The sequence below is a fragment of the Lissotriton vulgaris genome, chromosome 6, assembly GCF_964263255.1.
Source record: "Lissotriton vulgaris chromosome 6, aLisVul1.2, whole genome shotgun sequence".
Taxonomy (NCBI): domain Eukaryota; kingdom Metazoa; phylum Chordata; class Amphibia; order Caudata; family Salamandridae; genus Lissotriton; species Lissotriton vulgaris.
Genome location: NC_141694.1, coordinates 1224867318 through 1225155675, shown reverse-complemented (window position 1 = coordinate 1225155675; position 288358 = coordinate 1224867318). Strand labels below are relative to the sequence as shown.

General features: G+C 45.6%; 1 protein-coding gene across 1 annotated transcript; it reads left to right on the top strand.

Annotated features, from left to right (window-relative positions):
- The first annotated feature begins 48981 nt into the window (after positions 1-48981).
- Positions 48982-274092, top strand: LOC147708654 (uncharacterized). Its single transcript, XM_086925379.1, has 22 exons — positions 48982-49105; positions 50484-50582; positions 51025-51155; positions 59518-59664; positions 62380-62466; positions 67285-67360; positions 68153-68205; positions 75113-75184; positions 83112-83201; positions 86673-86744; positions 97897-97986; positions 128253-128342; positions 138566-138637; positions 140472-140561; positions 153463-153534; positions 155380-155469; positions 182402-182473; positions 184319-184408; positions 238493-238564; positions 267718-267807; positions 271787-271876; positions 274000-274092. Exons 1-22 carry the CDS (start codon positions 48982-48984, stop codon positions 274090-274092), a joined length of 1962 nt encoding a protein of 653 aa, XP_086781505.1.
- The last annotated feature ends 14266 nt before the right edge of the window (positions 274093-288358 follow it).

Genomic DNA, 288358 nt, shown 5'->3' with positions numbered 1-288358 from the left:
AGTGAGGGGTTCCAGGTAGATATTGAAGAGTGTAGGGCACAGTACTGAGCCTTGTGGGAGGCCTTGCGTGGTGGCATAAACAGATAAAATTGAGTTCTTTATTTTTTTTATTTGAGATCGGTTTTGTAGAAATGACGAGAACCACTTCAGAACTGCCCCATCGTCTCTGATTCGTGGTTGTAGTGAGTACAAAAGTAGTTTGAGGTCGACCATGTCGAAGGCCACTGGTAGGTCAAGGAGGATGTATATCATCTGCTATATTCATCATAGCTGTTTCCAAGCTGCATTCCTTCCTGAAATCAGACTGGTGAAATCAAATAAGTTGTTGCTGTCATTGTATTGATTGGGAGAGAACACACTTCTTAAAAGTTTTTGCCAGGAAGGGGAGGTTGGAAACGGGCCTGAAATTTCAGAGTTCATCCGGGTTTGCGCCTTTTTTTTTTAGCGGGGGTGACTTGGCCCTCCTTGACACAGTCAGACATAGTCCTGTTGATGAGAGAGCTGTTTATTATCTTGGTCCAGAGAGGGGTTATGGTGTGGTTGAGTCTTTTAACCAGGGAGGCTGGAAGACAGTCTGCATAGTATGGGGAGGGTTTGGATTTTGCAATCACCTTGTAGATGTCTTCTTCTGTGAGTGGGTGGAAAGTCTTCCAACTCCAGGGTGCTGTGTAGGACCTTGTGCATTGGTAAAGTCTGGTGGTCAAATGTAGAGAAGCCACTGACGGTGAGATCGGTGGGTAGGTAGAGTAGTTGCTAACCTCTGTGATGTGGGGGGATTGCCAGTGGACATCTGCGTTTAGCAGCCTCGGGAAGGTTCGATCTTCATGATTTAATCATTGAAGAATTTAGCAAAGTTGTTGCATCTTTCTTTGGAGACAAAACGGGCTTCTTGATATTGATACCCCTTCCGACCTGAGACCTGTACCTCCGGTGGACCGATTACCTGACTCGGTTATGGCTCTGGAAGATTCATTACTCAGGTTTCCGCCGCTTACACATGAAAACTTTACCAAAGTAGCTAGAGGGATTGTTTCTGGGTCACCTTTGGACCCGGTGCCTCCCAAAATTTGGAAGGAATTTGAAGATGAACTTCTCCCCCCACTCCATCTAATCTGTAATCAATCCATGGTGACTGGCACCGTCCCAGCTCACTGGAAATGGGTGTTAGTCTCCCCCTTGCTAAAAAAACCCTCTTTGGATCCTGACTGCTCCAAAAACTATAGGCCCATCTCACTGCTGCCGTTCCCTGCCAAGATAGTTGAACGGGTGGTCAGTAACACTCTCTCCACCCACCTGGAACATCATCTACTACGCAACCTAGGGGTCATGTTGAACCATAGACTCAGCATGGAGACCCATGTTAAAAAAACATCGGCTTGCTGCTTTGCCATCCTTCGCTCACTAAGGAAAGTTCTGCCCCTCCTACCCACCCAGGCTCGCGCCCAAGTGGTTAGATGTACCATCCTGAGCAGGCTGGACTATTGCAATGCCCTCCTGCTTGGGTCCCCTGAGTTTCTTCTGGACAGGCTCCAAAGGGTCCAATCTGCGGCTGCAAAACTGGCCCTGGGGCTGCCGAGAAGATCTCATGGACCATCTGCCTTGGCTAAATTACACTGGCTTCCTCTTAGACAGAGGATTCAATTTAAGGCCCTTTGTATAGTTTTTAGGGCCCTCCATATTTGCGGTCCAGCCCCTCTACAATCTAAGTTTGTATGGTATGCTCCTACCAGACAACTTCGTTCATCTGACGCTAAACTGGTAGTTGTCCCCAGATTTAGGAAGCTCAGATCCGGAGGTAGATCCTTCGAAGTGGTTGCCGCCAGACTATGGAACACTCTCCCTATTGGGATTAGGCATACCAATGAACTCCTGCAGTTTAGAAGAAAGGTGAAAACTTGGCTTTTCCCTGACTAGCCTACTCCCTCTGTTTCTGCTTCTCGCTCTCCTCTGATTCTGTCAGCGCCAGGATGCTTGCAATGGTGACAGTCGCGCTTTATAAATTCTTAAAATAATAATAAAAATAAATTGGTAGGATTGGGGGTTTGCTGTTTGATGATGTTGAAAAGCTCTTTAAGGAGGTTTTTTGCTTTATTTAGCATACTGTGAAAGAAGGTGGCTTTCTATGTTAGTATGGGATCTTTGCATTTCCTGCATTCACCTTTGAACTGGTATAGGTGGGTTTGGAACAGGTTGGCTCTCCAGAGTCTCTCTGCTGCTTTTAGTTGTCTTCTTTCCTAGTTGAGGTGTTTGATTGAACCAGGATCTTTGTGGTGTCTCCCTGATCTTTTTTAGTTTCATATGCCTACTTGGTCTAGGATGGCTTTCGTTGTCAAAATGTAAGCTTGTCAATGCCAAGGTTGTAGGGGGGAGGGACATTGTTCTTTCTTTCAGATCGGAAAGAGGCATCTGATTGATGTTTCTGGACTATTGGAGAGAGTTCCGAGATAGATTTGGTTCAGGTGAAACATGATGATGTGGTGATCTGATCGGTCGACTGGCAGGATGTTGTCTATGCTTATTGAAATGTTCTGATGGAGTCTAAGGTTGAGCCTCTGTTGTGGGTTTGGCCTTTGCAATATAGGGTAAGATCTTTGCTGAGTAATAGTTAGCTTAAAGATTTGAGTAGTATGTCCTTCTCTTCATTCAAATGGAGGTTGAGGTCTCCTTGTATTATGTTGTTGGCGTTAGGGAGGAGCAATGCATTATCAGATCTCACAGTTGTTCGCTGAAGGGTGGTAGAGTAGGTGACATTTTGTTACTATATTGCCTTTAGGCGTTATGCTAATGCTGAGATATTCAAATGATGGGAAGGAGAAGGAGTCTGTTTCTGTCACAGTGATGTTGTTCTTGTGAATAATAGCTATGCCTCCACCGTGACAGTCCTCCCAGTTCTTCTTGAGGATTTAAAAACCTGGGGGATTAGAGGTACAATTGGATGGTCAGACGCGCAGCTGATGCGCCGCTGGCAAGCCTGTCTACGCACGCTAATGCCCGACGGGGCCGGGTGCCTGGAACTCTGGTCCTTTGAAACCAGAGATCAGATTCTAAACCCCAGGTGTTCTAAGATCACTACAGCCGTCTTGCAAAACGACCTGTTGGGTATTCAACCCCTGGATTTGTTTTTTTGCCTGCACTTGCTGCAATTATGCTTGCTTTGAAAATTTAATGTTGGTAGTCAAACTCTACAACACTCATTGAATAATCTCTCACCTATTGATGCAACCAGCGCCCCCAGTGATGGTTCCTTAGACCGAAGCCATCTCACAGTCCAAACATTAACAACACCTGTTGGTTTCTTAAGCGGCCACAGACTTAATGTTCTATTTCTTACCGAGTCTTGGCTACATGCTGGGTCCTTGCCGGATATAATTATGGCACTACCTGTACATTTTTCTATTGTAAGGATAGATAGGCAAGACCGGATAGGTGGAGGCATTGCTGTTATTTTTAAGAAGGAATGCCACTGTAAAATTGGAAATATTTTGATCTCTGATTCTGAAGCATTGATCTTTACACTTGCTTTCACTCCTACATTTTTGTTCTCTAGAGCTCTGATTTACCACCTTCCAAGGTACGCTGGGAAATGGTGCATCTCTCTACCTGATCTACTGGCTACCCACATTTTCAAACTGCTAATTTTACGATACTTGGGGATCTAAATCTTCCTTTAGATGACTGAAAGAACACTCAAAGTGCTTCTTTGATTGAGGATCTAAATGCACTTATTTTGGCACTTACTAACTCACTGCCAACTCATGTGACTGGGCATTTTTTCGATCCTATTTTTTCAAATATAAAGGACTTGAAGACAGAGCCTCTCCTTCCACTTTGCTGGTCTGACCACTTTGCTGTGTCTTTTACGGTCAAGGTCCTGTCTTTCCTTCCCACAGCGCGTCTAAAATTGCAATCAGAATGCAGAAATTGTCCTTAACTCAATATTGCTGCACTGAATGAGCAACAGCTTTATACTAAACCTACACTACAACAACAGATCGATTTAGACCAAGATTCAATCCCAGAATTCACCCACCAGCCACTTGGTTTAATGATGCACCTAAAGCAGAAAGGAAATGCTGCAAAGTGTTAGAAAGATGATGGAAGAAATTTCCTCTTTATATTTTCCTTTCCTAATGCGTTCCTTTTTTTTCTTTTCTTCTTTTTCCTTTTTTCCCCCCAATCAGCCTATTTCACTCTCTTTCCTTCCTACCACCATGCCTGGTACTATACAGGTTTCTCCACTGATGCACTATGTAATTATTATTCGCTTTTTTGGTTTGTTGAATCTGTTAATTTCTCCCCATCCCTGAAAAACGTTGTAAAAATGTATCTTTCATGTACTGTATTTCTATTTTCCTTATATGTATATTATGATATTTGATTTGGCAGCCTTGATGAGGACCCAATGGCTGAAAGGCCGATCATAGGGGGCGCAACATGTGTTTGTTGTGCCACAATTTGTTTTGCTTTATTCTCTGTTTATGATTAAGCTCTCATAAGACTCTGAAAGTAAAGAGTCCTCGTCACACTTTACTCTGTACCCAATAAACGGATTTCATTCCTAATAAACGACAAATATTTTGATTTTTCTTGGCACACTTCTTGGTCATAAAATAAATGGGGAAGGGGTTTCCCATTGCTGAGGACAAATACTTTCATAAATATCCTCATTTATACGCAGGAGAGCAAAATATCTGGGCCCATTACCCCCTCAACCTCGTAAACCTAACTATGATACAGGACATTCTCAACTTTTCATTGAGACAAGGGTCTGCGCCTCAGAGATGGAAGCATGCTATGGTCCTTCTGCTCCTGAAAAAGCCCACTTGGATTCCTCCAATTTCCAACTTTCATCCTATCTCTCTGCTACTAGTCTTTTCCAAAATATTGGAGAAACATGTGATGGCCAGCTCATCTCGTTTGCTGAGGCCCAAAATGTTGTCCATCCTTCACAATGCGGCTTTAGGGTTGAACATAGCACGCAGTCCGCCCTTTTGGGTGTCACTGAGCATCTAAGAGAACATCTAGGTGGTGGCAGCACCACCACACTAATTTTATTGAATTTGAGTGTCGCTTTTGACACAGTATCCCATTCGATCTTCTACAGTGGAGGCATTGGGTCTGGATGATTCAGCACTGGGATGACTTGGTTACATCTTAAAAGACCGTATATTTCATGTATTTTTGTCCATTGTGTACTCTAAGCCAAAAGCCCTGACCTCAGGAGTTCCACAGGGCTCTGATTTGAGCCCCCTTTTATTTAACATCTATGTCCACCCATTGGCAGTCTTAGTGGAGAGCTACGGACTTACCCTTCTTTCACGTACCGACAATACTCAGAATATTTTCTCTTTAATGTCGGCACAGAACCATGACTCTTTGTTTCTGAACCTGGGCTTGAGCAAAATTTTGACATGGATGAACATGATCTCCCTCATGCCGAATGGGGATAAGACAGAGGACTTGATAGTGGGTAAGAAAGCCTATCTGTGTGTAGGAAAGTAGGATCTGCTTTTATGGTTAATGTGAGAAGTTGTCCTGGTATATGCTGTCCACTAATTAAAGTGGGCACCTTGCACCAGTCCAAAAAACCCTTATGGTGATTTAAGACGTCAAAGATAACCTTTAAAAGCTATCCAAGTGGTAGCTGCACAGAGCAACCCTCAGGCTTAGTCTCGTAGGAATGTTAAGCAGCTTGTTTTACCAGAATGCAATATTATAGTATTGGTTAAATGAAAGGAGAACGACACAGTAGCAGTGGCGGCTGGTGACATTTGAAAGTGTGGGGCATACAACAATTATTGTAGTGTACTGCGGCAAGTGAGTGTAGCTAGCGAGCCCGAACCACCAATGGGTGGTTTGGGGAGTTCTGCCCCAGAGAAAATTTATAAAAAAGATTTGACAAATGTGGCATTTTCAAGCAAATTTGAGAAAGCAGGAAGGTTAATAAGGCAATTGTGAATCTGTTCTAACAAAGACAATGACTGGCAAAACTGTCACAGGCAGGGAAATGAAACAGCTTTTTGTGCCATAAAACAGCCTGGGTGCGGCAGGTTAATGCGTCCACTGCAGAAGCTTTCGTTAAACCTTTAGGGTGCACACCTTCCCCTGCAGATGGTAGGTTTGGGGAATACAGGCTGCTGAGCTGGGCCACGGAGGTGAAGTGATAACCATGGGTAACTGGAGCCTAAACTTTCCTCAAACTGCATGCTTGAAGGTGCGTTTTCAGGGGCCCGTCTTGGCCGAGAATCCAAGGCACACCACTTCTCATGAGCATGTGTCTGTCACCCGCAGAAGAGGGAGGGGGTCCTTGCCCTTGCCTATGCTGCGGGGAGGAGTGACGATCACCCCCTGCACAAAGCACAGCTGCCTGCGCACTTCGGGCATGGGCCGCCTTACTAAGAGTAGCTGCTGAGGGTGGCCAGCGCCTCCCATGTGTAACGTGTGACCCAGAACTGGACAGAACGCAGGGGAGGCTGAGAAGTGCACTTTCATGCACACCACATGCACAAACACTGATCACTTCCATACCTTCCCTGCAAAAGCATGGCCAGAACTTCATACGAGCAGGGTTAAAAGCCACATGCATTGCACAGCCACCTTCATTGTACCAACACCACACAAGCCCAGCTTCACACTACGCGCTCTGCCATCCACCTCCGTAGTGCACACCTAGCTCCGTCCGAGTACAGCTGTTCTCACTGCAGCTCACACCAAAAGAAACATCAGCAGTATCAGCTGCCATACACACCATGTGGAACACAGCACTGCCTGGTCACCCAACACAGTGTCAGCGCCTGCATTGCTTCTCCTCATACACACTGCATTGCGAGCAAGCACTCTGGTCTCAACACGGTCTACCCCAAAGTACATGTGCTGCACACCCCACTTACCAAACAGCTTTTATGTACCCCCAGAACCTCAGTCACAACACACCTTCCACTCCATCTTGGCACTCTCATACACTGTTATGGACCTCTTCCCTCCACAGACCACACAGAAAGCCTACACACAGCACCCATCGATCGTTTGAGTTATACGCCCAGCACCACACCCTGCCTCCCCATCAACCTCACAACATATACTTACAGTGTGTTATTTGTTCTATGTGTGCGGTGAAACACTCAAAAAGTCTACAGTGCACTGTTTGTTCTGTGCAGTGAAACACTGGAAATGTCTACAGTGCGCCATTTGTTCGGTGTAATTAGCACTAAACATGGTATACAGCACCACCAGTTCTGTGCTGCGCAACACTGGGAATATCTACAGCTCATCATTTGTTCCTTTCAGTGTAACACTAAACATATATAACGTGCGCCATTTTTTCTGTGCCTTGTAGCGCTTTCCTTCCAAGTTTTTTTCTGTGCAGTGCAACATTGGGAATGTCTACAGTACACCGTTTTTTCTTGCTTTGTAACACTGGAAATGTTGACAGTGAGCAATTTGCTCCATACAGTGCCACACTGAAAATGTCTCCAGTGCACTATTTGTTCTGTACTGTGAAACACTGGAAATATCTACAGTGTATCATTTCTTCTGTGCAGTGTAACACTGGAAATGTCTACAGGGCAACATTTTTTCAAACTCTGGACTTGTCTGCAGTGCACTATCTGTTCTGTGCACTGTTTCCTCTGGACATGTCTCCATGGCACAACTATATCCTTTGGACATGTCTGCAGTGCACCATCTGTTCTGTGAACTGTTTCCTCTGGACGTGGCTGCAGTGCACCTTCTGTTCTGGGCACTGTTTCCCCTGGACATGTCTACAGTACACCTTCTGTTCTGGGCACTGTTTCCCCTGGACATGTCTGCAGTGCACCTTCTGTTCTGTGTACTGTGTCCTCTGGACATGTCAGCAGTGCACCTTCTGTTCTGGGCACTGTTTACCCTGGACATGTCTGCAGTGCACCTTCTGTTCTGGACACGGTTTCTCCTGGAACATTTCTGCAGGCACCTTCTGTTATGGGCACTGTTTACCCTGGACATGTCTGCAGGGCACGTTCAGTTCAGGGCACTGTTTCCCCTGGACATGGCTGCAGTGCGCCTTCTGTTCTGGGCACTGTTTCCCCTGGACATGTCTGCAGTGCACCTTCTGTTCTGGGTACTGTTTACCCTGGACATGTCAGCAGTGCACCTTCAGTTCATTGCACTGTTTCCCCTGGACATGGCTGCAGTGCGCCTTCTGTTCTGGGCACTGTTTCCTCTGGACATGTCTCCAGTGCACAACTGTTTCCTTTGGACATATTTGCAGTGCACCATCTGTTCTGTGCACTATTTCCCCTGGTTGTGGCTGCATCCACTGCGAGATCGTGAAGGAGAGAGACGTCCCCAGATCGAATCTTAAATGATCGCACCCGCGGCACTTAACCAAATCTTCCGTATTTCTCCACCGGCCGGTGGAGAAATTAAAAGCGTTTACTGCATAAGATACTACGATTGAATCCCCGGTCGCGGATTGTGTTGGTTGACACACCTCCACCCTCCTGCCTAGACTAAGATAGACGCAGGAAACTTCCAAAACGAACAGGTTGTCCACCTGTTTTTTAGTCCTGATGAAGACCCGACACGGTTGCGATAAAGCCAGCACCACTCTATAGGGTCGAAACGTCGACGTTGTGTCACCTATCAGTCCATACCAAGTTTCAATGATAAAAGGAGAAAACATATGTACTTTTTGAAACGTTTGACTTTTAATCTTGGACTGATCTATTGTTGTTTTTATGTATTTTTGTATCAACACACAGTCAACATCACTTGTCACTATCATTCACTCAGGCACGTATCTGTTATTGATATACTTATGCTAATTATGTTTTGGACAACCCATTTTTATTCTCACTACAGATATATCTATGTCAGATTTTCCAAAAAATAAGAAAAGTTTGGAGAAAATCTAAAATATGGTGTGTGTGGTTCTTCTCTCCTTTTTCTCCCAAAAACGAATTATTTTCCGTTGATAAAAAAGTATTTCTAAAATAATGTTGTGAAATACATTGATAGTACTGCCTACAATTGAGGTTTACAAAGAAATTGACTTATCTCCCAACAGAACCATTGTTTTTTGTACAATCTTGGAACCCAGGATCTGAGGGTCACTGGGTCACCCCATTATATTTAATGTGCAACTTCTGTTCTGGGCACTGTTTCCCCATGACATGTCTGCAGTGCACCTTCGGTTGTGGGCACTGTTTCCCCTGGACATGTTTGCAGTGCACCATCTGTTCTGTGCACTGTTTGCCCTGGACATGTCTGCAGTGCACCATCTGTTCTGTGCACTGTTTTCCCTGGAGATGTCTGCAGTGCACCATCTGTTCTGTGCACTGTTTCCTTTGGACATGTCTGCAGTGCACAATCTTGCTTAGGCAGTGTTTCCCCTGGAGATGTCTGCAGTGCACCATCTGTTCTGTGCACCATTTCCCCTGAACATGGCCGCCGTGCACCTTCTGTTCTGGGCACTGTTTCCCCCCCGGACATGTCTGCAGTGCACCTTCTGTTCTGGGTACTGTTTTCTCTGGACATGTCTGCAGTGCACCATCTGTTCTGTGCACTGTTTCCACTGGATATGTCTTCAGTGCACCATTTGTTCTGTGCACTGTTTCCCCAGAACATGTTTGCAGTGCATCTTCTGTTCTGGACACTGTTTCCCCTGGACATTTCTGCAGTGCACCTTCTGTTCTGGGCACTGTTTCCCCTGGAGGTGGCTGCAGTGCACTTTCTGTTCTGGGCACTGTTTCCTCTGTACATGTCACCAGTGCACAACTGTTTCCTTTGGACATGTCTGCAGAGCACCCTCTGTTCTGGGCACTATTTCCCCAGGACATATCTGCAGTGCACCATCTGTTCTGGACACTGTTTCCCCTGGACTTGTATGCAGTGCACCTTCTGTTCTGGGCACTGTTTCCCCTGGACGTGGCTGCAGTGCACTTTCTGTTCTGGGCGCTGTTTCCTCTGTACATATCACCAGTGCACAACTGTTTCCTTTGGACATGTCTGCAGTGCACTATCTGTTATGTGCACTGTTTCCCCTGGACATATCTGCAGTGCACCATCTGTTCTGTGCACTGTTTCCCCTGGAGATGTCTGCAGTGCACCATCTGTTCTGTGCACTGTTTCCTCTGGACATGTCTGCAGTGCACCCTCTGTTCTGGGCACTATTTCCCTGGACATGTCTGCAGTGCACCATCTGTTCTGGGCACTTTTTCCTATGGACATTTCTCCAGTGCACAACTGTTTCCTTTGGACATGTCTGCAGTGCAACTTCTGTTCTGTGCTCTTTTTTTTGGACATGTCTGCAGTGCACCATCTTCTGCGCACTGTGCCCTCTGGACATGTCTGCAGTGCACCTTCTATTCTGGGCACTGTTTCCTCTGCACATGTCTCCAATGCACAACTGTTTCCTTTGGACATGTCTGCAGTGAACCATCTATTCTGTTCCCTGTTTCCCCTGGTTGTGGCTGCATCCACTGCGAGATCATGAAGGAGAGAGACGTCCCCAGACTGAATCTTAAGTGATCACGTGGCACTTAACCAAATCTTCTGTATTTCTCCACTGGCCGGTGGAGAAATTAAAAGCGTTTACTGCATAAGATACTACAATTCAATCCTCGGTCGCGGATGGTGTTGGCTGACACATCTCCACCCTCCTGCCTAGACTAAGATAGACGCAGGAAACTTCCAAAACCAACAGGTTGTCCACCTGTTTTTTAGTCCTGATGAAGACCCGACACGTTGCGATAAAGCCAGCACCACTCTATAGGGTCGAAACGTCGACGTTGTGTCACCTATCAGTCCATACCAAGTTTCAATGATAAAAGGAGAAAACATATGTACTTGTTGAAACATTTGACTTTTAATCTTGGACTGATCTATTGTTGTTTTTATGTATTTTTGTATCGACACACAGTCAACATAACTTGTCACTATCATTCACTTGAGCACGTATCTGTTATTGATATACTTATGCTAATTATGTTTTGGACAACCATTTTTATTCCCACTAAAGTTATAGCTATGTCAGATTTTCCAAAAAATAAGAAAAGTTTGGAGAAAATCTAAAATTTGGTGTTGGTGAAATACATTGATAGTACTGCCTACAATTGAGGTTTACAAAGAAATTGACTTATCTCCCAACAGAACCAGGGTTTTTTGTACAATCTTGGAACCCATGTTCTGAGGGTCACTGGGTCACCCCATTATATTTAATGTGCACCTTCCGTTCTGGGCACTGTTTCCCCTGGACATGTCTGCATTGCACCTGCTGTTGTGGGCACTGTTTCCCCTGGACATGTTTGCAGTGCACCATCTGTTATGTGCACTGTTTCCCCTGGACATATCTGCAGTGCACCATCTGTTCTGTGCACTGTTTCCCCTGGAGATGTCTGCAGTGCACCATCTGTTCTGTGCACTGTTTCCTTTGGACATGTCTGCAGTGCACAATCTTGTTTGTGCAGTGTTTCCTCTGGAGATGTCTGCAGTGCACCATCTGTTCGGTGTACTGTTTCCCCCCCGGACATGTCTGCAGTGCACCTTCTGTTCTGGGGACTTTTTTCTCTGGACATGTCTGCAGTGCACCATCTGTTCTGTGCACTGTTTCCACTGGACATGTCTTCAGTGCACCATTTGTTTTGTGCACTGTTTCCCCGGAACATGTTTGCAGTGCATCTTCTGTTCTGGACACTGTTTCCCCTGGACATTTCTGCAGTGCACCTTCTGTTCTGGGCACTGTTTCCCCTGGAGGTGGCTGCAGTGCACTTTCTGTTCTGGGCACTGTTTCCTCTGTACATGTCACCAGTGCACAACTGTTTCCTTTGGACATGTCTGCAGAGCACCCTCTGTTCTGGGCACTATTTCCCCAGGACATATCTGCAGTGCACCATCTGTTCTGGGCACTGTTTCCTATGGACATTTCTTTAGTGCACAACTGTTTCCTTTGGACATGTCTGCAGTGCACCTTCTGTTCTGTGCACTGTTTTTTTAGACATGTCTGCAGTGCACCATCTTCTGCGCACTGTGTCCTCTGGACATGTCTGCAGTGCACCTTCCGTTCTGGGCACTGTTTTCCCTGGACATGTCTTCAGTGCACCTTCTGTTCGGGGAAATTTTTCCCCTGAACATGTCTGCTGTTCACCATCTGTTCCTTGCACTGTTTTCCCTGGGCATGTCAGCAATGCACCTTATGTTCTGGGCACTGTTTCCCCTGGATGTTTCTGCAGTGCACGTCTCTTCTGGGAACTGTTTCCCCTGGACATGTCTGCAGTGCACCATCTATTCAGTGCACTGTTTCCCCTGAACATGGCTGCAGTGTAACTTCTGTTCTGGGCACTGGTTCCTCTGGACCTGTCTGCAGTGCACTATTTTTTCTGTGCACTGTTTCCCCTGGACATGGCTGCAGTGCACCTTCTGTTCTGGGCACTTTTTCCCCTGGACATGGCTGCAGTGCACCTTCTGTTCTGTGCACTGTTACCTTTGGACATGTCTGCAGTGTACCATCTGTTCTGGGCACACCTTCTGTTCCTGGCACTGTTTCCCCAGGACATGTCTGCAGTGCACCTTCTGTTCTGGGCACTGTCTACCCTGGCCATGTCTGCAGTGCACCAACTGTTCTTTGCACTGTTTCCCCTGGGCGTGGCTGCAGTGCACCTTCTGTTCTTGGCACTGTTTCCTCTGGACATGTCTTTAGTGCACCGTCTGTTCTGGGCACTGTTTCCTCTGGACCTGTATGCAGTGCACCATCTGTTCTGGGCACTGTTTCCTCTGGACATGTTTGCAGTGCACCATCTGTTATGTGCACTGTTTCCCTTGGAGATGTCTGCAGTGCACCATCTGTCCTGTGCACTGTTTCCTTTTGACATGTCTGCAGTGCACAATCTTGCTTGTGCAGTATTTCCCCTGGAGATGTCTGCAGTGCACCATCTGTTCTGTGCACCGTTTCCCCTGGACATGGCTGCAGTGCACCTTCTGTTCTGGGCACTGTTTCCCCAGAACATGTTTGCAGTGCATCTTCTGTTCTGGACACTGTTTCCCCTGGACATGTCTGCAGTGCACCATTTGTACTGTGCACTGTTTCCCCAGAACATGTTTGCAGTGCATCTTCTGTTCTGGACACTGTTTCCCCTGGACATGTCTGCAGTGCACCTTCTGTTCGGGGCAATTTTTCCTCTGAACATGTCTGCTGTTCACCATCTGTTCCTTGCACTGTTTTCCCTGGACATGTCTGCAGTGCACCTTATGTTCTTGGCACTGTTTCCCCTGGATGTTTCTGCAGTGCACGTCTTTTCTGGGAACTGTTTCCCCTGGACATGTCTGCAGTGCACCATCTATTCAGTGCACTGTTTCCCCTGGACATGGCTGCAGTGTAACTTCTGTTCTGGGCACTGGTTACTCTGGACCTGTCTGCAGTGCACTATTTGTTCTGTGCACTGCTTCCACTGGACATGTCTTCAGTGCACCATTTGTACTGTGCACTGTTTCCCCAGAACATGTTTGCAGTGCATCTTCTGTTCTGGACACTGTTTCCCCTGGACATGTCTGCAGTGCACCTTCTGTTCTGGGCACTGTTTCCCCTGGACGTGGCTGCAGTGCACTTTCTGTTCTGGGCACTGTTTCCTCTGTACATTTCACCAGTGCACAACTGTTTCCTTTGGACATGTCTGCAGTGCACTATCTGTTCTCTGCACTGTTTCCCCTGGACATGTTTGCAGTGCACCCTCTGTTCTGGGCACTATTTCCCCTGGACATATCTGCAGTGCACCATCTGTTCTGGGCACTGTTTCCTATGGACATTTCTCCAGTGCACAGCTGTTTCCTTTGGACATGTCTGCAGTGCACCATCTTCTGCGCACTGTGTCCTCTGGACATGTCTGCAGTGCACCTTCCATTCTGGGCACTGTTTTCCCTGGACATGTCTTCAGTGCACCTTCTGTTCGGGGCAATTTTTCCTCTGAACATGTCTGCTGTTCACCATCTGTTCCTTGCACTGTTTTCCCTGGACATGTCTGCAGTGCACCTTATGTTCTTGGCACTGTTTCCCCTGGATGTTTCTGCAGTGCACGTCTTTTCTGGGAACTGTTTCCCCTGGACATGTCTGCAGTGCACCATCTATTCAGTGCACTGTTTCCCCTGGACATGGCTGCAGTGTAACTTCTGTTCTGGGCACTGGTTACTCTGGACCTGTCTGCAGTGCACTATTTGTTCTGTGCACTGTTTCCCCTGGACGTGGCTGCAGTGCACCTTCTGTTCTGGGCACTTTTCCCCCTGGACATGGCTCCAGTGCACCTTGTGTTCTGTGCACTGTTACCTTTGGACATGTTTGCAGTGTACCATCTGTCCTGGGCACACCTTCTGTTCTGGGCACTGTTTCCCCAGGACATGTCTGCAGTGCACCTTCTGTTCTGGGCACTGTTTCCTCTGGAAATGTTTGCAGCGCACCATCTGTTCTGTGCACTGTTTCCCCTGGACATGGCTGCAGTGCCCCATCTATTCAGTGCACTGTTTTCCCTGGACATGTCTGCTGTGAACCTTCTGTTCTGGGTACTATTTCCCCTGGACATATCTGCAGTGCACAATCAGTTCTGTGCACTGTTTCCCCTGGACGTGGCTGCAGTGCACCTTCTGTTCTGTGCATTGTTTTCTTTGGACATGTCTGCAGTGCACCATCTGTTCTGTGCACTGTTTCCTTTGGACATGTCTGCAGTGCACCATCCTTTCTGTGCACCGTGTTCTCTGGACATGTCTGCAGTGCACCTTCTGTTCTGGGCACTGTTACCCTTTGACATGTCTGCAGTGCACCTACTGTTCTGGGCACTGTTTCCCCTGGACGTGGCTGCAGTGCACCTTCTGTTCTGGGCACTGTTTCCTCTGGACATGTTGACAGTGCACCTTCTGTTCTGGGCACTGTTTCCCCTGGACATGTCTGCAATGCACCTTTTGTTCTGGGCACTGTTTCCTCTGGACATGTCTGTAGTACACCGTCTGTTCTGGGCACTGTTTGCCCTGGACATGTCTGCAGTGCACCTTCTGTTCTGGGCACTGTTTCCCCTGGACTTGTCAGCATTGCACCTTCTGTTCTGGGCACTTTTTCCCCTGGACATATCTGCAATGCACCATCTGTTCTGTGTACTGTTTCCCCTGGACGTGGCTGCAAGGCACTTCTGTTCTGGGCACTGTTTCCTCTGGACATGTCCGCAGAGCACCATGTGTTCTGGGCACTGTTTCCCCTGGACATGTCTGCAGTGCACCTTCTGTTTTGGGCACTGTTTCCCCTGGATGTGGCTGCAGTACACCATCTGTCTATGCACTGTTTTCAATGGACATGTCTGTAGTGCACCTTCTGTTCTGGGCACTGTTTCCCCAGAACATGTCTGCAGTGCACCTTCTGTTCTGGGCACTGTTTCCCCTGGATGTGGCTGCAGTGCACCTTCTGTGCACTGTTTGTTCTGGACATGTCAGCAGTGCAAAACTGTTTCCTTTGGACATGTCTGCAGTGCACCGTCCGTTCTGTGCACTGTTTCCCCTGGACATGGCTGCAGTGCACCTTCTGTTCTGGGCACTGTTTCCACTGGACATGTCTGCAGTGCACCATCTGTTCTGTGCACTGTTTCCTCTGGACATGTTTCCAGTGCACAACTGTTTCCTTTGGACATATCTGCAGTGCACCATGTGTTCTGTGCACTGTTTTCCCTGGATGTGGCTGCAGTTCACCTTCTGTTTTAGGCACTCTTTACCCGGGACATGTCTGCAGTGCACCTTTTGTTCTTGTCACTGTTTCCCCTGGACATGTCCGCAGTGCACCATCTGTTCTGTACACTGTTTCCTCTGGATATGTTTGTAGTGCACCCTTTTTCATGTGCAGTGTTTTGTCCAGTTTACCAGAGGCAATGTCTGTTCCCATGAGGCCCCTCCACCCCACTAGAAATGGACACAGCTACGAGCTTTCTGCAGTGTGCAGTTTGCAGTTTGCAGTGTGCAGTGTCCGTACCCAGGGGCCAGAGCTAGGCTTCAGTGTTGTCTACATCCATTACTAGATGCTGCCAGCTTCCTCTGCTTCATCGGCGGCGCACTGCATCGGTATTTTTATAGTGTTTGCTTACCGTTTGCACAGGCCAAGCGCTTTGACTCTTGAGTATTCCGTCCTGCTGGCAGCCGTCCCGACTCCAGGCTCGGGTTCTGATTTCTCAATGTTTCCTGCACTTCTGAGGTTCTGGTTCATAATGTCTGGAATGCCCTAATCTGGTCCTTGATTATCTTAAGAAATTTACTTTTTAAAATTTTAAATATTTAAATTGTGGTCTGCGAATCAGTATTTTAGGATGGCCACTTCAGCGAAAATTATCCGGTTCTTAGCAAACCCTTAACCAGTTCGAGACAGCGCTAGGAGAACGTGCCAAAGACAGACTTTGCGCTTTACAAATCCGTCTGCAATATCGAAGGATCTTTAATTCAAAGGTGCAAACAATGGAACTGACAAAATAGTTTCCCATGCCTATGAGAGTCCCCTCCAGCTGTTTCTCCTGTTCCCTTTTAAAGATATTTTACAAATTGGTAGCCCAAACCCAGTTAATGGGAGTCTCCCTAGAACGCCAGTCACATGATCCCCAGAGACTTTCAGGATAAAATATTCAAAACCTCCCCTCTTGATGTCAGGCAGAACTGCAACAGTCCTTGCTGCGATTAATGTTTACAATCAGGCACTGTCGTGGCTCGCAATACATGGGAAGGGGGTGGCTAAAACAAACAAAAAATAAACTTACCTGACCGCCGGTGACTGGGTAGCCCACCGCCTCTGCTCCTGGACAGTCTGGAACAGGCATGCTCCCGCGACCCTCCCTTCCTGTTAGCCAACCACAACACTGCAACGGCAGCGTTGTGATTGGTGCGGAGTCCCGGACGGCGCCTAGCCGGGTGCCTATAGGTAGGCCATTTTCTCTATGTGGGCTGCATGCAGCCGACATGGAGAAAATGTAGAGTGCACATGACTGCTTTGGTCGACTTCAGGGCTTACCAAACTGTCAGGGGACTCAGAGTGCTGTAACCCACTCCTCCGGACCCGCCCACCCTAACCAGGCATAATCTCCAGCCGGCCCTCAACCAGGCATATACCCCTGCTTTCTGCTTTCTCGCAGCGCAAGAAGCAGAAAATAAATGGTATTTAAAATACCCTTTTACTTTCTGCTTCTCATGCTGCGAGAAAGCAGCGGGGCAGCTCTCCAACGCCCTAATGGAGCGGCTGCCACTACACAGCAGTTATAAAAATATGGATTTACTAATATAACACTCTCTAGTACAACACAATATCTCCTACATGGAGATAATCACAAAGCACATAATACTTACGCCCAGAAATGAAAGTAAGTAGCAATAATATACAGTGGGCCCAGAGGGGGACCAAACCATATACTAATAAACTGGCATAAGAACCACGACTCGAGTCAAGACAGTGTCTAGAGGATGTAGAATCGCTGGACTCCAAGGAACCACCCAAGGTGAGTAAGTAGGGACCCCATGGAGGACAATTGCAATGTGGAAACACAAACACGTGCTCTGTACAATTCTATGGGAAAGTTGCTGTTGAAGATTTAGAGTTTAAGGACCCTTCCCAGTGGACTTCGAAGATGCTACTTGGAAGATGGAAGGTTGGAGAGCCAACCCACCTGTGGATACCAAAGTACCAGAGTTACCTATTCCAGGGGAGCCGGGTGCATAGGTCTGAAGTGGTGTTGAATACCGCCGTTGAACCCAATGGAGAGCTTCGAAGAAGTGCAGCTGCTGGAAGGAAGAAAAGTGTCTGTTAGGATCCAAACATGGAATCTGGTCACGGAGTACCTGAAAGCAGAGGGGACAGAGTCTGGGTCATTGAATAGTGACCAGGGGTTTGGTAGACAAATGCACACTGATGTCGGGTTCTTCAGGTTAGTTGATGGAGTTCTTGACTCTGCAGCTGTGGGGACTAGGAGATGTCAAGGACGACCAGAAGCCGGAAACAAGCTATCCCATGAAGGATGTTGAGTGCTATGGGGTCGGTGTCCAGCGGGAGCACCAAAAAGCCGGGGCAACGGCAACCCACGCAAAAAGTCTGCAAGGAGGACCAGCAAGGCCTAGGAGACTCACCAAGCACAGGGGAGTCAGAAAAAGCCTGGAGCAACCAGGGAAGCTTGTGTAAAGTAAAGTTGACCCTCAAGTGGACCCACAGGAGTCGCAAGAGGATCTCGAATGATTTCACAAAACGACAGCCCACAGAGCACTAGTGCAAGGAGGACAAAGATCTTGGTATGAAATGGTGCCAGAGGTTGGGGCTATCAATAGGTCAATGCACTTGTTAGGGAATGCTCAACAAGCACATGCACTTGCAAAAGTATGCGGTGCACAGGGTTTGGGTTTGCAGCCCCCACAAGAGATTCTGACCTCAAACTTGGTAAGAGGGCAGCTCGGGCCTGGAGGGACGTAGAAACCCACATCCTGTGTTGCTGGGATCTTCGGGGTCAGTAGGAGCTGAGGAGCAGAAGACCAGTACTTCGTGATGTGGTGCCTGCAGATGCAGGGGAGTAACTCTTCACTACATGGGAGATTGTCTTCAGTTGTCCTTGATGCTGCACAGGTCCTGCACAGATCCTGTTTGGTGCACAGGCACAGACGACGCAGCAGACTGAGTGGGAGATGAAGTCGGGCCCAAACGAAGTCCAGCGAAGTCCAAGTGTCCAGATTGTCAAAGTTCAGTGGTTTCTGGTTTCAGAATCTTGTCCACATCGAATCTAAGGACCTACAGCCATATAAGCCCCTAAGTACCCATGGGAGAGGGCTGGACAGATTCAGGGGTCCCTCCTAGGGGAGGGTCTGGACAATGGGGAGGATACTCCCCGGTCCTTTGTCCAGTTTCGCTCCAGAGTGGGAGCCAATGGCTCCCAGGACTGGTTTGAACTGGACTATGCACAGGGACACCAAATGTGCCCCTCATGCAGACTTTCAGGCACTGGCAAGCGTACCCACCCATCCCCAATATACTAAATCCTGTCTGGAAGGTGATCACACCTCCCTGTGACAGGATGCCTATTGTCCTGCCTTCCTCTTCTCAAGCTTGGTTCAGCAGCAGGAGGGGAGATATGAGTCTCTGGTCGACAGCAACCATTTTATGCTGTCCAGGACTAGAAGGCTGGAACTGGGAACATCAGGGACCCCATGAAGCTCGCTTCTGAGGGGTGGAATGCTACCTACATGTTTCATACCAAACACAATAGGGTTAGTTTCAGCTATTTTAGAGTTGGTCATCACGCAGTCGCGTAATGCCACTATATGTTAGCCTATGGCTGCGTTACTAACATCCCGGGTGAATGGACTCCGTAGGCTGCAGGGGTGTCCTGTTCATGCAGGGGCACCCTCTCACTTAGACCCAAGCACCCTTCCTTCAGGATTGTAAAGGCCTGCTATAGGGGTAACTTATAGGTTTAAGTGCAGTTGAGGAAATATAAATTTTTGGTCATGTTATGTTCCCTAGCGCGTACCCCACCGACTCCATGTACCAGCTTAAAGTGCATGTAACTTCCCTCCTGTGCCAGCTATGAAGACGCAAATACATTTGCGTCCAACGTTAACTTGTCCTCTTTCAGATCCACCCTGAATGGATTATATAGTCCGTTCCTAAGTATGCTATGCCACCGTCTTTTTGTAGTACACTTTACATGTTTCCCTGCTCTGGCAGAGTAGGCCCTGATTTCTGCCATAGAGCCTCTTTTGGCTTCCTGACTCTGACAGCCTCTGCCCAGGCTACCTCTGTACCCGTGAACTCTGACTTACTTTCAGCGCGGCCCCTCGCGCTCAGCTCAGCCTGCTTTCTGCCAAGACTGACTATAACCTTCGAGTTATCTGTTCCGCTCCTCGAGAATGCATTCCTGCCTACTAGCTCCAGTAAACATCCTCTCCAGCTGCAGAGCCAAAGGGCCGACCTGTCTCAATGCAAGTAATTCATAGCCTCTGTTACCATGCTTCCATGGAAGGCCCCGTGCCCCCACGCTTCTCATGTAGACACTTAGGCGCTTATACACGCATCCACAGTTAGCATAGAATAGCTTCTGCCCTAGAGACCTTTCCGCCCAGATAGTATGGTTCCTAAACATCAGATATCAGATACGATAAAAGTACAAGTTGGTCTGACATGCCAGACTTCTGTCTCTTTCCGTCAGTGTAAATGTCAAGTCCCCTGCACCCCGTCAATCACACGTCATGCAGCTGCGCGCGCATCCAAGCTTCCGATTTCTGCTGACACTGCAGCAATTCTGTTAGCACCACCCCTTGGTGCCACCCACTTGCGTCACCTATCAGTGACGTTTCTAGCACACACCTCTGATTCACGCCTAGTTTACGCCTCTTGATTACGTACTAGTAACACGTGTATACTGTTATCTTGTCTTCTCTCAGCTGTTACGCCTCCTACACTATTGCCTATGATGTGAATTAAGTATATAAGCTATGTATTGTTAATAAACGAGAGCGCTCTATCCCTTCTGACACCCCTGTGGTGGTCAGAACATGATATCCTGGTCTAGACCATTCCTTTATGAGGAATAAAACCCTTAGAAACTCTAACACCACGGACTCTGTCTTTTTTCATTCCGATTGAGTTGCTATTGATTAAGTACTTACCTGCATAGAAATTAAGAGAGTAAATTAATTATTTACGTCATTTTGGCGCCCGAATAGGGACCCCTCCCCCACCTCACGCGCCGGTTGGCGCATTGCAAGCTCTGTCCCCTGCCGTCAGTTAGACGGAACCTACGCGTACCGGCAGGATTTCCTGCATCTCCCTCTGACCCAAGGAGGTGACGAAGACTGCGATCAGTGCCCAGACGAGGCGGTGAGGAGTGCGGAGGATCCCGACCAGAGCCTAGCCGAAAGAAGCAAGGTCCGAGGTGTCAAGAGGCCCACCAGGTTTCCGAAGTTTTCCGAAGTTTTCCGAAGCCTTCCAAAGTTTTCCGAAGTACCGAGTCGAGTCCAGTCGAGTTTTCCGAGGCCTTCTGTTTCCGTGCTTCCCGGTGAGTACCATTGCTGGGTCGTATCTAGACGGGTTTGGGTACGCAAGTCCGGTCTGCACTGTTTTAGGCAGTGTATCTGTACTGTTTAGCAGTATATCTAGTATTCCGAATTTCTGCACTGTTACATCAGTGTATCTGTACTGTTGAGCAGTACATCCAGTATAGGGGGGTAGTCATCTATGTCTTCAATGTTCTTATGTGATTAATGTCGTGGTATGAATGTGACTGTTTAATGTGCATTATTGTGTTTCTTGTATCAACTAGCTGTAACTCGTATTAAATAGTAAAGATCGAGCACTCAGTAATAAGTAAGCAAAATGCCGTTTTTCAACAAGTTAAAACAGATAGGAACTAGGAAAGGGATACTGGAGGAAGAAATTCCTATTCCCCCTAGGGACACTCCAGGTAACTTTATGTATCATAAGCATGGCATAGATGCCATATTATATCTAGATTTATGGGCCGATTACACCAAACATCTAGACGAAAGACACAGATGGCCTGTTACTGGAACATGGGATGCCGAGTGCATCATGAAGGTAGAAGAAGCATTATGGAAAAAGAAAGCTAGACAATCCCAGAAAGACGCCATAGAATTCTGGCGTAAGGAATCACATAAGCGTGCTGAGAAAGCACTCCGTAGAGAGGACAGACTTAAAGAATCAGAAAAGGCCCAAGAAAACGAATTAGTTATTGAAGGGATCCGAGTAAAAACAGAACAAATAGACCGTGCCCGAAACAATCTTGTAAACGGAATGTATCTCGCGGCCGAGGGCACATCTGAAGGCCTATCAGAATTACCGAAAAATTTACCGCCACCATTAGTTCCAACTAAAGTAATGCATAAAACTACTAAAGACATATTCTTAAATTCTTATCTAGAGGATGTAGCACCAGCTTACACCAATCTGCCTGTTCGTGCCCTGCCTACTGACAGGGATGGGGGTGGTACTACGCCCCCAGATCATGTTCCACCAGTACCGCGACAGACCTCCCCTGTCCCGCCCGCTCCGCCACTTCCCACACTCAAGATTGACCTACCGAAACCAGTCCTACCTGATCCTACTAAACGACAAATTCAAGTTCAGATCCAGACTCCGCGGAGAGATAATGCCCAAGCATCCGCCTCCGGAGGTGCGACGGCGGGTCCGCAGACCCCGCCATTAACACACAGATTCAATTTAAGGGACACGCAGAATCCTTTCCAGTCTCCCCACTTGACGCGTCTTGACGCATTAAAGGAAAACATGTCAGTTTGCAGATATGATCCAGTACCCGGAAAAAACGATCTAATGATATTGGCATCACTACGATTAAGATCTGCCACTGATATCTTGCTATGCTATGTAGGAATGAAGGAGCGTCTCGATAGAATATACGAGTTTATACAGACAGGGAAAGACCCTGACAGTATCAAGGATGCCATGGATAAACAGAAAGTTGACATTCAAGCACAGATATTACGATTTTTCATAAATTGTCTAATAAGAGAACGAGACAGGCCCGAGACAGATCAAAGTGAATTAGATGGACTAACAAAGTGGGGTCAAAATATAGCCGAAGGAAAACATGACAAGGGGGCTTGCATAGCCAGTATGTACCAGAAAATTAGAAGGGCAGTGATAACGGCACATCAGAAAGGGAATGATAAAGCTTCCTCCGAGGAGGAAGAAGAACTTACAGAACAAGGAAGGACTACAGATACTATAGCGTATGTAGGTAAGGGAAACTACCTTAGGAAAGGCATCCGTCCGGAAAACAAGAGAGTTTTTCTCTCTGCTTTAACAAACCCGAATTCTTCTGAACATCAGTTCCAGGAAACTGATAAAAGGCTTCGAGACCGAATGGGGTACCATGTACTCAATTCTATGGATGAACAGGAACTAGCCCGGTCAGCCGTGTTATGGGCCGAAAACCCAGACATATATAATGATGATACGTTAGCACAGACATTCTTGAACCTCTCCCCAGACGAGCAGAAATTAGCAGGTGTATACATGATTCAGCACCTCCTCATCAAGTTCAGAAACAACCATTCCGATCCAGGTCCCTTACACGAAACATTAGAAGCACTACTCATGGATAGATGGAGAGGTTTCAGTACCAAGTTAATACAAATAATTATAGAACAACGACGTAAATATAACACCTTTATAAATTCTGAATATGCCCCCCCCCCCCGCCTCCAGAAAGAAAAACGTACCACATGCAATGCCTGAGTGGCATTGAAAGTCAGAACCCCTTACGAGAAGTACACCCAGTTATGGGTGCGGATCAAGTTTTGAAGCGTGTGTATGTCCACACACCACTGACTAAGTTAGAACTGTTAGAAATGAAGAAATTAGTCCCGTGTCACGATAAAGACCCTGCAGGTTTTCACAGAGAGCTCAAAGACATGTTACTGATGGGAGATTACACGTATGATGATATCATGAAAATGTTAAAAGTACTTTTGCCCACGGGCATTTACGAGAAATTAAAGGAAAAGGATTGGGAGGTGGGAGAGTCAAAGATAGCATGGGCAGAAATAGAAGACGAAGAAAGCAAACGAATCCCAGGGTTAGGCCTTGGGGATAGGACTAAAGCACTACCCGGATTAATAGTACAGGTTTTGCCAAGATTATTGACAACTAGAAAGGAAGATTGGGACGCAATCTCGTCCTGTAAACAGAAACAAGATGAAGATACTAGTGACTTCTATTCAAGATTCGAGAAATGTTTCATTATAAATAGTGGCCTACAACCAAGCAGCGAGTCATATCCACACCTTTTCGTATCAAAATTAGTCGAGAATTCCCTACCGTTAGTTAAAAATAGAGTGTACAAAGTTGAAAGTACTTGGCAGGCAAATACGCCATCCCAGATGTTACAAATGTTACAATATCATCAGAACAGAATTAGGGAAGAACAAGATCAGGAACAGAAGCGTATGAAGGACACAAAAATGAAAATGTTGGTAGCTCAGACGGTCCCAGCCGACGGTCAGAGAAAAGGTGGGGCCCAGACCAATCACAATACAGCTCCCGTTAAAGGGACATGTAATTATTGCAAGCAGCCAGGTCACTATGTACATGAATGCCCAGTCCTGAAACACAACATCTCAACAGGTAAAACTAAAGAAAGACCGCATCCGCCTAGACAAGACCAGGTCCAGCAACAGACTTCACAAAATGTACAGCCGATGCAGAATACACAGCCTATGCATGCTCCATCCCACACAGCACAGACAGTAGCAGTACCGCAGCCACAGCCCATTGCCGCGACTCAGCAAGTTTCACAACAGATGTACCAGTATGCCCAATCTGCATATCCAGATTACCCCCGATACACATGAAACAGCCTAGAGAGGGAAGGTGGTTTGCCTCTTATTGAAATTCCTGTAGATCAAGAAGGTCCTTATGTACACAGTCACGTATTGGGAAAAGACAGAAAGTTTTTAATTGATACAGGGGCAAGTCGCACTACAATCAGTCACAATGAAGTCCCAGGGGCACCCCTCTCAGGCTCACAGAATGTATCCCTTGGTTTTTCAGGACAGCCTATTGTAAATGAAGTATCGGAACCAGTACCATTAGCTGTGGGTCCATTATCCCGAGTTACAGACTTGTTACTTACGAAATCATGCCCAGAAAATCTGTTAGGAATTAAAACACTGAAGGCTCTAGGAGCTATAATATGCTGTTCCCCGGAGGGAGTCAGACTCTTTCTACGGGATTTCAAGGGTCATTATGTTTTAAGAGATTTTGATGTCAGATTGAAAAATGTACCAGATCACCTATGGGCAAAAGGCCCAGCTGACGTAGGTTGTATGCATATCACTCCATATCGTGTTACACTCAAGACAGGAGTTGTTCTACCCAGAATCAGACAATACAAGTTACCACCCGATGCTGTAGTGGCTTTACTGAAAATCATTGAAGAGCTTATTGCCCAGGGAGTGGTCGTAGAGACCGACTCCAATATCTGTAATTCACCCATCATTCCAATTCTTAAATGTACAGACCCCAATGCACCGCCAGTATATCGGCTGGTGATTGATCTTCGAGAACTGAACAAGTGCATCGTACCGCAGTTCCCTGTGGTCCCCGATATCTCTTCCCTATTGACTGCTATTGATTCAGAAGCAACGTTCTTTACTGTAATTGACCTCAAGAACGCTTTCTTCAGTGTACCTATTGATCCGGAGAGCCAATATCTCTTCGGATTCAGTTTAAATGGACGAAGTTTCAAATTTTCCCGCGCACCTCAAGGATTCACAGAAAGCCCCAGCATCTATAGTCAAGCACTGAAAAGACAACTAGATTGTGTTCAAATGCCAGTTAACACCGCTTTACTGCAATACGTCGATGATCTACTGATCACCGCACGAAGTGAGCCCGAATGTGAACAAGCATCATTGACAGTTTTACATTTCCTGGCCGACAAGGGACACAAGGTGTCTCCTTCGAAGCTACAATTCTGTGTTCAGCAAGTTGTGTACTTGGGTCACTTGCTGTCCAAAGTGGGGAGACAGCTCACTCCCGATCGCATTCAGTTAATTGTAAATATGCCACGACCCCAGACACAAAAGGAAGTGCGGGCCTTTATAGGCCTCACCTCGTACTGCAGACAATGGATTCCTCAATATGCATTTCTAGCTAAACCACTCATTCAGTTAACGACGCAGGAGGCAGCAACTTTGCCTGCCCTCCCTTGGACTCAGGAACATACACAAGCCTTTGAGGAATTAAAGAAAGCATTATGCCAAGCACCAGTTTTAGCAACACCATGTTACAGCAAACCGTTTACACTTTTTGTTACAGAACGTGATGGTACAGCGTTGTCTGTCCTCACTCAAGACCAAGCAGGTTCACATAAGCCTTGTGCTTATTTTTCAAGTACATTGGATTTAGTAGCCCAGGCACTCCCTGCGTGCTTAAAGTCAGTAGCAGCAACAGCGTTAGCAATCAGACAGAGCGATTCAATTGTTCTAGGTCATCAGTTAACAGTACAAGTTCCACATTCTGTAGAGGTTCTTTTAAACAGAACCCAAACTCAACACTTGACTATAGCACGACTGACAGGTTACGAATTGACACTATTCCAGCCACACATAGAAATCAGACGTTGCAGTATCCTGAACCCAGCAACACTGTTACCTATAGATATGACAGATCCAGTTCCGCATGATTGCATAGAGATCATTAATGCAGTAACAAAGCCCCGACGAGATTTAACAGATGTTCCATTGACAAATCCAGACCTGACACTTTATGTGGACGGTTCATGCATGAGAACAAGTACAGGAGAGTTAGTGGCCGCATATGCCGTGACCACTGAAACTGAAGTTAAAGAAACACATCGTATTGATACACTGTCTGCTCAAGCGGCAGAGCTCATCGCTCTGACCCGAGCCTGTATTCTAGCCAAGAACAGAAATGTCAACATATACACTGATTCCCGTTATGCGTTCGGAGTCGTACACGACTTCGGCATGCTGTGGCAAGAACGAGGTTTTCTGACCTCTCATGGTGCCAAAATCCAACACGGTCCTCTCATTCAAGCACTGTTAGAAGCAATACATCTGCCTTCAGCCATATCCGCCATGAAGTGTAAAGCACATACTAAAGTCACAGATTCTGTTTCCCAGGGTAACGACCTGGCAGACCAGACAGCAAAACATACAGCACTGACCCACACTCAGATAACTGATACGACAATGACAACAGATCCGACAAACTGTATGACAGTCAGGGATCCCACACTAGATGTTATCGACATTCAGACACATGCTACTCCAGAAGAAATAAAGAAATGGATCGAACTAGGAGGGATCCAGACAGATCAAGGTTAGATGACAAAGGGAAAATCTACATGGTTTCTCCCTGACTCTATGGTTCAAGTTATGATAAATACAGCACATAGTCCTGCACATCTAGGAGAGAAAGCGATGTTAGACAGTTTACAAAATCTCTGGAACAATAAACACTTACGAGCAGCAGCAAAACAGAAAGTGCGTACTTGCATGATCTGTTGTCAGTTCAATCCAGGAAAAAGCGTCCCTGTAGAGCAAGGTGGATTTCATCCTCCCGATCACCCTTTTGAAGTCCTCCAGATGGATTATATCCAGATGGACCGTTGTCGAGGATTTAAATATGTTCTCGTAATTGTCTGTGCTCTGTCCCGCTGGACCGAAGCATACCCAGTCCCAGATTACACTGCTCCGACCACTGCCAAGCAGCTGGTTCGTGAATTCTTCCCACGATACGGCTTGCCCCGTGTCGTGTACTCAGATAACGGTCAACCATTCTCATCTGCATTAATGAAAGAAGTTTCCTTATTACTGGGATACCAGTGGAAGTTCCATTGTGTCCGACATCCTGAAGCCGCAGGCCTTGTAGAAAGGCATAACCAGACACTAAAGATCCGTCTTGCCAAAATATGTCAGGAGAAAGGGGTCGACTGGATAGTCGCCCTGCCAGTGGCACTATTCTACATGAGGATGGTCGCCCATTCGAGATCAGGGCTATCCCCGTACGAGGTGGTCTTTGGCAGACCACCGAATATGTGGGGGACGCCCATTCCGAAAAAGATTACTGATGTTGATTGTAACATGTTGACAGATTACCTTGCCTCCTTGATGTCTGCACTCCAATCATGTCGTTCACAGGTTGCCGCAGCCTTCCCTGACAACACTGATGTAAAGCCACACGACGTCCGTCCTGGCGACCTTGTGTTCGTCCGCAACTTCGACAGAAAGAGTCCGCTGGAGCCCCGCTGGAAGTCCCCGAAGACCGTTCTTCTAACAACAAGGACGGCAGTGAAAATAGAAGGAAGAAAGGGGTGGGTTCACACGAGTCATATAAAAAAATTCTCTGGACTGAAACCTGACCGAGACTCGTCCACCCCCACCAAAGACTGTGTCGAACAAAAAGACTTTACAGAATCTGAACGAGAAAAGACTCCTCAAGAACAATATCGCATGAAATTACGATCTAGCAAGTCAGACAGTTTAATTGTTTAAGTCCTCCCCTAGGTGAATCGGTTAAATAGTTTCTGACATGTATCCCCTAGATCGAGATAGAGAGAGAGAGAGAGAAGCAAAGAAACGTACATACTGCAAATCACTTCGTAGTCACTGTATAGTGACACTATTAATCATGTTTATTCTGAGTATTTTAATTATTGTTGTCAGTATCGTTTTGCCTATCTATTATCCTATTTTCAAGCGTGAACATTCTGCTTACAATGTTTCTGCTGAACACACTTTTAGTGAGTTACCTCCACACGAGCTTTCCTACAGACTTGCGCTGCGCAACAATACATTCATTAGTATGCTACATCATTCTCATCAAACTAACAATGCTACAAATTGCTGGATATGTGGCCGACTCCCTCCCTACCAGAATTACAAGGGAGCCCTGCCCCTCTTTCCGTATCCGTTCACTCACAATGGCTCCTGTGGAGCATGGTTTAAAATAATTAATTCTTTAGATCCTGATATTGCTGTTTTCGATGGGGGTTGGGTTTGGGGAAATCTGAACTTGGTCCTACTAGACGTCTGTTACCCAGATAAGGAGGGACTCCCCACCAGAATAGGAACTGATCTAGAAAATGAAGTGTATGGATTAGGTAATTATACAATTAGCCTCATGATTCTCACTGTCGAATCCGAAGCCACACCCGTTCTACCCGTTATGTCAGTATTGCCAGTCACTGGTGAATTATGTATCAAAAAGAAAGGTTCAGTACACTTAGGTCATAGTAAATGCACTACTGTGGTCGAATTCAGTGATCATGGAAAATCGTCTTTCAAAGCTATTAGTCACTCTTACTTTGTTTGTGGTCATACCGCATACATACGTCTACCTCCAGATTGGGATGGTACCTGTTACATTGCATTCCTACTGCCACCTGTTTTTCTAGCTCCTCCTGATTACCATAGAAATACCAATCTAGTACAGAATAGACCCAGAAGAGATATCCCACTTGTCGACTACACAGAAACGGCATGGGAACAGTACACCGACTTTAATAAAGGATTCTTTTTCTTTTTAGGCCCTGTTCAGAATAGTAAATTAATACGCAGATTAACTAGAACACTTGAAGCAGTAGTGAATGAAACTGCCTCCGCCCTAGGTAACTTAACAGAAGAGCAGTCCGCTATGCGGGTTGTTGTCCTTCAGAATCGTCTTGTTATTGACGTCATCTTGGCAGATAGAGGTGGAGCCTGTAAGGTCATCGGGTCAAGTTGCTGTGTTTTCATACCACAAAACGCACCATCTGTATATCAAGCTATCACCCGTCTCCATAAAATTGCAAATCAGATACATCAGAATCCAGGCACCTGGACTTGGTCCGGTTGGTTCTGGACAACGTTAACAGCTTGGGGATGGAAGATCCTATCCTTCCTAGGCATTGGCCTAGTCCTAGTATTCAGTTGCTGCCTGTGCCTGCAGTGTGGGCCAGCGATTTGTGGACTGTGTGCCACGTCATGTATTGAACACTCCAGTTTTCTCTCAAAACGTAAACGAAAGAAAGAAGAACAAATGATGTTGCAAGAACAAACTGATCGATTCATGAGGATCGATATTTCATGAAGGGTCCGTAGGGAACAAGGAGGGAATGAGGAAATATAAATTTTTGGTCATGTTATGTTCCCTAGCGCGTACCCCACCGACTCCATGTACCAGCTTAAAGTGCATGTAACTTCCCTCCTGTGCCAGCTATGAAGACGCAAATACATTTGCGTCCAACGTTAACTTGTCCTCTTTCAGATCCACCCTGAATGGATTATATAGTCCGTTCCTAAGTATGCTATGCCACCGTCTTTTTGTAGTACACTTTACATGTTTCCCTGCTCTGGCAGAGTAGGCCCTGATTTCTGCCATAGAGCCTCTTTTGGCTTCCTGACTCTGACAGCCTCTGCCCAGGCTACCTCTGTACCCGTGAACTCTGACTTACTTTCAGCGCGGCCCCTCGCGCTCAGCTCAGCCTGCTTTCTGCCAAGACTGACTATAACCTTCGAGTTATCTGTTCCGCTCCTCGAGAATGCATTCCTGCCTACTAGCTCCAGTAAACATCCTCTCCAGCTGCAGAGCCAAAGGGCCGACCTGTCTCAATGCAAGTAATTCATAGCCTCTGTTACCATGCTTCCATGGAAGGCCCCGTGCCCCCACGCTTCTCATGTAGACACTTAGGCGCTTATACACGCATCCACAGTTAGCATAGAATAGCTTCTGCCCTAGAGACCTTTCCGCCCAGATAGTATGGTTCCTAAACATCAGATATCAGATACGATAAAAGTACAAGTTGGTCTGACATGCCAGACTTCTGTCTCTTTCCGTCAGTGTAAATGTCAAGTCCCCTGCACCCCGTCAATCACACGTCATGCAGCTGCGCGCGCATCCAAGCTTCCGATTTCTGCTGACACTGCAGCAATTCTGTTAGCACCACCCCTTGGTGCCACCCACTTGCGTCACCTATCAGTGACGTTTCTAGCACACACCTCTGATTCACGCCTAGTTTACGCCTCTTGATTACGTACTAGTAACACGTGTATACTGTTATCTTGTCTTCTCTCAGCTGTTACGCCTCCTACACTATTGCCTATGATGTGAATTAAGTATATAAGCTATGTATTGTTAATAAACGAGAGCGCTCTATCCCTTCTGACACCCCTGTGGTGGTCAGAACATGATATCCTGGTCTAGACCATTCCTTTATGAGGAATAAAACCCTTAGAAACTCTAACACCACGGACTCTGTCTTTTTTCATTCCGATTGAGTTGCTATTGATTAAGTACTTACCTGCATAGAAATTAAGAGAGTAAATTAATTATTTACGTCTAATTATTTTAGAGTTGGTCATCACGCAGTCGCGTAATGCCACTATATGTTAGCCTATGGCTGCGTTACTAACATCCCGGGTGAATGGACTCCGTAGGCTGCAGGGGTGTCCTGTTCATGCAGGGGCACCCTCTCACTTAGACCCAAGCACCCTTCCTTCAGGATTGTAAAGGCCTGCTATAGGGGTAACTTATAGGTTTAAGTGCAGTGACCCTTAGATATACTAAACCTATATCTTTCGTAAGTGATTCATGCATCAACTTACACAGGCTGCAATGGTGGGCCTCTAGTTCCATTTTACATTGTCTCTCATGGGTGGCATAATACCTGCTGCAGCCCATGGGAAACCTTTGGGGGAGCTGTGTACCATGTACTAGGGTCTGACAAGGGTACACAAGTATCCAATCTGGAGTGTACCTAGTACAAAGTTTAACAGTTTTAGGGAGGAAGCAGATAGACTGGGCTCCTGATTAGCAGGATCCCGGTCAGACTAGTCAAAACAGTACTACATCAAGCAAACAGTTGGGGTAAGGATAAGAAGCAGATCCTATTTTCCAACAGTTACCCCCACTTTTTGCCTGGTAATAAGCTGTTATTGACTAGTCTGACTGGGATCCTGCTAATCAGGACCAAGTCTATCTGCTTTCTCCCTTAAATTGTTGTGTTCAGTACTTAGGTAGATCCCAGATTGGATACTGGGTACCCTTATCAGTCCCTAGTATATGGTACTAAGGTACCCAGGGCATAGGTACCCGAGAGGTCCCCCATGGGCTGAAACATGCATTATGCCACCAATGGGAGACCATTCAAAATGGAGCTAAAGGCCTGCCATTGCAGCCTGTATAAGATGGTGCTAGCACCCTTAACAAAAATATAGGTTTCCTATATCTAGGGACACTGTACTTAAAACCTATAAATCACCCCTATAGCAGGCCTTAGCAATCCTGAAGGCAGGGTGTGTGGTTCTAAGTGAGAGGGTACCGCTGCATGAGCAGGATACCCTTACAGCCTACAGAGTCCATTCTCCCAGGTTGTAAGTGAAGCAGCCATATACTTTACACGATGACCATCTCAAAACTGGCTGCAACAAATCCTATCATGTTTGGAAAAGCCCTCCATTAGCCTCGCAGTGTTCCTGGTGCCAGCCTTCTATTATTTATTTATTTATTTAGTTTGAAGGTTTTATATAGCGCGGAGAAGATCCTTGTAGATATCAGGGCGCTTTCCAATCAGCAAGGCTAGTTATACATAACAATGAAAGAAGGAAAAATCACACGTAGCATAACAAATCACGAGTAGCATAACACATTAAAAGCAAATTCTATGGAGGAAAGATCACGCATGACATGAACAGTTTGTGTACAGGGTAAAAAGAGTAGAGTACATGACAGGAGCATCATAGTTAATAAAAAGTCCTGGGCTGAAAAATGAGATAAGGATGGTTAGTCGGATCCTTAACGCAGAAAGGCAAATTAGCAAAGGAAACTATTGAGTCTCAGTGTTGGACTTGGCCCTTTTTCCCTGAAATTTTTCGCCTTTCATCCCCCTATTTAGGATGTCTCCCCCATAGTAAATAAAGTTGTATAGGCCATGTGAGGTATGAGATGCCCTGTTCAATGTGTAATGTCATGTAATGGTGTGAACACTTGTCAATCCCCCCATTGTGTACATGTACCCTGGTGAGGTGTCGCATTTAAAATGGATGCCATGGCTGTGCGTTGTGCCACCTGACTGCAGTAGGTTAGCTGTCTAGATGTTAGGTACCCAGCCACCCCTGCTTTTGGAGGGAAAGCCTGACACCCAGGGTGCTCTACTCCTCCCCCTGAGCCAGTTTGAACCAGTTCGCTAGAGAATTCCAGAAGCTTCTGGCACTGTCTGGGAGGTGGGGTGAGGGGGTTAGAAATAAGGGGGCTGTGCCACCATGTGTTGAGACAGAGCTGGGACAGGAACGTGAGGGGACCTGCTGTCAGGGGAACTGCCACTTGGGCCTGTGTGCTGGACCCTGCACCCATCCATCACCCCTCTACTGTCCCCATGGCTAGTGGAAGCCTCACTTCAGGAGTTCAGGCTGCTGTTCAGGAGGATGGCCACGCTGCAGTGGAGGATGGGGTCAGCCGACTGCCCTGTTTTGATGAAGCCCCCAATGACTGTTGACCTGGCCTAGTAGTGCCTACTGCTCTGTGCCCCGGGCCCTTGAAGAAGGAGAGCCTCCCTAGGTCCCTGAAGTGTCGGGACCCTGTGCCACGCAAGTGCTGAGCCCAGAAGCACCTGGAAGGGAAGGAGCGCCTTGGACTGGACCCCCACCACCCAGGAAGTGAGAAGAGGTTCCCTGGGGCTTGCTACTGGGACTGTCCGCACCCCCCCCCCCCCCCCTTGCGCTGTGTGCCTGGAAGCACTGGCCTGCAGGAGACTGCCTTGTGTCCCCAGAGGGCTGTGACCAAGACTGCCCTGCTGGGTGTGTGAAGCCCTGTTGCCCCCTTCATAGCGCTGTGTTTGCTGAGCGCTGTGGGGCCAGGAAGAACTGTGAGCTTAAGAGGGCTGTGGGTGCCTACCCCGCGTGTGCGCTGCCCAAGATCACCGCCGCCTGGGGGTCGCCGGGGAGAGAGTGAAGAAGCGGGAGCCTACCCCGCATGTTACAGCCTTTGTGGGTGCCTACCCCTGCTGTGTGCATTGTTAACGAGCGGGTGCCTACCCCGCGGAATTACCGCCCAGTACTCACCCCTGCGGGGCCCGGGTAAAAGTGAAGCCTGCCGTCCAGTCCGAGGAGGTCGGGAGTCTACCCCGCCTCCCCTTGAGCGCCGTGGGTAGGAATCACCGCCGCGGCCCAGCGATATATGAGGAAGAGTGCCGCTAGTGACTTGACCCTTGCGGCGGCCCCCGGAGCCAGGAGTGGGCCGCCGCGGCATTGAGGGAGCCGCGCTGGGCCTCGCAGAAGCCCGGACGGAAGGCATCACGTGGCTGGGGCGCCGGTGATGTCACCGGCCGCGCCCCCCAGGATCTGCACACAGATTGGCTGTTAACGGCGTGCCCCCTCAGGCCGCGCTGTCAGTGGCAGCTGCGGGCGCGCCCCCTGGAATCCCCGGCCCGCAGGAAGAAGCCGGAGGGGCCGTGGAGTGCCCACAATACCGCAAACATCTTGTGAGGGTGGAGGGGTCCTCGAGGCACTCTGTCGGTGCCTGCCTCCTCCGCGGCTAAAATCCCTGCGGCCTGTCAGCGTCCCGGGCCCCCAAGCGGAGGGGCACGGGTGAAGAGCTAAGTGGCGGCGGCGGCCGAGACGCGAGAAGAGGCCGACTATAGCCCCGGGTCCCCGTGAGAGAGGAGGGGCTATGGTGGAGCTGGGAGAAGGGCTGTCTTCGGTCGGGGCTCCAAGGAGGGGCTGAGTAGGGCCCCTGTGACCTGCGGGGATACTGGTTGGAAAGGGAAGCCCCGCGCCTGCCGGGAAGAGAGCGGCCCAATGCCTGCAGGGCTCCCGGTGGCGAGTTAGCCCTGCAGCACCTACAGAGCCACACAGCAGCCCAGAGACATCGCAAAGAGCCCAGCGAGTAAGGCTCAACTGTGAGAGGGTTGGGGGTGTGTCGGGGCATTTGGTAAGTGCCTGCCCCCAAGGACCAGACTGACTTTCCAGGTGCCCCGTCTGGCTGCGGGCACCTGCAACGTTGGGCCCCAGCAGATTGTGCCAGTTGTAGAGGCCAATATCAGCAGGTATAGGGTCCCATGTGTCTAAGCCCCCCCAGGATGTTATAAAGGGTTATTGATACCCCTGATGCCGGTTCCAAGGCTGGTTATGTTAATGGGTATGCCTGTCTCATGTTTCATTCATGCCTAATGTTTTCTTGGCCAAAGGTATATGCCCCCATGGTAGATGTGATTATGCCTGCCTAGGCCTGATATTGAAATTGCGCGCCTGTTGTTCCCTTTTGTAGGAGGTGCTAATGCGAGTCATGCTGTGTTCATGCCTAATGTTCTATTGTATGCTTAAAGCCTACTGCTAAGGTTATGCTAAGGATTAAGGCCTGCTTTTTCCCTGCAGTATTGATCCTGTGTTTCATGCCAATTGTTAACGTTCTTTTTATTTCAGCTGGAAACTCATGGACTCACCTTTTTCTTGCCCTATTGTGATTACTGTATTTTAGTTTTGCAGGTTGGACCTAATACAAAAGTTATTCTTTTTCCAACCAGAAGCGGTGTTGTGTCTCTTTTGTGGTGTGCCTGGTGTGTCGTCTGTGGGTACTGCGTGGTGCTTCACACATGTCCTCAGGAATTTGGCCTGCCCGCTCTGCTACATGCTACCCCCGTAGAATTGGCTACCCCATTTCTAACACTCAGAAAAACTTAGCTTATAATCAGGTAAATTTTGCCATAATAATTGCTTTAACTTCCTTTTTGAAAGAGATGGTAGAAGCATTCAGTCTGATTTCTGGTGGAAGAGTATTTCACATCCTTGGCGCCATGCCTGAAAAGGATCGTTTATATGTTTTCTTCTTTTTGAATCTTTGAGGTTTCAGTAGTAGGTTATCTGCACTCCTTGAGGACCTTGACCCACCAGAGATTGTCAGTTTCTGTGCGAGGTAGCTGGGCCCCTTGTAATATAAGGCCTTATGTGTCATGTAGGCTATTTTAAGATGGATTCTTGCTTCCAGCGGGAGCCAGTTTAAGGATTTTAAGTCTGGGGAGAAGTGGGAGCTTCTTTTCGCGCAAATGATGAGTCTTACAGCAGCGTTTAAAGAGGCTTGCAGCGGAAGCCGTCAAAGCTTTTGGAAGGCCACATAAAGAGGCACTTCCATATTCCACTCGAGGTGTAACCAGAGCTTGTACATCCAGCTTGAAGTCATTGACTGGAATGAAGGGTTTCAAGTTCCTCAGAGTGTTAATTTGGAAGTAAGCTCCCTTTGAAGCATTGCTAATATGTTTCTGCATGGTGAGATTGCTGTCTAGAGTTATACCCAGAGATTTTGCAGAGTCAACAATGGTAGGGTGAACGTTGAGAGCAGTAAGATGTTGGATCAAGGCTTGCATAGTAGGAATTTTGGTGGGTGGAGCTATAAGGAGGAATTCGTTTTTTTTAGCATTAAGTTTGAGGTGGATTTCTGCCAGCCAAGTCTGGGTGTTCGTGAGGGTGGTGTTAAGGCGTTTAATGTCATCTAGGGTGTTGATCTTAAGATACAGCTGAGTATTGTCTGCGTACATATGATATTGCATGTTGGAAGCCTGAAGAATTTCTGTGAGAGGCTCCACAAACAGGTTGAACAGTGTCGGGGATAGTGACAAGCCTTGTGGGACTCCCAACCTTACCGGTACTGGTTTGGAGAGGGTGTTGTTGACCAAAACATTTTGTGTACGGTTATGGAGAAAAGAAGTGAACCAATTTAACACTGATCCTGATAGACCCATTCTAAGTTTGAGAAGGTCTAGCTGGTTCTCATGTTTGACCGTATCAAAGGTTGAGGAGAGGTCAAGAAGGATGAGAAGGCATGAACCGTTCTGGTCAAGGATTTGAAGTGCATCGTCGATAATGTGTGTCATGGCTGATTCAGTGCTATGACCAGCTCTGAAGCCTGATTGGTGGTTGTTAAGAAGTTCAAAGTGATTAATGTGTAACTTTCGTCAATTGGTGGTGAACACATTTTTCAAGTAATTTGGCCAGGGTAGGAATATTGGATTTAGGCCGGTAGTTGTTAAGTTCTGTGGGGTCCGCTGTTGGTTTCTTAAGGATAGGTGTAACCTGTCCGACTTTGAGGGAGTCTGGGATGCGGACTTGTCGTAGTGAGCATTCAATGATTTTGGTCCATAGAGGTAGAAGCCAAGGGGTTAAGTCTTTAACCGCGTTGGCAGGGAGTGGACCGATGAGGTGGTCGGAGGGCTTTAGGGCATTGAGAATCTTGCCTAAGGCCTCTTCAGAGTAGGTATCGAAGGATGACCAGGTTGCTTCATTCTTAAGGTCAAGCTTTGAGAAGATTTGGAGTGGGGAAGTTGTTAGTGAAGGGGAGGTTTCTGAATGCAGCACCGAATATAATAGTAAATCGTTTAGTAGATCTTTCTTGATGTTATCAGTCTTCAGAGTGAAGAAAGCATAACATTCTTCACAATGGGATGTGGTTGGGCTGCATCCAGTAGCCGTTTGGGTGCTTCTTTAGATTGAGTTTTGATTAACTCGAAACGTTTTTTGGGATGATTTCTAGCTTAGTCTAGTTGGTGGCTAAAGAAGTCTGCTTTAGTGCGCTTGATCTTTTTGTAATAGGTGTTTCTTTTTTTCCTTAGAAATTTAAGGTGATTAGTAGATGGGACTGATCTCCACTTACTTTTGAGGGTTCTGAGAGACTGTCTATCCTCATTAAGTAGGTCAGTCTACCAGGACTTGGAGCCTTTAGTGGAAACTCTCTTTAGTTGAAGGGGGGCTACCACATTAATTATCTCGGCCATAGAGTTGAGGTAGTGGTTAGTGAAATCGTGGACGTCTGAGGTGTCAGCAGGTGGCTGAAGAAGGTTGTAGCTTGAGGAGGGTAGTGTGTAGGGGTTGAGTCTTTCCAGGTCTCGTTTCCAAATCTTAGGTTGTGTGGACTGAACCGAGGTGAGTTTAACTGTTTCCTTGATGAAGAAGGTGATGATATGGTGGTCTGACCAGTCTCAGGGTTGAATCGACTCCAACTGAATTACGTCACTTTTTGAGATTGTTAGATTCAAGATTGCGCCTTTATTATGAGTAGGGCTATTGCAGATTTGGGTGCGGGCTAAATCGTCAAGGAAGTTTATGACGCTGTTGGCCACTGCGTCATTGTTGTCGTTCCAATGGAGATTAAAATCGCCAAGGAATATTTGTGTATTTTGTCGCCTGTGGGTGTTTGTAATCATATCCATGAGGTGTTCGGTGAAGATGAGGATGTCGCCTGGTGAGTGATAGATGATATGGAGGCAGCAGGCTGGTTTGCCGTTCCTGCTAATGTCAAGGCAAATGTATTCGCAAGAGGGGAAAGCCGGGGATATGGATCTAATAACAGTGATGTTGCTACGATATATAGGCAATACCTCCACCAATCTTATCGATTCTGTCCAGTCTGATGATGGTTAGGGGGTACTAGAATGTCGATGAGAGGGGTGGAGGATTCTGCTAGCCAGGTTTCAGTTAACAACAACAGGTCTAGTTCTTGTGACATGATGAAGTCAGCTATCTCCGCAGCTTGTCTGGGGGCGAATTGGCCGTTGAGGAGAGTGCATTTAAGACGGGGTGTGATGAGGGCAAAGGAGGGGTTCTGGGTGAGAGGGACATTTCTGAGGTTGTTATCGATGACCCCTCTATTGTTGAGTTTCTCGGATCTGAATGGATTGAGGGGGATAGTGGGTATGGTCATCTGAGTATTGGATGGGTCTATCGTGGGCGAAGGATCATAGGAATGAAGGAGAGCTAGCAGATCGCTCCCTGTAAGGTGGTTGATGCTTCACATTGGGTGAGATGGTGTATTGTAGTGGGGGACTGTTTTCCAGCTGGGGGAGTGGGATTAGGGGTGTGGTGGGTAATTTGATGTGGGCGCTCGTTCGAGTTAGAGGTTCTGAAGGGAACATTATGCCAAGGTTGTCTTCATATCACCTCCTTAAGGGATTGGAGTTCCTTTTTGATTTGGTGGAGAGCAGACATTATTTCCTCGAGTCAGGTGAGGTTATGAGTAGGTTTGGAGGCTTTGTTATGTATGTGGATGGCTGCAGGTGTGGTGCAGGTATGGAAATAGTTGGAGGTGGTGAGGTGCTAGGGCTTGGATCAGTGGAGGGTGAAGCAGGGAGAGTTGAGGGGGTGGTTGGGGTAGTTGGGAGCAGAGGGTGCACAGAAGATAATGTATTATCAATGAGGTGCTGTGGTGTCGAGATAAGGGATATCTCATGCCCTCGGAGTGGGTGAGATGCTGCTGTTAGGGAGGAAGGTAGCAATGGTTTTATGCTGAGGGAGTTCAGAATCAGTTAGAGGGACAGATGCTATATTGTCTGTGCTGGGAGGAAGAAAGTGTGGGATAATTGAGGTGTTGTTAGATGTGATGATGGCGGGTGAAACGTGGGTGGAGGTGTCGTGAGATTCCGAAGCCAGAGAAGGACTAGATGGGTAGAGGCGAGGATGTCATGCATCCTAGGTGTTTTTTTGTGTAAAGAAGTGAGGTGTAATAACGGAGGGGGAGAAATGGGTGGAATCGTAAGACTCTGATGCCGGAAGAGGAAAAGGTGGTGGAGGGATGTAAGGAGAGCTTGGTGGTATTGGAAGGGTGAGTTGTGGTGCATTGGTGGGAGGGGTAGATTGGGTGGAGGTATCGTAGGAAGCCAATATTGGGGGTGGACAGGGTGGTTGTAGGGGGAGTCTGTCATTCTGGGTAGGTGATGGAACCAAATGTGTTTTGGCGCTGGGAGCGGATTGGGTGACTGATTGGGGTTTACACACAAGGTTTTTAATGGAGGGGAAGATGTTGTCGAGGAGATTCAGATTGCGGTCTGTGGCTTGGATGAGGATAATTCCGTCATTGTATATGGTGATAGTTGCTTTCGCATGGAAGAGTTGTGAGGGGCAGATGCATAAGACAATACCATGCGCGGTTTTCCTCAAGGACGAGATCGAGAGTGAGTTAAGGAAAGCTTTCCTCCATTGGGCTCTTCGCTTAGTGTGAAAAATGAAATCAGAGGGAGTAATCCCATTGTGTGTTGAGAAACAGGGATCGGCAAAAAGAGTTTCAGGGGGGAGTTTTATGAAGTTGTGCTTAAAGCGTTTCGCAGATTTTTTAGTGAGGTTCGAGGGGTAAATGATGTACGAGTGTGTACCTGTGGGTTCCATACTGAAAGCAACACAGTAATTGAGAAGGTATGAGATGAAAAGTGGGGAGGGTGTAGAGCGTGGTAAGTGGCAATGGGTGCTTGGGGGAGAAGTGATGCGAAGTGGGGGAGGCTAAGTGATCAAGGGCGGGGACATGGGTGGGATCCCAAGAGACTTGTGGGTGGCACCTAAAGTGCGGGTAAGGAGTGAGAGGTGGGGGAAAAGATCGGAGAAGACTTGGGGGAAAAGATCGGGGAAGACTTGTAGGTGGCACCTGAGGTGCGGGTAAGGAGTGAGAGGTGGGGGGGGAAAGATTGGGGAAGGGAAGGGGCCCAGGCAAGGAAAGCACAAAATGGCTGCCTGCCAACCAGAGACATGATTCTGTCCTACTGCTGCTGAGCAAAACTGAAGCAGGGGAAGGCAGAACAATAGGCATCCTGTCAAATGGAGGTGTGACCACCTCCCAGACAGGATTTAGTGTATTGGGGCTGAGTGGTTGGCCTGCCAGTGCCACTAAATCTGCATGAGGGGCACATTTGGTGTCCACATGCATAGTCCAGTACAAGCCAGCTTTGGGAGCCGTTGGCTCCAGCTCTGGCACAAAACTGGCCAAAGGACATGGGAGTAACCTCACCCTGTTCAGACCCTCGCCTGGGAGGGCCCCCTGAATCATCCCAGCCCTTTCCTTAGGGTTCTTAAGGGCTTACCTGTGGGTGGGTCCCTGGATTCATCGAATCAATTCATATCAGACACCACTTCTTCTTCTACCAGCTGGGCATTCTGGACTTCGCTGGACTTTGTTTAGGCTCAACTTCGTACCTTCCAGTCTGCTGGATTATCTGTACCTGTGCACCATACAGGAACCTTCCAAGGCCTGTGGGCATCAAAGACAACTGAAGGAATCTCCCTTGAAGTGAAGGAGTCACTTCTCTGCATTCGCAGGCACCACAACTAACTCGACCTGTCTGCTGATCCTGAACTCCTCCGGACTGCAAGAGGTCCTGCAACACAAGTGGTGGTTCTCGACAACTCTTGAGGCTTGCCCTGCCCTTTTATCAAGTTTGAGGCATGTATCCCTCGTGGGGGCTGCAATCCCTGAACCCCTATGCACCTCATAAACTTGCAATGGCAAAGGCTTGTTGGCTTCCTTCAGAGAAGATCTTCAGGCTCCAAGTAGCCCCAACCTTGAGTGACCAGAATGTTTAGCCACACCGCATCGAATGCATCGTGGCCTGCATCTTTTGATGAGCTGCTTGAGGTCCTCTTGCGACTCCAGTGCCTCCGGCCTGTGGGTCAAGGTGAGGGTCACTTTTGCTTCTTTTGGGCTCTCCTAATTGCTCAGGGCCTGCCCTGACTCCCCTTTTTGCGGTGAGTCCCCTGGACCTTGCTGGTTCCAACATTGCACCTTCTTCTACTTTTGCATTGGTTGCTTTTGTCAAGGCTTGTTGGTGCTCCCACCAGACACCAACCCCTCAGCACTCGACATCCGACGTGGGACAGCTTGTGCATGGCTCCTGGTCTTCCTAAACATTGCCTGGTTCTCACAGCTGCAGAGTCAAGGTCATTGTCATCTCCCCTGTAACATCCGACATCGGAGGCCATTCGTCTTCCAAGTCTCCTGGTCACTCCTGAGTGACATAGACTCTGCCCGCTCTGCTTGCAGGTACCTCTCATCTAGAATCCACCTTCGGATTCCACTGGACATTTTCTCCTTCTTCAGCAGCGGCACTTTCCTGAAGTCCTGCATTGTGTTCAATTTCGGTTTCTGACACCAATTCACACCTATGCACCCAGCTTCCCTGGTGTAGGTAACATGGGTACTAGGGTATGCACAGGTGCGGTCACTCTCCAACCTTCTGTCTTCTATGGGGTTTCTTCAGGGTCCATTGGGAAGGGGCCTTAACCTTAATCAAGACCACCCGGAAGGACCGTGTTAACCAAACCGGAGGAGGAATTGCCATCGTCCACAGGAACACCATCGACATCACAACCGCCACCGAAGACACCCTCCCCGCCGCCGAACAACTACACTTCCAGATTCACACTGACCCCAAGACCACCCTCAGAGGAACGCTCATCTACAGACCCCCGGGACCACGCACACAATTCAGCGAAACCATTGCCGACTTCATCGCCCGCATGCCCTAGCCTCACCAGAATACATTCTCCTAGGGGACCTGAACTTCCACCTGGAGAAAAACAGCGACAACAACACCACCACCCTGCTCGACAACCTCGGACACAAGCAACTAGTGAACACCCCCACCCACCTTGCCGGCCACACGCTCGACCTCATCTTCTCCGCCAGCAACCACGTCTCCTTCAGCCACTCCACCGGACTACACTGGACCGACCACAGATGTATCCACTTCACCTTCAAAAAGAACACATCCCACCACAGTACACAACAGATCCCCCGCAGATCCTGGAACAAAATCACCACAGACCAACTGCTCTCATCACTAAGCCAGAACCCGCCAGCCAGCAACACTGAGACCAACGATGCAGCCCGCAACCTCGCACAGTGGATCACCAATTGCGCTGACAACCTTGCGCCACTGAAGTATCCCCCAGACCTGACCGGCAACAGGAAAACCCCATGGTTCACAGACGCACTCAAAGAATCCAAGAAATCCTGTTGAACTCTTGAAAAAAACTGGCGCCACGAACGAACTACAGAGAACATGACAGCCCTCAAGAACGCCACCCGCGAGCACCACCAGCTTATCCGAATCTCCAAAAGGACATCATTCAAAGAGCAACTAGACAACAACACCCGCAACAGCAAGGAACTCTTCAACATCGTCAAAAAGCTCTCCAACCCCAGCGCCAGCAACAACGACGTCACACCGTTACAAGAACTCTGCAACTCCCTCGCCACGTTCTTCCACCTCAAGATCGCAGATATACACGTCAGCTTTGGACCCCAGACTCCGCCTGCAGCCACCAAACCAGCGACCCCCACCTCCACCCTCAGCGCCTGGACCCCTATCAGCACCGAAGACACCACCAACGTCATGAACTCCATCCACTCCGGCTCCCCCTCTGACCCTTGTCCCCATCATATCTTCAACAAAGCCGACACTATCATCGCACCTCATCTCTGGAACGTCATAAGCAGCTCGTTCACGTCAGCTGCCTTCCCCGAGAGCTGGAAACATGCAGAAATCAATGCCCTTCTGAAGAAACCCACGGCGGACCCCAAAGACCTCAAGAACTTCCGCTCCATCTCTCTTCTTCCCTTCCTGGCCAAAGTCATCGAGAAGACCGTAAACAAACAGCTGACTGCTTTCCTCGAGGCAAACAACTTGCTCGACCCGTCCCAGACCCGATTTCAAGCCAACCACAGCACGGAGACTGCCCTTATCACAGCCACCGACTACATCAGGACCATGATGGACAACGGAGAAACAACCGCCCTCATCCTCCTGGACCTCTCGGCAGTCTTCGATACCGTTTGCCACCGCACCCTAATAACCTGCCTCTCCAACACCGGGATCCAAGGAAAGGCCCTGGACTGGATCACCTCGTTCCTCTCCGACAGAACCCAGAGAGTCCGCCTCCTTCCCTTCCGTTCAGAGGCCACCGGGATCATCTGCAGCGTATCCCAGGGTTCCTCACTCAGCCCAACCCTCTTCAACATCTACATGAGCCCCCTCGTCATCATCGTACGCAAACACAACATCAACATCATCTCCTGCGCCGGCAACACCCAGCTGATACTCTCCCTCACCAAAGACCCAACGACCGCCAAAACCAACCTCCAGGAAGGTATGAAAGACGTCGCAGAATGGATGAAACTCAGTTGCCTGAAGTTGAACTCAGACAAAAAGGAGGTCCTCATCCTCAGACAATCCCCCTCCGCCTGGGACGACTCCTCGTGGCCCACAGCACTGGGCTCCGCCCCAACACCAGCGGACCACGCACGCAACCTGGGATTCATCCTGGACACATCCCTCACAATGACCAAGCAAGTTAACGCTGTCTCGTCCTCCTGCTTCAACACCCTGCGCATGCTCCGAAAGATCTTCCGGTGGATCCCCACCGAAACCATAAAGAATGTCACCCAGGCCGTCGTCACCAGCCGACTGGACTATGGAAACGCTCTATACGCAGGAACCACCGCCAAACTTCAGAACCGACTACAACGTATACAAAATGCCTCCGCACGACTCATCCTCGACATCCCTCGCCACAGCCACATATCCGCCCACCTGAGAAACCTGCACTGGCTCCCCGTCAACAAGAGGATCACGTTCAGGCTCCTCCCCCACGCACACAAAGCACTCCACGACATAGGCCCCGAATACCTGAACAACCGCCTCTTGTTCTACACTCCCACACGCCAACTCCGCTCCTCCAGCCTCGCCCTCGCCACCATCCCATGGATTCGCAGAACCACCACCGGAGAAAGATCATTCTCCTACCTAGCAGTCAAGACATGGAACTCCCTCCACACACACCTACGAATGACTCAGGACCGACCATCTCACCTTCAGGAAACACCTCAAGACCTGGCTCGTTGAGCAGTAGCAGTAGCAGCAGCAAGACCTGGCTCTCGAACAGTAGCAGCCCCCCCCCTTCAGCGCCTTGAGACCCTCACGGGTGAGTAGCGCGCTCTATAAATGCTTTGATTGATTTAAAAATCCAACAAAGACTTACACGTAGACTTGTCTGGAGCACGTAGTTGTATTCCCACACTTCACACGCTCTCCATGGGGTTCCCCATTGCTCACCTTGGGTGGTTCCTTGGGTCCCCAGCATTTTTACGTCGTCTCAACATTATCGTGACCCGAGTCGTGGTTCTTATTCCACTTTCTAAGTATATGGTTAGGCATCCCCTTAGGGCCCTGCTGTGTATTCTGTGCTATTTACTGTAGTTCTATGTAACGTATTGTGTGCATTGTGTTTATCTCCAGGTAGGAGAATTCTAAATGTGTTAGAGAGTATTATACAATAAATACATATTTTTATAATACCTTGTGTGGTTCTTTTTCACTTAATTGATACTATAAGATTGCATTCTGTTAAAATAAGCTGAGTTATACTCCGTATGGACTATGCCTGAAGGCTGCTCCCCACAGCTACCACTTAGAAAGATTTCTAAGGTTGTCTAAGACCTCTTAAGTCACAATAAGGGTTGTCTGGAATGGTGCAGGTTGCCCACTTACATAAGTGGACATATTATACCAGGCCAACTTCTCAAATTGTGAGATTCTAGACTTTGGCTGGTGTCCCTTGGGACCCTGCCCACCCTGTCTCCTCTGGTGAAAAATCTGGGCATTCTCAAGGATAATAAACTCCCCATGAAATCAGGACTAGCGTCACTGCTACGTGATTTGCAGTTCTCCGATGGCTGAAAAGTATTCTTTGGCTGATCCCTTTAGCAGCTCAAAGATCGGTCATCCAGGCCCTAATCATATCCAGACTATTTTAATGTATTGTACCTAGGCGCTAACATGATTCCTGGTTCAGCGCCCTTCAGGTGGTGCAAAATGCTGCAGCTAGGCTGTTCTTCCAGTTATCAAAATCTGCCTCAGTCTCCCAAAAGCTTCTTGAATTGCATTGGTTGAGGATCATCAAGCGCATTGTGTTTAAAGCATTGTGCTTTATGTTTAAAGCAAAACATGGCCAGGCCCAGACCGGGAACGCAAACCAGCCCTGGCAATTATGTCGGACCAGCCTGGGGTGGGTGGGGGGTTGCTGGTGGGAAACACTGCTGCAGTGCCTGTGTAACGGGGGGATGATTGTGCAGCACTGCTGCAAAACTGACCCTCAGTAACAAAAACAACCCTCACCGGTCCAAAACCGTCCCAACCCCCTCCAGCTCACTGGGAAAACGCCCACTATGGCCAGTCGGCCCTGAACATGGCTTAGGACCTCAATACAGTCAGAAACTGGCTGCTCCCTACCAGCCGACTCGCTCCCTAAGATCTTCAAATCAAACACTGTTTTTTGTACAGAGGTTTCGTCTAACCCACATAAAAGTCTGCTCCTTTGCAAATCTAGGCCCTAAACTATGGAGCTCTCTCCCCTCTGCTTTAAGGAATTGTAATCCTCTCCTGAGCTTTCATAAGGGTCTGAAAACCTGGTTATTTTAGCTTATTGCATCGGACCTGTGCATTATCCTGTGCCTGTAAACACTCAGGGTAGCTGCACGCAGTACAATGTGCATAATAATAATAAGGATTGGAAGGATAATATAGGAATATTCATTCAACCAAGTTTCTGTGATGAATGTGATGTCAATGTCATTTTCAGGATGGTTTCTGCCAGTTCTGTTGCATGCTTGATAGCCGATCTACAGTTTATGAGCATGCAGTTTGAATTGCTGCTGCTTCTGGGCTTCTGGGAGAGGGGTGCCGTAGGTATTTTGATGTACTATGCTGGTGGCTGGCAAACTAAGGAGGGTTAAGGTCTCATTCTACTCCAGAAATCACATATATCTTGAAGGTGGGGGTGTCCAGGGATGTTGTAGGGTTGTATGTTTTCGCTAGATCCATTGTCTCCCTTAGGAACATAATGGGGCTTGATATTTCGGCCTGTGAAATTGGTTATCGAGGGGAATTGTGTGTCAGCTGTTCATCTGGGTCTGAGATAAACATAGGGGTTGGCTGGTGATGTTGGAAAAGGGTCGGTTTGATTGTCAATCATATGCAGGGTGGGTTTTAAGAATCTTATTGATGTTGTTGATACCCTTTGATACCGTAGTGAGTTGACTCTCCAAGTGAGGTAAACAATCGGTTATGCCGATTGTGGATATATAGTTCGATGGAGATAGTAATTCGAGTTGACTTTCCATGCCGGGTTAGGCCTTTTGTCATGTCTCTCGAGGGCATATGTTTCAGTGGCGAGAGTATGGTGGTGTTGAGGGTCGAATTGTCATCTTTATGGGGATCTGGGCTCAAATTCTGTTAGAAGCACAAGGAGCAAGAGATAAGTGCTATTTTCAGATGTTTCAGAATATGTTTTGATGCCTACACTGATATATATATATATATATATATATATATATATATATATATATATATATATATATATATATATATATATATATATATATATATATATATATATATATATATATATATATATATATATATATATATATATATATATAAGTTGGCAGGACCAGTTCTCCACCATTTAATGTAATTATTTTTGTGGAGTCATAGAAGTAGATGCTTCTAAATAACAAATTTGGAAACATTGTGATAGCCTCTACCAGATTATCTAAATTCAGGAACTTTCTGACTTTACACATTCTTTTCAGAGATACGGGGCAATTAGCTCACCACAGGAGCACCATGAGTTAGATATGATTAGGAATACCTAGATGAGGGATGTGCGGCAGTTCTCATTAGTTTCAATTAAGGTCGAAAGTAATTGCTGTTTATTCATACTAGCATCCATGTTTCAGTGGTCAGAGCATTTATTAATGCATTAATAGGGTATAAGATATACCTAAAGTAGGCTAGCTGCTTAAAAGATTGTATGTAACAATATTAACTACAGAAATATTTGCTACAAGAATATCTTAGCAAAAATATTTTAAAAAACTAATATTGTGGAAGTGTAAATTGGTAAGTACAGATTTACTATTAACTCAACATTCATGCACAGTAAAGATACAAATGTCATAGGTATGTGTATGTGGAGTTTAACAAAGTTGAAATAATCTATATTTATACCTTTATATACTTTTCAATGTTTTGGCTGTCAATACGTGCAACAAGTTTGCAATGCATACAAATGATCAGGTAGACGTTTTGCAGACTCACCTACATCTAGACCTGTGTAAGCCACGTTTGAGGTTCCCCTCGTCAAGGAAATTATAGATAATAAGCTTCACTGTCTAGGATAAGTGAACTCACTACTCTTACAAAGAGACAAACAAAAAAACCGGTAACAACTGCTCAAGTCATATCTGCCATCCTTCAGGTGACAAGATACCTTCCCCCACAACTATCCCTCCTCCACATCCCAGACTCTACAGTGGGCTCATTGATCACTTGTTTGACAAGCATCCCCTTTTCGAGGTGTAGCGAGGAGAGATGAGGTGTGAGGAGGAGTGTAGTGAGGAGCAGCAATCCTGACCATCTCAATCTTGTTTACAGGATTCTTTCCCTCATAAAGACAAAGCCCACTGAATTAGTAAAAAAAGGCAAATGTCTTGATTCTCAGGTAGATTATTTAATATTACTGGATTTTATGATGTTCTTTTCTCAGCGCTCGGGCACATAGCATTTACTAAGGGATTGGTGAACACTTGATCTGAGTAATTTTAAGGTATGCTTTGAGTGCACCTGTGAAACATCTTATTAAATAATATCCTAAGTGCTCATTGCTGTAATGCGTTACTCCATGCAACATATACATACATGCTATGTGCTTTAATCTGCATAGACCACCTATCTTCAAACACACACTGCACTCATTTCAGCATTGCAGTGCAGTTACTCCATGCAGCACACACATACATGTATTGTGCATTGGGCTACTCAGGCCTTCTACCTTCTGTCACTGTATTCAAGGTTTACTGATGATGGATCTTGAGCTCGCGGTCTCCCAACTGCAGTCATAGACATCATATTCAGGGATTTTTGGTACCACAGTTGGGGGATCTTTTTAAAAAGTCACACAGCGCAGCCCCCAGCGAGGCGGTGCTACGGTGCGTGACTGAGAGGGAGCAGGAGAGGGGCTATCTCCCCCCCTTTCCCTTGTGCCGGCGCTAATTTCAGCTTCTGTGCACCATGCACACACCTTAGTGCTGCAGCAGGCATGATGCAAAGCTTTTCCCACTTTGCATATGTGCAGCATGCATGGAAAGTTGGAAAAGCACAGAGAAATTAAAGCATTTCTCCTGTTAGCGCCTCCTTTGGAGGGGTGTTAACTTTTGGTGCAAAATCATGTTTACAAATCTTTGTAACTTTGGTTTTGCATCAAAAGGCTTGGGTGGTTGCATGGGAACGCCCATGTACCACCCATGTAAGCCCCCTCAGTGCAAAGTAACGCAAAGCAGTGCTTTGCGCTGCTTATAGGGTGCTTTCCAGCACAAATCAAGTTTTGCGCTGGAAAGAAAATAGCAAAAAAAGTATTCACGCTGGTTAGCACCACTTTTGTGGCACAAAACCAGCGCAAATGGTTTGAAAATCTCCCCCTTAGTATTTGACAACAGCTATGTTCCTAGCCTCAAGTTTAGATATTACATTCTACAGAATTAAAGATTATGGTCTGCCGGTTTGATACTAGGGATTGTTTTTTAAAGTAGTCTGTCTTCATTGCTAACTGATCTCCCATCATCTTGAGCAGCTGTCCGAGTTCACAGACGTGGAGAAAGTCGGCTGCAGAGTGATGGTGGAGCTTGCTCGCTGGCTTCCCGACTTGGTACTTAGAAACATCCTGGGTCTTTTTGAGATGGAGGCCATCCCACATCCATATGTTGCATTGTGCCTTCAACGAGTCATTCAAGGTCATGGTAAGTTGCCTGGCATTTGAGAGATCCTTACATCAGGGAAGACCATGCTAAGTGAAGTGGGAAATGGAGTTAGTTCTGTTGGACACTATTGGTACAATGATCACACAATCCAAGATAGATGATGTTCAAAGCACAATGGGGCAGTGATACCTACAGACATGGGTCTCTGGTTGGGAGAGTACAGCACTGTGAAATCTCAACCTCAGTAGTTCTGGCAGTTAAACTTAGAACCATAGGGTTTAACAGCAGATAAAGACTGTTGAGCCGTCAGCCTGCTTACTGCCTGCTTCTTGGAAATGTATATTCCAATCTGGTTCTCAGCTCCAGCTTTTCCACTTAGTACTTTTCTTTGCCTGTCTCACTTGAACATTTTAAATTAAGTTACTGAACGATACAATTTCTGGCAGAATCTAACTTTGCATATTTGGTACTCTCTCTGTGATATCATTGTTACTTGTTAGCCCCTCTCCCTTCCACTTCAGTTTTACTTTCGGTCCTCTAATTTTGGGGAAATTGATGCTCCCAGGTTCAGGGCCTAGGGAATTCATGAGAAACCCTTCTAACAAGTATGGCCTCTTGTACTTGAAACACCAGTAACCAGATACTACTGTGAGATCACAGAATAAAGAGAACCTCCCTTTAAACGTTGACTCTCAGGGAATTGGCTGTCCATTTCCCAGAATCTCCTACAAGGAAACACAGCTAGTCTCCAGAAAGGACCTAAAAAAGTACTCTTCTAAATCTTTGTGTGCCGCCTGTGTCAGATCGAAAGAAGCCCAAAGGTCGCACCCTCTCTCTATTGGGCCACTCATCTCACTCCAATGTACACCCAATGTGCAACCCAAGGCTCTCCCTTTATATAAGGACCGTAGCACTCCTGTATACTTATGGTATTTCAATTGGTGTTATGGTCGTTGGTGCAAATTGGGAAATCCTCCTGAGTATGAGGATGAATTCAATGAACGGTTTGCGTTGCTCCCTGGGCGGGAGGGCGTCTCCAATTGCACTCCTTTTGGCATGATAAGGCATTAATGTGTGAAAAGAACACATCTTTGTATTACTGAAGAAAGTAATATGACACAATGGATTAAAAAGTAACAATGAATAAAATTGATTTGGAAAATAATTTAAAAGAGTGAATAATTTATTTAAATATAAATGAGTGCAATTGGAGACGTCCTCCCACCCAGGAAGCAACGCAAACCATTCAGTTCAAAGTACATCCAAGTCCTAAGGTCTATCTGTTGTATGTTTCAGTTTGAAGGGCATTACAGGACTCCCATCTCTGCTGTGGCACCTGTGTACACCCCGGCACCACAGGCTTTTGCCTCCACTATGCAACCAGTCTGAGCTGTGTTTTTTTGTTGTCACCTCACAGTGTCCATAATGAAGTATTCTGAGGGTTTAATCCTTGAACGCTTTCTACCCATCATGAAGAAAGCAAGAACTTTCGCCCAGTGTTGGTATTTCTGCCGCGGTAAGTATAAACTATTAGGAAGCTTCTCTGAAACTGGATGGAGCGAGCACCCACTGCAAGAATACTTTCAATTTTTCAGAAAACACCAGGGATAATTTTATATGTATGTATCATTTTAATCAACAGCCTCAGAGTTTGTCTGAGAATTTTTCCAAAATCTTCTGGGTTTTAAATTAATCTCTGAGAAATGATTTTGCTTTTCTTCATAAAATGATCAGATTCTGTACATTGTGTGTAAAATTGATGTGCTCTGTATTATTTTGAGCAACAGCTGAGGTATTAGAATGTGTCAAAAGTCAATAAAAACTGCCCACCCTCCCCTTGATTTTCATGAACCACAAGCCTGCATTCTGGGGAAGGGGAAAGTTGGTAGGGCTAAGGGTGTGTATAGACAGAGCATAAGTGGGCAACTGGGCAGAACTGATTTGTATTTTCTCTGCAGCCTTTCAATCCTTAACTTGGGCATTTGCCCGGAGCACAGAAGCAAAGCTTGTTCCGCAATATTTGAAGGGCTATGTTATCTGCAAGGTCTATCTTGACATACCATGCATGAACACCAAGGAAAAGTGCAAGGTAAGTTTTCAAGTCAGAACGGATTCTTGAGAGAGACAAAGCATGCTACTATTATCTACTGAGACACCAGTACCACATACATTATAAAAGTGTGCTAACATGCCAATTATAATATCCCTTTTATCACCATGGATCATTTGAGGAAGGGGCCATGATTCACAAAAGATGGAGCCTTGTGAGGATCAAGATGCCCCTCTCTCTGCATCAACAGTGGTAATAAATGGTATGCAGCTGTCAGTGAGTGAGCATCTATGGTGTTTCACTGAGAAAAACTAAACAGTTCTTGGCTGCTACTGCTGGAAGATGGCTCAGACTAATACCATGCAGTTGGTCACTAACTGTCTTTTTTTTTTTTTTTTTTTTAAATATATTTTTATTGCAGGAATCAGTAAAACAATACAGTAACGACCAGTATCGTATTATAAACAACTTATACAAGATATAGCCCACCGACCCCCTTCCATAACGTTGCTATACAGCCAATCAGCCCATATCCCTGGGGTTGGGCGACAAATGCAGCTGGGGTCAGTAGGATGCTGGAGCTGGTCCGGATAACTCACTGTCCGTCATCTGCTTTTCTAAACAAACCCCAAACCCCAAAAAGAAACCCCCCCCTCAAAATTCCCAGTCACTGTGAAACTCCCCCCTCCCCCTCCCCCCCACCATCAGCGCCAGGGAGCTCATCAGCATAGGATCCACTGCTTGACCCACGGGGAAGGTAATAGTGCTGTCAATGCTAATGTTTAACGGGACTCGGGTCGAGTTGCTTCTTCACTTTCGGAGTCGCTGGGGGTACAATAATCTCTGAGGGCCTGCACCAGCGTTTCCCATTCTAACGCGGCCTCCTGCGCCTTCTCATTGCTCTGCCTCCAAGCCAACTGATATCGCAGCGCGCTCTCACCCGCCGCCCATTTCAAAAGCTCACTGTGCCATCTGCTGCCTGTAGGACCAGCTCGTGCCTTCCAGTTCCTGGTCACCTCTCGCTTAGCAAGTAGGAGCCCCAGGTCGATAAATTTACTGGTGATTTTATTCCGGGGGGTATGGGGGAACCAGTGCAATAGCCCTACCGCCACATCGAATGATAGGTGCCTCCCCGTCACCTCTTCCAAAGTCGCCGCCACCTCCTGCCAGTAGGACGTCAGTCCTGGACAGGCCCATAGCATGTGTAGGAGGTCCGCCTCCTGAGCCGGGCACCTAGGGCATTCCGCCGAAGCCGTGGCAAAATAACGCCTGATCTTTACCGGGGTCAGCTACGCCCTATGGAGAACATAATAGTGGACCAGTTGGAAACGGGCGCTACGTGTACCCTTCCAGGCACGCCTCACCAGCTGGGACCAGGTCGTCTCCGGGATCTCCCTACCAATGTCCTCTTCCCAGCGGGATTTCAGTGTGGCGAGAGGAACCAACCCCTCGGCAATCAACCTGCCGTAGAGGCAAGTGACCGCCTTCACCGTGCCCGCCGACATCATTACGTACTGGCACACCTGAGACAATTGAGGTTCCTCTAGCCAGTTTTGCCAGTGCGCTTGGATCGCTCGCACAATGGCCGAGTGCAGCAGAAAGTCGCCCCGGGGGATCCCAAAGCGGTCAATGAGATCCTGAAAGGACAGGAGCGCTCCGTCTTCGTACAGGTCCCCGACGAGCTGTAAACCGGAATCCTCCCAGTCCGCCAGTCGTGACCAATCTCCTCCGTGGGGGAGGGCCGTCAGCATCCCCAATGGTATTTCAGGCGCATATGGCGTCCGTAGGCGACCTCTGTTATGAGCCCGATTCCAACAGAGTCGGATAGTTCGCTCCTCCATCGACAGGTCCCGTAGGACTAAGCGCTGTCGCAGCGCGATAAAGGAGAGGACGTGCCTGGCCATACCCGTCCCTCTACCGTCCTCCGGGCCTCTGAATTCCCTGGCTATCTCCTGGGTGTAGGTCTGGAGCTGCGCCGCTAGGTAATACTTCTCGAAGTCCGGCACAGCGAGCCCCCCTCGTCCTTCGGCCTCATCAGGGTATTGAGGGCCACCCGCCGCCGGCCCGTTCCCCAAAGGAACCCGACCACCATAGAACGCAAGCGACGAAACGTAGCCGGTGGGACCCAGATCGGCAAAGTCCTAAAGTAATACAATAGTCGGGGGAGCGCCACCATTTTGAGCAGGGCGATGCGTCCCGCCACGGAGAGCGGCAGCGTGGCCCAAAAGTCCATGCTACCTCGGAGTGCTCGTATGCAACGGGCAATGTTTCCATCTAGGAGGTCGGGTTGGTCGTGGTACACAAATACCCCAAGGTATTTAAAGCAGTCGGGCTCCCATCTGATCTCCTTACTTAGCGCAGGAGTGGGGGTACCCCTACGCATCGGGAAGAGGCAGGTCTTAGACCAATTCACTTGGAGGCCTGAGACCGCTCCGAACTCCGTTAGCGCTAATTCCGCTCCCCGTAATGCGTCGACCGGATCCTCCAGGAAGAGCAACAGGTCGTCCGCATAGAGCGAGACGTAATGTGGGCCCGCCGCTGTCCATAAGCCCGTATAGTGGGCTCCCGAGCGAAGATGCATCGCTAGTGGCTCCACCGCTAGTGCAAAAAGAAGCGGGGATAAGGAGCACCCTTGCCGCGTGCCACGCTCCACCGGATATCGCGATGAAATCAAAGGGCCCGATCTTACCCTGGCCGAAGCGGAAGCGTAGAGGACTGCTGTCCATTTGACAAATCCCTCCCCGAGGCCGAATTTCCGTAATACCGTGCATAGGTAGTCCCACTCCAGGCTATCAAAAGCCTTCTCCAGGTCCACCGACAAGACTACCGGGGACGGGGCATCCACGAATGGTTCCCCAAGCAAGCGGAACAACCTTCGGATGTTCATAGTCGTATTCCGCCGTGGGATGAAACCGGCTTGGTCTTCATGCACTAGGGAACTCATATGTCCCAGCAGCCTCGAGGCCAAGATGCTGCTCAATATTTTGTAGTCCACCGTTAGCATTGAAAGGGGACGGTAGGACCCCGGGTCAGACGAGTCTCGGCCTGGTTTGAGGAGAGGGACCACCAACGCCTCACACATCGAGCCAGGGAGACGACCCAACCTCTTCGCCTCCCTGTAGACCACCAGTAATCGAGGGGCCAAAAGGTCAGCGTAAGCTGCATAGAACTCCACCGGAAGGCCATCTAGGCCCGGGGTCTTGTTCCTCGCCATCCGTTTGATGGCCCCGCGGATCTCCCCCAAGTCGATGTCAGAACCCAGGGTTTCCGCCACTTCCTGTCCCACTGTGCGGAGTTCCAGTGGGCTAAGATAGTTATCAAGCCGGTCTGGGTCACGTGCGGAGCGACTGCGGTATAAACTTTCGTAGTAATGCCGGAAGCAACTAAGAATCTCCGGTTGGGTGCATACCTCGGTCCCATCCGCCCTACGCATATTTGTCGTCGTTTGGGACTGGCGCGTAGGGTTGGCCAACCACGCCAATAACGCGCTCGACCTGTCGCCCTCCGCAATAGACCGGACCGTATAGGCCTTATAATCGAAACAGCGGAGCCGTTCGACCTCCACCGCTACCTTCTCCCTCGCCTCTACCGTTTGTGTTTGCAATTCCGGGTGTCCGGGGCGGCTAATTTCAAGCTCGCGGAGCGCTCGGTCCGCTGTGTCTAAGTCAGCCAGGATAACACGCCGCATGCCCACCTTCTTAGAGATACAGTAGCCCCTCACCACCACCTTGAAAGCGTCCCATTCGAACGCCCTAGTACTCGCGGAGCCGCCGTTGGACGCAAAATAATCCGTGATTCTCTCCCCTAGGTCCGCCTTGAAGACACTGTCCTCGAGGATCTCGGGGCGCATCTTCCAGGTGGGTACTGCCGGCGTCCCAGGGAACCAGCGAATGTCGAGTAGGAGGGGGTTATGGTCCGAGATGGTCCGCGATAAGTACTCCGATCGGACCGCTGCCGAAACTAATTCGGACGAACCAAGAAAGCCATCTAGTCTGACATGCAGCTCATGAAGGCTCGAAAAGTATGAATAATCTCTAGATGCGGGGTGATGCGCCCTCCAAATGTCCGTCAAACCCCAGCGGGTCTGCCAATCTTGACGGCCCTTAGCCGTCCGCCGGACCGGGGAATCGGGGAGCGGGGGATGCGAGCGGTCTATGTCTACATCCACTACGGAGTTAAAGTCTCCCCCCAGCAGGAGGGGCCCGGCGAAAAAGTGGGCCAGCGAGCCCGATAACCTGGAAAGGAAGGCAGTCTGGTCCACATTAGGAGCATACACACAGCAAACGTTCAAGTCCCTCCCTCCTAGCTTGCCTGATATGGCCACGAAACGCCCCTCTGGGTCCAACACTGTCCTCGTGACCTGGAAGGGGACTCCTGCCCTAATCCATATTAGCGCCCCCCTGGCATAAGCAGAGTACGCCGTGGAAAAGACCTGCCCTCGCCACCTACGCTGAAGCGCCGCCCCTTCCGCCTTGTTCAGATGCGTTTCCTGCAGCAGCGCCATTTGCACTCCCCTACGCACTAAATAAGCATGGACCTTGTGACGCCTGGACATAGTGTGAAGCCCCCTCACGTTCCAAGTAATACATTTCAAGTTAGCAACATCAGCCATTGTCCCAGAGTGTTCTTGCACAGCCTCCCCGTTCGGGTCCCCACAAAGAAAAAGCATCAATCCTCCCAGCGCTGACGGCGGCCATTTTCCCCAACCAGAACCAAACCACCCAAAAACCAACAAAGCCCCCCCCCAACCACCCCAGAACAGGACCCAAACTGCACCATCTAGATCCCATCCAAACCTCTACGGAGATCAACCCCAAAATCCCCACTAGTCCTACGGTCGCCACCGTAGGAAGGCCTTATGGGCCAGGTGCGGGCTGAGCGGAGGCAGTGGGCCCTCGTCGCCCAGGCTACCAGGACTATAGTAAGCCCCCCCCTGTGTCAAAACCTTTCGGGGCAAGAGCAGAAGCCCCCCAGCCCTCTCACCTTCATTGTCAGCAATAAAGAACGGCAACCGCCTCCCCCCTGCCGGGCCCCCACCCAAAACAAGGCAGCATATCCCGTTACCCTTGTCCGTCCAAAAGGTCCTCCACCGATTTCGGTGTGATCACCGGTGTATGGGTACTGTCTGCCACTGAGTCTTCCGAGTCCGATGGTGCCCCCTGAGCACCCGGGTTTTCTTCCTCCTCCTCGATGACTTCGCCTCTTGCTCCCGACAGTTCCGACAGAACTTCCAACACTCCCCTCCGCTCCGATGATGTCTCCGCTGTCGAGGGCCCTCCCGTGCGGCCGCGGCGGTTCCTGACCCTCTTAGATCGCCTCCTTTGTTCCGGCTCCTCCGCCTGATGGGTCGAGGCGCTATACCCATCCTTCCCTGTCCGGTACAGTTCGAGCCAGTCACAGACCTCCTCTGGGGTGTCGAAGAACTGGGTTTTGTCGTCGACAATGACTCGGAGCCTTGCGGGAAATAGGAGTGAATATTGGATGCCCTCACTCCTGAGTTCACGCTTAACCGCCAGGAAGGAGAACCGCTTGCGCTGCGTCTCGTAGGTGTAGTCAGGGAAGATATTCACCTGACTGTTTGCAACCTGGAACGGGCCATTGTGCCTGGCGGCATTTAGGATCAGGTCTCTGTCCCGGAAATGTAGCAACCGCGCCACCACTGGCCTTGGGGCTCGTCCCTGCTGTGGGGGCCGTGCTGGAACTCTGTGGGCCCGTTCTAGAGTGTAAAAGGAGGACAGGCCCTCCGGGACCACCGTGTCTCGGAGCCAGGTCTCCAAGTATCGCACCATATCGCCATCCTCGATTTTTTCCGGCAGGCCCACCACCCGAATGTTATTCCTCCTATTTCGGCCTTCCGCATCCTCCGCCCTCCGTTCGAGGGTCTCGATTCGGGACATGGCATCCTTTATCGTCGCAGCCAGGGTTCTCTGCGCCGGTTCTAAAGTCTTCACCGTGCCCTCCACCTCCTTGACCCGGTCTGAGAGTTTACCATGGTCTGCCCTAAGGAGGCCCAGGCCGGTCGCCACCTGGGCAATGTCCTGTTGGAGGGCCGACCGAGTTGCCTCTATCGCTTCCAGTACACGGTCGAATTGTTGCTGGAGTGGTGCGCCACCAGGTCGTTTAGGGTCTCCATGCTCTTCCTTGTCCTGGGCTTCAGAGTCTGAGGTGGTCTGGCTGGATCCCTTGGCTCCTTTAGGTTTCCCCATGCTGCCAGGGGCTCTCCGCGAGGGTCCCGGAGTAGGCGTCTCCGTGTACAAGTGTCCAGCCCGACCTTCCCGGGATTTCGTTCTCAAGTCTGGTATGGGCGATCTCCTTCTCCAGAGCCTGTGGAGACTCCGCCGCTTCGGCTCACGCCACCGCCACGGCGTCCGAGGGCACCGATAAGGGGGCGGAGACAACCATCGCCGAGTCGGGCAGGCCCGTTCACCCACTATAGCTCCGGGGCGAGGGCCACCAACTCCCTCGGTTGACCTGTGGCGCCAGAGTGTCGCGCCATCCATGTAGTTGGGCTGGCCAGGAAATCGTAGCTAGTTGCGGAGTCACGGTGCAGACCACCGCCTGGAACAGAGGGCACCCGCGCCCGGTGTCCTCTAGTGCGTGGGCACCCGCCCGGTCGTCTAATCGAGTATGAACCCGTTGTAGAAGGTCCGAACCTGCCAATGTCCAATGTCTAAAACAACTGAGGATGGTGAAGCCGGGTGCCAGGTGACACCCGCGAGACCTCTTCAACTCCGTAGTTTCGATCAAGGGGACAAAGGGGTCCGGGCGCCATGTTGGGTCGCACTCCGCAACTCCGCAAACTTCGGCACTTCCTCGAAGCCACCCCCGTCCAAACTCCACCAAGGCCCCCGGCAGGGTGTCGTCGCCTCGCTCAACCGAATGCGGGGTCTGGGGCGCCCCTCAGCCTCCGATGTTCAGGATAATTTCGGGCTTAGTCCCGGAGCCGAGCTCTCAGGCGACCATCGCCATCGGCGCCCAAGCCACGCCCCGTCACTAACTGTCTTTAGTAGCAAAGTCAACAAAAGACTTTGGACTTGAATTCAATCCCAATTAATAACAAATGGTTTAGATTGAATCTAGAACTCCATTCATCACTTCTTTTTCTAAGTGAGACGGCCTAAGTGCTTATCATGATGGCTGCATCAAAAAGGGGATGCCCTAGCCCATTGTGCTATAGGCCATATGCAGAGCGACACTAATGAGGTCCAGTCAGCCATACATTGTCTGAATTTGCATATACTCACATTCAGTGCAAACATACTAGCTTCAAATGGAATTTTCCTATTGTAGAATGACCAAGGCTGATTTGGAAACTGTTGATCATTATCTGTAGTGGCGAACTGAGCAAAAGAGTGATGGATTAGAATTCAGCCCAAAGTACAAAGGGTTTAGGTTAATCCATTCTACCCATCATGTCTGAATTTACTCATAGGCATATGCCATGCTGTCTTTCATGCGTAGAAGTTGTCAACAGTACTATTTAACCATTACCAGGAAGTAAGACTTTTACTGGCACATGCATCAAGGTTGTCTTTTGCGATTCCTTAATTGCGATTATTAAGGAATCTCAATTAATGAATCACACAAGCCTATCCATGTAGGAATTGCTATAAAAATAGAGATTCCTAAACATTCCCAATTTGCGACTCACAAATTGCGAGTCACCATTAAGGAATGGCTTCCCATTCATTCCTATGGGCCTACAGGCCCATAGGAATGAATGGGAACTTGCACATGCAATTTCAAGGGTACAAGGCTGTCAAAAGGACACCCTGTTGCACCCCTGAAATTGAACTGTGCACACGTGTTGCGCATACACATGCCCCAAGGGCATGTGTGTGTGTAACCTACAACTTTGAAAAATACACTTCAATGCATTTTTCAACATTTTCGCTATTTACCATCCGGTATAATTTCTCTGTAAATAGCGGATCCAAATAGCAAAATCGCTATTTTAAAAGGCATCCTGCATTGCATTCAAGGCATTGCAATTTGTGATTCCTTAAGTGCAATCACAATTTGCGATTTTTGCATTTGGGATGATGCATCCCAAATGCCAAAATACTGGTCGCAAAGGGGCAGATTCTGAGAATCTGCCTGTTTGCGACCGATTTTTCCTTGGATGCATGTGGGCCTAAATCCGGACATGGGAGTAAATCAAATGAGTAAGGGGCAAGTTGGCTTCCTCTGCAAAGTCATTGTAGAATGGGATAAATAAAACAAGAAACTGTGACTTCTGCAATTAGGAAAGAAATGTTACCTTTTGACTATGGTAAGAACTTCCTGACATAAACATGCATCTCCACCACAAGTATTTTGCATACAAAAACAGTAAGTTTCCTCTTGCTTCACACATACAGAGGTCAGAGGCATGTACTTTCTTCTGTGTTACTTCCTGTAGATCCGTGAACAGGTGTTACTGACACTTGGCCCAATGGCGACTCTACTTCCCCCAGACCAGCTGGCTTTGGAACTACCAGGGGTGTTCCGAGAGGTATTATACCTCCAGGCAAGCCTGCCCAAAGAGAACACCTTTGGCCTGATAAAGGTATGTCTGGGGCAAATGTACCCCTCAGAAATGTCTACTGTATGTTTGTATGAATTATGTCCTTGATGTATCGAAGAGAATCATAATGGGGTGTCTAGTGAGAAAATGTTGTGTTCAATCAATCAATCAATCAATCAATCAATCAATCAGAGTACTTGTAAAGCGCGCTACTTACCTATGAGGGTCTCAAGGCGCTGAGTGGAGGGGGGTGCCGCTACTGCTTGAAGAGCCAGGTCTTGAGGAGTCTTCTGAAGGCGTGTAGGTCTTGGGTCTGCCGTAGGTGGGTCGGGAGGGTGTTCCAGGTCTTGGCGGTGAGGTAGGAGAAGGACCTGCTGCCGGAGGTTGTTCGCTGGATGCGGGGGACAGTGGCGAGGGCGAGGCTCGCGGTTACGGAGCTGGCGGGTAGTGGTGTAGAAGCTGAGTCTGCTGTTCAGGTAGGCTGGTCCGGTGTTGTGAAGTGCTTTGTGTGCGTGGGTGAGGAGCTTGAAGGTGATCCTCTTGTCGACGTGGAGCCAGTGTAGGTCTCTCAGGTGCGGGATGATGTGGCTGCGGCGGGGGACGTTGACGATCAGTCGGGCGAAGGCGTTTTGGATGCGTTGTAGTAGAAGTAGGTGTTTGGCTGGGATTCCTGCGTAGAGTGCATTGCCTTAGTCCAGTCTGCTGCTGACGAGGGCCTGTGTCACCGTTCTTCTTGTTTCGGTCGGGATCCACTTGTAGATCCTGCGGAGCATGCGGAGGGTGTTGTAGCAGGATGAGGAGACAGCGTTGACCTGTTAGACATGGAGAGGGAGGAGTCGAGGATGAATCCTAGGTTGCGTGCATGGTCGGTGGGTGTTAATGCTGTTCCCAGTGTGGTCGGCCACCAGGAGTCGTCCCAGGCTGAGGAGGTGGGTCCGAGGATGAGGATCTCTGTCTTGTCCAATTTCAGTTTTTGAAGGCTGCTCCTCATCCAGTCGGCGACGGCCTTCATTCCCTTGTGGAGGTTGGTTTTGGGGGTGTGGGTCCTTGGTGAGGGAGAGGATGAGCTGGGTGTCGTCGGCATAGGAGATGATGTTGAGGTCGTGATGGCGGGCCACTTGTGCGAGGGGGCCATGTAGACATTGAACAGTGTTGGGCTGAGGGATGAACCCTGGGGGACGCCGCAGATGATGTAGGCGGCATTCTCTGCTTGGCTTTCAGATCTCTGTTGGGTTTTTCTATAGCTTTCGACACACCTGACCTAGAGCACAGCTCTGAGTGGTCATTATCTGGGTCTTCTCTTTTTTTCACCAGGGATATTATAGTTGGGCCTTCATTACAAGTGGCACAATAATTCTAATGGTACAGGTCTCATTGTAATCATGAGGTTTGGAGGAATATGGTAGCTCTATTGTGTTTCATCAAAAGCCCCGGGGAAAAACAAGTACAGTAAATGAAATGTGACTCCCATATGTTATTGCTCCCAAAATGTAAGTCCTTGTTATTTGCCCTTCCTAGACTCACATCGAAATAGCAGATTATGATAGACCACTCATAATAAGGGTCACAGTAGTGCAGATGGAATCTAAGGAATCACAGAAATTATTTACACTGGTGCATTATTTTTTAAAACCCTTTAATTTTCGATTTTCTTGGGAGAAACTGCCTTTTTGTGTGGTCGCTGCACCACTACATAGGAAAGTAATGCTTTTGGAGATTCAGTGTGTCGAAAAAGCAGAACTTTGAATCAAGACCATTTCATTGTTTTCTTCCTTCCGTTTCTTAGCCTTCCTGCCTCACTAGGAAATAAAAACAAACTTGTTCACAACTTTTTAATGTATAACTTATTTTTCCTTTTTCTATAATCCTCATATTGAGACAGACACAAACCCCAACGGGTTTCATTGTTACAATTGCACTTCATACCACTCATAAGAATTCTAATCATGGGCCCCTACTGGGGATCAGATCACTAATTCCCTTTAACCTCCATCGTTGGACCAACATCTACCTTATTTTCCATGAGTTGGTTTATATACTTTGGAAAAGGTTATCACATTTTTTAAAAGTCTGTCCTTGTATGTTTTCGTAATAGCTATAGTTCATATGTGCCTCATAAATGTTCTATAGAAAACATCTAGAAGCTGGGAAACTGACCATATACACTTTGTAACACCCAATGTCACCTTTCCCCCCAGAGCAGCCTTCTCAACAACTTCTATCTTAAGATTCGTATCAACTCTCCCCTCTGAGAATTCTGATCACCTCTCCTCTCCCTTTTGGGTATTTGCATCAAATCTCTTGGGATCCTGAACTTCACTTGCCACAGAAGATCATACTCTCCTACCTCTTGAGGATTCTCACCCTGTAAAGCTTCTGATCACTTCTTCCTTTGTGGTGATACTGATTACCTCTCCCCAGTCAACCACTGACCCCCTTGAGAGTGTGGATCACCAGTCCACCACAAGATGACTTCAATCCCCTTGACTGCCTGGAACTCCTTTCCTGAAGATGCAGCTTGATATTTTCCTCACATTTTTAAAGTGATGCTTATTCATCACTAGGAAGGGCCATGTCCCAAGTGGTGTCAGATGGCTGTGATTGAGTTGCTTAGTTGGTCAAGATCTGTTGTTTATGTGAAGTAATCATTTAATATAGTTGGAAATGAATGTGCTAAATGAAATTGAAAGCCATATGGATGAATGATCTCTTTCTAAAGGCTTTCCCCTTACTAACGTCATGTTCTTTTCCATTCAGCCTCTCGAATATTTCCTTAGAGCTGGTGTCACAAAAGCTTGCAAGGAGGCTTCTTTACCGGAAGGGTTTGCAGCACTGCACAACATGGTAGGGGATTTTTTGAGGAGACTCTTCTATCATGAAATCACTGTATCTTCTGAACAATAAAGATGATCAGTTGGTGTGATGGACACACATGCTGATTACATAGTAGAGATGTGGACTTTACTCCTGCCCATTCACTGACACCTCTCATGAGAGAGCACTAAAAAAGTCCCTTGTTATCTCCATCACAGAGTGCTGAAAATGCCACCCATTTTCTTTAAGGTTTGGGAGACAAAGGTCCGAAGCGTAACCAAAATACTAGAAAAATGTTATATAGACCACAATAGGCTACTATATATTTATCTCCCTTATCCAGCCGGACAGGGAATTTATTAATCAAATAAATAGATTCTAGTTCTAGATACATTCATGCAACAAACATTTCATTGCAGTAAGGCACAATCCTGTGCCGTACCGGAGAAAGATGAGAGAGAGGATAGGAAAGAAAGGGTGTTTCAGGCAAAGGGCAACAGCAGACAGGGTACTGTTTCAAATCAAAATTAGCAGTATATCCTGGAGTAGTACATACAGATATAGATATACATTCATTAGACGTATGTCTACTCAGAGGAGTCGACGTTTCGATCCCGTGCTCAAATTATAAAGGGATCATCTTCAGGACTTAAATAAATGTTTTTCCTGGTTTAAAAATTACATTAGCCTGTTGGGGAGGAAACTGGGAACAGAAAAGAAATAAAAGAACTGTCAATTTAAATGACACTGGAGAACGGTCAGCTTAACCATTTGCAGCACTGTAGTCATAATACTCGGAATCGCAGTGAATAGTCTGTGCTGGTGAACGTGAACATTAGACAGGGTGCTTAGTGCATTAATGGTAACCATTTATAACATTGTGGACATAATCATCGGAATCGCAGTGATGGGAATGTGCATGTAGAGACGGGCCTTGACTACGAAGTTTGGTGCACTGATAGTGACTACAAGACTCACTCGTTCCTCTGTGTTTGTGGTGAGGAGAGCAAGGTGCACTTATACTTCCATGTGGGTTATCAGTTGAGACTGAAGTGGCATGCGGCAGCCGAGTCATGACTTGTCAACAAGGACAGACTAGGTGTAGCGTTGTACCTCGCTGAGGCTATGGGGTTAAGGGAATTGCATACCTCTGTTGGAGGTGAGGAGGATGAAGTTTTCCGCTTAAGCGCGGGATAGGGAGCGCCAGCGTTCCGGGGGCTCGATGGCCGCAGCTGTAAATGGAAGAGGGGGTGGGGGGTTAGGCTTCCGCACTGGATACAGTGGTGGAGGATTGGGTTTGAGGAGATTTGGGACACACCTTGGGATCGGCCGAGTCCGATTCAGCAAGGGCGTCTCAATGGGGTGGGAGTCGGCGTGCGCCGGTTGCCATCCGAGGTTTCAGAGAGCAATTGGTGGGGCCGGTACTGGGCACACTAGAAATCTAAAATCCGAAAAGTTAAACTGGTTAGAGGTCATGCGTGGGAGGGTATGGGTGGAGGGTTCAGTTAAAAATGTTACATACCCTTGTTTTAAGGTTTGGGAACCATAACGATGTTCTCGAAGTGATTAAGCACTTGAAGATTGGGAAACGGCTCGATGGCCGTCGCTAAGCTGCGGTCGATTGAATCAGTGATCCGCTAAAAAGTAAATGGGACAGTACTAGATACGGTTTGGAAAACCGATTCGAGGTGCACCTTGCTCTCCTCACCACAAACACAGAGGAACGAGTGAGTCTTGTAGTCACTATCAGTGCACCAAACTTCGTAGTCAAGGCCCGTCTCTACATGCACATTCCCATCACTGAGATTCCGATGATTATGTCCACAATGTTATAAATGGTTACCATTAATGCACTAAGCACCCTGTCTAATATTCACGTTCACCAGCACAGACTATTCACTGCAATTCCGAGTATTATGTCTACAGTGCTGCAAATGGTTAAGCTGACCGTTCTCCAGTGTCATTTAAATTAACAATTCTTTTATTTCTTTTCTGTCCCCTGTTTCCTCACCAACAGGCTAATGTAAGTTTTAAACCAGGCAAAACATTTATTTAAGTCCTGAAGATGATCCCTTTATAATTTGAGCACAGGATCGAAACGTCGACTCCTCTGAGTAGACATACGTCTAATGAATGTATATCTATATCTGTATGTACTACTCCAGGATATACTGCTAATTTTGATTTGAAACAGTACCCTGTCTGCTCTTGCCCTTTGCCTGAAACACTCTTTCTTTCCTATCCTCTCTCTAATCTTTCTCCGGTACGGCACAGGATTGTGCCTTACTGCAATGAAATGTTTGTTGCATGAATGTATCTAGAACTAGAATCTATTTATTTGATTAATAAATTTCCTGTCCGACTGGATAAGGGAGATAAATATATAGTAGCCTATTGTGGTCTATATAACATTTTTCTAGTATTTTGGTTACGCTTCGGACCTTTGTCTCCCAAAACTTAACTGATACCCATGGTCCATAGCTACCCACTGGGTTCCCCTTGTTCCTTCAAATAACCCATTTTCTTTAAAGCACAACACTTTAATGGTAATCCGCTTTCTCCAAAGGTGGTGATTTCCCTAGCTTGTGAGTAAAATCATTACCCACTTTTTTCATAGCAAGGATCACAGAACTCCAGTCACTAGGTCTATAGCAGGAGACTGAGCACATTATTCACTTGTTGACAGCCAAGGAATGACAAAGATATTCTGTCTCTCAATTCACTTGGTAAAAAAGGTCAACACCTAGCTTCACTGCTGAAGAGTTGAAACTAACACCCACTAGATCTATAACAGTAATTCTTAAGTGAGTACAACAGGGTGTGAACTAAGGCAAATGTAGTAGTGGATAAAAGTCTTAAATTAAGATTTTGAGAAGAGCGCATCTGTTGTGGTTGAATCTTAAATGCTCTACAAAGTAGCATCACTGAGTTCACAATTTATAATCATAATATCCTGTACTGTCTCTGCAATGATTTCTGTCACTGTGATGTTAGTCATGAAATGAAGACTTTTAATACAGATCTATTCCTTTCTAACTGAGAAGAGGCCAATATTATCATAAAGAAGGGAATGTGAGTACTGATACTTCTGGAAAAGCTGTTCACAATTCGCAGTCTGCGATTCGCTCTCATAAGAAGTGATAGGTTAATGTTGTGCTAATGGCCAGGATCTGAATACTCATCCACTTACCAGATTCGTATGGCCATTACCATACTGTTCACAATCAATATCTGATCTCAATCATTATAAGATGATGACCAGAGGGGAACTTAAAAAAGCCATTAACACATGAATTTTAAAATTTTCAGTGTTCATATTTGGAGCTTTTGCCTAAAACCGGTTTGCCTACAAGTTTTTGGTTAGGATTTTGATAGAAGTTGCAAACCCAAATGTGCTAATGAGACTGGGTCAACAGCTTGGTGTGCAGGAAGGAAAGATCTTGACAATGATATCTTATAGTCTGCCTAGATGTCTTACTTGCTGAGGAAGTTGACATGAGGTTCAACAAGGGCAAAAACTCAATTTTGCTAGCAAAGGTGTTAGACTTCTGCATAGATTAGCATGATCAGGGGACCACCTATGTATGTTGCTGAGGAATGCTTCTAATGGTGGTCAAGTCACTCAGGGTAGAGACTGACCTGGGTTCAATGCCAAGCAGATGAACAATAGTGTGTACTGTGAAATGACAGATGGAGGGTAACTTACAGAGGTGAAACAAGCAAGTGTTTACACAGAAAGGTAAGTGCACACCTGGCAGAGTTAGCACTCAGTCCAACCGTACAAGGAGGTTGATCATGGGAAGTCTCTGAAAAGAGGTAAAAATATATTTTTTAATATTCTGGGACAGCTTGTCTAAACTCCTTGGGCTGTCAGGTATTTCCATGAATAGAAGGTCAGCAGCAGAGCAGAGCAGGGGAGCTCATAAGTTGGCCTCAGCTCTACATTCACAAAGGTACTAACACCAGGCGCGGCCGGCACAGGTAACTGCGGTTGGACGGGCGGGTAAGGAGGGAAGTGGGTAGACGATAGGATAGTGAAAGTAAAATAAAAAAATAAATAAAACAACCTTGATGAGGCGATGCTGCAAGCGCAAGGTAAGCAGTTTTATTTATTTATTTTACTTTCACTATCCCGTCATCTGTCCACTTCCCCCCTCAACCGCCCTGCCTCCACACCAATGCCCCACCGCCCCACCCCGGTTACCTGTGCCGGCTACACCTGAATAACACAGACTTGTTGAGGGAGCCTCCATAATATATGCACATTTAATGGCAATTGCACAGCAGCCTAATCATAAAGAAAGCCTTTTTAACATTAAAACTATTTGCTCAGCAATTGCCTGAGACCAGCGTTTAAAAAACAGGGGCACACACACATCACACTCACAGATGTATTTTCACCAAAATGCTCAGGGGTAGTGTATTTGACATCTCAAACCCTTTGATCGCCCAACGTAATGATTGGGTTGCTCATTTATGTAAGCATCAGCCCCTCAGCTGCTTTCTGTTTTCCACAGTGGCCTCAGTATGAGCTGGCTGCAAATTGGTTTGAGGATACCGGGTCCTGGAATCTATCATTCTTGACTGTTATCCCGCTTCAAATTCTGGCTAGCATGAGTTTTCCCTAGAATGAGAATAACAACTTGGACCCAGAGTTACCAACATTTTTGGGATAATAAAAACGCATTTCGGCTCCTGACAGAGAGCTGGGATTGTGAGGAAGGTCTTAACTGCACACAGCTCTGTTATCCACAGTATCAGAGATCCTCTTGTTCTGCACATTACGGTATGTGGGACCATAAATGATAATCGGCCCCTCACTAAATATTGTCTTCTTTTCTTTGGCAGATCTCTGCCCAGGAACCTCTGTCTGACAAAGGGCAAGCAGCTAAACAGACAGCAAATGAGCTCCTCCTCCTGCTTGGTGAGTACAGGATTAGTAAATCCTCAAACCCCATTTATTTGTTTGTCTAAAAATGTAACTGTAATTGAAAGAGCGAACTTGTTCTTTGGCTATTGGCGTGTACAATTCACCTTTGCTTCTGGCTGTGCCCTCCCCACATATCCCTATAGGGGAACAACCTTTATAACAAAACTTTTAGCACGCAGTGCTATTACAACGCAGACTTTAAAACGAAAACTATTACAACGCATTACACTGGGGGGCACTCTAGGATAGGGAATAGTTTTAATTTACTATCCAACACCTTCCCTAGTGTCCACGGGGACTGGTGTTGGAATAGTAAATTAAAATATTCACTATCCAGCACCCCCCAGTGTAATGCGTTGTAATGGAATGCGTTTTAAAACTTGTGCGCGGTAAAAGTTGCATTTTAAAGGATGTATCCCGTAAATTGGGCAGTGATCTATTTAAAAAGACTAGGGTGCAATAGGGAGAAGACACTTCTCTGGATGCATGCTGCATCTTCATGACACTCATCTTGTTGCACTGCTATGGCACAGTTCCAGGTCCCACTAGCTACTGTGTCTTATAGTAAACACAGAAGACATTTATATAGTATGAATATTAGAGTTATTGTGAACAGGTGAGAAACATTTCCATTTATTGTTCATAGATTGTTTTACATTAAACCCTATAATTGGTGATGATCTGAAACCAAAGACAATAATTCAATAAAACAGTTTGATAGATCAAGGGCCTACCATCTGGTTAGAAAAGTAATTGCTAATTTAAATGTTATTTGCCTATCTCTAGAGACAACTCAAAGTAAACTACTGGATGCAGGAGCTCAAGCGTCTGGTATTGAGGTAAGTAGTATAAGGCTGTGTCTCCAGGGAGCCTGTGCCACGGTTTAACATTAAGGGGAAGGCGCAGCAGTTTACAACATGCTTATCAGGATCTAAGATGCCTAATTTGTTTTATTTAGAGTGCTAATTTCCCGGTTAGCACAAGGGTTATATAGAGAGACAAACTGAATAGTTTGTTAGAGTTTCTATGTTGTATTAATGTTATGGAAAAAGCTCTAGAGCGTGAGTGTGAAATGCTTTCATGAGTACTCTCTTGACCATGCAGGTATTACAAGGCAGGTTTCTTTGTGTTTGGGATACCAACTGATACACGAATGGAAGCAGAAAAGAGTAACAAGGTCAACACACCATATGGCAAATAAAGAGGGATTCTGGGACAGCCCTTTACCTGTGTGGGAGAGCTTCCTTTAACCGCATCCATGCGGCACGAATTCCCCGCCCATGCTGACTCCGCCTTGCGCGGGCGTAGTCATGACGGAACGGTTCGGTCATCAGCACAGCTCAGCCGATGCTGATGACGGAACCGTTCTGTCATCAGCATCGAAGGGGTTAAGTATTGGCCTGATGAAATGTTTGTCATGTTTTGATATCAGTCCAATGCATTTTGTGGTTGTGTATATTTCTTGCTGTTCGAAATTGTTTTGGAGAGGGTTTTAAAAAAAATTCTTTTGTTTTGCTCCTTTACTGCTGCCATCATTATGGAGTGCATAAAGCTGCGCTAGATCTTGTGAGTGGTTGATTGAGGGGTAAAGTGTCAATTGCTTTGCTCAGTAATTTTTTTAAACTGTAAACCCTTGCAGTGTTCAGAGTTTGGCTTTTCTATTCTGACTTTATTATATGGCTTTTGAGAGCCCTCTTTTCAGGAGGGGCTGCCTTAGGGAACCTAAGGCCCTTCAATACATGACTGTGATGTTTCGGTGCAGAACTAAGCGCCTTTTTAATGCATTGCCAATGTTTCAACTTGGCCATGTGCCTATTGCATTGTATTGTAATTGCATTTGTATAGTGCTTACTACCCTGATGAGGTGTCAAAGCGCTTTTTCGACGAGTAGCACGCTACTCCGGGACCCATAGAGGATTAGTGTTGAATTAGTATAGTTAAACATGCAAGTACATTTTAAGTGGTGGATAGGTTAGGCAGTTATTTGGATTCGGAAGAATAGCAGAAGGATAGAAGAGGAAAAAGGGGGTTGTATTTATATAGCGCTTGTTGCCCCTGATGGGGTGTTGAAGCATGCTTCTCCGGAAACCCATAAAGGATTAGTGGTGATTTAGTATTGTGAAATATGAAAGTAATTTCAGTGGTGGATATTACTCAGTTATTTGTTGTGTGAAGGATAGCTGAGGAATATAAGGGTAAGAAAGGTTTGCATTCATATAGCACCTGTTACCCCTGATGTGGTTTTGAAGCACTTTTTTGGCAAGTGGCACCCTACTCTGGAACCCATAAGGATTAGTGTTGAAAGTTAGTATGGTGAAACAGGAAATTAATTTGAGTGGTGGATATGTTAGTCAGTTATTTGGATTGAGAAGGGCTGGGGAGGGGTTAAAAAGGGGAAAAGGTTTGCATTTATATAGCACTTGTAACCCTGATGGGGTGTTTATACGCTTTATTGCCGAGTAGCACACTATTCTAGAACCCATAAAGGATTAGTGGTGAATTAGTATAGTGGATATGAAATTTGAGCAGTGAACATGTTAGTCTGTTATTTTGATTGAAAAGGATAGTGGAGGGATAGAAGAGTGAAGGATTTTTTTTCTTCTTTTGTTTTAGGCCATAGCAGTGGGAAGAGGCTTTTGGATGAGTACAAAGGGTTTTTGGAGGGGAAGAGTCAGAGGGAAGAGTTTAGAAAGGTTTGTTTTGGGGGATCGGTATAGTAAAAGAGGTGTCAGACGATGCAAGGAGGGGTAGAGTAGGAGAGAGTCTAGAAAGAGTTATTTTGGGGATCATAGTAGTGGTATGGGGTTTGGGATAAATGGGAGAGTGGATGTAGAGGATATATTGATAGATTTATAGGGTGAGAGATAAGGTAGTGCATTGGAAAGAGTAGTAGAAAGAAGTTTGAGATGAGTCAGAAAGTTGGGCTAGAAGATATATTGAGAGAAGTGTAGGCTGGGAAATAGGGTAGTGCATTGTAAATGCTAAATTAGAAGAAAGTGATAAATATATAGATCCATAAGTACATTGAAAGTATATAGATGCATAAATTAGGTAATAATATGTAGATTAAAGCTATTGATAGAGATACAGGATGAGAAATAGGGTAGTGCATTGGAGATGCTTTTTCAGGAGAAAAGTAACAGACACACAGATCCAAGTACATGGAGGACATAGATGCACAATGGAAGTAAGTACATGCAGACCAAAGATGATTTTTTTTAACAACATAATTATTCTACATGTTTATACAAAGCAATACACAAAGATAGGTACATAACTATAGTGAACATACATGCTTATATACAGAGGGATATACTGTAAATTTCTGTTTGCTAATGGTGCTTATGTGGGTAAGACTCAATTCTTGAGTAGTTTTCTGAAGATAAGATGGTTGTGGGTGGATCTTATGTTGAGGGGTAATGAGTTCCATAGCATGGCTGCTTGAACACAGAAGGATGTGCCACCCATGTTTTTTTTCTTGTTTCTTGGGATTTTGAGGCGAGATGCCTCTTTAGAGAGGAGGTTCCTTTGTTGAAAGTGTTTGGTGATTATATTCCTGATGATAAGCGGTCCCATTCCATGTATTGCTTTGTGGGTGATACTAAGTAGCTTGAACGTGGATCTTCGGGCAACCGGTAACCAATGCAGGTCTTTCAAGGCAGGTGAGATGTGGTCTCGCAGTTTGATATGCAAGAGTAGCCTGGCAGCCGAGTTCTGAATCGGTTGTAGTCTTTTCATGGTCGTTAAAGGTGATCAGTGGTTGAGGCTATTGGCTTAATCGAGTTTCGACAGAAAAAGGGAGACAGTAGCTTGGATTTTGTGTGGTAATCCCAAATGAGGGAAAATTTGTTGCAGGGTTTTTCTAGTGACAAAGCTTGATCTTGCTAGTTTGTCCACTTGGGCATTCATCGATAGTATAGAGTCCTTGGTAATTCCTAGGTTTCTTACTTCCTTTAATACTTTAGGCGGTGATCCTAGTTCATCAGGCCAGGCGGCTATGTATTCTTCCAAGTCTTCATATACTTTTCAGACAGCACAGCTCAGAAACTGAAAGGTGTAACCTCTGCTCACTGCCAACTATAAATTATGCTGTGAGAAATGCTGAGTTATTGATATACATTGTACACAGTGCAAAATGCATATAAGCAGACGCACGGTTCTCCGTTGCATTTTTATAACAGCTATATTCATGTACAAACATAGCAAAATTCACAGCAAGATCGTCCAAACCGCACTTTATTGGCCCTTTTTTTTTTTGCAACCTGCCTAGCCCACAAGTGACAAAGAATCAAAAAGGATGAAAAAATACTTTGTTGCTAATAGTCTCTGTGTATCAATTGTTCCAACATCAGATGAGTACACAGTGTTACTTTGTGTTACTGATGCAACTACAATAAACATGTAGCTGAGTAATGTGAAATGAGGGAGCAACAAAATACTCCAAAAGAGCCCAAAAACATTAATTGCTTAAATGTGTATTGAGAGTGATGTAGCTGGGGACATTTTATTTTGCATGGCGTGCAAAAAAACAGCGAGTGCAGGTATTAGCAAATATATTATTAACTTGAGATGCCCCTTTAATTCACAGGGGCATATTTTAAAAGATGTGCGGTGTTACACCAAATTTGGCAACGCCACGTTCCAACATTTTTTAAACACAGGGATGCATCAACGCAGGCAACCTGCCGCCATGTTGCAAGGGTGCCTGCGCTGCAGAGGGGATTGTTTATGTACAGGAAGGGAGACCTTACCACACATAAAACATCAATCAATAATGGTGATGTGCTCTTTCTATATGTGTCGCAGAATGCGTTTCCACAGTTTAAAATTGCCCACTGAAAGAGCAAAAATCAAGGAGCTATGAATAATTTCTACATGTATCGCAATTCTAAGTCCAGGAATTCCTTGGCGTTCGTTTTTTAGATGAGACAAATCCTAAAACTACTGTGCTCTCAATACAAATTTGCAAAGTTTCTCAAGGGAAATGCTGCTTGACTATATGACTTTTCAGCCTTGGTTCACCCTCCTCTTCTGCATTCAAGAGGCAATGTTGGGTGCCCCTGCTTTTTGATTACGTCTCACATCACTTAGAAAAGATTTCTAGAACAACTTTCTCTCATCAAAGGTTTCTGCAACAACTTAAGACTTGGTTGTTCTACAGTACTGAATTTCCTTTGATTCCCAACATGTAGGATTCTGTTATGTGACAACCCTGAAAAAACATGACATGGTATTTAAAATGTTAACATATTTGTCTAGTGCCTATTTGCTTACTAAAGTATATAACAAAACGTAACATAACATTACATTGGATTGACATTTAGGAGACATACACTCATGGGAGCTTACAACTTAGGGGGCTTAAAAACCACATGTTCTACCTGGCCCAGGTTGCTGATAGGTATGACTGCTGCATGCTTCATGGGGGTCATATATTGCCTACGTGATGCAGCCATTATACTTCTCACATGCGCCACTGTCTCCAATAATGCTGTTTGGGCCAAAAAGGGGGGCAGCACAGACCACAGATTAGCTTGTTGGTGTGAAAAAGGCTGCTTTATTGGAAACAGGTGCACCTTACTTACAAGTTCCCTTGGCCCTCTGCCGTACAAAACAAAACCTCACTAACTATTGTCTTCCTACTTTACCCCCCACCCCCTCCCCTAAACATGTTCACCCCTGCAACAATTATAAACACAACTTGCAATTTCCTAACCTTTCTACCTAACTAGGTAAACTTCTTATGTTCTTTCATAACTGTAACTATACATCATTATACCACAACTGACCTAGGAAAAACGCCCCAAAGAAACATAGTGCACCAATCCAGTACTTGTTCCAGCGACAACACCAATACAAAATCCCCCCCCCCGATCCACCTGCTCCCAAGAAAACTACCTAGCTGAAAAAGTAATGAGCTATCCAACAACAAACCCCGCAAAAACTAGCCAGAAGCTCGTTCCCTAGGGAGGGAGGGTGGGACAAAGCTAAACTGTCCAGTGTCCTCCCTGACCGGCTGTTGTGTCACAAACACCAAAATGGTGGCTTGTGACACAAGATAACCGATTATAAAACCCCCCAAGCGCAAAACTAGCCCAACAAACCCAAAGCAAGCCCAATGGACCCCAACCAGCCCATTGGGCTCTGGCTGCCAAGCCCAAAACTAGCCCAGCCCCAAGCCCAACAAGTCCAACGCCAGCCCAATGGAGCTCAACCAGCCCAATGGGCTCTGGCAATTACTGGCCCAAAAACCCCTGGGGTGGGGGCAGGACTCCCGCTGGTAGGCCGCCTCCCCAAAGCCCTATTCTCTGATATGTCTATTCTTACTGGTCTTGCCTCCTTATAGCTGCATTGTTACATGCTGCTTACTGCACAAGGCCATTGTTTCCCTATGCTGCCTAAGTGTTGCCACTGCCACATTTCTGTTGTTGTTTGATTTATGATGGACAACACAAAGCTCTGTTTACTGGCCATCTTCAGATACCGTATTGTTTTTAGAAATTTTTTATCTGCATTTGTTTGAATTTTTATACATCTGTAAAATCTGCTTGACTCTCACATGTTTATCTCCCTTGATTTGCTTTCAGCACTTTAAATTGGCTGCTTGGAGCAAGCTCTTTTTATTAGGGAAGGATTGAAACTGCAGCTGTTTGTAGTACCTACTATTACCAATTCTTCAAAATATACATAGAGCAGATGTTGGCTTCACCCAATAGAGTACTTCTCTTACACCTCAGAGTATAGTTGTTTAGTGTATTATTCTGCTTCCTATGCAGTGTTGAGTGTTTTACATCTCAAACATGCACTATATCATGCAGTGGCAGATGGCATGGATCGTAAAAAAATGTAAATAAAAACCAGTACCCTTATCGCCCCATCCCACGTCTCTGCTCCGTATCTGTATGTTGGAACAGGAACCAGGAAGCACACCCAGGCTTCCCTGACCAATCACAATGCAGCATTGCAGCATTGTGATTAGTAAGCACCCAGGCTCCACTGACCAATCATAATTCTGCAATACAGAGTTGCGATTGGTCTGAGTGCCGTGGTTCGGCGCTCAGACAGGGACTGGTGGCCCGTCCAGGCTGTAATGCAGCCTGGACGGAAAACATGGAAAGTGCGCATGACTGTTTGGACCAGCCCGAGAATGCCAGCCAAAGCATCATGCACACTTCAGTGTGCCCACCACTCCTCCCCTGCTATGCTCTGACAGCAGAGCAGGCCCGACCACCCGCTCGCAAAGCAGCTGGAACAAATAAAATGATAGTAACATTCAGTTATTATCATTTTATTTTTCCTTTAGTCACACTGCCTTTAAAGCAGTGGGGTGGAGCTCCTCCGCCTTGGCGGAGCAGCCCCCACTGAACTCATGATACATTGAATTCTTTATCACATAAATCCATTGTATATCAAAGCAGGCTTTAAAAAAATATTTTAGTCAGGATTCAAAATGCAAGCCAAACCTAATGGCTATATCATTGTTCGTTTAGCTTCCTTAACAAAACTATATTCAAATGGGCTGAAAAAATAAACATTGCTATTAAATGTATCATTCCTAATGACTATGATGAATATCCATAGTCTGTGATCGACTTACTTCTCAGGTAGAGTATCCATGGGACTCTAGAACAAGTATAAGAGACACATTTTCTGTATTCAGGAAGGGAGTGTGGTATATGGTGGTCCCTGGTTTGGATCCTTCGGTGTTGAATGATTGACTGATGCCCTCTTTTGGTATCCTCACAGAAGCCGCTGGGATCTGCACAGGATAAAATCCAAAATAGATGTCTTGTACCTTATGGTGGCCAACCTGAAAGGGTAAGTGGAAGGGGGTGTGAGTGAATGGGGGATGCGAGTAATAACAAACTGTCACTATTGTCCTCTGCTAGTAGACCCACTATAAGCTCAATGTCATCCTTAGTCCCAGGGTCATGCCTCATAACAAAAGACCCTAGTTTCCAAAGTTATCATTTGCATGCGTCCTCAACATGGCTTCAATGCCTTTTTATTATCAAATCAAATTCAAATTTAAAAACATTATTTTTCCGAGATCATCCTCCTATCTACTAGCACATTCCCTGCAGATGTCACATTGATCCTTTCTAACCATATAGGCGTGCTTTATACTTAGGCCATGCCTCCCACTGCTCCTTGTTAGCCAACTACTACCTTTTCCTGTTTTTTCCCGTCATTTCTGGATGTAAGGTACAGTTATCCTTCTCCAAATCCTCTCTCATCTACTGCGCCTTATTCCTCACATCTTCACCGAAATGGATGTAGAATAGAACAGATTAATCAAACAGCAACTATTGGTGATGGTGACTCTGAGGTCCATTTTACCATCAAGAGAGGATATTTGTACCATAAATCTACAGAATGTTTTATTTGTAAAACCAGGCTCCTGAGCACTCAAGAGGATTTCTCAGATCTAGATTGGTCACAGAGCATTAATTGAAAGTTCTCTCTTTTGGCCTGTGATTGACACTTACAGTCCTCTTGATAGAGACAGTGCATGTACTTGTGAAAGGATACATTATCTACAATGTCAAATGGCTGTCTATTTTGAGAAAGATCAAGCAAAACGTTTTAGTGCACCCTAATGTGCCTGGGTTGTCATTGACTTGTGATCTCTAATAATACCACCACCATTTGAAGCACTGTTAAAGATGTTCTTTTTGAAAACATTACAATTGCATATGAATCAACAGTTTAAAAGATAATGAAGCATAGTGCCATAGATATAATAACCCTCCTATGACCCTATTACAGAGAGGGAGCTCTTTTCCTTTCAGTAGGTGTGCCGTGCGCAAACAAGAAAAGTGTGCCCTTTTATGAAGGGACAGCGGCGAACTTGTGGTGCAGTGGGGGTAGCACATTCAAGTGAAATACAGAGTAGCTGTTTAAACGTTGCTCCCTGTTTCACTATGCAGGTGGCAACCCACCTGCACTTTTAAGAGGGATTATATATCCCTTTGTCGAGAGCCCCTTGAAGGCGGGTGCCGTGAGGGACTGCTCCCACTTGCAAGGGGTTGACTGGGAGGGGCCCATAGGAGAGTGCACCACTGTTTTGTGGCGCACTTTCAGTGTGCCTCCTGACAGCTTCTTTGCCTTTGCCTCTGTGAACATAATCCGGCATCAGTGCAAAGATAAATAGATTCCCTCATTTGCATGGAGTCCACACCCCAATACACACGAGGGATCGCACTCTAGAGATAGCACTGCCGCTACATGTACGCCAGCACTATCGGTATTATGGAAGGAGCCGAACAAGCATCTGCAGCCCCTTATGAAATACCAAATTGGCCTGGGGGTGCACAAAGCGTGTGCGCAAGCCAGTTGCACCAAGGGGCTGCTTTATGTAACACAGCTCATGGTAGTAATACTACAAAACCGATAAATATATATATGCAGATAAGCATTTACCCCTAGATGCATCAACGTTGTCATTTGCGATTCCTTAATTGCGAAAAATAAGGAATCGCAATTAAGGATTCGCAAATGGCAATGCATCATTAAATTCGCAATTTTATTGGAATTCGGTAAAAATCGCAATTTTTACCGAATTCCAATAAAATTGCGATTTCCAAATAGCGAATCCGATATTCCCATTCATTCCTATGGGCTGAAATGCCCATAGGAATGAATGGGAATTGCGAATTCGCAATTTCGAAACGGAATGCATCAAAGCCTTTCAAGGGTGGAGAGGGGGGTCCAAAGGACCCCCCCCTGCACTCATGAAATGCACTTTTACATGTGAGTTACATACACACATGTCCTAAGGACATGTGTGCCTGTAACGTACACGTTTAAAAAATGCATTTTCATGCGTTTTTAAACATTTTTGCAAATTACCACGAAGTTCAACTTCGTGGTAATTTGCATTTGCAATTTTGGAAATCGCAAATGTTTTTGGGATGATGCATTGCTGTTAAGGAATCGCAAATGTGCGATTCCTTAACAGCAATCGCATTTTTTTGGAACTCGCAGAAAAAGCGATTTCCAAAAAATGCTTGATGCATCCCAGTAACCAATTTAGGAAGTGCAAAAGGCCGATTTATGCGAATCGCACCGTTTGCACTTCCTAAAACGGTTGATGCATCTGGGCATTAGTTTCTTACAATTGAATTAAGCTGCTAATTTAAGTTAAAAAACACAGAGTAGTCAAATTCAGAAAGCATGGAACACAGCAAAGACCTGAGGTTGACTGAACATCACAAACGAAATATAAGTATTTATTGCAAAGGCCCCAAGTGTTTAACAATGACAAATTCTGATTGAGCATATATAAGTAAAGTATTAACAATTGTGAAGGAGAAAGAACTGTATCTTTGCCCCAAAACTAAGGTAAAATGTGGCTAGGAGGTATATGGGAGGACTATTGAGGGGAACAGGAGGGAAGGAAAGAAAAGGATAGAATAGGTGTGAACAGGGCTTTAAGTGGGACGAAAAAGCTGGGGGTCTCTCATAGGGGCGTGATTGCCGTAATTAAGGGCGTGGCTTAAAACACTTAAGCTAAAAATCTGTGCTCAGCATAGTGTGCTGCCCCACTGGTATTTTGCTGCTTCTGTCCATTCATCCAGATATATAACACAACAAGTAGCATTACACCTACAACAAGCCATGACTATTGACATTGTCAATGCTTGTAAATTGCATAAGATAAATCACCAACAACGATGACTTTGTTGTATATAATATTGAAAATGCTACTGATCTTGTGGGTGAGGTTGTGGCGTAAGTCTAGAACTGCCGACTTTAGAGCTGAGAAAGTGAGTTCGAGCCTTACGTTGGCACAGTATCCTCTGATTCAACTAATGAATATGTCCTTGTGTAATGTAACTGGTACTCATATAAAGCACTCCACGTTTGTGCTGTATACAACTGAAAACTTAGTTTCCTTGAAGTTACATCAAAAGCAGTGATGGCTAGTACTATTGCAGAGTTAAGTTATTATTTTTTTTCACCCTGAGGGTCAAAATGGAGAGCCCGATTGGGACGCGTCTTGGCACTTGCTTTTAAGAACTGCCAGTGCTGAGCACTAGCAGGACCCAGCCCACTTAAAGCCCTGGGTGTGAAGGAGGGTGGGAGGAGTGATGTAGGAAGGCCGGGCAGTGGGGAAAAGAATGGGTGGCAAGATCTTGTGGTAGCACAGGCATCTCACTAGCGTCTGTGGGCAACCAGCGCAAGGATGTATTATCCTACAGTGGAAATCTGGGACACATCAGATTAGGCGGAAACACCTAAGGAATATTATACAACATGTAAAGCATTATCGGCGACCCTGCCATAAGAATTCACACAGGTGGCGTGTCCCAAATGCAACAGCTTCAATGAAGATGATTTACATATGTTTGTCACATGTGCGGCGATAAAGACTTTCTGGGACACCATAAGTACATGTCTGTCAGCGGTACTCGCCCAGCAGATTGAGGTAAACCCTGAACTAGTTATGTTGGGAATATTGGATCTACAAGGTAAGGGCTTGGATGATAAAGCAAAATTTGTTTTCTATGCTATATTGCTGGCCCGGAGAGAGATATGCAGAATTTGGGTGTCGGCAGACCCTCTGACAGAATTGAACTGGTTAAGAGCATTGAGTGCCATTGCTAGGTTGGATATTGTGGATAGGCAAAAGAACAGATATAGATTTAGGACTCCTTTCCGGTCATATTTTGGGTGAAGGGTTGGGTAGTTAGGGCAAAGGTGTGTGAAGTCCTATGATTAAGCCTTCTCAGATCTCGGCGGGTATAAGGCTTGAGGAAGTCCGGTCAAGGTGGTATACTTCCTCCTAAGAGCTAAGAAACCCCTTCATATGAGATAAATTTCCCTAGGGCGACACCGCAAAAGCAGGGGTGAGGAGTTGTCAAATAAGGACAAAAAAAAAAAGAATTCACACAGAATTCAAAAGAAAATTATTAACTGAAGATGAGCAGCAGATCTCAGAAAACAGAGCACATCTGAGTCCAACACTTCAAGTGAAATATCTCTCTCTCTCACTATATATATATATATATATATATATATATATATATATATATATATATATATATATATATATATATATATATATATATATATATATATATATATATATATATATATATATATTAAATTAAAAAAGGTTGCCCCTGTGAAAGAATCCTCACGCAAATTTTCTTATTTCCTTTTTATTGGACTCCATCTGCTGGTAAACTGCAGCGTAATAATTATAAATAGTAATAGGGGCATTTATATAGCGCTGGGTTTTTACGTGCACCGGCGTGTCCCTGCGCTTCGACCGCTGCAAAACCCTTCCTGGCTTCCCTGGGAGATGGTCCCTTAATGGGTATCTCCAGGGTGAGACCAGGCATCCCCGGCGGTCTGATGGGGCCGTTAGTGAAGATGAGGCAAGCTAGTGCCCAGAGTTGCCGAGTGTGATCGCTGATCAGAGTGGGCACCGAGGCGAGAGAATTATCGAGTCCGCTGACCCTGGTCCAGAAACCTGCCGCGTCGGGAATCGAACCCTGGTCCCGGGCCGTCCTCTGCTCTCGGGTCTGCCGCCTCTAACCAGTGAGCCACACTACTTTTAAAGTTCTTCTGCACAAACTCCAGACGCGTTTCAAGAACTCCTGTTCTCTTTTTCAATGGTTGTGTGCTGACTGCTAGAGTTGGTTCTTGCTCCTTTGCACTATATTGGTTCTAAGGTCCTGCCCTTGTCATAACCTGTCAGTGACATAACGCAAAATGAAGGGCCCCTGCAGAATCTGATGAAGGGCCCCTGAGTCTCCCTGATCCACCAATATTAATTGCTCTTTGGCTGAATGGAGGAAGACAGAAAGCCTGGGGCCTCCTGCACCACATGGGCTGTAGGGGCCTGTGTTTTGGCCCTGGCTGTGGCTGAGAATGAATGAACGTAGGAGTACACGTATGATGTCCACACTACAAAAAACTGATCTCTTCGAGAAATTACTCCACACAGGTTCATGCAAATCTCACAACACTAATGATGCTCAGCAGTCAGCTCAGTGGTGGCCAACCAAATAAACCTTACTCGCTATGGCCACTAAATGAGGACTGTAAGTTGTCCGGAGGACACCCAAATCACTCCTGGAGCCTTTGATCTCCACTTCCTGACTTCTAGCACATTAACTCTCGTCCAGAGACGCGTGCTCATTTCACTTTCCCTTCGTTTTAATTTCTTTCTCTTTAAAAAAGAACGACCTACTGTTCACCTTTGAACTTTATAATGGAGATATTTTGAAAACAATTACCATCCATTGCCACAAGATTTCCTAGTTTCCAAAAAGTTGGGAATTGAGAGACGAAAACATCTGTAAGTTATGTTTTCACGACCCTTTCAATTATGGTTTCACAGCCTTTTGTCAGCCTCTTCACTCCCAAAAAACATCAGATCACATTCCCCAAATTTAGTGGGCACTTTTGTAAAAAGTACAGCCTTTTTACAAAACTGCAGATTTTGCAACTTTTTTGCAAAATGCAAAATCCTGGAGGGTCTGGTTGAGTATTTCAAAAGTTTATAAACTTCAAATATTCTTTCAGCAAGGGAGCAAAAGCCTCTGACCCATCCTTTACATAGAGTAATATTTACAATGCATATTTTACAAGATAGTCTTCCTATTAGAGGTCACTTCAGGAAGAACATTTGAAGAGATTGATTTTTTTTTTTTTTGTAAAACAATTTTTATTGCAGAGTTTGATGTCAATATTACAACATATTTGCAGTATTGCGTTGCGGGGCCTTAGACCCTTAGACACCATCCGATCATCATGTACACAGCCGTACCTCCCACATCCCGGAGGTCGGGCGGCGTTTCACATATTAGTAGTACCTTGCTAATCCCAATGGGTAGCGCAGTCAACTCAGTTGGCCTCCCGCTCTCTGCTTTTAGTTTTTCACCCCTCTCCCCCCCAAGAACCCTGAGTTCCTTAACATGTCTTTCATGGCTACTGAGAATCCTCCCCCCCCCCTTCCCCCGCTCCCCCCCCCCCCTGGTGTCTGTACCCGTGTCTGGTGTCGGAAGATCTCGTAGTGATGGAAGTGCTAGGAGTCTTAAGTCGAAAAGAAAAAAGTGGTTGTGTGTCTGGTGCAGGTGTTGGGCCCAGGATCGCCTCCCCTAGGGTCCCTGATTCTACGCCTCCCCCTCCTCTTCGCTCTCCACTGCGCTATCTCTGAGAGCCTGAACCAGGATTTCCCACGCCATGCCCGCGTCTTGAGCATTCTCATCTGAACTACGACGGACCAGTTGGTACCTAATCGTGCTCTCCGCCGCTGCCCATTTCAGGAACTCGTTCAGCCACCGTTTGTGTGTCTGCGCTGCCCTTGCTTTCCACCCCCTGGTCAGCTCTCTCTTCGCAATAAGTAATCCCATGTCTATGAATTTGCTTGACAGTTTATTCTTGCGTGTGTGCGGAAACCAGTGTAGAATCGCCACTGCACCGTCATACTGTAGTTCTCTGTCTGCTACCTCGTTCAGGGTGTCACCCACCTCCCTCCAGTAGGTTTGCAAGTGAGGACAGTCTCTCAGCATATGTAGGAGGTCCGCGCGTAGTTGCGCACATCTAGGGCACGCTGCGTCCTCTGCGCCAAAATACGTTGCTATTTTGAGCGGGGTGAGGTAGGCCCTATGGATAATGTAAAGATGTATTAATTGGAAGCGGGCGTTTCTGGTGCTGTTCTTGGCTCTCCGAACCAGTTGGGACCGCGTTGTGTCTGGGATTTCTTTCTGCAGTTCTGCCTCCCAATGAGTTTTAAGGCGCGTGAGGGGTTGTATATTTTCTGTATGCATTCTGGAGTAAAGGCACGTAACCGCCTTGAATGTCCCCGCCGCCATCATCGTATATTGACATGCTAAGGTGGTCTTGGGTTCTAACAGTCCCTCCCCCCAGTGTGCCTGGATAGCTCTCACTATGGCTGCATGCAATAAATAGTCCCCTCTGTGGAGGTCGTACCGCTCCTGCAAGGCCCGGTAGGGTGTTAGTACCCCGTCGTCAAAGAGGTCTCCCACCATTTGTAGGCCAGCCTCCTCCCAAAGTTGGAGTCTCGACCAGTCTCCACCGTGCGGTAATGCTGTTATCATGCCTGTCGGGATCTTTTTGAAGAGATTGATAAGTGACAAAATCAGAAACACAAATAGAGTGTGGACAGACTATTGTGTCAAAAATATCGAGGACAAGAATATCGAGTAGGTAAGTGCAACTAGGTAAATGTAAATTTACTATTCTTAACTCCAGATCTACTTACCTTGAAGATTTATAGATATATCGTCAAGGTACATATATGAGAAGTTATATGGAGCAAAACTTTACTTACCCTTAGAAACTGACGTACATGATATTCTTGTCCTCTATATTTTTGACATGATATTCTGTCCCACAATATTTGTGTTTCCGATATTTTGTCCAAATACCGAAGAGACGCGAGCACTTTCTAGGGTCAGGCGTGTACAAAGAAGTGCCATATGAACATAACTCCATGTATAGGTACTGTAGTGATATCTACATCTTAAAGGAGTGTAGGTGTTAGAATATTAATAAGTCATCTAAATTAAATTTTATATACTTAATTATCAATATTTTATTTAATAGTTTTTCTACAATATTATGGTAGCGCAATATTAAAATTGTTATATTCTGACAAACAAAGTTAAGGGTGTTTATTTGTGGGCATAGAGGAAGTGTGGGTCTCATTACTAAAGGCTGGGCTTGACCTTGATCTTGTCTGAAATCCTTTTTGTCTTCTTGTCAGTTTCCTGTATTGCCTTCTGGAACCATCATGAGACAGAGAAGCTTCTCACTGTTATACAACCCCACACACCATATTGCTGGGAGAAGATTGGTAAGATGAAGGGTATTTTAATGGATGTAAAGGAGCTGTGTATCTGAGCCTTTCAGTAGCCATCTTTGAATGTTATTTGCAGTTCTCTTACATTGAATCTTTCCGAAGTACAATCTCACCTCCCAACCCTTGCTTCCAATCCATATCTAAACACTCCAGTCTCTACACAATCCCTTTTCTATAATTTTTTGTCAGCCCATAATACCGCACCATGCCACTAAGATATCCTACCAGTATTTACCCTTTTCCTCTTTTGTATATTTGGTAGGTCAGAAACCACTTCGTTTCTGCTTCCTTAATCATCTCTCCCATTGCATTCCTCACTTCCCCTACCTACCATTGTAGAGTGAATAAGTTTAGTAAAAGTGACCACTTCTGATGGTGATTTTACAATGCCATCAAGGACAATCAAGTCAACAGGATTGCAGTTGACCTTGCCATAAACCCCTCAAGGACATTGTAGGAGGGCTCGATATGTTTTGCTAACTTAATTTACCAAATGAACATTTTACGATTTATATGCACATGCTCCTCATACTGTTCATGAGACTGTATTGGGTAGATAATATTGCCAGTTAAAAGACATTATGTTTGGGTTTGATCTCAATGACATCAACACTACCAACATCCTCGACAGCATGAACAACATCTGACTCACCCATATCGTTCATGACCCCACACACACCGCAGGCCTCACACTAGACCCAATCTTCATCTCCAGTGACTACATCAGGTACAGCCACACCACAGAACTCACCTGGACTGACCACTCCATCATTCACTTCAACATCACCAGCTCACGGACTAAAATATTTGTTAGCAAACTACCTGCCCAGAAAACCTTCCTAGCCATTGCACTTCTTGAGGAATAGGCACCATATCTGGAAAGGTCTACTCTTACCTCACTTATTACTACTCTTGCTCAACTAGCTAAAGTAGCTGTGGAGATTCCCTTATAGCGTTTGACGTTAGACAGTAACAACTGTTTCTCACCATCTGCCCTAAACTCCAGCACCTTACTCTCATACGACCTCATACATTTGACCACACATAGCTTTTCACACTCATGGAAAAAAGGATAAAAAACAGGCTCAGACATTATTTTAGTCCTTTTCCATATGTTACAATGTACCCCTTCAGGAGAATAGAATCTATTTGAAGTCTCCAACGCTTTAACGTCGGAAACCCTTCTAAAAGAAATTAGACACAATAAAGTTGCTAACTTCAGGAAGAGGAGAGACCTCTTGGCAGCCTACGTAGTGGCTCCCACCACACACTTATCACAAGGCTGCACAACAAAGGCATCCAAGGAGCTGCTCTCAGATGGATCGCCTCTCTTCACCAGAAGAATGCAAAGAGTAATTTTACCCTTCACCTTCGAACCAAAGAAATCATCTGTGGACTAGGATCCTCGGTCATCCCCACCCTTTTCAAAACTTATATGACACCTCTGCCCAGCATCATAAAAAAAACATGGACTGGTATCATATGCTATGCTGATGACACACATCTCATTCTCTCCCTCTCTGAAGACACCACCAACACTAAGACCAACTTCCACAACTGCAGTACAAACATTGCCAAATAGATGAACGACAACTGCCTGAAGCTCAACACAGACAAGATAGAGGGACAGATCTTTGGAAACAAAAGCTCCCCCTTGGATGCATCCTGGTGGCCCTCTTAACTCAGACTCCCAATGACCATGCTACAAACCGACTACAGACCATGCAGAACACAGAAGGCAGACTCGCCATGGATCTCCTTAGACAAACCCACTTCACCCCCTACCTCATGGAAATCAACTGGCTCCCTGTACAGAAAAGATGCTGGGTATCAAGCTCCTGGCCCCCGCATACAAGGCCCTACACAACTGCTCACCCACCTACTTGAACCATCGCCTGAACTTCCATCAGCCCACCAGACATCTCCGCTCCACTTCCGTCTCTAACCTTCAACCCCGCATCTGATGTAGCAGATGCAGAGGTCGCTCCATCTCCCACCAAGGAAGGAAGACATGGGATGAGCTACCCCATTATCTCAGGACCTCCCCATCTGTTCCAGAGTTCTGTAGAGATGGGGAGCCCCTGAAGACCTGGCTATTCAGCTAATCAACTGGACAGTGACATCAGCTGTATACCCTCACGGGTGACAAGAAGTGCTCTTCAAATCTACTGATTGATCGATGCTGAGAGGCCGTATTGAGTGAATGCCTGTTGTTCGTGGCAACACATTTGAAGGGAATCTATGTCTAGCTAATTTGAGGAACATCAAAGTATATATATTGATGCATCTTGTTTGAACGTTTGTTGTTTTTATTCCCTAGTATAGTCATTGTAAGAGCGTGCCTAGAAATAACCATTAGCAAAATTACATTTTCTATACATGTTATCAAATTCTCAAGATTTTCATATTCAGCTTTTGTTCCAGTGGATGGACACTTTTTTGATTAATATAATTATTAGAATTCTCCCTGGAATACTGATACTGGCTCAGCTAGTCCAAGGCAGTAGAATGGTCACACTAAGTATTCTTATTTGCCTGTGTTACAGGTTCAGTGAAGGTCTGGAAACCAGCAGTTGAAATTGGCCTTTTGGCCTTCCTATAGGGGTGGCACATGCTCAGTAGTAAAAGCTATTAATTGCCTGTTCTCCTTGTCTTATCCCCTCACAAACATAGTAGTCAATTAATGGGCTATGCTCTCAGTACATGGTATTAACTAATGTTAACAAACTTTGCAGTGGGCAATAGTGGATAATACCTTAAAAATAAGCTCTAGAGAAGAACTCTCAGGACACTCTTAATCATTAGTGAACCCACAAATATGGGCAGTGAGATCATAGTGCAATTACAAAAAAGAATAAAGATGCATGAATGTAGTACCAATAAATAACACACACTGCATAGCCAGACTAATGTTTAGGAAAACGTGCCTCACTTTGCACATGTCAAGATATACCTCACCTTTCTCTGCAAAATTATGTGACTTTCATTAATCTTACAAGTTTACGGTTGTTGTTTTGAATTAGTATATTTCACTAGGATCCACCTCTTTCCATTGGCTATGAACCGGCCCAGTCCCTTACATACTAACAAGGTGAACATGTATCCTTGCTGCCAGAAAAATACTTTATACAGTCTATTTATACTCATGGATTGTCTATAGGAAAACAAGCCAAATACACTGCTCTGACACAGGGGCTCTGTAAAGCCTTTAAACCCTTAAGGGTACCATGGCTAAAGATATAACTTTACAGCTAAATAATTTTGTCAGCTCCTATGTGACATGTTTTACTTGAAACTAGGTTGCTGGCAAAAAACTCTGTGTGATCATGGTCCTACTTAAACTTGGGTTCCACTAAAAAGTTTAAATGCGAGTCTTTGGTTGTGGTCATGGAGGGGGAGTTTGGTGTGGAAAGTGAAAATGGGTCTTAAAGTATGTTTTGCCTAATGCAATTTTTACTTTTACAGCAGCCACAGTGGTTCCCCACAGGCACAATAATGAACGAGAGCCGAAGCCTACTACCTTATTCTGGCGAAAGGGTGAGACGGGACATCAAAGCCCACCATGTGTTTGAGCATTTCCTTCACCATGTGTTTGAGTATTTTCTTTGCATCAGTACATTTAATTTTTTGGTTTTCTATCAATGTGTAGTCGAAAAAATCAGTCCTTTCTTGCCTGGGTACACAATCTGCTCTATCATACATTGTCTTATCTTACTGCCTCATCCCTCAATGGATTTTACCCAACAGTGATTACATCTTTATCTGCCACATACATCAACATTTGGATTTGCGATTCCTAAATAGTGATTTTTAAGGAATTGCTATTTTGGAATCGCAATTCCCTATGCATGTAGGAATCTCAAAATACATTGTGATTCCTTAACATTATCTAATAGCGATTTGCAAATTGTGAAACGCTATTAGGGAATGTTACTCCATTCATTCCTATGAGCCTACAGGCCCATAGGAATGAATGGAAATGCATCTGCAAATTGCGATTACCAAATTGGTAATCGCAAATTGCGAATGCAATTCCATGGGTGCCAGGGGGCCTAATGCCCCCCTGATGCACCCCCCAAAAAAGGGAACAGTGCTCATGTGGCGGAATCACCTGCCCTAAGGCTCCACATCTCACTTTCAAAAATGCACTTTTGTGCATTTTTCAAAGAATGCGCAAATTACCATCAATCAATCAATCAATCAATCATTGACACTTATAAAGCGCGCTACATACCCGTGGGGTCTCAAGGCGCTGGGGGGGGGGGAGCCGCTACTGCTCGAACAGCCAGGTCTTCAGCTTCTTCCTGAAGGAGAGGTGGTCTTGGGTCAGGCGCAGGTCGGTCGGGAGGGAGTTCCAGGTCTTGGCGGCCAGGTGGGAGAAGGACCTTCCTCCTGTAGTCGCTCTTCGGATGCGGGGGACGGCGGCGAGGGCGTGGTTGGCTGATCGGAGGTGGCGTTTGGGAGCGTAGAAGTTGACTCGGCTGTTGAGGTAGCTCGGGCCTTGGTCGTGTAGGGCTTTGTGTGCGTGGGTGAGGAGGCGGAAGGTGATTCTTTTGTTGACGGGGAGCCAGTGAAGGTCTCGCAGATGTCCGGAGATGTGGCTGGTTCGTGGGATGTCGAGGATGAGTCTGGCTGAGGCGTTCTGGATCCGCTGGAGTCTCTTCTGGAGCTTGGCGGTGGTCCCGGCGTAGAGGGCGTTGCCGTAGTCCAGTCGGCTGGTGACGAGGGCCTGGGTGACGGTCTTCCTGGTCTCGGTGGGGATCCACCAGAAGATCTTCCGTAGCATGCGTAGGATGTTGAAGCATGCCGAGGAGACGTTGTTGACTTGCCTGGTCATGGAGAGGGAGGAGTCCAGGATGAAGCCCAGGTTGCGTGCATGGTCTGTCGGTTTGGGTGCGGTGCCCAGGGCGGGAGGCCACCAGGAGTCGTCCCAGGCGGAGGGAGAGGAGCCCAGGATGAGGACCTCCGTCTTGTCCGAGTTCAGTTTCAGGCGGCTGGTCGTCATCCACTCGGCTACCTCTTTCATCCCTTCGTGCAGGTTGGCTCTGGCGGCGGCGGGGTCGTTGGTCAGGGAGAGGATCAGCTGGGTGTCGTCGGCGTAGGAGATTATGCTGAGGTTGTGTTTGCGTACGATGGCCGCGAGGGGGCTCATGTAGACGTTGAAGAGGGTGGGGCTCAGAGATGATCCTTGGGGGACGCCGCAGATGACTTCGGTGGCCTCTGACTTGTACGGTGGTAGGCGGACTCTCTGTGTTCTCCCGTCGAGGAAGGAGGTGATCCACTCCAGCGCCTTGTCCTGGATTCCGACGTTGCTGAGGCGCCGTACTAGGGTGCGGTGGCAGACCGTGTCGAATGCCGCGGAGAGGTCTAGGAGGATGAGGGCCGCTGTTTCTCCATTGTCCATCAGGGCTCGGATGTCGTCGGTGGCGGCGATGAGGGCGGTCTCGGTGCTGTGGTTGGCTCGGAAGCCGGACTGTGAGGGGTCGAGGGATCCGTTCGTCTCGAGGAAAGCGGCCATCTGCTTGTTGACGGTCTTCTCGATGACTTTGGCTGGAAACGGGAGGAGCGAGATGGGGCGGTAATTCTTGAGGTCGGTGGGGTCCGCTGTTGGTTTCTTGAGTAGGGCGCTGAGTTCGGCGTGTTTCCAGCTCTCGGGGAAGATGGTGGTGTCGAGGGATGTGTTGATGATGTCTCGCAGGTGGGGTGCGATGACAGCGTCGGCTTTGTTGAAGACGTGGTGAGGGCAGGGGTCGGTCGGTGATCCGGAGTGGATGGAGTTCATCGTGCGGATGGTGTCTTCGGTGCTGATCGGGGTCCAGGCGTGGAGGGTGGTGGTGGGGGGTGGTTGTTCGGTCATGGTGTGCGTTGGTTGGTTGTTGAAGCTGTTGTGTATGTCCGCGATCTTGTTGTGGAAGTATGAAGCCAGGGAGTTGCAGAGGTCTTGCGATGGGGTGATGTCGTTGTTTCCTGCGCTGGGGTTGGAAAGCTCTTTGACGATGTTGAAGAGTTCCTTGCAGTTGTGTGCGTTGTTGTCCAACCGGTCCTTGAATGCTGTTTTCTTGGCGGCGCGGATCAGCTGGTGGTGTTTCCGGGTGGCAAGTTTGAAGGAGGTCCTGTTGTCCGGTGTCGGTTCCCTTCTCCAGACTTTCTCGAGGGCTCGGCAGTTCTTCTTGGAGCTCTTGAGTTCGTCGGTGAACCATGGGGCTTTCTTGCTGCCGGGTCTGCTGGGCGGGGTCCTCAGTGGGGCGAGTTCGTCCGCGCAGTTGCTGATCCACTTCGTGAGGTTGTCGGCGGCCTGGCTGGGGTTCGCTGAGCTGGCAGGAGGGTGCTGGCTCAGGGAGGTGGCGAGCTGGTCTGCTGTGATCTTGTTCCAGCTTCTGCGGGCGGTCTGTTGCTGGTGGTGGTGGTGGTGGTGGGTCGTTGTTTTCATCAACTTGAAGTTGATGTTAATTAGCATTTCCTAAAGGCACACTTTGCATTTAGGAAAGGGCTGATGCATCGCCTTTAGGGAATTGCAAATTGAAATTCCCTAAATGCATTAGCTATTTAGGTAATCGCAAAAAATTGCGATGACCTAATTTGCAAATGGGAATGAGTTCATGCATCAGAAAAGGCCGGTTTCCGGTCGCAAATGGGCCGAATCGCAGAATCGAACTGTTTGCGACTGGAAAAAAGGTGGCCCAAAGTTCTTTGAGTTTTGGCATAAAGTTTCCAAAGGTTTGTTAACTTCAAATGATTGCTGTTTCATCAAGGTTAATAAAGGCCACTAATTGATTCTTTACATAGATGACTATTTACAATGTATATTTCTCAAGACAGCATAGTTTATGCAATAGTACTATATACACACTGCCAAAATGTATGAGGAAGGTTTTATGTGAATCACTGCTGCTTCTTTCTTTTTTGATTCCAACATTACCATCTAAACTAGGCATTCACACTCTCAATATGAAAGACACCACAATCTTCTGGGTAAATTATAAATTCCAAGCAAACCTTTGAAACTGTTTATCTCATCACCACCAGAAAGCAAGCTTTCTCTTAATGAAGTAGACCCAGACTGATGACTTGTACAAACTTCAACTGTGCTAAAGTAAATAGGACTTTCCCTAGCTTTGTAAATGCATATTTTATGGCAGCACCCATCTAAATGTCATTCACAAGTAGAAATATGGTGTCCTTTACATATAATTTACAAACATGTCTATGAGAATTATGACGCCTTTTGTGATACAACGTTTGGAATACAACATTTTCAGAAATATATGCAGTTAATTTCATGCCCTCTGCCAGAGCCACCAAACTCTACCATCACTATTACCAAGATCTACTGACTTAATTTTATTCTTTTTACTCCTTAATGTTAAAACCAGGACATGGTATTGAAAGACCAGAAATGTGTAATGGACTAGGGGCCATATTATCAAGAAATGGCGATAACATTATCTTTGCTTTAGTGGCAAGAAACTACCGCTAAAACGGCGATAAGGGGCTTGATAATATGCCCTTGAGAATTCCCATAGAAGCCCAGGTTCTGGTGTGAATTCACAAGGGCATATTATCGGATATGAGATCATCCAAGGCACAGTAGACAACCATCCAGCTTTCCACAGTAGGGTTTAAAACGTACTCTGTTTGTTAAATGCCGAGTTACATCAACGCGTTTCGGGAGTCAAGCTCCCTTGAACACGATGTTAAGCCACCATTTTTTTCAGGGTAAAATACAAAACACAGTGGTAGTAGAAATCGACAATGGACCCAGTGTTCTACCTATGGGACCCTGCCTGATAGAGTATAGTGGCCATATGCAAATGTGTTACTACCAGTATTCACATATATATCAATCTCAGAATCAAGCTTGCTTTCCACTATTTCTCTGTTATCAAGTTTTAGTTAGAATAAATGGAAATTTAGAACCATAATTTACAACTATTAATTGGGAATATCACTTCCTCAATTTTGTACATTTAAATTCAAAATGTTAAATTGTACATTGTAAAAATTCAAAAAGTGCAAGAATTTGGAATTTTTCAGCTTGTTCAAAGTGTGGCGGCAAGTGCCTGTTTCTGTTGGGTGCTAGTTCAAACAAATATTAAAGTGCCAGTGCAACAGTACAAATATGCATTATACAATCCTTATTAGTTGGACTCCATGATGATTCACTATAAAGCGGAACCACAAATAGATATAGTTCCTCATGACCTATATAAAATTTCAGAACAGGTCATTATTCATATCCATTTAAAAGTAAGTTTACAAAAATCTAGAATCATTTTAAAATATGACTTGAATTACATCTAGCACCTTAAAAGTGCTTGTGCTTATGTAAACAGTGATAACTTCTCAATGTAAACATATCGCTCCCCTCAATGTAAACAAACTTCAATACACTACCATGATAAAAAATAAAGTGCAGGTGCATATGTAAACTAGATAGAATTTCCCTATGTAAACATTTCACTCTTCTCAATGTCTAAAGTCCATTTGAGTACAGTGCAAAAATATCATAAAGTGCAAATGCATAATAGTTCCTAAATTGAATGAACTATTCCTCCCAACTTAATGACATGAGTCCTATCTTTTCATATATCAGAGTACTACCACTGTAAAAATAAAGAATTAAAAAAAACCAATCAGTTCATGGTCTTACGTGCAGATTCTCCTATTTTAACTCTTCATGATATTCATCACGCCAGTATAAAGGTCCTCATCTACATTGAGCCCATATGGTTCCGGCAGTTAAATTCCAGAATGAAGTATGTTTCTAACTTCCGGAGTTCTCTTTCCCTGTCCCTCCCTCTCTTTTTCTTGGGGACCTCTGCTATACATGTATACTGCAAGTTTACAGGGTTACTTTGGTGATGAGACTCAAAGTGCCAGGCAATGGGATACGTTCTGTCTTGATTGACAACCGCTCGCCTGTGTTGAAGGACCGGTTGGTGAACAGGCAAGGTAGTGCCTCCTAAATATATTTTTGGACAGGAGCATTGTAACAGATATACAACAAAATTACTTTTACAGGTCAGAAAACTTCTGATAGTTACAATTTTATAAAACAATGTTCTAAAATCAGTTTGGTTCATGCCATGTTGGCATGCCTTACATTTAGCACATTTTTTAAAACCAGGTTTCTGTTGTAGCCAAGTCGAGGTGGCTTTCTTTTTTTCAATGAATTCCCTTTTGACAATCAGGTCTTTGAGAGATTTGGATTTTTTATATGTAACCTCTGGATTTCTTTTTACTCTAGTACCCAACACCGGATTGTTTCTTACAAGATGCCAGTGTTTATTCAGGATAGATCTAATTTCCCTGTGTTTTACATTAAAGAGAGTTATACATCTAGAGTTATCCTGGTGTCTCAAATGTTTACTCTGTTCCTGCTGTCTTTTTGATCTAGAAGGTTCAAATAATATCTTTTGTCGCTCCAGATTTTTCACTTTGGTCGATGCCCCTTTCAATACATCTTGACGGTATCCCCTTTGAATGAATCTCTGGGTCGTTTCTTTTTCTAGTCTGTCATGCTCTTCCTCATTGCTGCAAGTTCTCCTAGCTCTATAGTATTCCCCAGATGGGATACTCCTAATTAACGCAGCTGGATGAGCACTTTCTGCATGGAAAACTGAATTTCCGGCAGTGACCTTGCAAAATACAGTTGTCTCCAATTTACCATTAAGGCGTTTGATCCGAATGTCCAGAAAGTCTATTGTGGTTTTACTGCAATGCCCTACAAATTCAAAATTTAAAGAATTTTGATTAAGGCCATTAATGAACAGCTCGGTGTCTGTCTCCGTGCCAGGACACAGCACGAAGACATCATCAATAGACCGAACCCACAACAGGACATGGTCAGTCCACTGGTGCAGGGGACCACCCCCAAGCATGTACACAACAGAGGGGAAGAGGGTCCGAGGGACAGTTTAGTGACCTAACAATGCTACTATCCCTATGAACAGTCAAACCAACAAAGAATAGCAAGAGGTCAACTCATATGCAAACCGGCTAATTACTATGTAAAGGAGAAGTCAATCTAATAATGTGTGCTGTAACAGTCACGCTAAGGGTCTCCTTTTCCTGTGAAAAGATTCCCATCAGTCACCAATCGGATCCGCCCTTCATCATCTGGGATCCTTCACATCTGAAGGTGGAGTAGTCTACCCACTGCGGACTGGCAGATGTCAAAGCCTAGGCCTACATGTGGGACCCAGTGATATAAATTTAAATTATGTGTTTGAGGATGACTGAAAGCAGTGCTCAAAATGTGAAATTGACCATGTGGCGTCCCTCTGGGCTGTCGTGGGACCTCCCACGACAGCCCAGAGGGACGCCCGGGGTACCGACGGTCAGAGCGGTGCTCCGTTTTACCTGCGCTGCAGCCAGGTGAGGTGGGGCTTTTCTCTCCTGCCACATGGTCAGGAGAAGGATTTAGTCACTGAATTTCAGGTGATATTATACCCTTTTTAATAAAGTTTCACGAAGCAGTAGCGTTAATGGTCCTGAGGAAGCAGCAAGATACCAGCTGGATCTAGTTAGTCTGCAGAAACATGTCGACGTTTCATTCTCATTAGTGGTTATTTGTTTAGACCACTAAGCACTTTTTAATTAATTTGGGATTGAAGAAAAACACATTAAAGTTCCTTTTTTCTTCCCTACCCAATTTTATTTCACTTCTACTCTCACTCTGTATTTCACGTTTTGAGCACTGCTTTCAGTCATCCTCGAACACATAATTTAAATTTATATCATTGGGTCCCACATGTAGGCCTAGGCTTTGACATCTGCTAGTCCGCAGTGGGTATACTACTCCACCTTCAGGTGTGAAGGATCCCAGATGATGAACAGCGGATCCGAGTGGTGACTGATGGGAATCTTTTCACAGGAAAGGGAGACCCTTAGCGTGACTGTTACAGCACACATTATTAGTTTGACTTCTCCTTCACATAGTAATTTGCCGGTTTGCATATGAGTTGACCTCATGCTATTCTTTGTTGGTTTGACCACCCCAAGCACCCGTTCCTCCCACCAGTCAAGATGTAATTTGGCATAACTGGGGGCGAAACAGGTGCCCATCGCAGTCCCCCGTTCCTTCGGAAAGAAGTTGTCGCCAAAGAGAAAAATGTTTTTAGTGAGGCACCATTCCATAAGCTCTAAAATCATTCTATTCTGAGCGGCAAATCGAGCTGATCTTCTATTAAGAAAGTGTTTACTCGCTCTTAGTCCATCGGTATGCCTGATATTAGTATATAATGTAGATATATCTAATGTCAGCAATACCATGGTCTCTTCATCCCAACAAATGTCAAAGATACATTTTAAAAAGTCAGTTGAGTTTTTAATGTAAGAGGGAAGTGATCTAACTATTGGATTAAGAAAATAATCAATGTAGAGTGAAGCATTTTCAAATAAACTACCACAAGAAATAATAGGTCCCCCTAGTGGACTAGTGGGATTCTTATGTATTTTGGGGAGCATGTAAAATACTGGGATTACTAGTTTCTCTCTTTTAATAAACTTGTATTCATCCCAGCTTTAAAGCCCTTCATCTCTCCAGGTATCTAGTCTCACAAAGAATTCCACCGTTACCTTCTCACATTCCTTAGGGCTGATCCTGCTATAGCAACTACAATCCTGCAATTGACTAAGCGCTTCTTTCTTGTACTGCTTCCTCCCCCACAATACAATATTCCCTCCTTTGTCTGAGGGCTTTATCAAGAGCCCATTTTTATCTTGTAGTTTTTTCACTGTTTTATGAAATAAAGCTTTCTTAGGATCCATTTTCCGTTTACTTTGGTTCTCCACAGAGTATAGATTTTTAAGATCTCTGGTTACATTAGCTCCAAAAATATCCGAATTGTCTCTCACAGTTTGAGGTAGAAAATCTGGATGGTGCTCTAAACGGTGTATGATCACTTTTATCCAAACCAGTTCCTATTCCAGTTGAGTCCTCACTTTCAATCTGACTAGTATCATTGAACATAAAAATCATGTCCTCTAAGGCCGGTATATCATCAACATTAAGGAAGGTTGTATTGTTGTTGGATGTAGGAGTCTGTTCTTGAACTTGAAGATTAATTTCATGCTTGCCTGCATGCAACTTAGATAGCTTGAGTTAACGGATGTAGCGATATAGGTCCATTCTGCTGTTAGGATAATTGTACTCATTGTTGTCGCAGAAGATAGTCCTAATTTCAATATCATTTCCTCATCCTCTGTTACTCCACAGAACTCAAGTTAATTATTGTTGCATTATTCGTTAATTTCTCAATTATTTCTTTGTGTTCGAGCGCAACAATCTTTTTGTTTGCCAGCCTTGCGCTCCTCCTATATCCCTCGCCTCCTCTTCTTTGTCTCCTCTTCCTCGGCCTCTTCCCCAACCCCTTCCTCTTCCCATGCGATGGTCGGACTGTTGTTCCATCAGCATAAAACGGAATTCCTCTGTGACAGCCGGTCTCACATCCCTAGATCCTCTACTGCCTGGTTCATCTGATTGTTTCTCGGAAACAGTGTCTGAGCTAACTTCACTTTGTGAGGTAGTGTGCTGGTCTACTTGGCCGCTATGAATTTTTTGTCGCCTTGCCATATCAAATTTCTTCTCGAAGGTGTAGATTCGCCCAGATTCTAAGTCAACACGATCCCTTGTAAATTTTGTGGCTTTTCTGTCCTTTATGCACTTCTCATATTTCTCCAGCCTACCTTTTAAATCAGTCTTGAATTTATTCATTCGCACTTTGTCATCATTTTTATCTAGGCTGTCGTTTAGTTCTTTAATTTTTGCCACCACGTCCAAGCGTTCTTTCTCTGCATACTTCAGTAGGATGCGTATCATATTAGTAGAGCTGTTTGCACTATTCTCCGCCCACTCTCCAGCCATTTCAATGTCAGAGTTTTCATAGGAAGGTGTAATCATGATTCTAATTCACGTCCCACTTGTAAATATTTGCGTAGGGTTGCCACTTCCCACCAACGTGAGATTTCCCTCTTCTTCAACTTTTCATAGCTTTGCAGTTGTTTGTTTAAATCTGTATTGCCAGTTGGGGTAGCCACTCCTCTTTCCTTCTGTGCGGGTCGCGTTACTTCTTCAAAGAGTTTTAGGGCCTCTTGTTCCCTAGCTGCACATTCTTCGTCACTCATATTGTGACTGGTGATGCCCTACCGAGTTGGCACACTAAATTAAACCGCTCTGTCACCCAAAGCGGATTCGTCGCGCACAATTGCCGATGTGCTTCACACTGTGTCCCAGCCCAGCTCCCGATGCCGTATGCAGTATCCCACAGCTTGTTTGGAGTTAAGAAGCCGCGCTGACTCACCGAGACTCCGCGATCCTCTGACCTCCAGGTTCCCGATAATCAGCCGCGGTCCGCTCACTCCTCAACTTCAGGTTTTCAGCTGAAGGCATTCATGGGGGGCACACCTGTCTTCGTTTTTCTTCCAAGTTACGGTGGTTTGCACTGGCGTGCTGCCTAAACACTGGTGGTGCCGGTTCAGCAACGATCCGCCACGTCACTCAATATCGGATATGAGATCATCCAAGACACAGTAGACAACCATCTGGCACTCCAGGGTAGGGCTTTAAAACGTACTCAGTTTATTAATTGACGAGTTACATCATCGCGTTTCGGGAGTCAAGCTCCCTTTGTTCACGATGTTAAGCCACCATTTTTTTGAGGTTAAAATACAAAACACAGTGGTCTTAGAAATCGACAATTGACCCAGTATTCTACCTATGGGACTCTGCCTGATAGAGTATAGCGGTACAAAAGGGGGTGGTGATGGAAAGAGCATCTGAACCAATCAAACACTCAAACCCAGTCAACAGATCTGGGTTTAATCCATCACCGTTCTTTAGCCCACTCTGCCACCCCAGTTCAGACATGGCCATATGCAAATCAGTCTGACCCTGTACCTCATGGGAACAGTCCAGCCCAACCTGCCAAGCCATGCCTTCCCTGGACCGGATTCAAGCTTCCTAGGACCGGTTTCTGGCATTACAGCCGTCTTCAGCCAGGCTTGCTTAAATCCAGTGGCAAAGTGAGCAAGGGATTCACGTCTGAGCATACCCTGCCAACTTATGGCAAACAAAGCGGTACAAAAGGGGGTGGTGATGGACGGGCAGTACAAAAGGGGGTGGTGATGGACGGGCAGGGTATGCTCAGACGTGAGTCCCTTGCTCACTTTGCCACTGGATTCAAGCAAGCCTGGCCACCACCCCCTTTTGTACCGCTGTGATAGAGTATAGAGGCCATATTTAAATGTGTTACTACCAGTATTCACAAATATATAAATCTCAGAATCAAGCTTACTTTCCACTTGTTCTCTGTTATCAAGTTTTAGTTAGAATAAATGGAATTTTATAATCATAATTTACAACTATTAATTGGGAATATCACTTCCTCAATTTTGTATATATATATATATATATATATGTGTATGTGTGTATGTGTGTGTTTATAACTTGATGATATACACTTAAAACATATATATTTAAGCCCTGCAGATGTGTATTTAGAATAAAAACTCTATGCTTATTCATATATACTTCTCAACCTTTTGGTTATGTTTTTGTTATAAAATGGTATTAATAATTTGATATCCTCAAATACAAAGTTGTGGGCAGAGCAGGATTGTGAGAGTCAGTAGTGGAGGCTTGAGTTGGCCTTAATATTTGCTGAAATCATTTTTGGATTCTTTACAGCTTCCTGTATGCCTTTCTAGACACCACATGAGACACAGGAGTTTTTCATTGATTTTGGGCATCCCACATCGTAATGCTGGAAGAGTATGGGTAAGTGAAAAAATATTTTAATGGAGGAATAGGAGCCAGGTATTTGGGTGTTTCAGTTGCCCTCCATGCATGTTCTCTAACATTGTGTCCACTATAAATGTTATTTACCACACCCTGCTCCCAATCCATAACTAACCTCACCAGCCTCTAAACAAAGCTGTTCTTAGCATTTCTCATCAACCAATAATACCTCTAAACCTTAGATGGTCTTCTTAGTATCTCCACTTGTTGCACTGTCATTAAGCCCACTTCACTGTTCGACTATGCTTCTTTTCTTGCAAATTATTTCCCATTTCCTCTTCTTTCCCTTTATGTCTGGATTAGACTTCACTCTTCTTTTAGCTTTCATTTTCCTGCACTTCCTCACACACCTACCTAACCTACAAATACAATGTAAATAAGTTCAATAGCTATAAATCTTCATACACATTGGATATTTTTTGGCTTGCTAGTTTTAACCACATCCGTATTTCTACATTTACATGCACGTGCTTTTCATATAATTCATGAGATTGAATCAGGTAGATAGACTTGCCATTTAAAGGAGCATGTGACCACCGTATTAGACGCGGGCACTGCTAAAAACTTTGATGAAGGTTTTTCATTATGGGTATGGTGTTATGTGGATAATGGAAGTGGGCCTTGTAGACCGTTTTACCTCATGCCATTCTTTACCACTTCAGCAGCCACGCTGGCCCACCACAGAGGCAATGATGAGGCAGAACAACAGCTTAATACTTTACACTGGCGAAAGGGTAAGTGACACATGATTTCAAAATCCATCTTTTGTTTTGAGTATTTTTTTTGTCTCAGTACATTTTATCTACTTGGCTTCCAGCAATGGTGGATGCTCTACAAAGCAAATCTCTTCCCTTGCCCTCGGCTCCCGTCTAAAGAAAACTGTACAACCTCTTCTTTACAGCATCCTAATCTTATTGGACTCTGGGTTTTGAAATTACTGTTTCTGAAGTTTTATCAATGGCAAATGAATGCTGTTTTTGCAAGGATTAATAAAGGCCACCAATCAATTATTTACATAAATGAATATTTACAATGTCTGTCTCCCATCCTTTCTTTTACTCCTCCAAACTATCCCACACTTCCCTCACATCCCTTTTCTGCACCTACTTAGAGTAAACTCATTTATCAAATCACAACCACTTTTAAAGGTGGTGAGTTTGCAACTATTCTGCCATTGATACAGAGATCATATTTATTTCTACTTGCTAGATCTGCAGAACGTATATATATCCACATCACCATTTACCAGTGCCTAAGACCTCATCTGACAGTTTCAATGATCACAGTCCAAAATAAAAGTACACCCTTTGTGCCCTGCAGTCACCTCATAACATTTTGCAGTTTTTAGTAAATAGTGACAGCAGTTTTGACATAACAGGGACACTATGTTTGTCAGTCCAATGGGGAGTGCTAATCCTATTTCAGACACAAATTAATTGTTTGATGTTTGCAGAGCACTTGCCCTCCCAGCCATCTTGGTATAGGACGTCACCAGAACCTCTCTATAGCATATCGGACCATATTACATGTTACCTTTTATGTAGTTTTTATTTTACGTATTTAGTTTGGGGTAATACACTTAAAATAGATTGATTTCAAACAGACAAATGTTTATTGACAATAGTAAATAAAATATTGGATTATACTGTTTAGTTGCCTGCAGTGAAATGAAAAGTAATCTTTGATTATGCTGAATATGGAAATTTATTAAAACAACACTGTCTGTTAGTAAACACATTCTTCTGTCGAGTGCTGCTGTGTCGGTGCCCGGATTGGACCCGCAAGCCTTGGCGACAGCAACCCACGCAGAAAGTAAAGAAATGCCAGCAAGGTCTGAGGGACTCACTACACGGTGGGGAGTCAGAGCATGTCTGGAGCAACCAGGGAAGCCCAAGGAAAATCTAGTAGCCTCTCACCAATGTTATACAGATGTCTCTGTCTGGCTCAGCACACGGAAAGAACAAAAGCGCGGAGATACCTCTTCGGAGGTCGAATTCCTGCGCTATTGTCAGGGGGCTACTGCCTGCCACAACTCTGATACTGATGTTCAGGGGCTTCCTACCTGCCTCGACTCTGCTACTGATGTTTGTCCTTCTTCGTTTCCGCCTCGGCGGACACAGGATGTTCATGCGCCTTCCACAGCCGCCTGGGCTTACACCGAGGCGGCGCCTCCGGCAGCGACGTCATCGCCAGTTGACCAATCATCTTCCACGACGGCGCTGATAACGCGAGGGTTCGAAGAGAAGGGCGCGAACGCCGGAGCAACACCGGAAGCATCGGACGTCTTCGCCGCTGGTCGGAAGGAACCCGGAACCGAAGTGCTCGAGGAAACTTCAGCAGGAGACGGGGAGAAACCGACGACAGGAAAGCCAGGAGGCCAACGATACCACGCTTCGCCCAGCCACACTTCACCTGGAGAAGTGTGGCACCGCAAGGTACGAGCTCGTATACGGGGTCTGTTTCACCAAGAGGGAGGAACGGCTTAAAGGGGCGGCTGAGGTTACGGGGTCGGGACGGTATCGCCTCGGGGTAGAAACACTTCAGACGGTGGTGGTCCCTGGTGTTCCCTCACGCCCTTGTCCTACCCCTCCACGTATCAGATAGGGGAAGCAGTCCAGTAATGTGGCTTTCTTTCTTTTCCCTTCCACGCCACGCCATCGGGGAGTAAGAAGCAGACGTAACACCCGGAATCCCTGGCCTGACGGAGGAACCTACTTTGCTTGTTATTTGACAGTTCTGTAACGCACCAAGCTTGAATAAATCTTCAGTACCACTATACGTTCCTCTCTGGTTATTAGCCTTCCCAGCTGTACCAAACCTCACAAGTGGTGCCGTGACTCGGATCCTCATTTGAACCGTCCTCTGATACAAGATGGAAGCTTTAATTCAACAAATGAAGGAAGCTCAGACAAAACTCGAGTGGGCCATAGGACAGACCGCTACTCAGGCTGACACCGACCGTACCACTTTCTCCAATGCCATGCAGGCTCAAGTTGATAATCTCGTGAAATTGGCAGAGGGACAGAATCAACTTTTGGCAGTATTAGGACAAGGTAGAAGCCACGCACCCGGCCCCGTTGTTCCTTTGCAAAAATTCACGCCAGGTGACGATCCTTTGGCTTTCTTCCTGAACTTTGAAAGGGCTGCCAGAGCCAGTGCCTGGCCGGGGGATAGGTGGCCGTTCTATCTTGCACCGTTATTAACCGGTGACGCCCAGTCCGCTTATCAAACAGTTAACAGAGATGGGACTGTAGGGTATGCTGTCGTAAAAAAGTATATATTGGATCGACTCGGCGTTGATGAAGAAACGCACAGACTCAAATTCCGACAGGAACGAGGTACCCCAGGGGATCTCCCGAAAACTTTATTTTACAAACTCAAAGCAGCTGCCGACCTATGGTTAAAACCACATGAGGGTAATATAGAGGAAGTGATGAATAAAATCTACCTCGAACAATTTTTAGAGGCCCTTCCGTATGGTACGCAACGCTGGCTGAAACAACACGCGGGATTGACTCTTGAGCATGCCATTGAAATGGCCACTTCCTACTCCCGTGCTCAAAGTCGACCCCCGGTGAAAGAACCGGAAAAACCCTTGAAACCTATACCAGTGAGAAATGAGAGAAAGTTTGTAAAACCCCTGTTTGAACCACAACGGCCACGTTTTCCCAAACCGGAAGTACAACCCACTCAGGGACCTCAGTGCTATGATTGCGGAGAGTGGGGACACATAGCGAGATTTTGTAGAAAGAAGCCGAAAGAGAGGGAGGAAGAACCCATGGATGTCAGTTATGCACCATATTCTCTTCTCTTTGCAGAAGAGACCGGACCAGTGTTTTACGTAAGTGTCACCATACATGGGAAAGTAGTAAGGGCCCTATTAGATTCAGGGTGTAAACACTCGGTGGTCCGCCAAGAGTTAGTTCCTCCTTCGTGTTTCATGGCAGGGAAAACTGTGCATATACGTTGTGTTCATGGAGACGTTAAGGAATACCCCCTAGCCACTGTTAATTTGTGCACGGCAGCAGGGTCCGTAACTGAGGTAGTGGTGGGGGTAATGCCTTCTCTTCCAGAACCAGTCATTATAGGCACTGACAATCCGGGATTTTCTATCTTGTTGAAAGACGCTTTGCAAAGCGATCCCCGGAATGCACTCCTGGTACCTGAACCCTGGGCGAGAGACACTCATTTTAGAACAGCACAGTTAAATGACGCTACTCTCTCTAACGCTTGGCAGATCGCCCGTTCTGGTCAAGATCCTTCTCAGAGAACATTTCCCACGTTTATTGAAAAAAACGGGTTGTTGTATAGAGTAGCCAAACCTGATGATACGCCCCAACTCTTGGTTCCTGTAGACTTTAGAGACCAAATCCTGTTTTTTGCACATGCGCATTTGTTGGCAGGACACTCAGGAGCCGAAAAGACAGGACAGGCTATTTTGAAGCATTTCTTCTGGCCAGGGGTATATGCTCAAATACAACGTTACTGCCAAGAATGTCAAATATGTCAGCGCAGGAATCCATATATCCCTCCAGCGGTTCCGTTGAACCCCCTTCCCATCATTGGAAAGCCCTTTGACAGGATTGGGATGGACCTTATTGGACCTTTACCAAAATCTACTAAAGGACATTTATATGCCCTAGTTTTGGTTGATTATGCCACTCGATATCCTGAGGCTTTCCCTCTTAGAGCAGCAACTTCGGCGGCCATTGCCCAGAAGTTGATAGAAGTGTTTTCCAGGATGGGTTTTCCTCGGGAAATCATTACTGACCAGGGAACCCCATTTGTTTCAAAACTCATGGCCCAAGTTTGTAAACAACTAGGAGTCAAACATATCAAAACCTCCGTATATCATCCCCAGACAGATGGTTTGGTCGAGCGATATAATGGCAGTTTAAAACTAACCTTAAAGAAACTTCTGTCCGGGGATGGTAAGAATTGGGACCAGTTGTTGCCGTTAGCCCTTTTTGTCCTTCGAAGTCAGAAACAAGCTAGTCTGGGTACATCCCCGTTTGAATTATTGTTTGGTCGGGCTCCCAGAACCTTGCTCGAAATTACGAAGGATAGCTGGGAAAAGGAAGGGGTTCAGGAAGCCGAGGCTCTCTTGGACTATACACGGCAACTACAGTCGAGACTCCACAAACTCAGAACACTGGCCCATGAACAGTTGTCGATAGCCCAAAAGAAACAAAAAACCTTCTACGACAGGGGAAAGAAATGGAGGGAATTAGATATAGGTGACTGGGCTTTGGTATTGTTACCCTCCTCCACTCACAAACTTAAAAAAGAGTGGCAAGGTCCTTTTGAAATTGTCAGAAAAATAGGGAAGACCACCTACGTGTTAAGACTGAATAGGAATAAGACACAGATGTACCACATCAATCTCCTTAAAAAATGGTTGGGTAAACCTCCCCAGTCAATACACACTGTGGAAAATGTCCCTCATACAGTACATAGCACCCCTGTTAATCCTGAAATAACGGAAACTCAAAAGGAAGAGATTATGGCTTTATTGTTGCAATACAAGGATGTATTTTCTGATGAACCCGGGAAGACCAACATTGCTGTTCACACGATTCCCACTCCCCAGGGTACGGTAGTGAAACAAAAGCCCTACAGAATACCGGAGGCCCGTAGACAGGCCTTTCAGGATGAAATTAACCAAATGCTACGTTCTGGCGTCATTGTTCCCTCGAAAAGCAACTGGTGTTCTCCAGTGGTTTTAGTTCCAAAACCGGATGGAAGCATCCGTTTTTGCATTGACTTTCGAGCTGTGAACAGGGTTTCCAAGCAGGATGCCTATCCGCTCCCTCGTGTGGATGAACTGTTGGAGCGTCTTGGTGAGGCCCAATACATTACAACCATTGATCTCACCAAGGGCTATTGGCAGATTCCACTACATCCTGCAGATCAGGAGAAAACTGCTTTTTCTACCCCCTCAGGTCATTTTCACTTCACTGTTCTTCCTTTTGGCCTTCATGGAGCCCCGGCCACATTCCAAAGAGCTATGGACACTGTCCTGTCTTCACATCAGCAGTATTCATCCGCTTATTTGGACGACATTGTGGTCTTTAGCAAAACGTGGGAGGACCATAAAGTGCATCTGGAGAATATACTCTCCAGTCTCCGCGATTCAGGGTTTCACATCAATGCCAAAAAAACCCGAGTCGCCTTCAAGAAAGTGAAATACTTGGGGTATGTACTTGGTAATGGACTAATTGAGCCTCAGACTGAGAAAGTCAAAGCCATTCAGGACCTTTCCTATCCCAAGACCAAGAGGGACTTGAGGGCTTTCTTGGGTCTAGTAGGATACTACAGGCGGTTTATTCCGCAATTTGCTGAATTGGCAGGACCCCTCACGGACTTGTTACGGAAGACGCAGTCGTCTCCAAGGCTACCTGCCCCTGGTCCTAAAGAGTCAAACGCCTTTCAGGCCTTGCAGAATGTCCTCACAACGTCTCCTGTGTTGGTTTCGCCTGACTATAGGAGACCCTTCATTCTTCAAACGGATGCCTCTGGGGTGGGTATCGGGGCTGTCCTTTCACAGGAAGATTCAGACGGACTTGAGAGGCCGGTACTATTTATCAGCCGTAAACTTTTCCCAAGGGAACAGGCCTATTCCACCATTGAAAAGGAGTGTTTGGCTGTCCGCTGGAGTGTGGAGAAACTTCGTTACTATCTTGAGGGTCGTCCTTTTGTTCTGTATACGGATCATGCCCCTTTGACTTGGTTGCAGCGTAATCGTGGCCACAATGACCGCATCCTGCGGTGGTTCCTTGCACTCCAGCCCTTTCAGATAGAGGTCCGTCATCGCAAGGGTCGTGATCAGGGCAACGCTGACTTTCTGTCCCGCTTTCCTCTTTCCCCCGATCGGGGAAATCCTGGGGGGAGGATGTGTCAGGGGGCTACTGCCTGCCACGACTCTGATACTGATGTTCAGGGGCTTCCTACCTGCCTCGACTCTGCTACTGATGTTTGTCCTTCTTCGTTTCCGCCTCGGCGGACACAGGATGTTCATGCGCCTTCCACAGCCGCCTGGGCTTACACCGAGGCGGCGCCTCCGGCAGCGACGTCATCGCCAGTTGACCAATCATCTTCCACGACGGCGCTGATAACGCGAGGGTTCGAAGAGAAGGGCGCGAACGCCGGAGCAACACCGGAAGCATCGGACGTCTTCGCCGCTGGTCGGAAGGAACCCGGAACCGAAGTGCTCGAGGAAACTTCAGCAGGAGACGGGGAGAAACCGACGACAGGAAAGCCAGGAGGCCAACGATACCACGCTTCGCCCAGCCACACTTCACCTGGAGAAGTGTGGCACCGCAAGGTACGAGCTCGTATACGGGGTCTGTTTCACCAAGAGGGAGGAACGGCTTAAAGGGGCGGCTGAGGTTACGGGGTCGGGACGGTATCGCCTCGGGGTAGAAACACTTCAGACGGTGGTGGTCCCTGGTGTTCCCTCACGCCCTTGTCCTACCCCTCCACGTATCAGATAGGGGAAGCAGTCCAGTAATGTGGCTTTCTTTCTTTTCCCTTCCACGCCACGCCATCGGGGAGTAAGAAGCAGACGTACCACCCGGAATCCCTGGCCTGACGGAGGAACCTACTTTGCTTGTTATTTGACAGTTCTGTAACGCACCAAGCTTGAATAAATCTTCAGTACCACTATACGTTCCTCTCTGGTTATTAGCCTTCCCAGCTGTACCAAACCTCACAGCTATAAAAGAGCTTAAAATAACATAAATAAATAAAAGTAGGGTTACCTTCACAGGGACCCACCAGTCGAAGGACCAGGGATCGCGGGACAAGGCAGGGATTCCCTCTGTCCCCGTTATTATCCACTCTTTATATAGAGCCATTTCTGGGGACACTACAAAAGTGCACACAAATTAAACCTCTAAAAGCTGACAATACTAAACTAAAGATCACAGCCTATGCAGACGATATCGCAGCGGCTTCTTGTCAACACCGATAGGCAGGCGGACTGTGATATACCGATACCTCGGAAAAATACAAGTTAGATTCCTAACGTCTTGTAGTTATCACAGCCCAAGCAGGAGGGGTCCCTTCAAAAGTGCCACAGGAATGCACTTGTAATATTCCAGACGTCCTCTCTCAGTTGAAAGAAGAAAGGGACACAGCGGGGCTCTTTTGAACATTTATTGGTGAAAAGTTGGCATGACCGGTTTCGGCGTCAAGCCTTTTTCAAATGCCGCAGTTCGTGAAGGGTGCATCTGTCAGGTTATTATTGAGCTCCTCCCATTCCGTGATGCAAAGGCTCATCTGCAGCACATTCTCGTGCCGACGCCACAGAAGTCTCTGCCACGGACTTCTGTTCCCATCGTGCACCATATTGGAATTCAATGCGCCGCAGGGGTAAGTAACATATACATAGCTAGCCAAATATTCACTCAGTGTGGCCCTTTCTTTTGGGTTGTGTATCGCTCTGTTCAAAATACATCTTTGGAAAACTATAAATATATATATATATATCGGATAGGAGATCAACCAAGGCACAGTAGACAACCATCTGGCACTCCAGGGTAGGGTTTTAAAATGTACTCAGTTTATTATTAAATGACGAGTTACATCAACGCGTTTCGGGAGTCAAGCTCCCTTGTTCACGATGTTAAGCCACCATTTTTTTTAGGTTAAAATACAAAACACAGTGGTAGTAGAAATCGACAACGGACCCAGTTTTCTACCTATGGGACTCTGCCTGATAGAGTATAGCGTTACAAAAGGGGGTGGTGATGGACGGAGCATCTAAACCAATCAATCACTCACACCCAGTCAACGGATCTGGGTTTAATCCATCACCGTTCTGTAGCCCACTCATTATCGGATCTTGCGTCACTATAACTTACTTGGGAGTAAAGAATATGGCTACGATGAATCAGACCATTGATTTAAATTATGTACCCTTGCTAAAAGAAACTATTAAATTGTTAAGAATTTGGCATAGGCTCCCAATAGGCCTGTTAGGCAGATGTAACTTGATCAAAATGAAAATATTGCCTACATTTCTATTTTTGTTTCGTTCTATTCCTTTGAAAGTCCCCAACATATTTTTTTTTAATTAGAGGGGGGTTTTAGTAGTTTTATTTGTGGATATAAAAAAACTGAGGAGGGCGATTGAGCTGCTTAAAGCTACATACGACCGGAAGAACACAGAGAGTCTGCCGCCCCCCGTTTCGATCCGAGGCCACCGAAGTCATCTGCGGCGTACCGCAAGGATCATCACTCAGCCCCACCCTCTTCAACGTCTTCATGAGACCCCTTGCATCCATCGCACGCCAACACAACCTCAACATCATCTCCTACGCCGACGACACCCAACTGATCCTCTCCCTCACCAGTGACCCCGCCACCGCCAGAACTAGCCTAGACGAAGGGATGAAAGACGTCGCCGAGTGGATGAAGAACAGCCGCCTGAAACTGAACTCAGACAACACGGAAGTCCTCATCCTGGGACCATCGCCCTCCGCCTGGGATGACTCCTGGTGGCCCCCGACCCTAGGCAGCGCACCCAAGCCAACAGACCACGCACGCAACCTGGGCTTCATCCTGGACTCCTCCCTCTCGATGACCAGACAAGTCAACGCCGTCTCCTCATCATGCTTCAACACCCTATACACGCTCCGTAAGATCTTCCGATGGATCCCGACCGAAACCAGCAAGACGGTCACCCAGGCACTCGTCACAAGCTGACTGGACTACGGAAACACCCTCTACGCTGGAACCACAGCCAAGCTACAGAAAAGACTCCAACGCATCCAGAACGCCTCCGCCCGACTCATACTGGACATCCCCCGACGCAGCCACATCTCCGGACACCTGAGGGACCTGCACTGGCTCCCCGTCAGCAAGAGAATCACATTCAGACTCCTCACGCACGCACACAAGTCTCTCCACGACCTGGGCCTCAAGTACCTCAATGACCGCTTGACCTTCTACAGGCCCACCCGCCAGCTACGTTCGACAAGCCTCGCCCTCGCCGCCGTACCACGCATCCGAAGAGCCACCGCCGGAGGAAGATCCTTCTCCTACCTGGCGGCCAAGACATAGAACTCCCACCCCACCCACCTCCGGCTGACCCAGGACCATCTCGCCTTCAGGAGACAACTCAAGACCTGGCTGTTCGAGCAATAGCAGACCCCCCTTCCCCCAAGCGCCTTGAGACCCTCCGGGTGAGTAGTGCGCTATACAAATGCCATGATTGATTGATTGATTGAAGGTGGGCAGATTTCAAAGTCTGTTTCTGGGCCGCTTTTACGGGTCGTTTTCGTAGTTTGGTTGGCCTAGATCAGACTGATTTTGTCTTCACATTTATGCCGGGGAACCCGAGGGATACATTTTTATATGGAATTAGAGATCCAAACTATTTTAAAAGGGTACAATTTAAGACTGTTAAGGATATTGTATATATTTGGCAAGCAATGTTTACTAAGTGCAATCTACTGATATTTCATAAAAACTACCCATTGTGTGGGAATCCCACTTTTCCTGAGGTATTTAGGGATCAAGCGGGTAAAATTTGGGCGAACTATGGAGTAAACTGCTTGGGCTATTTATATAATGATAGAGGTATTAAATCATTTGAAAATTTAAGACTGGCCTATAAACTTCCGGCCCATTTAAAAAAAAAATATTTGCAGATTAAGGATTATCTTGCTTCTAATGTGGCCGTAGAAGAAATAAAACATTCAACAGTCTGGGATTCTATCTATAGGCAATGTATGCTCTTCTACAAAGTTTCAGACCATTGGGCAATGAGAAATTAGCGGAACGTTGGACTCAAACCTTGGGGACAACGGTCTCACCTAGAATGATAGAACAGGTATTAGGCTATGTTAAGGACTCTGCCCATTCTGTTAGCTTACAACTCCAGCAAACACGTATTACTTGCATGATGTATTACACTCCGGCTAGAATAGCTAAATGGGCCCAGGGAAATAAGTTGGGGGATAAGATAAAATGCCCAAAATGTGGACTGTATGCTGCTAACTTAAAACATATGTTTATGGAATGTCAAGAATTGAATAGGTACTGGAGGAAAATCGAGCAAATGCTTTATTGTAAAATAGGATTGGATCACCCACTCACAGATCTTGAAATTATGTTGGGATATAAAGATGGTAATCCGGCAGTAGCGTGTCTCTTTACGATTCTAATGGCTGCAGCTAGGGGCATGGGTCTCTACTACACCACCGGTGGCAGAGGCTTGGTGGGCGATTATCAGAGATACTTATGGTGTAGAGGCAGCTCTGGCAAAGGCAAGGGGCATCAAATCATTCGTTAAATTAGAGGTGCCGTGGGGTCCATTGGCCCTGGATGGCTTAAGGTAGCTGAATTTGGCTAAATATTAAAAAAGACGTATTTCCCCTAAAAAAAAATCCTTTCATATGCTATGTTACTGGGAAATTTCTATTTGTTTCCTCGCTTTTGTTTCTCACTATTCCCTTGCCTATGTAATAATATATTAGCTTATTCATATTAATTTATTTGTTTATGTCAACTGTATGAACATGCCCTATTCCACCTTCCTACAGTAAGGAGTGTTGAACTTATAAGTTACTCCACACTCCTGTCACAGGGACTTCATATACTTAGAAATGAAGTTTGAACCACGGTCTGACACCACCTCTCTGGGAAACCCCACATGGGAGAGAATCCCCATATGAGCACGTCTCAACACGGGGGCATTCAATATCCTGAGAGGGATGGCTTCCGGGTACCGGGTAGCATGGTCCACCAAGACCAGGATAAACCTGTTGCCCATGGCTGTCTTGGGGTCCAGAGGCCCCACAATGTCAACACCCACCCTTCCAAAGGGGTTGCTGACCACAGGGAAGGGCTGGAGAGGAGCCTTGTGCTTCCTTCCACTCTTCCCACTTGCCTGGCAAGTTTGACAAGTCCTACAATGAGTATCTGAACTCTTGCACATCTGGGGCCAATAAAAGTGGGTGACAGGCCTTTCAACAGTCTTGTCCTGCCCCAGATGTCCAGCTGACGGTACATCATGAGCCACACCCAGTAGGAAAGCTCTGAAGCGCTGGGGTACCATCAACACATGGGCTGACCCAGGCTCAGCAGCATTAGGCTCGCTATACAGTAGGTCATTCTCCCAGTAGATCCAATGTGATCCAGACTGATCACCTGCTGCCTGGCTTGAGGCCAACCCACAAGAGAAGGGGACTTCTGTTCTGCACAGAATTCCTCCCTGGAGGGTCCTCCTTCTTGCTGCCAATGGGTCAGCTCAGGCAGGTCCCTCAGTTCTGCAACTTGCTCCCCTGTAGGTTCCAGGGCATCCCCCTCAAGGTCTGCCTCCTCCTGGACCATGGGAACAACAGGGGCTGGTTTCTTGTGCCCCTTACCTCTTCTCTTTAAGGTAGGTTCCTGGGCCTTACTTTTAGGCTCCAGGACCTCTTGAACACACCTACTGGCTGCCATAGACCGAGTGGTCACACACTACCACTCAGGCAAACCCAACATCTCTAAATGAATCCTTCTCTCCACCTTAGCCCAAGGAGAGCTCTATAAATCATTCCCCAACCGACAATCCACATGCATGGCTGGCCTCACAGCTACTTGGAGAGTACCTGAAACCCCCTACTCAAAGGAAACCTGAGCCACCTTGCAGTGGCTCTCTGTGTTGTCAGCGGCAACAACTGGGTAACATGCATTTGGGACCACCTGCTCTACAGACACCAACTGACTACTGACAGCTGTCACACTGGCCTCGGTGTCTCTCAGAGCCTCCACTCTATGGCCATTGATGGCCACCCACTGCCTGTACATTTTGGTGTTATCAGGCAGCTGGGTCCTGGGGACCACCTCACAATCTCTTAAAGAGAGAGGGGACATTTCTGCGGGAGCCCACCCACCTTGGGCACCCATCTCCTCCCCTCCCAGGGCTACACTCACCACCTGACGCGGTGGTGTACATGGTGGTGCATTGTGATCCTTCTGGGGGCACTGGGGATCATATCAGCAGTGGCCCTCTTGTTTACACTGAAAGCATGTAGGGGCCCCCCTGTGAACAGGTTTACCTGTCGGGGGCTCTGACTTCTTCTCAGGGGGAGGCTGGGAACCCTTACCTTGGTTCCCTTGGGAATTACTTTGGGGCTCTTTCTGGAACTCCCTCTGTTTACCCTTGTCCCACCCACTCTTCCGCTCGGGACACTTCACCAACCTTGGTGGAGTCTCCCACATTACCCTTGTGGTCCCGGGTATTCACCCAGCGGTCCGCCTCCTTAGGAAGCTTCCTAGGGTTAGTTAGCTTGCTATCAATAAGGTGCTGGCGTAGCTCTGGAAAACAATTACCAGACAAGTGCTCCCATGCAAATAAATCATAGAGCTCCTCAAAAGTACTCACTTTGCTACCCTTCACCCAACCATCCATAGCTCTGCAAAATAAAGACACATATTCTACCCAGGTGGTAGCCTACAGCTTGTTACAATTCCTGAACTTCTATCTATAGAGTTCTGGGGTCAATCCATACCTTGTCATCAGGGTTTCCTTCATGTGGGCATAAAGCATCCTACTCTCATTGGGCAGGTCTTACAATGTATCCCTCCCATCACTAACAAAGCGGCCCCACATTCCTGCTCCCCAATGGATGTATGACGTTACAACACATGCTTTTACCAAGCATGCTGTTACAATGCAGGTTTTACTACGCATACCATTACAACACATTACACATAGGGGTGCTGGATAGTGAATAGTTTAAGTTACTATTACAACTCCAGTCCCCGTGGACACCAGGGAAGGTGTTGGATAGTAAATTAAACTTATTTCTTATCCTAGAGCGCCCCCCAGTGTAATGCGTTGTAATGGTTTTCGTTGTAATACTTGCGTTGTAACAGCACTGCATGGTAAAAGTTGCGTTGTAAAGGATGTTTCCCCTCCCCAATCCTTCTCAGGGACCCATTGGGCCAACATTGCCATTTCATAGGCTGCAAACAACTGCCCAATATCTTCATGCTTATGGAAATCTTTGATGACATCCTTTGGGAAATATACCCTGCCTTCTGCAGGCACAGATGGTGCGCTGCCACCAGAGGGACTCAATTAAAAACGTTTAGCCTTAAGCTTCAATTCCCTCAAAAATATTTCATGTGCTAATTTCTTTTTTTCCCTTTCAAAAGCTATTCTGTTATTCTAAAGCTCCAGCTTCTTACTCTCTAGGTCCTTTTGACTCTCCAACTTGAGCTTGGCCATCTCCATTCTATGCAATCTATTTCTCTCTCTGTCCTCCAGCTCTCCTGGGGACATGCCCTTGCAAGAAACACTGCTGCTTATGTGGGAATACATTCTCTCCCTGGCTGGACCCAATGGCCAATCCAGCTGCCATTCTGCATTTTCAGCCTCCTCTGCAGGCTCTTCCACATGCTCAGAGGCATGTCTTGCTTCCACCCAGGCCCTCAGCGCCTCTTGGACCTCATTCTTCTTGGTGAGGCCTGGAGTAGCAACTTTAAATTTTCTGCAGAAGGCTTTCAGCTGTTTCACATTGTAGGCCTCCAACGTTTCTTCCTCAAAATCTATATCCATAGATGCGTTGGATGCTGCTTTACTCATGGCAATACGAACTGGCAGTCTTTAGCAAAAATAACAGTTCCAAGGAAAAATAATTCTACCCAAAAAATATATGTGGTTGCGTTTGGTCTGGACTCACTAGTAGTGCACACCAATCACTGTATATGAGTCACAAATGCAAGTCCAAATCCTCACCGCTGACCACAAATGTTAGAACTGGGTGTCTTTAGTTGGCAATGGCTTATACCTTTGTCCAAATAGAGACTCATACTTCTAGTTAGAGTAAGTGGGCTACACTCCTAAAATAACCCCTGCTCAACCCTGTGGTAGCTTGGCACGGGCAGAAAGGCCTATCTCAGAGGCAGTTTGTAAAGCATTTGTGAAGACACACAGTAATACAGTGAAAACGCTACAGATGGACACAATACAGGTTTTATAAAAATAAGTATTCTTTATATAGACTTTACACAAGACCCAAACGACAAAAATCCACAGTACAGTAGTAAGAAAATGACTTTAAGATGGTAGAAATAACTCAAGTTCACTTTAGATGGTAAATGCGACACTTTTCTCAAAAAGTACCTTTGGTTGCACAACGCAAGATAAACGAAAGGTTCGCAGGGAGAATGATGCATCTGTTCCTTGCTTTGGGGTAGGTGATGCGTCTGTTCCTCAGTGCTTGCGCGAAGTAGGCGAAACGTCTGTTCCTTACCGGAGAGATGGTGATGTGACAATCTCGTGGTGCGTCCCGGTTGCGATGCAACAAGATGGCGCCTTGTTGCGATTCGACGATCCGGTGCGAAGCGAGAAGATGGTGCCCTTGATGCGATGCAATGACGTGAAGACGATGCGTGCATGCCCGACGGCCGTGAGGCGACTATGTAACTTTAGGGAGCCACGACAGGCCCTGCGACACGCTTCTCCGGTGACGCGGCGGCGACCCTTGCGGTAGCGACACGCTTCTCCAGTGATGTGACGACACACAGCTGCGACGGAGACATGCTTCTTCTGTGATGTGACGGTGGCCCTTGCGGTGGTGGCACGCTTCTCTAATGATGCGACAGCTACGGATGCGCCGCGCTTCTTCTCGTTGAGTCACACTTCCAGCTCCCAACAACACGCAGGCTTCTGAGGACATAATTCCCAGCAAGTAAATTCAGGGCGGAGCTGGTGGTGAAGTCTTGTATCCCTGAGACTTCAGCAGGAGGCAAGCCCAGTTCAAGCCCTTGGAGATTCTTCTTTAAGATGATGAATGTTGAAAATAAAAGTCTTTCTCATTTCCTTGGCAATAAAGAAGCCACCGCAGGCCATCCCCAGCAATTACATCTAAAGTGGGGGTCTGGGTCCCCCTTTTTATACACACAGATCCTTTGTCTCTGTAGGCAGAGAGTGTCTGTAACTGGTCCAAACCAGTTCTGGGTGCATTCTGCCAGTGCACAACTTCTTCCTTTGTCAGTGTGGGTCAGGGTTATCAGACTCACCACAGGAGGTAGAGCGGGTATTGTGGAAGGCAGACACAGCCCAATTCAGGCCCAGTTGCTACTCCTCCCACCACTCCCAATGCAGATAGGTCTATTCAGCCTTGTGCTGACTCACCCTGTCTCCTGGAACCACCCCAGCCCCTGTCACTCACAAACCAGACATGGATTACACAACCTAGCAGAAGGAGGCTTGGATGGTTAGGCAAGAAACTACCTACTTTCTAAAAGTGGTATTTTCAAACACAAAATCAACTTCACTAAAAGATGTATTTTATCATTCTGAGTTCAGGTATACTAAATTTGGTTTTCTACCATGTTCCCTGGGACAGTTAGGATTATAAGAACTATCAGGACATCCCACACACATCAGGGCATGTCCTACATTTCCCACGTAATGCAAACTGCCCTAGAGCCTACCTTAGGGGAATCTAACATGTAGAAAAGGGAAGGGTTAGGGACTGGTTAGTGGGTGGACTTACCAAGTCGACATGGCAGTACTAGACTGCACACAGGCTCCACAATGGCTGGCCTGCGACACACTTTACAAGCTGTTTCTGAGGGTGGCACAATCAGTGCTGCAAGCCCACTAGCAGCATTTGATCTAAATGCCGTGGGCACACACGGTGCACTCACTAGGGTCTAACAAGTAAATCAAATAAGCCAATTATGGAGTCACTAATAGTAGTAGTAAAATCTTTATTCGGTGTCAATTTTACAAAAAAAACATAAAAGCCTTCATACATTTCATACATTTTAACATTACTAATACATATTCAGTTCATTTAAAATTTGTGTCACCGTTACTTTATCAGGAAGATTGGAGATCATTATTTTGAAGATTTAACCTGTGCTTAAAAATACATTTTAGGAAGGTGCTTACAACTTTGCATACATGTTCGGAGCTTAAAAATTGCAGCCACAGCATAGCAGGACGACACCTTCTGAAGTCTAAGGATCGGAGCAAGGGGATTAGCCAAAGTTTGCGGTGTGCAGAATAAAATTTGCAAAACAGTACGGTATGAATTGTTGACTGCTCAGATAGTTCATCACATGGGCAGGCCATTAAACGTTCTTCCCTGCTGTTTCTATTGGGAAATGCTACAACACTGTGGAAGATGTTCAGCCTAAATCTCGCTAATAGGAATCGTTCAAACTGCGAGTTAACATAAGTTAAGTATGGTTCCATTTCCAGGGTGGTCATGACCGCTAGGGAGTGCTGTACAGATGGTTTCTTAATCTCCACAGTGATACGTAACTCTTCAAAATGGCTCAGCGCCTTTGCCTTTAGTTCTTTTTTTTAAATTTCAGCAATGGTTTCAGGATTGTGATAATACTCAGCCATTCCTAAGTCAGTAAAAAGTTTTTTTACGTATATTAGCCAATCTATTTTTTCAACACCGTCTAGGGTCATACAGTCCGTAATAATGTCTTTGGTGAGGGGGTTTTTTTCTGACACCCATATTCGGCGCCAAAGGAGTACGGGTTTAATTTTGGCCAAGTCCTCAATATGTGGCAATCCCAATTCTGCGTGGCAGGCAAAGGTGGAAACTCTTTTTGGGACCGCAAGTAAGAATCTCGTAAAGATGTTCTCTGCTACCTGGAGGGCTTTCGTGCTTTTATGACCCCACAGGCCCGCCCCATAAAGTGCGATGGAATGGTCCTTAGCTCTGTAGATCTGAAGTAGTTCAACCGGAGGCTTTTTCCCTAATTTCTGTGCAAATTTCATAAGGGCGGCAATAGAGCGCAGAAGTTGATGTTTACACGCTTCTATGGCCGCTCTCCAGTTGAGCTTCTCGTCTATCATAATCCCTAAATAGGGATACTGGGGGGTGGTTGCTAGTTTTTCATTGTTGAGGAAGATGCTTTTTCCATGTTTCCTAACTTGGCCAGCTACCATAACATAGGTTTTTTTAATGTTTATATGCAGATCTAGGTCACCCATGAATTTTGCATAGCTGTTCAGGGATTTTTGTAGCTCACGTGGGGTGCGTGCTATGATCACCGCGTCATCCGCGTACAAGAGCGCGGGCACCAGTCAATCTTTCACACGGGGCAAGTCCAATCCCCCCCTCAACATCTCTACCTCAAGACCATTGGTATAGAGGGTGAAGAGGAAGGGGGCAAGGACGCACCCCTGCCTGACCCCGCGCTCTACGGAAAAAGATTCCGACAGTTCGCCCCATACTCCAAAACGCACCCTAGAAGAGGCGTTAGAGTAAAGTTCTCTAAGAAAGGTTACAAGAGCCTTATCTATTCCCATATTGGACAGCACAACCATAATTTTGCATGGGAAACGCAGTTGAAAGCCGCGGAAAGGTCGACATATACCATGTAGAGCTTCTCGTGCTTTGCCGACACATATTGTCCCATCAGCAGGGCCAAGTTCAGGGCTTGTTCCGTTGTTCCGAGGCCCTCTAATAAGCCGTACTGGATATCCGAGAGGGTCCCGGTATCGTCCGCCCACTTCTGTAAACGCTGGAGTACCACTCTACCCAGTACTTTCCCCAGTGAGTCCAGGAGGGAAATCGGTCGATAGCAAGTCACCTCCTCTCTATTTCCCTTTTTAAAAATTGGTACCAGTATTGATTGGGTCCAGGATGTGAGTAGGCCACACTTCATTGTTGCATCAAACACCCTGGTTATGATAGGGGCCCACAGATCTAATTTAAATTTGAAAAAATCGACTTGTATCCCATCCGGGCTAGGAGCTTTTCCACTCTTGCTGGCATTAACTGCAGTTATTACCTCATGTAATTCGACTGCCAATGGGATTGGGAATGGATTATCCTGATTTGGGATATTGTTTCTTTCTGTGGGGCTACTACTGGGGATTGACCAAAGATCTTTGCAAAGTGATTTACCCAGGTTTGTCCCTCGATAGCCACTTCTATACTTGGGCGATCTTCTGTATCCGTCAAGAAAGGTGCTTTTACCACCTTCCAAAATAGATCGCTATCTTTATTTTAGTGAGCTTTCGTGCAACTGATCCCATAGTGCTTTTTTGAGCTCTTCTTTTCGCACTTTGCACGCAAGCCTATACGTTTTTCTCAGGTTCCTAATCTCGTCTTGATCTCTTATTGTTTTTGTTAGTGCTCTCTTTAGCTTTTTATCGGCAGCTGTGCAGTCATGGTTAAACCAACCTTTTTTCCTTTCCTTGGTCCCTTTCTGGTTCACAGTAAGACATTCGTTTACTTTTCCTAGGACTAACCTGAAATGGAATAAAACTTCCTCTTCGCTAGCCTCCATGTCCAAACACTTCATTATTGCAGGTTGTGCTCCAATTACAACCTTATTTGTCAGCTCACTTGGATCAATCTTCCCCCACCCCAAGGTGTAGCCATTTCTTTTTGTGAGCTGTATATTATTCTGGGCGAATGTGGACATTATAGTCTGGGCTAATGGCTGGCCTTGGTCCAAGGTTAATTCAAAGGCTAAGGCTGAGTGATCGCTCAACGTGTTAATTTTAACTTTAAAGTTCGTAGTCCTATTTACAAGGGTTGCTGTGGTAAGAATGTAATCAATAGTTGTTTCGCTTCCCCTTCCAAGGTAGGTGGGGTCCAATTTCCCAGATAAAGGCTTTATTTGATTTAATATAACTAGGTCCAAACTGGACATAGTTTCGTTTAAGAAATCTCCCAACACTGAATGGCTAAAGTGGGTTACTTGCTCTTCTGTTTCACACCCCATCCAGCAAACATTACTATTAAGCTTCTCACAGGGATGATGATTAAAGTCACCTCCCCAAACGATACTTGGGGGTTCCAGCCCTTGTGTTAGTTTCATGCCGCTACTCAGTTTCTTACGAAGAGCCCTCAGTATTTTTATTCTCTCGTTTTCCACTAAGTTATCATATAGGTTAACGAGAAGAATTGTCCTCTTTGACTTAAATGCCAATCTTAGGATTTGGTAATACGGTTCTAGACTAAGTACAGTAACTAGCAGGCCTGGTATAGTGTTTGATATATAAGTTATCAACCCACCTTTGGCTCTCCCATGGATTCCTGCGATTCCTGGTGAGAAATAAGTTTTATACCCTGTCAGGTGCATTTCTTTCGTGAGCCAGGTCTCCTGAAAGGCCAAGACTTGACATTCTTTGACAAACTCTTGGATACTTCCGTCCAAGATTATTTCTCGGAGACCCGCAACATTCCAAAACATTATTTGGATTTTTTCTACTCTCCTGGCAGGGACCTGTCTTTCATCTGTCCTATTTTCCTTGTCTCTCACAAATATCTCCAAGTATGAGTTATGTTCCTTGTGAGTTAAAGTGGGAGCCATACTTGTTTTTCTCCGCCTGGTGGAATTTTCCCCCTCCCTCGGACATAGTCGATTTGATTGAATCAACTGAGTTTGTCCTTCGTTGCCACAAATTTCAGCTAGAATATCTGGGGTAGTGTCGCCCAAAGGGATGTCTTCTTTTATCATAGGGGGTTCTTGCAACGGGGGAAGATTACTGTCAAGTCAATCTATTCCTCTAGACCACACAACGTTGAGAAGGAGTTAAATGTTGGTATATTAAAATCTGGGAATGTTGATTGATAGTTATTATTCAAGTTACTCCAGTATGTCTGGGGATAGAGTGGTTGCGGAAGTTGGTTAGAGAAATGATTCTGGGTAAATTGATAGCCTACTTCTCTCCACTCTGGGCATTGTCTTCTAATATGATGGTGATTGGGATTATTTGTCAGTTCCCGAAGGTAGAAGTAGCTAACATAATGTGTGGAAATATTATCCCCCCCTATGGCCTCATACCAGTCTCCTATAGTTCTCACCGTCCTATGATCCTTAAAATTAATAATTATCACGTGCCCCCTTTTGTCTTTTGGCCTTGAGCCCACCCAAACAGCACGCCTTACTGACAGGATTTCTCCATTGACGTGTGCAGGGAGGGGTCTATTCTGCTTCAACCAATAGATGTTTTTATTTTTTAGGGCATGATAATTCTCTCTGACCCCTTCTGCTAGTTCTGGTACTCCTGACATAATGATTGTATATGGGGCTGATTCAGGAGGTAAATAAACTATCCTGTGTCTGGATCTTCTAGGGCGCTGTGGTGACTGCTCGCCCAACTCTCTACTTAGTATGGTATTCGTAGGAGGATTAGGATTAGTGTTTAGTAAGGGGGGAATTCTTTCGACAGGATTCTTCTCTGCTGTCTTTTTTCCCCTTACTGTTACTTTAGCCCCATCTTTTGCCTGAGTGTTGTTGGGTGGTTTGGGAATTTCATTATTAGTTGTTTCTCTTGAGGATTTAACCACTGCTTTTTTCCCTTGCGTGGTTCCAGGTTTCAGGGGTGCACCACTGGTAGATGGTTGTTCCAGTGGTAAGACGTTAGGGCCAATAGGATTTTGAGTAGGATGTTTATAGAATTGTGGCGTTAGTTCGGTGATAGCCATAGTATTATCTTCTATTTGCTTGCCCAGCTTTTCTAAATGCGTGCTTATTAGTCTTGTTCTCTCCGGAAGAGGAAGCATAAGTGCCTTCACTATTACCTCTATTCTGGAGAGAAGTTCAGCCTCCATTTCAGGGAGTAGTCCTGTCGTATTGTTCATTTTCTGCACCATGGTAGGCTTGGGGGGTAATGTGGAAGGGGGGTTGTGTTCAAGATGGTAATTGTATTTAGAGATGAGGGGGAAGGTTGTCTCTTTTCTTCGGATGATTATTTGTTTGTTCTAAAGGTGGTGGGGAGGAAACAGGTAAGTTAGGGGAACTAGATAGTCTAGATATATTGGGGCTTACTAGGAGGATTTCAGGGGCTGGCTCAGGTTCATTGCTGATTATCTGGTTTGTTCGCTCTCTCCCCTCGTTTCCCAGGGTAGTGAGTTAATCAATGTCAATAGGGGGAATGGTGGAAGTCGGGGAATCTGAGACGATTACATTAGGTGAACTAGCTTTCCCAATCAATCCTAGGGAGGAGCGTTTACCAGTTAGCAGGTCCATGGATAAACGCTTTTCAGTGTCCACTATTTCTTTTTTTAAGACGATCGTTACCCGCTTAAAAAATTGGTCGATGGTCCCTGTTACTGGCCCCTTTGATGTGTTAACGGTTATATTCCTAGTTTTCCTGAGTCCGAGGACATAGTTAAACGTGGGTATATATTCAGATATATAAAACAGGATGATCAAGGAGCAATACACAATGTCTCATACTACGTGGGTCAATGGGAGATTCCTGACGGGTAGCAAAGGGAAAGATTGACTCTTACCGGGAAATAGTCGTTAAGGGGGTGGCCCGTCCCGTCCTTGGTCGACCTTGGACGGCCTTAGACGGCCCGCCCTTTGCCCGGGCTTTGCCCCGGGCGCTCCCGCGCAGCGGTACTCTAGATCAGTAATAAAGGAAAGGTGAGGCGAGGGCGGGGCAGGCAGGGAGAGCGACCCAGGTGTTGCGGGTCTCGACCTCACGCAGGGACTCCTGGTACTTCGAGTCCCTGCGGGTCAGCGCGCAGCCCTGCAGTCCCCCACACGCACGCAGACAACGCAGCGGGACCCGCGCAGCGGGTCCGGCAAGGAGCTGGCTTGAATCCGACGATATCCCCACACTGACACAGGGGCAGGCTCACTCCACAAGTTCCAAGCAGGAGGCAAAGAGATCCCAGCGACGGTCGTTGCAGCAGAGTCTTATTTGCTGAGGCGAGGGCGGGGCAGGCAGGGAGAGCGACCCAGGTTTTGCGGGTCTCGACCTCACGCAGGGACTCCTGGTACTTCGAGTCCCTGCGGGTCAGCTCGCAGCCCTGCGGTCCCCAACACGCACGCAGACAACGCAGCGGGACCCGCGCAGCGGGTCCGGCAAGGAGCTGGTTTGAATCTGACGATATCCCCACACTGACACAGGGGCAGGCTCACTCCACAAGTTCCAAGCAGGAGGCAAAGAGATCCCAGCGACGGTCGTTGCAGTCGAGTCTTATTTGCTGAGGCGAGGGCGGGGCAGGCAGGGAGAATGACCCAGGTGTTGCGGGTATCGACCTCACGCAGGGACTCCTGGTACTCCGAGTCCCTGCGGGTCAGCTCGCAGCCCTGCGGTCCCCCACACGCACGCAGACAACGCAGCGGGACCCGCGCAGCGGGTCCGGCAAGGAGCTGGCTTGAATCCGACGATATCCCCACACTGACACAGGGGCAGGCTCACTCCACAAGTTCCAAGCAGGAGGCAAAGAGATCCCAGCGACGGTCGTTGCAGCAGAGTCTTATTTGCTGAGGCGAGGGCGGGGCAGGCAGGGAGAGCGACCCAGGTGTTGCGGGTCTCGACCTCACGCAGGGACTCCTGGTACTTTGAGTCCCTGCGGGTCAGCTCGCAGCCCTGCGGTCCCCCACACGCACGCAGACAATGCAGCGGGACCCGCGCAGCGGGTCCGGCAAGGAGCTGGCTTGAAACGGACGATATCCCCACACTGACACAGGGGCAGGCTCACTCCACAAGTTCCAAGCAGGAGGCAAAGAGATCCCAGTGACGGTCGTTGCAGTCGAGTCTTATTTGCTGAGGCGAGGGCGGGGCAGGCAGGGAGAATGACTCAGTTGTTGCGGGTCTCGACCTCATGCAGGGACTCCTGGTACTTCGAGTCCCTGCGGGTCAGCTTGCAGCCCTGCGGTCCCCCACACGCACGCAGACAACGCAGCGGGAGCCGCGCAGCGGGTCCGGCAAGGAGCTGGCTTGAATCCGACGATATCCCCACACTGACACAGGGGCAGGCTCACTCAACAAGTTCCAAGCAGGAGGCAATTACAATTACATTACAACAATTTACAATAGGTAGCACTTGCACCGTGGCACTGAATAGCAGAGGCACAGTGCCCAAAGCACCTAAAACCAGCAAAAACATAAAGGGAGACTCACTCCAATAGTACCAGGTCTAAGTATATATATAATTCAAACTAAACTCTACAGAAAACCCACTAGTGGCAACACTTTGTTGCATGCTAAAAGCTTCCACCCCATGGCCCTCAAGAGCAGCATACCGTATGGGGAGAGCCTCAGAGTCATGCGCAACTGTAGTACTCCTGTAGAAACAGAAAAAGAACTAGAAACTTTGAGTACTAGATTTAAAGAACGGGGCTATCCCACTACTTGGATAGCAGAAGGAATACACAAAGCCTCTAAGCTCAAAAGGGAACAAATCCTTTTTGGCAATAAAAAAGAGAGCAAAGATGATAACCAATGTAGATTCATAACAGGATTTTGTAAACAACATGTTGAGGTGAGAAGAATACTCAACAAACATTGGCATATCATCAAAAACGACCCAGTGCTTGGGAAAGAAGTCCCCAAAAGACCGCAAATCACATTCAAAAGAGCAAAATCCTTCAAAGACTGTTTGGTGAGCAACACACTCAAAAAACCCCAACCGAAAAAGACCTGGTTAGACAAAAATGGCTTCGTAAAATGCACGAAGTGCAAGGCATGTAATCATGGCATAAACTGCAGTAAATACAGATTAGGCCTTTCCAACAGAATGGAAAAGATTAACAATAAATATACATGCAAAACTGATTATGCGATCTACATTCTCGAGTGCCCTTGCGGGCTCCGGTATGTGGGCAGCACAATCAATGAAGCCTACAAAAGGATTTTACAGCACCTGCGTGCAATTAAAAATGCCGACAGGGCTTATCCTGTAGCCAGGCATTTTGAATTGATGCACAATAAGGAAGTCAAAGGACTGACATATTGTGTAATTGACTCTATTCCAGCCAGTCAAAGAGGGGGTAATAGACTGAGTAAACTAAGAAAACTAGAGTCTAAGTACATAATAAAGCTAAACACTAAGCAGCCAAACGGTCTTAATATTGAAGAAGATTTACACAGACATCTTTAATATTAATTCTCGGTGATTGTCAAGTAGCTTCTGCTAGATTAACACACATGAAAATGAATTTTGACTATGATTAAGATTTTGTGGACAGTACTTCTTTATAATGTATTTGCAATTGGTAGTCAACATGAATAATAATGTTCAGATAAACTCATCTGTTTGTTTTCATATATGGTACAACCAGCGTATTTGCTCACTTGAGCTTGATTTTGTGCAATGTTAAAGAGGGTTGTGAGACAGCAACTTAATTTTGAAATTTTGTAGCCGGGAAGGAAATTGTTAATCTATAATGAAATTAAATAGATATGCAGGCTAAGCCCACAGGGGCGACATCTTCCAACTTGAAAAGAGTTTTGACAAAGTGCGTAAAATGTGCACAGACTACACGCTATTATGTCATTGCGTGTTAGTACCGATAAAGTTTTCAAAATGGAATTGAAAAAACATGGTATAACGTGAACACTCGCACCTAGCACTTTATGATAAATATAAAGGTTGTCCATGAATTCATTCGACTTGTAATTACCAAGCAGTTTGAGCAAATGTATGAAATCATGTTGAAACCAATACACAAACGAATGAAAAAGCAACAGAATGTTAAAAGTAAGTCTGTCTTTCCTGTCGGCTGACAAGCGGTTAATGACGTATTGTGAACTGTTATTTTTTTCTTTAAAATGGCCGCGCGCTTTTCTAACCGTAACCAGTGACCAAGACTACCGTGTAGTCGAAACGCGTTTGGCAGCGGCAGAAATAAAGAAACTTTGATAAATCTCACATGGCGTGGTCGTTTGCATGATGGAATGAGAGAGACTCGATCCAAGGAGTCTTACTGTGACGACGCAACTCTCGATCTGGTGGAGGCGGTTAATGCTTGGATAATTGCAGAATATATATATATATATATATATATATATATATATATATATATATATATATATATATATATATTACCTACTGGCGATAGCCAGTAGGTATATATAGTTAGGATTTTTTCTCTATGGAACTTTTGAAAATTCTATGTCTAATAACTTTGGCGTTTGTGGACGTTTGTGGACGGAATCAGGAAAATGGCACATTTTGTTTCTGAGCAGCCCCTGAAAATTTGGGGGCGTTCCGTCAAGGGGGGGCAGAGAAAAAAGGGGGGTCCCAAAACGCTTTTTTCCCATTCATTTTTCCATAGGGCCTTTGGCCTCACTTTTAGCTCGAACGGCTGAATGGATTTAAACGAAACTTGGCAAAATTATAGGGACTGTTAGCCCGATGTGCCTTTGCTGGGTCTCAATATATCTGCTCCAGTGGATTTTGAGAAATTAACGTTTAAAAAAACAGATATATCTGTGACAGCGTCCCAGATAGCGCACCAGATCGCGTACTTTTCGCGTAACGGAGTTTTGCGTAGCGAAGCTGATTGGCTCTCCGGTGTCTGTCAACATTCTAAACAGTCCGGTGCAGCCGCCATCTTGTCTCTCGGTAGGATCGAGAGACAAGAGGAGGAGAAAAACGAAGGGGGAATTTAATGAAAGGGGGCAAGGTAGACCCCTCTTGACCCCCTAGGAATGATGTTGGGGTTATTAAAGGGTCCCGTGGGGCAAATAATAAAAATTTGTTTTTTCGCGGTAGAAGCGCTTCTAGGTTCGCGAACCGGGTCGCAAACTGGTAGCGAAACGTGAATTCGCCATTTTGTGTTTCGATTTAATTAAATTACTAGGTATAAGGGGGTACGGGAGACGTATCCTGACCCCTTATGTTTTCTGAGGGTGGCTGAGGAGGCTCATATATGTTGATACATGTCTTCCAGCGGCTGTGCGTGAGCGTTTTTTTTTTTTTTGCTGCGTGACGTCTGTTAACGTTCGATTCGATGGAAATCAGGAACTGTTGACCGCCATTTTGTCACTGTGAGTAAATATTTTGTTAAAATAATTGTTATAAATTAATCCTTATTGATAAACATTGTCTGCGCCATCTTGCCTTTTTTGCAATGCCACACTTTTGTTGAGCACGGCAGCCATTTTAGATGCCTTGACCAGACCCACTCTCTGCACGCCGCCGATCCTCAGCATGGCTCCCCACCCTCGCAAGCATCTCCCCCAAGCACTGGTCACCCCCGCTCTCTCTCTCATGCATGGGCCAGAAACCTCCTCCCATCTGCGCTGTTCGTGAGCGTTTTTTTTTTGCTGCTGTTAACTTTCGATTCGATGGAAATCAGGAACTGTTGACCGCCATTTTGTCACTGCAAGTAAATATTTTGTTAAAAATAATTGTTATAAATTCATCCTTATTGATAAACATTGTCTGCGCCATCTTACCTTTTTTGCAATGCCACACTTTTGTTGAGCACGGCAGCCATTTTAGATGCCTTGACCAGACCCACTCTCTGCACGCCGCCGATCCTCAGCATGGCTCCCCACCCTCGCAAGCATCTCCCCCACGCACTGGTCACCCCCGCTCTCTCTCTCATGCATGGGCCAGAAACCTCCTCCCATCTGCGCTGTTCTTCTCTGAGAATCACACCCTGTGCCCGCCCGACACCTCCCTTTCACCCTATTCACTACCGCACCCTCTGACACTCCTCTTCCTCTGTGTCCGATTGTCCAGGCCGGTCCCAGGCTATCACCTAGCCCTGCAGATGTAGTTTATGGCCCCAGCTGTAGAGAATCACCCCTCTTCAAAGGAGTTACAGTAGATCAAGGCCCCCACCCGATGAGATCCGTCACACCCACGCGTTCCTACTATCTGATAACCATCCTGTATTGTGCTTGGGGAGGGGATTCTCACTGTGAGGGTGTGTGGGTCCGAGCCTGAAGCGGAAGATTCCAGGGATGCCTCTTTGTACATCAAAGTTTTTACAATTATGTGTCACATTAAAAATATATAGCACTCCAACAAAGTAGTAGGATTATAACACTTTAATAACTTATAAATATATACAACGCAACAAAAACAGTTAATACATTTAAAAAAAAATTTGAAAAAAGAAGCAACAATGGTCAGTAGCTGTGTTTTGTGCGAATAGTCCCAAGGCAGCAGAACGCGCTGAGATGTGGATGGCACCCAGGTGATGTCCAGTAAGTTGCCGCACTGGTTTTGGCATCCTACAATGCTGCTCCGAAAAACGGCGTGGGGCGCCCCGGGGTGGGGGGGGGGAGGCGGAGTGAACGGGCCTCCCCAGGTGGAGGCTCGTCTGCTGTACTGGGGCGCCCCTTTACCGTTTCAGTTGCCATTCCGCCCGCTTTTGCTACACTGTGCCTCATCCTCCATTCAGCTGTTTATCGCCCGCTCTTGCGGCTACAGCGTCTCGCTCACCATGTAGTTGAGTTGCGCCCACTCTTGCGGTGCAGCGATAGGCGGCTGCCACAGGACTCTTAAAATGGCGGACGGCTCTTCGGATTTGGGCCTGGTCCACTAAAATGGCCCTGGGACACCTTGGAACTCGGACGCTTGTCTGCTAGGGCTTTCTCGAAAGCGTCCACTGAGCCTTGAAGATTCTACAAAAGTCTTGGGGGCCCCGCAGGCTTCTGGTGGGGAGCGGCTGCCATGATTGCTCGTGGAATGGCCACGACTGAGCTACGCATCAGAGTGCATGAGTTTCATGCTCAATCGATTGAGCTAGCCGGATCAGGCAACAAAAAGTATAAAATAGTTATGTAAATAGTTATTTAATAAAATGTTTTACCCTGTTACTTTGCTGAGATGTCATCAGTGATGTCATTTGAGATGTCATCAGTGATGTCATCAGTGATGTCACTGACCATGTCATGAATGATGTAATATGTGACATCATCAGCAGTGGGTTGCGGGTGCGTGATATATAGTTATTGCATCTAACTATATATGCGAATTTCTATGGTTTTGTGCGAGTAAATTAAGGTTTTGTAAATGCTAATCCCTAACTATATATGGGCTAAAACCTATGGTTTTTTCAGTGAATATATATATATATATATATATATATATATATATACATCAAGACAATAGAGATGCTCCGTCTTTCGTTGCGATTGCTTCTGCCGAACAGAAATTCACGAACCACCGGAGATGTAGGAAATGTATTTTTTATTGTCCTCAAACAAAAAGTAGAGCAAGAGAGAGAAAGAGAGAGAGAGAAAGAGAGAGAGAGAGAGAGAGAGAGAGAAAGGGAGAGAGAGATTGAGATATATCTCAAGCAAGAGATAGGCTGTAGTCTTCTCCTGACATTTGTGGATATTCAAACTACAGGAAATTATAAAAGCTGCCTTTTCTAGACAAATCACAATACAGGTAAAAACTATTCCCTTTTCTAAAGCCCAGTGATTATCTTTCTACCTATCCAAGATTTGGGTCTCTAGACTGATCTGAGAGGAGACAGGTTGTAATAATGTTTAGTGCAGCCAGCTTTTGAAGTCTTTTTTGCCTAATGCCTGCTTTTTGGTATCTTTCGCAGCTACCCATTTGGCCTGCCACAGGTGGAATGGCACATGGGAGCAGCCAAATGGTTACGCACATACATCATGCTGCTGGGGGAGTAATGGTAGGTGAGAGGAGATGCTAGTAATTGAGTTCAAACCATGTCTTGAATGTTTCCCTTGTCCTCCCATGCTAGCAATGAAGAAATGGCCTTTAGAGTAGGTATTCAGCATGACACCTAACATTCACCTATTCCATGTCTTTAATGTCTTGACCAAAAGTCACTCATTGCTATACATGCTCACTTATCTTGGGACACATTTTTCAAAGAACATTGTTTCCAGTGACCTTGCAGTACTTTCTACCTGAAACATAATATTTGGCTCGATTGCTTGAATATTCAACAACGTGGTGATTTTCATATCTGCAGCAGTGTCGCAAACAATAGAAATTTACATTGGATACAATAAGCTTGTAAGAGTTCTGTTTTGCCTTGAACTTTATGTTGGCCGTTTTAAACGTTCCTGTCACTAGTGAACCCACATAAAGGGGACAAATGGAATGCCATGTTTGTCCTGGTAATATCCATAACTTTTAGGATGCACTGAATGCTGCAGAACTGAAGATATGACTGCAAAGTTATAACCTTGTGCCCTCTGCATATTTTGCAAATTGGAGTTTCAGTAACATCTCCCTTGAAGGTACTGCTTTAAAGTGCAAAGGTCAACATAAGTGTGTTATATCTAGATGATGTGGGATTCTCTTTGAATGTTAAGATCTATTCAAAGTGAGTGAATCTTTAAAGATTCCCGATGCCAATAGCATTCCAGGTAAATGTTATTTCATCTACTATTCTGCATGAAGTCATAACGACAACTTTGATGATTATCTAGCCATTCCTTGCTTAAGCTGAGTGATTTGGGAAGTGTGGTCTAGTGATAGGAGAGGGATAATTTGTGGAGGGCAGAGATGGCGGTTACTGAAGGTGAGCCTTGTACTGGGTTGTGCCTGGCTCTCTTTTTTGTGTATTTACAGTTAAGAGTCTGGACATTCCAAGCCCGAATTACACAGTGGAGCAGCTACATGATGTTCAGTGTCATACTGTACAATTCTGAAGAAGACTGGGTAAGTAAGATGAGACGTCAGAGGGGGGAATTACTTATACATTTCTGTGTTTTCTTTATCCTCCATGGATGTATTTCTGTCACATGTTAGTTGTATGAGACACATTTAAAGCTGAAATCTGAAGAACAATTGTCCAATTTTGATTATGCAATTCAGGATGCTAAGCTCCACTATGATGAAATATCTTGAAGCTGAACATTCACGAAGTAAACTGCTGCCACAACAATTTACAGATATGCAGACATAATGAGATGCTTTGATGAGCGTCCTGTAGCAGGATAGCCATTCACATCTTTGCTATGTGTATGCAGAAGAGTGGCAAGATGCGTGCTCTTCATGAATTAAAATACAAGCATGAATTGACAATTTGAACCCAAAATAAATATATAAGATTCTCTTGTGAAAAAGGGTATCCTCTAAGCCGGGCAAAGAGTCCTAGCGCGAACAGTCTACAGAGCTTCTTTTTTGGGCAGCACATCTGCATTCTGTCTGATTACTGGTGATACCAAATCAGTTGTAAATAAACAAACTCTGATTAGCAATGAAATACAACTGATCCATTGTAAACAAAAGCAACATATTTCAATTGTATTCTCTAAAATACATGATTAGATTTAAATTTATTCATATGATCTGTCATAACGGGCTGGCTATAAGGTGTTATTTCAACTTTACTTTTTTCTCTAAAAATTATATATGAATCAATCATAATCTTCCAACACGTGCACCATAAATGTCCATTTTAGCATTGCATTTCATTCAAGGGCCTCCTTGTGCCTCAGGAACATGGAGTGCATGCAGGGAGCACTACATGTGCCCCCTGTGTACATGCACCCCATTTCCTGCACGCCATTGTCATTGCATGCCAATCCGGGCAGGAACTGTTTTTTTATGTTCCCATTGTGGTGCTCACTATCGGAGGAAATGCCATGAGAACGTCAAATAATAGCCCGCCAAACACAAGAAATACTTGTAATCGGGCGGGTGGCCTGACCACGGGTTTGGTGGTGCAGCTACAGGGCGAAACAGACGCTGCACTGCCAAACTCGTATCATGCCCCACGATGGGACATAAGAGCTTGGCTAGCAAGGAACATATATATCAGAGAAAAAGATTTACGAGAGGCAGGAAAATATGTAAACCCATGTTCTGCCATCTGAGAATATCGGCAGACATCCACCAGAGCATAAGATCTCATTACATGCAACAAAACAGCCCTAGCTATTTCCTTTGAGCTACAGGTGCTTCTTGAAGAAGAAGAAGAGTTTAGCCCTTGAATACTAAAAGATGAGTCTATCCACGGGTTAAGGATGATGTTGAAGTCCACACAAATCATCAATGGTTCTGACCATTGATGTAGCTTAGAAAGCAGACAATTATAGACCACAGGATCATCAGTGTTGGCCCAATCGAGTACACATTGCATAGTACATAATAGGCCCCTCTTGTCTGTTGCTATGAGCCATCATCCAGCTATCCTGAGCCAGTAGGGCAATCCCTCTCTGAGTGAAGTGAATCAAGCTGAGGTTAGGACTTCATCCCAGAAATCATCCAGAGGAGAGTCCTGTTTATTCAAGAACTGAGTTTACTGTAGGCCAACTAAATGTGGGTGAAGATAGAGTAGCACCTCTTTAATTAATTTTACATTTAATTGATATTCCACAAAAGAATATGAAGATGCTGGTCAGGACCACACCTAAGGCTAAACCTTGACATTCTTGATTGAATAACTTGCGCACCCTGAAAGAGAACAACAGCACAGATTAATTCTTGGTACTAACTTTACCGTCCACAACTATAAGGCCTCATTTGTTCCCAACAACCTGACTAAACATTCCAACAAAAAAATTAGTATAAAGACAAAAGTGACCCAGACCCTGCCCCCACCACCCACCCCGACACACAGCCTTCCCCCAACCCTATCTCTTCCGTGCAAGGCCCAGAAAAAGGGCTGACCAACCCCGGTCAAAAGAATACCACTAGCACTGCAGTAGACATGAGTATATAAAGTCCCCTACCCCCCAGAGCACCGCAGACCGAGGATGGATGTGGGAAAAGACCTAAAGGGGCAGGGCAGTGACCGCCCGAGACACCCGCCCAAAGGACCCAAAATGTTTTCACCCAGAGCCATAATTAATAAATGAAGAACCCTCATGAATCCTTCAAGAAATCTAACCTAGGTGTCAGCTGACCCTGTAGACCTAGAGCTTCCATTAACAGAGAGAAATAAAAAAAGAAAAGAGGGAAGGCGTACCCAAGAAACTAAGTTAACCGCTCTGTAACAACCTACAAGGAAAAATAATCAATAAGAAAAAGACAAAACAAAATCAACCAGATCCATTAGTCTCCTTATTTCCCTCCACTGAGCTCCTCACCCCAAGGCTGTTCAATACATGAATACATTTGCTCCTCATATTGGATGCACAGGATTGCTTGCTCCAGTAATGAAACCGAAGATCTCAGCTTTTGAAGTACCGGAATATGCTCTCTCAACTTCCAACGCCAAAAAACAGTCTCATGAGAGAAATCTGATTGAACAAAAAAGTCCACTCCAGCTGCTTTCACTGGTGATCCTGGACGAGCATTCATGTTTATCTACTGAGGGAGGAGGAAGTTACCCACATATATCAGGATGTCTTGTGAATAACGAGGATATGAGAATGGATAGCGATGGGCTCTCTGAATCATGCTGTTCATGTCCCAGCCCCCCAGTGTAGAAAAGGCTTTCGTAAACAACCAAAAATGAATAGCCTCTAGGATTGGTCCTCTGATCCCTCGGGATCCCCAATATCTTGAGGTTATTCTGGTGAGACCTATTCTCCAAATCTTAAACGCTTGATGAGAGCATGGTCATTGGTACTACATGTCAATGGATCTGGGTCTTGACTGCTCTCTAGAGAGTTTTATGGCTCTTCTGAACCTTCTCAACTTGCACAAATTGTGAGTTCAGGGTGTCCATATTTGCAGAGAGTTTGCATTAATCCTAGGGTTATATCAGATCACAATTCTTTATCGAAGAAATGGGCTGAGTGTTATCTTTCCGGTTCTGTGATAGTGCTAATGCAGCTGCTATTTCTGGGATCAAGAACTCTCAAGGGAGTATTGTGACAAATCCGGCCCTTATCCAAGAGGAGTTCCACACCATTTATCAGAGGTTGTGTGACTAAGAATTGGTCCTTTCCACACACCAGATCATCCAGTTTTTTCGGGTCTTTGAAGTGTAATACGCTATTGGCTAGCTGGCACGAGGTAAGGCCTATGGCACCGATCAACTTCCATTGGATTTCTATGTTAGATTGTCACATCTTGTATTACCAGTTCTCCATGCTCTATTCAACTCCTTTGAATTACTTGTAAAATTAAAAAAAATAGACCCACATCGTCATCCGTCCTAAGACAGGGAAAGATCCCTTTCTCAGTGGTTCATATCACCCTATTTCTTTGATTAATGCTGATCCCAAGTTGTATACTTAGATTTTAGGAAACAAGCTTTAGCAATGGTTATTTCTGATCTTTTTGATGAAAATCCACATGGTTTTGTTCCAGGGCGGGAAAACACCGCTGTGGTATCTTCCACCTTAGGGGGGGGAAGCCATGCCACACTATCTTCTCTTCGCCCCTGCATTCACTGTGGAACCCACTGCGTGTGACGTTATTTGGAATGTCACAGCTGGAAGTGTTCTAGAGTGAGCGCCCAGGTGAAGGAGAGAACTGGAGCAACGGTGACAGTCAGTTGTGGCTGGGATTGCGCATGTTATTTTACTGGTATCAATAAAACCCTGTATCTGAAACTAATCTGAACCTGCGTCCTTCTATCTCTATCAATTCTTAATTGTCACACTGGCGACGAGGATCAAGATGCGAGGAAGATATGGACAACTGCCGCGACCCCAACACGCAAAGAGCTAGCCTAAGAGCCTGAAGGGTGGTTGCGGAACTGAGCTATACTGACACCCCTTCAAAGCTGATCATCCCCACAAAGTCACCGTGGTGCTGTAACTTACCGGGTGAAGAATCGCCGGTGTGGGGGCCCCGAAGCATCGCCGCTGGATGTGGAGTTGTCGACAGAGGCGGAATAGTGACTGATCTCCAGGCAAGTGGACGTCTGTGGAGCGTGTCAAGACCTCGGAAGAACACAGCCTTGGTGCGTGTCATGGTGAGCGGATCTGTGGGCTCCTTGGGATGTGCGTTCTGCTTGCGCAGAGTGGAGGTGGTGATCCAACGAGAGAGGCAGCGGCATCTGAAGTGAGGACGGCGGCAATTTGCAGGACGAGGCAGCCCGCGCCACAGTGAAAATTGAGGTGTTTTTGGCAGCGGGTCTGGTCTGGAGTGTGTGCAGAGCAGTTGGCGGGGGGCCGTCATTTCGTTCGCTGCCTAGAATAAGTCTAGACTGTGTGTGGGCTTCGGTTGAAACGCCTCCCAGAAGTCACGACTAGGCGGGTGCCTAACTGGAGCGTGTAGCGCCATCGCTTGGTCATCTGGAGAAGGTGCGCCTGAGAGGCAATGTGAGGCCAATCCAAAGGAACATCACCTCGTTTAGGCAGTGGTAGCCGAGGAGGCTGGGGGTGTACTCGCTGTCTGCCGGCATTTCCTGTTGACTGAAGGGAAAAGGAACTGTGCTGAAGAAAAACACGGTGTCTTCTAGAGAAAGACATTTTCATGAAAAGCAGACACTGAGGGACAGCGCCATGTAGTGGTCTCCAGGGAGTACTTTTCCACACTGTGCAATTTGTTTTTGAGAAAACTGGTTGTTCTAGAAACAGAGATCAGGTCCACACAAGAGTGTTTGAGGTTCGCAAACCCTGCTCAGCGTGGTTTGTAAAATCGTTTTTTGTTATTTCTCATGTACACTGCACCCACGGGGAGAAGTAACCACCCGGGTAGGAAATTCACCCTGCAAGTGGTTGTAGTTGTGCTAGAGTGACCCCACAAGCAAAGTAGGAAGCATGCAGAATGTCACACCCCCTCCTTTCTTCTTATCAAGTCCAGGGGAACCCGCCCTTAAGTGGAGCAAATGGAAGAAGGTCTTCCAGAATTATGCTGTTGAATGTGGACCAAACCTGGGCTTAGAAAGGAAGGTAGCGTTGTTGATGCACTACATGGGGGCGGAAGGACAGGAAGTGTTAGAACATCTTCCTGAATTGAGTGCAAATGGGCCAAGAGGGTTAAACAAATTCGAGATAAGTCTGAAAAAACTAGATCTACACTACCTTCCCAAAACAAGCACCATCATGGAACGATACAATTTTGGTAAAAGAGGGCAAAAGGAGGGGGAATCCATCGAGGAATTTTTCTGACTTACGCAACCTGGCGGCTACATGTAAGTTTGGGGGAGTGTGTGAGGAGAGGATCAGGGACCAGTTTGTTTTGACTTGCAGGATTGAGCGGGTGCGAGAAGAGCTATGGTTAAAAGATGACCCACCTCTAGGGGAGGGGCTTATCGTAGCTAAACAAGTGGAACACATGATGCAATGTGTAAGTGAAATCAAGCAAGACAGCGAAAGTAAGGTTAAAGTGAGCGAGGTGACAGCAGAAAGTGACTGTGTGTTGGCAGTTAAGGAACAGAGAAAAGAGCAGAGGGAGACCAAAGGGGGTTGGAGTTTTAAGGGCAACTGCTACAGGTGTGGTAAGCAAGGGCATATGGCGAGCGACAAAGATTGTCAGGCTTTAAAATCTACCTGCAGCAAATGTGGTAAGAAAGGACATTTCAGGCAATGCTGCAGGAGTAGTCACATTTACAAGAGGCAAGGTAAAGACAACACCACACGGGTGTATGATGAAATCATCCTGCAGGTACAAGGCGGACAGGTTAGCAATCCCAAAGACACGATTAAGGTGGAAGAAACTGGGGTAGAGGCAATGTTTGAGTCATGTTCCAAGATAACGATTATAAACGCAAAAGAAATCAAAAAGGTAGCGAGAGGAAAGTTTACCCTGAAGAAAATGGATGTAAGGCCGGGAGGTTATGGGGGACAACCAATAAACATGAAGGGATACTTCTGGGGCACTGTAGGCTACAAGGACAGACTGGCTGTCGCAAAAATGTACGTATCCAAAGAGGGGGACAACATACTGGGGTGGCAAGCCCAAAAAGAATTAGGCGTATATCTTGACCCCAATAAGACCCCGTAGATATTGGTGCAAGAGATTGGTGAGACGTTGGGGAGGATAGAAGAAGACTTCAAGGAAGTATTCAGCGGAGAGCTAGGAAGCTTGAATAATTATTCCCACAGGATAAAACTGAAGGAGCATGCAGTGCCAGTGGTAGAAAGAGTAAGAAACCTTCCCATAGCTATCCAGGAGGCCGTGAGGGAAGAATTGGAGAAGCTGTGCAACCTAGGGGTCATTGAACCGGTGGAGGCAACAGAGTGGCTGGCCCCAATTGTCACAGCGAGGAAAAAGGATGGATCAGTCCGACTATGCATCGATCTCAGAGCATTGAACAAAAAGGTCGTTGTCGACAAGTTCCCGCTCCCAAATATTCCGCAAATGATGAGCATGTTGGAAGGAGCGAAGGTATTTTCTACGTTGGATTTGGCCTCGGCCTACTTTCAGGTCAAGCTGCATGAAGACTCGCAGGAGCTAACGGCGTTTGTCACACCGATGGGAGCCTATAATTTCAAACGGATGCCGTTCGGTCTAGTCTCGGCCGCAGCAATCTTCCAGAGAATCATGAGCAGTATCCTCAGAGGCATTCCAGGTGTCTTGTGCTATCAAGACGACCTGCTGATATTTGGCGTAGACAACAGGCAACACGAAATAAGACTGAGACAAGTGCTGGAGAAATTCAGAGAGCAAGGTCTCACGGTGAAGAGAGAAAAGTGCAGGATTGGCTGTGAAGAGATAGACTTCCTGGGGCACAAAATAACAGCAGAGGGCATTCGCCCCAAGGCAGAACTCCAAAACACCATAAACAATTTGGTTCCACCCAAGAGCAAAGAAGAGATAAAATCGTTTATGGGGATGTTGGAGTTCTACAGCAAGTTCGTGCAGAACTTTGCTGGCAGGACTTATGCTTTACGCCTATTGCTAAAAAAAGGTGTGACGTTCAGTTGGAGTGAAGAGTGCCAGAAAGAATTCGAAGATGTGAAAAAAGCACTAGCTGAAGCTCCATGCGATTTCAAGTAGAATCAGGCGTTGGGTAGTAAACCTTCAGTAGTACACTTTCTACGTTGAATACGTGCCAGGGACGAGGAATCTTGCGGCCGACTGTCTCTCACGCCTCGTAGGAGAAATGAAGGAGGGAGAGGAAAGCGAAGAGGATGAGGAAGATAACGACGGGGTACAAGCAGAGAAAGTTTGCGTAATCACCCAGGAGGTTATTGGAGAGGAAAGCTGGAAAGAAGCCCTTAGAACTGATGAGCTGTTGATGGAAGTGTGTGAAATTGTCAAGGAAACTTGGAAAGACAAAGACAAGCAGAGTGAGACGCTACTCCCGTTCTGGATGGTCAGGGACGAATTGTCCATCACAGACGAATGCCTGTTCCTGGGCACGAGATTGATTCCGCCAGGAACATTGAGGGAATACCTAGTCAATTTGGCCCATGAAGGACACTTGGGTATCACCAAGACGAAACAGAGGATGCGTGCAGACTACTGGTGGCCTAACATGGACAACGAAATAGAGAGAAAAATATGTACTGTGTGCGACCAGTGACAAGGTATTGAAGCAGCAAACGCCCACATGCAGTGCAGGCCACCACCGCTGGGTCATTGGGCAGAGGTGGCGCTGAACATTGTAGGCCACCTGTCGGGTGAGCTTCACACCCCGTACATTTTAGTGCTCATGGTTCTTTATTCTAGGTGGCCAGAGGTGAAGATAGTATCCGAGATCACCACCAAGGTGGTCAGGTCATTGAATTTCTGCAAGAACTTTTCCTCAGGGAAGGCTTACCTAGCAGCCTGTTGATGGACTATGGGGTACAACTCTGCTCAAAGGAAATGAAAGACTTCCTTGAAGGAAATGGAATCAAACACAAGCGCTGTACACTGTACCACCCCGAGACCAATGGGATGGTTGAGCGGTTCAACAAAACCCTCAAGGAGAGCATCCAATTGACTAGAGCTAGTGGGTTAAATTGGAAGGAAGAAATAAGGAAGCTTCTGGAGGCCTACGGGCTGACCCCTCATCAGACCACTGGTGTCACACCTTTCGAACTACTCCGGGCAAGGAGACCCAACATGAAGTTAGCACCAGGGTGGATGGAGTGGCACAAGGGGTGGGCGGGACAATCTAGAGAGACACTAAGGGAGGACAGGGAGCGCAAAGCTATGTCAGACAGGAAGGACAGGTTTGATAAACTGCACTCCGCCAAAGAGGCAGGATTTAAGGTGGGAGATGTGGTTAAAATCAAAGCACCGACAGGCAGGGCAAACTGGTCTGAATTCACTAAGCCCACCAAGATTGTTAAATTGTTTAATAATGTTATCAAAACACAGGAGTGGAAGATTTGGAATTTGGGAAGAGTCGTAAGCTATCGTTCTCCTCCAGCAGACAAAGATGTCAGGAGAGAGGACAACCCCCAGGTGAGAGGCGACCTGCCCGATAGGATTGGCTCTAGTGAATCCTACCCTTTCCACAGAGCTAGCCACAGGGTGGTTAGTCCGTCCATCACCACCCCCTTTTGTACAGCTTTTGGCCGCCATAAGTGTGGCAGGGTATGCTCAGACGTGAGTCCCTTGCTCACTTTGCCACTGGATTCAAGCAAGCCGGGCTGAAGACGGCTGGAATGCCAGAAACCGGTCCTCGGAAGCTTGTTTCCGGTCCAGGGAAGACATGGCTTGGCAGTTCGGGCTGCACTGTTCCCATGAGGCACAGGGTCAGACTGTTTTGCATATAGTCATGTCTGAACTGGGGTTGCAGAGTGGGCTAAAGAACGGTGATGGATTAAACCCAGATCTTATGACTGGGTGTGAGTGTTTGATTGATTCAGATGCTCCGTCCATCACCACCCCCTTTTGTATAGCTAATTTGAGGAACATAGAAGTAGAGCTTTTTGTGCACCCTGTATGAATGTTGGTTGTTTTTATTCCTTGTTCCAGTGAAAGAGAGTTCTTAGAAATTAAAGTTACCAAAAATACATTTTCTATGTGTGGTATCAAATTCTCAAGATTTCATATTCAGCTTTTGTTCCAAAGTAAGGCCATTTTTTGTTTAGTATACTTATTAGAATGCTCTCTGGAATCGTGAAACTGGCTCAGCTAGTCTAAGGCACTAGAATGATGACACTAAGTATTCTTATTTGCCTGTGTTCCAGGTTCAATGAAGGTCTGGAAGCCAGCAGTTGCATTTGGCTTTTTTGGCCTTCCTATAGGGGTGTTAATAGATGTATTCTCCACATGCTCAGTAGAAAAAGCTCTTAATTGCCTGTTCTTCTTGTCATATCCACTCACATACATGGTAGTCAATTAATGAGTTATGCTCTGAGCAGATGGTATTAACTAATCATAACACACTTTGCAGTTGGCAATAGTGGATAATACCTTACAATCAGCTCTAGATGAGAACTCTCAGGACACTCTTCATCATTAGGGATCACATGCCTACCTGCAGTGAGATCAGAGTGCAATTATAAAAAATAATAAGGATGTATCAGTGTAGTACCAATAAATAGCACACACTGCATAGGCAGGCTGATGTTTAGGAAAACATCACTTGCACATGTAACGATAATCCTCACCTTTCTCTGCAAAATTATGTAACTTTCATTAATCTTATAAGTTTACGTTTGTTGTTTTGAATTAGTATATTTTACTAGGATCCATCTCTTTCCATTGGCTATGAACTTGTCCACTCCCTTACATCCTAACAAGGTGAACATGCATCCTTGCTGTTAATTCTCTTTAAACATATTTGCGTGTATTATTTGTCTGCCAGAAAAATACTTCCTGCAGTCTATTTGTACTCATGGAATGTCTATAGGCAAACTAGCCATATACACTGCTCTGACCCTGGAGATCTTTAAAACCTTTAAACCCTTATGGGTACCGTGGCTAAAGATACTTTACAGCAAAATATTATTGTCATCTCCTACTTCGCATGATTTACTAGAAACAAGGTTGCTGGCAACAAACTGTGTGTGGTCATGGTCCTACTTAAACCTGGGTGCCACTGAAAAGTTTGATGAGAGTCTTTCATTGTAGTCTTGGAGGTGGAGTTTGGTGTGGAAAGTGAAAGTGGGCCTTAAAGTATGTTTTGCCTAAAGCAATTTTTACCTTTACAGCAGCCACAGTGGTTCCCGTCAGACACAATAATTAGAGGGAGCCGAAGCCTCCTACCTTATTCTGGCGAAAGGGTAAGACAGGGCACCAAAGGCCACCATGTGTTTGGGCATTTCCTTCACCATGTGTTTGAGTATTTCCTTTGCCTCAGAACATTTTATCTTTTGGTTTCTATGAATACGTAGTAAAAAAAAACCTGCCATTTCTTGCCACCTGTCTCTCTCTATAACTGACTAAACAATCTGCTCTATCATACGTTGTCTTATCTTACTGCCTCACCCTTCAATGGATTTTACCCAACAGTGATTACATTATTATGTTCTTTGAGTTTTGACAATAACGTTTCAAAGGTTTGTTAACTTCAAATGAATGCTGTTTCATCAAGGTTAATAAAGGCTACTAATTTATTCTTTAAATAGATGACTGTTAACAATGTATATTTCTCAAGACAGCGTAGTTTATGCAATACTACCATATACACACAGCCAAAATGTATGATGAAGATTTTATGTGAATCACTGCTGTTTCTTTCGTTTTTTGATTCCAACATTACTAGCTGAACTAGCCATTCGAACTCAAAATATAAAAGACACCAGGATCTTTTGGATAAATTATAAATTCCATGCAAATCTTTGAAACTGTTTATCTCATCACCACCTGAAAGCAAACTTTCTCTTAATGAAGTAGACTCAGACTGATGGCTTGTACAAACTTCACCTGTGCAAAAGAAAATAAGACTTTCCCCGGCTTTGTAAATGCATATTTAATGGCATCACCCATCTTTTAATGTCATTCACAAGTAGAAGTATGGTGTCCTTTACATATATTTTAAAAAAAGTCTAGGAGAATTATGAGGCCTTTTATGATACAAGATTTGGAATACAACATTTTCAAAAATATCTGCAGTTAATTCGATGCCCTCTGCCAGAGCCACCAAACTCTTTCATCACTCTTACCATGATCTACTGACTTCATTTTAATCTTTGTACTCCTTAATGATAAGACCAGGACATGGTATTGACAGACCAGAAATGTGTCAGGGACTAGTTTGGTAGGAAGATCGTGGATCAAGATTGCATTGTTGAAGCTTAGCATCCAAAGCTGCCATAATAAATGGAACTACTCTGCCAGAGTAATTTTTTATGCATGACAACTATTCTTTGGTACATAAGAAGCCTCCTCCAGCTCAGCTGACTTAGGCCCAGTCACTCAAGGAGCTTGTGGAATCCTGCAAGCTTCATAAGCTGTCGCTGGATTACCAAGGTCTTAGAGGAATGCTAGAGACATCTTAGGAAAAAACACACATGCACACACCATGCAGTGTGTATCTAGTCTGTAGACTTTTGAAAACTCTTACATTATCATATTCAGAAGACTTTAGTAACTGTTTTAACTGCACAAATTCTGAATACACATTCAGGTGTATGAGAACACATAACATGGGATTCAGTGAGCTTCTGTAGCTCACTACCTCTGACATTCCCCAGACGCAATGTCGACTCATCAAAATCTGCAAAACTAAAAACGTTTATGTGGACTTCATTATTTCCGAGGGAAGTTTTCAAAAAATGTCTTTTGAACAGAAGGATACACAACTCAAAAGAAAGGGCCATACTGAGTGAATATTTGGCTAGCCGCTGCACCCGCATGTACCAAGGCATAAATACATATATTTCAAATATTTCTATATATAAATGTATACATACATATATATATATGTGTATGTGTGTGTGTGTATAACCACTATATATATATTCAAGCATCTTTTTGTTATAAAATGGTAGGAAAATATTAATAATTTTACATCCTCAAATACAAAGTTGTGGGCAGAGAAGGAACGTGAGCCTCATTAGTGGAGGCTGGAGTTGGCCTTAATCTTTGCTGAAGTCATTTTTGGATTCTTTACAGGTTCCTATATGCCTTTCTAGACACCACATGGGACAGAGGAGTTTTTCATCCATTTTGAGCATGCCACATCAGATTGCTGGAAGAGTATGGGTAAGTGAAAAATTATTTTAATGGAGGAATAGGAGCCAGGTATTTGGGTGTTTCAGTTGCCCTCCATGCATGTTCACTAACATTGGTTCAACTATAAATGTTATTTCACACACCATGCTCCCAATCCATAACTAACTTGACCTTCTTCTAAACAAAGCTGTTCCTAGCATTTCTCATCAAACAATAATACCTCTAAACCTTAGACTATCTTCACTTGTTGCACTGTCATTAAGCCCACTTCACTATTCCACTATGCCACTTTTCTGGCAAATTCTTTCCCCTTTCCTCTTCTTTCCCCATATGTCTGGGTTAGACGTCACTCTTCTTTTAGCTTCCCCATTTCATTCTCTGACACTTCCTCCCTCACCTACCCACCCTACAAATAAAGTTTAAATAAATTCAACAAGTATAGATCTTCAAACACATTGGATATTTTTTGGCTCACTAATTTTAACCACATCCATATTTCTACAATTACATGCTTTTCATGCAATTTATGAGATTGCATCAGGTATATAAACTCACCTTCTTAAACGTGGGTGCTGCCAAACACTTTGATAAGGGTTTTTCTTTAAGCGAATGGTGTTGTGTGGATAATGGAAGTGGGCTTTGGAGTATATTTTGTCTCATGCCATTTTTTACCACTTCAACAGCCACGTTGGCCCACCACAGAGGCAATGATGAGGCAGAACAACAGCGTAATACTTTACACTGGAGAAAGGGTAAGTGACACATGATTTCAAAGGCACCATCTTTTTTAGTATTTTCTTTGTCCCAGTATATTTTATCTAGTTGGCTTCTAGCAATGGTGGATGGTCCACAAAGCCAATCTCATCCCTTGCACTCTGCCCCCGTCCAAAGCAAAACCGTTCACTCTCTTCTTTACAGCATCCTAATCTTATGGGCCTCTGGGTTTTGAAATGACTGTTTATCAATGTCAAATGAACGCTGTTTTTGCAAGGATTAATAAAGGCCACCAATTAATTCTTTACATATATGAATATTTACAATGCACAATTTGCAAGAGAGTCTATCTCTCATCATTTCTTTCACTCCTCCAAACTATCCCACACTCCCTTCACATCCCTTTTCTGCACCTACACAGAGTAAACATATTTTTCAAAGCACAACCACTTTTCAAGGTTATTGGCTAGATCTGCAGACCGGGTATATCCACATCACCATTTCCAAGTGCCTAAGACCTTATCTGACAGTTGGCTCTCTCAAATACGTTACAAACAGACTCCAAGTCGTACAGAATACAGCTGCATGGCTGCTGTTGAATATACCCAGACATCAATCAGCCAGGTCCTCCTTGAGGGAGCTTCATTGGCTCCCGGTCCAAGCCAGGATCAAATTTAAGTCTATAAGCTTGGCTCACAGAGCCATGTATGGGAGAGGCCCCATCCTGATACAAAAGTTGGTCTCACATTATTCTCCCCTTCGCCACCTCAGGTCAAGCTCTAACTTTCTGATGAATCCTACCAGCTTCAAGAGAGCCAGGTGGGGTGGAAGGTCTTTTACCCACCTAGTACCTAAACTGTGGGACAGTGGGGACGTGGCTACCGGCCGAGCAAGATGGGGGCTTAGCTTTTGAGCTCCGAGGCTGACTTTGCCCTTTACATTAATCTGCCCATTTATCCGTTTTTTTGGACTGCCCGGAGGCTGTCCCCCATGTCGGAACCTGAGCGGCATCTTCCGGTGAAACTCCGGTAAAAATTGAGCGCTGCCTTCCGCCTGAACTGGCGTCTCTGCTGGCAACAATCAGACCGGGGACTGTAGTGGCGGGCTCCGGCCGAGACGGACTAGAACGCATTCTGTAACCGCCGCTATCATCTGGGGGTGCGACGGCGCTGCCCTCGCCCCTTCCCTACCACGTCTGACAAGCCGTGCACGCTCTTCACCTGGCTTACCTCAGCTCCGTGAGCACTTTTATTGCAGTGTGTGGTGACTGCCTCCCTGCAGCATGGATACCCGTTTGTGCTGATTGGGAGGCCCCGCTCCCGACCGCGAGAGGAGATACAGCACACAGATGACTGGCACAGCGGCATCGTGCTTGTGGCCCTGTTCTCCCATCATCTCAGGCCTGACGTTCGCTGCTCACGAGGTGCTTCTACCGCCCATGCTACCCTGCACTGCGCCATAGCCCTTTGGAGTGACTCCCCACGCCCTACGCGGCGATCCTGGCGCTGGTGAGACATTGTGCTGTGCCCAGTTTTGGGCCGCTGTGACTTTGGGGATCGGGGGGTGCATCCCGGTGTGGAGTTGGCATCACAGGCTGCTGCATCATCCAGTTTACGCCTCGTCGGAGGGTGCGTGGACCTCTCTCGCTCCGCAAGTATTATTGAGGACCTCGCTTCTTTGCCCACTCCTGGACTACTGGACTACTACGAACTGTGTTCTCCCCCCCTCCCCCTGTGCCCCCCCTGTCCGCTGCGAAACCTGCCCTACCACCGGGGTGAAGTCCTTTTGGCGCACCTGTTGGATTACTGCCCTCTGAAAATGTGAGTTTTGTCCGGATTTTGTATACAGTGTGTTTATCAAATTGCATCACCATGGCGGGCAGAGGGCCAAAACACCACTCTACACAGGCGAAACTGGACAAGTTTGCATATGATAAGGGCTCCTCTCCGGTGCACCCTCAAGGTAAAGCATCGGACAACGACGGGACAAAAAAGGTAACTCTCGAGGACATTATGAAGGCGCTGGCGAATGTGCAGACCACAGTGGGCACTATTTCTACTGACGTTTCTTTGCTGCGGGCTGACCTCCACAAGATGGCGGACAGGGTAAAGGAAGTGGAGATAGTGGCTAAATCTTTGGTTGCGGACACTTCTGAACTGCAGACTTTCGTCGCCAGGTGGAAAAAAAGAACAAGTCACTCGCGGAGAAGCTTGACGAACAGGAATATCGGCAGAATTATTGGTATTCCGGAGTCAGAAGGTACCCAGGCAATGGACCTATACGTAGAAGACTTGATCAAAACTAAGCTGCAGCCCAAGGGACTCTCCCATTTCTTTTTGGTGGAACGTGCCCACAGGGTGCCTGGTGGTAGACCTAAGCCGGGAGCGACCCCACGACCAGTACTCGCCAGACTGTTCAACTTCAGGGACAAGGATGCAATTTTGCAAGCAGCGAGGGTCTGCCCTTCCATCCGTATTTTAAATTCAACTGTATCCTTCTTCCCGGATTACACTGCAGCTGTATCTCGACGGCAGCAAAGCTTTTTTGAAGTTAAAAAGTTACTTCGGGCGCAGGAGCTATCATACTCTATGCTCTTCCCCGCAAAATTAAGAGTAGTGGCCGAGGATCGGACATGGTTCTTTGACACGCCTGAAGCGGTGCATGACTGGCTTGAGGGGTGACGCACTGTGAATCGTTCAGATCGTAGACCCAGACCTCATCGTCCACGTGATGGAGAAGATGCCTTAGGAACTTTTAGCCCCGGACACCTGGAAGCGAACCATGACCCACTACGAGAAGAGGAATAAGTACTGTCATGGCATTATTGATTCCTGCTGCCTATGTTGATCCTGTCGTCAAATGCACTTTTGCCGTTCTTTGGTTCTGGACTGGGGCAGACCTGGGGGGGGCTCTAAAGGGCTGGAGCCTTGGTGAGCTCTACCCCCGACAAGCAAGTATCTTAGTTATGGGAGGGGAAAAGCGCTCTGCTGAGTTGGGGTGACGGGCAGTTGGAGGTTCGTCAAGCAGGGAGGCAGGGAGGATGGGTGAGACCCAGGGTGGGGGTGGTACGTGGGTTGTTTCCTTTTGTTGTTTTTGCAGTTTGTATGACTGGTAGGGTGTCACACTGTTTTAATGAAGGTACAGCGCAGGTCAAGTCAATCTTTGGTTGCACGACACTACACTATACCATAGATGGCTATGCACGTAACAGATGAACCTGAGGCTTCTCGAGCACAATTGCCCCGTCAGTCAGACTTCACCGTGATGACGTGGAACGTCCGGGGATTGGGAGACAAAGTGAAACAGGGCCTGGTACTGTAATACTTGAAACTATGTTGTCCTGCCGTAGTCTTATTGCAGGAAACACACCTAGTAGGCTTTGCCACCAAGGCTATGGATAGGTGGGGATATACTATGGTGGCGCCCGCAGAATTCAACTCCAGCTCCTGGGGAACAGGGATCCTTGTCAGGAAAAATGTCCCTTTTGTGCTCCAACAGACGCGTGTTGATGATCAGGGCCGCTTCGCAGCATTTACATGCCAATGGGAGGGTCACTTGTTCAATTTTGTTTCTGTATATATCCCACCTGTCCTACACGCCACTGCACACTCTGCATTCTCAGCATTTCTACTGACTTTACCTGTCGCGACGTTAGTGATAGGGGGTGACTTTAATGATATCATCGACGATGAGATAGATAGATACCCATCCAAACCAGTGGTACACGGGGGAGGCGGCTAATTGTTTTTTTGGATGCCATGGGGCTCACAGATTGCTGGAGGTATAAGCACCCCGGCGACAGGCAATATACTTTTTACTCTGCAGTCCATAGTTGTCTCATCCGGATTGATTACATTCTGATGACTGCGGATGGCCTACAGGGCATAGAAGAGGTAGAAATCCGCCCCAGAGGTATTTCTGATCACTCCCCACTGCTATTAAAGTGGCCTCAGAAATTAAGAGACCTATTACCTATTCTAGGGATTCCCTGTTTTTTTATCAACGCCTTATGTGGGCATTGCCTGGGTCTTCAGTTAGACCCTCGCTGCTGCACAAATGGCTCAAAATGCTTGGTTTGCGATTTCTTCCTCACTAACTTTGATTGTACCTCTTTGGCTTCTACTAAATTGCCAGAGGCACCCTCTAAACAATATAAAATAAGATGTAGTTGTACCCTTATCAATACCAGATTGCTTGTTAAGCATGCACTAGATTTCGCGGTCTTCATGGAGAGTCACAATATTGATCTGGCCTTCATCACTGAAACCTGGGCAGATTCATCATCTGACGAGACCTAATATTGGTATTACCCATGGGGTTCAGAATATTTAGACATGACCGCCCACTAAAAAAGGGCGGAGGGCTTCCAATCGTATCCAGAGGTCACTCTGTGAATCTATACATTCTAAAATTTAAGTTAATGGTCACTATTCTTTTAATGGACTTCTCATTTATCGACCGCCTGGGTCTAGAACAGCCTTTACAAAATCCATTGGTAGCCTCCTAGAATTAAAAGCTGACGCTAAAATTTTACTATTCTAGGCGATTTTACTTTCCATATGGAAAACCTGTTTGATTCAGAGTCTCTGAACTTAATGGTTAATATGGATGGTGCAGGTCTAACACAAATTGTCCAGGGCTCCTCACACAAAGCTGGGCATCTTCTTGATGGCATTTTCATGGACAATCCACAGCTCATCTGGACATCTTCCCTTCCCTTGACATGGGCTGACCATAAGGTGAGCATGTTTGAGCTAAATGGCCTATCTGAGGCAGAAAAATAATGCCTACAAATTGGAAGTTCTACTCGACGCCTATGGAGTACTATTGATGCTGGTCAGTTTAGTTCATCTCTTATTCATTAAACTCCATTGGTCAGCCTACCATCAATGGCTAGACGTATCACTAACTCAGTTAGCTCCAGAAAAGAACCTTCATAGCCATAAGACTAATCCCTCTGAACCCGGATTTACCGGTGATCTTAGATGGAAAAAGCAGGAAAGTAAGCAATCAGAACATAAATGGAGACTTGAGTACAAACCAGAATATAAAGAGACATATAAAATCAATTTACAGATCTACAAAAAAATGATTATAATTGAGAAAAAGAAATTCTTTGAAGCAAAAATAGAATGAACTGTGAACTCCTCTAAGGAATTATTCTCAACAGTTAAAAAACTTCCAGATCCAAAGAATCCTAATATTAATCAACAATTCTGTAACAAACTAGCACTTCACTTCCAAGACAAAGTTAAATCTCTCTATGGGTCTTTTCTAGATAATAGTCAAACTGTCAATTTAAACAACAGACCGGCGAAGGACACACATAATGTCAGTACCCTATGCCATTTTGGGCCTCTGACGGTGGATCAGACACAAAAGACACTGATGCAGATTAAATTGGGCTCACCACAGGACCCATATCCGGCCATGGTACGTCACTTGGTCCCAAAGGGTGATAGCCCACACCTCACGGCACACCTCTTTGAAGCAGGATATTTTCCAATAGACTAGAAGATAGGGACTATTCTTCCATTATTAAAAAAACACATCTTAGATACTGCTGACCCCAACAATTATCGACCAATTACTCGATTACCTTTACCTGCCAAATTGGTTAAAAAAATCGTCAACGAGGAATTAACTGCGTTTTTAGACAAAGCAAAGAGTCTTGATACCATACAGTTCGGATTTCGTAGTCATCATAGTACTGAACTGGTGTTGATTACAGCCACAAAAGAAATCAGGCAGATGATACATAGTGGATGAAATGCAGCTCTGCTCCTCTTGGATCTTACAGCCACATATGATAAAGTTAATCACTCTTTTAATTGATCACCTTGAATCAATTAGGATCAAAGACAATGCATTCAAGTTCATCACCTCTTTTCTGGCTGACCATATCCAGACAGTCTCTCACAGTGATTTTAACTCATCAACCTTCTCATTGCCCTGTTGGGTCCCTCAGGGCTCACCCCTGAGCCCCACTCCATTTAAACTCTATGTCACCCCACTTGCAGCTCCAATCAGCTCATTTGGTTTCTCTCTGGTTTCGTATGCACATGACACACAGATTGTTGTATTTGTCACTGATAATCTTGAAGCCACAGCAGTTCAGTTTCACAACTGTATGCTTCATATCGGATGAGCAGCAACTACCTAAAATTCAATTCCTCAAAGACTGGGATCCTGTTGTTTGGTAATAACCTCTCTTTTTCGTCGAACACCTGGTGGCCACAGGAACTGGGGAATCTACCAATCTCCAGTGGTAAAGTAAAAAACCTTGGAGTAATTATTGAAACTTAGCTATCTTTTGAGGGACAAATCAATCATATTACTTCCTCGTCTTTTTTCATTTTGAAAACTCCAAGGAAAGTGTTGCCTTTCATTCCATTGAGCTTTCAAAAGATGTTTGTTACGACTCTTATTTCATCCAAAGTAGACTACTGCAACAAGCTTTTTATTATTATTCAAAATCTATTTTTACATAAGTTGCAAACGCTGCAGAATGCCTCAGCACGGTTACTGCTAGGCATCCTGAAATATAAATCCACATCTCAAGCATTGATCCAATTAGACTGGCTCCTAATAGGTAAACCAATCGAGTTTAAGACACTCTGTATTGCGTTCAAGTCACAACAAGGTGTTGGCCCTCAATATTTGATACAGCGTTTTCACGCTCCCAGCACGCTCCCTATGCTCATCTGCCAGTAGAAACCTTGTAATCCACAGATTTAAAAAAGCCAACTGGGATGGTAGCAGATTCATCTCATTCACAGTAAGGCTGTGGAACTCACTCCCGACTAAACTAAAATTTAAGACAGATCTACTGGCATTCAGGCAGAATCTAAAAACTTGGCTATTTAGGAAATAATTTTGATATCTTCCAGATTTTTAGCCTGTCCGTGTCTGCTAGCGCCTAGGTACCCCTAGGTGATTGTGGCTCTTTATGAATTTCATTTTAATTTCATAAGTGGAAGAACCTGGAAAGTCCATCTGAATTGGAATGGGCAGTCCCAGGTCAGTGTTCAACTGTAAAGTCTGTTCCCTGTAGGAAGATGGACTACCTCAAAGGTTTGGGATTCTCATCTTTCATTTGCATTAGTCATTTGAGACGTCTGTGGCCAGTTTGAACTGTGAAGTGAGATCCTAACAGGTATGGTCTCAACTTCTTTAGGTACTAAACCAGAGCATAGGCCTCCCTCCCAATGACACTTCAAAGCTGCTCCTTGATGAGTAACCTCCTGCTCGGACGACGTGGGCGAGCGGTGCCCTGTAGATGTTGAACAGCGTCGGAAAGTGGGATGAGCCCTGGGGTACGCCGCAGATGATCTCGGTGGCTTTGGAGCCGAAGGGGTGGGAGGCGGGCGCTCTGTGTTCTACTGGAGAGGAAGGAGGTGGTCCAGTCCAGGGCCTTCTCTTGGATCCCGGCATCGTGGAGGCATGTTCGTAGTGTGCGGTGGCAGACCATGTTAAAGGTGGATGACAGGTCCAGGAGGATATGGGCCGTGGTTGCTGTCTCGAAGGATATGTTGATGGAATTCCGGAGGTGGGGTGCAATGGCGGTGCTGGCTTTGTTGAAGATGTGGTGTGGGCATGGGTCTGACGGAGATCTGGAGTGGACAGTGTTCATGATCTTGATGGTGTCGTCGTCGTTGATGTTGGTCCAGGAGAGCAGGCAATTGGTGCGAATTGTGGTAGTGGGGGCAGCGGTCTCAGTGGTTGTCGGGGTGGTCTTGGCGTTGAAGCTGTCATGGATGTCTGCGATCTTGCGATGGAAGAAGGTGGCGAGCGAGTTGCACAGGTTTTGCGAAGGAGGGATGTCATTGGTGTTGGAGCTGGGGTTGGAGAGTTTCTTCACGATGTTGAAGAGCTCTTTGCTGTTGTGTGCGTTGTTGTCTAGGTGGTCTTTGAAGGAGGCCCTTTTGGTGGATCTGATGATGAGGTGATGGTGTCTGCGGGTGGCATTCTTGTGGACTGCATAGCTGTCTGGTGTTCGTTCACTGAGCCACTTCTTCTCCAGCTTTCGGCAGGTTTGCTTCGAGGTCTTCAGTGAACCAGCTGCCTTTCTTGCTGGTGTGACTGTTGGAGGATTTCTTGACTGGGGCGAGGCTGATGGCTCAGTCATCGATTCACTGTCTGAGATTGTGGGCAGCGATGTCGGCGTCTGTGGGGTCGGTGGGTGGGCTTTGGGCAAGGGTGGTGGTTAGCTGGTCTTCGGTGTCTTTCTTCCAGCAGCGGCGAGGCATCAGTTGGGTGCGGTGGTGCGTGGTGGGTTTCCGGATAGTGAAGTGGATGCAGCGATGGTCGGTTCAGTGGAGTTCAGTGGTGTGGTTGAAGGAGACGTGGGGGCTTGTGGATAAGATGGGGTCAAGCGTGTGGCCGGCAGAGTGAGTGGGTGTAGTGATGAGTTGTCTGAGTCCGAGGTTGGCTAGGTTGTCGATCAGGGTGGTGGAGTTGTTGCCATTGTTCTCGAGGTAGAAGTTCTGGTCCTGAAGGAGGATGTAGTCCATGGAGGCGAGCGGGTGTGAGCTGATGAAGTTGGCGATGGAGTCGCTGAACTGTGGTCGGGGTCCAGGGGGTCTGTAGATGAGGGTTCCTCTGAGGGTGGTGTTGGGGTCGGTGTGGATCTGGAAGTGTAGGTGTTCGAGGATGTTGAGGATGTCGTCGGTGCTGGTGGAGACTCTGAGGGTGTTTCTGTGGACGATGGCGATTCCTCCTCCTACTCCGTTGGTGCGGTCCCTGCGGGAGATTTTATAGCCTTCCGGGATAGCTATAGCGATGTCGGGTGCCGAGAACGGGTTCAGCCAGGTCTACGTCAAGAAGGTGACATCTGGGGAGGTTGAGTCGAGAAGGTCCCAAAGTACAACGGCATGTTTGCGGGCGGAGCGAGTGTTGACAAGAATGCATCTGAGGTAGTTGGGTTCTTTCCTGGTGGGTGGGTTGGCGGGTCGTGTGCTGGTGAAGCTGCAGTTCCGGCAGGAGAAGGGTCCTTGGATGCGCTTTGGGGTGGCCAGGCAGTATGTGAGTTCTTGTCCGGTGTGTAGTGCATGGATGGGGTTGGCGTCGTAGCGGTGTTGGGACTCTCGGGGGCCAGGGGTTCTGGTGCTCAGCGCGGTCCAGGTGTGGACGGGCGCAGATGGGCTTGCCTTTGGCGCGCCAGCGGCATGCCCGCTGCACGCGGCCGCCATAAGAAGGAGAGGTGGGAGGGAGGAGCAACTGGGAGGTGGGAGCGGGCGAAAAGGAGAGCAGGGGGGGGCCGCAGGGGACGCAGCAGCAGGAACTGGGGAGAAGAACGGCAGGGATACCGAAAGGAAAAGGGACACAGTAATGGCACAGCTGGGAAGGGGGCACAAGGGCAAAAATACACAGTGAGCTGACAAAAAATACAATTTACAATGAAAATAAAAATACCAGAAACAGGGACAACAGCAGGGAGGGCCTCGAATCCCAGACAGCAGCAGCTGGGCTAAGGCAAGGGCACACAGGCGGTGCTGTGCCTTGTGGGGAGCGACCTACCAAGGACAAAACACAGCAGTACTTATCTTTAATAAAGCAGCGATTAAAAGAGGATGATGGCTCTGGAAATGCATATTGTCTGGATATTCTATTGCTTTATGATGTATTATTGTTCTTTAAAGGGCTTAAATGTTGGGGCTGCAAAAAAAGGTTATGGCATAATTGTAGCATCCGGTCTTGTAATGAAATCAGCCACCTTCTCATTGCCTTGTTCAACATCTCAATAGCAACAGCCACCTGCCTCAAATACTGGAAACAGGCAAAAGTCAACCCCCTACTAAAGAAACCATTAGCAGATCCCAGTGAATTCCAAAACTGACAACCGATCTCCCTGCTCCCATTATTGGCCAAAGTATTAGAAAAAGAAGTCATCAACCAATAACTCTCCTCACAACTGGAACAGAACCCCCTACTCGATTCCTCTCAATCTGGATTCCGCAGCAACCACAACACCAAGAGAGTCGTAATGGCGGCTACCGACGACATCCAAGACCTACACGACTGCGGAGAGACTGTGGCTCTGATCCTCATAGACCTCTTGGCAGCCTATGATACGGCTCCCACCCCACACTCATCACAAGGCTGAACAACAGAGGAGCTGCTCTCAGACTGATTGCCTCTCCTCACCAGAAGAATGCAAAAAGTCAGTCTACCCTCACCTTCGAACCAAAGAAAATCATCTGCATTACAGACATTGCCAACTGGATGAGGGACAACTGCCTGAAACTCAACACAGACAAGACTGAGGTTCTGCACTTCAGAAACAAAAGATCTCCCTTGGACGCATCTTGGTGGCCCTCTTAACTCAGACCGCCACTGACCATGCCTACGAACCGACTACAGACAATAAAGAACACAGCAGCCAGACTCGCCCTGGAACTCCCTAGACTAATTCACATCACCCCCTACCTCAGAGAAATGAACGTGTCTCCCTGTACAGAAAAGCTCCTGGCCCACACATACAAGGTCCTACATAACTGTGGACTGCCTACTTTAACCATCGACTGCACTTACATCAGCGCACCATACATCTCCGCTCCACTTCCGTCTCTCACCTTCACCCCCGTATCTGACATAGCAGATACAGAGGTCGTTCCTTCTACCTAGCAACAAAAACATGGAATGAGCTACCCCTTTATCTCTGTACATCCCCATCTCTTCCAGAGTTCTGAAAGTCCCGGAAGACCTAGATGTTTGGCTAATCCACTGGACCCTGCTATCGTCTGTATACCTTCACGTGTGACAAGAAGTGCTATACAAATCTACTGATTGATTGATGCTGAGAGGCAGAATTGAGTGAATGCCTGTTGTTCGTGGCAACATATTTGAAGGGAATCTATGTCTAAGAACGGTGATGGATTAAACCCAGATCTTATGACTGGGTGTGAGTGTTTGATTGATTCAGATGCTCCGTCCATCACCACCCCCTTTTGTATAGCTAATTTGAGGAACATAGAAGTAGAGTTTTTTGTGCACCCTGTATGAATGTTGGTTGTTTTTATTCCTTAGTATAATCAGTGAAAGATAGTTCTTAGAAATTAAACTTACCAAAAATAAATTTTCTATGCGTGGTATCAAATTCTAAAGATTTTCATATTCAGCTATTGTTCCAAAGTATGGCCATTTTTTTATTACTATACTTTTTAGAATGATCTCTGGAATCGTGAAACTGACTCAGCTAGTTCAAGGCAGTAGAATGATGACACTAAGTATTCTTATTTGCCTGTGTTCCAGGTTCAGTGAAGGACTAGAAGCCAGCAGTTGCAATTGGCTTTTTTGGCCTTCCTATAGGGGTGTTAATAGATGTATTCTCCACATGCTCAGTAGAAAAAGCTCTTAATTGCCTGTTCTTGTCATACCCACTCACATACATGGTAGTCAATTAATGGGTTATGCTCTGAGCAGATGGTATTAACTAATCATAACACACTTTGCAGTAGGCAATAGTGGATAATACCTTACAACCAGCTCTAGATGAGAACTCTTAGGACACTCTTCATTATTAGTGAACACATGCCTATGGGCAGTGAGATCAGAGTGCAATTAGAAAAAATAATAAGGATGTATCAGTGTAGTACCAATAAATAGCACACACTGCATAGGCAGGCTGATGTTTAGGAAAACATCACTTGCACATGTAACGATAATCCTCACCTTTCTCTGCAAAATTATGTAACTTTCATTAATCTTATACGTTTACGTTTGTTGTTTTGAATTAGTATATTTTACTAGGATCCATCTCTTTCCATTGGCTATGAACTTGTCCACTCCCTTACATCCTTACAAGGTGAACATGCATCCTTGCTGTTATTTCTGTTTAAACATATTTGCGTGCATTATTTGTCTGCCAGAAAAATACTTCGTGCAGCCTATTTATACTCATGGAATGTCTATAGGCAAACTAGCCAAATACACTGCTCTGACACTGGAGATATTTAAAGCCTGTAAACCCTTAAGGGTACCATGGCTAAAGGTATGACTTTACAGCAAAATAATATTGTCATCTCCTACTTCGCATGATTTACTAGAAACAAGGTTGCTGTCAACAAACTGTGTGATCATGGTCCTACTTAAACTTGGGTGCCACTGAAAAGTTTGATGAGAGTCTTTCATTGTAGTCATTGAGGTGGAGTTTGATGTGGAAAGTGAAAGTGGGCCTTAAAGTATGTTTTGCCTAAAGCAATTTTTACCTTTACAGCAGCCACAGTGGTTCCCGGCAGACACAATAATTAGAGGGAGCCGAAGCCTCCTACCTTATTCTGGCGAAAGGGTAAGACGGGGCACCAAAGGCCACCATGTGATTGGGCATTTCCTTCACCATGTGTTTGAGTATTTCCTTTGCCTCAGAACATTTTATCTTTTGGTTTCTATGAATACGTAGTAAAAAAACCTGTCATTTCTTGCCACCTGTCCCACTCTATAATTGACTAAACAATCTGCTCTATCATACATTGTCTTATCTTACTGCCTCACCCTTCAATGGATTTTACCCAACAGTGATTACATTATTATGTTCTTTGAGTTTTGACAATAACGTTTCGAAGGTTTGTTAACTTCAAATGAATGCTGTTTCATCAAGGTTAATAAAGGCTACTAATTGATTCTTTAAATAGATGACTGTTTACAATGTATATTTCTCAAGACAGCGTAGTTTATGCAATACTACCATATACACATAGCCAAAATGTATGATGAAGATTTATTGTGAATCACTGTGCTTCTTTCTTTTTTGATTCCAACATTACCAGCTGAACTAGCCATTCAAACTCTAAATATAAAAGACACCAGGATCTTCTGGATAAATTATAAATTCCACGCAAACCTTTGAAACTGTTTATCTCATCACCACCTGAAAGCAAGCTTTCTCTTAATGAAGTAGACCCAGACTGATGACTTGTACAAACTTCAACTGTGCAAAAGTAAATAAGATTTTCCCTGGCTTTGTAAATGCATATTTAATGGCAGCACCCATCCTAATGTCATTCACAAGTAGAAGTATGGTGTCCTTTGCATATATTTTAAAAAGAAGTCTAGGAGAATTATGATGCCTTTTATGATACAAGATTTGGAATACAACATTTTCAGAAATATCTGCAGTTAATTCGATGCCCTCTGCCAGAGCCACCAAACTCTTTCATCACTCTTACCATGATCTATTGACTTCATTATAATCTTTGTACTCCTTAATGATAAGACCAGGATATGGTATTGACAGACCAGAAATGTGTCAGGGACTAGTTTGGTAGGAAGATCGAGGATCAAGATTGCATTGTTGAAGCTTAGCACCCAAAGCTGCCTTAATAAATGGAACTACTCTGCCAGAGTAATTTTTTATGCATGACAACTATTCCTTGGTACATAAGAAGCCTCCTCCATCTCTGCTGACGTAGGCCCAGTCACTCAAGGAGCTTGTGGAATCCTGCAAGCTTCATAAGCTGTCGCTGGTCTACCAAGGTCTTAGAGGAATGCTAGAGACATCTTAGGGAAAAAAACACATGCACACACCATGCAGTGTGTATCTAGTCGGTAGACTTTTAAAAACTCTTACATTATCATATTCAGAAGACTTTAGTAACTGTTTTAACTTCACAAATTCTGAATACACATTCAGGTGCAAGAGAACACCTGACATGGGATTCAGTGAGCTTCTGTGGCTCACTACCTCTGACATTCCCCAGACGCGATGTCGACTCATCAAAATCTGCAAAACTAAAAGCGTTTATGTGGACTTCATTATTTCCGAGGAAAGTTTTCAAAAAATGTCTTTTGAACAGAAGGATACACAACTCAAAAGAAAGGGCCATACTGAGTGAATATTTGGCTAACCGCTGCACCCGCATGTACCAAGGCATACATAAATATATTTCAAAATATTTCTTTATATAAATGTATATATACATATATATATGTGTATGTGTGTGTGTGTATAACTTGATGATATACACATACTATATATATATATTCAAGCATCTTTTTGTTATAAAATGGTAGGAAAATATTAATAATTTTACATCCTCAAATACAAAGTTGTGGGCAGAGAAGGAACGTGAGCCTCATTAGTGGAGGCTGGAGTTGGCCTTAACCTTTGCTGAAGTCATTTTTGGATTCTTTACAGGTTCCTATATGCCTTTCTAGACACCACATGGGACAGAGGAGTATTTCATCCATTTTGAGCATGCCACATCAGATTTCTGGAAGAGTATGGGTAAGTGAAAAAGTATTTTAATGGAGGAATAGGAGCCAGGTATTTGGGTGTTTCAGTTGCCCTCCATGCATGTTCACTAACATTGGTTCAAATATAAATGTCATTTCACACACCATGCTCCCAATCCATAACTAACTTGACCTTCTTCTAAACAAAGCTGTTCCTAGCATTTCTTTTTTTTTTCAAAACCGTATTTATTGAGAGTTCATGCAAGTATCAATACAGTTCTCCACAATCAGGAGGATACTGTCAATAGTATGCAGGTAATAGCATGACAATGAACCCAAATTTAGGAAACAATCCCCGCCCCACCCCTGCCCCACCAACCCCCGGAAATACCCCCCAACACCTTTCCCCAACTACCCACCCCTTATCCCACCCTAACCCAGTGCACGTGTTCACAGAGTAGCAACGTTAGATGTAAAGCAATGCAGGTGTCGGCCAACAACCTAAGGTACAGGGTCCACATCTGGAGGTAGCACATCATCAATGTCAATCGGGGGGTCAAGAGTAAGCCCCCTGTAGTCCGCCCACCGTTTCCATATTTTGTAGTGCTTCCGGGGACACCCCCTGGCTTCAAATACAGGTAGTTCATGCCCCATGAGAAAGTCCAACCCCGCCTTCCAGGCGCTGAGTGGGGGGGCACGTTCACTTTTCCAGGCCTGAGCCAAATCCCACTTAGCCACCACCAGCCCCAATAGCAAAAGATGTCATTTGTAAATGTTGCCCCCAACGTTCTCCAGGACATGGAGGAGGCCCAGTCTAAGGGTACGGGGGAGGTCCCACCCCAACACCTACGATAGGCAGTCCCAGACCCCAGTCCAGAACCTGGTCAGGCCCTACAGGACCACACTGTGTGGAAGAGCGACCCCCTTTCAGTTCCACACCTCAGGCACTCCGGGGCGGCAATAAGGCCCGCCCTCCACAATCGTTTCCTAGTGTAGTATGCCCTGTGAAGGTATTTAAATTGAATAAATCTAAGACGGACGGCTATAGCAGCCCCACGGGGGGATTCAAGGGCCTCACGCCAGTCATCTTCATCCAAGGGGCCAACATCAGTCTCCCAGGAGGCCTTCAATGTTAAGAGGGAAGAGGAGCAGTGCGTAACCAGGGAGCGGTATATTTGAGAAACCTTCTTGTTGCCCAGGTCCCCCATAAAGAGTTTCGCTTCAATGGGACTAAAGTCAGGGAGTCGATCTAACCCCACTAGGCTAGGGCCGAGGGCATGGCGGAATTGGAGGTACCGGAAAAATTGAGACTTAGGCATATTGAATTCAGAGCTAAGGTCCTGGAAGGACTTAAGTGTAGTCCCAGCGAGGACATGACCAAGGGACGAAATCCCGATCGCGTCCCAGCCTCCAAAACCGGACAGGGACGCAAGCGCCGGAAGCAAACCATTATGCCACAGCGGAGTCTCAGCGGTCAGTCTGCCCCACCAGCCCATACAGCGCAAAGCTTGCCGCCAGATCGCGAAGACCACCTGGGTGACCCTCGGCAGCGTCCTCCTCCTTCCGGCCGAGTACAGTAAGGTATGGAGCGTGGCACCCCCATTAGAGAGTGCTCCAATGCATAGGCCGGATCACTGCGGTCTCCATACCACCACTCGTTGAGCACTAGGAGGTGGGAGGCCTGGTAATAGGAAAGAAGGTCCGTGGAAGCCAAGCCGCCACAGTATGTGGAGAGAAAGCATGTACGCAGTGCCACCCTGGAGTCACCCCCGGCCCACAAAAACCGGCCAAGCACTGAATTGACGCGCTGGAACCACTGCGGGTCTATTCTATACGGATGATTCTGCAGTTGATAGAGAAGCCGTGGCAGGGCCACCATCTTGAAAATGGCGGATCTGCCATAGATATTGAGGGGCATGCGCGTCCAAGCCTTGACATCCATCTGAACCCTATCCCACACTGGCTGCACGTTCCGATCCCACGCCACCGTAGCCGAGGCCGAGAGGAAGACGCCCAGATATTTCAACCCATCGACAGCCACCTGAAGGGTCGCGGCCCATGGGCATGTCACTGATTCACCCCCCAGCACCCACAGGGTCGACCCCATACAAAGCCCCGATAAAGTGCATCCCGGCGCACTCGGGCGGCCAGGGGCTCCATGGCCAACGCAAAAAGGTATGGGGAGAGGGGACACCCCTGACGAGTGCCCCTGGCAATGGGGAACCGGAGATCGCCCCAGAGACACGTACCGAGGCAGTTATGTCTGTATAAAGCAATTTCACATAGGAGATGAACACCGGCCCCAGGTTGAGAAGCGGCAGAAGGGCAAAGAGATATGTCCAGCTGACCGAATCGAACGCTCTATCAATGTCAGCGAGCAACAGCGCTGCCCGATCCCCGGTCGCCCCCACTGCGTCTATCGCGGCCTGCGCACGCCGAATGTTGTGTCTCGTCGCCCGGTGCGGCATAAAGCCCGCCTGGTCTGGGTGGACAAGGTCCGTAATATGCGGGAGTAGGCGGTTCGCCAGCGCTTTGGCCAGGAGCTTGGCTTCAAAATTGATGAGGGATATAGGACGATAGGACTCGTGGCGGTCGGGGGGTCTACCCGGTGTTTGGAAGACCACAATTTCGGCTTGACGCCAGTCTGGGGGCAGGCTGCCACGCTCCCGCGCCAGTTCCAACACCCGCCTGTAATGCGGCCCAAGTTGCAAGTGGAATTTCCTATAGAATTTGCTGGGAAACCCACTCGGTCCAGGAGCCTTACCCACATTAAGTTGACCCAGCGCATCACCCAGTTCCTCAGCCGTCAGGGGGAGATCTAAGGCATCTCGTACCTCGTCTGAGACCGCATGAGGAGGGACATCCACGAGGAACCCCTCAATGTCCTCGGGGGAAAGACTCTCCCGAGAGGCGTACTGTTGCGCATAATAGCACGCGAAGCTCGCCGCAAGGATCGCAGGGTCCGTTATCACCGCTCCTGCTTCGTCTGTAAGCCCCGGCAGGGTGACCGGTTGCATAGTCTGCTGACAGAGCCTGTGGAGCATGGTGCAGGACTTGTCTCCCCACTGGTACACCCTGCTACGTGTAGCCAGCCACGCCTGGCGAGCCTCATCCAGCAAGACCGAGGAATAAGATTGCTGCGCTTGTAAAAGCAGTCGCAGTGTCCTGTCATCACCCCCTCCCCGGTATCGCGTCTCCAGCACCTCCACCTGCACTGCGGCTGTAACAATATTTTTCTGCCGAGTCCGGCGAGCAGAAGCGCACCAGGCGATGTCAACACTCCTCAGGGCGGGCTTCATAGCCTCCCAGACCGTCACCGCGTCCACCCCCTCCGTGAGGTTGCCCTGCCAATAGCGGGCAATTGCACTGCGCATATGTTGGGAGTAGGCCGGTCGCTGTAGATGCCACGAGGACATCCGCCACCGGAACGGTTGACGTGCCTTGCATAGGTCAATCTGTACCGCTACGGGGGAGTGATCGGACAGCCCGCGAGGCCGGATCGCCGCCCCTTCACCCTGTCAAGGAAGGCCCCCGGCACGAACACACAATCCAAACGTGAGAGGGAGCCATGCACTGCCGAAACATACTTGTATTCCCGCTTCCCGGCATGCAGATGCCTCCACACGTCCACCCATCCCAGTCCATCAATCATGGCATTCAACCGCGTAGGCGAGGCCATAGCCGCGACCCCCTGCCCCCTCTGCCTGTCCAAAGTCATGTCCAGCACATCATTCCAGTCACCTCCAATCACCGCCAGGGAGTGGGGAATCTCGGTCCACAAAGCAAACAGTTTCTCCGCCAGGGACCACTGCAGCGGGGGAGGGGCATACACACTACCAAGCACCACCGGCTCTGCGCCAATCTTCCCCTGCACAAACACAAACCGACCCTGGGGATCGAGCCAGTGACGCTCATGAGTATAGGACAGCCGCCTGTGAACAAGAATGGCCACCCCCCTCGAGCCCCTGGTAAACCCGGCATGAAACACCTGGTGGAAGCCAAACCGCTGTAGACTCAATGCTTTAGTACCCAACATGTGTGTTTCCTGAAGGAGCAGCACATCCGCCAAATCCCTTTTGGCCCAGCGAAGCACAGCCCCCCGCTTGATCTTGTCCAAGAGCCCCCAGACATTCCAGCTCAGAATCCGCATAGAGGTACTAGGGAGTACCGGTCGTGGGGCATCAACCATTGTCTCGATGAGCAAGTCTCTGCGACCCCCAGAACCCGACCCAGGTCTCCAACACCCCAGTTGCAAATATCATAGGAATCATGTGCACCCCACACAAAACAGCCCCGACCCCCAAACAGCCAAACACCCCAGTCCCCCCCCACCCCTATACCTCAGAGAACAGTGAAGTATCTGTCGCGGCATGAGGTGCTTCAGGCCCAGAACAGAGCGCCTAAAGCCAGCCATACCAATGGATCCCAACTAGTCCCCCCACTAACTAACAGGGCGCGCCCCCAGAACCACCCCCCAACCCCAAAATGAGGAGGCAGCCCACAAATCGTGCCCCGAACCCCAATCCCACAAGCATCTGGTTCATAAGCAAGGCACCACATATATATACCAGCCCTCGAGGGCCCCAGACACTGCCAAAACATAAGTCTATACTGCACCAGTCAATGTCTGCTCCACAATCCAAGTTCTGGCTGCCGCAATGTACAGCCACGGATCAAAGGCATTCAGTAAACGTCCATATCGTACGATGATCAGGATTCCTTGCCAGAGTGGTCTGTGTCGGGCTGTGTGTCCCCCAAAAGGGGGTCTCGGGACTAGGACCTCCGTCGCGAGCGGGACTTCCGATGACGCTTTCCTTTACCGGGCGGGTCGCTCCGTTCTTGGGATGAGCTGCGCGAGGGCCCGGAATTCAGCCCCGGCTGGGCGTTTGGTTGGAGCCTGACCGTCTCGTCGGTCCACCGGAAGACGGCCTCCGGCGAGTCGAAGAAGTGAGTCTTGGAATTGAAGATCACCCGGAGGCGGGCCGGATAGAGCAGCGAGTACTGGATTTTTAGGCCACGCAGCTTGGCCTTCGCCGCCAGGAATGAGTGTCGCTGCTGCTGGACCTGCTTGGTATAGTCCGGGAATATCATAATCTTGTGGTTGTCATACAGCAAGGTGTCTTTGAGACGTGCTTCCCGGAGTATGACATCCCTGTCATGGAAGTTCAGGATTTTGGCGATGATCGGACGAGGCCGCTCCCCCGCCGGTGGTTTCTGCGTCAGGGCTCTGTGTGCGCGCTCCACCACAAAGCAGCGCGGCAGGGTGTTCGGGGGGAGCCAGCCCTCCAACCATCGTGCCAGGAAGGCATCCATGGGCCCTTTCTCGCAATCCTCCGGGAAACCGACAAAACGCAGGTTATTCCGTCGCGCCCGCCCCTCTGCATCTTCCACGCGAAGCGCCAGGCCCTTCTGAATCCTCTCCATGTCCGCCACTTTCTTCTTAAGGGCGCCAACATCTCCTTCCACTTCTGTGACCCTGGTCTCTGTTTCGGTGATGCGGGCGACCGCGTTGCGGAGATCTTGACGCAGCAGCATCACATCGGCACCGACCGCGCCAATCTTTGCATCCAACATGTCGCGGGACTGCGTAATGGCCGCCATCAACGCCGCGTTGTCCGGCCCGGCACTCTGGCCTCCTCCGGCAGTCCCGGCACCTCCTCCGGGGCCAGTGAACTTATCGATGGGCCCCTGCTTGGTGGCGGTCGTGCCACCCCCGCCCCTAGTCATGGCTCCGGCAGAGGCAACAAGGCGACACACACCCGTACAGGGGTTCGCACAGCTAGATTGTCCACCACTCGGGCCCAGGCCGGGGTATCCGGATCACTCCAGGCCGCGTGTCACCCACCTGCCACCAGCACGCCAAGTTACCAGCAGGCACCCCGGGCAATGCCGCTCCTCCAAGGCGCAGTTGCCGCCAATCTCGGGCCCAGAGTCAAGGCCGCCGATTTGGCACAGCCAGTCCGCCTACTCCAGCCGGCGGGACACCGCCGACTCCGCAAGCACCTCGCCACCGGCAGACAAGTAGATACCGAGCGACCTCCGGAGCCGTGCAGTCGTCTCACAAGGTCGCCGCTCCGCAGGATGTATCAGCGGCAGGGTGCACCGTCGTCTCTCTTCCGACGACTCAGCATCAGTCACACGGGCTCAGCCGCATGCAGTCCACCCGGCGCCCAGAGCCAGCCGGCGGGCGGGGCAAAAATTGAGGTCCCGGCTCACCACGCGGTGAGCAGGCCCGGCGGGCACCGCCACCAAATGCCGCTCCAGACGCGGTCCGGGCCCCCAGCGACCACACCAACGGGCACCCCTGGTCTCCAGCAGTCACCTCCACTACAGCAAAGGGAGTAAAGGGGTTCAGGGCCAGGATAAGTAGGCGGATAAATATCGGGCCGGCAGGAGCTCTACAGAGCCGCGTCCGCCATCTTCGCCCTCGAAGCCACGCCCCCTGTTCCTAGCATTTCTCATCAAACAATAATACCTCTAAACCTTAGACTATCTTCACTTGTTGCACTGTCATTAGGCCCACTTCACTATTCCACTATGCCACTTTTCTGGCAAATTCTTTCCCCTTTCCTCTTCTTTCCCCATATGTCTGGGTTACGCGTCACTCTTCTTTTAGCTTCCCCATTTAATTCTCTGGCACTTCCTCCCTCACCTACCCACCCTACAAATAAAGTTTAAATAAATTCAACAAGTATAGATCTTCAAACACATTGGATATTTTTTGGCTCACTAATTTTAACCACATCCATATTTCTACAATTACATGCTTTTCATGCAATTTATGAGATTGCATCAGGTAGATAAACTCACCTTCTTAAACGTGGGTGCTGCCAAACACTTTGATAAGTGTTTTTCATTAAGGGAATGGTGTTGGGTGGATAATGGAAGTGGGCTTTGGAGTATATTTTGTCTCATGCCATTTTTTACCACTTCAACAGCCACGTTGGCCCACCACAGAGGCAATGATGAGGCAGAACAACAGCTTAATACTTTACACTGGAGAAAGGGTAAGTGACACGTGATTTCAAAGGCACCATGTTTTTTAGTATTTTCTTTGTCCCAGTATATTTTATCTAGTTGGCTTCTAGCAATGGTGGATGGTCCACAAAGCCAATCTCATCCCTTGCACTCAGCCCCCGTCCAAAGCAAAACCGTTCACTCTCTTCTTTACAGCATCCTAATCTTATTGGCCTCTGGGTTTTGAAATGACTGTTTATCAATGTCAAATGAACGCTGTTTTTGCAAGGATTAATAAAGGCCACCAATTCATTCTTTACATATATGAATATTTACAAATACAATTTGCAAGGCAGTCTATCTCTCATCATTTCTTTCCCTCCTCCAAACTATCCCACACTCCCTTCACATCCCTTTTCTGCACCTACACAGAGTAAACATATTTTTCAAAGCACAACCACTTTTCAAGGTTATTGGCTAGATCTGCAGACCGGGTATATCCACATCACCATTTCCAAGTGCCTAAGACCTTATCTGACAGTTGGCTCTCTCAAATACGTTACAAACAGACTCCAAGTCGTACAGAATACAGCTGCATGGCTGCTGTTGAATATACCCAGACATCAATCAGCCAGGTCCTCCTTGAGGGAGCTTCATTGGCTCCCGGTCCAAGCCAGGATCAAATTTAAGTCCATAAGCTTGGCTCACAGAGCCATGTATGGGAGAGGCCCCATCCTGATACAAAAGTTGGTCTCACATTATTCTCCCCTTCGCCACCTCAGGTCAAGCTCTAACTTTCTGATGAATCCCACCAGCTTCAAGAGAGCCAGGTGGGGTGGAAGGTCTTTCGCCCACCTAGTACCTAAACTGTGGAACAGTGGGGGCGTGGCTACCGGCCGAGCAAGATGGGCGCTTAGCCTTTGAGCTCCGAGGCTGACTTTGCCCTTTACATTAATCTGCCCATTTATCCGTGTTTTTGGACTGCCCCGGAGGCTGTCCCCCATGTCGGAACCTGAGTGGCATCTTCCGGTGAAACTCTGGTAAAAATTGAGCGCTGCCTTCCGCCTGAACTGGCGTCTCTGTGAGTGCGGCCTGCTGGCAACAATCAGACCGGGGACTGTAGTGGCGGGCTCCGGCCGAGACGGACTAGAACGCATTCTGTAACCAACCGCCGCTGCCCTCGCCCCTTCCCTACCACGTCTGACAAGCCGTGCACGCTCTTTACCTGGCTTGCCTCCGCTCCGTGAGCACTTTTATTGCAGCGTGTGGTGACTGCCTCCCTGCAGCATGGATACTCGTTTGTGCTGATTGGGAGGCCCCGCTCCCGCTGCTGACCGCGAGAGGAGATACAGCACACAGATGACTGGCACAGCAGCATCGTGCTTGTGGCCCTGTTCTCCCATCATCTCAGGCCTGACGTTCTCTGCTCACGAGGTGCTTCTACAGCCCATGCTACCCTGCACTGCGTCATAGCCCTTTGGAGTGACTCCCTACGCCCTACGCGGCGATCTTGGCACTGGTGAGACATTGTGCTGTGCCCAGTTTCGGGCGGCTGTGACTTTGGGGATTGGGGGGTGCATCCCGGTGTGGAGTTGGCATCACAGGCTGCTGCATCATCCGGTTTACGCCTCGTCGGAGGGTGCGTGGACCTCTCTCGCTCCGCAAGTTTTATTGAGGACCTCGCTACTTTGCCCACTCCTGGACTACTGGACTACTACGAACTGTGTTCTCCCCCCCCCGTGCCCCCACTGTCCGCTGCGAAACCTTCCCTACCACCGGGGTGAAGTCCTTTTGGTGCACCTGTTGGATTACTGCCCTCTGAAAATGTGAGTTTTGTCCGGATTTTGTATACAGTGTGTTTATCAAATTGCATCACCATGGCGGGCAGAGGGCCAAAACACCACTCTACACAGGCGAAACTGGACAAGTTTGCATATGATAAGGGCTCCTCTCCGGTGCACCCTCAAGGTAAAGCATCGGACAACGACGGGACAAAAAAGGTAACTCTCGAGGACATTATGAAGGCGCTGGCGAATGTGCAGACCACGGTGGGCACTATTTCTACTAACGTTTCTTTGCTGCGGGCTGACCTCCACAAGATGGCGGACAGGGTAAAAGAAGTGGAGATAGTGTCTAAATCTTTGGTTGCGGACACTTCTGAACTGCAGACTTTCGTCGCCCAGCTGGAAAAAAAGAACAAGTCACTCGCGGAGAAGCTTGACGAACAGGAATAACGTCAGAATTATTGGTATTCCGGAGTCAGAAGGTACCCAGGCAATGGACCTATACGTAGAAGACTTGATCAAAACTAAGCTGCAGCCCAAGGGACTCTCCCATTTCTTTTCGGTGGAACGGGCCCACAGGGTGCCTGGTGGTAGACCTAAGCCGGGAGCGACCCCACGACCAGTACTCACCAGACTGTTCAACTTCAGGGACAAGGATGCAATTTTGCAAGCAGCGAGGGTCTGCCCTTCCATCCGTATTTTAAATTCAACTGTATCCTTCTTCCTGGATTACACTGCAGCTGTATCTCGACGGCAGCAAAGCTTTTTCGAAGTTAAAAAGTTACTTTGGGCGCAGGAGCTATCATACTCTATGCTCTTCCCCGCAAAATTAAGAGTAGTGGCCGATGATCGGACATGGTTCTTTGACACGCCTGAAGCGGTGCATGACTGGCTTGAGGGGTGACGCACTGTGAATCGTTCAGATCATAGACCCAGACCTCATCGTCCACGTGATGGAGAAGATGCCTCAGGAACTTTTAGCCCCAACACCTGGAAGCGAACCATGACCCACTACGAGAAGAGGAATAAGTACTGTCATGGCATTATTGATTCCTGCTGCCTATGTTGATCCTGTCGTCAAATGCACTTTTGCCGTTCTTTGGTTCTGGACTGGGGCAGTCCTGGGGGGCTCTAAAGGGCTGGAGCCTTGGTGAGCTCTACCCCCGACAAGCAAGTATCTTAGTTATGGGAGGGGAAAAGCGCTCTGCTGAGTTGGGGTGGCAAGCAGTTGGAGGTTCGTCAAGCAGGGAGGCAGGGAGGATGGGTGAGACCCAGGGTGGGGGTGGTAAGTGGGTTGTTTCCTTTTGTTGTTTTTGCAGTTTGTATGACTGGTAGAGTGTCACACTGTTTTAATGAAGGTACAGCGCAGGTCAAGTCTATCTTTCGTTGCACGACACTACACTATACCATAGATGGCTACGCACGTAACAGATGAACCTGAGGCTTCTCGAGCACAATTGCCCCGTCAGTCAGACTTCACCGTGATGACGTGGAACGTCCGGGGATTGGGAGACAAAGTGAAACGGGGCCTGGTACTGCAATACTTGAAACTATGTTGTCCTGCCATAGTCTTATTGCAGGAAACACACCTAGTAGGCTTTGCCACCAAGGCTATGGATAGGTTGGGATATACTATGGTGGTGCACGCAGAATTCAACTCCGGCTCCAGGGGAACAGGGATCCTTGTCAGGAAAAATGTCCCTTTTGTGCTCCAACAGACGCATGTTGATGATCAGGGCCGCTTCGCGGCAATTACATGCCAATGGGAGGGTCACTTGTTTAATTTTCTTTCTGTATATATCCCACCTGTCCTACACGCCACTGCACACTCTGCATTCTCAGCATTTCTACTGACTTTACCTATCGCGACGTTAGTGATAGGGGGTGACTTTAATGATATCATCGACGATGAGATAGATAGATACCCGTCCAAACCAGTGGTACACGGGGGAGGCGGCTAATTGTTTTTTTGGATGCCATGGGGCTCACAGATTGCTGGAGGTATAAGCACCCCAGCGACAGGCAATACACTTTTTACTCTGCAGTCCATAGTTGTCTCACCCGGATTGATTACATTCTGATGACTGCGGATGGCCTACAGGGCATAGAAGAGGTAGAAATCCGCCCCAGAGGTATTTCTGATCACTCCCCACTGCTATTAAAGTGGCCTCAGAAATTAAGAGACCTATTACCTATTCTAAGGATTTCCTGTTTTTTTATCAACGCCTTATGTGGGCATTGCCTGGGTCTTCAGTTAGACCCTCGCTGCTGCACAAATGGCTCAAAATGCTTGGTTTGCGATTTCTTCCTCACTAACTTTGATTGTACCTCTTTGGCTTCTACTAAATTGCCAGAGGCACCCTCTAAACAATATAAAATAAGATGTAGTTGTACCCTTATCAATACCAGATTGCTTGGTAAGCATGCACTAGATTTCGCGGTCTTCATGGAGAGTCACAATATTGATCTGGCCTTCATCACTGAAACCTGGGCAGATTCATCATCTGACGAGACCTAATATTGGTATTACCCATGGGGTTCAGAATATTTAGACATGACCGCCCACTAAAAAAGGGCGGAGGGCTTCCAATCGTATCCAGAGGTCACTCTGTGAATCTATACATTCTAAAATTTAAGTTAATGGTCACTATTCTTTTAATGGACTTCTCATTTATCGACCGCCTGGGTCTAGAACAGCCTTTACAAAATCCATTGGTAGCCTCCTAGAATTAAAAGCTGACTCTAAAATTTTACTATTCTAGGCGATTTTACTTTCCATATGGAAAACCTGTTTGATTCAGAGTTTCTGAACTTAATGGTTAATATGGATGGTGCAGGTCTAACACAAATTGTCCAGGGCTCCTCACACAAAGCTGGGCATCTTCTTGATGGCATTGTCATGGACAATCCACAGCTCATCTGGACATCTTCCCTTCCCTTGACATGGGCTGACCATAAGGTGAGCATGTTTGAGCTAAATGGCCTATCTGAGGCAGAAAAAGAATGCCTACAAATTGGAAGTTCTACTCGACGCCAATGGAGTACTATTGATGCTGGTCAGTTTAGTTCATCTCTTATTCATTAAACTCCATTGGTCAGCCTACCATCAATGGCTGGACGTATCACTAACTCAGTTAGCTCCAGAAAAGAACCTTCATAGCCATGAGACTAATCCCTCTGAACCCGGGTTTACCGGTGATCTTAGATGGAAAAAGCAGGAAAGTAAGCAATCAGAACATAAATGGAGACTTGAGTACAAACCAGAATATAAAGAGACATATAAAATCAATTTACAGATCTACAAAAAAATGATTATAATTGAGAAAAAGAAATTCTTTGAAGCAAAAATAGAAGGAACTGTGAACTCCTCTAAGGAATTATTCTCAACAGTTAAAAAACTTCCAGATCCAAAGAATCCTAATATTAATCAACAATTCTGTAACAAACTAGCACTTCACTTCCAAGACAAAGTTAAATCTCTCTATGGGTCTTTTCTAGATAATAGTCAAACTGTCAATTTAAACAACAGACCGGCGAAGGACACGCATAATGTCAGTACCCTATGCCATTTTGGGCCTCTGACGGTGGATCAGACACAAAAGACACTGATGCAGATTAAATTGGGCTCACCACAGGACCCATATCCGGCCAAGGTACGTCACTTAGTCCCAAAGGGTGATAGCCCACACCTCACGGCACACCTCTTTGAAGAAGGATATTTTCCAATAGACTAGAAGATAGGGACTATTCTTCCATTATTAAAAAAGAAACATCTTAGATACTGCTGACCCCAACAATTATCGACCAATTATTCGATTACCTTTACCTGCCAAATTGGTTAAAAAAATCGTCAACGAGGAATTAACTGCGTTTTTAGACAAAGCAAAGAGTCTTGATACCACACAGTTCGGATTTCGTAGTCATCATAGTACTGAACTGGTGTTGATTACAGCCACAAAAGAAATCAGGCAGATGATACATAGTGGATGAAATGCGGCTCTGCTCCTCTTGGATCTTACAGCCACATATGATAAGGTTAATCACTCTTTTAATTGATCACCTTGAATCAATTAGGATCAAAGACAATGCATTCAAGTTCATCACCTCTTTTCTGGCTGACCATATCCAGACAGTCTCTCACAGTGATTTTAACTCATCAACCTTCTCCTTGCCCTGTGGGGTCCCTCAGGGCTCACCCCTGAGCCCCACTCCATCTAAACTCTATGTTACCCCACTTGCAGCTCCAATCAGCTCATTTGGTTTCTCTCTGGTTTCGTATGCACATGACACACAAATTGTTGTATCTGTCACTGATAATCCTGAAGCCACAGCAGTTCAGTTTCACGACTGTATGCTTCATATCGGATGAGCAGCAACTGCCTAAAATTAAATTCCTCAAAGACTGGGATCCTGTTGTTTGGTAATAACCTCTCTTTTTCGTCGAACACCTGGTGGCCACAGGAACTGGGGAATCTACCAATCTCCAGTGGTAAAGTAAAAAATTAGTAATTATTGAAACTTAGCTATCTTTTGAGGGACAAATCAATCACATTACTTCCTTGTCTTTTTTCATTTTGAAAACTCTAAGGAAAGTGTTGCCTTTCATTCCATTGAGCTTTCAAAAGATGTTTGTTACGACTCTTATTTCATCCAAAGTAGACTACTGCAACAAGCTTTTTATTATTATTCAAAATCAATTTTTTACATAAGTTACAAACGCTGCAGAATGCCGCAGCACGGTTACTGCTAGGCATCCTGAAATATAAATCCACATCTCAAGCATTGATCCAATTAGACTGGCTCCTAATAGGTAAACCAATAGAGTTTAAGACACTCTGTATTGCGTTCAAGTCACAACAAGGTGTTGGCCCTCAATATTTGATACAGCGTTTTCATTCTCCCAGCACGCTCCCTATGCTCATCTGCCAGTAGAAACCTTGTAATCCACAGATTTAAAAAAGCCAACTGGGATGGTAGCAGATTCATCTCATTCACAGTAAGGCTGTGGAACTCACTCCCGACTAAACTAAAATTTAAGACAGATCTACTGGCATTCAGGCAGAATCTAAAAACTTGGCTATTTAGGAAATAATTTTGATATCTTCCAGATTGTTAGCCTGTCCGTGTCTGCTAGCGCCTAGATACCCCTAGGTGATTGTGGCTCTTTATAAATTTCATTTTAATTTCATAAGTGGCAGAACCTGGAAAGTCCATCTGCATTGGAATGGGCAGTCCCAGGTCAGTGTTCAACTGTAAAGTCTGTTCCCTGTAGGAAGATGGACTACCTCAAAGGTTTGGGATTCTCATCTTTCATTTGCATTAGTCATTTGAGACGTCTGTGGTCAGTTTGAACTGTAAAGTGAGATCCTAACAGGTATGGTCTCAACTTCTTTAGGTACTAAAGCAGAGCATAGGCCTCCCTCTCAATGACACTTCAAAGCTGCTCCTTGATGAGTAACCTCCTGCTCGGACGACGTGGGCGAGCGGTGCCATGTAGATGTTGAACAGCGTAGGAAAGAGGGATGAGCCCTGGGGTACACCGCAAATGATCTCGGTGGCTTTGGAGCCGAAGGGGTGGGAGGCGGGCGCTCTGTGTTCTACTGGAGAGCAAGGAGGTGGTCCAGTCCAGGGCCTTCTCTTGGATCCCGGCATCGTGGAGGCATGTTCGTAGTGTGCGGTGGCAGACCATGTTAAAGGTGGCTGACAGGTCCAGGAGGATAAGGGCCATGGTTGCTGTCTTGAAGGATATGTTGATGGAATTCCGGAGGTGGGGTGCAATGGCGGTGCTGGCTTTGTTGAAGATGTGGTGTGGGCATGGGTCTGACGGAGATCTGGAGTGGACAGTGTTCATGATCTTGATGGTGTCGTCGTCGTTGATGTTGGTCCAGGAGAGCAGGCAATTGGTGCGAATTGTGGTCGTGGGGGCAGCAGTCTCAGTGGTTGTCGGGGTGGTCTTGGCGTTGAAGCTGTCGTGGATGTCTGCAATCTTGCGATGGAAGAAGGTGGCGAGCGAGTTGCACAGGTTTTGCGAAGGTGGGATGTCGTTGGTGTTGGAGCTGGGGTTGGAGAGTTTCTTCACGATGTTGAAGAGCTCTTTGCTGTTGTGTGCGTTGTTGTCTAGGTGGTCTTTGAAGGAGGCCCTTTTGGTGGATCTGATGATGAGGTGATGGTGTCTGCGGGTGGCATTCTTGTGGACTGCATAGCTGTCTGGTGTTCGTTCACTGAGCCACTTCTTCTCCAGCTTTCGGCAGGTTTGCTTCGAGGTCTTCAGTGAACCAGCTGGCTTTCTTGCTGTTGTGACTGTTGGAGGATTTCTTGACCAGGGCGAGGCTGATGGCTCAGTCGTCGATTCACTGTCTGAGATTGTGGGCAGCGATGTCAGCGTCGGTGGGGTCGGTGGGTGGGCTTTGGGCAAGGGTGGTGGTTAGCTGGTCTTCGGTGTCTTTGTTCCAGCAGCGGCGAGGCATCAGTTGGGTGCGGTGGTGCGTGGTGGGTTTCCGGATGGTGAAGTGGATGCAGCGATGGTCGGTCAAGTGGAGTTCAGTGGTGTGGTTGAAGGAGACGTGGGGGCTTGTGGATAAGATGAGGTCAAGCGTGTGGCCGGCAGAGTGAGTGGGTGTAGTGATGAGTTGTCTGAGTCCGAGGTTCGCTAGGTTGTCGATCAGGGTGGTGGAGTTGTCATTGTTCTCGAGGTAGAAGTTCAGGTCCTGAAGGAGGATGTAGTCCATGGAGGCGAGCGGGTGTGAGCTGATGAAGTTGGCGATGGAGTCGCTGAACTGTGGTCGGGGTCCAGGGGGTCTGTAGATGAGGGTTCCTCTGAGGGTGGTGTTGGGGTCGGTGTGGATCGGGAAGTGTAGGTGTTCGGCGATGTTGAGGATGTCGTCGGTGCTGGTGGAGACTCTGGGGGTATTTCTGTGGACGATGGCGATTCCTCCTCCTACTCCGTTGGTGCAGTCCCTGCGGGAGATTTTTTAGCCTTCTGGGATAGCTATAGCGATGTCGGGTGCTGAGGACGGGTTCAGCCAGGTCTCCGTCAGGAAGGTGACGTCTGGGGAGTTGAGTCGAGAAGGTCCCAAAGTACAACAGCATGTTTGCGGGCGGAGCGAGTGTTGAGAAGAATGCATCTGAGGTAGTTGGGTTCTTTCCTGGTGGGTGGGTTGGCGGGTCGTGTGCTGGTGAAGCTGCAGTTCCGGCAGGAGAAGGGTCCTTGGATGCGCTTTTTGGTGGCCAGGCAGTATGTGAGTTCTTGTCCGGTGTTGAGTGCATGGATGGGGTTGGCGTCGTAGCGGTGTTGGGACTCTCGGGGGCCAGGGGTTCTGGTGTTCAGCGCGGTCCAGGTGTGGACGGGCGCAGATGGGCTTGCCTTTGGCGCGCCAGCGGCATGCCCGCTGCACGCGACCGCCATAAGAAGGAGAGGTGGGAGGGAGGAGCAACTGGGAGGTGGGATGGGGCAAATAGGAGAGCAGGAGGGCGGGGCCACAGGGGACGCAGCAGCAGGAACTGGGGAGAAGAACGGCAGGGATACCGAAAGGAAAAGGGACACAGTAATGGCACAGCTGGGAAGGGGGCACAAGGGCAAAAACACACAGTGAGCTGACAAAAAATACAATTTACAATGAAAATAAAAATACCAGAAACAGGGACAAGAGCAGGGAGGGCCTCGAATCCCAGACAGCAGCAGCTGGGCTAAGACAAGGGCACACAGGCGGTGCTGTGCCTTGTGGGGAGCGACCTACCAAGGACAAAACACAGCAGTACTTATCTTTAATGAAGCAGCGATTAAAAGAGGATGATGACTCTGGAAATGCATATTGTCTGGATATTCTATTGCTTTATGATGTATTATTGTTCTTTAAAGGGCTTAAATGTTGGGGCTGCAAAAAAAGGTTATGGCATAATGGTAGCATCCGGTCTTGTAATGAAATCAGCCACCTTCTCATTGCCTTGTTCAACATCTCAATAGCAATAGCCACCTGCCTCAAATACTGGAAACAGGCATAAGCCAACCCCCTACTAAAGAAACCATTAGCAGATCCCAGTGAATTCCAGAACTGACAACCGATCTCCCTGCTCCCATTATTGGCCAAAGTATTAGAAAAAGAAGTCATCAACCAATAACTCTCCTCACAACTGGAACAGAACCCCCTACTCGATTCCTCTCAATCTGGATTCCACAGCAACCACAACACCAAGAGAGTCGTAATGGCGGCTACCGACGACATCCAAGACCTACACGACTGCGGAGAGACTGTGGCTCTGATCCTCATAGACCTCTTGGCAGCCTATGATACAGCTCCCACCCCACACTCATCACAAGGCTGAACAACAGAGGCATCCAAGGAGCTGCTCTCAGACTGATTGCCTCTCCTCACCAGAAGAATGCAAAAAGTCAGTCTACCCTCACCTTCGAACCAAAGAAAATCATCTGCATTACAGACATTGCCAACTGGATGAGGGACAACTGCCTGAAACTCAACACAGACAAGACAGAGGTACTGCACTTCAGAAACAAAAGATCTCCCTTGGACGCATCTTGGTGGCCCTCTTAACTCAGACCGCCACGGACCACGCCTACGAACCGACTACAGACAATAAAGAACACAGCAGCCAGACTCGCCCTGGAACTCCCTAGACTAATTCACATCACCCCCTACCTCAGAGAAATGAACGTGTCTCCCTGTACAGAAAAGCTCCTGGCCCACACATACAAGGTCCTACATAACTGTGGACCGTCTACTTTAACCATCGACTGCACTTACATCAGCGCACCATACATCTCCGCTCCACTTCCGTCTCTCACCTTCACCCCCGCATCTGACGTAGCAGATGCAGAGGTCGTTCCTTCTACCTAGCAACAAAAACATGGAATGAGCTACCCCTTTATCTCTGTACATCCCCATCTCTTCCAGAGTTCTGAAAGTCCCGGAAGACCTAGATGTTTGGCTAATCAACTGGACCCTGCTATCGCCTGTATACCTTCACGTGTGACAAGAAGTGCTATACAAATCTACTGATTGATTGATGCTGAGAGGCAGAATTGAGTGAATGCCTGTTGTTCATTTTTTTTTTTTTTTTTAAATATATTTTTATTGCAGGAATCAGTAAATCGTTGCAAAATCGACCAGCATTATAACACAAGCAATATCATCGAAATACAACCCTCTGTCCCTGCACCGTAAGTTCCGTACACAGCCATCCGGCCCACAACCCTGGGGTCGGGCGGCGAAATTCAATGGGGGCTCAGAAGGATGTCAGAGCTGGTCCGGATGATCCACTGTCCGTCATCTGCTTTTCCAAACAAGCCTATAAAAACCCAAAAGAAAACCCCCCACCCTCAAAATACTACTAACCAAAGTAAACCCCACCCAACCCCGCCATCAGCGCCTGGGAACAACCGCAACAGGATCTGCTATGGGACCCACGGGGAAAGCAACAGGACTAATAGTGCAAATGTTTAATGGGACTCGGGGCGAGTCGCTTCTTCACCTTCAGAGTCGCTGGGGGCGCAATAATCCCTGAGGGCCTGCACTAACATTTCCCACTCCAGCGCTGCCTCCTGCGCCTTCTCATTACGCTGCCTCCAAGCCAGTTGGTATCTCAGTGTGCTCTCCCCCGCCGCCCACTTCAAGAGCTCGCCGTGCCATCGACTTCCTGTCGGACCAACTCGTGCTTTCCAGTTCCTGGTCACCTCTCGCTTAGCAAGAAGGAGCCCTAGGTCGATAAATTTGCTGGAAATTTTATTATTTGGGGTATGAGGGAACCAGTGTAGGAGTCCCACCGCCGCATCAAAAGATAAGGATCTCCCCGTCACCTCCTCCAGGGTCTTCCCCACTTCCACCCAGTAGGATGATAATCCCGGGCAGGCCCATAACATGTGGAGGAGGTCCGCCTCCCGAGCTGGGCACCTAGGGCAATCCGCCGAATTCGTGGCAAAATATCGCTTAATTTTCACTGGGGTCAGATATGCTCTATGGAGAACGTAATAGTGGACCAGCTGAAAACGGGCGTGGCGGGTGCCCTTCCAGGCGCGCCACACCAACTGGGACCAGGTCGTCTCCGGGATCTCCCTGCCAATGTCCTCCTCCCAGCGGTTTCTCAAAGTAGTGAGAGGAGCCAACCCTTCATTGATCAATCTACCGTAAAGGCAAGTGACCGCCTTCACCGTGCCCGCAGACATCATCACGTATTGGCATACCGGAGATAAGGTGGGTTCCTCCTGCCCGCTCTTCCAGTGTGCCTGGATCGCTCGAACAATGGCCGAGTGCAACAGGAAGTCACCACGGGGGATCTCGAAGCGGTCGATAAGATCCTGGAAGGGCAAGAGCGCTCCGTCCTCATACAGATCCCCAACTAGCTGTAAGCCGGCGTCCTCCCAGGCCGCCAATCGTGACCAATCGCCTCCATGGGGGAGGGCCGTCAGCATCCCCAAAGGTATTTCGGGCGCATACGGTGTTCTCAGATGGCCTCGGCGTGAGCTCGATTCCAACACAGGCGGACGGTCCGCTCCTCCAGCGACAAATCCCGCAGGGCCAAACGTTGTCGCAGCGCTATGAAGGAGAGGACATGCCTGGCCATGCCCGTCCCCCTTCTGTCTTCCGGGCCCCGGAATTCCCGGGCGATCTCCTGGGTGAAGGTCTGGAGCTGCGCCGCCAGATAATACTTTTCAAGGTCCGGCACCGCAAGCCCCCCCTCATCTTTCGGCCTCATCAGGGTCTTGAGGGCCACCCGACGGCGGCCCGAGCCCCAGAGGAATCCGACCACCATAGATCGTAATAGTCGAAACGTGGCCAGTGGGACCCAGATCGGTAGTGTCCGGAAATAATATAAGAGCCTGGGAAGCGCCACCATTTTAAGCAGAGCGATCCGTCCCGCCACCGAGAGCGGCAGCGTGGCCCAGAAGTCCATGCAGCCTCGAAGTGCTCGAGTGCTGCGGGCAATGTTCCCATCCAGGAGGTCGGATGGGTCGTGATAGACGAATACCCCCAGGTACTTAAAGCAGTCGGGTTCCCATCTAATCTCCCTACTTAAAGTAGGGGCGTGGGCACCCTTACGAACCGGGAAAAGACAGGTCTTGGACCAATTCACCCGGAGGCCCGAAACCTCCCCAAACTCCGTGAGCGCCGTCGCCGCTCCATGTAAAGCGTCGAGCGGGTCCTCTAGGAAGAGCAACAGATCGTCTGCATACAGCGAGACGTAGTGCGGGCCCGAAGGCGTCCACAGGCCCATATAGTGGGCTCCCGATCGAAGATGCAGCGCGAGTGGTTCCACCGCCAGCGCAAAGAGAAGTGGGGACAACGAACACCCCTGCCTCGTGCCTCGTTCTACCGGATATTGCGAGGAAATCAGTGGTCCCGCCCAGACCCTGGCCGATGCAGAGGCATAGAGAACCGCGGTCCATCTGATGAAGCCCTCACCGAGGCTGAATCTCTGCAGCACCGTGCAAAGGTAGTCCCACTCCAGGCTATCAAAAGCCTTCTCTAGGTCCACCGATAAGACAACCGGGGACGGGGCATCCACAAACGGTTCCCCTAGCAAACGGAACAACCTGCGAATGTTCATAGTCGTGTTACGCCTTGGGATAAAACCTGCTTGGTCCTCATGCACCAGGGAACTCATGTGTCCCAGCAGCCTCGAGGCCAAGATACTGCTCAGTATTTTATAGTCCACCGTCAGCATTGATAAGGGACGGTAAGACCCCGGGTCGGACGAGTCCCTTCCTGGTTTGAGGAGAGGAACCACCAGCGCCTCACACATCGAGCTCGGGAGCCGCCCCAGCCTCTTCGCCTCTCTGTAGACCACCAATAACCTAGGGTCTAGGAGGTCAGCATAAGCTGCATAAAACTCCACGGGCAGGCCGTCCAGGCCCGGGGTCTTATGTCTCGCCATCCGTTTAATGGCACCGCGGATCTCCCCCAATTCAATGTCGGACCCCAGGGCTTTCGCCACTTCTTGCTCCACTGTTTGGAGCTTCAGTGGGCGTAGATAATTATCGAGCCGGTCAGGGTCTCGGGCAGAGCGACTGCGGTACAAACTTTCGTAATAATGCCGGAAGCAGCTGAGAATCTCCGGTTGAGTGTATACCTCGGTTCCGTCTGCCTTACGCATACTTGTCGTCAAAGAGGACTGACGCGTGGGGTTGGCCAGCCATGCCAGCAGCGCGCTCGATCTGTCCCCCTCCGCGATGGACCGGACCGTATAGGCCTTGTAGTCAAAACAGCGAAGCCGTTCGACCTCCGCCGCCACCTTCTCCCTCGCCTCCGCCGTGTGTACCTGTAATTCCGGGCGCCCGGGGCGGCGAATTTCCAGCTCGCGGAGTTTCCGGTCCGCTGCATCTAGGTCAGCTAGGATAACGCGCCTCATGCCCACCTTCTTAGAGATGCAGTAACCCCTCACCACTACCTTAAAAGCGTCCCACTCCAACGCTCTTGTACTCGCGGTGCCGCTGTTGGACGCAAAATATTCCGATACCGTATCCCCCAGGTCCGCCCTGAAAACACTGTCCTCAAGAATCTCGGGTCGTAACTTCCAGGTGGGCACCGCCGGCGCCCCGGGGAGCCAGCGAAGGTCCAGCAGGAGGGGGTTATGGTCTGAAATGGTTCTGGACAAGTACTCAGATCGGACCGCTGCCGAAACCAGTTCGGGCGAGCCAAGAAATCCATCCAGTCTGACATGCAACTCATGCAGGCTCGAGAAGTATGAATAGTCCCTAGATGTGGGGTGGTGCGCCCTCCAGATATCCGTCAGACCCCAGTGGGTCTGCCAATCCTTACGACCCTTAGCCGTGCGACGAACCGGAGAATCGGGAAGGGGTGGATGTGAGCGGTCAGTGTCTACGTCCACTACCGAGTTGAAGTCTCCCCCGAGCAAAAGGGGCCCGGAGAAGAAGTGGGCCAGCGAGCCCGATAACCTGGAAAGGAAGGCAGTCTGGTCTATATTAGGAGCGTACACACAGCAAACGTTCAAGTCTCTCCCTCCTAAAGTGCCCGAAATGGCCACGTAACGCCCCTCTGGATCTATCACTGTTTTTGTGACCTGGAAGGGGACCCCAGCTCTAACCCATATTAGCGCCCCCCTGGCATACGCGGAGTACGATGTGTAGAAGACCTGCCCCCTCCATCTACGCTGTAGCGCCGCCCCTTCCGCCTTGTTCAGATGAGTTTCCTGCAGCAGCGCCATTTGCACTCCCCTACGCACTAAATAAGCGTGGACTTTGTGGCGCCTGGACATAGTATGAAGCCCCCTCACGTTCCAAGTAACACATTTCAAGTTAGCAACATCAGCCATTGTCCCATATTGTTCTCGCACAGTCTCCCCATCCGGGTCCCCACAAAAAAAGGTACATCATTCACCCCAGCACTGATGGCGGCCATTTTCCCCAACCAAAGCCAAACAACCCAAGAACGAACCAAACCCCCACCCACCCTCCCCAGAACAGGACCCAAACAGCACCATCCAGATCCCATCCAAACCTTGCCCACCAACAACCCAATAACCCCTACTAATCCTGCGGTCGCCACCGTAGGAGGGCCTTAAGGGCCAGGTGCGGGCCGGGCGGAGGCAGTGGGCCCTCGACGCTCAGGCTACCAGGACTAAAACAAGCCCAAAACAGTATCAAAGACCCTCGGGGCAAAAACAGGGGCACCCCACCCTCCCCGCCCTCGTTGTCAGCATCCATTGACGGCAACCGCCTCCCCCCTGCCGGGCCCCCTCCAAAATGAGGTAGCTCACCCCGTTACCCCTGTCCATCCAGAAGGTCTTCCACCGACTTCGGTGTGATCACCGGTGTATGGGCGCTATCAGTCACTGAGTCCTCGGAGTCCGATAGTGCCCCCTCGTCACCCGGGTCCGCTTCCTCTTCAATGGCATCGTCCCGTGCGCCAGACAACTCAGATAACACCTCCAGCACTCCCCTCCGCTCCGTCGACGTCTCTGCAGTTGAGGGCCCCCCTGAGCGGCCGCGGCGATTCCTAATCCTCCTGGATCGCCGTCTCTGTTCCGGCTCCTCCGCCTGTTGGGATGAGGAGCCGAAGCCATCTTTCCCTGCTCTGTAAAGCTCGAGCCAGGCACAGACATCCTCCGGGGTGTCGAAGAATTGAGTCTTGTCATCGACAATGATGCGGAGCCTAGCAGGATAGAGTAGCGAGTACTGGATGCCCTCGCTCCTGAGCTCGCGCTTGACCGCCAGGAAGGAGAACCGCCTGCGTTGAGTTTCGTAGGTGTAATCCGGGAAGATGTTCACCTGACTGTTCGCCACTTTGAATGGACCATTATGTCTGGCGGCATTGAGGATTAAGTCTCTGTCCCGAAAGTGCAATAACCGCGCCACCACTGGTCTCGGGGCACGTCCGTGCTGCGGTGGCCGCGCCGGGACTCTGTGGGCACGCTCCAAGGTGTAGAAGGAGGATAGCCCCTCCGGGGCCACCGTGTCACGGAGCCAGGCCTCCAAGTATGCCACCATGTCGCCATCCTCGATCTTTTCCGGAAGGCCCACCACACGGATGTTGTTCCTCCTGTTGCGGCCTTCCGCATCTTCCGCTCTCTGCTCTAGGGTCGCAATCCGGGATAAGGCATCCTTCATAGTCGCAGCCAAGGTTCGCTGCGCCGGCTCCAAGGTTTTCACCGAGCTCTCCACTTCCTTGACCCGGTCCGAAAGTTTGCCGTGGTCCGCTCTAAGGAGACCAAGGCTCGTCGCCACCTGGGCAATGTCCTGTTGGAGGGCCGATCGCGTGGTCGCTATCGCCTCCAGGACGCGGTCGAACTGCTGTTGCATCGATGCACCACCAGAACTCTTTGGGTCCCCATGTTCCTCTTTGTCCTGGGTCTCCGAGTCTGAGGCGGTTGGGGTAGTCCCCTTGGCTCCTCTAGATTTCCCCATGTCGCCGGGGGCACTCCGTGATGGTCCAGGAGCAGGCGTCTCCGGGTGCAGATGCCGACCACGACCCTCCCGGTTACTGAACCTCAAGTCGAGTATCGGAGACCTCCTTCTCCAGGGCCTGTGGGAACTTCTCCGCTTCGGCTTGCGCCACCACCGCGGCGTCCGAGGGCAGCGATAAGGGGGCGGAGACAACCGCTGCCAGGTCGGGCAGGCCCGCGCAGCCGCTAAAGTCCCGGGGTGAGGGTCACCAACTCCACCGGACGGTTTGTGGCGCCAGAGTGTCGCGCCTCCCATGGAAGTGGACTGGCCAGGAAAATGTAGCTAGGTGCGGTGTCGTGAGTGGGGCCACCGCCTGGTTCACCCGACGTCCGCTCACGGGATCCACTATAACGTGGGCATCCGCCCAGTCACCCAACCTAGTGCATTCTCGTTGTAGAAAGTCCGATCTGACCGATATCTAGTGCACAAATCAGCAGGGGATGGCAAAGCCGGGGGCGAGACGCTGCTGGCGACGCTCCTCCAGTTCAATGGATCCGGCTAGGGGACAATGAAGTCCGGGCGCCATGTTGGGTCGCACTCCGCAACTCCGCAAACTTCGGTTTTACGCCGGATCACCACTCGTCCGAGCCACATCAAGGGCCCTGGCAGGTCTTCGTCGGTCCGTTCAGCAGAATGAGGGGTCCGGGGTGCCCCGCAGCCTCCGATTTACAGGATAATCACGGGCTCAGTCCCGGAGCCGAGCTCTCAGGCGACCATCGCCATCGGCGCCCAAGCCACGCCCCGAATGCCTGTTGTTCATGGCAACACATTTGAAGGGAATCTATGTCTAGCTAATTTGAGGAACATAGAAGTAGAGCTTTTTGTGCACCCTGTATGAATGTTGGTTGTTTTTATTCCTTAGTATAATCAGTGAAAGATAGTTCTTAGAAATTAAACTTACCAAAAATAAATTTTCTATGCGTGGTATCAAATTCTAAAGATTTTCATATTCAGCTATTGTTCCAAAGTATGGCCATTTTTTTATTTCTATACTTTTTAGAATGATCTCTGGAATCGTGAAACTGACTCAGCTAGTCCAAGGCAGTAGAATGATGACACTAAGCATTCTTATTTGCCTGTGTTCCAGGTTCAGTGAAGGACTAGAAGCCAGCAGTTGCAATTGGCTTTTTTGGCCTTCCTGTAGGGGTGTTAATAGATGTATTCTCCACATGCTCAGTAGAAAAAGCTCTTAATTGCCTGTTCTTGCCATACCCACTCACATACATGGTAGTCAATTAATGGGTTATGCTCTGAGCAGATGGTATTAACTAATCATAACACACTCTGCAGTTGGCAATAGTGGATAATACCTTACAATCAGCTCTAGATGAGAACTCTCAGGACACTCTTCATCATTAGTGAACACATACCTATGGGCAGTGAGATCAGAGTGCAATTACAAACAATAATAAGGATGTATCAATGTAGTACCAATAAATAACACACACTGCATAGGCAGGCTGATGTTTAGGAAAACATCATTTGCACATGTTACGATAATCCTCACCTTTCTCTGCAAAATTATGTAACTTTCATTAATCTTATAAGTTTACGTTTGTTGTTTTGAATTAGTATTTTTTACTAGGATCCATTTCTTTCCATTGGCTATGAACTTGTCCACTCCCTTACATCCTAACAAGGTGAACATGCATCCTTGCTGTTATTTCTCTTTAAACATATTTGCGTGTATTATTTGTCTGCCAGAAAAATACTTTGTGCAGTCTATTTATACTCATGGAATGTCTATAGGCAAACTAGCCAAATACACTGCTCTGACACTGGAGATCTTTAAAGCCTTTAAACCCTTAAGGGTACCATGGCTAAAAATATGACTTTACAGCAAAATAATATTGTCATCTCCTACTTCGCATGATTTACTAGAAACAAGGTTGCTGTCAACAAACTGTGTGATCATGGTCCTACTTAAACTTGGGTGCCACTGAAAAGCTTGATGAGAGTCTTTCATTGTACTGCACATTCAGACACTACTATGTCTAGTGCAGGATTGCACTGTTCAAATTTGCTCTGGTGCAAAAAATTTTAACCTTTCTTTCAAATCATTTATCTCGATATAACCATTTGAAGTCAAACCTTCATTAATCAAATTATACCATTATTGCTATGATGAAGAAAAAGTATTCAACATTCTTAGAGTTCATTGTATTGTTTACTATTGATTTTCAGCAGTTCATAGTTTTCAACTTTGTTTAGTTTTTCAACAAACATATTGACAATCAATCTTCATTGAAAATAAAATTCAAATGTCCTGACACAATGTTTGACTAATACAAAAAAAAGACATCAATTTAATCTGTACTTGTGACGACTCCCAATGCATTTCGATGCCTCTGCATCTTCGTCAGGGGATATACTGTGTGAAAGAAATTAATAGAACGTGACAATGTATACATCTATTATCACATGTCAGTTTATGCACATGTATTACGCAAAATAATAAACATAATACTTCAATTTTCTATTTCGACTACTTTCTCTTATTGTGTCCAAGCATACCAGCTGCCCAAACAATTATGTAGTTGTTCATACTGTGGTTTGCCCTATACATGCCATCAAGTTTAAACAAGTGCAATAAGAGAAAGTAGTCGAAATAGAAAATTGAAGTATTATGTTTATTCTTTTGCTTAATACATGTACATAAACTGACATGTGATAATAGATGTATACATTGTCACGTTCTATTAATTTCTTTCACACAGTATATCCCCTGACGAAGATGCAGAGGCATCGAAATGCATTGGGAGTCGTCACAAGTACAGATGAAATTGATGTCTTGTTTTTGTATTAGTCAAACATTGTGTCAGGACATTTGAATTTTATTTTCAATGAAGATTGATTGTCAATATGTTTGTTGAAAAACTAAACAGAGTTGAAAACGATGAACTGCTGAAAATCAATAGTAAACAATACAATGAACTCTAAGAATGTTGAATACTTTTTCTTCATCATAGCAATAATGGTATAATTGGATTAATGAAGGTTTGACTTCAAATGGTTATATCGAGATAAATGATTTGAAAGAAAGGTTAAAAGTTTTTGCACCAGAGCAAGTTTGAACAGTGCACTCCTGCACTAGACATAGTAGTGTCTGAATGTGCAGTAAATTTAGAGACCTGACAGGGGCTAGTCAGGTATGCAGGTCTGCACCAATTCTTTGAATAAAAATTTAATTTTGGTTGATAAACTGTGGTGTGCAGGTTACACACACATCCTTTGAGTCTTTCATTGTAGTCATGGAGGTGGAGTTTTATGTGGAAAGTGAAAGTGGGCCTTAAAGTATGTTTTACCTAAAGCAATTTTTACCTTTACAGCAGCCACAGTGGTTCCCGGCAGACACAATAACTAGAGGGAGCCGAAGCCTCCTACCTTATTCTGCCGAAAGGGTAAGACGGGGCACCAAAGGCCACCATGTGTTTGTGCATTTCCTTCACCATGTGTTCGAGTATTTCTTTTGCCTCAGAACATTTTATCTTTTGGTTTCTACGAATACGTAGTAAAAAGAAAACTGTCATTTCTTGCCACCTGTCCCACTCTATAACTGACTAAACAATCTGCTCTATCATACATTGTCTTATCTTACTGCCTCACCCTTCAATGGATTTTACCCAACAGTGATTACATTATTATGTTCTTTGAGTTTTGACAATAACGTTTCGAAGGTTTGTTAACTTCAAATGAATGCTGTTTCATCAAGGTTAATAAAGGCTACTAATTGATTCTTTAAATAGATGACTGTTTACAATGTATATTTCTCAAGACAGCGTAGTTTATGCAATACTACCATATACACATAGCCAAAATGTATGATGAAGATTTATTGTGAATCACTGTGCTTCTTTCTTTTTTTGATTCCAACATTACCAGCTGAACTAGCCATTCAAACTTAAATATAAAAGACACCAGGATCTTCTGGATAAATTATAAATTCCACGCAAACCTTTGAAACTGTTTATCTCATCACCACCTGAGAGCAAGCTTTCTCTTAATGAAGTAGACCCAGACTGATGGCTTGTACAAACTTCAACTGTGCAAAAGTAAATAAGATTTTCCCCGGCTTTGTAAATGCATATTTAATGGCAGCACCCATCCTAATGTCATTCACAAGTAGAAGTATGGTGTCCTTTACATATAATTTAAAAAGAAGTCTAGGAGAATTATGATGCCTTTTATGATACAAGATTTGAAATACAACATTTTCAGAAATATCTGCAGTTAATTGGATGCCCTCTGCCAGAGCCACCAAACTCTTTCATCACTCTTACCATGATCTACTGACTTCATTTTAATCTTTGTACTCCTTAATGATAAGACCAGGATATGGTATTGACAGACCAGAAATGTGTCAGGGACTAGTTTGGTAGGAAGATCGAGGATCAAGATTGCATTGTTGAAGCTTAGCACCCAAAGCTGCCTTAATAAATGGAACTACTCTGCCAGAGTAATTTTTTATGCATGACAACTATTCCTTGGTACATAAGAAGCCTCCTCCAGCTCTGCTGACTTAGGCCCAGTCACTCAAGGAGCTTGTGGAATCCTGCAAGCTTCATAAGCTGTCGTTGGACTACCAAGGTCTTAGAGGACTGCTAGAGACATCTTAGGAAAAAACACACATGCACACACCATGCAGTGTGTTTCAGGTCGGTAGACTTTTAAAAACTCCTACATTATCATATTCATAAGTCTTTAGTAACTGTTTTAACTACACAAATTCGGAATACACATTCAGGTGCAAGAGAACACCTGACATGGGATTCAGTGAGCTTCTGTAGCTCACTACCTCTGACATTCCCCAGACGCGATGTCGACTCATCAAAATCTGCAAAACTAAAAACGTTTATGTGGACTTCATTATTTCCGAGGGAAGTTTTCCAAAAATGTCTTTTGAACAGAAGGATACACAACTCAAAAGAAAGGGCCATACTGAGTGAATATTTGGCTAACCGCTGCACCCGCATGTACCAAGGCATACATAAATATATTTCAAAATATTTCTTTATATAAATGTATATATACATATATATATGTGTATGTGTGTGTGTGTATAACTTGATGATATACACATACTATATATATATTCAAGCATCTTTTTGTTATAAAATGGTAGGAAAATATTAATAATTTTACATCCTCAAATACAAAGTTGTGGGCAGAGAAGGAACGTGAGCCTCATTAGTGGAGGCTGTAGTTGGCCTTAATCTTTGCTGAAGTCATTTTTGGATTCTTTACAGCTTCCTGTATGCCTTTCTAGACACCACATGGGGCAGAGGAGTTTTTCATCCATTTTGAGCATCCCACATCAGATTGCTGGAAGAGTATGGGTAAGTGAAACATTATTTTAATGGAGGAATAGGAGCCAGGTATTTGGGTGTTTCAGTTGCCCTCCATGCATGTTCTCTAACATTGGATCCACTATAAATGTTATTTCACACACCCTGCTCCCAATCCATAACTAACTTGACCTTCTTCTAAACAAAGCTGTTCCTAGCATTTCTCATCAAACAATAATACCTCTAAACCTTAGACTATCTTCACTTGTTGCACTGTCATTAAGCCCACTTCACTATTCCACTATGCCACTTTTCTGGCAAATTCTTTCCCCTTTCCTCTTCTTTCCCCATATGTCTGGGTTAGATGTCACTCTTCTTTTAGCTTCCCCATTTAATTCTCTGGCACTTCCTCCCTCACCTACCCACCCTACAAATAAAGTTTAAATAAATTCAACAAGTATAGATCTTCAGACACATTGGATATTTTTTGGCTCACTAATTTTAACCACATCCATATTTCTATATTTACATGCTTTTCATGCAATTTATGAGATTGCATCAGGTAGATAAACTCACCTTCTTAAACGTGGGTGCTGCTAAACACTGTTATAAGGGTTTTTCATTAAGGGAATGGTGTTGTGTGGATGATGGAAGTGGGCTTTGGAGTATATTTTGCCTCATGCCATTTTTTACCACTTCAACAGCCACGTTGGCCCACCACAGAGGCAATGATGAGGCTGAACAACAGCTTAATACTTTACACTGGCGAAAGGGTAAGTGACACATGATTTCTAAGGTACCATGTTTTTTAGTATTTTCTTTGTCCCAGTATATTTTATCTAGTTGGCTGCTAGCAATGGTGGATGGTCCACAAAGCCAATCTCATCCCTTGCACTCTGCCCCCGTCCAAAGCAAAACCGTTCACTCTCTTCTTTACAGCATCCTAATCTTATTGGCCTCTGGGTTTTGAAATGACTGTTTCTTTAAGTTTATCAATGTCAAATGAACGCTGTTTTTGCAAGGATTAATAAAGGCCACCAATGAATTCTTTACATATATGAATATTTACTTTTTTTTTTTAAATTTTTTTTTATTGATTCAGTTCAAAGCCATGTATACAAAAAATAAAGACATGTCAATATTTCAGCTTGATAATTAGCATATTCAACATACATAGACATAAAGGATTGAGAAATGGTTTTAACATCAGATAAATACAATCTAAACAGCAGCTTTATCTTATTTAATAACATAAATAATAATGGCTAATGATCTAAATAATCTATCAAAGTCTGCCATATTTTGTACCCTCTTCTCTTTTTCATAATTGATTTAATGCGATAGAGATTAAACTCCAAATTAAAAATATTATAAAACTTTGCTCGCCACATTTCATATGTAGGTGCTTCAGGTTTTAACCACATTGATGATGTACAGAGGCAAGTTACAGCCATAGCCATGAATATGATATATCTATTATCTTGATAACCTAAAAACAGTTCATTATCATTCGATAAACCAAAAATAATCATCTCTCTAGAGATTTTTACATCGCATTTTGTAATGTGTGCTAAAAAAAGTTTTATGGATACAAAAAACGGTTTTAATATAGGGCAGTCTGAAAATATATGTATAATATCTGCCAAATCACATTGACATCTATAACATTTCCCATTATTTGCATTACTCCATTTTAACATTTTAAGTGGTGTGTGATAAAGATTAAATACAGTTTTATAATGTTGAGAATATAAATTGGCAGATAGAATAATTTTATCAGCCATGAATATTGATTCTTGAAAAGGTACTGCAGATGTGCCTAGTCTCGTACACCATTTTGATGCATGCTGTTCCACATCATCCTGATGTAAATTTAACAGGTAATTGTAAATGATTCCTATGCGTGTTGTTTTTTATATTATTTCCGTAAATTCATTGGAACATAATGGTACAATATGTGGATGTGTGTAGATGAAATTCCTTATTTGCAAATACTTAAAGAAGTCATGTTTCGAAAGACTGAATTGATCTCTTAACTCCTGAAATGAGGCAATTGTACTGTTTTTAACTAAGTCACCAATGGCTATTATACCCTTTTCCCGCCAAATACCCATAGTACGATCCCTAAAAATTAACGGGAGGAGTTCTATAGAGTTACACGGAGTATAAAAATTAATACGACCCAATGAGATAAGCTTCCGAATAGAATGCCATCCTTTGAAGGCGGACAATATAAGTTTGAATCTAGTTCTTTTGTAATAACTAGGTTCTATGAAACGAAGTAACATTTGTCGAGATTGTGGGCCTAATAAAAGAGAAAAAATATCTGGGCTTTCAAATGAGGGTGGGGTTCCACCTATTGAAAAATATTTAACATTTTGCATGAGACATGCCAGATAATAAAGTGCAAAATTCGGGACTCCCCAGCCCCCCCCTTAAGATTGGTAATGTCATAAATTTAGATGCTCTCCGTGTTGATTTCCCACTCCATAAAAATCGATCAGTTATAGATTGCAATTTCTTCAATTGTAGTGTGGGTATTTCCAGTGGTATTGCTCGGAAATAATATAAAACTTTCGGAAGAATAGTCATTTTTAAGACATTACGTCTCCCTACCAATGATAGATGCAAACATTCTATTTTGTCTAGTTGATTTTTTACTGATACTAATATATCTGCCCAGTTTGACAAAACTAACTGTTGAGGCATAAGTCTAATTTTGATACCTAAATATTTGGCCTCTATAGTAACCCTGCTATCATTAGTACATAGACCTGCTGAGCATATAACCTGAGTTTTTTGGCTATTAAGTTTGTAACCGGACACATTGCCGAACTCGCCTGTCAGATTTTCTATTTCAATTAATACAGATTCCGGATCAGATGTTACCACTGCAATATCGTCAGCGTAAGCTAACACCTTTATATCGCCTCCCGGTAGAACCATGGGTTGAATTTGTTGAGATGACATTAATGCCTTTAGCAGTGGTTCTATATAAATAGCGAATAATAAGGGTGAGCAGGGGCACCCCTGTCGTGTGCCCCGCGTGATATTGACTGCCATAGATTCTTGTCCAGATATACAGATCTTAGCCCTCGGGTGCCTATACATAATTTGTAACGCAGACATAAGTCGTGATCCAAATCCCATTTTCCCCATACCTGCCCACAAAAATGCCCATGAGACGCGATTGAATGCTTTTTCAGCATCTAAAAACACCAATCCAACGTCTTTATGTAGTGTAGAAGCATAATCTAGTGTTGCAATAACCCGGTGTACATGGTTGATAGTGCCGCGTTCTGGGAGAAAGCCATGTTGTTGTTGAGAAACTAAGGTTGGGACAATTTGACTCAGTCGATTGGCGAAGATTTTAGAATATAGTTTTGCGTCCGCATTTATGAGGGAGATGGGGCGGTACGACCCAGGTAAATGCGAAGGTTTATCTTTTTTATGAAATATAACTATGCTAGCATCTTCCCATGATGGTGGGGGATGGCCCTTTTGAGCTTCTAAAAACGTTGCAAGCACGTCTGTTTTAATTATAGGGAATAAAATTTGATAAATTTCTAATGGAAGTTTATCAGGGCCACAGGCCTTCCCGAGGGCTAATTCTTTCAGAGAGGTCTCAAGTTCTTCAATTGTGATAGGAAGCTCTAATTGTTCCTGCTGTGCCAAATCTAAATGGGGCAATTCCAATTTATCTGTGTATTGGTCAAGTAAGTCAGAAGAAGAGTCTTCTTGGGTATAAAGATTTGTATAGTATTCATAAAACACCTGCAGTATCCCCTCTGGTGACTCTATACGAATTCGCTGATTATTTTCTATAGAATTTATACGCTGCATAGTCTGTCTCCCGCGCATTCTCTGTGCTAAACATCTACCCACATTTTCCCCATATTCATATCTTTCTGCGCGAAACGCCTTATATTGTTGTGCTATATCCTGACTCCAAATCCTGTTTATCTTAGCTTTATGTTTCGCGACTTCATTTTGTGATGTTTTACTGTTACGTTGTAGTCTAATATCGCGCATTAAATCATGCTCTGCATTGGCTAAATCTCGTATTAATTCTATCATTATATTTTTCCTTTCCTTTTGTATACTCCAGCTATAGCTAGAGGTTTCACCACGTAACCCTGCCTTAAAACAATCCCATACCATTGCATAAGATGTAGAAGCTCTATTATGATCGAGAAATTGCTGGGCCCAGTCCATAATTTGGTTCACATATGTTTCATCTAATAAGAATTTCCTATTAAAAGTAAAGGGTCTTTGTGTTCGATGAGTATTAGATATAGGTAACTCCATAACAATTGGGGCATGATCTGAGGTGATACGTGGTTTAACAAACATGTTGGATCCTTGTGCCATATATCTAGGTATGAAAATATAATCTATTCGGACAAATTTCTTGTGTGGTGAAGAAAAATAAGTATATCCAGGGTCTTTCAGATGAGTCACAGGCCATCCATCAATCAACCCATGTTGAGATAAAAGTTGACGTAATGCCTTAAAAGCCTTGGGCTTCCTACCTAGATATCTAGTAAATTTTGGATCCCATGTATTCAGTTCCCCATGAATATTGAAATCACCCAGTACAAATAATAGAGTACTCCAAAGGGCTAGTTCTACATTTAAATATTCTATAACTGCAGTGGCATCCACATTGGATCCATATACTGTACAAATCGTAGTCACAACATTGCCGATGACACATTCCACATTTGCCCAACGTCCTACACTATCTACTTTAACCTTACCCGTCGTGATTACAGATCGTCGACCCAAGATAGCCACCCCTCTGTTCGCAGTAGATTGTTGTGAAGCAGCCAACACTATAAATCCAAGATCGGTTAATACTTGTCTTTTCACCCATGGTATATGCGTCTCTTGGATACATATTATATCAGGTTGTATTAACCGAATTACATGCATCACGCGCTTACGCTTTTGCACATTATTGAGACCACATACATTAAAAGAACATATTCGAAAATTAGAGTTTGCCATGAAAAAAATAGAAGTTCATTGCAGAGATTAAATTATACCATTGTACCATTCCAACAACATCAAAATAACTATTCATTTTCAACATGATATTCCATGACTTTGACTGAATTTTTTCCCCCTTTTTCGCCCCGAGCACACCCCCCGTGAACATCCCACCCCACCCAGACCCCACCCCCAGCACTACTACCCCCCCCCGTGACCCTTCCCCAACATTAAGGCAAAGGGGCCTATTGCCCCAGTGATGTATGTGAGAGCACCACAGATGTTTGGGCGTGACCAAAAGTCCAAACATTAGATAGAGTGAGTTTATACCATACTATACGCTTAATCTCTAATATTCAAGTCTTACTTCTCACTCTAATTTATTCAGATACGCCTTTGCTAGAGCTTCAGCGGTAAAGAATCTATTTTGACCCTTATATACAATCTTTAGTGTGGATGGTTGGAGCAAAAAAGCTTGCGCACCCTTTTTCTGAAATGGTTCGATCATTTGGCGCATTCTCCAACGATTTTCTACAGTAGAATGGCAATAATCAGGGCGTACAAAAAATTCTATACCCTTCCCAGAGCGCTTCTTATCCGGCCTTGCCAGATCATACAATTTCTGTCTTGCCAAGAAGTTATTCAAGGATATCAAGATGGCTCGAGGGTATTGCCGTGTTTGGGTGTTCCGTGCCGTTTGTTTGCGAAAAGGGAAGCGATGTGCCCTCTGGATCTCCATAGACCAGTCCCACTCTTTGACATTGGGAAAGGCTTCTTCAAAAAGTTCAACAACAAACTGTCGTACATCATGCCCCTCACTTCCTTCTGGAACACCCAAAACTCATAGATTATTGCGACGGAGTCTATTCTCTAAATCAACCAGTTTAGAGTTCACGTCTTCTTTCAGCCCTTTTGAGTCATCAAGACTGGTTTTAATGTGTGTTACTTGATCCTCTAATGAGGATATACGTCCTTCCGCTTCTGCCAACCTATCTGTAAAATCATTACATGATTTGACTAAGCGTCACACCGTGTTCTGCAGTTTTTTGCACGCATTGTGCGTTTTCAAGTGCTCTGCTTTTGCCTCTAGTCGTTGTTCCGAAATAGCTTTCAGTATAATATCAATTGGCATTTGATTAAGAGGTCCCGGGCTAGAGCTGGTTTGTTGAATAGAGTCTGCTAAATCCAGCTCTATTTCTTGGTCTATGATGGTTGGATCTCCTTCCTCGCTCCAAGATCTAGTTGCTCGCATTTCGTCTGTAGCACTAGCATGTGCTTCCTTACTTGTATTCTCCTTACTCACATTTTCAATCTCCTCCTCCAGATCCTCATCCAGGTCGGACCCCTCTGAGTGTTCTGATAAAGAATAAAATTTGCTATCTTTGCTGCCAGTGGGGTCACCATCGCCTTCTACCCCTTCAAATCGGGGTGGATCCAATTCCGCGGCCCCTTCATCGTTACCATTGAGAGCAGCATCATTTTGTATTTCTGATAATACGAGGGGGTCAGATGAAGAGGCACATGTGGATGGAATAGCCAAAGGGGTTGTTGGAGAAACAATCAACTGTTCGAGTGCAGCTACTAGAGTCTCATCTTGGTCGTTAACCGAAGATACACCGCCCTTTCCCTGACCTCCATTCTGAGGGTCAGTATTAATTATTGTTGTTGCTTTTCCCTTGGAAAACATTTGTGGAATTTTTGGGGTGCCCATTTGGGTGTTATCCGGGTCGTTATTGCTATTATCTTGCCTTGATATTGCCGCAAGTGCAGCACGAGTCCCGATCGGATTATCACTACTGGGTCTAGTTTTCCCACCACGTGCAGTTTTTGGGGGCATATTGCAAATTCCTAATATTATAATGTTTATACCGGTAATTACAAAAAAACACTTTTCCACAGCTTCTACCGTTTATCTGCCGCTTATCAAGTCTCTCTGAGCCTAAGACCTTCTGAGGCTGCCTTAAATCCTTTTAGCCCCTTCAGAGTCCGTTTTTTTAATAGAGAAGAATAATGTACAGGCGTTTTCTCTCCACTAAATTAAATCTACTTTTGTTTTCAGCCTCAGAGTTTATAGAGAAATCTTACTCGGCAGTTGTTATTCAGCTATTTTCTGGAAAGCATCTACTCCGTGGTGTTCGTTCAGCCCTCTGCTGCACCAAAAATCAGCGTGTGGTTTTCCCCAGGTGCCGCTGCAGCATCCACGCCCGTCCCGGCACAGCAGGCGCCTTCCAGCCGGGCAGAGGATTACGGCCAGAGTGCTCCAAGAATGCTACAGCTCCAAGTCTCCAGGGCTTCTTCCGCACGGCTGTAAAATACAACGAAGCCCAGGAAAAAACAGCAGCGGAACACCGGCGGTCAGCAGTCAGCAGTCAGAGACGCATTTCGGCATTTTCGGCAGCCACCAGAAACGCCGCCAAAGCTCAGGTACGACTTGTCAGGACACCCAAACGGAGCTCTCACAAACACGCCTGACGTGCAGGCGCCATCTTGCCTCCCCGTGCCGTTTCAGATATATGTTTTTGCAAGGATTAATAAAGGCCACCAATTAATTCTTTACATATATGAATATTTACAATGCACAATTTGCAAGGCAGTCTATCTCTCATCCTTTCTTTCACTCCTCCAAACTATCCCTCACTCCCTTCAGATCCCTTTTCTGCACCTACACAGAGTAAACATATTTTTCAAATCACAACCACTTTTCAAGGTTATTGGCTAGATCTGCAGGACGTGTATATCCACATCACCATTTACAAGTGCCTAAGACCTCATCTGACAGTTGGCTCTCTCAAATACGTTACTAACAGACTCCAAGTCGTACAGAATGCAGCTGCATGGCTGCTGTTGAATATACACAGACATCAATCAGCCAGATCCTCCTTGAGGGAGCTTCATTGGCTCCCGGTCCAAGCCAGGATCAAATTTAAGTCCATAAGCTTGGCTCACAGAGCTATGTATGGGAGAGGCCTCATCCTGATACAAAAGTTGGTCTCACATTATTCTCCCCTTCGCCACCTCAGGTCAAGCTCTAACTTTCTGATGAATCCCACCAGCTTCAAGAGAGCCAGGTGGGGTGGAAGGTCTTTCGTCCACCTGGTACCTAAACTGTGGAACAGTGGGGGCGTGGCTACAGGCCGAGCAAGATGGCCACTTAGCCTTTGAGCTCAGAGGCTGACTTTGCCCTTTACATCAATCCGCCCATTTATCCGTGTTTTTGGACTGCCCCGGAGGCTGTCCCCCACGTCGGAACCTGAGCGGCATCTTCCGGTAAAACTCCGGTAAAAATCGAGTGCTGCCTTCCGCCTGAACTGGCGTTTCTGTGAGTGCGGCCTGCTGGCAACAATCAGACCGAGGACTGTAGTGGCGGCTCCGGCCGAGACGTACTAGACCGCATTCTGAAACCGACCGCCGCTATCATCTGGGGGTGCAACGGCGCTGCCCTCGCCCCTTCCCTACCAAGTCTCACAAGCCGTAAACGCTCCTCACCTGGCTTGCCTCAGCTCCGTGAGCCCTTTTATTGCAGCGTGTGGTGACTGACTCCCTGCAGCGTGGATACCCGTTTGTGCTGATTGGGAGGCAACGCTCCCGCTGCTGACCGCGAGAGGAGATACAGCACACTGATGACTGGCACAGCGGCATCGTGCTTGAGGCCCTGTTCTCCCATCATCGCAGGCCTGACGTTCGCTGCTCACAAGGTGCTTCTACCGCCCACGCTACCCTGCACTGTGCCATAGCCCTTTGGAGTGACTCCCTACGCCCTTCGCGGCCATCCTGGCGCTGGTGAGACATTGTGCTGTGCCCAGTTTGAGGCGGCTGTGACTTTGGGGATTGGGGGGTGCATCCCGTTGTGGAGTTGGTGTCACAGGCTGCTGCATCATCCACTTTACGCCTCGTCGGAGTGTGCGTGGACCTCTCTCGCTCCGCAAGTTTTATTGAGGACCTCGCTACTTTGCCCACTCCTGGACTATTATGAGCTGTTCTCTCACCCCCTGTGCCACCCCTGTCCACTGCAAAACTTGCCCTACCACCGGGGTGAAGTCCTTTCGGCGCACCTGTTGGATTACTGCCCTCTGAAAACGTGAGTTTTGTCCGTATTTCGTATACAGTGTGTTTATCAAATTGCATCACCATGGCCGGCAGAGGTCCGAAACACCACTCTACACAGGCGAAACTGGACAAGTTTGCATATGATAAGGGCTCCTCTCCGGTGCACCCTCAAGGTAAAGCATCGGACAACGACGGGACAAAAAAGGTAACTCTCGAGGACATTATGAAGGCGCTGGCGAATGTGCAGACCACGGTGGGCACTATTTCTACTGACGTTTCTTTGCTGTGGGCTGACCTCCACAAGATGGCGGACAGGGTAAAAGAAGTGGAGATAGTGGCTAAATCTTTGGTTGTGGACACTTCTGAACTTCAGACTTCCGTCGCCCAGCTCGAAAAAGAGAACAAGTCACTCGCGGAAAAGCTTGACGAACAGGAAGGGCGCGCAAGGCGTAATAACGTCAGAATTATTGGTATTCCAGAGTCAGAAGGTACCCAGGATATGGACCTGTACGTAGAAGACTTGATCAAAACTAAGCTGCAGCCCAAGGGACTCTCCCATTTCTTTTCGGTGGAACGTGCCCACAGGGTGCCTGGTGGTAGACCTAAGCCGGGAGCGACCCCGCGACCAGTACTCGCCAGACTGTTCAACTTCAAGGACAGGGATGCAATTTTGCAAGCAGCGAGGGTCTGCCCTTCCATCCGTATTTTAAATTCAACTGTATCCTTCTTCCCGGATCACACTGCAGCTGTATCTCGATGGCGGCGAAGCTTTTTTGAAGTTAGAAAGTTACTTCAGGCGCAGGAGCTGTCATACTCTATGCTCTTCACCGCAAAATTAAGAGTAGTGGCGGATGATCGGACATGGTTCTTTGACACGCCTGAAGCGGTGCATGACTGGCTCGAGGGGTGGCGCACTGTGAATCGTTCAGATCGTAGACCCAGACCTCATCGTCCACGTAATGGAAAAGATGCCTCAGGAACTTTAAGCCCTGGACACCTGGAAGCGAACCATGACCCACTACGAGAAGAGGAATAAGTACTGTCATGGCATTATTGACTCCTGCTGCCTCTGTTGATCCTGTTGTCAAATGCACTTTTGCCGTTCTTTGGTTCTGGACTGGGGCAGACCTGGGGGGCTCTAAAGGGCTGGAGCCTTGGAGAGCTCTCCCCCCGACAAGCAAGTATCTTAGTTATGGGAGGGGAAAAGCGCTCTGCTGAGTTGGGGTGGCGGGCAGTTGGAGGTTCGTCAAGCAGGGAGGCAGGGAGGATGGGTGAGACCCAGGGTGGGGGGGTAAGTGGGTTGTTTCCTTTTGTTATTTTTGCAGTTTGTATGACTGGTAGGGTGTCACACTGTTTTAATGAAGGTACAGCGCAGGTCAAGTCTATCTATGGTTGCACGACACTACACTATACCATAGATGGCTACGCACGTAACAGATGAACCTGAGGCTTCTCGAGCACAATTGCCCCGTCAGTCAGACTGCAGCGTGATGACGTGGAATGTCCGGGGATTGGGAGACAAAGTGAAACGGGGCCTGGTACTGCAATACTTGAAACAATGTTGTCCTGCCATAGTCTTATTGCAGGAAACACACCTAGTAGGCTCTGCCGCCAAGGCTATGGATAGGTGGGGATATACTATGGTGGCGCACGCCGAATTCAACTCCAGCTCCAGGGGAACAGGGATCCTTGTCAGGAAAAATGTCCCTTTTGTGCTCCAACAGACGCGTGTTGATGATCAGGGCCGCTTCGCGGCAATTACATGCCAATGGGAGGGTCACTTGTTTAATTTTGTTTCTGTATATACCCCACCTGCCCTACATGCCACTGCACACTCTGCATTCTCAGCATTTCTAATGTCTTTACCTGTGGCGACGTTGGTGATAGGGGGTGACTTTAATGATATCATCGACGATGAGATAGATAGATACCCGTCCAAACCAGTGTTTCACGGGGGGAGGCGGCTAATTGATTTTTAGGATGCCATGGGGCTCACAGATTGCTGGAGGTATAAGCACCCCGGCGACAGGCAATACACTTTTTACTCTGCAGTCCATAGTTGTCTCACCTGGATTGATTACATTCTGATGACTGCGGATGGCCTACAGGGCATAGAAGAGGTAGAAATCCGCCCCAGAAGTATTTCTGATCACTTCCCACTGCTATTAAAGTATACACACCACCGGACGCACAGGCGACACATGTTTCCTGTTCATGCTGGTTACTTACATGTTGCCCCCCTTATGGCGGAACTTGCCAGAACCACCAAGCACTTCTTTCAAGAAAATACTGGCTCTGTGGCCTCTCCTGGCACTCTTTGGGAGGCCTACAAAGTAGTCCTGCGTGGGCAGGCAATAGCCTTAATTACAGGCCACAAGCGAGCACAGCGGGCGGAGTTGGACGGCCTCGAGGCTGACCTAGCCGCCGCTATAGCGGAGCAAGAGACGCACCCCTCGCCTGGGGCCGCCCAGGAGGTTCACCTTAAACAAACCGAATATGTAACATACCAGAGGGAAATGGCGAAAAGCACTCTCCAATCGACTCAACATAGAGTTTACGAGATGGGGGACAAGGCAGGGAAGATGTTAGCTTGGCTTGACAAAAAAGAAAGAGCGTGTAGAGTCATTGCACAGCTGTCGTCCCCCACGGGGACTACGACCTCAGACCCTGCGGCTATAGTTGACCTCCTGGCTGATCATTTTGGGAAAATGTATGCTCCCCAAGCAACATATACGATGGAAGAAGCGTATGAGTACATTAAAGATCTGACGATCCCTTGCCTTTCCCCAGACGCGGTGCTTCTACTAGAGGCGGACATCACCGCTGATGAGATTCAAGAGGCGACCTATTCGATTGCGTCTGACAAAGCATTGGGTTCTAACGGGCTTCCGGTAGAACTGTATAAGAAAATGGCGCAAACAACGGCCCCCTTCCTTCTGAATATGTTCCATGATAGTCTTGAAGCTGGGGAACTGCCTTGAGATCAACGCCTTGCCACGATTGTTGCGATTCATAAACCGGGCAGGCCTGCGACGAATTGCACCTCCTATCGCCCGATTTCTCTAATAAATGCAGAACCGAAGGTCCTCGCCAAATTGCTGGCATTGCGCTTGTCCCCCCACCTTGCCACCTTGGTGCATCCAGATCAATCTGGCTTTATGCTGCATCGTAGTACAGCGCTCAACCTTTGCCACTTACACGCGGTCATGGCCCGCCGAGAGTCTATACAGGAACGTGCTGTCCTCCTCTCCCTAGACGCCACTGTGGCTTTCGATACAGTAGAATGGCCATATCTGTTCGCAGTGCTTCAACACATGGGCTTCGGTCCTAACTTTTGCGCCTGGGTTCGTCTGCTCTATACCAGACCCCTGGCTCACGTGGCTGCCAATGGACACATCTCACGGGATTTTCCGCTTGGCCGCGGGACGAGGCAGGGATGTCCTTTGTCCCCCTTATTGTTTGCGCTGATTCTAGAGCCGTTAGCGATCTGGATTAGGTGGGAACCCTCTATTAAGGGACTCCGGTGGTGTAACGTACGGGAGGACCGCATATCTCTCTATGCGGATGATATACTCCTTTACCTCACTTCCCCCAAAAAATCCATTCTAGAACTGCTAAATGTATGTGAAAAATTTGGAAGAGTGTCGGGTTACAGGATTAATTGGTCCAAATCTGTCCTCTTTGTTCTTGCTGGCCTCCCGCCTGTGCTCCCCGCAAGCTGCCCCTTATGGCCTGCTACGATGACATTCAAATACTTGGGTATATATGTCATGTCAAACCCGGATGAATTCTATACTTTGAATCTGAAGCCACCATTGGACCGTTTCAAACGAGATGTGAAGGTCTGGCGGGCTCTCTCCCTCACGCTCTTGAGTAAAGCGGCCCTATATAAAATGATGTCACTCCCACGCTTCCTATACCTCCTAGAAAATACACCCTTTGTGGTCCAGGCATCTTATTTCAAAGCGATAGCGGCAGCAGTCTCTTGCCTATTGTGGGATGGAAAGCCAGCACACATTGCACAAGACAAGTTGGTGAAGTACTGGTATGACGGAGGCATAGCACTCCCAAATACTGAACTGTACTACGGGTCGGCCCACCTTAAGCAAATTAATTACTGGTTACATGCCCTGCAGACTGAGCCAACATATTTAGCAGATAGACAGTGCCTAGAGGTTAGAGGGCTGATGAGTAATCTCTACAGTCGCCGCGCGCCATCGGACTCAATAGGCCCTACGCATCACTCGGTGCATCTGTGGTACAAAGCTCATAGGCGCCTTCAATGCTCTGGTACTATTACCCAAATTACACCGCTTTGGGACTCGTGCAGGTTAGGTTCTCTCCGCAACAGTAAAGGGTTCCAGCATTGGGACAACATAGGCATTTCGGTGGTGGGAGACCTTTGGAAGAAATGTAAGGTGGTGGACTTCTCTCGGCATGCGTTGAAGACTGCCATTCTGCTGGGTACAGAATTACAGGAATCCACCCCTCTTGAAGATAGGCTGTTGACAGAACACATGCCGGAAAAGGCAACATCCCTCACATACCGAAAGCTGGTTAACAACCTTCCTGACATGACGTTCAAACTGAGATTGAACTGGTCTCGAGACGTAGGCAAATTGGATGACTCCGAGTGGCAAGAGGCCCTTTCCTCCCCCCGAGAGACGGCTATCCCCTCCAGGCTCAAATTAATCCAGCTTAAAATACTGCACCGCACGTACTACACCTGAACGATTTTACACAAGATAGGGAAGGCATCACATGTGTATTGCCTGCGCGGGTGTGGGGAGGAGGGGACATTCTATCATACTTTATGGAACTGTGGTAGGATAACAATGTACTGGACAGCCGTGATGCGCACCATTTCTCAGACTCTATCTATTTCCCTTTTGCCTGATCCCCGGCCCTGTTTGTTGAATATATGGGAAGCTAATGACTTAACGCATCGCCAACAGGATTGGGCTATGTTGGGTATGATGGTGGCGAAACGCAATATAGCCAGGCTGTGGGGCTCGGATGTGTTACCTACGCTCAGGAACTGGTGCAGGGACATGGATGATGCAATGGTGGCGGAGAAGGCGGTGTTTGTCGACCGTGGGTGCTCTGGGAAATGGGAACAAATATGGGGTGCTTGGAATAGGTTCAGGGGTGATATTTGCGAGCCCCCTAGACTAGATGGAGAGGAGGTTGCCTCAGACTGATAATTGCTATTACGATCCTGTGTGATATTGCATTGTTGTGCCTAATTCAAAGTATTTCCTACAACTTTGTAACTTGGACATTAGTTACGCTTGATTGTGCCTGTACTGTATATCTTTAATTATGCTGCAAATGTATGCTTCTTCGTCCTACCTGTTTACTTAATAAAAACAATTTTAAAAAAAATGTGAAACAGTATGGATCCGAAACTCCGACAAATTTAAAACAAAGTGTCTTTTAAAAAAAGACTCAAAACATGGCTTTTCCCCTAAACTCATGTGCAAACAACTGCCTTTACTGTCTCACCTCAGCTCTGGGATGCCCAAGGGTAGCCCTGCGCTTTAAAAATCCCCTAAACCTAATCCAACTGTTCACAATCCATTACAAAATAAAAGTACTCCCTTTTTGTTTTTTTGTAAATAGTGACAGCACTTTTGAAATAACAGGGACACCATATTTTCCAGTCCAGTGGGGATTGGCAATCCAATTTCAGACACAAACTCATTGTTTGGTGTTTGCAGAGCATTTGCCCTCCCTCCCTTCTTCGTATATGACGTCACCAGAACTCCTCTATAGCCTAGTGGACCATATTACAGGTTACCTTTTATGTATTTTCTTGTTTTACAAACTTACTTTGGGGTAATAAACTTGAAAAGATTGATTTCAAACAGACAAATGTTATTGGCAATAGAAAGTAAAATATTGGATCATACCGTTTAGTTGCCTGCAGTGAAATAAAAAGTAATGCTTGATTATGCTGAATATGGAATTTTAGAAAACACATTCTTCTTATACGAATAAGGGATTGTCCAAGCTGTTCTTCAAAGGGTCAGCTAGCAATGACATTTATTGTATTTAGAATATTTAACTTTTTCAACTCTCCACACAGTTTGGCATGGTGGAAATTATCTTGCCAAATTTGTTGCAGGGTCCAAGGTCTTGATGGAATCTGAAAAAGGTTTTTCAATGGAGCATTTGCCTAAACTGCTCCATTTTGTAATTACATAATTGTGACTGCATTGTGTGCTATACATGTGTGTGCGTGTATATGAACATATATATATGTATATATATACCTATATATATATATATATATATATATACACATAGAGAGAGAGAGACAGAGATTGAGAGAAATGTTTGAGATACATTTGGATGTATCTTGAGCGAGCGAGCGAGTGATAGGCTGTAGTTTTCTCCAGACATTTGTGGATATTCAAACAACAAGAAATTATAAAAGCTGCCTTTTCGAAACAAATTACATTACAGGTAAAAACAATTCAGTTTTCTAACGTCCTGTGATTATCTTTCTACCTATCCGAAAGTTGGGTCTGTAGACTGATCTGAGAGGAGAGGGGTGGTAATAATGTTTAGTGCAGTCAGCTTCTGAAGTCTTTTGCCTAATGCCTTTTTTTTGGTATGTTTCGCTGCTACCCATGCCTGCCACGGGTGTAATGGCACATGGGAGCACCCAAATGGTTACGCTCCTTCATCATACTGCTGGAAGAGAAATGGTAGGTGATAAGGGATGCTAGTAAGTGAGTTGGAACCTTGTATCGAATGTTTCTCTTGTCTTCCCATGCTAGCAATGTCGAAATGACCTCTAGTGTAGTTATTCAGCATAATACCAAAGATTCCCCTATTCCTTGTCTTTCTAATAATGTCTTGACCAAAAGTCACTCATTGCTATTCATGCTCAATTATCTTAGGGCGAGAAAGCAAAAGACACACAATTGATGGACGGAGTGCAGAACAAATCAAAACATTCATCCCCAGTCAAGAGATCTGGGTTAAATCCATCATTTTTTTGCTCACCATGCCACCCCAGTTCAGACCTGGTCGTATGCAAATTAGTCTTGACCCTGTGCCTCATAGGAACAGTGCAGCCCGAACTGCCAAGCCAGGTCCTCCCTGGACTGGAATCAAGCATCCTAGGACCGGTTTCGGGGTTTCACCCCTCTTCAGCCAGGATAGCTTGATTCCAGTGGCACAGTGAGCCCAGGACACACGTCTGGGCATACCTGGGGGAAAAAGGACGAGAAAGCAAAAGACACACAATTGATAGATGGAATGCAGAACAAATCTAAACATTCACCCCCAGTCAAGTGATCTGGATAAATCCATCATTCTTTTACACACCATGCCACCCCAGTTTATAGCTGGCCATATGCAAATCAGTCTTGACCCTGTACCTCATGGGAACAGTCCAGCCCGAACTGCCAAGCCAGGTCCTCCCTGGACCGGAAACAAGCATCATAGGACCGGTTAAGGGGTTTCACCCCTCTTCAGCCAGTGTAGCTTGATTCCAGTGGCACAGTGAGCCCAGGACTCACGTCCGGGCATACCTGGCGCACTTAGGGTGAGAAAGTAAAAGACACACAATTGATGGACGGAATACAGAACAAATCAAAACATTCACCCCAGTCAAGAGATCTGGGTTAAATCCATCATTCTTTTGTTCACTATGCCACCCCAGTTTAGACCTGGCCATTTGCAAATTAGTCTTGACCCTGTGCCTGAAATGACATGGTGAGTACAAAAAGAATGGATTTAGGCTCAGATCTCTGGACTAGGGGGAATGTATGACATTGTTCTGCGTTCTGCCCATTAATTGTTCTTTTTGCATTTGTCCCCCCGAGTGGGACAGGTATGCTCAGAAGAGAGGCCTGTGCTCTACATGCCACTGCAGTCAAGCTATCCTGGGTGAAAACCCAAAACTGGTCATAGGATGCTTGTTTACAGTCCAGGAAGGACCTGGGCTGGCAATTCGGGCTGGACTGTTCCCATTGGGCACAGGGTCAGGACTGATTTGGATATGGCTGGGTCCAAACTGGAATGGCATGGTGAGCAAAAAAGCAATGAATTTAGGCCAGATGTCTGTACTGGCGTGAATGTGTGACATTGTTCTGCATTCTGTCAATCAATTGTTCTTTTTGCATTTGTCACCCCGAGTGGAACGGGTATGCTCAGACGTGAGTCCCGTGCTCTCCATGCCACTGGAGTCAAGCTATCCTGGCTGAAAACCCAAAACTGGTCATAGGATGCTTGTTTACAGTCCAGGGAGGACCTGGGCTGGCAATTCGGCTGGGCTGTTCCCATTGGGCACAATGTCATGACTGATTTGCATATGGCTGGGTCGAAACAGGAATGGCATGGTGAGCAAAAAAACTATGGATTCAGGCCCAGATCTCTGTACTGGGGTGAATGTATGACATTGTTCTGCATTCTGTCCATCAATTGTTCTTTTGGCACTTATCTTGGTACACATTTTTCAAACAAAATTTTTTCAGTTACCTTGCGGTACTTTCTACCTGAAACATAACATTTGGCTTGATTGCTTGATTTTTCAACAAAGTCGATATTTTCATATCACCTGCAGCAGTGCCCCACTCGATAGAAATTTGTGTTAAATACGATAAGCTTCTAAGAATTCTGTTTGGCCTTGAACTTTATGTTGGCCGTTTTAAACGTACCTGTCCCTAGTGACACCACATATAAGGGGACAAATGGAATGCCATGTTTGTCCTGGAAATATCCATACCCTCTAGGATACTCTTACCACATGACAATTCCTGAAAAGTCCTAGTCCTACCTTTAACATCTACATAATAGACATCATAACAAATATAAAATAGAAATATTTAAGAACATACTAAAGAACATGTTTAGCCAATCCCTCTTAGTCACATTCTAGTTTCATTTTCTATGGCAGACCCATCAGACCATGGCACTTCTCAATATGTTAAGAATATCCAGCATTCTCTAAGATTATCGCTATGCTAGAGATTTGCACCATCACGGATGCCCAAGAATTTCCAAGATTTATTGTCCCAGGGCTGTTATATTACTAGGGGGTAGACCACTACAAGTTGCAAATAAATATTGCTATTATGGTAGGGCCAGTATTTTACAATGGGTGGGCAATGTAAATCCTCTAATGAAAGTAACAGGTAGCCAAGAATCATCAACACCAGTGCCTCTGAAACTTTCATTTTTTCCCCATGCTATACATTCTAGCTGTAGGAACACTTTTTTAACCAATTGATGTTCAGGGAGCATGTTTCTTTCATCTCCCTAAAAAGACCCCCCCAAAAAAGGCAAATGTAAATAAGCAGGATTAATTTGCACAAAAAATGCATACACAAGCATGCACACTCACACACATGCACACATTAAAGTAGAATGAAACCCACAAGGAAAACAAGTAGAAAACATATAACTCCTGATTTCTTTTTAACTAAAAAGCCATACTTATTTTCCAGTTGTGGGCATCTTTCTCCACCAATGTAGCATCGCCCTACAGACATAGAAAGTACAATGGTCCTTTGAAGGTTTTTGAACTGTTCAGCACCACATTTGGTTTGCTCAAATCTATTCTGTAGATTAGGGTCTTGTAGAAGGCTGACATAAATCGGTCGATAAACTATAAAGAAATAAGCAAGAGCCTTCATTCCCTCCAGCATTCCTTGCATCTCTCTGAATGACACGAGGCATGTACCAAAATACTTGAATCTACCTCTGTGGATTGGTGGATCTCATGGGTCAAAAGAAAGATTCAACCAGGGGTAATACCAGATCACTCTCTCCATAGACTTATTGGTCTATTTGAACTGCCTTCAATGGCTTCTCCATCTAATGCATACTGAATGTTCCATTAAGAATCCTTAAGGATAGCAGTAATTGAGCTAGGAGTTCTGATACATGCCAGTGTGTACGGAGAAGAAGGAACCTCCGAATGTTGCAGAACTGAAGATATAGCTGCAAAGTGATAACCTTGTGCCCTCTGCATGTTTTGCAACTTGTAGCTTTAGTAACCTCTCCCTTGAAGGTACTGCTATGAAGTACAAAGGTCAACATACTCTTCTAATGTTAAGAGCTATTCAAAGTGAGTGAATCTTTAAAGATTACTGATGCCAATAGCATTCCAGGTAAATGCTATTTCATCTGCCATTCCACATGATGTCATAAAACCTATTTTGATGATTATGTAGCCATTACTTACTTAAGCCGAGTGATTTAGGAAGTGTGGCCTAGTGATAGGAGAGGGTCATTTGTGGAGGGCAGAGATGGCGGTTACTGAAGGTGGGCCTTGTACTGGGTTGTGCCTGGCTCTCATTTTTGTGTATTTATGGCTATCAGTCTGGCCATTCCGAGACAGAATTACACAGGGGAACAGCTCTGTGATGTTCATTGTCATACTGTACAATGATGAGGGAGACTGGGTAAGTAAGAGGGGATGTCAGTGGGGGGAATTATTTATACATTTTTGTGTTTCCTCCTTTATCCTCTATTGATGTATTTCTGTTACTTTATTTGTGTGAGACACATTTAAAGCTGAAATCTGAAGGAAAATCGAACAATTTAGATTATGCGATTCAGGATGCTGAGCTCTGCTATGATGAAATATCTTCAAGCTAAACCTTCACAAAGTAACTGCTGCTACAACAATTTAGAGATACGCAGAAATAATGAGAGCCTTTAATGAGCGAAAAGTCTTGTAGCAGGATAGCCATTCACATCTTTCCTATGTGCATGCAGAAGAGTGGCAAGATGCTTGCACTTTATAAATTAAAACACAAGCATGCATTGACAAATTTAACTCAAAATAAATATATAAGATTCTCTCATAAAAAAATGTATCCTATAAGCCGGGCAAAGAGCCCGAGCATGACCAGTCTACAGAGCTTCTTATTTGAGTAGCACATCTGTATTCAGTCTGATTACTGGAGATACCAAATCAGTTGTAAATAAATAAACTATGATTAACTATGAATTGCAACTGATCCATCGTAAACAAAAGCAATATATTTCAATGTTATTCTCTAAAATACTTCAACATGATTAGATTTAAATTTATTCAGATGATCTGTCATAACTAGCAGGCTATAAGGAGTAATTTCAACTTTCCTTTTTTCTCTAAAAATAAAATATGAGCCAATCATAATCTTCCAACACATGTGCCACAAATGTCCATTTTAGCATTTCATTTTGTGTAAGTCAGGGTGTGTTTTTACTGAATTTCAAAATGGATTACTATGCTACTTTCGTTCCTCAACCACTAGATACTGACATTTTTCAAATAGATGAGGAATTCATTATCTTCCTTCTATTACAAATGATGGCAAAACTAATGGCTAACTGGGTGTCACTAACTTTGAAGTTTCCAATACTGACCTTCAAAATATTGGCATGAACTGGTCTACACTAAAGAGCACATTTAGGAATGACAACAAAGCTCACAAACTTATATCTTCAATGTCCAGTTTCCTATGCTGGAGATGCTTACATTTGTTTATGTCCCAATTTGTAGGACAAAAGTGTGAAGAGACAAAGAATTGTGATCTTTTCCGGGGAATTGCTGTTTGAATCTGTGCCCGTCCGAAGGAGGAGCAGAGGTCATTGGGGTGTGTGTTGTTACCGGCAGGGCTGCGAGCTGCGAAGCAGGGACTCCAGCTACCAGGAGTCCCTGCGAGCCCCATTGGACACACCTGGGCTGCTCTCCCTGCCGGCCCCGCCCCCCCGTCCACGGAGTGAAAAGGGTGCCTGGAGTTCCTGCATGCGGTACCCTTTTCTGGGGAATTGCTGTTTGAATCTGTGCCCGTCCGAACCTGGTGCTGCCACTAACCCTGGGAATCTCTGCAGGAGCTTAACATCTCGCCGGACCCGCTTCGCGGGTCCCGCAGCGCCCTGCACCCGGATCAGTTGTCAGTGAGGAGCAGAGGTCATTGCGAGCTGTGAGCTGCCAAGCAGGGACTCCAGCTACCAGGAGTCCCTGCGAGCCCCATTGGACACACCTGGGCTGCTCTCCCTGCCGGCGCCGCCCACCCGTCCTCCATCCTCCCCTATTGATAAGAAGGAGGTCCCTTAGCCGCCGCGCGGGAGCGCGCGGGAGAAGCCTGGGACAAGGGCGGGACCGTTTTGTGGCCGTTCGGGGGCCGAAAGAGGCCGGGCTGGGCCAGCCCTCCATCATTTATTTTTCTGCTCCACCATTCTCATTGACAAGTAAGCCGTTTGTTTGCTCACCTTTATCATAGACATTGACTTAGCTACATTTAATGGCTACCATGCATGGGAAAATTTCGTCGCCCGACCCTGGGGGAAACAACAAAGGGACTTTGGACACGTACTTTAGAAAGCTCGGTGGTGATATAGATAGGGAATGTGATCTGGCAGAACGAAGGGCAGTGCGCCGACGTTCCATTGAATCCATTAAAAACAAACCGATTAGGGGCGTATCACCGGAGAACAGTCTAGTGCAAAGGGTAGAGGGTTTGACACAAGTAAATGAAGATTCACAACTATCACAGGGATATCCCATGCTCCTACGAGAAATGACCCCTCCACCATTATTAGTCATCAGTGGTATAGAAGGAAGTAACACTGTGGGGACTAGGGATACTACCATTTTAAAAGAAACTATACCTACTAACACACGAATATTACCACCTGGGAAAAAGAAACCTGGGAAAAAGGGGGTTGGCCAAATTGTTGGGCCGCCACCAAACAAGAGACAGAGGAAGGGAGGGGTTCAGCAAAGAGCCAAAATCAGCCATACTGATTTTGGTAAGGGAAGATTAGTGACAGCTGTTCCCGTACCCACAAATATTGTGATCCTACCCTCTGACCTGGCCCAGGTCGCACCACATGACTTAGCACCCTCCCCAAATACCTGTATACCGCCTGAAGTTGGACCAAACTTAATACCTGGTAATATTTCTCCCCCTACTGATAATTTGTCAACACTCTCCCTCGAAAATATTGAAAATCTATTGAGGGCATTCACATCCCCCATATTAGAGAGGTTGAAGAGGTTAGAGGATCGTTTGGGGGGTCATAGAAACAACGATTACCAAAAAACAGGACAGTTGGCAGTACCTGTAAAGCAAGTTCTAACGCCTACAGCTGTAGTTTCTACGCCCACAGCCCTTATACAAAATATTTTAAAGCCTCAAAGTAATCTTGTGAGCAGTACTGACCAAGGGGTGAATCCATCCAAGGCAGTTCATCAGCCCACCCAAACTAGTAAGAAGGATAACAACAAAGGGGCCAGCACAATGGTTGCTAGAAATAGTCAGGAGGTAGGTGGGAAAGTATACTCAGGAAGGGAATCAGAGGGTCCGCCATGTTGAATTACCACCAGAGGCAGTCCCCTACGTGGTGGTACTTACGGGGGTCCATAGGTTGGCAGACAACAAGAGGGAATGGTTTAGCCAATTAAAAAATAAAACTATACATTGGCTTGGGCAACATAGACCGCTCCCATGTTTCATCAACAACGAGATTGTCCATGTAAGGCGACTCCCCTGGCTGGGGAGTAGAGTAAAAGATAGAGACGGGGATTTAATAATTATACATTTTAGAGATCCAAGGGCCGTGACACATATCCTTAATTGGATACCAAGGTCCACTGGCTCACTTATTGTCCCCTGTGATTTAACCTATTTCTATCCTAGATCCCAGGTGCCTGCAATAACACCCATTGGGGTAACTTTTGGTCCTCCTAAAAACTCTCCCGGGACGTTTAATAACCAATATATGTGGCAGGATCCAAATTATAAAATGCCAAACCCATTTGGATGGAATATTGTACCACATAGGGAGAACAGGAATAATTATAGAGGTATGGACCATCCACAAAGTGTAGGTGGAATGAATCATTTGTTGCCCTTTACCCCTTTTGAAACCTCAAATAGGTTCGAAGCATTCTCTGGGCTAGACGATTGTGAATGACGGTCGGGGCCCCCTGCCAATAGGTCTGAGCCGAGGCGAGTGTCAAGCAGTGGACTGAGTTCCCCAATTGCCTCTATTTCTGGGCCTATGCAGGATATCGACACGCACTCAAGTACATTCCTTAGTTGGAACATAGCTGGTCTAAGAGCCAAAAAGGATGATCCGCTATGGATTAATTTTATCACCTCCTTTGATGTCATAGCTTTACAAGAATCTTGGGAAACCTCATGCGATGTTTGGTTGGATGGTTTTGTTATTTTTTTGTTCCAGCGATACCCAGTCAAGCTGGGAGAGCTAAAGGGGGTTTAATTTTTCTTTTTTCCCTTAACCTCGCAGGGTCCTTTAAACAGTTAGACTCAGGTTCCCCTAACCTTTTGATTGTAGAATGGACTGTTTCTTCGACCCATTCAATTTTATTACTTAATTTTTATAATTCCTGGGAGAGGGCAATGGATACTGATCGCATTGCACACCTAGAGACATTTTTATATAATTTCAGTCCTAATAAGCACACTGCACTTGAGCTTATCGTGTTAGGTGATTTTAATACGCATTTATGCAATTTTCCCTGTCACTTGGGTGAACATTTGGGACCAACTGGAACATTCACACCCCATTTTGAACATACAAAATCTGGTGAGGCCCTGGAAGTTCTAATGGCCAGTTTTAACCTTTATGAACCCCTAAATACAGATGGGAGGGAAAGAGTCCCTACATACAAAGGATCTCCGCAAGGGTCCATAATTGACTATATATTTGCCACGCCGGTGCTACTATCAAAGGTACTAAACTACAGAACAACTCAGTCACCTTATAGTGATCATAACCCTGTGGTAATGAAGATGAGTTGGGGGGAGCTTAAACGAGTGGGGTCGGGTTGCCAACAGGTGCAGGCAATACCCGTGCCCTCTGATCAAGGGAGAAGGCTCAAGTGGGGCAAGGTGATCCCAGATGACTTTATGGCAATCTTATCGCCCAAAATTGAGGGTGAAATAGAGGTATGTTTGGATCAAGAGGCCTCTAATAGCTCAATTGTTCAAGCCTTTGAATCCATATGTGCCCAAGTCAAGATGGATTTGACTGTTATGCCCTCTAAGAAAATTTCTAACATGTCAAAATGGTTTAATGTTGATTGCTCACGGATACATACCCGTTTAATGCATCCACTGAAAGCTATACCAAGGGATAGGCTGCTTATTGCCAGCCTGAGGAGGGAATATAAAAATACTCTAAAGGGAAGAAAAGATGAAATCAAAAGTGATGCATGGGATAGACTTCTTTCTGTTGATGTCCTGCGTGACAGCAAAAAATTTTGGGAAATTATTAACCATCCTTTCTTTGCAGATGAATCAAATGTAGCCACCGACTGTGTTATCCCGGACGAGAAGTGGGTGGGTCACTTTAAAGATATCTACAGTGAGAAGAATGGCATAGTCCAGCACTGTCAATTGACAGCGCAGGCAGCTCCCGCGATATTCTTTTTAGAGGAGGAAGTTTTAAAGGCCATATTGGAGACATCAAAAAATAAGGCGCCGGGGGCTGATGGCGTACCTGCGGACTTATATAGATATTCCCCGAAAACCTGGTCCAAGTTATTAACCAAAGTCTTTGTGGCAGCAAATGATAAGGTGTTTCCAAATACCTGGGCAATTTCCATCATAGTGCCAATTTTTAAAAAAGGAAAACGTGATGACCCGGGGTGTTATAGACCCATTTCCCTTCTTGACTCTGCCATTAAGATCTTGGGCAGAGTCTTACTGGCTAAACTCAGGGAAAATTTGTAGACCTGTGGTGGGCTATCAAACATACAATATGGTTTTAGGGAGAAACGAGGCACCCTGGACCAATGTTTGGATTTGCACCTTTTAATTGCCAAATATGCGGTGGCCGGGGAGGGTTCCCTTTATTTGGCCTTTATGGACCTCTCCTCAGCCTTCGATTTGGTAAATAGGTCCAAATTATGGGCAATCTTACTTGAGATGGGGATAGACTCTTCCCTGGTTGTTTTTTTAGCCTCCCTACACCAGGAGCTATTCGCCAAAGTAAGGGTCACAAATGAGGGGAGATGTACGGGGACCTTCAGGTCAGAGAAAGGGGTCCGCCAAGGGTGCATTCTGGCCCCCCTCCTTTTCACCATTTATATAAATGGCTTGGAAAAACAGCTGGAGGAGGGGGGCGCAGATGTGCCGCGGGCGGGAGGACAGTCGATTCCGGCCCTCCTATACGCTGATGATGCGGTACTGATTGCTCGTACAGGCATCGGTCTACAGACATTATTGGATAGTTTTGGCTTCTTTATGGAAAAACTTGACCTGAAAGTAAATGCAAAAAAATCCCACACAATGGTAGTGGGGAAGCAGAAAGGGAAATTAAGATCTAAAATCTTCAAATGTAAGGGGGAGGTGGTTTCCAGGGTTCCGGTTTTTCCATATTTGGGGGTCCTTTTTGATGAAAGGGGGTCGTGGGCCCCACAGCTAAAGGCAAAGAGTTTAGCCCTAGCCCGTTTAACATCTGCTTTGCTGGGTTTTGCCAAAAGGCTGGGGGCCAGGCCGATGGAAGCACTTTTGAAGGTTTATAACACTAAGTGCATCCCTATTGCCTCCTACGGAGCCGCTCTGTGGGGTTATGTTAATCAAGAAAAAATCCAAAGGGTAGAAAACAGGCTAATTAGAACATTGCTTTCAGTGCCAAAATCGTCCCCCACATTTTCTATCCATGAGGAAGTAGGGTTGGGTTACATCAAGACAAACTGAATTTGGCCCCTCTTTTATTATGGGCAAGGACATGGCTGAACCCAGAATTAACTTTAAACCATCTTATTCTGGAGGACGTCATGTCCTTGGACCATGCTATAAAAATACCCTGGTTGAAGTATTTAAAAAACACTTTTTCAGCTTTGGGTAGAGAGGAACTTTTCTTATTGCCTCGTAACATCAAGAGAGAGGACATAAGGTGGATTAAAGTCCATTTTACAGATAGGGCCCGCCTTAGTAGAGAGGGGAGGGAAATGATGAAACCATCCATAAGAGCCCATGCCATGTTAATTACTACCCCAACCCTGGAACCATATTTGAATTGTGTTACAAAACCCCTTCACAGATTTCTATTAACAAGATTTAGGTTTAATTTAATCCAATTCTCTCTCAGTTACTACCCTTCATGGAATCACCCGAAAGATGCACCCCCTTGTGACTGTGATAAATTTTCTGAGCAGGATACCATGCATTTTACGATGTTTTGTGAGTATTATACTGCTGCCAGGAAAAAAACATCTATTACCTGTGCTGAGGGAGGCTGGTTTTACTCAAGTTAGACCTGCCTTAATTTACCTCCAGATGTTGGGCAATATTTACATTACTTTTAGTGTGGCCAGTTTCCTGGCAGAAGCCTTCTATTTCAGAAAAAAACGAGCTCCACTGAACATTTTATTGTAAATAAGGTATCTTTTATTAGTATTAGACATGGTGTAGCTTAGTAAACTTTTAGGTCATCTTGTTGTATTATTTAATTATGAAATGTGATTTTAATGTATATGTATTGTATGTGCTTTTTATGGTTTCTTTGTAAATCGAATAAAGCGTGCTTTGACTGACTGATCTGGTATAACCCCAGGGTTAAAGGAGATACCAAGGGGCCTATTAAAAGTCTGGCGGTCCACCGACCGGCAGACTCGCAGGGGTGCAGTGGTCTTTCGAGCGCACTGTTACAATTATAGTGGTCAGACCGGCAATGGCCTCCAGCATCAACCAGGGAACCGCTGTTCCATGGCAGTGCTGCGGTGGTCTTGAGGCCACAATATGCCTAAAGGAACCGCTGCAGTCCTGCCAAGCATATTGCAAGTTTCTTCTCTGCCACATTTTTCTTGGTGGCTCCTCCTCCTTGAAAACCGTGCTAGAGAGGAAACAAAGCAGGCCCTAAATAAGGCCTCCTTTTGCCTCAGGGCCATGGTGTGCATGTAGGGGGCACTACATGTGCCCCCGTGTGCATGTACCCCAGTTCCTGCACGACATGGTCATTACATGCCATACTGCGCAGGAACTGTTTTTGCCGTTCCCATTGTTGTGCCCATTTTCTGAGGCACTGCCATGAGTACGTCAAATAAAAGCACGCCAGACACAAGAAATACTTGCAATCTGGCGAGTGACCTGACCACGGGATTAGCTGTGTGGCTGCGGGGAAGAACCGGCGCGGCACTGACAAACTTGTAATCAGGCCCCAGGATGGGACATAAGAGCTTCGCTAGCAAGGAACATATCTATCTGAGATTTTTTTTACAAGAGGAGGGAAAATATGTAAACCCATGTTCTGTCATCTGAGACTATTGCCAGACATCCTCCAGAGCATAAGATTCCATTACTTGCATTACAAAGCAGCCCTAGCCATTGCATTTGAGCTGTAGGTGCTTCTCAAAGAAGAATTTAGTCTATCCCTGGGTTAAGGACGATGTTGAAGTCCCCTCAAATAATCAATGGTTCTGACTGCTGATGTAGCTTTGAAAGCAGACTATTAAAGACCACAGGATAATCATGTCATAATGCGTAATTGGCCCCTCTTGACTGTTGCTATGAGCCATTGTCCACCCAAATCTATATAGTGGTTGATGAGTGTCTAGCTCTTATCCCGAGCCAGTAGGGCAAACCCTCTCTGAGAAAAGTGAAACAAGCTGAGGATAGGACTTGATCCCAGCAATCATCCAGAAGAGAGGCCTGTTTATTCAAGAGCTAAGTTTCCTGTAGGCCAACTAAATGTGGATGAAGATAGTGTAGCACCTCTTCAAATAATTTTCGCTTATAAAAAGCCTATATTTCATTGATATTCCATGAAATAATATGAAGATGCTGGTCAGTACCACACCCCAGGCTAAACCTTGACATTCTTGATCGAATAACTAGCACACATTGAAAGAGAACAACAGCACAGAATAATTATTGGTCCTAACTTTACCATCCACAACCATAAGGCGGTCTTTTTTTACCACCAACCAGACTAAACATTCCAACAAAAAAATCAGTATAAAGACTAAAGTGGCCCCAGACCTTGGCCCCACCACCGCCCCAACGCCCAGTATTCCTCCAACCTTATCCTTTCTACGCAAGGCCCAGAAAAAGAGCTGACCACCCCCGGTCAAAAGAATACCATTAACACAGTAGTAGACAGGAGTACATAAACTCCCCTCCCCCCGGAGCACCCCAGACCAAGGATGGATGTGGGAAAAAGAACTAAAGGGGCAGGGCAGAGACCGCACGAGGCAACCGCCCAAAGGACCCAAAATGTTTTCACCCAGAGCCATAATTAATTAATAAAGAACCCTCATGAAACCTTCATGAAATCAAATCTAAGTGTCAGCTGACTCTGCAGACCCTGCAGACCTAAAGCAGAGAGAAAGAAAAAAAAAGAAAAAAGGGAAGGCGTACCCAAGAAACTAAGTAAACCACTCTGTAACAACCTACAAGGAAAAAGAATCAAGAAGAAAAAGACAAAACAGAATCAGCCAGATCCATTAGTCTCCTGATTTTCCCCCACCGACTTGGTCAAGAGCTCCTCAACCTCAGGCTGTTCAAAATATAAATACATATGCTCCTTATATTGGATGCACAGGATTGGATTGCTGGCTCCAGTAATGAAATCGAAGCTCCAAGCTTTTGAAGTGCCAGGATATGCTCTCTTAGCTGCCAATGCCGAACTTCAGTCTTATGAGAGAAATCTGACCGAACAAAAAAAGTCCACTCTAGCCTCTTTCACTGGTGACCTTTGAGGAGCAGCCCTGTTTATCTCCTAGCGGAGGAGGAAGTTACCCACATATATCAGGATGGCCCGTGAATACCGAGAATGGATAGCAACGGGTTCTCTGAATCATGCTCTTCCATGTCCCAGCCCCACAGTGTAAGAATGGCTTCCCTAAACAACCAAACTATATAATGTCTAGTATTGTTCCTCTGACCCCTCGGGGATCCCCAATATCCTGAGGTTATTCCTGCGAGACCTATTTTCCAAATATTAGACCCTTGATGAGAGAATGGTCATGAGATCTGGGTTTTGACAAAACAGTTTGAAGGCTTTCCTGAACCTTCTCAACTTGCATAAGTTGTGAGTTCGGGGTGTCCATATTTGTTGAGAGGTTCATTTAATCCTAGGGTTATATCAGGTCACAATTCTTTATCAAAGTAATGAGCTTTTGCCTTTCTGGGTCCGTGATAGATCTAATGCATCTACTATTTCTGGGATTAAGAACTCTCAGGGTGCTATTGTGATCAATCCTGCCCTTATGCAAGAGGAGTTCCACAGCATTCATCATAAGTGGTATGACCAGGTATTAGTCCCTTCCACAGACCAGATCATTCAGTTTCTTCGGGTCCACCATCATCGGAAACTGTCTACTACACAGTAGCACAAGCAAGAAGGTCAAATATCGGCCTCCGAAGTGTAAGACACAATTGGCTAGCTGGCACGAGGCAAGGCCTGTGGCACCAATCAACTTCCATTGGATTTCTATGTTAGTTTGTCACATCTTGTAGTACCGGTTCTCCGTGATATATTCAACTCTTTTAAATTACTTGGGCAGGTTCCTGGATCATGGACTGTGACCACCATCGTCATCTTTCCCAAGAAAAGGAAGGATCCCTTTCTCGATGGTTCATATCAGCCTATTTCTTGATTATTGCTGATTCCAAGATTTATACTAAGATTTTAGTAAACAGGCTTGCTATGGTTATTTCTGATCTTGTTGATGAGAATCAACATGGTTTTATTCCACACCAGGATAAAACCACCAATCTTAATATTGTTATCACTGCTCTTGAGGCAGACTATTCTCGAGAGAATCTGGATAAAGCAATAACGTTAGACTCTGAAAAGGCCTTCGAAAGGGGCTCATGACCTTTTCCGAGGGCCATAATGACTGTGTAAGAGTTTGGGCCGCGCTTTATTGCTTTGATTCAACAGCTTTACCAGAATCTTAAGGCTAGCGTTTTATGTTCAGGGTCTTCTACCAACCTAATTTAGATACGTCGTGCACCTGTAAAGTGATGTCCACTTTCACCTTTGCTCTTTGCGCACTATATAGAACCTTAAAATCAAGCCCTCAAGAGCCTGAGGAATACTGCTTTACTGCGGATCCATCAACTTGAGCTCAAACTGCTTGCCTGTGCAGACACCATTACCATCATGACCTCTGCCCCAGAGGATTCTCTGGCAGCTATTGAAAAATTAGCTAATGAGTGTGGGTCTATCTCTGTGTACAATCTAAACCTTGATATGACCCTAGTCCTTACCAGCACTGTCCCTTCTTGGGATGATAGGCGATTAGTCAATTCAGTGACCTACCTGGGGATCTAAGTCTCTGTGAAAATGGAGGATGTAAGGGAATCTAATTATGGCATACTATCTGGCAGAACGCAGGAGATATTTAGTAAGTTGTTGTATATGAATTGTGGACCCTAGTGTAATTTTCCCAATTCAAGCCCATATATCGGTATAAATCACCCTATCCTTATATAGGAATAGAAATCCTAACCATATTTAGACTTAGCCTATGCAGTTCAAATACGGCATGGCTACTTCCACTAGTTCCGAAAATCCACAACGATTTCTTGGAAAAACCCGCTTCAGCAGACAGGGACCTCCCCTGCTTGAATATTGATTTACCTAAGAACTCATCGAGTTTTCAAAGAACTGAGTCTTTGATGACGTTATTATGTCCAACCTTACATCAAACTCGGCACCTTCAAGGTATAAATATGCCCACACTTGCCCAGGCAAACACACAGTGGTTTGGAGCAGTTCGACTATCTACTTGCTCGGTGCAGCTCACTACAGCAAGTGCCGAAGGAAGCCGACCCTCCAGCAGATGCACTGAGAGAGGCTGTCTTTTCTCTTGCCGAGAAATCCAGCTCCAGTGTTTCCAAGCAACCCTTGCAGGCTGTTGGGAAATCGAGTCCTGAGAGAGAGATACCAGACCTCCATCATTCTAAAATCAAGGTACTTAGCTGATTAGACCCTTAGAGAAATCTTGGATAGGTTCTTGGCAAAAGAATACTGAAACTAAGCTACACCTCACTTACTTCTTCCTTGTACTAGACCTAGGTTAGGTACACCGGGCTAGGTGTATTTTAGAAGCACCAGTTGAGTACTTTTAGTCTTTATTTATTAATGTATTCATTCTAAAACCAAGGTGCAGAGCTGATTAGACCCTTAGAGAAATCGTGGGTATGTTCTTTGCAAAAGAATACGGAAACTAAGCTACACCTCACTTACTTCTTCCCTTGTACTAGACCTATGTTAGGTACACCGGGGTAGGCGTATTTTAGAAGCACCAGTTGAGTACTTTTCGTCGTTATTTATTAATGTATGTATTCTATCTATCTTATGGCTTAGAAACCATATCCAGCTTTTACAGTATTATTTTATAATACTCTTCGTACTGTACGCATTGTACTTTGCAAGCAGTATTACGATTGTAGCAGTTCATTTCCTCTGCCTGAGAAAGAAGACTGTTCAATAAATACTTTTATTGAAAACGCCCGTCTCTCTATTTCTCTGCACCTCTGGTGAAACGAAGCATGCACGATTGACTGAGAGAAATAACTATCTATTGTTTCCGCGACTCTGAAGATACGTTTTTACCTCGGGAAACAAAGTTGTCATGTTTTAAGCGGTTGTCGGAAACTAATCCCTTCTTGTTTATTCGAGAAAGTTTCTAATGACCTCTGAGCTAGCTGGCACACACAATTAACAGCTAGATTCATGAAGCATTTTTGCGAAAGCAAACAGTGCAAATCGCAGAATTCGGCCGTTTGCACCCGCAAAAATGGCATTTGAAATTCATCATTGGGTCATGTACTCACAATTTGAGAAATCGCAAAAAATTGCGATTTCTCAAATTGCGATCGCCTTTAAGGAATCTCAGTATGAGATTCCTTAAATGCTATTCATGACCCAAGAAATAATTGCGAATTCGCTATTTTTTCCCGCTATTTACCGCGAAGTCAGACTTCGTGGTAAATAGCGAAAACTGAGTAAAATGCACTTTTGTTCATTTATCTTAGTTGTATGTTACACACACACATGTCCTTTGGACATGTATGTGCGCAACATGAGTCTAATTTACATTTCAGGGGTGCTACAGGGTGTCCTGTGGACACCCCTAGCACCCTTGAAGTCGCATCCTTATTTGCGATTAGCAAATTGCTAATCGCAAATAAGGAATAACTCCCCATTCTATGGGCCTTTAGGCCCATAGGATTGAATGGGGAGTTATTCCTTATTTGCGATTAGCAATTTGCTAATCGCAAATAAGGAATGTGTAGGAATCGCAATTTATTTTGCGATTCCTACATGAATCCCGTTTTGCGAGTCTGTAATAGCGATTCCTTATTATTCGCTATTACAGACTCGCAAAACATGCCGATGAGGAATCAGGCTGCAAGTCTAATATATTCGATAGAGACCTAGTCGACCTCAGTCCTACGTCTAATCTATAGTATATGTTATTCCAATGCGCAGAGCCTATTGGGAATATAGGAACTACTCTACAAAGTGGCATCATTTCACATTGGTCGAATCTGTCAATGCAATTTAATCAAGATGATTATTCTCCCTTGCTACCTATACCTCTTTCTGGCATACTTTTGTATTTAGCCAAAGGCTTTTTTACACAAACAGAGGCTATCTAGCAAATATTTATCTTAGGTATAAAAAGCCTAGGGCTAATATCCTTATGTTACAGCAAACACAACTGGAGGGTTGTGCTTTTGTTGGGCACTTCTGAAAAAAACATTAGAAAGTTGCAGGTCCTGCAAAACTCAGCGGCACGCCTTGTGCTCAGACTCCCGCGCAGAGCTCCATCCAAACCTTCCCTGGATGCTCTGCATTGGCTGCCCATTAGAAAGAGGCTAACTTTCAAGGCACTCCTCTGGTGCCATAGGATCATTCACCAGAGAGCACCTTCCTATCTGTCCGACCTAGTTTCCCTTTATGAACCCTCTAGATCTCTACGTTCTAAGGGAACAGGCTTACTTAAAACCACACGCCCAAAGAAAGCCAGACTTGGAGGCAGATCCTTCCGCACTCTTGCGGCTAAGGAGTGGAACACCCTTCCCATGAACATTAGACAGGAAATAAGCGAAACATCCTTTAGAAAACTTCTAAAAACTCATCTTTTCATCAGTTAATTTCTCTGATTGCTGCCTGTCTCTCTTCCGCCCAAGCAATACTCTCTCCCAAGCGCGGGGACACGCCGGGAGGCGTCACCAGGCGCTCTATAAACTCCTATAATAATAATAAAATAATTACCACATTTACGTTTCTTCTTTCCATCAGCATTTCCTCCAGACTAGTAAAAGCATTGGGATACGAACCAAGAGGGCTTGTTTCCAGAATTCCTCTCTTGGGGAAACCAATATCTTCCCAAACTTTGGAATTATCGATACTCTCTGTAAGAAGTTAGCCTGGTATATGCTGTCCACAAATTAAAGTGGGCACCTTGCACCAGTCCAAACGACCCTTATGATGTATGAGGTCAAAGAAAACGTTTAGAAAGCTATCCCAGTAGTAGCCGTGAAGAGAAGCCTTTAGGCTTAATCATGAAGGAATGTAAAGCAGCTTGTTTAACCAGAATGTCACCTTTAGTATTAATTAAATGAAAGGGAACCACACAGTAGTTATAGAAATATGTCTTTATTTATATAACACTCTCTAGTATCCCCTACACAAGGATACAACACAAAGCACACAATACTGTAGCACAGAATAAATCGTAAGTAGCAATAATGCACAGTGGGACCAGAGGGGGACCAAGCCATGTACTAAAATGGGGGTATAAAACCACGACTCGAGTCAAGACCAAATCTAGAGGTGTATAATCGCTGGGACCCCAAGGAACCACTCAAAGTGAGTACTTAGGGACCCCACAGAGGACGGGTGCAGTGTGCGTACACAACCACTTGTGCCGTACAATTCAAAAGGGGAGTTGTGGTTGCACTTTTACAGTTTACCGTTACGGACCCTTCCAAAAGCACTATGAAGAAACCCCGTGGAAGTTAGGAGGCTGGAGAGCTACGCCACCTGTGGATACTGTGGTACCCGAGTTACCTATCCCAGGGGAGCAGGGTGCATAGGTCTGAAGTAGTGTTGGAAACCACTGTCGATCTTAATGGGAGTCTTCAATCAACAGTCACTGCAGGGAAGGAGAAAAGCATCCAGCGGAATCAAATGTGGATTCAGGATGAAGAGAACCTGAAAGCAGAGGGAACAGAGTGTGTATCATCTGGAGTGACAGGGCTCAGTAAGCAGATGCCCACCAATGTCGGATGTTTCAGGTGAGGTGAAGGGTTTCTTGACTCAGCAGCCACGGGGACCAGGCAATGTTGAAGATGACCAGGAGCCTGATGCGAGCTGTCCCACGAAGGATATCGAGCGCTGAGGGGTTGGAGTCCGGCGGAAGCATCAGCAAGCCTTGGCAACGGCAACCCACGCAAAAGGTCAAAAAAGGTTGCTGAGTAGACCAGCAAGGTCCAGGGGACTCGCCAATTGCAAGGGAGTCAGGGCAAGGCTGGACCAACCAAGGAAGCCACAAAAAAGTAAATTTGACCCACACAGGGACCCACAGGCCGGAGCCACAGGAGTCGTGAGGGGACCTCGGGCAGTTTCAAAGAACAACAGCTTGCAGGGCACAGAGTGCGTGTGAGGCCAGAGTTCTTGGTAGGAAATATGCTCAGAGGTGAAGGCTATTGACTGCCCAGTGCACAAAGTTGGGGAACGCCACCAAGCATATGCACAAAAGTACACGGTGCACAGGGGTTCGGGTTATGTAGTCCCCACGACGAATACTGGCCTCAAAATTGGTGAGATGTCAGCTCAGGCTCAAGAAACATCGTAACCCACCTCCTGTGTTGCTGGAACCTTTCGGAGACCTCAGGACCTCAGGAGCAGCAAACCAGTCAGATGCATTGCGGTGCCTACAGATGCAGGAGAGTGACTCCTTCACTCCAAGGGAGACACTTCTGTTGTCTTTGATGCTCCACAGGCTCTGCATGGAGCCTGTATGGTGCATTGGCACAGACCAAGCTTAGGACAGAGAAGGAGAAAAAGTCGGGCCCAGTCGAAGACCAGCGAAGTCCAGAGTGTCCAGACGGTTGGTCAGTGGTTTCTTCTTGTTAAATCTTGTCAACGTCAAATCTATTGTCTCACAGCCAGGTAAGACCTTTTGTACCCACGGAAGAGTGTTTGACAGATTCAGGGGACCCACCCAGTGGAGGGTCTGGACAATGGGGAGTATACTCCCCTGTCATTTGTCCAGTTTCACACCAGAGCAGGAGCCAACGGCTTACAGAACTGGGTGAACTGGACTATGCACAAGGACACCAAGTAGGCCCCTCGTGCAGACTTCCAGGCACTTTGGAAGTGCACCCACCCAGCCCCAATACACTAATTCCTGTCTGGGAGGTGGTCACAGCTCCCTGTGACAGGATGTCTATTGTTCTGCCTTCCCCTGCTCAAGCTTGGCTCAGCACCAGGAGGACAGAAATGCGTCTCCGGTCGGCAGCATCCATTTTGTCCTAACCGGGTCGAGAAGGCTGGTACTTAGAAGACCAGGGACCCCACGTAGCTTGCTTCGGAAGGGTGGACACCGGTTACCAGGTTGAGCTTTGATTTCAAGGTGTTTGATAGCAAACATGATATGTTTTGTTGCAGCCGTTCTCGAGATAGCATTTACCGCAAGTCTGGCTGCGTCACAGACAACCCGGAAAATGGTCTCCGAAGGCCGCAGAAGGGCTCTGTTCTTGGAGGAGCATCTTCTCACTTAAAACCCAGCACCCTGCCTTCAGGATTGTTAAGGGCTGCTATAGGGGTGACTTATACGTTTTAAGTGTAGTGGCCCATAAATATAGTCAACCTATATCTTTCGTAAGTGGTGCAAGCATCAACTTATACAGACTGCAGTAGCAGGCTGTAGTTCCATTTTGCATGGCCTCTCCTGGGTGGCATAATACATGTTTCAGGCCATGGGAGTCTTCTGGGGTACTTATGTCCTGGGTACATGTGTACCATATACTAGGGACTGACAAGTGTACATCAGTATCCAATCTAGAGTGTACCTAGTACATGACATAACCAAGTTAAGGAGAAAGCAGATAGACTGGGGTCCTGATTAACAGGATCCCAGTCAGACTAGTCAAAACAGTGTAACATCAAGCAAAAAGTGGGGGTAACCATAAGAAGCAGATCCTACTTTCCTACACTGTTTATTTGAAGCAGACTCGTTTTAAGACTCTGGGGGTTCTTAGACTCTCTTTGGGCCTATCCGAAAATGCAGATGTCGGGGATTACATTATTTAATGCATATTCTTATATAAGTTATAATCCTAACTTTTCCTGTCAACTGCACGAAAATTTGACCAACTGCTGGCAGGCATCCTGCATACTTACTTTAGGCGGCTCTTTCTTTGAGGGTGACTGTCTTCTCTCTTTCGAGATAATATCACAGCGATTTTCTCTTCCATGCTTTTCTCGAGGGTGGAAGCCGTTAATTGTTCCTTTAACGCCTTTTTAGAATACTTGAGGCAGGTCCTACCTAAGAAGGGTATTAGTTGGGTGTATCAAATGATCCTGCCAACAGAGATCCAACAACGGGCTGACATTTTTCAGACATTAATGAACAATCGATTGGCAACCAGGCATAGAAAAAGACAATGGGCGCTCAGCAGACAGTAATGGGAGGTAGTTGTACTGCAGTAATGATGGTGCTACCAGGTGAGGAGGGGTCAGTTGCCAATTCCATCCCAAAAGTCTCTTCAATGAAAAGAGTAGGAAATCTATACAAATCCTTTCTCAGCACACATTAAGTAATAAATGGTCAATAACAGTCTCAAAGTCTCCAATATTCTAGTCCACTTTTAATCCATAGACATCCGTTCAGGGACATAATTCAACTCATAATCGATTTTCATCCATACAACTTCATCAACAGCATGGCCTAGTTCATCAACAATAAAACTTGTTACAGTTGATTCATTAACAATGCAGTTTCCTCTAGCCAACACGTGCTTTGTTGTGTGTTATCTCACACCTTGACTTCTTCAGGGCTGCAATTCCAAATACACAGTGTCACAAGAGTTATCTCAAGTCTCGAGACAAAACCGACACCCATTAGTGTATCATGCAAAGTGAAGTTTCCTACCGTAAAGGAAAAAAAGCTCCCGATAGTGTAATTGTGATCAAAAGAGACAGAACCGTCACCCAACATAGTGACAGACTATGTATAGTAATAAAGGTTTCAAAAGAATAAGCCAAGGAAACACATAAAGAACACAGTAATGGCTGTGTTCTTTATGTGTTTCCTTGGCTTAGTAGTATAGTTGATGAATTAATTGTATCAAGTTGCATTGTTGATGAACTAAGCCATGCTCTTGATGAAGCTGTATTTATGAAAATTGAATATGGATTGAGTCATGTCCCTGAACTGATGTCTAAGGATTAAAAGTGGACTAGAAGATTGGGTACTTTGAGACTGTTATTGATCATCTATTACTTAATGTGTGCTGGGAGAGGATTTGTATATATTTTCAGACATTGGCTGATAAGTGAAGCCGATATCTTGGGGTCAAAGTTATTCCTGATGAAATGAGAAATAAAAATATTTTATCAAATTCAGTTCTGAATGTCTCCCGGGTTAAAACAGTTCAAATGTCTCAATGACTTCTATTATACACCTTATTAATTATTTATTATGAATTTGAGGCAGGACTCAAAGAGTTTTCGATGATCTCGCGATTGGGCAGACTCAGTTCATATCTTTGTCACTTGTCTTGCTATTTTTCACTACTGGCAGACCGTATTTGTTAAGCTGAATATGCTTTGAGTAACTATCACAAGGTGGGACCCTAAATTAATTGTATTGGGTCATTCACCTTGTGTACCAGCCCACCTAAGTAGTTTTAGTTACTGTGCTATCTCTGTTGTTCGATTGAATCTGGCCTGACATTGGTTGCTGGCCCAGGCTCCAAGCCTATGCTCTGGTGGCATGAATTGACCAATATAGGCCTCTTGGAGAGCCTGATTATCCCTAATGATGACGGCGTGCTTGCCTTAGGAAGATATTGGCACCGTTTAGGGGCAGTTTAGCGATATTGCAGGCAGGTCATGACCACCCATCTCCACAGCTTATATTTTCCTTGGGGCATATTATCAAGAACGGCATTAAAATTATTGCCGGTTTAGCGGCAGAAAACTGCTGCTATAGCAGCGATAATGGGCTTGATAATATGCCCTGGAGAATTCCAATAGAAGTCTATGTTCACACCAGAACATGGACTTCAATTGGAGTTCTCAAGGGCATATTATCAAGCCATTTATCTCTGTTTTAGCAGCTAAACCAGGGATAATTTTTAACGTTCTTGATAATTTCCCCTTTAGTTTTTTCTGTCCTTGATCGTACTCCTTTTTTTATGTGACCAGCTACATTGTCTCTATGATTGTTCGATTGTTATGTCTAACAACTTTCGCACCACCAACTGATGGATTTGTTTTGTAATGTGTTATTTTGTGTCTTACTTATGACCTCAATAAAAGTATCTAAAAAAAAGACAAAAGAGTGTGCTTGGGTTTGGCTGCTGGTAAATGAGTGGCAACAGATTTTCTGCTGCTTTAAAATAATGGCACAAGCGTCTTTGCTTTAACGAATGTAGCTTGATAAGTCATTGCAAGAGCCATGAAAAATACTCCGGCCCCAATAATAATGGAATTTCTGCATAAAATAGACACAGTGGAACAGTTGAAGTACTCTTTTGCCATGCACATAGAAAAATCAGTTTTTCGGAATTTCTGAGCTCAAGAACATAATTGTTAACTCTTTCTTTCAAGCGTAACTTCACAACTGGGAGTACACAAGTAGGTTCACTCCATCCTTGTTCAACGGTTGAACTCCTTTTTTTTAAATAATTGTTCTAGTTATTTTTTGTGTTTATTCATATCCTGGTATTTGTTCAATTCTTTTAAACTCTGTTGGAGATAGCAAGTTGGAGCTCATTGAGTGAATAAAAGAAAGGAAGATACAACAAATCATGGGTACCTCTCCAGCTCAGTGATGTTATCAAATGTCAACAGTTTGGATGTTGCCATTAACTCTTTCATAAGACCGAGTTATTCTGTGCAAATTAAAAGTCCTCTCCTCAGACCTTCAGCACATTCAGAGAAATCGAGGAGTGACAGCAAATTAGAATGACCAAGAATGTCTGCCCATATTTAGATGACTGAATGTTTTATTGACGTGACCATCAGATATGATCAGTCAGACTGACTGATCAGTCAGACTGATTTTCTATACACTGTATCAAGATCCCAAGAACTGAGTATTCTCTGTTGATTGAACACGTAGATATATTTATGCAGAGGGCCCAATCGGGGTTAATGACAGATACTACATAAATAGGTACTACGAATAGTAAGATAGTTTGTCACCCTACAGGAGTTGTTCAGGTATTATATTACATTAATAGTATACCATTGAGCCTGAACAAAATCTCTGCAGGAAGTTTGAACCTTCACTTGACAAAAGGACCTGGTCAGGAGGGCGAGAGATTAACACTCATACAACATTCCAAAAATGCGTTAAAGTGTAGTGTACTAGCAATAGATTTGTGCTGATGGTGATCACCAGCATTTCTGGGACCCAGGACTCTGTTTTTTCATGATCAGACTTTCGCTCGGAGTGAGAGAGGGGGAAAGGAGGAAGAGAACTATAGGAAACTGAAACAAGGAGAGAAGGAATAGATGGAAAAAAAGCTGCAGAGTGATGCAAAGATAGAGGAAGCAAAGGTTCAGTTTTTGGGAAAGAACATAGGTCCTGGGTACCTGATTAGCAGGAGGCCAGGGTACACTTAGTCAAGAAGCATCAAACATCAGGCAAAAAGTGGGGGGCAACCGTGCAAAAAGGGACACTTTCCTTACACAACCCCCAAACGAAAGAGGATGAGGCTAACCTTTCCCTAGAGAGTCTTAATTGTCACTAATAGACACTAGTAAGATGCGCTTTCACTTTTTCTGTGCACTTTTTAACTTTTTAAAACTGTCATTGGGGGTTGGTTGTTGCTCTTGATACTCACTCCCACTGCAGCTAGGGAGCATCTTACCTCCTATATTTTCTGCCTGACTCTCTGAGCCGCTGCAGGTTCTCCTTTTCGCATGTGCAGCGAGAGTTCCTCTTTCTCTTCTCTTTATTCCTTTGCTGGCCACAATTTCGGGTGTGTGAAAGTCTAGCGTTTGTATATTTCTGATACCTGGGGGCTTCTAAAGCAGATGGAGCACAGAAAGCAAGCCCGTCTGCGCCCATCCAAGCTCGGACCACGCTCAGCGCCTGCCCCCTGTTTGACCTTAGAAATTAAGGGACCTATTACCTATTCTAGTGATTCCCTGTTTTTTTTTGATCAACGCCTCATGTAAACCTTGTCTGGGTCCCCAGTTAGATGCTCACTGCTACACAAATGGCTCAAAATGCTTGGTTTGTGATTTCTTCCTCACTAACTTTCATTGTACCTCTTTTGCTGCCACTAAATTTGCCAGAGGCACCCCCTAAACAATTTAAAATAAGTTGTAGTTGTACCCTTAGCAATGCCAGATTGCTTGTTAAGCATGTACTAGAGTTTGCTGTGTTCATGGAGAGTCAGATTATTGATCTGGCCTTTATCACTGAAACCTGGGCAGATTCATCATCTGACCCAGACCTATTATTGGCATTACTCACGGGATTCAGGATATTTAGACATGACCGCCCACTAAAAAAGGGTGGAGGGCTTGCATTCATATCCAGAGATTATCATAAAACTATTTTCAATATCTTTCCTAAGAGGTCAATCTGTGAAACTATACATTCTAAAATTGAACTTAATAGTCCCTGTTCTTCTAATGGACTTCTCATTTATCGCCAGCCTGGGTCTAGAAAAGCCTTTACCGAATCCATTGGTAGTCTCATAGAATTGAAAGCTGACGCCACAGATTGTTCTATTCTAGGTAATTTTACTTTCCATATGGATAACCCATTTGATCCAGAGTCTATTAACTTAATGGATCATATGGATGGTGCAGGTCTAACACAAATTGTAAAGTGCTCCTCACACAAATCTGGGCATCTTCTTGATGGTATTTTCACAGACAATTCACAGCTCATCTGTACATCCTCGCTCCCCTTGACATGGTCTGACCATAAGGCGTTCATGTTCGATATAAATGGCTATCTGAGGCAATAAAATCATGCCCACAAATTGGAAGTACTACTAGGACGACTATGAAGTACTATTGATGCTGGTCAGTTTAGTTCATCTCTTATTCATTCAACTCCATTGGTCAGCCCCGATTCGGATACAGCTGTTCGTAACTACCATCAATGGCTGGACGTATCATTAATTCAGTTAGCTCCAGATAAGAACCTTCATAGCCATAAGACTAATATCTCAGAACCTGGTTTTACCGATGATCTTAGATGGGAAAAGCAGGAATGTAGGGGATCAGAACGTAAATGGAGACTTGAGTATAAACCAGAAGATAAAGAGAAATATAAAATCAATTTTCAGAGCTACAAAAAATTAGTCTAATTCAGAAAAATAAATAATTTGATGCAAAAATAGAAGGACATGTGAAAACCTATAAGGAATTATCGCAACAGTTAAAAAACTATGAAAACTTCCAGATCCAAAGAATCCTAATATTAATCAACAATTCTGTAACAAACGAGCTCTTCACTTCCAAGACAAAGTTAAATCTTTCTATGAGTCTTTTCTAGATATTAGTCAAACTGTTGATTTGAACACCAGACTGGCGAAGGACACACATAACGTCAGTCCCCTATCCCATTTTGGGCCTCTTATGGTGGATCAGACACAAAAGACACTGATGCAGATTAAATGGGGCTCACAACAGGACCCATGTCCGGCCAAGATACTGCACTTGGTCCCAGAGGTGATAGCCACAAACCTCACGGCCATGTTCAACAACCTATTTGAAGCAGGATATTTTCCAATAGACTAAAAGATAGGGTCTATTCTTCCATTATTAAAAAAAAACTTAGATACTGCGGACCCCAACAATTATTGACCAATTAATCGATTGCCTTTTCCTGCCAAATTGGTCACAAAAATCCTCAACCAGGACTTAACTACCTTTCTAGACAAAACAAAGAGTCTTTTTTCCACACAGTTCGGATTTCTGAGTCATCATTGTACTGAACTGGTGTTGATTACAGCCACAGAAGAAATCAGGCAGATGATAGATAGTGGAGTGAATGCAGCTCTGATCCTCTTGCATCTTGGAACCGCATTTGATATGATTAATCACGCTCTTTTAAATGGTCACCTTGAATCAATTGGGATCAAAGACATGGCACTCAAGTTTATCACCTCTTTTCTGGATGACCGTATCCAGACAGTCTCTCTCTGTGATTTTATCTCACCAGCCTTCTCTTTGCCGTCTGGGGTCCCTCAGGGCTCATATCTGAACACCCCTCTATTTAATCTCTGTGTTACCCCACTTGAAGCTCTAATCAGATCATTTGGCTTTTCTCTGATTTCGTATGCGGATGACATGCAAGACTGAGATCCTGTTGTTTGGTAATAACCCGTCTTTTTGGTTGAACAACTGGTGGCCCCAGGAATTGGGGATTCTACCTATCCCCAGTGGTAAAGTAAAAAACTTTGGAGTAATTATTGATAGTAAGCTATCTTGTGAGGGACAAATAAATCACATCACTTCCTCATGTTTATTCATTTTGAAAACTCTAAGGAAAGTGTTGCCTTTCATTCCATTGAGCCTACAAAAGATGCTATTTACGACTCTTATTTCATCCAAAGTGGACTACTGCAACAAGCTTTTTATTAATATTCAAAAGAAATATTTACATAAGTTACAAACGCTGCAGAATGCCACAGTACAGTTACTGCTAGGCATCCCGAAATATAAATCCACATCTCAAGCATTGATCCAAATACACTGGCTCCTAATAGGTAAACACATCCAGTTTAAGACACTCTGTATTGCCTTCAGGTCACAGAAAGGCGCTGGCCCTGAATATTTGATACAGCGTTTTCAACGCTATATCCCAACATGCTCCCTGCGCTCATCCACCAGTGGAAACCTGGTAATCCCCAGATTTAAGAAAGCCAGCTGGGGTGGTAGAGGATTCATCTCAAGCACAGCAAGGCTGTGGAACTCACTCTTGACAGAACTAAAACTTTAGACAGATCTACTGGAATTCAGGAAGAATCTAAAAACTTGGCTATTTAGTAAATAATCTTGATATCTGCTAGATTTTTAGCCTGTCCGTGTCTGCTAGTGCCTAGATACCCCTGGGTGATTGTCAAGCTTTATAGATTTTATTTTCATTTCATAAGTGGAAGAACCTGGAAAGTCAATCTGCATTAGCATGGGCAGTCCCAGGTCGGTGTTCTACTGTAAAGTCTGTTCCCTTTTTTTTGTTTTTTTTTAAATGTATTTTTATAAATTTTCATAACCCACAGAGCAGAATATACATCACAAACGTGCCTTCAAGTGGCTGGCAACAATTGCTGTCACATAACACAATAGCATTATAGCATTATAATGTTACAGTCAGGGTGTGCACAGTGGGATAACATACTCTAGAACCATATTATAACAGTCTGCAGAGTACACTATTCTGAGTGCAAGCGAATACATGTAGGATATTAAGCTGTCATAATCTGTTAATATGAGACTCATATAGCTTATTATTATTCTTTTTTGGGGGGGGAAACTCGTACAACATACATTCAGTCATTATCCCCAATATCAGCTTGTTTCGCCAACAAATATTGCGCATATAGACCCCAAAACCTTGTAAAAGAGTAGACCCATGGAGACCAGTCTCCTGACTTTCTTATTCAGAGTCTTCGTGTACCCCAAAAGCATTAGTAAAGGATCAGGTGAGAGGGATTGAACTGTAATCTCATGTAATATATGAAAAATGTGTTTCCAAAAGTCCGCCACTGGTTGGCATAACCATGCCAGATGCAACAAGCCTGCCTTTGCCTCCCCACAGCGTTCGCAGCAGTCTGTATCCCTAAACCCATATCGAAATAATCTCAGCGGCGTATAGTGTACCCTATTGAGATACTTGAAATGGACCAGTCTGTGCCGTCCATTAAGTGAAATCTTTGAAGGCTTCACAGCAGTAGCGGCTGATATCATCAGTGAGGTCAACCCCTATATCATGTTGCCACTCCAGTCGAGCCTTGGCTTATTGCGAATGATTAAATGCTTGTGACTTGGCATAAACGTTCGAAACTAGCTTGAGGGGGGATTCTGAGCGCATCCCCAGCGAGCGAGAGGCTAACTCCAGAGGTTATTGCAGTTCATCTCCAAGTAAGGCTCTCAGTGCATGACGAACTCTAAAAAAATTAAATTGTGTGAGAGGGGTAAGGTCAGGTATGCCTTCCGCTGCCTCCTCCCTAGTGCACATTCTTCCTTCCACAAACAAATTGCCCATCACGAGTATCCGTAAAGCTCCCAGCGAGCGGCGCACCCCTCTCTCAGCTCTAATGCTAAGCCAATGGCACCATTCCACTGGCATTAGCGGGGAAATAATAAGTCACCTGCCTGTTTTCTTAGCAAGACGTGCCAGACATGAATTGTAGAGTTAACTGAGTCCAGCACACTGCAGCGCCTAATTGGTGCCTGAAAAAGACAACGAGGGAGGTGGTCAGGGCTTGCAGCTATCTTCTCTATTTGAAGATGTGGCAAGTTTTGTGGGCCGTGGATCCAAGTGTGAGATAATATAGCTCCAGGTCTGGTGCCCCCAGGCCCCCCGCAGAATAAAGCAGAGTAATAGATCCAGTTTAACACAGGGAGTTTTACTAGCCCAAGCCAATTTACTCAACAGGGTCCTTGGTGTTTTAAAAATTGTTTGGGGTACCACCACCAGAATATTAACAAAAAGAAAAAGGAATCTGGGTAGTATTATCATTCTCATCAGCGACACAAGTGAGAGAGGAAAGCGGATCCATCTGTCTATACCTTCCTCCAATTTAGTGATGGCCCGCAATAATTTGCCCAGAGTACTTGTTTCGCATCGGAGTGGACCTGTATACCCAGGTATCGGACCGGTCCGACGTCCACTGAAGGGGATAATCTAAGGCCATCTGCACTGTGGCCCGGGTCAAAGAGAATATAATACATTTATCCCAATACATTTTAGGACCCGATATGCTGCCAAATCGCAACACCTCTCGGATAACTGGAGAAAGATTAGTGTCCGGATGCCGTATGTACAGTAGCATGTCGTTCGCGTAAGCTGAGACAATAAGATTATAGTTGGGGAAACGAATGCCCCTATTGCCGTGATACTAAAAGAGCAGATCAAGGGCTCCCCAGCAACGGCGTACAGCAATTGTGACAAGGGGCACCCTTGTCTTGTGCCTCTAGAAATCTGTATGGGGGAGGAAACAGTATCTCCCGAATGCACACGACCTGTGGGGGGGTTATAAAGCAATGAAATGAATCTTCAAAAAAAGTTTCCAACTCCCAAATGCTTTTGCACCACCAGCATGTACTTTCACTCAACCAAATAAAAGGCTTTTTCAGCTGCTGCCGCCTTGACACCCGGTGTAACATGCTGTAGAGCCGCAAAAACTGTTACCAGATTGTAGGCTACTGTACGGCCAGGTACAAAGCCCGCCTGCTCAGGACCCACCAAAATAGCCAAAAGCGGGGTCAGTCTGTTGGCCAATATTTTAGCAAAAGTTTTAGTGTCAACATTTATCAATGATAGTGGTCTATAAGATGAGCACTCTGGGGGAGCCTTGTCAGGTTTCAATATGGTTGTGATCAGCGCATGGAGGGGGGCATTATGCCAGGTTCTTCCATCTCCTGGAACAGAGTGATCAAGTATGGGCCTTATAAAAGGCCACAGTGAGCCCATGTTGGCCAAGTGCACTTCCATCCCGCAAGGAGTTGAGTGCCATACGGATCTCAACACCGTCAAGGGGTCTCATTATTATTATTATTATTATGTTCTTATATGGCGCCAGATTCGACCCCCGAAGGGGTATCTCCGCGCTTGCCTTGGGAACCCGTCCTGGCTTTTCCCTGTGAGATAGCCCCTACAGGGCATCCCCAAGGTGAAAGCCAGGCATCCCGCCGCGGGGGGCCGTTGTGGAGATTAAGCAAGCTTAATGCCCAGAGTTGCAGAGTGTGAACCCATGATTAGGTCAGGCACCGAAGCGAGAATTATCGAGTCCATGGACATTTGAGCTCAAGACCCTGCCGCGTCGGGAATTGAACCCTGGTCCCGGGTCTGACCTCTGCTTCAGGGTCTGCCTGCTCTAACCAGTGAGCCACACTTCTCCACTCATGAGATACTCTCTGTGGCTATCCATCAGCCAGGGTACTTGTATGTATTTCAGGTAGTTCACTATATTTTCTTTGTCTGGGGTAACTTTGGTACTGTACAGGTTCTGATAATATTGGCCAAATCTATTTACTATTTCCGCCTGCTCTTTCAGGGCAGTTCCCTTCTCATCTAATAATTCTTGGGTGACTCCAGATTCATACAGTCAGCGGGCAATCGCCGCCAGCACTGAGCCCGGCCTGTCTCCCTCACCATAGGATCTGGCCAATGTGTATTTCCCCATGTGCTTGATTTCGCTGTCAGCTTCCCTGTGGTACTCTTCCAACATTATTTTCAATGGTTCTAAAATCTGAGGGTCGTTCCCTTTAAGTGCCTCTGTCTCCAGCGCAATCAGTCAGACTCTAACAGGGCAAGTCTACCTAATAGAGCGGAGTACCCCCAAATGTTTATTTATGGCAACTCCCCTTATGTATACCTTAAATGTCTCCCATAGCGTGGCAAAACAATCCACTGAACCAACATTAATTCAAAGAATTCAGTAATAGCGGCAGCTAATTCGGCTTTGAATACCGTGTCCAGTAGGGGGAATGGGGGAAGCCTCCACAGAAAGGGGGGAGACCTCGGGGGAATTTCAATCGCTAACAAAATAGGAGAGTGGTCAGAGAAGGAGCGACCTAGTACTATGCAGTCCTGTACCCTGGGTAGTAGAGCATCCAATATCAACCAGTAGCCTATTCTTGTGTGTGTATCGTGGTACACCGAGTAGTACGTGTCCCCGCCTCTCCCAGGGGATCTGGTTCTCCATACGTCCACCAGCTGCAACTGCAATGCTGCATCAGCAATGGCCATAGCAGCCGCAGATGGGCGCCTAGGAGGTCTCTTCGATCAATCAAGCGCAGGATCCAACACGCAGTTAAGATCCCCACCCCAAATTAGTGGCAATGGGTGGCAGCCCCTAATGTATTTTAAAAGTGAATGGTAGAACTGAGGGTCATCATAGTCAGGCCTGTATGTATTTAGAATTTGAAAGTCAGCCCCCCTACCATGACATCTTGAGATTAGAAATCTACCAGCAGGATAAGTCTTGAATTCTTCAAGTTGTATGCCTGACTTGGGATTAACCAAGGTAATTACACCCCTGGAGTGTGAGGTGAAGCCGCCTCCATGGAATTGCCCTGCTAGGTTACACCTCGTGAGCATAGCGCTATTAGGGACAAGATGCGTCTCTTGCAGCGCCAGAATTTTACACAATTTTCTATGGTCATTTAAGCCCCTCATGTTCCATGTCATTAATCGCAGGCTTCTTCTATATCCCTCTCCATGTTCACTGTGCGTCATTCTTCACTTTCACATGTTCTGACAATACTAGCTGCTATAACAAATGCATTGCCGTAATCAATCATGCCCAGTGTGACCATGTGAACTGTAACAAAAGTACCAACCCCCCCCCCACCCATGCCATGCCAACCCCAACTAGGCATAAGCGGCTCACTTCCCCCTCACTAGCAATTACTAGCACATATAGCAAGAAAACTACAATTGTTTAGTAATAAGCACTATTAACTTGTGACGGTTGAGCGTAAAACACATTGGGGCAGATGTTACCGGCCATCACTTCTGTGGGGTCCCAATGCCACACAGCCACTTTCCAAATAATAAGAGACTTCCACTGGAGTTACTTAGTCTCTCGGGGAGCCTCGTAAACAACTATTGATGGATAGCATCTCTCACTCAATATGATGCTGACTTCCCGTACCAATAAGCCTGGCCTATTTTTAAAAAATATATATTTAAAGACCTTTATTGCACAAGATTTCAGTTACACAGCTTGTATGGCCTACAACCCATAAGGGCCGGCAGCATAGAGTGGCAATCAGATGAAATGCGATTTAGATAACACAGCCTTCCGGCCGGCAACCCTGGGGTCCGGCGGCGTAGTACAATATATAAATGTATATATCTCTTGGTGAATAGTTTGTCTAGTAAGCAGGCCTGTGTGGTTTTTTACCTTTTTTTAATCTGCTTGTGATGCTGCCGGTGTTCCGATATGTCTCTGTGTCTGTGCCAGAACTGGCGTTAGGGGAACTGACAATTGTACTTCCGGGATACCGTTGTAATGGTTACAGGTATTTGATGGTATAGCTCACTATGGCAAGAAAGTGATCACATGGGGTCAGCGGTGTCTAACAGGGACTGCCTTTTCCATGGTCGGTGTGTCTAGTGATCTGTCGTGTGCGGAGTCCCCCAGTAACAGCTATAGAGGTATGGGTGTGGATGGCAAAAAGCATCGTCCTGGTTCGGGTGTTAATGTCCGGAGGGGTGTTTATCTCAGTCATGCTTCGCAGACCGTGTGTGGTGGGGTTGCATTATGTCTCTGCTGCGGAATGAGTGGCGGCAGCTGGGACTTAGTTTACAGCGGTGTAATGATAGCGTGTGGACTGTTGTAGTCTGTAGCAATAGAAGGCCTGGTCTGTGAACTCGACCGGACCAATAAGCCTGGCCTATGCGAGTAAGGGTCAGCAGAATCATACATTTCAGCATAAAGTTATATTTCACAGTAAGGAGGAACTCACTGAAAGCTAAAGGTCCAATCACCCCAATCCTGCACAGATTATATACTCACGGGGAAAATCATCATAAAAGTCTGCCGTGTAGTGTTTCTCATCAGTCATTTTCATCAAGTCCTCCATCCGCTCCGTCAGCCCGATCGTCTGCCATCTTGTCTTTCCTGCGCTTTCCGTTCAAGTCCCAATCTTTGAGGGATTTTTGCAGGGACTGGGGGTTAGAGAATATTTTTGCCTTATCATCGAACATCATTCGCAGCCGCGCCAGATACAGCATCGCATATTCTACTTTTTGCTCTCGCAGCTTGCGTTTCAGAGGCGCAAATTGCTTCCTGGCCTCCTGGACTCTGATAGTAAAGCCGTATCCCGGTCTCTGAAGTTAAGTAACTTCGCTATTACAGGTCGAGGAGGGGCTCCCGGTGGCGGCTTATGTCCCAGCGACTTGTGCACCCGCTCCACAACAAACATATGAGAAAAGGTGGCAGCGCCAAGCAGTGTAGTAAGCAATTTTGCTATAAAGGTCTTCATGTTGCCTGTCGCGGTGGACTTGGGCAGGCTTATAATACGCAGGTTACTGTGCCGCGATCTGGCCTCCAAATCCTCAGCCCTGTCCTGCAAAATAACCAGAGTTCGCTCCATCTTTTTCTGCACACTATTAGAGTTGGTTTGCGCCACATCAAATTTAGTAATTCTGCGTTCGGCCAAGTCAGGACACTTCCCGTGGTTGTCAACTCTCTCGGCCATATGGTCCATCCTGTAGGACAAGGTGTCTATTTTTGCATAAATCGCCGACAAGCCTTTCTGCTTAGACACAAGGATTGTTTTGTCTCCAATTGGGTCGTCAGACAACATGTCTGGTTCTGATGTAGCGGACTCCGTGGCGTCATCTCTATGCCTGGATTTGCCCTGCTCGAAGTCCAGTTTATGCTTTGTTTCGTCTAGTTTTCCCATGCTGGCGCCGATCAGGATCAATGCAAGGAGTGCAGGGATGGTGTAATCTGTTTGGTCAGCTGCTGGACCTGTGAGAGCGATCGTCCACCTACGCTGGTTGTAGGCCACACAAAGGGGAGTCAATGAGGGTTTCACACTAGACAGTTTAATAGTTCACCATGAAGGCAGGCTCAGATCCACCATGCACCTCTAGGAGTGTGGCCCCCGCTTTGTTGCCATGCAATGTGGCACTGCTTGTCCATGCACAGCTACCAGGGCCCAATACAGTAGCAGTCCCATAATGGGATATCGGGCCGCTCCCGCCAGGTGATGAGGCAAATGGTGTAATGTTCGCAACAAATCCAGGCCCCCGGCACTCGCCTAATGCCAAAGAATCCACTCCGGAGGTAGTCTGCCAGCAGACTGCACGCCAGGTCTGTGCCAGTCAGGACGCACGTCAAAGATCATCTCCGCAGCTTGGCCTCGACCTCCGTATCCCAAAACACGCCACAGAGCTCAGCAGCCCGGTCGCCGGCAGAGTCAACACTCACTCAGCAGAAGGATCGCCACCAATCAGGGGGTTCAGCCGTCTCCACACCTTGATAGTCACGAGGGCCGGGTGAACGCTCCCACCCGCCTCAGCAGGAATCATCGTCCTCTTCAGCAGCTGCGTCACGTGGCTCAGGGGAAGAAGCGTCTGATCCGAGAACTGCAGCCCGGCTGAGCCGAATTTCTCCTTTCCTACAGCCTCCAGAGCGTTTTCGATAGGGCACAGCAGGCTCAGGATCTCGAGCGAGTAACCAGGATAATTATAGCTAATAGCTGACGGATCGAAGTGGCGGTAGCCCCCCCTGTAAAGTCTGTTCCCTGTAGGAAGACAGATCACCTCTAAAGTTTGGCATTCTCACCTTTCATTTGTATTAGCCATTTGAGAGGTCTGTGGTCAGTTTGAACTGTGAAGTGAGTACCAAACAGGTATTGTCTCATCTTATTCAGGTACAAAACCAAATGCCTCCCTCTCAATGGCACTCCAAAGCTGCTCCCTGATGATGTCAGCTCTGTTAGCTTCACACAGAGATCATTTGATACCTCAGAGTTGGTTTGTTGCAAAAAAGGCATTCAACCTCTTGAACTTCTCAATTCTGGAAGCTATTTCAGCACAGAATGTTGATCTGATCAAGTGAGGGAAGGAAAGGATGGAGACAGCAGGGAGGGAGACCTATGAAAGAAAGCAAGGAGCAAGTGGTGTTACTGCGTGAAAGCTGCCACTGAAATAGAAGCAGTTTGACTTGGCGAAGAAGCCGATATGGGACCAAGAGGTGGGATGTTGCAGGCTGGGCCCTTGTGTTACACAAATATACTCAGCCAAATGACTAGCGGTCTTTCAAGCAGGTATTGACACAAGTCAAGCAGTAACATTGACACAATATTAACAAAGGTTAAACTCAATTCCCTAAAAACTTATCAGGCCCAGCTATTAATTGGAAGGGCAGTCCTAAACTATGACTAAAGACTAGATATGATCTTTAACAGCAATCAATAAGTAGCAACAAACAAACAAATAGCAGAAGTACTTATCTGTAATGAAGCAACGAATAAAAGAGGATGATGACTCTGGACATACATATGGTTTGGACATTCTGTTGCTTTATAATGTATTATTGTTCTTTAAAGGGCTGAATGTTGGGGCAGCAATAAAAGGTTATTGCATAATGGTAGCCTCCAGTCTTGTAATGAAATCAGCCATCTTTTCATTGCCTTGTTTAACACATCAATAGCCACAGCCCCCTTCTCCAAAGACTGGAAACACGCAAAAGTCAACCCCCTACTCAAGAAACCATTAGCAGTGACCAGTGAATTCCACAACTGACAACCGACCTCCCTGCTCCCATTCCCAGCCAAAGTATTAGAAAAAGTTGTCAACCAACAATTCTCCTCACATCTGGAACCAAACTTCCCACTGGATTCCTCTCAGTCTGGATTCCGCAGCGACCACAACACCAAGACAGCCCTCATGGTGGCTACCTATGACATCCAATCCCTACTCGGCTGAGGAGAGACTGTGACTCTGATCCTCATAGACCTCTTAGAAGGCTACGATATGGCTCCCACCACACACTCATCACAAGGCTGCACAACAGGGGCATCCAAGGAGCTGCTCTCGGATGGATGGCCTCCCCTCACCAGAAGAATGCAAAAATTCCTTCTACCCTTCACCTTTGAACCAAAGGAAATCATCTGTGGAGTACCCTTAGGCTCCTCGCTCATCCCCACCCTCTTTAACACTTATGTGATACTTATGTCCAGCATCATCAAAACCCATGGACTGGCATCATATACTACGCCGATGTCACACAACTCATCCTCTCTCTCTATGAAGACACCACCAACACCAAGAAAAACTTCCACAACTGCAGTACAGACGTTGCCAACTTGATGAAGGACAACTACCTGAAGCTCAACACAGACAAGACAGAAGTACTGATCTTCAGAAACAAAATCTCCCCCTTGGGTGCATCATGGTAGCCCTCTTCACTCAGACCCCCACTGCCCACGCTATGAACCAACTACAGACCATACAGAATACAGCAGCCAGACTCGCCCTGGAATTCCTTAGACAACCCCACATCTCCCCTTACCTAAGGGAAATGACCTGGTTCCCTGTACAGAAAAGATGCTAGGTATCAAGCTCCTGGCTGACGTATACAAGGTCCTACACAACTGCGGACCGACCTACTTGAACCATTGACTGTACGTACATCGCCCACCATACATCTCCGCTCCATTTCCGTCTCTAACTTTCACCCCTGCATCTGACTTAGCAGATGCAGAGGTCGCGCCTTCTCCTACCTAGCAACAAAGACATGGAATGAGCTACCCCTTTATCTCCTGACCTCCCTATCTCTTCCAGAGTTCTGAAAGTCCCTGAAAACCTGACTATTTGGCTGTATACCCTCACGCGCGACAAGAAGGTCTATACAAACCTACTGATTGATGCTGAGAGGCCGTATGGATTGAATGCCTGTTGTACATGGCAACAAATGTAAAGGGAATCTATGTCTAGCTAATTTGAGGAACATCAAAATAAAGATTTTTGTGTACCATGTATGAATATTTGAATTTTTTATTTGTTAGTATAGTCAGTGAAAGAGCATTCTTAGAAATAAACAATACCAAAAATAAATTTTCTGTGTGTGGTATTAAATTCTCAAGATTTTCATCTTCAGCTATTGTTCCAGTGGATGGACATTTTTTGATTAATATAATTATTAGAATGCTCTCTGGAATCGTGAAACTGGCTCAGCTAGTCCAAGGCAGTAGAATGATCACACTAAGTATTCTTATTTGCCTGTGTTCCAGGTTCAATGAAGGTCTGGAAGCCAGCAGTTGCAATTGGCTTTTTTGGCCTTCCTATAGGGTGTTAATAGATGTATTCTCCACATGCTCAGTTGTAAAAGCTCTTAATTGCCGGTTCTTCTTGTCATATCCACTCACATACATGGTAGTCAATTAATGGGTTATGCTCTGAGCAGATGGTATTAACTAATCATAACACACTTTGCAGTTGGCAATAGTGGATAATACCTTACAATCAGCTCTAGATGAGAACTCTCAGGACACTCTTCGTCATTAGTGAACACATGCATATGGGCAGTGAGATCAGAGTGCAATTACAAAAAAGAATAAGAATGCATGAGTGTAGTACAAATGAATAGCACACACTGCATAGGCAGGCTGATGTTTAGGAAAACATCACTTGCACATGTAAAGATAATCCTCACCTTTCTCTGCAAAATTATGTAACTTTCATTAATCTTATAAGTTTACGTTTGTTGTTTTGAATTAGTATATTTTACTAGGATCCATCTCTTTCCATTGGCTATGAACTTGTCCACTCCCCCACATCCTAACAAGATGAACATGCATCCTTGCTGTTATTTCTCTTTAAACATATTTGCGTGTATTATTTGTCTGCCAGAAAAATATTTCATGCAGTCTATTTATACTCATCGAATGTCTATAGGCAAACTAACCAAATACACTGCTCTGACACTGGAGATCTTTAAAACCTTTAAACCCTTAAGGGTACCGTGGCTAAAGATACTTTACAGCTAAATAATATTTTCATCTCCTACTTCACATGATTTACTAGAAACAAGGTTGCTGGCAACAAACTGTGTGTGATCAGTGTTCCTACTTATACTTGGGTGCCACTGAAAAGTTTGATGGGAGTCTTTCATTGTGGTCATGGAAGGGGAGTTTGATGTGGAAAGTGAAAATGGGCCTTAAAGTATGTTTTGCCTAATGCAATTTTTATCTTTACAGCAGCCACAGTGGTTCCCGGCAGACACAATAATGAGCGAGAGCCGAAGCCTCCTACCTTATTCTGGCGAAAGGGTAAATCGGGGCACCAAAGGCCACCATGTGTTTGAGCATTTCCTTCACCATGTGTTTGAGCATTTCCTTCACCATGTGTTTGAGCATTTCCTGTGCCTCAGAACATTTAATCTTTTGGTGTCTATGAATGTGTAGTCGACAAAAATAGTGATTTCTTGCCACCTGTCTCCCTCTATAACTAACTACACAATCTGCTCTATCATACATTGTCTTATCTTACTGCCTACTGAAGTTTGTTAACTTCAAATGAATGCTGTTTCATCAAGGTTAATAAAGGCTTCTAATGGATTCTTTAAATAGATGACTATTTACAAAGTACATTTCTCAAGACAGCGTCGTTTATGCAATACTACCATATACCCATAGCCAAAATGTATAAGGAAGATTTTATGTGAATCACTGCTGTTTCTTTCGTTTTTGATTCCAACATTACCAGCTGAACTAGCCATTCAAGCTCTCAATATAAAAGACACCACAATCTTCTAGATAAATTATAAATTCCAAGCAAACCTTTGAAACTATTTTTCTCATCACCACCAGAAAGCAAACTTTCTCTTAATGAAGTAGACACAGACTGATGGCTTGTACAAACTTCAACTGTGCAAAAGTAAATAGGACTTTCCCTGGCTTTGTAAATGCATATTTATTTATTTATTTATTTATTATAGAGTTTTGTATAGCGCGAACAAGACCCGTGGGTATCAGAGCGCTTAACATAGGGTAGGTGAAAAACATAACATATATATAGACAGTAAAAAGAATCACAGATATGAGGTAGATGAGATGCAATCATTCTTGACACATGTGCCAGTGTGATCAAAGTGAGTTGCAGCTCCAATTGTATCAAAAGCAAAGTATATACACATAGGTGAGGTAGATAGTTATAAGTCCCTGAGGGATGCGGTTATAAGGTCATTTAAAGATACCGTTTGGAGGTAAGTTTTGGGCCGTTTCATAACCTAGAATTAGCAAATCTTTATAATATTGATTATACTTCGCCTTTCTGATGTCATAAATGTTCTGAAGTCAAGCAGCAATAGATCAGGGCAGTGATCGATGTTCTTCTCTATTTATTGTATTTGTTCATCAAAAGGCTCTTCACTTCCCGCTTGAATGCTGCCACATTTTTGATCTTCCGAATGGTTGGAGGGAGTGAATTCCAGATTCTGGGGGCAGCTCCTGAGAATGCTCTGTCATAGGTTTTTTTCTTTCTGAAAATGGCTGGTCGTAATAGCAACTCCTCAGCGCTTCTGGCTGGTCGGTTACCTCCAGACAGCTGAATTTTCTTGGCTAGGTATCCAGGGGTGTTGTAGTGGAGCGCTTTATGAGTGATACAGGCTATCTTCATTTGGATTCTGGCTTCGTAAGGTAGCCAGTTTAAGGCTTTCAAGTGAGGGGATATATGATCATATTTCCTAGATCCAGTGATAAGTCTTGTCGCGGCGTAGAGGCAGGCTTTTAGTGGGGCTGTGGATGTTTTTGGTAGGCCAGCTAAGGTGGTGCAGCCATATTCAATCCTAGAGATAACCAAGGATTGGATTGCCAGTTTGAGATCTGGCTCTGAGATGAATGGTTTCAGTTTTCTTAAGTAGTTCAGGTGGAAGCGGGCATTTTTAGCCATTGAGTTAATGTGGGCTTTCATGTCTAGATTCTCGTCTAGAGTTATTCCAAGCGATTTAGCTGAATTGACTAGGGTTGGGGTGCAGTTGAGCGCAGTCACGAGTTTCGTCCATTCCTTTATTTCCGCCTGGCTCCTTGGTGGTGAGATTAGTAGGAACTCTGTTTTGTGAGCATTTAGTTTCAGATGGTTGTTAGTTAGCCATTGTAGTGCCCTTTTTAATGTCTCGTTCATTAGTTCAATGTCTTTTAGGGATGCGATCTTTATGTATATCTGCGTGTCATCCGCACACATGTGATAAGATATCTGTGATTTTGGGAGAATTTCTGTAAGTGGTTCGACGTATAGGTTAAACAGATCTGGGGATAACGTCGATCCTTGAGGGACTCCTATTGAGATAGGGCATGCAGATGAGATAGATTAGTTGACCCGGAATCGCTGTGTTCTGTTTTGTAAGAAGGAGTTGAACCAGTCTAGTACAATTCCCGACAATCCCATCCTGTCCTGCAGCCTGGTCAGTAGTGCTTCATGGTTTACTGTGTCAAACGCCGATGACAGGTCAAGGAGAATCAGTAGGCATGCTTGATTTTGGTCAAGTGCCTGTATCGCATCGTCGACAATATGGAGAATCGCTGTTTCCGTGCTATGTCCTGTTCTGAATCCTGACTGGCATTCGTCAAGCAAGGAGAACTTGGTGATGTGTTGGCTGAGATGGTTCTCTATCTGCAGTTAATTTAATGCCCTCTGCCAGGGCCACCAAACTCTTTCATCACTCTTACCATGATCTACTGACTTCATTATAATCTTTGTACTCCTTAATGATAAGACCAGGACATGGTATTGACAGACCAGAAATGTGTCAGGGACTAGTTTGGTAGGAAGGTCGAGAATCAAGATTGCATTGTTGAAGCTTAGCACCCAAAGCTGCCATAATAAATGGAACTACTCTGCCAGAGTAACTTTTAATGCATGATAATTATTCCTTGGTACATAAGAAGCCTCCTCCATCTCTGCTGACCTAGGCCCAGTCACTCAGGGAGCTTGTGGAATCTTGCAAGCTTCATAAGCTGTTGCTGGACTACCAAGGTCTTAGAGGAATGCTAGAGACATCTTAGGGAAAAACACGCAGGTGCACACCATGCAATGTGTATCTAGTCTGTGGACTTTTGAAACTCTTAGATTATCATATTCAGAAGACTTTAGTGACTGTTGCAGCTTCACACATTCTGAATACACATTCAGGTGCAAGAAAACACCTGACATGAGATTCACTGAGCTTCGACTCATCAAAACCTGCACAACTAAAAAGGTTTATGTGGACTTCATTATTTCCCAGGGGAGTTTTCCAAAGATGCATTTTGAACAGAGGGATACACAACCCAAACGAAAGGGACATACTGAGTGAATATTTGGCTAGCTTCTGTACCCACATGTACCCAGGCATGTATAAATATATTTCAAAATACATCTATATATAAATGTGTATATATTATATATACATATATATATGTGTCTGTGTGTGTATAACTTGATGATATACACATAATACATATATATTCAAGCATGTTTTTGTTATAAAATGGTTGGACAATATTAATAATTTTACATCCTCAAATACAAAGTTGTGGGCAGAGCAGGAACTTGAGCCTCATTAGTGGAGGCTGGGGTTGGCCTTAATCTTTGCTGACATCATTTTTGGTTTCTTTACAGCTTCCTGTATGCCTTTCGAGACACCGCATGGGACAGAGGAGTTTTCCATTGATTCTACGCATCCCACATCATATTGCTGGAAGAGTATGCGTAAGTGAAAAAGTATTTTAATTGAGGAATAGGAGCCAGGTATTTGGGTGTTTCAGTTGCCCTCCATGCATGTTCTCTAACATTGGATCCACTATAAATGTTATTTCCCACATCCTGCTCTCAATCTATAACTAACCTCACCAGCCTCTAAACGAAGCTGTTCCTAGCATTTCTCACCAACCAATAATACCTCTAAAATTTGGACCATCGTCTTAGTATCTCCACTTGTTGCACTGTCATTAAGCCCACTTCACTGTTCGACTATGCTTCTTTTCTGGTAAATTCTTTCCCCTTTCCTCTTCTCTCCCCTTATGGCTGGATTAGACGTCATTCTTCTTTTTGCTTCCCCATTCGATTCTCTGGCACCTCCTCCCTCACCTACCCAACCTACAAATAAAGTGTAAATAAGTTCAATAGGCATAGATCTTCATACACATTGGATATTTGTTGGCTCCCCAGTTTTAACCACAGCCATATTTCTACATTTACATGCACTTGCTTGTCATACAATTTATGAGATTGCATCCAGTAGATAAAATCACCTTCTTAAACATGGGCGCTGCTAAACAATTTGTTGAGGGTTTTTCTTCATGGGCATGGTGTTGTGTAGATAATGGAAGTGGGCCTTGGTGAACCTTTTTTCCTCATGCGATTTTTTACCACTTCAGCAGCCACGCTGGCCCACCACAGAGGCAATGATGAGGCAGAATAACAGCTTGATACTTTACTCTGGCGAAAGGGTAAGTGACACAGGATTTCAAAGGCCACCATGTGTTTGTGTATTTTCTTTGTCCTAGTACATTTTATCCAATTGGCTTCTAGCAATGGTGGATGGTCTAAAAAGCCAATCTCATCCCTTGCGCTCGGCCCCCCCCCCCATCTAAAGCAAAACTGTACATCCTCTTCTTTACAGCATCCTTATCTTATTGGCCTCTGGGTTTTGAAATGACTGTTTCTGAAGGCTTATCAATGGAAAATAAATGCTGTTTTTGCAAGGATTAATAAAGGTCACCAATCAATTCTTTACATGAATGAATATTTACAAATCACAATTTGTAAGGCAGTGTGTCTCTCATCCTTTCTTTCACTTCTCCAAATTATCCCACACTCCCTTCACATCCCTTTTCTGCACCTTCGCTGAGTAAACATATGTATGTAATCACAACGACTTTTCAAGGTAAGCTTGCAACTATTCTGCCATTGATACAGAGATTATATTTATTTTTACTTGCTAGATCTGCACAACGTGTATATCCACATCACCATTTACAAGTGCCAAAGACATCTGACTGTTGTACTGTTCACAATCCAGTACCCTCTTTTTGGTTTTAGTAAATTAGGACAGCACTTTTGACATGACAGAGACACCATGTTTTTCAGTCCAATTGGGAGTGGCAATCCAATTTCAGGCACAAACTTATTTTTTGATGTTTGCAGAGCACTTGTCCCCCCACCCTTCTTGGTATATGACGTCAAAGGACCCCTCTATAACCTAGTGGGCCATATTCAATGTTACCTTTGATGTATTTTTTATTTTACATATTTACTTTAGGGTACTAAACTTGAAAAGATTGATTTCAAAAATACAAATGTTTATTGACAATAGTAAGTAAAATATTGATTATCCTATTTAGTTGCCTCCGGTGAAAGAAAAAGTAGTGCTTGATTATGTTGAATATGGAATTTTAGAAAAAAACACTGGGGCATATTATCAAGGACGGTGTTAAAATTATCGCCGGTTTAGCGGCAGAAAACTGCCGCTAAAATGACAATAAAGGGCTTGATATTATGCCCTAGAGAATTCCAATAGAAGCCCAGGTTCACACCAGAACATAGACTTCTATTGGAATTCTCAAGGGCATATTATCAAGCCCATTATCCTCGCTTTAGCGGCAGTTTTCTGCTGCTAAACCGGCGATAATTGTTAACGTCCTCCTTGATAATATGCCCCAGAGTTTGTTAATAAACACATTCTTCTTGTACGAGTAAGGGATTGTCCAAGCTGTTCTCTCAAATGGTCAGCTAACAATGACATTTATTGGATGTAGAATATTTAAGTTTTTCAACTCGCCTCTTAATTTTTTTTCCCCTTTACAGAACTGTACACATTTTGGCATGGTGGAAAGTATCTTGTCCAATTTGTTGCATGGTCCAAGGTCTTGGTGCAATCTGAGAAAGCCTTTTCAATGGAGCATTTGACTAAACCATAACTACATAATGGTGATTGCATTGTGTGCCATTCATGCTCACTTATCTTGGGACACATTTTTCAAACAACATTTTTACCAGTAACCTTGCAGTACTTTCTACCTCAAACATAATATTCAGCTTGATTGTTCAACAACATAGTTATTTTCATATCACCTGCAGCAGTGCCCCAAACGATAGACATTTGTGTTGGATACAATAAGCTTCTAAGATTTCTGTTTTGCCTTGAACTTTATGTTGGCCGTTTCAAACGTTCCTGTCCCTAGTGACACCACACATACGTGGACAAATGGAATGCCTTGTTTGTCCTGGTAATATCCATACCCTCTGGGATACTCTGACCACATGGCAAATCCTGGCAACTCATAGTCCTACCTTTAACATCTACAGAATAGACATATTAACAAACATAACATAGAAATACTTAAGAACATACTAAAGAACACGTTTAGCCAATCCCTCTCAGCCACATACTGGTTTCATTTTCTATGGCAGACCGATCAGACCATGGCACTTCTCAATTTGTCAAGAATATCCAGCATTCTCTAAGGACTATCGTTATGCCAGAGATTTGCACCATCACAGATGCCCAAAACATGCCTGGATTTATTGTCCCAGGGCTGTTATGTTACTAGGGGTAGACCATTAGTTGCCAAGAAATAGTACCATTATTGGAGGGCAGTATTTTACCATGGGTGGCAATGGGAATTCTCTAATGGAAGTAACAGGTTTGCCAATAATCATCAACACAAGTGCCTCCAACAGATTGATCCCCCCATGCTATACATGTCAGCTATAAAAACACTTTATTAACCATTTGCTGTTCAGCCGGCATGTTTCTTTCATCTACCTAAAAAGAACCCCAGTGTTAAAAAATGCAAATGTAAATAAGCTGGATTAATTTGCCAAAAATAAAAACACACATTAATTCAGAAGCATGCACACTCACACACAAGCACACATTAAAGTACAATGAAATCCAGAAGGAAAACAAGTAGAAAACATATAACTCCTGTTTTTTTAAAACTAAAATTCCTACTAATTCTCCAGTTGTGGGCGTCTTTCTCCAAAAACATAGCATCGCCCTACTGACATAGAAAGTACATTTGTCTTTTGAAGTTTCTTGAACTGTTCAGCACCGCATTTGAATTGCTCAAATCTATTCTGCAGAGTAGGGTCTTGTAAAAGGCTGACAAAAATTGGTCCAATAAACTATAAAGAAATACACAAAACCCTTCCCTCCAGCATTCCTTGCATCTCTCTGAATGATAGGAGGCCTGTACCAAAATACTTGAATCTACCTCAGTGGATTGATTGATCTCATGGGTCAAAAGAAAGATTCGACCAGGAGTAATACCAGATCACTTTCTCCATAGACTTATTGGTCTATGTGAACTGACTTTAAGGGCTTCTCAATCTAATACATCCTGAAAACTCCATTAAATATTCTTAAGGATAACAGTAATTGTATGGGGGGTTCAGATACATGCCAGTGTGTAGGGGAAAGATGGAACCTCTGAATGCTGCAGAACTGCAGGAAGGCTGCAAAGTGATAACACCGTGCCCGCTGCATGTTTTGCCACTTGTAGCTTCAGTGAGAACTCCCTTGAAGGGACTTCTATTAAGTGCAACGATCAACATAGGTGTGTCATCTCTAGGTGGAATAGGATTCTCTTCTAATGTTAAGTTCTATTCAAAGTGAGTGAATCTTTAAAGATTACTGATGCCAATGGCATTCCGGGTAAACGCTATTTCATCTGCTATTCCACACACTGTCTTCAAGACTACTTTAATGATTATGTAGCCACTTCTTACTTGAGCTGAGTGATTTGGGAAGTGTGGTCTAGTGATAGGAGAGGGATCATTTGTGGAGGGCAGAGTTGGCGGTTACTGAAGGTGGGCCTTGTACTGGGTTGTGCCTGGCTCTCTTTTTTGTGTATTTAGGGCTATCAGTCTGGCCATTCCTAGACAGAATTACACAGGGAACAGAACTGCGATGTTCAGTGTCACCCTGTACAATGCTGAAGGAGACTGGTTAAGTAGGAGGGGATGTCAATGGGGGGGGGATTATTGGATTATTTATACATTTTTGTGTTTCCTTTAACCTCCATGGATGTATTTCTGCTACATGTTTTTTGTGTGAGACACCTCCAAAGCTGAAATCTGAATGAAACTCATCCAATTTAGATTATGCAATTCAGGATGCCGTGCCCCGCAACGGTGAAATATTTTTAAACTAAACATTCACAAAGTAAACTGCTTCCACAACAATTTAGAGATACACAGAAATAATGAGATGCTTTGATGAGCGAAAAGGCCTGTAGCAGGATAGCCATTCACATCTTTGCTATGCATATGCAGAAGAGTGGCAATATGCTTGCTCTTCATAAATTAAAAAACAAGCATGAATTGACAATTTTAACTCAAAATAAGTATATATAAGATTCTCTTGTGGAAAAACATATCCTTTAAGCCAGGCAACGAGGCCTAGTATGACCAGTCTACAGAGCTTCTTTTTTGGGCAGTACATCTGTATTCTTTCTAATTACTGGTGCTATCGCATCAGTTGTGAGTAAACAAACTCTGATTAACTATGAAATGCAACTGATTCATCATAAACAAAAGCAATATATTTAAAAAAATCTCAAAATTACTTCAATATGATTAGATGTACATTTATTCAGATGATCTATCATAACTGACAGGCTATAAGAGTAATTTTAATGTTCCTTGTTCATCTAAAAATACAATAAGAGCCAATCATAATCTTCCAACACAAGCGCCATAAATGTCCATTTTAGCATTTCATTTAAATACGTCAGGATGTGTTTTAACAGAATTTCAAAATGGATTACTATGCTATTTTCTTTGCTCAACCACTGGATACTGGCATTTTTCCAACTAAATAGATGAGGAATTCATTATCTTCCTTCTATAACAAATTATGGCAACACTAATAGCTAACTGGCTGTCACTAACTTTGAAGTTTCCAACACTGACTATCAATATTGGCATCAAATGGTGTACACTAAGGAGCACATTTAGGAATGACAGCAAAGCTCACAAACTTACATCTTCAATTCCTATGATGGACATGCTTACATTTATTTATGTCCCAATTTGTCAGGATGGACGAAAGAGAGAAGAGAAAAAGAATTGTGATCTGATTTAACCCTAGGGTACAAGGAGATACCAAGGGGCTTATTAAGAGTCTGGCAGTCCACAGACCGCCAGACTCGCGGGGATGTGGCGGTCTTCCGACCACCTTATTACAATCAGGGTGGTCAGACTGCCAATGCCCCTGTTCCCTGGCAGTGTTGTGGTGGTCTTGAGGCTGCAATATGCTTGGAGGAACTGCTGCGATCCCACCAAACATATTACAAGTTTCCTCTCTGCCACATTTTTCATGGTGGTTCCTCCTTCATGAAAACTGTTATGGAGAGGAAACAAAGAGGGCCCGATAAGGCCCCCTTGTGTCTCAGGGCCATGGAGTGCATGCAGGGGGGCACTATATGTGCCCCCCTGTGTGCATGCACCCCAGTTCCTGCACGGCATGGTCATTACATGCCATGCCGTACAGGAACTGTTTTTGACGTTCCCATTGTGGTGCCCATTTTCTGAGGCACTGCCTTGAGAATGTCGAATAATAGCCCGCCAAACACAAGAAATACTTGTTATCTGGCAGGCGACCTGACCATGGGTTTGGCGCTGCCGCAGCAGGGCAGAAGCAGCGACGCACTGCCAAACTCGTAATCAGGCCCCAAGATGGGGCATAAGATCTTGGTAGGAAGGAATATGTCTATCCGAGAAAAAGATTTATGAGAGGCGAAAAAATATGTAAACCCATGTTTTGTCATCAGAGAATATCGTCAGACATCCACCAAAGCATAAGATTCCATTACTTGCAACAAAGCAACCCTAGCTATTTCCTTTGAGCTATAGGAGGTTCTCAAAGAAGAGTTTAGCCCTCAACTACTAAGAGAGGATTCTATCCATGGTTTAAGGACGATGTTGAAGTCCCCGCAAGTAACCAATGGTTCTGACCATTGATGTAGCGCAGAAATCAGACTATTAACGACCACAGGGTCATCAGTGTTGGCCCCATAGAGCACACAAGGCATAATGCTTAGTTGGCCCCTCTTGACTGTTGCTATGAGCCATTGTCTACCCACATCTGTACAGTGGTTTGTGAGTGCCTAGCTCTTATACCGAGCCAATAGGGTAATCCCTCTTTGAGAGAAGTGAAAACGAGCTGAGGATAGGACTTGATATGAGAAATCATCCAGAAGAGAGGCCGATTTATGCAAGAGCTGAGTTTCCTGTAGGCCACCTAAATGTAGATGAAGACAGTGTAGCACCTCTTTAATTAATTTTTGCTTATAAGGTGCCTACATTCCATTGATATTCCACAAAAGAATATGAAGACGCTGGTCACTGGACCAAACCCCTGGCTAAATCTTGACATTCTTGATCGAACAACCAGCACGCAGTGAAAGAGAACAACAGCACAGAATAATTCTTGGTCTCAACTTTATCATCCACAACCATAAGGCCTCAATTTTTGTCCAGCAACCTGCCTAAACATGCTACAATACAAAATCATTATAAAGACAAAGTGACCCCAAACCCTGGACCCACCACCCGCACCTCCCCCAGCCTTCCCCCAACGTGTTCCTTTCATGCAAGGCCCAGAAAAAGGACTGACTACCTCCTGGCCAAAATAATATCATTAGCACAGGCAGTAGACATGAGTACATTAACTTCCTGCCCCGGCCCCCCAGTAGCACCCCAGACCAAGGATGAATTTGGGGAAAGAACTAAAGGGGCAGGGCAGACACCACCCGAGACACCCGCCAAAATGACCCAAAATGTTTTCCCCAAGACTCATAATTAATAAGTGAAAAACCCTCATGAAACATTCATGAAATCAATGCTAGGTGCCTGCTGGCCCTGCAGATCTAAAGCTTCCATTCGCAAAGAGAAATAAAAAAAGAAAAGAGGGAAGGAGTACCCAAGAGACTGAGTAAACAACTCTGTAAAAACCTATAAGGAAAAATAAACAAGAAGAAAAAGACAAAAAAAAATCAGCCAGATCCATTAGCCTCCTTATCCCCCCCACCAACTTGGTTAAGCGCTCCTCACTCTCAGGCTGTTCAAAACATTAATACATTTGTTCCTCATATTGGATGCACAGGATTGCTGGCTCCTGTAATAAGTCCAAAGCTCCAAGCTTTTGAAGTGCCAGGACTAAATTCTCATGAGAGAAATATGATTGAACAAAAAAGTCCAGGCCAGCCGCTTTCACTGGTGATCTTGGACTAGCAGCCCTGTTTACCTCCTAACGGAGGAGGAAGTAACCTACATATATCGGTTTGGCCCATGAATAACGAGGATGTTAGCCCTCACGGGAGGCCGAAATGGATAGCGATGGGTTCTCTGAATTATGCTGTCCATGTCCCAGCCCTGCAGTGTAGTAAAGGCTTAACTAAACAACCAAACTATGTAACATCTAGGATTGTTCCTCTGACCCCTCTGGGATCCCCAATACCCTGAGTTTATTCCGGCGAGACCTATTCTCCAAAGCTTTGACTCTTGATGAGAGCATGGTCATCTAAACTTCCTGTCATGAGATCTGGGTCTTGACTGCTCCCACAGCAGTTTGAAGGCTTTCCTGAACCTTCTCGACTTGTACAAGTTGTGGGTTCAGGGTGTCCATATTTGTAGAGAGCTTCCTTAAATCCAAGGGTTATATCAGATCACAATTCTTTATCGAAGAAATGGGCTGAGTGTTATCTTTCTGGGTCCCTGATAGCGATAATGCATCTGCTATTGCTGGGATTAAAAACTCCCAAGGGGCTTCAGGGTGTCCATATTTGTAGAGAGCTTCCTGAAATCCTAGGGTTATATCAGATCTCAATTCTTTATGGAAGAAATGGGCTGAGTGTTATCTTTCTGGGTCCCTGATAGCGCTAATGCATCTGCTATTGCTGGGATTAAGAACTCTCAAGGGGCTATTGTGACCAATCCTGCTCTCTTGCAAGAGGAGTTCCACCGCTTTTATCAGAAGTTTTATGACAAGGAATTGGTCCCTTCCACGGACCAGATCTTTCAGTTTCTTCGGGTCCACCATCATTGGAAAATATGTACTACACAATAGCATAGGATAGAAGGTCAAAAATCGGCATCCGAAGTGTAAGACGCTGTTGGCTAGCTGGCACGAGGCAAGGCCTGTGGCACCGATCAACTTCCATTGAAATTCTATGTTAGTTTGTCACATCTTGTAGTGCCGGTTCTCCATGATCTATTCAACTCTTTTGAATTACTTGGGGAGGTTCCTGGGTCATGGACTGAGACCAACATCGTCATCTTTTCTAAGAAAGGGAAAGATCCCTTTCTTAGTGATTCATATCAGCCTATTTCTTTGATTAATTCTGATTCCAGGATTTATATTTAGATTTCAGCAAAAAGACTTGCTACAGTTATTTCAGATTTTTTTTTATGAGAATCAACATGGTTTTGTTCCAGGGCGGGATAACACCGCTCATGTCAATATTGTTATCACTGCTCTTGAGGCAGGCTGTGCTCAGGGATATCGGGTGGGAGCAATAATGTTAGACGCTGAAAAGGCCTTCGACTGGGGCTCAAGGCCTTTTCTTAGGGCATTATAGCTGTGCAAGGGTTTGGGCTGTGTTTTATTGCTTTTTTTCAAAGGCTTTACCAGAATCTTATACGTCCACTAAGTCCTTGCATGCATCCACATGCTTACCCTCGTTGCTAGATAATCAAATACGCATAGCAACTAAGGTATGGTATGTACCTACATGCTTACCCTCGCTGCCTAGATAAATAAATACACGCAGCACATAATTGGTGAGACTGTTAAGCGCACCCGTTCAAATTGTTCAAAATATGCATGAAATTCATTTGAAATGTGCATGAAAGTTAATCATGTCACTGGGAGCACCAATATCAATTAAAGTTTAAAATACATATGTAGGTCCTCTTTGTAACCCCAATTAAATCTTGTAGTTTCAGGAGGCTCATCAGTCCTGATGATGATCTAAACTAATATAGATCGAAACGTCGTCGACCTACCCAAGGAAATACACCCACTTCATTGTATATATTTCTGTGGTTTTAAACCTTGTTGTTGTGTGACATTTCGTCTTTCACTTTGTTCACTTATGTCACGTTCTGCACCTTGTCACTTTCTTGAGCACCTGAAATTATACTATAATAATTGTAAATAAGAATAAAAAAGAAAACAAATAAAAGATTCTACAAGAACCTACATCTTTAGCTCCTTAGCGTTAATTAATCATTCGCTGTACTTCTTTTAGGACCTTATCAGGCCACCCCAGAACCATTGTTTCTTAAAAAGCTTACCAGAATCTTAAGGCAAGGGTTTTATGTTCAGGGTCTTCTACCAACCTAATTCAGATAAATCGTGACATCCGTAAATGGATGTCCACTTTCACCTTGCTCTTTGCCCACTAAATTGAACCTTAAATTCAAGCCCTCAAGACCTTGAGGAAGATTGCTTTGCTAAGGATCCATCAACTTGAGCTCAGAGTGCTTGTGTATACAGACAACATTACCATCATGACCTCTGCCACAGAGGATTCTCTGGCAGCTATTGAAAAATGTGCTAATGAGTGTGGGGCATTCTCTGGGTACAAACTAAATCTTGATAAGACCCTAGTCCTCACCAGGATTGTCCTTTCTTGGGACGATAGGCGATGAGTCAAATGGGCACCTACCTGGGGATCGAAGTCTCTGTAAAAATGGAGGATGTAAGGGAATCTAATGATGGCGTACTATACAGTAGAACGCAGGCGATATTGATTAAGTGGCATTATTTTCACATTGGTCTAATCGTTCCATGCAACTTAATCAAGATGATTATTCTCCTGTTCTACCTATACTTCTTGCAGGCATCCCTTTGCATTTATCTAAAGGCTTTTTTCCACAGACTGAGGCTATCTGGCAAAAAATCATCTGGGGGTATAAAAAGCCTAAGGTTAACATACATTTGTCCTCCTTTATAAAACTGCAGTGATAAGACTCCTTCTGAATTACTGCAATGCCACCCCCCCATTACCTGATCTATTAACTTGATTCATGATAACGCCTTGAGGGAGAGCCAACCAAGATTAAGAATAATACATCTGGAGACTCATCTATTAGTAAGTCGAAGACCTCAGCATGGTGCTTAGCCAGCGACTGGTAATTAAGGCTTAGAAACTTAAACTCAACTAAATACGGAGGGAGTGAGCCTAACCTATCTATTTGGAGTTGAAAAGGGCAATGCTTGCACTTAAAGGAACCAGCTGGGGGAATTCAGGCAGGAGTAGAGCATTTAGTGTCGAAAGACAAAAGCACAGCGTGTGAATACTGGTGTGGGGCAACTGTAGATTGAGCAGAGGGTCTGGCATCTGGCGGCGGTGTGGACAGGCGCAGATGGGCTTGCCTTCGGCGCGCCTATGGCTGCCCCCTGCGTGTATCCGCTGCGCATTCGTCTTACCACGTCCGTATGTAGTGTCAGGGGTTGAAAACTAGCCCACTGGCCTACACTAACCACAAAATGGTGGTCCCGCTCCAAACAATCACGTAGAGTACCGTGTTTGCCTCTGTGTAAATTGAATGAAGAAATATAAAAAAAGAATAGTAATTTCACAGTATATGGTCTATAGTGGTATCCTGCACTCGATGTTGTAGATTGATATTTTGTCGCTTAACAATGTGATATAGATCACACTCACAGGCAATCATTACCTAGTAGGATAAAGGTCACCTTTTGCTCAAACTTTGGAACTGTTTATCTTATTTGGCTCTGCAAACAAAAGACAGGCCAGCTCTGAATAAAGTATAGAGAGATGGGCAATAAGGCTGAACACTCCTTGAGAGGGAAAGTAAATATAGCATAATATATACAATAACACACCTGGTTGCAACATGTGAAAGTGTTCATATGGAGTTCTGTGTGTACATTGTTGTGTAACTTACAGTGCCCTGATGCAGGAATGTGAAAACAGCATGCTGACTATATGCAGTTCCTCAGACCTCCAAACCCACCTTTCAAACACCATGCCGTCCTTCAGTATTTGAAGCGATTAAGAAAACAATGCTTAAAGAATAAATGTAAAACTGCACTTCTATAATATTATCAGCAGTAGCAGCATTATATTACATGCACCTTCTTTAACCTGGAAGTTTATATACCCTTTGGTAGCCTATGACCTGCCTTATGGCAATAGCAACCATTGCAGAGCATAATTCTGTATCTCACTGGGAAGAAAAGGGAGTGGGGTAGATTGTGTCTGTACACAATGATGCAATGAGAACAAAGTGTGGCCACTTTGGTTTAAAGAAGCTAAGAAGAGACATGAAAGCACACTTTCTTTGCCTGATTACCAGAAGATTCCATTGCAGGTGACACCGCTTATATAATGACTAAATGATGGCGGTTAACTCTGCTCCGCCAACGAAGTTTGCAGAGTTTTAGTAACTCTGCACTCCGTTTGGCGTGCTACGTTTTCCAAAACGCCGCAATCGCAGTGGAGCAGAGTTCACTGGTGCAGGGAGACTACCTTACTCCCAAATCGTTGTCCTGCTCCTGCTGCTGTGCCTGGCTCCACTTCCGCTGCCCTGGTTGAATTACAGGAAGAACTGTAGTGCGCATGGCGTACTAAGTGAAGGCATGCCTGACCCTATCAAATCCTAGGATAGGGTCAGACATGTCATCCCTCAGTACTCCATGCACATTGCAGCTCTTCCTGTAATTCAACCGGAACAGCGGAAGCAGAGTGGATCCAGGCCCTGCAGCAGAGGCAGGACACTGTACTCTCCGTGATTGTTTGGAGCGGGACACTGATTTGGGAGGAAGGTAGGTCTCTACTCTTTTTATCTTTTGGGCCTTACTACGTAGGTGGGGGGGCGGGAGGCGGGGGTTTAGTGGGAGGGATGAGGGGGACCGGGGTGTTTAGCAGGAGGGAGGGCCGGGGGTTTAGAGGGAGCGGAGGGCCGGGGGGCTTTAGCGGGAGGAGGGCGGTTGGTCTGTGCTTCAGGGGGGGTGCAGAGGGGGCAGGGAGGGCACTCTGCCAGGCCACAGCACCCGCGGAATTTCACAGAATTTTCCAGGAACTCTGTGAAATTCCACAGAGTACCACTACGCGAGCTCCACCCACCCCTGATAATGACATAGAATCATTAACCATTATTATCATGGAGTGGATCTTACTCAAGGCCTATGGAATGGGGTGTGAAGCTCGTGGTGGGAAACACTTGTTCACCTCTCACCTCTCTCATCTCAGGCCCCAGGTACCTAAAGCTAGACCTAATGTGCTATAGGTGTCTCACCTCTCAAAGCATGGTTCTAAGTGCTTAGAATGTAGACTAGTCTATCCTCCAAAGCCCACTCTCACTAGCCACTAGGATATCATTCCAGCCATCTGCTGAACCTATTCCATCCACAAGTGTAAAATTAAAGCCTAGTGAGTAGTGCTTAATTTGCAAACTAATAAATACAGGGACTCAAAGTTTTTCTTGGAATCCCACCAACAGCGCTACCAATTGATTTGTAGTCTTGATTTGACGTGATGACTTTTTCATCCACTGCCATCTATTCCCTGCCCTTTTATCTAAAGCTTGCTGGTTCTTTTTCATCCCTGATTTCTTAATTTATCAGTTGTTCACCGTTATTTTTCCTCCTTACTCCCCTTTTCTGTGTCTCTCTCTTATTCTGGGTCAGTTTGATGAGGATAAACAAGTGCCAGTCCCAAAATATGAGTGCCATTCGGCCCCACATGTAACTATCCGCTCAAATTAAGCACTGCCTGTGAGGGAGCAAAGTATGAGCTTTTGAGTGAATTGCAGAGGTATGCCTGATTCATCAATTGCTGCAGGTGCACTGAACTTACTACAGGTTTCACGAGCCCTGAATGAGGACCTCTAGAAACCAAGAATAGGCTTTTCCTATTCAATTTAGTCAGCAACTACCCAAAGGCCAGGTAGGAGGTTGCCCAAGGTTCTATATCACAGCAAGAGGATTTCTAGCCCACTGGAGTGGACTGAAGACACCAACCACTAACTGTAACACTTCCCATATTTGTTACATTAATTTACTCAATTCACTGGCTGCCAATACGTAAAAGAAAACAATTCAAAGCACTTTGCATTCCACATCGTGTAAAACACAAGGTTAGTCTGCATATCCTTCAGCACCTTATTAATACCTACAGTGCCAACAGAGAATTGAGATCGAACAATTTATCCTCACCGTCCCCAGAATCAAGGGAGCCAGAGGCGGTGGTCGCTCGTTTGACTATCTTGTTCCAAAACTCTGGAATTCTCTACCCATCAACCTTAGGACAAACGACAAGTGGGTGGGCACTCAAAACCCATTTATTTGCCTAAACAGCCCACTATCCTGCATAGCCTGTCAGTGCTGGAAAGCCCGTCTTTCGTAGCCATATGTTCTGTAAAAACCCTTGAAACTAATTTAATTGGATCCTAGGTTATTTCTGTGGCAGTGTGGAACCAGTCCTTAGTAGCAGACCATCTGTTATCAACTAAGATAGACTGAGTGCCCACCCATTGACAATACTACTGTAGCAGTTACCAGGGTCAGCTCTCCTCCCTATGCACATTTCATCCCATTCCTCTAAGAGTGATTCAAACTTCCAAAACACTCTCTGATCAGGCAGATCTTAGTCGGGAAACATCATTTACAACAATGTCTTTTCCACGCTTGACGTTTTAAACGATCCACTTACCCCGCAAACGTCTCTTCAACGAGGGAGCCTTCAACGACCGTCTTGACCACGAAAAAACGTTCAGCGTGGGTTGGGGGGAGACGTGGTATTCCGTCCAGTCGTGCTGGGGGGGCTGGGGGAGGGTTGGGAGGGGGGCTGGGGGGGTCTCCCCCCCAAAAAATAACAAGCGAGCGAGCGAGTTAGATTAAAAAAAAATGCTCTGTGGTATTGATGAAGAAAAAGGAATGACCCTCCCCCAAAGACGTGCAGTGTACGTAAAAAAAAACAGTCCTTTTTTTATTTTAGAAGACGTGTTTTGACGCTTGTTTCCATGGTAGATGGAAGTAAGGGGCTGCAGGAGGAAGACGTGCAGGTAAGACGTTTCTACCGTGGTACAATCCTTCGTTGTCAATTCCAGCGTGGTAAAGCCACTTGCGATGTAAAATTCGCGTGGTAATGCCATGCGTGGAACTTGTATTAGTTGAAAAATCATATATTCATCTTAGTCATTACTAGACAATATCACTTGCACTTCGTACATGCTGATAGTCAGTCCCTCCGAGGCTCTAAGGCAATATGTACTCCCCTTTTTTCAATTGAATTCCTGCAGTTATCCCTCCATCTGCAGGCAAGTAGAGCACTGATATACATGGTACCATTAGGGGCCAGGCCTACAGGACACTTTCATCTCCTAACCAAGATCGCTTTTCAAAAGAGAACAATAGCACTTGCAAAGAAATGTATGTATACTTTATGCAGTTTACTTACTTAGTTAATGTCTGCCTCACTTGCTGTGCCTCACACAATCTAAAATGGCCTCTGTAGCGTCAGTGATATGACTGCTCACGTAAGGCGACATTGATGGACTACAAAAGTAAACTCTGATGTCTCACATATGGTGCATGGTCTTTGTCTGATAATAGGGGATATTCAAAGCAGGTCAATCTGTGAAAAATACTGATGCTCGAGAATAGTGCATATAATTAACCCTTTCGGTGCCCATGACAGAATGGTTCTGTCATGAGCACCAGTGCTCCTGTGCTCATGACGGGACCATTCCGTAATGTGCACAGGCGCACTAAATCTCTCTGCTGCAAACAGCAGAGGGATTTCCTTCTTTTTTGGGGCCTCGGGAGGTGAGGAAGATCTTCTCCAACCTCCTAAGGCCTGTTTTTTATTTTCAATGTAATGACGATCGCGCGAATGGCGCGCTGGCGTCATTACATTGAAAAAGAAAACTGAAACTTAGTTTCAGTTTCATTGTTTCAGTGCTCCTGGTGCTATCTCAGCCCCCGAGCACCGAAACACTTGGGAAAGGTATTGTTGGAATGGGGAGAATCTCCCCTTTCCAATGGCACCCATCCCTAGTGGAACGCTGCTTGTGGGATTGCCCCAGGAGGGTAGCCCTAAGCAGGGTTCCACCCACTAGCCACCAGGGAGAGTGGAGCGGCCCATTGGGCAAGGGCCTTTGCTCTCCACATTTTATTTTGCCCTAACCACTCTTTCTGCCCCCCGGGGACAGAAAGCACCTTAGATGCCAAGGATTCTTTTTTTTATAGCTCAGGGGTGGGGGCTGCCAGGAACGATAATGGCAATGCCCTGAATCCCACCCCCCAAAAAATGCAACAGTCTTTATGCCTCCCAAGGAGGCAGATGGGGGCAGTAGACCCTGATCTGCTTACCGGGGGCGTGGGGTGGCAAAAAACCCACTAGGCACCAGGGATTATTTATTTTTTGCATACGTAGGGGTGGGGGCTGCCCAGAATGGGCATGCCAATGCCCCACCCCAAAAACCACAGTATTTCTGCCCCCCCCCCCCCTGGGAGGCAGATGGGGCAATAGCCACAAGGCACCAGGGATTTGATTTTCTTCAAAGTTCAGGTTGGGGCTGCCCAGAACAGGCATGTCAATGCCCCCCCCCCCAAAAAGCCACAGTCTTTCTACGCCCCTCCCAGAGGAAGATGGGGCAGTAGCCCCTGATCTGCCCCCTGGGGGGTGACAGAAAGCCCACTAGGCACCAGGGATTTTTTTTATTACATTTGGATGGGGCTGCACAGAATGGGCATGCCAATACCCCAACCCCAAAACAAATTGGAACAGTCTTTCTGCCCCCCTGGGAGGCAGGTGGGGGCCATAGCCCCTTATCTGCCTCCATGGGCGGGGCTGAAAACCCACCAGACAATGCAATATTTTTTTCAATGGTCAGGGGTGGGGCTGTCCAGAATGGGCATGCCAATGCCCCCACCCCCTCAAAAAATGCCAAATTCTTTCTGCCCCTCCAGGAGGCAGTTGGGGTCAATAGCCCTTGATCTTCCCCCCAGGCACCAGGGATTACGCTGGCATTTTTGTATGTAGGAGTGGGGGCTGCCCAGAATTGGCATGCCAATGCCCCCCCTAAATTTGAGGTTTGCAGGGGATTTTGGGTAGGAAATCGTTGGGGGGGTCCATACAAGCCATACCTCCATGAACTCCCGCAGGTGTCTAGTTTTCAAAGATGTCTGGGTTTGGTAGGATTCCCTAGATGGCCACCGAGTGTGGGGCCAAAAACCCAGGTGAGCCCCTTTGCAAAACCATGTTTTTTGTGATAGGTAATTTTGCAATCTCCACAATGCCCTTCCCTGCAGCAGGTACTTGGCCCACCCACACAAGTGAGGTACCATTTTTATCGGAAGACTTTAAAGAATGCGGGGTGGGTGGAAGTTAGTGGCTCCACATAGATTCCAGCACTTTTCATCACAGAAATGTGGAGAGAATTAGGGTTTTTTTTGCAAAGTTTGAGGTTTGCAAAGGATTTATGGTAACAGAATCTGGTGAGAGCCACACAAGTCAACCCATCCTGGATTCTCCTGGGTGTCTAGTTTTCAAATATGTATAGGGTTGGTAGGTTTCCCTAGGTGCCAGCAGAGCTAAGGTTCACAATCCTCAGTTAGGGACTTTGCCAAAAAATGTCAGTTTTCACTGTACAAATGTGGTGTGTCCACTTTGCGTTTTGGCCATTTTCTTGTCTCAGGCACTAGGCCTAGCCACACAAGTTTGGTACCATTTTTATTGAGAGACATTGAGAAATGCGGGGTGGGTGGAATTTTCTGGATCCACACAGATTCCAGAACTTTCCATCACAGAAAAGTGAGTAAAATGTGGTTTTTTTTTTACAAAATTTCAATCAATCAATCAATCAATCAGGGGTTTATATAGCGGGCAACTCACCCATGAGGGTCTCAAGCCGCTGGGCGGGGGAGGGAGACAGCTCCAGATCAGACGAAGAGCCAAGTCTTGAGGTTCTTCCTGAATGTGTGCAGGGTCGGGGAGCATCTGATGTTCACCGGGAGCTCGTTCCAGGTCTTGGCTGTGACGTAGGAGAAGGCTCTTCCTCCGCTTTTGTTTCTGTGGATGCGGGGGACCTCTGCCAGGGCGAGGTTGGTGAAGCGAAGATTTCTCTTGGGTGCGTGGAAGGAGGCTCTCTCGTTGTGGTATTTGGGTCCGATATTGTTGTAGGAGTGAGTGATGAGTTTGAAAGTGACTCTCTTCTTGACGGGGGGCCAGTGGAGGGTGCGTAGGTGTTGGGACATGTGCTTGAGCCGCGGAGTTCTGAGGACGAGTCTGGGTGCGGCGTTCTGGATGGTTTGGAGTTTGTGTAGAAGAGTTCTGTTGATTCCGGCATAGAGGGCGTTGCTGTAGTCAAGTCTGCTGGTTATGAGTGCGTGGGTGGCGGTTCTTTTGCAGTCAGAGGGGATCCATTTGAAGGACTTATGGAGGATGAGAAGGCAGTTGAAACTGGTGGAGGCAACGGCGTTGATCTGGCGGTTCATGGACAGGGAGGATTTGAGGATGATGTCGAGGTTCTGGGCATGGTCAGTGGGGGTGGGTGGGATCCCAAGGGCAGGCAGCCACCAGGTGTTGTCCCAGGCGGTGGAGCAGGGTCCGAGGATGAGGACCTCGTTGTCTCCGAGTTGAGCTTCAGACAGCTGTCCTTCATCCAGGTTGCCACGTTCTTCATTCCTTCCTGAAAGCAGAGTCTGGTGTCTTCAGGATTTTTTGTGAGGGACAGGATGAGCTGTGTGTTGTCGGTGTAGGATGCAATGCTGAGCCCATGCTGTCTGACGATGGTGGCGAGGGGGGGCAATGTAGATGTTGAAGAGCGTAGGGCTGAGAGATGATCCCTGGGGTACCCTGCAGGTGATATTGGTGGGTTCTGAGCGGAAGGGTGGGAGTCTGATCCTCTGGGTTCAGCTGGAGAAGAAGGAATGGATCCAGTCTAGGGCAGCTCCTTGTATCCCTGCGTCGTGAAGTCTGGCTGTGAGTGTGCGGTGTGACATGGTGTCGAAGGACGCGGAGTGGTCTAGCAGGATGAGGGCCGCTGTGTGTCCCTGGTCCAGTAGCATGTGGATGTCATCAGTGGTGGCTAGAAGGGTGGTCTCAGTGCTGTGGCTGCTGTGGAATTCAGATTGGGAGGCATCTAGGATGGAGTTATATTCAACAAAGGCGGCCAGTTGGGTGTTCACGAGTCTCTCTGTGACTTTGGCATGAAGGGGAGGAGCGAGTAGGGCCGGTAGTTTTTCAGGTCTGCAAAGGATTCTGGGTAACAGAACCTGGTGACAGCCACACAAGTCACCCCCTCCTGTGTTCCCCTTTGTGTCTAGTTTTAAAAAATGTATAGGTTTGCTAGGTTTCCCTAGGTGCCGGCAGAGCTAGGGTTCAAAATCCACGGCTAGGCACTTTGCAAAAAAAGGGTCTTTTTTACAGTAAAAATGTAGTATGTCCAATTTGTGTTTTGGGCCGTTTCCTGTCGCGAGCACTAGGCCTACCCACACAAGTGAGGTACTATTTTTATTGGGAGACTTTCGGGTGGTTGGAATTTTCTGTGCCCACGTACAATCCAGCTCTTTCCATTACAGAAATGTGAGGAAAATGTGTTTTATGTGACAAGGTTTGAGGTTTGCAAGGGATTCTGAGCTACAGGACCTGGCGAGAGCCACACAAGCCACCCTGTCCTGAATTCCCCTGGGTGTCTAGTTTTCGAAAATGTATAGGTTTACCACGTTTCCCCAGGTTCAAAATCCACAGCTAGGCACTTTGAAAAAAAAGAGTCAGTTTTCACTGTAAAAATGGGGTGTGTCCACATTACGTATTGGCACGTTTCCTGTCGTGGGCACTAGGCCTACCCACACAAGTGAGGTATGATTTCTTTCAGAAGACTTTGGGGAATTTGAGGTGGGTGGAATTTTGTGGATCCACGTAGATTCCAGAAATTTTCCTGCGAAATGTGCGGAAATTGTATTTTTTGCAACAAATTTTGATGTTTGCAAGAGATTCTGGGTAACAGAACCTGGTGATAGCCACACAAGTCAACCCTCCTGGATTTCCCTGGGTGTCTAGTTTTAAAAAAATGTTTAGGTTTGCTAGGTTTCCCTAGGTGTCGGCAGGCCTAGGGTTCAAAAGTCACAGCTAGGCACTTTGAGAAAAAAGGGTCATTTTCACTCTAAAAATTTGATGTGTGTCCACGTAGCATTTTGGCCTGTTTCCTGTGGCGGGCAATAGGCCTACCCACATGAGTGAGGTACCATTTTTATTGGAAGGCTTTGGGGAATTCGGGGTGCATGGAATTTTGTCGATCCATGCAGATTCCAGAACTTCCCATCACAGAAATGTGAGGAAATTGTGTTTTTTTTCAAAGTTTGAGGTTTGGAAGGGATACTGGGTAACCGAACCTGGTGAAAACTGCACAAGTCTCCCCTTTATGGATTCCACTGGGTGCCTACTTTTTAAAACTGTACAGGTATGCTAGATTTCCCTAGGTTCTAGTAGAGCTAAGGTTCAAAATCCACAGCTAAACACTGTAAAAAAGGGTCAGTTTTTACTGTAAAAATGTTGTGTGTCCACATTGCAATTTTGGCCCGTTTCCTGACGCGGGCACTAATCCTACCCCCACAAGTGAGGTACCATTTTATGGGGAAACTTAGAGGAACACAAATTTGTAGAGCAACTGATATTCCGTATTGAGTTCATATGCATTTCTGCCTTTCAAATGTAAGACAATGTGTAAAAAAGATGTCACTTTGAAAAATGTCCTATAATTCACATGCTAGTATGGGTTTCCACAATTTCGGAGATGTGAAAATGGCTAATGCTTCTAAACTCTATATTTTATTCCCATTTTGGAAATACATAGGTGTCCTTGATACCTATTTTTCACTCTTTATATTTTACCAAATGAATTGCTATATACTCGGTACACAATGAAAAACCATTCAAAGACCCAGCTCAGTTATTGGCTCTGGGTTCCTCTGGTTCTTGGTGAACCTACAAGTCCTATATATCCCACAACCAGAAGGGTCCAGTGGATTTAACTGTATATTGCTGTAAAGAAATCTGAACTACATAGAAGATGTTACAGGTGAAAACGTTGGCACAAATAGCTGTTTTTTTAAATCTCATTTTCAACTTTTCTTATTTTCAACTATTAGTTTCTATTAAAAAAAAAGCTTGAAGGATCTACACAAATGACCCCTAGCTGAATTCAGAAATGTGTCTACTTCAGAAATGTATAGTTTTCCAGGGTCCATTATTGCTTCCAATTCTATTTTTACTACTAACTGGAAGGAGGTTGGTGCACAAAAAGTAGCAAAAATAGGCTATGTCCCAGTAAAATGCCCAAACTGTTAAAACATATGGGTTTTCTGACAAAATTCTGTCTGTTCCTCAAAGCTTGGAAGATGGAGATTTGAGTACCACAAACTGTTTGATGATACCATGTGCAGGGGAAAAAACTAATGCTTTCTTCTGCAGCACTTCTTCCCCACTTTTCCACAAAAAAGAAAAGAAATGTGCTTTGCTGTCTTTTGGCTAATTTTTGGGTCCCCTTCAGGGGAATACACAAAACCTGGGTATCTTTATAGTTCCTATAATGTTGGAATAAAAGAACGTAAATTTGGCATGGATACTTAATGTTGACAAAAAGTTACAGGGGCCTAAGCGCGAGCTACCCCAAATAGCCAAAAAAAGGTTTATAACCGGGGGGATGGTGGGGAAGACCTGATAGCTAAGAGGTTAAGTAGTAAGGCTTTTGTCTGCCATCACATGTGATTTCCTCAAAACAATATTAATGGTACTGGAGCATTTATGATCACCTTTTGACTTAGGCAGAGTGCCATGGGTGACTGAAGAGGTTTGAGATAGAATGCAAATGCTGCTGTGGGCTGAAATTAAAATGTTACAACTGCATTGCAGCACATGGATGCCTTACTGTCCAGGCATTTTCAAAGGAAGAACATTTTAAGTGAAATAATGCTCATATCAGTAGAGGTAAAAGCTGCATAGTACACCCTCAGCACCCCTCTTTCTCACTTGCCATCAATATGTTGATGTTACCTACTTCCTCCAAAGAGCTAGGCTTTTCTTCTTCACAGAATGATTCTCGCTACCCACGAACTCTTTCCTAGTCTTTACCTTTATTTCTGGCTCAATGGGCTTCTCACATACCATCAGTCTATTTTCTGTTCTAAATCTATTCACAGTAAACAAATTAATTAGGCTGCATTTTACTCAAAATATTCTTTTAGACTGCCAGATTTGCTATAAGTAATCACTGGTTTTCTCCTCCACAAATAGCCAGGTGTCTTCTATTACACATGGATCATTACTTCTTTACTCTAGATCCTTGTTTATGTACCAAAGGAAATGATAAAGCTAAAGGGAAAAAGTCATGTTCATCAACTAAAAAAATCCAATTTTTTTCTTTGTAATTTCCATATTTTCCTAATCCTTGCCTTCATACCTTCCAAGTTAGCTAAGTATATAACACACTCTGCTGGGCCTGCCAGCCTTTCTGCTGGAGAAGTTGCAAAGCCAAATCTTGCAGTCAGGCAGTACCATATGGGGCAGACAGAATGGTCGAATTTGATTTTGTGTAATTCTGTGGGATTACATTAAAATTCTGCGGAATTCAGCAATGGAGCGGAGTGTGCATGTGCTGCTATTTTCTTAGTGCTAAATGCACCCTCGCAACCAAAAATGGATGTGAGGATGCTCTAAGAAATAGCGCTGCCAAATACCAAATTCACTGCAGTACCTTCCCATCGGTGCCACTGTTAAATACTCGGAGTACATTATTATTATTATTATTAGGGAGATTTATAAAGCGCCTGGTTTACGCCTACAGGCGTGTCCCCGCGCTATGAGAAGTGGGGTGAGCAGTCCAGACAGCCAGCGCAACCGTCTAACGTCTTAATAAGTGAGTCTTAAGTTTTCTTCTAAACATGGATTCTGAGGACTCCAAACGTAACTCTGACGGAAGGTCATTCCACTGCTTCGCTACCAGATACCTGAAAGACCTTCCCCCCATACGCGCTTTCTTAATTTTAGGAATTTTCAGGAGACCTGTGCAGGAGGAGCGCAGAGTCCTTGTGGGCTCATACCTGGTGACCAAACTCTGTAACGGGGCAGGGGCTTTGCCACCCAGAATGCGGTGACACGTGGCAAGAGCTCTGAATTCCACCCTGCTCCTAACAGGAAGCCAGTGCAAGGCCTGGAGTGCTGCCTTTGAGGATGATCTTCTTGGAAGCCTCAGAATAAGGCGAGCGGCAGCATTTTTCAGCACCTGGAGGCGATTGAGAGCCTTTCCCGTGGCCCCCAGATACAGTAAATTGCCGTAATCCAGGCGTGAGGTGACTAAGGTATGCACCAGCGTCCGACGAGCAGTAATGGGCAGAAAATCCAAGACCTTTCTCAGAGTTCTTAGAACTCCGAAGCATGCCCCCACCACTCAGCCAATCTGGGGGCCAAGGGCAAGGTCAACGTCCAACCACACCCCAAGATTCGTTACTTCCTGGCAGGGAACAGGTGTCTCTCCAAGGCAGGGCGGCCACCAAGCCGACGACAATACAGATGGGCATCCCCCCACCACGAGCACCTCGGTCTTACTGCCATTAAGTTTCAGGCCTTAAATACTCTGAGTATGTAAGGGCACCAAGGGGTATGCACATCAGTGAAGTCGGTGGTTTTTAAACAGGGACAGAAGAGGGAGCTGTCCCTCTATGTTTAAAAATAACTGCAGATTAAAGTTTGACTGCTGATCCTTAAACATAAAAGGTGACTAAATTGAAGTTAGTGCTTGGTTGGTTGTAGAGTAACTGAGTCCATGGATAGGTGGTTCGATGAAAGTACATGCATATGAATGGATGAAGAGGCTAGTGCTGTGTGTGGGATAAGAACGTCTGAGGTTGAATGTGGCAGTGTGCAGGGGCATGGGTAGGCTGCGATGAAGTGGGAACCCAATTGAATAGAGACATCTGGGTGGAGGAATCAGAACTTAAAGAGGAAGTTGTGGTGGTGAAGTAGGAGAAGGCTGCACAAAATCAGTACATGATGGAACACTAAGCAAAGAAGGGAGCACCTTACCTCGTTGAAGTGATACTGAGGGGTTGGGTAGCTGGTCATCTTTTGCTGCTGGGCCATGTAGCCCCAGACCAAATTTCTTATCTGCACCAGTTCTTCAGCTGCAGTGTAATTGAGGCTTTTTGCCTTGCTGCATGATTATCGCTGACCTGGAACACCCTTCTTTGTCTTTCCCTTGATGTCTGGATAAATGGTTACTCATTACTCATGTTACCTTCCCCTGAGATGTTTCTTCCGGCATACCAACAATGTAATTTCCATTTTTAACCTGTTAACACTAAATATATTAATTGAGCTACACATTATCCAAACTATGTTTTAGGCACTGTGCCTAATTTGTTAGAAGTAATCATCGATCATCTCACAAAGTGGTCACACTTAAACATATGTAAATATCATATAATACAGGAGATACGGTCTAGCCTATCTAGTCCTCTCTCTCTCATTGATCTGAGCACACTTAAACATATGCTGTCTTCCCACTTAGACGATCACCTGTAGGCTGCACACCAGTAAAAAGCAAAATGTCTTTCATTGTGGAGCTAGAGAGACTGTATGTGTGTGGATAGAGGAGATTGCCCTTGAACTGAATCTTGCTTAATGCTTTTTTGGTATCTTCACAGTAAGAACCCAGCCCTGCCACACTTGAAGTGGAATAGACCAGCGGCCAGGTGTATGACCTTTTTTAGCGGCCCCAAACTCGGAATCAGCCCGTTTGTGACCGTAAAAAAAGGTGGTCGTATGTACAAACGCTATTTTGCGAGTCAGTGACTCGCAAAATAGTGTTTGCAAGTTGCTATAAGGAAGGGGCATGCCAAGAGCGTCCCTTCCTAGTAGCGAGTCATAATAGTATGTACCATTGTTTTCCAACCGCATTTGTGTTTCCAAAACACTTGTAGTTTACAGCCTACTTCAAGTAGGTGGTAAGCCACTCCCAAACGGCCTGAATTTAGAAAAAAAAAGTTGCTTATTAAAAATTCAAACACAGACATTAGGGTCTGCTATCCCCAACAGACCACCATCCCTGTGTTTGCATGCCATTCCCAATAATTCACAAATTGCGACCTGCCTCTTGAATTTTAATGAGGCAGGTACCTTGCAACCCAATTGAAAATCGCTAATAGTGTCACAGACACTGTTGTATATTCCATTTTGTGAGTCTCATAACATCGCAATTTGCGATTCGCTAAAGAGAATGGTCGTACATCTGGCCCCACAAGCCTTGGCCCTTATGATACTGAAAGTCAAAGAATAAGTGAGAGGTAATCAGTGGATAGGGAATTAGCTTGTTTTTTAAATGTTTCCATGCTAGCTGTAATGGAATGGCCTAGATCAATATGTTTTAAAAATATTTCACCACTGGATATTCTAAAACCGCATTATCCCTCATCCCATCTTTTATCCATAAGGGTAACTATAGAGTGATCAAAGAAGCCAGTTTTAGGCACCCAGATCAGATTCCTTCCAAATCCTTGGCCAACTTAAGCCACCTACAGTTGCCACATTGATGTCATCTCTATCTCTCCTAGCCCACTCTGGGTGCTTCATCTTTATGCCATGATTGCAAATGGTCAGGAATCACCTCTTTCGTGTCTTTTCATCTTACCTCCTGCATCTTCTTTATGGTTCTCTGCATACAGCAACTCCAGGAGGTATTGGCTGGCTCCACTTTACAGAAACCTAGGATTTAAAAATTGTTTGTCTGCTTTTAGAATTTTAAAGACTGATACATCAAGTTTCATCGTATTTGCACTTTCTAGGTACCTTACAGCTATGTGGACCAGAAGGCGTAAATTAATTGATATCCACTGCTAAAGTTTTTATTACTGAAAGCTATCTTTATATTTTAATGTATGATATATGTATAGTGCAATTTATGATGTTTTCCTAATGGCTGTAAATATCTCCTTTTTTAAAAGTTTTAATGTTCTAATTTGTACTCTTTTATGACCTGGACGGTCGAAATAAAGAATTTTTGAATTGAATTGAATGGGTTCTCTGCACAGAAGAAAACAGTGTCTGAGTTTTCCTTACAAACAGCAAAGACGTATTTTGCTTGACCACACTCCAGACACTTCAAAAACGCCATTTTCAGGTTTTATTCGATAGATGGGCATTCTAAAGGTTTCTTGCCATGCATTAAAGCATCAGCCCTATGCACAGAAAACAGCTCTACGAAACAGAATTCCGTTTTCTACGTAATTATTCATTCCTCTCTTTTAGTTTCAAGAATATGCTTTGGTCCTGAAGTACATCTGTAGGTTGTTATTTCGAAAGTCGCTAACATTACAATAGGAGAACTACAGGCAGGTAAAAATAAAGGGCTCTGTTGTGGCTTTTGGGAGTTATCTTGCCTGACACTTTTTTCGGTATCTTCACAGTTGCCAGACTTACGCACCTCTGATGGAAAACAAGAGAGCAGCATCTCATTGGTGTGTCGCCTTATAAATCACACTTCAGGAAGGCAGAGGGTAAGTGATCGGTGGACAGAGCCATGTGTGAGTGTTTCCTTTTTCCCCGCCCAGTGCATGCTGTTACAATTCTCTATCAGTGAATTGTCTTTAAATGTTCTGCAGTCTTGTATACCCTTCCCCCAAATGATCAAATCTCTAAACTATTACTTTCTCATTCTGAAAATGCCATTAAGCTCTAAGGGGAAAATCACCTTTTCATGCAGCGCAGTGCGACAAGCAAAGTTACTGTGGTGTGTTGTGTGGAAGGGAGAGAGCTGGAAAGTGTCACATCTACAAAGATAGTGCACTGCTGCCATTTTCCCAAGTTCTTGTTCTCCTTAAGGTTGCCTAGCACCATGCAGAAACTTTTGTACCAGAAGGTTTTGTACCGAAATGATAAACCTCCAGTACAACATACTTTGCTTAGACTTACTTTTAAACTTTGCCATTTTGTACATGTTCCTTACACACATGCAATGAGCGAACAGTTTGGAGAAAACATTATTTCTCCTACTTTGTGCCTTTCTCGTGGAGGCGTATTCTTTTAGTGTAAACCCCTGTCTACCTCCATTAGTAGATGGGGCTCTGTGTTAAATTCCTTGGGTAATCACATGGGAACGCCCCTGTACCATCCATGGAACACCCCTTGACGCAACGTAATGCAAAGTACCACAAACAGCTACTTTGCATTATTCTTAGTCAAGCTTCCTCACAAATAAACGTTTGCACTGAAAATTGAAAACGTTATCAAGACTTTGCACCGGTGCTCATCTCTGTTTGTGACTTTGCACCAACACAAAGCCTTGATAAATCTGACCATACATTCCTATTTTATCTAACTCAGACCGATGTCGTCTCCATCCCCCTAGCCCTGGATAACCACATAATGCTGACACCATGATTCTTGACAAACTTTTATGTTTATTTGTTTAGTTAAGCACTCACTTCATGTCAACTGTTTCTAGGCTTCCGCAAGACACATGTTGTATAGGGGATGACTGTTATTTCATGACATTCTTATTGTTTTTATGTAGTGATAAGTGGTTGTGCAAGTAATAATTTTGATCAAGGTTAGTTTTTAATCCTGAAGGTCATGTTTCTAGTAGTATTATGAGTGTGTGGATGGAAGATATTGAAACATTGAAAGCCAATGGCTCTGAAGTGTTTTCTACAATTGGTTCCAGTAACCATTAAGAGGTTGATTGCTTTGAATCTTAGATGGTAAGCTGTTGGTGCATGATTGTATTCTGTAGGTATAAGGGTGTTGAACCTTAAACCTACAAGGTTAGGCAAAGTGAGACTATTTTATTGAGGTTTCATTTGTCTATGCTTTTGTATGTGGAAAAAAGTGTGAGTAGTGAACGTTGAACGGCAAGTTTCCGTTTTTCATAGTACTTTGGTTTGGCAGGGGGAGTGATGTACAGGAAATAGCCGTAGTCACATTTACTGATGTTTCTACCTCCAGAGGTGGTATTTTTTGGGATGAGGGGCAAGATTTTTTTGAGGAGCTGTATTTAGTAGAAAGTGGTATTGACCGCTGCTTCTGTCAGTTGAGACTGGGGTTTGTGGATATATAAAGACTATGACCTGACTTTGGTTTTCATGGAACAATGTCGCCAAAGAAGGTTGGGAATCAGAGTGCCAGTAATTTGTAAGGGAGATGTGGTGTCTCAGCACCAGGATTTCTGTTTTAGAGCCAGGGAGTGTCTGGCTGATCGGAGTCATCCACATCTCTGTTGCTTTGAGGTCTTCTGTCACATTCATGAGTTGCTTCCTGTGACCTGCAAATAAATCTACATGTCATTATCTTAGGAGTGGAAGGTGAGAATGTTTTTTAGGTCAGAATGAAGGATGATGCAGTCCTCTTCATGTGACCTCGCAGGGTGGTAGATTTCAAACAACTGGAGCGGAGTGGTCAATGATATGTGCAACAGACCGGTGATAGTGTAGCTGAATGACACAAGCTGACCCAGATATCCAACGGTGCAGTCTCTGTTCCATGTTTTAAGCAGATTTATTGTAATAAAAATGAATTCCTTATTCATTTTAAATAATGGGAAAGGTTGTCAGTTTTTTTCTGCATTAACGAGCCCCCGGTTACTGAATGAGTCTTAATTTTCCTTGTTAGTGTGATTGCTTATGAATTACTAGCAGCCCGTCCCGACGTTGTCCGGGAGCAAAAGGCTGCTTCAGGGCCCCCCCCGCCCTGCAGAAGAGTTGTCTGTGCAAGTCCTCGCCCTGTTCAACTGATTTGGCCCACTTGTGTTATTTTTTTAATTCGTATGTATTGTTTTCCGCGTTTTATGTTGTCCGCAAGATGTGAGGAAAGTGTTGTGTCACCTGTTTAATGTTTTTTTTTCTTTCGAAGGCTCTTTCCGTGTGTTCGTTTTTGTATCCCTTCAAAGAAGTTTCCCTTTTCTTTTGTCAATTGTGTGGTGAATTCCAGCAGTGCTCGAGTGATTATGGGCAGTTGTGTTATTTTCGTTATTCGTATGTCTTATTGTAAGCGTTTTATCTTGTCCGCAAGATGTGAGGAAAGTCTCACGAATGCGCAGTCTATTGCGTTTCTCCGTTAAGAAATGTCGGCTTTTTTTGTTCGTGTTTACCCCCCTGTGATGTTGTTGGTTAATAGCCAATGGTTAAAGACTTTTTTTTTTTGGTATGCCGAAGTCTTGTGTGTGTTTTCTTTAGTGCATTGTGATTGGCGTAGTATGCGATTAATCCTGCCCCCTGTGTGGCGTCATTTGACACTCCTCGTCGATGGAAGGCTCGCCCGGTTTTTAATGCGAAGGCGTCAATGTTGTCTGGGTAACTGCAACGAATGTGTGTAAATTTCTTATAGCGCGCACCTCTGCTGTTTTTGTATATTGGTGTTACCGCGCTGTATGTGTGAATTTAAATTCATTGAAAGCGCATTTCCGCTGTATGTGTTGGGATTTGCAAATGTTTGTTAGAAATTCATTGAAAGCGTATTTCCGCTCTATGTCTGCATATTGTGCGTTCTAAATTCAGTGAAAGCGCATTTCCGCTCTATGTGTGCATATGTAAGTGTGTTGTGAGGTCGCTTGGCCTATGTTTGTTATTTGCACTTGGCACGGCCCTGTAAACGCCCACATTTGTTGTTTGAGACGCCCATGGCCACGACCACGCCCCCAAGGGACTACTTTACCACTGTAGGCGTTTTTGCTTTTTTAATGTATATGGTGTACATATCTATAGCCTATGTCCTTCTGCCACATCTCCCCTTTCAAATGGTGTATTGGGTGTAGTGATTGGTGCATTACTTTTGTAGTTTACCTGGCTCAAAGGTTTGTGTTCTCTCTTTATAATAGTAGTATAGATGTAAGATAATATCTCTCTTGCATCAGAATGATCATTTCTGAAGGTGAAAAATCAATGGAAAGAGTTGTAAACACTAAACACAGAAGGAAAAAATGCAATTGCTTCTGAGTGGGGCTTTCATTGCCTGTAAGGAAGAATACCATTCTACAGTGGTTCATTAGTGCCTGGGTGTTATAAGTTTCAGTGTGAGCATGTAATTGGTTGGTGACAGCTTGTCCAGCAATGGAATCTTCCATCCCTTTAATTTCCAACTACTGGCCTACCCACATGGCTGGGTCCAAGCTGGGGTGGTGTGGAGACCAAAATAACGATCTATTTAACACAGATCTTTGTGACTGGGGTGAATGTTTGTATTGTACAGCATTCTGTCCATCATTTGTTCCTTTTGCCTACCCAATTAACTAGTCCTAGGAATGCTTATGTGCTAGAAAATCAACTGGCATTGTACAGGTTTACTTCACTACATACAATCTAAAGTGGATTCTGGAAACAACATGGTAACAGAGAGTCTACGGGAGCTTACAATTCTTATGCAGAGCAAACTGGGGACACTAGAGAAAAGAAAGTGATTTTTGGGGTGGGTAATATGCTCATTGACAGGGGAACAATACTTTGACTGAGTGTTTCCCTCATTCTCTTTTTTGTGTCTTCACAGCACTCACTGTGGCATGGCACATCAGGAATGTTTCAGAGGAGCAGCCCTATACTTTTAAACCAGATCTGTTACGTTTCTGAGAGAGAAAGGGTAAGCAACAGGAAATATCAATGGAGGGCTGTGAGCCATTTAAGCAACAGGAAATATCAACAGAGGGGTGTGAGCCATTTAAGCAACAGGGAATATCAATGGAGGGGTGAGAGCCATTTAAACAACAGGAAATATCAATGGAGGGGTGAGAGCCATTTAAGCAACAGGGAATATCAATGGAGGGGTGTGAGCCATTTAAACAACAGGAAATATCAATGGAGGGGTGTGAGCCATTTAAGCAACAGGAAATATCAACAGAGGGGTGTGAGCCATTTAAGCAACAGGGAATATCAATGGAGGGGTGTGAGCCATTTAAGCAACAGGGAATATCAACAGAGGGGTGTGAGCCATTTAAACAACAGGGATGATCAATGGAGGGGTGTGAGCCATATGGTTGAGTATTTATTTGACCCCCACATGCATGATTTGCTGTTGTCCTTCAAAATGGGTGTCCAATATCCATCCTCATCTTATACTGCCTGCACATCCCCCTACAGAACTGATGTGTCTAATCTCTAAACTAAAATGGCTCCATGACAATCCTGTTACCCCATTGACATCTCCTCCATCCTTCCAAGAACTGTGTATTTAGCTCATCTTCACATCAGTTCTCGCCCTCCAGCGCCCACTTCTTCCCCATAATCCCACACGATAGACAGACCTATTGACTTTGCAGGCTATGTTGAGGTTTGTGTCTAAATTACAGATGGATGGTGAAACCTTATTTTACAAATGTATTGTTTATACATCATTTAAAACGCACCAGAGAAAGTTCAACTAATCTTAATCCACAATTGTCTTTTTGGAGAAAAATAAACTATTTTTACACTATCTCTGATACTCCTGTAATAAACTATGGAGCAAAATGGCTTTGTCTCAAACATACTGCGATAATTTCCATTTAAAAAGTTGTGAGAACATATGATCTTCACAAAGAGAAAAATTGTGGGGAATTAGTTTTCACTAGTGCAAATTTCTGTGGCATGGCACTGAGGGCCCTATTCACAGAACTGACTTATGACAAAATCTTAAACTTACTACTTTTGATATTCACAGAAGGCATTTAGAAGTAGTAAAGTTAGGCTGTCGTCTTAAGTCTGTCTTACGTCTGTCTCAAGTCTGTCTTAAGTCTGTCCTACTACTTTTGGTATTCACAGAAGGCATTTAGTAGTAGTAAAGTTAGGATTTCGTCTTATGTTTGACTTAAAGACAGACTTAAGACAGACTTAAGACAGACTTAAGACAGTCTTAAGACAAACTTAAGACAGACTTAAGACAGACTTAAGACAGACTTCAGACAGACTTAAGCCAGACTTAAGACAAACCTAGGACAGACTTAGGACAGACGTAAGGCAGACTTAAGGCAGACTTAAGACAGACTTAAGACATCCTCCTAACTTTACTACTACTAAATGCCTTCTCTGAATACCAAAAGTAGTAAGTTTAGGATTTTGTCTTAAGTTAGTTCTGTGAATCGGGCCCTGAGTCTTTAGCACTTTCTGAGATTAGAAAAGTAAGCTGCTGAATTGTGGGATCAGGTATCTCCGCCCATCCCAAACCTTTCAGGCCTTTATCACCCTGCCATTTCCTTGTAACCACCAAGAATCCTTGCTTCAGGCTTGACTAGCTACTCCAGTACAGGGTTTAGTCTTTGACATCTGGGAAGTGTATTCCTGGTTTTATGTGGATAAACAAGAACTACAAATCCCAGAGTGGAAAGTCAAAACCCACACCATTGCAGTTAGGTATGCATGGATCTGGGAAACTTGGCAAGGAGATCGGAAACCTGGGGAGCTCGGCTGTGCAGGGTCTACACTGTAATAGCATAAACCTTGGTCCTGAGTTATTGTGCAACTGAGCACTTCAGAACAAATGTTAACACTTATCCTGTTTTTTACTTGTGCCGGAGGTGTACTGAAAGCCAAATTAGTTATAATACCTGTATGTATTGAAATGCAGATAATGTAATTGTTCAATGCAGTTTATGAACCACTATTGCTGTTTGGTCATGATTAGCTTATGTTTAGGGTTCAAGTTACCTATAAATGTAAAAATGTTTTCAATTTTTCTTTAACTCCCAACTGAAATGTATATTTATATATGTGTATCTCTTTCTTTTCCAGGCAACACAGCCTTTTCTCCCAAAACTATTCAACTTTTTGAAAATGCATTCTACACAGATAACTAACACTATTGCCAATATTCTTTTTGGATAATAAAGATAAGACTGCCAAGTGCATATTGTAAAATAGGAAAGAATGTCAAGGACCTTATTGAAAAATAAAATAGTTTGTTGCTGTCTACATGTGATTTGTGCAGCAGATTCAATTTGGTGTATGACTTCATCTTGTGTAATGTTTCCCACCGTAGCTGTGCACTGTACATACACTTACTGACAAAGTATTTGAATAACAGAGGAAGTTGATTAAAATTGTTTATGCTTTTGAAGAACACTTTTGGTTAAACTATTGTGCCTGACATTTGCCAGATCCAGTAAGTGGAATGACAGCCAAAAGGCTGGGCATAGTTCCTTCTAAAATGACATATATAGTGTACAAACTGTGCTAGTACAACAGAAGGTGGCTATCATTTGTTTGTGTGGCTATGTGCAGTGCACGGCTACTTCAAGTGTAGTACTCTTGCCTGAACCATGCTAACAAAATACCTCCAGCAGGTGTTTTATCTATTTCAGGCATGTCAGACTTTTTTGTGGGGCCTGATTAACGCGTTCCATGTGTCGGACGGCCCCCGGCTGCCACGTTGGGTGTGTGCGTCGGACTGCTGGGGGGCCTCCAATTACTGCACGCGTACAATGCGCATGCACAGTGGGGAAATTTGCACCGCAGCGAACGGGTTAAGCCAAATGAAGAGGAGCCCTTAGGACTAACTACATAGATAGAACAAACCCTGGTAGTGAAAGTAAATTGAGAGAAATTATTGATATTTCCACTCACAACATCCACCTCGCCTACACAAACAGAATTCCCTTTAGTGTGGACCAATGAACCGGTGTAATACCTAGGGATTCAGATACATACATACCCTGACATGGTAATACGATAGAATTATGGGAAAGCAGTGCAGCTTTTTACAGAGGTGATAGAGAGTTGGTTATGGTTACCCCTCTCATTGATGGGCAGAATAGCTCTCATGAAAATGATTTTCTTGTTTGTCAATATACCAATACTATTATCAAAAAACGTGTTTTGCACTTTGCACACACTTATGACTCACTTGGCCTATGCTGGGAAATTGCTGTGCCTGTGATCAGGAACATTAACCCTCCCTTATATGATGGGTGGGCTGGATGCACCAGACCTTGAAATATACTATAGGGCTTGCAGATCATACATGCATATTATTGGATTCACGGGCCGCCAGTTCTCCCACACTTTTACTGGGAGAGGGAAGCAGCTGAACCGTTATCGCTCCCATGCTATCTGCTAAGCATAGCACAGCATAAATTCCGCACAATTGACCCTATAGTCTACACGTTACCTGCTTCAGAAACGGCAGATGAAAGGTGGATTTCACTACTGTATTCGCCAAAGCTACCAATAGAGTGGTGCACATGGTTTCCCTTAAGTGCAGATTGGGCAATAACGTGGACACTGCAAAGGGTAAAAATACACAACATGGGAGACTTCTTCAAAGATGGAATCCTGATAACCTGGAAAGTGGTCCAAGACTCGATACCTGATCACCAGATATAATAGCTATAGAGCATGTCAGTCACTGCGGGCACTGTTGAGGTCAGACAGAGCAGAACTGCCTGAAAAAAACCCTGACATATTTGCTCGAGGAAACCTCCACGGCTCGCGGGATTTCAACACTATATAAACTTATGTAACATAGTGATGATCCACCAAATAGAAAGTCGCGGTGGGAATGGCAGGAGGACTTGGGCGTAATAATAACAGACAAACAATGGGCATGCTGGTGCTCAATCACTAAGAGCATATCGCAAAATGGCAGACATCGCCAGGTGCACTTTAAATATCTCAAAAGAGATACAGCCTGCGAGGTGAAAGATGCGGTGCTGAGAATGCTGGGCTTGGCCATCTTGCTTGGTCCTGTCCTGAGATACAAGCATTCTGGTTAAAAATGGCAAATGAGCTCCAGGGGATGGTGAGGCAACCAGTTCCAGACTCTCCAATTCTAGCCTTACTGGGTCTAGACTGCGACGTACCAAAACAATATAGAAAGTTAGTGGCAACAGGTCTGCTACTGGCAAACAGACGAGTTGGAATGCACTGGATGAGAGGGCCGGTGCTGACGATCCTGAAATGGTACGCCGATATGACCTTTTGTAATACCAATGCATACATTTTCAATGCCTTGATGCCGATTCGTAGCAGACCATGTGACATATGGGGACCATTTAAGACTTACCTACACAGTAGAGCAGAAACCCAGAACAATATGAATGTCCAGCAACCAGAAGAACAGGAATGGGATGGGGGAGGTGAGGATAATAGATAAGGTAATTGGGGGGCATGCATTATGCGATAACAAGGCCACAGCAGATCTAAGGCCGGAAGTTTTATCCCATTAAACAGATTGTTTAAGAGACCCGGGTATGCACTGACGACGTACAATACCTGATATAGTTACAAGATGTATATGTGAAGATTGGAGTTGCAACCCTAACAATGATTTTTCATAGATGCCTGTTTATGTCCCCATGGAGAAATGTGCTACCCTATGCCACATGTAAATACATGCTTTATATTTATACTGTAAATTATGTCAACAGCAACGAACTGCACTTTTTTTGAAAATGATAAATATATATATATATATATATTTTTAAACATAGATAGAACTAACTCAGCACAGCCAGCATCTGGCACCACTTAGTTGTATCTGCCGTATTTGCTGCCTCGTAATTAATAAACAGAGTTAATACATCTCCTTTTTATGAGGTAATTATTCACCAACTGGCTTTGCAACTGCTGGTTTGTAAAGAATAGTTTCAAAAAGTAAAAGAAATGTTATGTTATGTTATGTTATGTTATGGATATTTGGAGAGCGCATGGCTACCCAAGGTGTCCCGCAACTAGCCGAGAGAGAGGAAGGTCACAGCAGCTTAGTAGGAGGTGTTTTGAAAAAAAAAACAGTTTTCAGAAGCTTACGGAAGGGAAGGAGATTTGGTTCAGATCGTAAGTGGGGAGAAAGCGTGTTCCAGAGATTGGCGGATGTAAAGCAGAAGGAACGACCACTACTTCTCATCCTGTTGATTTTTGGGACCGCAGCTAGGTAGAGACTGGATGAACGAAGGAGTCTATTCGGGTGGTATGCGAGACAATGGCTTGGAGGATGGGGTGTCTTTCTTCCAGAAAGATTTGTGGGTGATACATAAAGACTTGACTTTTATTCTGTCCGCAACCGGGAGCCAATGCAGGGTTTTCGGAGCAGACCTTGAGGTTTGGCTGTTGGGAGTCATAAAAAACATATGTGCTGCACAATTCTGGATGGCTTGCAGTTTATTTGTGGTAGCCCTAGGAGCTCCTAAATACAGAGCATTTCCATAGTTGAGGTGAGAGAGGATTAAAGCCTGGACCATGAGTCTTCTTGCTGAAAAAGGGAGGAGCGGAAGGACTTTACGGAGCATCCGCAGGATGCCAAAGCAGGATGCTGCCAATTTAGTTGCCTGATGATCAAAAGTGAGTGACTGATCTAGCCACATGCCTAGACTTTTGATCTGATTTTTGGGTGTGGGTGGAGGGCCAAGAGAGCTTGGCCAAGCTAGGACGATGCCAGAGATGGGTGAGTTGGCCAGCATCATAAGCTCTGTTTTATCTCCATTTAGTTAAAGGAAGGAGATTGTCATCCATTTGGCGACTCTCTTCAGGCAGGGGCTTAGACTAGACAAGGTGGGTCCTGGGTAGTTTAGGGCCACCACTAACTAGGTGTCAATGTCTATCCCGAAGGGGAGGATAATCTGTGCCAGTGAGCTCATGTAGACCTTGAACAACATCGGGCTCAGGCATGAGCCCTGAGGGACGCCGCAGCTAAGTGGGTTTTGATCAGACAAGTTATCCCCTTCAAATACTTGAAAGTTCCTGTCCTTGAGGAAGGACTGTAGCCAGGTGATGGCACTACCCGATAGACCAACATTCTTCAATCTGTGGATCAGGATGTCGTAGTTAACTGTTGAAAGCAGCTCTGAGGTCCAAGAGGATGATGGCCGTCGATCCTCCTTTGCTAGGATCATTTGGGCCTTTTCAACCACTGGGAGTAATGCGGTTTCAGTCCCGTGTTGCGGGCGAAATCCAGTTTGAGACGGGTGGAGTATATTATTAGATTCAAGAAAAGCAGAGATAACTGAGGAAACATGCTTTTCTAGCATTTTGCTGATCCTGGGAAGAAGAGAAACAGGGCAATAATTTCCAAGTGTATCAGGTTCAAGACTGGGTTTCTTCAATAGTGCCCTTACCATGGCATGTTTCCAGAGTGGGGTACTAATCTAGTTGAAATGGAGGAGTTTATCAGCTTCAGCAACACTCGGACGATTGTATCCCCAGCTTTACCAAAACATTGGGAGGTGCTGGGTTATTGTGCGAGCCAGATTTTACTGAGGCACATGTATTTACTAGGGTGTCCATGTCTATCAGGGGAATTCCCCTGAGAGAGTGCTCACCGGATATGGAGTGCTCTGTAAGCTGATGATTGATGGATGGGCCGGGTGGGAGAAGGAACTGTAGATATCCTTGATCATATTAGAGAAGAACTCTACAAGCTTGTCACAGCGTGCATTTGAGCAGTCTGGCGGAATATCCCTGACTGTTGGTTTTAGAAGGTGCTTGCGATCTTAAAAATTTCACGTGGGGCATTTGAGGTGGAGTTGATTCTTTCCACATAGTATAGTGCTTGTGCCTCCTTCACTTTGGTTTGGTAAATTTTAATAGAGTCCATGTAGATCTGTTTGCTTGTTGTTTCGTAAATTCTCTATTTCCTCTCGAGTTTTTTGCAGATTTGTTTATACTCATGCAGTGTAGAGGAGTACCATGGAGAGGGGTCGTTCCTGTTTTTGTTTTTATGGATAGGTTTCTTAGGTATTACTAGGTCAAGGGAGGAGTTGATCCATTGGTTAAATTGGTCATTCACGACCGTGGGGCAGGGAGCTAAAGTAGGTATGTAATTTATCAGAGCTGCATTCCAGGAGTCCAACGGGATGTTGGACCAGGAACGTTTCCAGCTACTGGTCGTGCCAGTATTAAAGGGGAGTTGATATATTCAGGGACCAGGAAGTGGTCGGACCATTGTACTGGGCCTGGGTCTGCGACTGAAAGTTCATTGCAGTTGGAGAAAATGGTATCTAGAAGATGCCCTTTTTCATGGGTGAGGATCGTAACATTTTGCTTTATCCGGAGAGCCAAAATATTTTGGATTAGTTCAGTCGCTACTGGGTCTGGGGGGTCATCCCCCAGTATAGAAAAGTTAGAAGGGGAGCTTGCCAAGTTAGCACCAGCTTCTGGCAGGATTCTAAACAGTTGTCCATGGGAACCGGGGGGCGATATATAAGGATACCTGAGAAGGTATGAGTTGAAGAAAGTGAGATGGAGAAGGAGTAGTTCTTACAGTCAGGAAGGATATTTGGAATAAAGCTGCATTTATAACCTTCTTTTAGAATAATGGCAATGCCTCCTCCCCTCCCCTATTCCCGATCTTTCCTCTGGATATGATAAACTGGTAGGAGACATTGGACTAGATCAGGTTCTGACTCAGCGTTGAGCCAGGTTTCCGTGAGAAATAGCGCGTCAGGAAATTCCTCTTAGAGAAAGATAGAGATTTGCTTGGCATGTTTGGATAAGGATCTGCAATTAAAAGACTTCATTTTGTAGACTAAGGAGGAGGCAGGGACCCAGCGGGGTTTAGGTGGAGGAGGTAAAGAATAAGAACATTGAGGACAAGTCAAAATGTACATAAGTGAACGAATGGCGTGAAGGCAATTCTTACTGGGAGACATCCCCAATCTCATAAGTAACTCTGAGGAGTATACGTGGCAGTGAGAACTGAAACTGGCAGGGGGGTGGCCCCTGCTGGATGCGGACAGGTGCTGATAAGCCTACCTTTGGCGCGCTTCGGCGCACCCGCTGTGCACATCCGCTGCACGTCAGCGAAATCGGCTAAGTTTATGCCAAGAAGCCCTGATGGGAGTTGGAGGAAGACTAGCGCATCTCACCTCCAAAATGGCCGCCATGTAGTGGCTCAAGGAAAGTGGGAGAAACCCACTTCCTGGAAAGAAAGAGAGAACATCTACCTCCACTCAAACAGCAGCCTAGCTGCTGTGGTGGATCGGAGTGCGGAGCAACAGGGGAACAATGAAAGGGGTGAGCAGGTTAAAGTGCATGCAGCAGTGAAACAAACAGATACAATTTAAACAAAGCTAAAAGTTACCCACAGTAATTGTTAGGAAGACCAGGTAAAAGCAGGATAAAATAAGTTTTGAGCGTGTTCAAAACCGAAGCGAATGACACCAGCAGCAATTTGGCCACTACCTTCTCTGAGCTTATTCTGACAGTGGGAGAGCGAGAGAGGGTTGGTGTGTTGTTTGAGATGTATGCTTTGAATGGTAATGGTAAGCTGTTGCAATCAGATGTCTCTCTGTTTTGTTTCATTGATTGTGTGTGCCATACAGCATACTCTAGTGTTGCTTTAATCTTACCTCTGAACGATGAGAGTTGCATTAATATACGTACCCATTGTACTGTGCATTTTGGTTTCCTTGTAATCAAAATAAAAAGAATTTAAACAAAACAAAAGAAAACATAAAACATTCGTTAAAAGCTCATTCTTATCTTAAGGTATCTCAGAACTGAATTAAATATTTAAAATCTGTATAAATGTCGTGGTTTAATTTTAGAATTCCACACAGAAAAATCAACACAATTCAAAAGCTAATTGCATGTGACCAGCTTCAAGGAAAAGTTAAATCAATCAATTAATCAATCAGAGCTTTGTATTGCATGGCTATTCTCCCATGAGGTTTTGTCAAAAAACAAGGGGGACCCACTAAATGGCTCGGGACCATGGGTATCAATTATTTTCAGAAAACAAAGCTCCTAAGCCTAGAGCATTATTTCAAAGCAATGTCATATAGACCACAATGGGACACTATATGCACTTTTCCTATACCCAGCCGGGCAAAGAATTTATTAAGAAAATAGAACAAATATTCAAAATATAAGTTACAATTTGACAACAAACATTTGGCGTTTGAAGTAAGGCACTATTCTCCCATGAGGGTCCCAAGGCGCTGGGGGAGTATGGCTGCTGGTCGGATAGGTGGAGGATCATTCGAAGAACCAGGTCTTCAGGGCATTCTGGAATTGAGTCAGTGACACAGATTTTCTGAGTTGAAGGTGCAGTATGTTCCAGGTCTTGGCGGTGAGGTAGGAGGACAACCTTCCACTGGTTCTGGTGTTGTGGATCCTGGGGACAGAGGCATGGGCAGATTGGGAGAATCGGATTCGTCTGGCAGGTATGTGGAGTATATGGCTGTAGTTCAGGTATGCTGGTCTTTCGTCGTGTAGAGCTTTGTAGGTGTGAGTGAGGAGCTTTAAAGTGGTTCTCTTGTTGACTGGGAGCCAGTGGAGTTGTCAGAGTTGTTGCGCGATTTAGCTGTGGTGGGGGATGTCGAGTACCAGTCTGGCTTTGGCGTTTTGGACATTCTGCAGTTTCTTGAGCTGTTTCTGGGCGACGCCTGTGTAGAGTGCGTTTCCATAGTCGAGTCTGCTGGTGATTATTGCATGGGGGACTATCTTTCTGGATTATGTGGGGATCCATCTGAATGTCTTTTGTGTAGCAGCAGGCTGAGGAGACTGCGTTGATTTGGTGGTCCAGTATGATGCTGAGGTTGCGTGCATGGTCCGTCAGGTGGGGGGAATTCCCAGAGCGGGTGGCCACCAGGAGTCATTCCTAGCTGAAGGGGTGGGTCCAAGGATGAGTACTTTGCCTTGGCCGAGTTGAGCTTGAGGCAGCTGTCTTTCATCCAGGTAGCAGTTGCCTTCATTCCACGGTGGAAGTTGGTTCTGGTGGTTGTGGGTTTGTTGGTGAGGGAGAGGATCACCTGGGAGTCATTGGCGTATGAAACGATGTTGAGTCTGTGGCTTCTGACGATGGCTTCAGGAGGACCATGTAGATGTTGAAGAGGGTGGGGCTCAGGGACAAACCCTGGGGCATCCACAGCTGAACTCAGTGGGTTCTGAGAGGAACGGTTGTAGTCTGACTCACTGAGTCCAGCCGGTGAGAAAGGAGTGGATCCAATCCAGAGCCTTGTCGCGGATGTCGGCGATGTGGAGTCTCGTGATTAGGGTGCGGAGGGAGAAGGTGTTGAAGCCAGCTAAGAGATCTAGTAGGATGAGGGCTGAGGTCTCTTCCCAGTCAAGGAGGGAGCAGATGTCATCATTGGCTGCGAGGAGTGCAGTCTCCGTGCCTTGATTGCTTCAGAAGCCAGATTGGGAGGTGTCCAGGACGTGACTCACTTCAATGAACGTGACAGTTAGGCGTTGATGGCTTTCTCGATGAACTTTGCTGGGAAGGGGACGAGGGTGATGGGTCTGAAGTTCGTGAGGTCTGTCGGGTCTAAGGACGGCTTATTCAACCAGGGGTTGATCTCTACTTGTTTCCAGTCATCAGGGAAGGTGTTGGTTTTGCTGGAGCAGTTGATGGTGCTGCAAAGCTTGGGGGAGATGGCGGCGGCTGCTCTGTGAAAGATGTGGTCAGGGCAAGGATCAATCGGGGCTCTTGAGTGGATGCTCTTCATGATCTTGAGCGTGTCCTCTATTGTGAGGGGGGTCCAGCACGGTCTGCTGGGGTGCGGCTTGGTTGTATGTAATAGTGGTGGGCATAGTGCCTGGGTCTAGGGTGTCTAAGCTGTCGTAGATCTTCCTAATCTTATAGTGGAAGAAGATGCCAGTTTGTTGCAGAGGTCTTGGGATGAGAGAACGTCTGTGGTTTCACTGTTCGGCCTGGTGAACTCCTTAACAATGGTGAAGAGTTCTTTGCTGTTGTGTTCATTGGCAATGGGCCTGTCTTAGAGGACCATTTTCTTTGTGGTTTTCATGAGGCGGTGGTGTGTTGATGGCGGGTTTGAAGGTTGCATGAATTTCTGGGGTTTTGTTGTTCCTCTATCTCTGCTCAATTCATCTGCTAGTGCGTCTGAACTCGTGGAGGGTAGGTGTGAACCAGCTGGCCTTCCTGAAGTGTTGCTTACCTGGTCTTTACTTGAGGGATGCCAGGGTGTCAGCGGTGGAGGTTGCGTGCTGCGGTGTTGGCGTCCGTTGGTGGAATGGTTGTGCTGAGGGAGTTGATGAGATTTTCTTCAGTGGCCTTGATCCAACTGTGGCGGAGGGGTGATGATGATTGTGGTGTGTGGTTGGCGTGGTGAAGGAGAGATGCACGCAGTGATGTTCAGTCCTGGAGAGTTTGGTTGTGTGGCTGTAGCTGATTTTCTCACAGGTGGAGAAGACGGGTCAAGGTGTGTCCAGCTGTGTGGGTCGGTGCAGTGACTAGCTGCTTGAGTCAAATATTGTGGAGGTTCTCCATTAGGGAGGCGGTGGGCTGGTCACTGGGGTTGTCCATGTGGAAGTTGAGGTCTCCGAGTAGGATGTAGTCTGTGTATGCGAGAGCCTGGGGTGCTGATGTGGTCTACGATAGCGCCGGTGAAGCGGGGTCAGGGGGCCTGAAGACAAGGGTGCAGTGGAGGGTGGTGTTGTGGTTGGTCTGGATCTGGAAGTGGAGGTGTTTCATGGCCGATGTTGTGTTGTTGGAGTGCGTGGTCCTTGTGGTTGATTTTGTAGCCTTTGGGGATGGCAATGGAGATGTCCGGTCCGGAGCAGGGGTTGGTCCAGATTTCCGTGAAGAAAGTGATGTTAGGAGAGGTGGCGTCAAGGAGGTACCAGATTTTTTTGTTGTGTTTATGGAGGGATCGCACGTTGAGAAGGATGCAGTTGAGCCGGACGGGTGCGCTGTTGGTTGGCTGAGTGGCGAGAGCAGCTGGCATGTTGGCGTTGCTGAAGGTGTGGTTTCAGTTCCAACAGGAGAAGGGTCCAAAGGCCTTCTTCGGTGATGTTAGATGGTGAGCGGAGTGGCATCCCAGGTTGAGGTCAAGGAGGGCACTGGCTTCGTAGCGGTGGAATGCCAGAGAAGCAGGGTCCATGTATCTGGGCGCGTTCCAGGCCCAGACGGGCCTAGAAGGGCTTGCCTTTGGCACACCAAAGTGGCAAGCCTGCTGCGCAGCAGCAGCCAATAAGTAGTGCTACTGGGCGGGTAGGACAGCTGGGAGGCAGGAAGGAACACTAGAGGGAGGCTGGGTCACGGGGGATCGCTGCAGCAGGGGACAGGAAGAAGGAGCATAAAAGGAAAAGCCAAAAGGCAGAGGCAGAAAAACAAAAAGAGAAAAGCAGAAAGAGGGACAGAAACAGCAGCAAAAGAGACAGAAGGGCAGTCAAGCAGCAGAGCAGTGACGCTCTACCACTGGACCACTGGAGCTGAGGGGCAGTCAGGAGCGTGCGGGTAGAGGAAGGCCTTGAACTCCTGGGGCTTCATTTATGAAAAGTGACGCATCGCTGCGTGAAAACAGCGATGCGTCACTTTTCACTGCGCACTCCTTGCGACATTCCTGATGCGTCATATTTAATGTATGACGCATCATGTCGCAAGGAGTTACAGATACGTCAGTATTTCTGACGTATCTGTAAGCGCAAAAGTGACGCATTGCTGGAGTGTGTCACAAAAGTGACGCAACTCCAGCAATGCGTCCTTTCACATGGGGCTTTCCCCATGTGAAAGGGCTTGCGTCAGTCTTACGCCTACTGTGAGGCAGGCACAAGATTTTGACGCAACAGCGTCCTAAAAGTGACGCAGTGAAATCTCATAGATTTCACTGCGTCGCTATTACGAGGCTTTTTGCGGGGGAACGCCCCCTCTGCATACATTATACCTGACGCAGGTATAATGTGGCGTAGGGGTTTAAAAAGTGACGCATCTACCTAGATGCGTCACTTTTTAAATATGGCGCAACGAGGCGCATTTTTTACACCGCTGGTGCGTCACAAAAAGTGACGCACCGGCGGTGAAAAACTGACGCAAGGCCTTCATAAATAAGGCCCCTGGCCTCTGGGTCAGTAGCAGCAGCAGATGGGGACAGCAGCAGCTGCTACCAGATGGCTTTGCACTGTGGAAGGAGCTAGTCCACTAAAGGATAGTTGCAGGTAATTAATCGAAAATAACAGCTGTTTGGGTAAGTGTCAGTATTTAAAACAAAATGCTTGCCATTAATGACTAGGAAATGGAACAAATGCTTCAGCCATTTTATGCTGTGCAACAATCTGAAAAACATTTATAATGGCCTCTGTCAGAAGACTATAGTCACTTGTCTGCCTAAAACATTGCTGAATGGGTGCATCTGTCTCACCCTCCCTATAGCCATAATTCTGCATGTGTGTGCTATGGCTTGATGCAACATTTGAAAGGTGAGAGATAAAAGAAAACCAGTATCATAATGTTTGCCCTGTAACCAAACCTGGCAAAAATATACCTGTTGCTGTGCTTTTACAAACGAGGGGAGTGGTGGAAAGCATATAGGGAGTCCCAGGGAGCAGGGATGTGAGGGGGAAACGGCACGAGGGGAGAGATGAAGAAAATATGTAATTCTATGGGTGTCAGGAGCTTTTGATGATAAATGCATATTTCAATAGGTATCATTTATACATGTTGTGTTCTAGATGGTGACAGTACCTCCATTATTCACATATGATGTGATTTATAACGCAGAAAGTTTCAGTGTGTGTTAAGCAGAATTTGTTTGCCAATTCGATTTTAAATCACTGTTCATGGTGTCTGACTTATCATGGCAACAAGGAGAATGTATTTAAGCCTGATGCAAAAGCATCTTGCTTGAGTGACACGTAAAGTTTTTCCTGGGTGCTATGAGCAGACGACACTGTATAATGTAGATATCTTGAGCTGATGGGAAAATGCTGATATTGGGAGACTTATCTGTATTTTCACAGCACGGAACAACCAAAACTCAGACAAGTTCCAATCTCGTTTCACTGTAGCAGACGTGTTGAAAACAAATGTATCATGCAGCGGTTTGCAAAGAAGGCCCTTTGAAGCTCCTCTTCGCATTTGGTGCCAACAAGATTTAACCAGAGACTCAAAGGGAAGCACGGTTTACCATAGGATAGTTCAGTCAAAAAATGTAATGAAAATCATCAGATTTGTGGCCATTCTTTTTTATCTACAGTATTAATTTTTTATAACCATTACTTTTGTCTTTATAATAGTATATTTTCTTAAAATCTACACAGGTTTAGGGCATTCATTATAGTTAAGCTTTTTAATATAAAAACATAAGATATATATCCGACCCTTAGCACATGATGACAAGGGGCTTTGCCGGGTGTAGCGAATACAACATTCCGATAACACCAGCGGCCACGATGCACCAGACTGATATATACGTATATATATATATATATATATATATATATATATATATATATATATATATATATATATATATATATATATATATATATATATATATATATATATACATACACGTTCCAACGTCTGCTCTCACAATTTAGAACAGACTTTCAGCACGCTCGGGGTCGCTTTTTGTAAGTGTTTATTTCAGCCACATACTAACAGGTAATGCGTTTCGGCCGCAAAGCAGTCTTTCTCAAACCTGGAGTTGCCGCCATTTTTTCCATTCATTATTTCAAAATGCAATTCTATGGGGCAAAAATGCTGGACAGAATGGAGAGAGGTGGAGATGTGGTTCGAAGACTGCGGCAAATGGAGTCACGTATGATAATCAAACTCAGAACAAAACACCCGAAAGGGATGAATTTTGGAGAGGATCTGCATATCCATCTGGAATGAAATGTTCTCAACATGACATTGGGTACTATACCCTTAATTTGAAAACATTATTGAAATAATGAGGAACACTAATGAAAGACTTGGGTACTATACCCAGAAATCGTTTCTACTTTATTGTGAAGCCACAGTGAACTACTAGTCACATATGTGCGGTAATTTAAAAGCACACATTGTCTTTCTTTTATTTTATTTTATTTTCACTGAAAGTAATGTAACTACAATTCCCATAATGCTTCTTAAACGGCTAGCCATGGGATAGTACAAATAACAACACTGTGGAGGGACTAACCAACCGTGAGCAAGGCCAGTTGTGGCTGAAACGCGTTGGTGGGGTGAAGTCTTGATTAAAAAGGCTTAAGAAATATCCTGATTGTGCCGCCTCTTTTGTTTGTTGATATATATATATATATATATATATATATATATATATATATATATATATATATATATATATATATATATATATATATATATATATATATATATATATATATATATATATATATATATATATATATATATATATATATATATATATATATATATATATAACCTACTGGCGATCGCCAGTAGGTATATATAGTTAGGACCTAGTTTCCATAGGAAATCCACAACATTCTATTGGGAATAACTTTGGCACCGGTTGTTGAATCTTTGCGAATTTCTCAAAGAAGATGGCCCGTTCCGCACCGATTCTTCCCCGAAAGTCTCGGGTAGATTTGTCAAGTGGGGGCTGAGAAAAAAGGGGGGTCCCAAAACGTGTTTTCCCAATGTTAATTTCCATAGGACCTTTAGACACGGCTACATCCCGAACCGCTGAACGGATTTACACCAAATTCAGCAAAAAGGTAGAGTCTGATTCGCGGATCGCCCTTTTGTTTAAATGGTGTAAATCCCTCCAGTGGTTCCTGAGAAAATTAAGGGAGAAAAAATGTATATATCTGGGCGGATCCTAACCACACATCTCATCGTGAGATCTGATTGGCTGTCAGCACTTCATCCAAGAAGTGTTGACAGCCATCTTGGGACCAATATACATGATAGCACCTCATTAAAAAGCATTGCAGTTAAAATAATGTTTAAGGACTTTAGTTACATTATAAATCATTTGTTGATGGTACCATACTCATTTTAGGAATTGTGGTGTGTTCTAAGGTGATTTTACCATGTGAAAAAGCCTTCTGCTGGGATATCATGAATCATGTTTGAAAGAAAACTATTATCTCATGCTTTTCCCACAGTGATTTGGAAAGGGATCTATAAGCTAAACTGAAAGCATATTTTCTGTAAATTCACATTATCTTTCTCAGTCATGTGAGAATGAAGTCTGACATTCTCAGTACAACATGTACATCCAACAAGGACAGAGACTGTCTGTTGATTCCTTTGTGTTCTACTGCAGCTTCCCAGTGTGTTCTAAAGAACAACTAGAGCGCTAACAGTCCTACTTATTACAAAGGTATGGCACACCTGAAGCCATCTTGATTGGAATAAAGTGGTAACTCTTAAAACATTTAATTTAAAAAGGAACAAAATGAGGCGGTATATTTTGCCATAGAAAGTATGATTAGTGCTGCAGAA

Excerpts from the sequence above, each read along its gene's own strand:
- LOC147708654 (XM_086925379.1), top strand. The coding sequence starts at position 48,982 with ATGGTGGAGCTTGCTCGCTGGCTTCCCGACTTGGTACTTAGAAACATC. Across the intron at positions 59,665-62,379 it reads ACACCTTTGGCCTGATAAAG|CCTCTCGAATATTTCCTTAG; the intron begins GTATGTCTGGGG and ends TTTTCCATTCAG. Across the intron at positions 140,562-153,462 it reads AGATTGCTGGAAGAGTATGG|CAGCCACAGTGGTTCCCGGC; the intron begins GTAAGTGAAAAA and ends TTACCTTTACAG.